General features: G+C 42.9%; 18 protein-coding genes across 41 annotated transcripts in view; 14 read left to right on the top strand and 4 right to left on the bottom strand.

The window, feature by feature from the left end:
* The first annotated feature begins 11018 nt into the window (after nt 1–11018).
* Nucleotides 11019–36910, top strand: plekhg4b (pleckstrin homology domain containing, family G (with RhoGef domain) member 4B). 2 transcript variants are annotated; one of them, XM_028981561.1, is made up of 24 exons: nt 11019–11287; nt 14521–14718; nt 15303–16569; nt 20074–20277; nt 20627–20750; nt 20969–21062; nt 21827–21913; nt 23465–23581; nt 23853–23957; nt 24048–24190; nt 24550–24688; nt 24797–24919; nt 25078–25239; nt 26964–27826; nt 28729–28978; nt 29136–29225; nt 29313–29537; nt 29655–29825; nt 31223–31400; nt 32282–32398; nt 33233–33511; nt 35224–35441; nt 35550–35614; nt 36418–36910. In XM_028981561.1, exons 1-23 carry the CDS (start codon nt 11213–11215, stop codon nt 35592–35594), a joined length of 5274 nt encoding a protein of 1757 aa, XP_028837394.1. In that variant the 5' UTR covers nt 11019–11212; the 3' UTR covers nt 35595–35614; nt 36418–36910. The 2 variants fall into 2 exon arrangements, with proteins under 2 accessions (XP_028837394.1, XP_028837395.1); XM_028981562.1 differs by lacking the exon at nt 35550–35614.
* A 379-nt stretch (nt 36911–37289) lies between these two features.
* On the top strand, nt 37290–41662 carry LOC114791053 (membrane-spanning 4-domains subfamily A member 4D). 3 transcript variants are annotated; one of them, XR_003749899.1, is made up of 8 exons: nt 37290–38854; nt 38918–39080; nt 39375–39455; nt 39594–39650; nt 39743–39817; nt 39919–40056; nt 40180–40260; nt 41491–41662. XR_003749899.1 is itself a non-coding variant. In XM_028981564.1 (7 exons), exons 2-7 carry the CDS (start codon nt 38922–38924, stop codon nt 40204–40206), a joined length of 537 nt encoding a protein of 178 aa, XP_028837397.1. In that variant the 5' UTR covers nt 37290–38854; nt 38918–38921; the 3' UTR covers nt 40207–40780. The 3 variants fall into 3 exon arrangements, 2 of the variants coding, with proteins under 2 accessions (XP_028837397.1, XP_028837396.1); XM_028981564.1 differs by lacking the exon at nt 41491–41662 and having other exon boundaries at nt 40180–40780; XM_028981563.1 differs by lacking the exon at nt 41491–41662 and having other exon boundaries at nt 39919–40780.
* A 2444-nt stretch (nt 41663–44106) lies between these two features.
* ptdss1a (phosphatidylserine synthase 1a) lies at nt 44107–53456 on the top strand. Of its 2 annotated transcripts, XM_028979825.1 has the most exons (13): nt 44107–44611; nt 44952–45043; nt 45145–45189; nt 45799–45923; nt 46083–46241; nt 46353–46504; nt 47163–47304; nt 49764–49876; nt 49960–50025; nt 50698–50797; nt 51001–51069; nt 51206–51272; nt 51463–53456. In XM_028979825.1, exons 1-13 carry the CDS (start codon nt 44433–44435, stop codon nt 51552–51554), a joined length of 1401 nt encoding a protein of 466 aa, XP_028835658.1. In that variant the 5' UTR covers nt 44107–44432; the 3' UTR covers nt 51555–53456. The 2 variants fall into 2 exon arrangements, 1 of the variants encoding a protein (XP_028835658.1); XR_003749766.1 differs by lacking the exons at nt 51206–51272; nt 51463–53456 and adding an exon at nt 50128–50620 and having other exon boundaries at nt 51001–51042.
* A 587-nt stretch (nt 53457–54043) lies between these two features.
* Nucleotides 54044–55394, top strand: LOC114791047 (E3 ubiquitin-protein ligase NHLRC1-like). The gene has a single exon (XM_028981558.1). It carries the CDS (start codon nt 54106–54108, stop codon nt 55348–55350), a length of 1245 nt encoding a protein of 414 aa, XP_028837391.1. The 5' UTR covers nt 54044–54105; the 3' UTR covers nt 55351–55394.
* Nucleotides 55395–56902: 1508 nt separating this feature from the next.
* Nucleotides 56903–95553, top strand: kif13a (kinesin family member 13A). 5 transcript variants are annotated; one of them, XM_028979526.1, is made up of 40 exons: nt 56903–57266; nt 57498–57588; nt 67594–67606; nt 69284–69344; nt 70272–70364; nt 71481–71661; nt 73187–73274; nt 73705–73839; nt 74269–74381; nt 74484–74595; nt 74676–74888; nt 75018–75128; nt 77972–78106; nt 79505–79635; nt 79732–79818; nt 79983–80158; nt 80886–81105; nt 81329–81491; nt 82225–82368; nt 82468–82614; nt 82704–82868; nt 83088–83261; nt 85360–85511; nt 85586–85718; nt 85859–86005; nt 86324–86356; nt 87265–87364; nt 87445–87571; nt 87858–87913; nt 88001–88125; nt 88431–88607; nt 88885–88977; nt 89072–89224; nt 89326–89403; nt 89509–89559; nt 89653–89752; nt 89840–89994; nt 92060–92200; nt 92847–93759; nt 94126–95553. In XM_028979526.1, the coding sequence occupies exons 1-40, from the start codon at nt 57212–57214 to the stop codon at nt 94257–94259; spliced, it is 5676 nt and encodes a 1891-aa protein (XP_028835359.1). In that variant the 5' UTR covers nt 56903–57211; the 3' UTR covers nt 94260–95553. The 5 variants fall into 5 exon arrangements, with proteins under 5 accessions (XP_028835359.1, XP_028835358.1, XP_028835360.1 ...); XM_028979525.1 differs by having other exon boundaries at nt 92027–92200; XM_028979527.1 differs by lacking the exon at nt 86324–86356 and having other exon boundaries at nt 92027–92200.
* Nucleotides 95554–95784: 231 nt separating this feature from the next.
* Nucleotides 95785–103078, top strand: rbm24b (RNA binding motif protein 24b). Of its 4 annotated transcripts, none has more exons than XR_003749743.1 (5): nt 95785–96304; nt 96661–96784; nt 96935–96989; nt 97394–97508; nt 100720–100856. XR_003749743.1 is itself a non-coding variant. In XM_028979538.1 (4 exons), exons 1-4 carry the CDS (start codon nt 96137–96139, stop codon nt 101060–101062), a joined length of 756 nt encoding a protein of 251 aa, XP_028835371.1. In that variant the 5' UTR covers nt 95915–96136; the 3' UTR covers nt 101063–103078. The 4 variants fall into 4 exon arrangements, 2 of the variants coding, with proteins under 2 accessions (XP_028835371.1, XP_028835372.1); XR_003749742.1 differs by having other exon boundaries at nt 96661–96850; XM_028979538.1 differs by lacking the exon at nt 97394–97508 and having other exon boundaries at nt 95915–96304; nt 96661–96850; nt 100720–103078.
* A 4009-nt stretch (nt 103079–107087) lies between these two features.
* Nucleotides 107088–110958, top strand: smpd5 (sphingomyelin phosphodiesterase 5). 3 transcript variants are annotated; one of them, XM_028979532.1, is made up of 8 exons: nt 107088–107294; nt 107821–109039; nt 109293–109371; nt 109467–109607; nt 109695–109784; nt 109970–110033; nt 110261–110420; nt 110621–110958. In XM_028979532.1, exons 2-8 carry the CDS (start codon nt 107930–107932, stop codon nt 110738–110740), a joined length of 1764 nt encoding a protein of 587 aa, XP_028835365.1. In that variant the 5' UTR covers nt 107088–107294; nt 107821–107929; the 3' UTR covers nt 110741–110958. The 3 variants fall into 3 exon arrangements, with proteins under 3 accessions (XP_028835365.1, XP_028835364.1, XP_028835363.1); XM_028979531.1 differs by having other exon boundaries at nt 107088–107333; XM_028979530.1 differs by lacking the exon at nt 107088–107294 and having other exon boundaries at nt 107399–109039.
* Nucleotides 110959–111328: 370 nt separating this feature from the next.
* Nucleotides 111329–112709, top strand: malsu1 (mitochondrial assembly of ribosomal large subunit 1). The gene is made up of 4 exons (XM_028979540.1): nt 111329–111606; nt 111679–111854; nt 111941–112022; nt 112409–112709. The coding sequence occupies exons 1-4, from the start codon at nt 111414–111416 to the stop codon at nt 112561–112563; spliced, it is 606 nt and encodes a 201-aa protein (XP_028835373.1). The 5' UTR covers nt 111329–111413; the 3' UTR covers nt 112564–112709.
* Nucleotides 112710–113949: 1240 nt separating this feature from the next.
* Nucleotides 113950–123203, top strand: stk31 (serine/threonine kinase 31). Its single transcript, XM_028979402.1, has 21 exons — nt 113950–114048; nt 114394–114552; nt 114630–114958; nt 116592–116757; nt 116889–117014; nt 117666–117781; nt 117869–118025; nt 118426–118560; nt 118795–118968; nt 119064–119186; nt 119278–119397; nt 119526–119657; nt 119788–119889; nt 120057–120137; nt 120340–120465; nt 121122–121247; nt 121605–121691; nt 121772–121921; nt 122181–122306; nt 122426–122494; nt 122572–123203. Exons 1-21 carry the CDS (start codon nt 113950–113952, stop codon nt 122689–122691), a joined length of 2823 nt encoding a protein of 940 aa, XP_028835235.1. The 3' UTR covers nt 122692–123203.
* Nucleotides 123204–124618: 1415 nt separating this feature from the next.
* LOC114789996 (pro-neuropeptide Y-like) lies at nt 124619–126312 on the top strand. The gene is made up of 3 exons (XM_028979541.1): nt 124619–124936; nt 125019–125111; nt 126104–126312. Exons 1-3 carry the CDS (start codon nt 124767–124769, stop codon nt 126126–126128), a joined length of 288 nt encoding a protein of 95 aa, XP_028835374.1. The 5' UTR covers nt 124619–124766; the 3' UTR covers nt 126129–126312.
* A 548-nt stretch (nt 126313–126860) lies between these two features.
* pals2a (protein associated with LIN7 2, MAGUK p55 family member a) lies at nt 126861–141025 on the top strand. 4 transcript variants are annotated; one of them, XM_028979536.1, is made up of 13 exons: nt 132107–132173; nt 132476–132953; nt 133055–133173; nt 133739–133891; nt 134499–134648; nt 135069–135296; nt 137447–137578; nt 137696–137792; nt 138108–138179; nt 138272–138433; nt 138641–138843; nt 139021–139149; nt 140025–141025. In XM_028979536.1, exons 3-13 carry the CDS (start codon nt 133057–133059, stop codon nt 140199–140201), a joined length of 1620 nt encoding a protein of 539 aa, XP_028835369.1. In that variant the 5' UTR covers nt 132107–132173; nt 132476–132953; nt 133055–133056; the 3' UTR covers nt 140202–141025. The 4 variants fall into 4 exon arrangements, with proteins under 4 accessions (XP_028835370.1, XP_028835367.1, XP_028835369.1 ...); XM_028979537.1 differs by lacking the exons at nt 132107–132173; nt 132476–132953 and adding an exon at nt 126861–127036; XM_028979534.1 differs by lacking the exon at nt 132476–132953 and having other exon boundaries at nt 132101–132173.
* Nucleotides 141026–141816: 791 nt separating this feature from the next.
* Nucleotides 141817–146513, bottom strand: gsdmeb (gasdermin Eb). Its single transcript, XM_028979406.1, has 10 exons — nt 146375–146513; nt 145962–146187; nt 145684–145876; nt 145319–145493; nt 144956–145076; nt 144609–144725; nt 143822–143949; nt 143553–143730; nt 143269–143342; nt 141817–143170 (listed from the first exon to the last, which is right to left on the bottom strand). Exons 2-10 carry the CDS (start codon nt 146170–146172, stop codon nt 142940–142942), a joined length of 1428 nt encoding a protein of 475 aa, XP_028835239.1. The 5' UTR covers nt 146173–146187; nt 146375–146513; the 3' UTR covers nt 141817–142939.
* Nucleotides 146514–147727: 1214 nt separating this feature from the next.
* osbpl3b (oxysterol binding protein-like 3b) lies at nt 147728–180209 on the bottom strand. 3 transcript variants are annotated; one of them, XM_028979404.1, is made up of 24 exons: nt 179986–180209; nt 173265–173341; nt 166266–166459; nt 162680–162796; nt 161998–162051; nt 161609–161722; nt 160409–160549; nt 160102–160225; nt 159478–159581; nt 158758–158847; nt 158162–158321; nt 157459–157589; nt 156125–156232; nt 154900–155037; nt 154393–154486; nt 153618–153865; nt 152125–152262; nt 151080–151143; nt 150820–150898; nt 150540–150684; nt 150024–150168; nt 149606–149732; nt 149302–149424; nt 147728–149217 (listed from the first exon to the last, which is right to left on the bottom strand). In XM_028979404.1, exons 3-24 carry the CDS (start codon nt 166359–166361, stop codon nt 149121–149123), a joined length of 2637 nt encoding a protein of 878 aa, XP_028835237.1. In that variant the 5' UTR covers nt 166362–166459; nt 173265–173341; nt 179986–180209; the 3' UTR covers nt 147728–149120. The 3 variants fall into 3 exon arrangements, with proteins under 3 accessions (XP_028835237.1, XP_028835236.1, XP_028835238.1); XM_028979403.1 differs by lacking the exon at nt 173265–173341; XM_028979405.1 differs by lacking the exons at nt 156125–156232; nt 173265–173341.
* A 2163-nt stretch (nt 180210–182372) lies between these two features.
* spmip4 (sperm microtubule inner protein 4) lies at nt 182373–188874 on the bottom strand. 3 transcript variants are annotated; one of them, XM_028981044.1, is made up of 10 exons: nt 185552–188874; nt 185186–185274; nt 185016–185087; nt 184901–184930; nt 184028–184218; nt 183841–183929; nt 183432–183606; nt 183263–183357; nt 182685–183197; nt 182373–182596 (listed from the first exon to the last, which is right to left on the bottom strand). In XM_028981044.1, exons 2-10 carry the CDS (start codon nt 185272–185274, stop codon nt 182420–182422), a joined length of 1431 nt encoding a protein of 476 aa, XP_028836877.1. In that variant the 5' UTR covers nt 185552–188874; the 3' UTR covers nt 182373–182419. The 3 variants fall into 3 exon arrangements, with proteins under 3 accessions (XP_028836877.1, XP_028836878.1, XP_028836879.1); XM_028981045.1 differs by having other exon boundaries at nt 184028–184113; XM_028981046.1 differs by lacking the exons at nt 184901–184930; nt 185186–185274; nt 185552–188874 and having other exon boundaries at nt 185002–185044.
* Nucleotides 188875–189604: 730 nt separating this feature from the next.
* pde11al (phosphodiesterase 11a, like) lies at nt 189605–200584 on the top strand. Of its 4 annotated transcripts, none has more exons than XM_028979611.1 (19): nt 189605–190645; nt 191467–191625; nt 192471–192560; nt 194569–194709; nt 194864–194928; nt 195015–195135; nt 195212–195287; nt 195371–195438; nt 195517–195609; nt 196128–196178; nt 196497–196643; nt 196754–196861; nt 196995–197104; nt 197326–197416; nt 197955–198055; nt 198448–198525; nt 198612–198675; nt 198808–198845; nt 199049–200584. In XM_028979611.1, exons 1-18 carry the CDS (start codon nt 189872–189874, stop codon nt 198829–198831), a joined length of 2361 nt encoding a protein of 786 aa, XP_028835444.1. In that variant the 5' UTR covers nt 189605–189871; the 3' UTR covers nt 198832–198845; nt 199049–200584. The 4 variants fall into 4 exon arrangements, with proteins under 4 accessions (XP_028835444.1, XP_028835443.1, XP_028835442.1 ...); XM_028979610.1 differs by having other exon boundaries at nt 198771–198845; XM_028979609.1 differs by having other exon boundaries at nt 198771–198845; nt 198919–200584.
* An 18380-nt stretch (nt 200585–218964) lies between these two features.
* On the top strand, nt 218965–222972 carry cbx3b (chromobox homolog 3b). The gene is made up of 5 exons (XM_028980030.1): nt 218965–219217; nt 220053–220198; nt 220842–221001; nt 221197–221345; nt 221423–222972. The coding sequence occupies exons 2-5, from the start codon at nt 220059–220061 to the stop codon at nt 221544–221546; spliced, it is 573 nt and encodes a 190-aa protein (XP_028835863.1). The 5' UTR covers nt 218965–219217; nt 220053–220058; the 3' UTR covers nt 221547–222972.
* Nucleotides 222123–224826, top strand: snx10b (sorting nexin 10b). The gene is made up of 5 exons (XM_028979401.1): nt 222123–222128; nt 223251–223367; nt 223451–223551; nt 223715–223816; nt 224011–224826. The coding sequence occupies exons 1-5, from the start codon at nt 222123–222125 to the stop codon at nt 224267–224269; spliced, it is 585 nt and encodes a 194-aa protein (XP_028835234.1). The 3' UTR covers nt 224270–224826.
* A 595-nt stretch (nt 224827–225421) lies between these two features.
* Nucleotides 225422–227480, bottom strand: part of skap2 (src kinase associated phosphoprotein 2) — a 22646-nt gene continuing 20587 nt past the window's right edge. The window contains exon 13 of the mRNA XM_028980029.1: nt 225422–226582. The gene's annotated coding sequence lies outside the window, so the exon portion shown is untranslated. The remainder of the gene's footprint in view (nt 226583–227480) is intronic.

The following is a 227480-nucleotide window of genomic DNA, read 5'->3' as shown; positions in this document are numbered from 1 at the left end:
AGCCCGAGCCGCTCCCCCACTCCCGGTCCCCGTTTCCACTCGATTAATCCCCAAGCCTCTTGAGCAGAATCCGGAGGGAAAATGGCTGGCCAGTTCCAAGGTTTTGAATTTGAGACAGCGTTTGTCCCTCGTGTGCACTTAATTCGGATTCGGCGTGAAGAATTAGCCTGACCTCTCACCTCACAGCACCAGGCTTCTGTGCTTGCAGATTCGAGTACATGCAATGGAGTGTCGTTGCCCATGCTTTCCTGCTGGGTCTCTACCAGTAGGTGTTGTCCTCAGGCCTCTGCGCATGTCACCCGATGGGAGGGGGGGGCACGATGTGGGTACACACACGAATGGTTTCCAGCCCCAGAGGTCTTATCCAAGTTCTTTTTTCTGTCCAGCATGCTGCCAATCAATCAGGCTCCGGTGCACCAAATTCAGACATGTCTCCCTCAAGTTGTAATCACGTTTGTTCACCTATCAGAAGAGGGACAGACCAACAAAAATACTGATCTGGATGACGTGTGCTTTTATGTAAACATTGTCAAGTTTTTGTCCAAGTATGTGCATCACCAAACGACCACGTATGCGATGCAGGTTACTCTTTTGTGCAGTTCATTGTGTACATTGTGTATGTACACACATACACTTCGCAAGTGTTTAGGTTGTGTTTCTGTATAGTAGATTTATACGAGTCGCTGTTTCTTCTGGACATCCAGTGGGAAGCCATTTATTTCTGTTTTTATCACGTGGACACAGTCTAAAAACACAAAACCTTTCCAAATATTTATGTGACACTGTAAAAAGGGACTAAAACCTAAAGAGCGTCCTTACTCTGCTACTTTGACATAAATCCGTATAAATCCAAAACATTTTTAGAAAACTGTACAAATTCTCTGGCTGATGGTGTGGTTGCCTGGCAATGTGTGGTGGACAGGGGTGGGTTGTGTGGGGTGTGATGGGTTAGCGATGGAGGCTGGCTGGGCAGCAGTGGATGTCTCCCCTCTCCCCTCTTTGTCTCTTGTTTGCCCTCTATGCTTGTTTGCCCTCAATTACGATCATCAATGCCTCGATATCAATGCATCATGATGCAATCCATACATTTTCTACGTGGTCACATGATGTTTTCAAGTACAGGAGTTAAGGTCTCGAACACCTGTGTGATGCTTTGAGGCAGTGGTGGCCTAGCGGTAAGGAAGTGGCCCCGTAGTCAGAAGGTTGATGGTTTTGAATGCCACTGAGCAAAGTATCATACCCACACACTGCTCCCCGGGTGCCTGTCATGGCTGCCCACTGCTCACCAAGGGTGATGGTTAAAAGCAGAGGACACGTGTCATTGTGTCACTGTGTGCTGTGCTGCAGTGTATCACAATGACAATCACTTCACTTTTCATTTGCCACAATGAGCAGAAAAATGGTCTGTGTTCAGTCCGCACACCCCTGATGCTGCAAACTTCAGAAAAACGGCTGATTCAGACGTCTCTGGCGTCAGGTGAGAGTGAACTGAGCACAGACAGTTTTTCTGCTCATTGGAGAAAATCTAAAGCCACTTTCAGACTGAATGGGGTCAGCACAAAAAATATGTGTGTATTTCTAAACTCCTGGTAAGATGATAATGTTGTGTTGTTGATCTCTGTACACATAGACAAATTTTTATTTCTAGTCGCTTCCTCAGAGCTCTATAAAAGAAGGTAATTAAAATATCTTAATTTACAGAAAACACTATCATATTGGACTTACAAGACGCCCCATATGCGGTTTGTAGCATTACTGTTACCCCCACACTGCAGTGGAAAGTGAGTATGATAGTGATGGGTCAGGCAGGGGATTTTTGGGAGTATTTGTTGCAATACACTTGACAATTGCGTCGGTCAATTTGTCCAAGGAAGACTTAATCAATTAAGAGGTTTGGGAATGAGGCCCCGACGCTACGTGAGAGCGGTTTGTCACAAACTGGGCGACGTGGAAGTGCTTCATTGTGCATAATAATTTGTCGACTGACTGTTTACATTTACATTTATGGCATTTATCAGACGCCCTTATCCAGAGCGACTTACAATCAGTATTTACAGTAGTTATCAGTAGTCCCCCCCTGGAGCAACTTAGGTTTAAGTGTCTTGCTCAGGGACACAATGGTAGTAAGTGGGATTTGAACCTGGGTCTCCTGGTTCATAGGCAAGTGTGTTACCCACTAGGCTACTACCACCCCATGTTCATGTGTGAAGGTAACTCTACTTGGACAAACTGGCCGAAGTGCCGCGACAGAGACACTTCAGAGATTTTGAGTCATTCTGGACTGCAGATGGGTTAATTGCAATAACAATTTTAATTATGATGCATTAATCTGCATTAACGTGTTAATTTTGACAGCCCTCATTTTTTTATTAGTATTTTGTATACGTCAGTGATTTATTTGTAGTGAAAATATATAGCGTGGATTGCATGGATTGTTTGGAACCCATGATAATTTTGTGTAGATTTTCTAAAAATCACACAACTGTGGTTTCTTGATCTAACGTTTTTCATGTACCTTTCATATGTTTTATGAGATGAGCTTGGTATGGAGCTTGTCCAGTCTGTTAGTAAGTTGTAGTTATGTTTATTTAGTTCCTCCAGAGATATCCTCCAGTGATATATCCTTCCCTCAAGAGAGACGTGTAATTAAGCAAAAGGAAACAGGAAAAGCCTCGCCCACTGTCTTTTGGTCTATGTCTCTCTCCTTCGTTCTCTATCTATGCATCTATCTGCTTAACTGTCTGCCTCCTCATGAGAGATCTGAAATGTAGGGTTTCACGTGACCTTCAGGCCTACTGGAAATGATGAGCAAGACCCATCCCCTTACGGCTCCTGTCAGATTCCCAAAGGGAAATGTAAAGGGTTTTGTTTGTTTTTTTGTAGATAATTGAGCTCTGCTTTGCCTTAATTATGGCATTATTATCAGACGGGTACTGATGTTATATTTAGTCTTAAGCAACCATTTAGGTAATTGGTTGTTTGTCACCAGAAAAGTTTCATTTAGACAATGTCACAATAGATTATTTTATCACAATACTGAAAATATGTTATTCAGCCATAGTTTCATGAAAACTCAGTATTGTCCTGTATGTAGTTTCGGTATGAATGCAGTGCCTGCGTCCAGAGTATATTTTCAGTCTGTAATTACTGTACATTAAATTGTGGACTCACTCACCTCAAATAACACACTTTCTACAGGCATGTGGTTGAGTCAGACGGGGATCCTGGTCTTGCTCTCCAGTCCTGCAGTGGGCTCACAACCTCCGTAAAAAGTACAAACCCACCATACAAATGAGCAGGTGTCCTCAGGCCATGAATAAATCACCTCCGGGCCACTCAGGCGAATGTTACTTGACTTGAAGAGGTTTGTCCAGTATGAATTATTAAAGTGTTGTCCTCTAATTTTAGATGTGGCACCGAGGCCTATAATTAGTCTTCCTTCCGCCGCCCCTTAATCATGTTCGGTGAAAACACAAACCCGGTCCATGACTCATGTTAACATCTACAGTTAAGTGTCAAAGGTGCAATTGAAACTTTTTCACTATTTCTTTTGTGGTGCCAGTAGACTCAACACAGCTCCCTCTCCTATTTAGCCATACATAGCCACGGAGAACAGCCTTTGTACTGTTGGAGAGGAGGGGTTCTTATTATCATTTTTTAACCAGTGTGGAATGCGCACCTGGAGGTGTTTGCAAACCAAATATCTTTGCCTATCTGTGGTAGCAGAGGCAGTCTGCCTCAACCAGAGTCAACATTGTTGTCTGGGATTAAGGCTGTGTGTGCATGTGTGTGTGTGTGTGTTCACTCGGTCCTATACTTACACGTGGGAATTACCCAGTCTTTTGGCCAATGTCTGTTCTTTGTACTGGGGACTTGGTGAAATTAGTTATGGGCCCAGAAAAGTGCTGTTTCTTGTTTGAAACGCTATTATACTTTGGGGGCATCTCGTAGACACAGAACAATGAATTCTTCTGTCAGGGCAATTTGCTACGGTACCCTGCTGACCATAAAATGAATTGTGTAAATACAGTTACTGTAGGCGTAATTTGGTTTTGCTCCAATGTCTTTTTTTTTTTTACTTCAAAGTGTGTAATTCCTAATTATATAACATTAGAATGTGTATAGACTTACGCAGCTGCTGACATTTTGACAGATTCTTTTCAATCTGCATACATAAAACATAAAACAACATAAAAAAACAGCAATTTCATGATGGTAGTCAGGACGTTTATTTAATTTTTCACTTTCATAGTATATTCACAATTTAGCTGAGGTGTGCGTAAATGACCAATTTAGGAAACAATTATGATGTATGATTCTGTGATGCGTAGTTCCTCAAACATTTTCCTGGAAGAACAATCATTGATGTAGAGTATAATGGACACTGTGTCCTAAGACTGGTTAATTTGTTGATGTTGACTGTTGTTACATGTAGACGTTACTCAATGGAGATGTAGTTGGAGTTACGTGCACACTCACAAACATAGGCGTGCACCTAAGCTCACACTCTTGCTCCACTAGGATTAGACTGGACGTCAGAAGGGCTTGACGCAGGCTAGTCTGACAGCACACACGGAGGAGGAGATGGTGGTTAGAGATAAGGTGGGAGAGTCTTGCTCCAGTGAAACATCTCCGTGCCTGTAGGGGCTTGGGTTCAGCCTGCTTCTGTTTGGCTGATGGGACATGCCAGACTCAGACAACTGACCCTCAGGCTGCCCCAGTGTGGCTAGAGAGCTGGGAGGAGAACCAAGCTGTTATGTTATAAGACTGCGGAACAAGGTAAGTAGTGGAGGGTTTGAGCTGCTCGACAAGTAGTTTAGTTTTGTTCCAGTTGTGGACAGATATTTTCCTTTCCTCTTTTTGTTCTGTGAAAAAAATTACTTGTAGGTAAATGTTTGTGACATTGCAAAGGACTTCATAAAATATTGCTGAAAAATCTTTTTTTTTTTTAAATATATTGAACATTAGACACATTTGTGCCATTTGTCAGACGCCCTTATCCACAGCGACTTACAATCAGTATTTACAGTCCCCCTGGAGACACTCAGGGTTAAGTGCCTTGCTCAGGGACACAATGCCAGTAAGTGTGGTTTGAACCTGTGACTTTGAGGCCATCTTGTGCATAAGCATCTTGTGTAACTCACTAGGCTACAACCACTGCTACACGCAACATACTAGTCAATTTAATGCTTTATTCTCCAGATTTTTGTTGATTCAGACAGAGTGCAGAAATAAAAAAAACAATCCATTTAAAACATGCCAGCAGAGCTCTGCAAAGCGTTTTTAGAATATCACATTGTATTTTTGGAAGTGTGTTATCTTGGAAGTGTATCTTCTACAATACAAACATTTTGTGTATGATGCATTTTACAGTAATAAACTAAACAATGCTATATCTGCACAATAACACAAATTAATAACTATCTATCTTGAAAGTAATTATTTTTGGTGAGGAGGGTGGGTTTAGCCTAGTGGTAATACACTCGCCTATGAACCAGAAGACCCAGGTTCAAATCCCTCTTACTACCATTGTGTCCCTGAGCAAGACACTTAACCCTAAGTTGCTCCAGAGGGACTGTCCCTGTAACTACTGATTGTAAGTCGCTCTGGGTAAGGGCGTCTGATAAATGCTCTAAATGTAAATGTAAATGTTTTCATATTTGGGAACATGCACCATATTGTTTTAGACTTTGGCCATGGTGGAGTATGACTGAATGGGAAATTCGAATAAGGAAGTTGGCAGTAGATTTTTTTTGCTATGTAAAAATACAGTACAGGACAAAAGTTTGGACACACCTTCTCATTTTCTGGTTTCTTTATTTTCATGACCATTTACATTGGTAGATTCTCTCTGAAGGCGTCAAAACTATGAATGAACACATGTGGAGTTATGTACTTAACAAAAAGTGGAGACCTGACCTCCACAGTCACCGGACCTGAACCCAATCGAGATGGTTTGGGGTGAGTTGGACCGCAGAGTGAAGGCAAAGGGGCCAACAAGTGCTAAACACCTCTGTTGGAAAACCATTTCAGGTGACGACCTCTTGAGGCTCATCGAGAGAATGCCAAGATGTGCAAAGTAGTAATCAGAGCAAAGGGCGGCTATTTTGAAGAAACTAGAATATAAAACATGTTTTCAGTTATTTCATCTTTTCTGTTAAGTACATAACTCCACATGTGAAATATGAAAGCCAGTGAACAGATATTTTTATGAAGCTGCGTTTCAGTCATAGTTTAAGCTCATACAGCACAGAATCCAGTGAACATTCACTGAATCCAATTTCAGTCCCACTGGTGCACAAGAACATGAAGCCAACACTTCACCCTGCCCTGCCACCTGTGCTCACCGGCCTATGTGTTCTCAGGTCCCCAGACTGAGACATTCTCACAGCAGGGGACTGGAGCAATGTTTTAGGGGACGCGACAGGTGGTGTGTGCTTCCTGACTCAGAGTGCTGTAAAGCGTGTGGCGAGCTGCTTTCCGAGCAGCTGTAACCCTGCGGTGAGAAGAGACAAATAGGAAAACAGACCACAGAAGCACCGAACACAGACTCCTTCTCCAAAGTTTCCCGTCATCAATATCATCTTATTCGTCCTATTATTTTGTCTTATCTTCTTGAGTTAGCCCTAGTGGTTCCATGATCTTCTGTCCACTCCATCTGTGTGCTGTACGGTGGAGTCAGAGGTCCTTTCACCTCCCTCCCCGCGTTCATATGGCAAGCCGTAGTGATGCAGGCAGAGCCAGGTGCCTGGAACCAGGGACTGTTGTGTTGTTAAAGCCAACAGTGTGGATCTCATCTAAAGCCGTGTGTGTGAGTGCATTTTCTGATGCTACATCAGCAGGGAACTGTCTGAAGTTGCTCTGGCAAGCCCCCATCAACCTTTGTCCAGAATACACAAATCTATCACAGGAATGGTCTTTTCAATTTGGAACAGCTGATATTTGGGAACAACAGCTTTAGACAATGTTCAATGTGTTTTTTTTCCAGTCTTGTACCATTACAGAAGTGAAATGTGGCAACCTTAACAGCAGTGGGCCACTAAGGACATTTTTACACTGTAGGAATTACAGGGATTATATCTAAAGGGAGACAAAAATTTTCTTAAACAAAACAAATGAACAGTGTAGTCCATGAAAGGTTCAAACACTGTTTTGAATTAGTTTTTTTTTTTATGAAACAACAATTATATGTGAACATGTAAAAAGTCATTAGTAAAAGTATTTATTGTAATGAAAAATAAATGATTTATATAAATGTTAGCATGTCATTAATAATATAAAACACCACCACGCTGAACATCGGGGACACCGAAGAGGCTCTTTTCAGTGGCTGTCTGTCACGTGAGCTGTAATTGTTTGAACCCGAGACTGACTGATGAAGTCTCCTCCACATCTATTTTCTCTTGGGCCCAGCCCCAACACCAAACACTGAAAGTGGAGTTAAATATAAACCACCCCTGACTCATTATCAATACATGGCTCTGAAGACTGTTTGCCCAGAGATCAGGTAGTTCCTAAGGAGACACTCTCCAGCGTTATTATCTGCACTGCTGACGGGTTTTTGATTTGTCTGTTTAGTTTTTGCAACATGTGAAGATGGCAGGAAGGATGAACAATATTCATCTGTCCAAAAACAGGTCAAGGTTCTTGACAGACACAGACGGAGCACTTTCTACTGTCCGTCTTATCAGCGAATGAGTAGTGGGTGTTCAAGCGCTCCCACACCAGGGTGGATTTTTCCCAGCCTCGTAAGTAAGCGGGATGAAGGGAGGACGGTAGAGAAGGAAGAGGAGTGAAGGAGAGGGGAGGAGGCGGCTGGATGGGGGAAGTGGGGTGGACACCCGCAGCAGTTTCACTCTTGCGCTGGCTGCTCTCAAGGCCGTGTGAAACGGACGTGGAGGATGGCAGGCTGTCTCCGGCAACGCTCCACGAGTCAGAGCGAATCCCGTAGCGTTACCACAGCAGGCTCTTGCAGCCGTTTCTGTAAGTATTGCTCTGGATGAACAAACACTGCTGGTGTTGACATGCAATGTTGCTAAAATTAGAGATGTTGAACGAAAATCAGTGTTGAGCTTCTAAAGACTTATCGTGCCTGCTCATGACTGGGCTGCCATTAAGGCATGCTTTTAACTACGCATGCTGACGAGCATTTACTAACTCGTTTTCCATTGGCAGTGCAAGATCTTTAGAGCTTACTGAGCGCCTGTGTCATTGCTTAGATTTGATAATTTACCCTGTTGCCATGTTTGTTGAGCAACTGCCCTATTAGTGCTGATTTAAAATTTAAGAACGGTTCTTGCTCAATGTCTAGAGCGATGTGCCACATGTTTTGCAAGATTTACATGTCAAAACAAATTGTGGCAACAACATCGTGGTAACTTTGGTTTGTAGGTGTTTCAGCCATAACACTGCCAGAGACGTCAGTGTTACGTCAAGACGCTCCAGCTTGATCTGAGTCACTCAAAATGTTGTCAGATGTAGTGCAGGATTAGTTTGTGGGACTGCAGTGATCGGCAATTCGGACTAAATGTTGGAATGTTTGGAAAATGACAATGCGGGACGCGGGTGGCCTGCTACTGTGTGTGGCTGATCACCGTTATGGGGCCAGGGTGTGACATTCCACAGTTGGGTGAGTTGTGTGGGGTAGGGAGACACAGCTGGGGCATCCCTACTTTGTAAACACTAGTGTTCTCGCCACAGCCTGACCCTCGTCACAGTTACGTACACACACAGTTTGGTGACAGTGAGTCAGTGGAACACACACACACACACACAGGGCACTGTTTCGGACTACCAAACTGACTGGGTCAGGGGCATAAGGGCAGTAGGTAACTGTGTTTACCTCCTGTGGCCAATGAAAGCTCACACACATATACATACACATATTTGTGACCTTTTTAGTCGTTTGATATATAAATACTCAATATATGAATGATAAACTAATTAATTAATATATTTCTTAAATTACGACGGCGTTGAACATGGTAAAGACATAGAAGTTTTTAAAAAATTATGTTTCGTAATAATAATACTCTGAAGTACAGATAACCATATATACAAATTGTAACTATATAACCTATACATAATTAGCCTTTTTTATGGCCTTCATCCATTCAGCCAAGTGATGGTTGGCTGCTGATAAGAGATGTTTATGGCAGAATGGGAATGTCTCTCAGGTGTATTTTGTAGGCTGTTTTCAGCACAAACATGTCTTAACTTGAACCGAACGCCCTGAGCAGGCACGTTAATGTAACCCCCGGGCCTGCAAATGACCAAATTATTACTCCTCTTTAAATTAGAAAGCATGGGGACAAAATTAAAATTACTCTAAATGGGGAACCATTTAGGTGTAGATTTACTGGAATTTTTCAGGAAAAAACACAGAGTTAAGGGATCAGTGAAGTCCAAACATCGGTCACTGGGATGCGTCTCAGCATCTATGTGTTACATTTCCTCCCATTAACTGAAGTTTATGAGAAGTGGCCGAAGGCAGCTCACTGTGCCTTGCTTGTCATCTGACTAATTTGTCCTGATAGCCTTATCAGATTCACTGCCTCACCAGGGAGAGTGATATCGGCTGTCCAGGATCTCATAAGCAGGCCTGGGCTGAAACTTGTGTAAATGGGAGTTATTTTGGTCAAACTCCTGTAGAACGAACAACGGGCACTTTGTAATGTTAGAGTGTCCGCTCGTCTGCCCTGACCGAAACATATATTTGCTGTACATTCCAGCGTTTTGTGTTGACTGGGAGCAGAATTAAGGGTATTAAAAAAATTTTTAACATTCGCAAATACTGGCAAAAAACCTACAAAAACAGATTTATCACTGCACTGGACCATGTCCTCACCTTGACCATTGTCCTCTGCAACAAACGATTCTAACTAATCTTATTTCTGTCCAGTAACCATTAAGAAATAAATATTTTTTTCAGAGGGATGAGAGAAATAGCTGAAAAGTAACTCATGAAAAGTCTTTAAGTTAATTGCTTCAGTTAAATGAGCTGTAATGAAATTCAGGTGAACTCACCATGGGCCATGGAGATACAGTGATTGTGTGTGTGTGTGTGTGTGTGTGTGTGTGTGTGTATGTGTGTCTGATGCTGCTCACAAACCTGCAGGTAAACTACTGCTCAGTAAGCTCAGGGAATTTTTGGACACAAGTGAACAGAAGTGTGACAAAGCAGAGGATGAATTCATCTCAGCGCTGGTACACTGGCTTGTTCTTGAGTTTAGTTTTTACACTGTAAATAAAAGCTCATCTCTGCTTTTATTTGTGTTTACCCCATGGAACCACATCACACGACACCACATTTTATTGGCAGGTTCCATAAATCATTTAAATTATATTTCTTTCATTACAGTACATTGGTAAGTTTACAGTAATTTTTCACGAAGAGGTGGAAAAGGATGTTGCACCAAATATCAGATAAGATAAGTCAGATAAAACGCTTGGAGCAACCGTCCACCTGCGTCCCACCGGGACTCACCAGTGCCCAGATGACTTCAGAGGAAAGATAACCAGCGCATGCATGCCCATGTTGTATCGGTCCTGGTGAAGGGATTAGGTATTCCCCGACTAGATTTAAAGAAGTGCCATTGTAGCGCGTGACCTGAGCCACTGTGGTGTGCTGATGTCTTCGTTTTCTTTTTCTTTTTTTTTTTTTTTAAACTCCCCCCACTTCTTTCTTTCACTGAAACCAGCAGAATAAGCTGAAACCCTAGTCCATTTGTATTGTGTGGACAAAGAAGCACCACTGGGGGTAGGTAGGCAGGTTGGAGGGGGTCTAGGGTTGTCAAGAGAAGCAAACAGGGTGGGGGAGCAATACCTTTGAGAGGAAAAGATGATATTAGTTGTTGCTTTTTTGTGTGTGCGGTTTGTGTGTGTGTGTGTGTGTGTGTGTATTTTCTGAATGGTAAAGGAAATTACATCAGTGTGAATATTCCAACTGGGAGAGGCTTGCTGGAGTGACTATAGGGCGGAGAGAGAGAGAGAGAAAGAGAGAGAGAGAGAGACTCTGCCCCACTCACTCACCGGGACAGCATTGTGGGAGCAGGAGCAGGAGAAGTAGTGAAAGAAAGAGAATCAGACAGACAGAGCGTAATGGCCACAGAAAAAGTCTTACACCCTTAGAAATGACAAATCTGCCACCACCTGGACTTACTGGGTTCGACTTGTCTGTTTATATGCTTGCTTTTGCCGGGCTTCACATCAAATGCAAATGCTGTCACTCCACAAGATGCACTCCAGGACAAAATCGCGGAGCTGTGATAATTACTTGAGCATAAAGGTAGGCAATGCAGATTTTAAGAATGAAAATGGTATTATATGTTGTGAACCTTATCCACATAATATGATGTGAACTTTATATTTAACCAGTGGTGGTATAGCTGTCGCTTTAGATACTTTGAAACGGTATCTTTAGAAAGTGATTTTTGCGAGATGTGCATTTTGGAGGACTGCCCGCCACAGTCAGAAGACGCCTACTTCACTTCACAGATATTAAGCAGCTGGTATTTCAGTGTCTGTATGGAAAGTTTTTGTGTCCTGTTGGCATCTGAGGCACCGTGCAGCTGTCAGGGCAGCTATACATTTTGGTTTGTGTCCTTAATTTAATAAATGCAGATGCGATGATTTTTCACCTACTAGGATACTTTGAGTGATACTTTGAGTGAGCCTGTAGACTGTAGGCTGGGAGCATCAGTGGGACTTTCCCAGTGTCTGAAAACCACACTCATCACTCTAACCCTTGTCCACTTTGCATTGTATTATTATTTTAAGGACAACTGACAGTATTTTTATTCACATTCCTAATGAATTCTTCAATTCTTTCAGCTCTTGCTCTTTCTGTCTGCATAATGCAAAGCACCATTGTTCATTTATCTCAGGACGAGTGTCTCTTCCTTAAACCCAGACATATTACTGATAAACCAAAATTCAGTTCTGCATTTGTGTTGTTGGCTCCCATGCTGTTTGTCCAGCCTCATTGTTTACTGGACTTTTTCTCTTGCCTTGGAGCGTATCCTTCCCATGTCCTATTTATGCATGTTCCATTGAGCACAATACATTAATTTGGATGGTTTTCTAGTTTTCGTTCTGTGAAAGTGGTGTTTCTATTTTCCTCATACCCAGTCAGTGATAGGAATATTGCATGGTTTTTTCAGGGACATTATCAAATGCTGAATGTTTCTCCATTATAATCTGCCATATTTTCATCCACTTTACTAAATCCAAGCTTTCAAATAGATACCCAGCAACACTACAGATATGTCAGATTTTCGATTTTTCACATGTTTATGTTTGAGGGGTACATGCCACAGTAGGTTTTATGCTGTACATTGCAGACAGCGAGGAGTGTTTTCAAAATTCCTTTTGGCACAAAGGGGCTGATGGACAAGCCTGCACAGTTTATCACAGGCAATCCCAGTTCAAGTAAGAATTTAGGGACACTCATTTAGGGACCTTTCTAAAGATTCTTCACAATTTGTGTCATTTCACATTAGTGTTAGGAGACCTCACACAGGCAACCTGAAGCACACCCCCATTTGCAGTCTGCCTGCATCCTTTGTTCTAGACATCCTTTGACTTTGATAAAAATGAGAATGAATAGATGTATTAAAAGTACCTTTTGATGTGATTTTGGCTTTTGGAGCTCTCTCCTGGCACCTGGATAGTATGGGCAGGTTTGTGAAACCTGTGCCCTTTGTTTGCTATCAGTCCTTCAGCATAGCCCTGTGGGACAGTGGCCCAGACCCGTGGGGGTCTCGTGTTACGCTCCCTCTGTGGCTTCATGCTCCACTGGAGGCCTGGTGTGCAGCTCCTTTGTGTCCTTGACCCACTAAATTCATCTGCTTCTGTCACAGGATGGAGAGAGTGGACCGGACAGGGTGAGCTATTTCAGGGTGACTGGGGTCAGCTTGGGAACTGTCTGAAATGTGTTACCACAACTGACCCCTGCGGAGAACCACATAGCTTCTCTCAATTAAACTTACGTGTGTTCACGTGCGACGTGTTCGCCCGCCGGTAAAGAGCTCCACGTTGTAATTTGGTCAGATCCAAACTTGAAATTACAGGGTGTTGCTTCTTTTTATTATTCTACTATGGTCCTTCATTGTGGAAAATGTAGCAGTATTTGACTGTAGACTATACAGTGTTGATGACCAAAAAGTATGTGAAACGCAGAGCATTTGTTTGTTTTGGCTGCTTCTGTAACAGATGCCAGTCTGCTTTACCCAAGGCTAAGTCAGCACCATTCCACCTGGAATGCAGATTTCAAGGCCATTAATTATGCACCCAGTTCCTCCACAGAGGAGCTTCAAGGGTAGCCGCAGTAAATGCTTCAGGTCCAAGAGTGCAGGACACCTCTCCACATCTATGGCCGCAGAATAGGGACATGTCAAGACCCACAGTGAGAAGTCCTGTCCCGCCTATGCTGGGATTGGAGGCTATTTAAAGCTGTTTTACTGAGGCTAGTCAGGTAAAATAACTCTCGTGCCAGTTTAAACCTCACCAATTGACTCCATGTTTGTCCTGCGCTTTCAAAGACTTGAAGGATCATTTGTTGTCCGCAGTCATGTGTTTGCCAGATTTTGAAGTCTGTAGGTGAAGTACATTTACAACCTTCCGTGTGACAGAGTCAGTTGTACATTTGGAACCTGAACCTGAAGGACGTTTTGTGTGCTTTAAAAATATGTAGTAAAGGCCTTCCTCCCATTGTTATCTTTCCTTCACAAAACGCCTTGTTATTCTTCTCCTCCCTAGTGAACCAGTGAGTAATGTCCTGCAACATTGTTGCAACACAGTCTGAATGCTGATGAAGGTGGGCGTTTTGTCTCTGAAGACACCAGAAATTAGCTGCTGAAGATCCCTCTTCAACAACGCGTGCCTTGTTGTGGAGTCGTAGTGCGTGTTGCTACATTCGCTCGCTTTCTAACATGGTTCCAAGAATGCTAAACAAATCAGCACATGGACAGCACAGGCCCGTTTCAACTGCAGGAAGGAAGCTTCTGCTGCCCTGCCGGAATTCTCAGGCTATGTCATTGCCACCGGCCTGTAATCAGCAGCAGAGTTCCTGTCACAGAGGATGGGTGAGGGAGAGTCTAGCAGGCAAAGGGGTGAAATCGAAGCCATGGTTCCTGACACACTAGGGTGAAAAAACAAGGTGTGGTGCTCAACCGACATCCCTACTGATCTACTCCGAATGTGCACGACAAAAGTGTTATTACATGTAGATCACATAGGAAAATGGTGGAGATGCTGAGATTTTCCAGTTTTTGTCCACTGTCCGTGACGTCACAATCACAGGTGTTTCCTCCATCACTAATGGAAAGGTCAATATGTGGGATATTTCCTCTGACTTCCTGTCCAGTGTATATCTGTGTCTGCCCAGTGGAGAGTCCCCTTTGGTCCCCTCCTGACCATCACTAGGAATCCAGAAGTGTAATAAAAACTTTGAAACAAACTGAAATTCATAACATTTTCATGCCTTACAAATGTCTTCTGTTTTTTCTGTCGCAATGACAGGACTCAGAGTCTCTGGACAGCTGCATTCAGAGTACCCTCTCCACCCTGTATCCACCCTTCAGCGCTACTGCAGCCACCGTCCTCTGGCAGCTCTTCAGCGTTGTGGAGAGGCAGTATCGCGGCGACGGGCTCCGCTGCTTTATTGATTACCTGTTGCCAGCTAAGAGAATCCTTCAGACCATCCAACAGGAGACATGTGTAAGTAAACTGGAGAGTGAGACCTTGATGAATTGATATACCAGGGACTGCAAGAGAAACCAGAGGAACTCATTCAGAGCAGTGTATGTACATCAACACACATTTGTGAATAAAATACTTTTTGTTGATGTGTTGCCATTCATTGTTGTTTCTGCCGAAAACCACATAGTTGAAATGCTTTAATAAGTATTTGGAAATCATTGGAGTGGGAATATGAGAGGGTGGGGAAAGTCAGACACAGAGTTCATTATTGTTCGGAAAACATTCAGAGCATCTTGTAAACGAGAATCTAAGACTGGCTGGAATTTGAAACTCTGGTTCAGAAGTGAAGGACTGATGCCTGTTTTGGTGTCTTTATTCCTCAAAGTAAAGTATACATATACATGTAGTTGTGTAAAGCAACATATGTCATTTTAGTAGTGGCCTAGCTTGCAATGCATAATATGCATTAAATCCAAAATGCAGAAATCCAAATCCAAGTTTTTAGTAGTTGATTTTAGCTCAAATTGTTCAATTTAGCTGTCTACAATTGCAATGATAATTGGTGAAATTATAGTCTTTTTGCTTGTTTTTTTTTTTTCCAGCTACGTTTTAAAGGCCTGCTGCTCTATCATGAGGGCTGGCCGCTATGCATCCATGAGAAGGTGGTTCTGCAGCTTGCTCCTCTACATAAAGTCCGACTGAGGCAGGGTGACTTCTATCTGCAGGTGGTTCCTCTGGGCCACAAGTCGGCCAAACTGGTGATCAAATGCCTGTCAGGCAGCGGGCAGGCTATCGCCGAGATCCCCATCGGAGAGAGCATGTATGGCAGCGTTTTCACGCCTGATTTCTTGCAGAATGTGGCCCGTGACCGCAACCTACACCCACTTCAAAACTGCCTGCTCACCACTGGATCTGTAGTGTATCGCACACCCTGGAAGAACATAGTCAATCCACTGTTTGTCACAAGTACGGCCAACTCCATCTTGCAGGCTCGCTGTGGTGCCAGGGCCTTCCGGGGCCAGCTGACCACCTGCAGCACCAGCGGCTCCACAGGAACCCTGGACTCTCACCGCAGCTCCCGAGACTCACTACACTCACAGGGTGGTGACTCCACCACCTCTGAGCCCATCCTGAGCAGGGCCCGCAGGGACACCAGGTTCAACTCTACTCCCACTGAGGCATCAGTGTCATACACTATGGAGAGGCGCACTAGCACACAGACAACCTGCCAAAAAAGCAGCAAGGAGATAGACACAGCCTTGGATGGGTGTGGAGACGGTGGGGTGAAGGAGAGAGGTATTGGTACTAGGACACTTTCCTTCAATACAGATCTGAGCAACCCTGGCCCACGGCGGCGCCACCCCAGAGACTCAACTGCCTTCGAGACAAGACGGATCTTTCGGAAATCCTACATGGAGGCCTTACAGAACCCCATGAACCTAGGCTCAAGCTCAGAGTCCATCCTGGAGGACGTGCAAGAGCATAGCTCAGAATCTAAGGACCGTAACGCCTCACCACCCACCAGTGGCAGCAATGGCAACTCCCGGATAACTCAAAGGGATCAGCCCTCCCGCAGACGGCCCTGGCTGGGGGGAGATGACTCGCGCCTGGGCTCCCCACTACTGCACCTCCCTCGGGGCCTCAAAAACACAGAGCCCAGCCGGACAGACAGACAGAGGTCCAAATCACTTGAACGGACTAACAAAGCCTCACAAGGGAAAGGTCACAGGGCACGGTCCTCCTCAGGGGGATCAGTTAGTGGTTCACCACGGAAACTCATAAACGGGTATGCTTTCCGGTTTGGCAAACTGGAATTGGAGGCAGCTCTACCACGTTTGGAAAGAAGGAATAGCGTTAAAGATGATTCAGGTAAATTATTTCTTGTTTCATTATCTTATTTATAAATATATTTGCTATGCAGAAATACCCTATACATCCTATGGGTACACCTTATAATTGTATTGTATTTGTAATTTTATTATAATTACAGTTTCTGACTTTCTGCTGATTTTATTTCTATGAACACATGACAAACATGTGATCACTGCTATAGTCACTGCTATATTAAAATGGTTACATACTTCTGTAATACCTGGACTCCAGTTGTCCTTTGGCCAGAAACTCACCACTGATGAATGAGGCAGTGGCCACGTGAAAATGGTGCATGGCATCACTGGCAGAATGGTGTACCTAATAAACTAGAGTTGACCAGTAAAGCGAGACGAGAAGGTAAATTACATGAACAATGCATTACTGTTTTCTATTCCCTACAGTTCTGTACACCATTATTGTACTGAATGTGTTCTATTGTCTACTTTTCATGTGTAAACAAAACTTTTTCCATGGGTGTACTCTGCATTTCTCTGCAGCCTGAGTCACTGGATGACTACTGACATCAGTAAATTAACATGACAAGGGATGTGGCCTCAGGCTCTAAAAACTTTTGGTTTGGTTGATACACAGCGTCCCGGTGCGTAACACTGTCCTCCAGCGCAGGATGATCTCATCATGTGGGTGACTGGACAGGTGCTGTTCTTTTTTACAATTTCTGAGTATAAACGCCCGGAAGAAAGACTAACATCTTCATGTATTTAAGCACATTTACTGACATGCCAGGGTGTGGTACTGTTGGTATTGGACCCGGCCTCTGTTTTCTGTTTTTGCAGTGAATCTCTGGTTGTAGCCAGCAGGGTATGTACTATGGGCTATGTCAGGTAAATGTTGCCAGCGAGATCTGAAGGTTTTGATTAGGCCTTACTGCTGTTGTTTAAAATACTATCAAAATTCAGCCCAGATGTGCATTCCTTTTGTCGGTGGGAAGTTTGGCTGACCATGTGTTAAACATGTACACACCTATACATGTCACATGACATGTCACATAACTCAGCTAAAAGCACAAAACAACCAAATCTATCTTAACAAAACACAGTTCCAACACCACACACATTAAACAAGCAAACAGCGTTGTAGGTGTATGTCTGAGAAAACCTCGCTGACCCGCATGCTCAGGGGTGACCATGCTAAATCACGTATCTGTTTGAAACAGATGCACTGCCGATTACAAGTGTACAGGTATCAGCAGCAGAAAAAACATAAACCCATATCAGAAAAGCGTGCCTTAACGTCTGTTGTTTTTAGCCATGGAACGCATTCTAGCGACTCTGTTTACATTTCAGACCTGTACTCAACACGCCATGTGTAACACGGAAATAGCCATTGGTCAGAATGGGGGATTGTCAAGAATGCGTTTTGTCCTCCACACCATGTGTTTGGCTCCTTGTGATTAGTGAATGGTGTAGATTGCAAGGCTCTTTTATCATCTGCCGCTTTTTCTTTACTTTGTTTTGTGCGCACTCTGTGATCTGCACTGTTTCATTAGTGAGCGAACTCTGTGTTTTTGCAAAGCGAGTTATGTACAATTTTGATATTATTTTAAACAATGTATATATCGCACACTCCTACCAGGGGTCCTTCAGGTTGATGGAGTGAATCTGGGCTGTAAGGGTGGAACTAATGTTAAGGGGTCGAGAGAAGGGCTGAGGGGGATTTCCCCGGGAGATCCAGTACAATCCCTCCTGTGCTTCAGACCCTTGTTTTCCCACAATTTAATGTCAGAGCCCTTCAGACTGGGCAGAAAGCCACAAAGGATCTGGTGACCGGACTGAGAGAGCCCAGTGTCACCAGCATTAGATGCCTCTGGCTCCTAGTCCATTTGGGACCTGACTACCCCGGTCCAAGCCAGATGGTTGGCCTCATGAATAATGGAGCCTATTGTACCTGTAGAGAGGCAGTGGCGATTGGGAAGATAGGCTCTCAAATTTTACGTGTCCTTATACAAGCACCATTCACGTTTGGAAACCAAAGATCAGCTGAGGTAGGGTGACTTTGTTCTGTGAACAAATGCCCATGGCTTTGAGGTAGGTTCAAAATATGCATGATGTGGTTGCCGTACGACATGCCATCACTAAGTCACCTGCTATTGATGTTCAGTTGTTTTCAAATGAATAAGGACAGACACTGACACTAACAGATATGAATCAGGTATTACACCAGCAGCAATATTGTACTCAAACATCATATTAAATTAATCACCTATATATATACAAAAATATTATAACCAATTTCATATATACATACAGCAGTTCTTTCCTAATGTTTCATCACCTTTTGTCAATTTCTCTTCATGACCTGGAAAGGTATGTACAGTTTGTTTATCAGCACTACCCGTGATTCTGGGTGATGATTTTGAAAAGGTAACAGAGGGTCAGCTTAGAAATGGGCTCACACTCAGCACAACCTGCTCTGCTATTCAATTTTGCCCTCATGTGAAAACAAAGCTATTTAGGAAGTGTGCAGCAAACAGGAGTACAGCTTTTCAGCGACACAGGAAGTGCTCTAAGTCTGGCAGGACAATGGAGCCCGTCAGAGGGAGGGGACAGAGAGCCCTGCTGCTGGAGCAGAAACCCTTTAGGAATGGGTTGCTGTGGTTAGGCCTGCTGCAAGGGCACATCACATAGACTGGGCAGAAGAATTTGGCATTGAGACCGGCTCACAATTACGTTGCTTAAAATACCTGACAACTACAAATGTGCAACCAATGGCAATAGTCTGTAAATCTTGTAAATAGTCTGTAAAAAAAAAATGGATCATTTCAATTGTTCAAGATAATATGTGACAAAGTCAAATGTTAATAATACATGTTTAGTGTTACATTTTTCAGTTTCAATGTTACTTCACTAGAGGTAGAAGAACCCACACCAGTAAACAGAATGAATGTTTGTGTTCTTTTCTGAGTGCAGTAGGCCCTCTTCGTTCATTCAATTTCTCATTTTGCTGCTAGATGTTTACCACCTGAAAGCAAAATGATGATCTGTCGGTGGTTGGTTTTAATCGTCTGGGAGGACGTACGCACGTTCCACAGCTGGCTGCTTCTCTGTTGGGCTAAGGGTGGATTTGGTGATGAGAATAAAAGACAACACCTGGTCAATGACTGTGAACAAATACTTTTGTTTTTGTTGATTGGTGTTTCTGGTTCAGATCCATACTGATGTTGAAATAGGGTCGCAATGCTTAAAATCTATAGCTTCAGTGTTCATGAGTTGATAAGTTCCATGTTATGTAATTTGTCTTCTTAAAGTGTAAAACATGTGGACTAATTTGTAATGTAATGTGTGTGTCAGTGTGTGTATATGCATCCTCCAGCATATTTAGCTGTCAGTCAGGGCTGATATACCCAAGGGCTCTATAAAGTGTAAGTCATCACCTGTACAGAATCTGCTGGGACACTCACGCACGTCTGCTCAGGTCCTCATAAAGATAATTGTGCTGATCTTGTGTTGACAGCAGCAGCTTGTCTTCTCTTATTTTCCTCAGGGCTTCACGAAGGCCCTTTTCACACACACACACCCCAGAGGAACAGCCACAGCGGAGACGACTCTCACCCGGCCAGACCCCACACGCCCACTGCACACTCTCCCCTCCCCACGCCAACCCACTCTGTCTGCAGCCTAAGCCTTCCCAAGAGCCTAGCAGAGGTCAACCAACAGCTCCTGACCTCCGGAGCTGTCACCATGCCTGGTAAGAGCCAGTGCTGGAGGGCTTGTGCTGTCAGCAGGGTGTGATGTTCATGCGCCACAGGGTGGCTATCCTTTTACCTGCACCATAGTTAGTCATGTGATAGCCTGACACAGGTCCACTGTCAGAATCATATTGTACTTTAACTCAAAATGCCTTTGAAGCATCTCCTGGGTCAGGATGTAGATGGCACCATGGCGCTGTGCTGGGAACTGTTGTTACTGTTACAGGCTCACATAGACAGTGATGTATTCAGTTCCCTGTAGCAGTTTGCTTGAGTGCGGCCCTCTCTCATTTCTCGCTTCTTTGTTTTCATCGCTCTCATTTTCACTCCCACACTCTCTTAATCCAGGTAACAGAGACCGCTGCAGGCGGCCCGTGTTGCAGGTGTGCACACGGAATCAGGTGTGGACAGAGGAATGCACCTCCTCCAAAGAGCTCACCTGTCTGCTCTGCTACTATTACTCCACTCTGAGGTGAGAATCCCAACCCTCTGTTGAGACTACCCTCATAGCCGTTGCCTTGGAAACATTCCCAAACACTTCCTTTGTTGGTGTGTAATTTGTGCAAGGCTGTTGTGGGCAAACGGCTGCGTAAGGCTACCGCCACACATGTAATGTGATACGTGTTTTCTAGATGAAAAAGCTTTTTGTGGTGACCACCGTGATGTTGATGTTTGGGTTTGTACCCCTAGTAAAGACAAGCGTGAGCTGGGTCTGACAGTTCTGGTGGACAGTCGGGGGCAGCAGGCCAGCCCAGCCCTGTTCTCAGCCTTGTCTGAGCTGCAGGTGAGAAGAGGACCCATCATCTTCAACTCTTTCATTCCAATCATCTTTACTCTTTACTGACATTCTACTGCAGTTTCATTCTGCCTGAACTCATGTCCTCATAGGCAATACATAACTAATTTGACTGCATGTATATTGCATTTATTACTTTTGTACATTTACATTTTTTGGATTTCCCGATTGATTTACAAAACTTAATTATGGGTGATTACAGGTTATGTATCCGGGACAGCAGTTTTCATCTGGTACAGGCATGGTTAATGGAAATGGCCGTTGATGAATTAAATTTGTGCATGAATGTAGAGAGGCCAATTATCAAATGATTTTGTACCCCAAAATCATTTTTTTAAATTATTAAGTAACCATTAACAGTAGTTTCTGTGACCTACACAATAGCAAATAGGGTGTCAGAGGTGGGATATTGGTCAAATAAGTTTTTTTGTCTTTTGTATCCTCGGGATTTCAAATGTGAAGTGCTCCTTGTGTCTCCTGGCTGATTCCTGCGCATTTTATTTGGTGGAAAGTACTGCCTGAGGAGAAGGCTTTTGGGAAGGCTTGTTCTCTCCTGTCATTTAAACTGCAGCCCGCGAGGGAACTGGCCTCAACATGCTAGCAGCTCAACAGAGTGAGACTGGGGACCAGGTGGGGGTGTAAGAGGCGTAATTAGGAGTGTCTTGGTGTCAGAGAGCACTGTTGGGTAACCCCAAAAAATCTGGCAGTAAACCACGAATCAACTCATTTGTTCTTCTTTTTCCATTTCCAAGGTTTTGCTACCAAATGCACTTTATTCCATTGTATTGCTTGTGGACAAGGAAGGATCAAACAAGCCTGAGAGGGACCTCCCTGTTCAAGTAAGTGTAAATCAAATGCCAAGCATGTTGACTTATTCAGAGCCTGTAGTCTTCAAGGACTGAATGAGAGGAATGTCTCCTGGCTGGAGATTCCACGCTGAAAGTTTGACTCTTTCTCTCAGATGAGTCATATATTAAGTGTTACATAATGGCTGGCACTCTATGCCAGTGCCTGAGAGCTGGTGAGGTTAGCACATCTCTGGCTTTGACAGCAGCACATCAGGCAGATATTGACAGATGGACTGGAAGTGATGTGTCTGCATGATGCTGCATGTCTTTCTAATCTTTCATCTGAGCAGCTGTCTGTCACCATGTCAGAGAGAGTGGGAGAAAATATAGACAAGAGATGGGAAAACATGGAGAAATATGCTAAGTGACGCCATCACAAGCTGCATTCCTCCTGTGTGACAACAAATCCCACAACCTTCACCTCTACATCTTTGCATGAACTATGCAAGGCCTAGATATGGAATATGTTGCAACTAATTCTGGGGTTTCTGTGATTTTGGGATTACTGGTCACAGGGTAACACACACAGTATCCCTTAATCACAATTCTGTCATTCAGGCTTGGAAATAAAGGCAAGAAATAATCAGCAATAAAAGCTACTTTAGAGTAGGAATATCTGAAACCACACAAACAGCAAATCCCATGAGAGAGCCAATTCAAATTCATTTAGATGCAGTTAAATTTATTCGTGTGTAGATGAGGGGTTTCTAGAATCAAGAAATTTTAAGTACAAAACCAAACTGGGATAAGAGATAATCTGTAACGTTCAGTTTAGTCTTGCATAGTTATTCCATATACAATAGAAAGTATATCCAAGGCAACAATATTCAAGGCCAACAGGATTGTGTTGTGCAAGACAATTATGATGCATGAAAGGAAAAGGTGGTAGTAGCCTAGTGGGTAAGACACTCGTCTGTGAACCAGAAGACCCGGGTTCAAATCCCACTACCATTGTGTCCCTGAGCAAGACACTTAACCTTAAGTTGCTCCAGGGAGACTGTCCCTGTAAATACTTTACTTTACTTTACTTTATTTAGCAGATGCTTTTATCCAAAGCGACTTACAATAGGATTACAAATACTGATTGTAAGTCGCTCTGGATAAGGGCGTCTGATAAATGCTGTAAATGTAAATGGAAAAGGTATTGGCTATTGTGAGATGTCAAGACATTGAATTCAGTTATTTAGGGGATGATGTTAATGTTAATCTCATCACGCTAAGGACTACCTGCTGGTTAGACAATTTGATATTGCTATTGCATCGTTATGCTATTTTAGTGCTCATTTTACTAAAGGAAGGCTAGTTGTATTAGCTTTGTAATTATTGAGTAATAATCAAAAACACCTCACACACACACTTATACACATTTACATATAATGCCAATTGCTAATTAGTGCAAGTGAGTTCCAAAGAATGCATGAGTTATGGGTCTGGAAATTTCTACTATTTTTGGTATGAAAATTAACTATATTAAGTCATTATATTTATGTGGATAACATATTTAACATAATTGTTGGGAAACATGCTGTCCTTTCTCCACAGTGTGATATCCTGACCGCCTTGAAAGCTTTGCAGAAGCACGTTGAACCCTCTCAACTCACAAGAGACCTGGAGGGACACTTTTTTTATGACCACTCCCACTTCATCCAGTTCAGACAGGTAAGGTCAAAGGACATGAGTCCTCAGATCAAATCTTTGCAGAAGTTGGGTCACAAAGGTGTCAGTGTGATTTTTTCTTTTAAAGATTGACTAATTATTGATCTTCATGAACACAGACTTTTTGTATTTAGCTTTGCGTATACCAATGCTTTAATCATGTCTTGATTTTTGTTTATCACATAGCAAGATTGCATTTCATGTCCTTTGTCTGAGTGTGCAGCATGCAACTGAAGTAAGTTTTATTGTGCTTCTGCACTTACACAACACACAGAAAATCGAGCCTTTTGCAAGCAGCTGCAGCAGGGCGGTGTCTTCCCTCAAGAGCTCCATCAGCTCTGTCAGCAACAGCAGCAGCAATAACCTGCAGACCTGCAAGGTCAGTGCACGTCTTTTGAATGTCGTTTATATCATAGATTACTGTATCCTTCAGTTAAGACTGTGCGTGTGTCCACACGTGTGTTCTCAGGAAGTGCAGGAGGCTGTAGAGCAGCAGCGGCAGCTGATGAAGTGCGTACTGGAGGACGCTCAGTTGAACAGACTGCGGCTTGAGGGAGGAACTTTCCTGGCCCGCATCAGGAAGGAGGAGGCCTGTGATAATGACAACTACAGGTTGGGCACATTAAGAGCTGAGCTCACCAACCCAGGGAGTGTTTGTGATTAGGCGACTAATCTGTTAAACCGCCTGGTTTCTCCTTTTGCACAACCAGTCCAAAATTCAGAATATACCCAGTAACCACACTGTCTTGAGGCCATGTCTTTTTGCAACTTATAGATTTCTTCAACATGTTTCAAATCAAACAGTGACACTGCCATGAGGAAACTTTACAGATACCTGATATTACCTGACCCTTGAGCACCACCTACAACCAAATAGAATGGCCACTTAAATGTTATTCTATTTTAGAATAATTGTAAAAAGCATTTCCTTATTGAAATGTGCATTTCCTCATTTCCTTAACTCTTTTTAGAGATGCTGTGGACATGGTGAATGCACTCTATAACCAGGTTGATGAAGAGGTCCACAAGCTGGTGATCCTGTCCAACAAGTCCCTTCAAGAGTTAGAGAGCCTTAAGGAGAGACGCAAGTTCGAGGAAGAGAGCAGTCAGGTGAGAGTCTCTCTAATCTCCACTGTCTCCAAAGTGCTGACTGCTGCCTGATTTCTCCAGTAAATATGATTTTACACAAAGCAGTAATGACAATGTATTTTTATGCAGATTAAGCGGTGGTTTAATGTGGAGGGAGAGAAGTATCTCGCCCCATTAGAATCCTACAACTTCTCTTTGGCTTCTGTCAAGGAGATGAAGCAGAACTTTGTCCAGTTCTCTGAAGAATCAATTGTAAATACCCTAATTTTTTCTTTAAAATTAAATACATTATATTATTCTTTGTTGTAAATAATGAAACCTAGACAAATACTTGAAGAACATGATGAAACCAACAGTTCAGAATATAATTGAATTTAGTTTTTGCAATGTATCTGTTTATATTTTCTCAGCAACACCAGAAGCAGGGTCTGATGTTGATTCAAGAATGTAAGACGGCTTCCTGCACTGCCCTGCTGGACTTCAAACAATACCTCATCTCAATCATGGACTGCTGCGAGAGGCGGAAGACTGAGCTGGAGACCGTGCAAAATTTACATGAGTTTTATGATTCGGTGAGTACTCTGCATATGCTTCTCCAGTGAACAACATACAGTCAGGGAAAATAACCAATTCCAATGCTAGGTTATCTGAACAGTGAGAGACATAGAAATAACAAAAAAAATAAAAAAAATCTATTTCAAAATACTTATAAATGAATTTGCATTTTCATGAATGAAATAAGTATTTGCAAAATGTGCAAAAGTACTTGGTGGCAAATCCTTTGTTAGCAATCACAGAGGTCAGATGTTTCTTGTAACCATAAGGTTTGCACATATCTAAAGGGGGAGTTTGTGCCACTCCTATGAACCGGAAGACCACAAATTCAAAAGTACAAATCCCACTTACTGCCATTATGTCCCTGAGCAAGACACTTAACCCTGAGTTGCTCCTGGGGTACTGTCCCTGCAACTACTGTAAGTTGCTTTGAATAATGGTGTCTGATTAATGAGGGCAGTGGTGTAAATTTTGAGGGCAGAGGGCAGTGGAGGGCCCTGTAATCAAAATGTTGCCGGATCTGCCAAGGTGCCACACACTGCTCCCCGGGTGCCTTTCATGTCTGCCCACTCCTCACTAAGGGTGATGGTGAAAAGCAGAGGACACATTTCGCCGTGTGCACCGTGTGCTGTGCTGCAGTGATTCACAATGACGATCACTTAGCTTTCACTTTTCACTTAAAAAAAATATTGTTGAAAAATAAAGTTAAGATAAGATAAATCTTAATAGTCTTTGTCATTTTTCAAGGAACAACAAATTTAAGGTGCAAATAGTTAAAGTTATAAATAGTTAAATAAAAACAATTCCTCCTTTAAACACGGCGTGTTCAGTTGATAATCAAGAGCTTGATTTGATCCTATCTGACCACAACATTTTCACCCAGTCCTTCTCTGAATCCTTTAGATGTTCAAAGATAAAACTGTACGTGTGCTTTCTTGAGCAGGGGGTCTTGCGGGCTGCAGGATTTCATTCCATCATGGTGTAGGGTGTTACAAACTGTTTTCTTAGAGACTGTGGTCCCAGCTGTTTTAAGATCATTTACAAGTGCCTCCTGAGCAGTTCTGGGCTGGTTGTACACTGTTCTAATTATCATTGAATCTCCACTAGGTGAGATCTCACGTGGTGTTCCTGACTGAGGGAGACTGGCAGATATTTTATCAACCTTCCATTTGCAAATAGTCACATCAACCGTTGTCACACAGCTGCTTGGTGATGGTTTTGTAGCCCATTCCAGCCTTGTGTAGGTCCACAATCTTGTCCTTGACATCCTTGGGAAGCTGTTTGGTCTTGGCCATGGTCCAGAATTTGGAATCTGAATAGACTGATCGCGTCTATGGTGTCTTTTATAAAGGTAATGAGTTGAGAAGGCTCCTAATGTCAGCTTGTTACCTGTATAAAAACTGTGAACCAGAATTCTTGCTTATTGATATGAGAATCAAATACTTAAAGCAAAGCACCGTCCCCACACACTGCTCCCCGGGTGCCTGTCATGACTGTCCACTGCTCACCAAGGGAGATGGTTAAAAGCTGAGGACACATTTCATTGTGTCACCGTGAGCTTTGCTGCACTGTTTCACAATGACAATCACTTCACTTTCACTACAATTTCATTTACCATTGAAATTAATGTCAAATTAATCAGCAATTAAGTTTCCCCCACTGTATAAAACTATATTGTTAGTTGCAATAGTGCAACTTGTTGTCATTTAAAGATAAAATATATATATGTTTTTCCCTGTAGGCAAACCAGTGGATGGATCACTGTCAAGACTTTTTCCTCCAGCTGAGAATGGACAGCAGTTACTCGCCAACTGTAGTGCAGATCCTGAAGGACTACCACAGAGAGGCCACCAAGTTCTCCCTGGAGAACTTCAGCTCCCTCAGCAAGATGGTAGCCACACTCAACAGCAGCAGAGAGTCTGAAAGTTGGAGTGTGTTATGGCAAAAGTGTCAGCAGACCCGTGACCAGCTGGAGGAAGCCTTGGCAAAAGACACCTCTACAGAGACCCCTTCCAACCATCCAGTGGAAAATCATAGCTTGGCCAAGCCAGTAGTGGACAGTCTGACTGAAGATCAGCTGCCTTGTGGAGGAGATTCCAGGATGGGGATTTTACCTTTCAGAAATGAGGATGAGAAACCCCACTCTGATGGGCACGTTTCCAACAGTCAAGCTGTCTTCCTACCACAGTCCTCCTCCTCTCCGTCCTTCGACAGGCAATTTCCCTTCCCCCCAGAAAGCAACAGGCTCAGCCAGAGTGTCTCTGCGTTTGATGACACGGACAGCGACTGCACTGTGGACTCTGCTGCTTCCTGCCACTCAGAGCCTGTGTACTCTCCTGCTACCCACCACCGTAAACATCCGCTGAAGAAGATCATGAAGAAGACGCTCAACTATGAGCTGGCAACACCACGCGACAACACTGGTTGCCATGGCTACACGGGTGTCTATATCAAGGGCCTTGAAGTAGCCAATAATGTTTCGGTTGAGAAGAAGCTTCAGCGTCCAGATATAAAGAGTCCTGTGATAGGCCGAAGTCGGAGTCTGTCCTCCCCATCTAGAACCCATATTCACCAGACAGACGGAGATACCAAGAGGCAAAGCAGGTAAGTGTGGGCAAAGCTACAAGAAAAAAGGCATTTTGTTCCTGTTGATATGACATGAAACAGCATCATGTGCATGTCAGTTCATAGTTAATTACCAAGTAAGGTTAGTTGATCTGTAATTTTGTGTAAATAATAACAATTGAATGAGTAAATAAAGCAGCCCTGGATATTCCACTGTCACTGCTGGGCACTGCTGGGCTCACAGCCTGCACCGATCAGCCTGACAGCAAGGCAACAGGATCACGGACAGCTACCGCTGATTTGGTGTCTGTGATTAGAGCCCTGTCAAAGGGAAGAGACTGCAGCGGGACAACGCTGCTGCATTGACGTGGACCATTACTTACACTGTGCAGTTGTTTCAGCTCCTGACAAGTTGTCACACGCCTTCAGGTTGTTTTCTGTTTCCTTTTCTGGCCATTGCGGCTGTTTCCTTTGTTGTTAATAAATCCCTTATCCTTATGATATCCCGCATCTACGCCTCATTCCCCCTTCGACCCCAAGACATGACATCCACATTATATAAAAAGATGTTTAAATACTGGGTGTATCATCACACTAAAATAATCAGACATGCAAAAAGATAAAAACATTTTAGCATGCAAAGCATGCAATGAGTTGTGAAAGAAATATATCAAAGATCTTATTATCCAAATAAGATATACTACATATTAAAACAAAGAAACTAAACACAAAAGGATGTTAAAATAATTATGTATTTTACAAATGTCAATTTTATTTGTCACATACACAGCGCAGAAGTAATAATTTATGTCTGGCATTTTTGGAACACATATCATAACAGCAGATATTTTTTACTGTAATATGTAATATTACAAAGTCCTATTGATGTTTATTGTTGTTGTTCAATGTTTTAACATGAAAATAAATGTTCTACCCTGCAGCAAGGTCAAGCACATCATGGATGAGATGATAGCCACAGAGAGGGAGTATGTGCGCTCGCTCAGCTACATCATCGAGAACTACTTCCCAGAGATGGAGCGCCTGGACCTCCCACAAGACCTGCGTGGCAAACGAAGCATCATCTTTGGCAACATGGAGAAACTGTGGGACTTCCACAGCCAATACTTCCTCAAAGAGCTGGAGCATTGTGCCCACTCACCACTGTCCATCAGCAGCTGCTTTCTGAAACATGTTAGTACAACAAATGATGGTATTAGCTGAGTTAATATTTTATACATTATTTCAACTACCAATAGCATTATTAAAAACAGTTGCATAAATATTATGGCTTAAATATTAAGTGTTCTACAGCTATAAACGCTGTATTCTTGTTTCTACTGTTCACTAGGAGGATCAGTTTGGTATGTATGCCCTCTATAGCAAGAACAAGCCCAGATCAGATGCCTTACTCACCAGCCATGGGAACAGCTTCTTTAAGGTGAGCCAACAGCCATTCATCTAAAGCAAATCTTCAGCATCAGCATAGGAAGGAATATTTTCAACAACGTTTCCACTTATTTTCCAGAACAAGCAGGTGGAACTGGGTGATAAGATGGACCTGGCCTCATACCTGCTAAAACCCATCCAGAGGATGAGTAAGTACGCCCTACTGCTGAAAGACCTGATCAAGGAATGCAGCCAGTCACAGGAGCAAGAGCTTAGTGACCTCCGTACTGCTGAGGAGATGGTCAAGTTCCAGCTACGCCATGGCAATGACCTTCTTGCAATGGATGCCATTCAAGGATGTGATGTAAGCAATAAATTGGAATTGGACTATGAGTGGTAATTTATGGTTAATGGTAAAAACTTGTTATAAATTGCATGTTTGTGTGGTGTTACAAGTGAAGATCCTGAATGTCTTGTGCAGGTGAACCTTAAAGAACAGGGTCAACTTCGGTGCCAGGATGAGTTCATTGTTTGGTGCGGGCGTCGAAAATACCTCCGCCATGTTTTCCTCTTTGAAGACCTCATCCTCTTCAGCAAAACTAAAAAGATTGAGGGTGGATATGACATTTACATCTACAAACAGTCGTACAAGGTAAAAATCCAGTATTTTGTATGTCCTAATGCTGTAATTATGATGGGGTTTATGATACGTGTGTCAGTTTCATGTCTGTATGAAGAGGAGTGGCTTTCTATTAGACAGGCCTGAACTCACAGAAGGACCCCTCACTAAATCTAATAGTGATTATGCATCAGTCAGTCCTTCCGTTATCCCCTTAACAAACATGCCAAAATTTTCATTTGTTTTTGCCGTCCTTAGTTCACATTTTGTCAATGAGGTGAAGTGGTGGCCTAGAGGTTAAGGAAGCGGCCCCGAAATCAGAAGGTTGCCGGTTTGAATCCCGATCCACCAAGGTGCCACTGAGCAAAGCACCGTCCCCACACACTGCTCCCTGGGCGCCTGTCATGACTGCTCACTAAGGGCGATGGGTTAAATGCAGAGGACTCATTTTCATCACTTCACTTTCAGAAATGCCAGTTTGATTTTTGTAAACAAAATAGTGACACCTGCTGGCTGTCTTTAAAGGCCCCCTATTATGGAAAATGCACTTGGTGAGATTATTTAACACGCCAAAGGTTTGGAGACACCTTCTCATTCAATGTGTTTTCTTTATTTTCTTGACCATTTACATTGGTAGATTCTCACTGAAGGCATCAAAACTATGAATGAACACATGTGGAGTTTTGTACTTAACAAAAAAAGGTGAAATAACTGAAAACATGTTTTATATTCAGTTTCTTCAAAATATCCACCCTTTGCTCTGATTACTGCTTTGCACACTCTTGGCATTCTCTCGATGGGCTTCAAGAGGTCATCACCTGAAATGGTTTTCCAACAGTCTTGAAGGAGTTCCCAGAGGTGTTTAGCACTTGTTGGCCCCTTGGCCCCTTTTGTGGTCCAGCTCACACCAAACCATCTCGATTGGGTTCAGGTCCGGTGACTGTGGAGGCCAGGTCTCCACTTTTTGTGCCTGGGGACTGCAAATAGTTAACCATATTACGGGTAAATGTTCTGTTGGGGTTCGGGATGTGTGTGTTATGGGGATTTAATGTAGCGTGTGCAAGGGGAGAAACTTTACACTGGGACATAGTTGTGTAGGTCTGGAGGAGAAGAAGAGATGCCTCCCTGTTATTTGGAAGCCGGAGGAGTAGGTATTGGCTGTTGGTGCCACCTACTGGCTTCCGTTCAATAAAAAGCGTTATTCCGAAACCCCCATGATTCAGCTGAGTTCTCCTTTCCTGACCTCGCGGCAACGGCTCGTCACAATAGTATATAGTATGAGATTACAGACGCAGCATAAATTTCCTTTATCGCAACTCTTTGCGATACAGATATCACATATGCTATTATCGCGATAACGATAATTTTTCGATATATCGTGCAGCCCTAATAGTTTGTGCCTCTTCGGTTGTTGTGGTTGTTTATTGCAGACAGCAGAGATTGGGATGACGGAGAATGTGGGTGATAGTGGCCTGCGCTTTGAGATCTGGTTCCGTCGCAGGAAATCTCAGGACACATTCATCCTACAGGCCAGCTCAGCCGAGGTGAAGAGCACCTGGACAGCCATCATTGGCAAGATCCTGTGGAGGCAAGCGCTACGAAATCGAGGTAAACCCAAAAAGTCCTAACTCATCTCTGCATTACTAGTGGAACTACATTGTTTTCTGAGCCTGTAATAATGTCTTTATTTATGTCTCTTCACGTGTCTTTATATACAGTACAGGCCAAAAGTTTGGACACACCTTCTCATTCAATGTGTTTTCTTTATTTTCATGACCATTTACATTGGTAAAGATTCTCACTGAAGGCATCAAAACTATGAATGAACACATGTGGAGTTATGTACTTAACAAAAAAAGGTGAAATAACTGAAAACATGTTTTATATTCTAGCTTCTTCAAAATAGCCGCCCTTTGCTCTGATTACTGCTTTGCACACTCTTGGCATTCTCTCGATGATCTTCAAGAGGTCGTCACCTGAAATGGTTTTCCAACAGTCTTGAAGGAGTTCCCAGAGGTGTTTAGCACTTGTTGTCCCCTGTGCCATCACTCTGCGGTCCAGCTCACCCCAAACCATCTCGATTGGGTTCAGGTCCAGTGACTGTGGAGGCCAGGTCTCCACTTTTTGTTAAGTACATAACTCCACATGTGTTCATTCGTAGTTTTGATGCCTTCAGTGAAAATATACCAATGTAAATGGTCATGAAAATAAAGACAACACATTGAATGAGAAGGTGTGTCCAAACTTTTGGCCTGTACTGTACAAATGATACATAGAGCACCATTTTTTTTATGTATTATTTTCGAAAAATAGAAATGAAAGAACTTTGAAGTGGCTTTTAGAGTCTAGATAGAATCTCTGTCTTTTTTATTAAACACTACTAAATTTACTCATTACAGCTAAGAAAGGCGTATTCTGAGTATTGTCCATACTGTTTATCATTCTTTGTACCTATATTTTGGAAAAGTCTTCTGAATTCTCCACTGTAGAGCTACGCATGCAGGAGATGGTTTCCATGGGAATCGGTAACAAGCCTTTCATGGACATCAAACCCAGTGAGGCAGCCATCAGTGACCGGGCCGTTGACTACATTATGAAAGGGTCAGGTAAGCAACACACACTCTCAGTCTTACTATAACCCAGCGTGTCGCCACAATGGACTCTTGTCTTTCTTGCTTTTTCTTCCTCTATCATGCCTGCCACGTTAACTCATGTTTATTTCTCACCCTGTGAGGCTACAGGGGGAAAAATGCCCTCTGTTTTTCTTTTTTCATATGAATTGGCAGGAAAAGCCTTTATTAGAAAAAAATTACTTTACCTTATGTGCAATTTTTCCTTCTGCAACATCAGTATTTACATTTCACCCAGAACATCCAAAACCCCATTCCCTTAACATGATGTAGATTTTCTTTCGTTTTTTTATGTAATGTAATTTTTTTATTCATATAAATCCATGTGAAACAAGAAAGAAACAGAATGAAAAATGGTTATTGCCTGATCTCTGTAGCCCTCTATTAGATGTAGTCGTCCGTTTATTAAATATAATTCAGATTTTATTTCACTTACTTCAACTGAGCTGTTACCATTTAGGGTGGTAGTAGCCTAGTGGGTAACACACTCACCTATGAACTAGAAAACCCAGGTTCAAATCCCACTTACTACCATTGTGTCCCTGAGCAAGACACTTAACCCTGAATGTCTCCCGAGGTGGGGGGGGGGACTGTCCCTGTAACTACTAATTGTAAGTCGCTCTGGATAAGGGCATCTGATAAATGCTGTAATTGTAATGTAAATGTAAATTTTATGGGATTATGTATTTTCTTACCAATCCATAGCAAAAGGTTCCTCTGCAACAGGAATCTGGAAAATATTTCTTGGTGACTACTAGTATCATGTTTTCATCAGCAGCGTGTGCATTTGTGTGTGTGTGACCTTTACAGAGTCCAGAACACGAGCATCCATTGCCATCACCTCATTTGACCACAGCACCCCTTTTAAACGCCCCCACTCCACAATCTCCAACTCCAGCACCTCCTCCTCCAGCAGCCAGTCTTCATGCTCACTGCTGGGCTCCCTCAACCTTCACTTGTACCCCTCACCAGGGCACCCACACCCCCACACTCTACCCAACGGACCCCCCTCTGCCTTTGGCCACTGGCCCTACGACTGCATTGAGGAGGATGAGCTGGAGCAGGACACGGGTAGTCAGCCCTCTATGAGTGAGTGCTTCTGCAAGTTTCCATCAACATTTTGGCAAGCATCATTTTTATAATCTGGAGTTAATACCAAGCTTTTTCAAAAGGAGCCATTCATGCTTCTGCATATTTAACACAAGAAAAAGTCACAATATGTATTTTATTCATTGTGTATTTTTATACTACTCATAGACCTGTATACATGCAGCATTCACTGAGACTTGCATAGAGACATAAGAAAATAATTTATTTGGAGCAATGCGTGTTGAAGACAGAGGAAGACCCAAAGTGCAGGACTGCAGCCATCAGCGTTAGGGTGCAACCTACAGTTACAGATCAGAAATACATGCTCAAGACAAACAGTGTAAATGATGCAGCAGATTTTTTTTGTTCAGTATAAAGATTTAGTACAAAAAATACCTGTGGTTCTAACCCACTGCAACTGAATTTGGTTAGATTTTTTTGGTCAGTTTATCTTTGGTGCAGTGACAGAATTTTATAAAACCCCCTCACCACAAGATGCAGCAGGAAATGTGTCTCACTTGCTTGATGTAGATAATCTTGTAGCACCAAATATCTTTATGACATACTTCATACTGTATTCATATTTTAGCACATTAATGTGTTTTGCACATTTTGTTGTTGTTTTTTACTTATTATTTCTAGTTAAAGTTTGGCACTGTGTGGACATAGCATGGTTAAAACTGCTCAGTCTGAACTCCGCAGTCCAACACACCCTTATGGATTGTAGAATTAGGGTTTTCTGATTTATTTTAAAATTGGTCCAGAAATGTCCAGTGATTGGACATTAACTTGCAGGGAGGGCCTTCACCCATTGGCTGTGGATGACAACTCTCTATCAAAAATATTTTTGAACAGACCTACCATTGTAGGATAAAACACAAGAAAAAAATCCATACCGTGGGATACCTGCACCATCACAGACTCAGTATGGACAGCAAAATAAGAATCTCATTGCACTTTTACATATATGACAATAAACAGAAAGGGTTAGAATATTTGTCAGGAATTTAGGCATAGGCTGTACTCTTGCATCTCTCTCAACTTTGACTGAATTGACTGAAGAGAAATGATCTGCTGTCTGGTGAAGACCAGTTTGTTTCGTCTCAGATTCATAAACACTGAGACTAGGACCCTCTGGAATGAATCCAGGACAGCATGAAAGTTAATGATGAGTTCCCCAGGGTTCAATTCTCGCACCTGTTCTTTTTGCACTGTACCTCTTGGACTGTCTCAGTCATGTCAAGGCATGGTTGGCCCCTAACTTTCTATGTCTTAATGAAGGCAAAACTGAGGTGATTATCATTGGGACCAGAGACCGCCAAATAGATTTAGGTCCTTTTGATAACCACTTTTGATAAAAAAAGGATAATCATTTTTATGGCAATATTCTTATTTGTTTCTATGACTTTTATTGTTTTATGTTCTTATTTCTATTGATTATTCTTGTTTTTGTCTTTTTGTGCAGCACTTTGGAAACTTTTTTAGTTTTTGTGCTGTACTTGTCAGAACAACCCCCTTGTCCTTTTCCTGGAGAATTTATTAAATAAATAGTTCAGTTGAAGATGAAAGTGAACCTGTAGTAATGTGCAAATCCATTAAAATATAGTTTTTCTTTATTGGCCATGACATCCTCAAGCTTTTTCCAACTGTGTTCATTCTTTGTGAGGACCTCAGTGATCTCATTTGTTTTGTTGTGTGTTTGCCTCTCTCAGTTACAGAGAGCTCAGAGACCTCGAGTGACAGCACCACTGGCCTCAGCTCCATCACCATCTCAGCTCATTCTAGCATTGTCATGGAAGCCTTCCCTGGAGAGAGCTCCTCTTTCCTGTGCTCCTCATCCTCGCCATCCCCTTGCCCACCTCCAGTGCCCCCTTCCCTCTTCTCAAAAGATCAGGATCTCCAACCACTGGCCAGCAAGTTCATCACTGCAGTAAGTGACTCTGTTGTGACTTTTCACAGCCAATGTGTAAATAAGAAGAACTTAATTAAGAAGAAGTGTTTTCACTCATTATTTTTCTCACCACATTTTTTTTGCCAGAGCCAGACACCTCATATAACAATAGGCCTCTCAACAGTAGTTTGACGCAAAAACATTTTTTCTCAGTAAGTAGCTGCATTGTGTCTGCAGTCTCATTAGGGCTGGGCAATGCTTTTTAAAATATTTTTTTTTATTTCTGTGATGGTGATTTATTTCTCGTTTCATTATACAGTATGGGCTCTATTTCAAGATGCATTTGACCACCTCACTCTGGTGCCATGTTGCTCATTTCTGCTTTTTAAAAGTAAAAGTTCATATATTCTATTTTATTCTGTTCTATTGAGACAAACACTGTCACTGAAGATATTGTGAGAATATTGCCCAGTCCTAACTTTCATTAACAATGTGCTCAATGTGAATGAGGTTGAACCTGAGTACTAAAACTGTACTGTGGGCTTTGCTGGTGTCAGTTGCATGGGAATTGTGTGCTGAGCTTTGTGAGTGACTTTGTAAGTCCTGCTGGTTTCCTGGTTCTCCTGATGCTTCTTTGTGTCTTGTCAAAAAACAAAACGTTGCTTAAATGTTCTGATTGCTGTGCAGTGATTACAAGTTGTGATCACCTTTCCAACAGAGATGGTACTATAGATGAGAAGAACATCAGTTCTGAATTTCTGTGCTGGTGACCGCACCCAGCATGTCTGTTGTCACATTCCTACAGCTCTGTCGTTTGGGTGCGGAGTGTGGGTGCAATACCTATCAGAATGACTGTCTATTTTATTCTCATGTTTTAATTACTTGAAATGACTCATAAAATTAGTTCAGATGCAATATTTATTTTATCTTTTCAAACTCAAAATATTGCTAAAAGAGGCATAAAGACTCAATGAACAGACATTTCAGTGATTTTACATTTCTTCTGTCTCTACAGCTGTGAACGTTCAGTACTAACGTTCTATATGAACTGGAGGAACTTTGGGCAGAGGGGTCGGATGCAGCTTGTTTTAAGACTGGTTGAATTTGGAGCACTACGTACAGCACTCACTCCCTTCGGATCAGAGAAATGGATGGATTTTATTACGATCAACTGTTCATTAGGGCACAAAAAAGTGTCACAAATGCTGGTACTTCACATCATCGACTATATATTTGATATGGTGATATTGAATAAGTAGATGTGTACCACTGTCTATATTGTAGAGTTTTTTACTCAGTTTTTTGGAGAAATAAAATGTCATGATATGTTTAAAACAAGTAGCTTTTACTTTAAGCTTTAGCCCTTGCAGTTATCACTTTCCATTTGTTAATAAAGACGTGTTGTACAAACAAGTATTAAGCATAAAATGATCCTTAAATTTTTTTCTAGTGCTTTAAAATGAGAATTTTATACATACTGTGTAAATAAATAAATGTTTTGCCATTTATTTTGGAGATTTATAATTTGCTAAACTAGGCTCTGTAGGTTTAGTATACACGCTGAAGAACTGACAGAACAGAGCACATTGGTTTTTAGAACAGAAAAAGATCATGGTGGTAACACAGCAGTACCTGTTACATGGTGTTGATTTTGCAAACTTTCAAGATTTTTTTAGATTTCGCTGCTCTCTGTGAATCCAGAAGATGAGAACTGCAGAAACGATGGTTTCAAAGATGCACACAAACAGGACCAAAATCTCAATCTGCCCAAAACACACAAGAAAAAAATGTTTAAAAAATGTTTTTCTCAACTAATCATAATTCATTGTTAGCATTTTAGATTTGGACATGATTAATAATGAAGTATTACTTGATAGAATTATTACATGAACATTTGAAAAATTAGAATTTCATTGTATTTCATTGTATTTATCTAAATACAATGACTTATTGTTGGAAAAGTCTTTGAATCTTTAATGGCAGTAATTCAGAAGCTTATTATGCTTTGTTAACAGTTTAGAATGAACCGCCACCGAACAACTGCTCACACAGACCCAGCCTCTGGGTTTGTCGAAATTGTGTTATTATGGCAGCTGAGAAACATTTTTCACAAGGTCACAAAATCATTCCAGCCCAGAGTATAATTCAATAATGCCCAATACATTACCTTATAATAATTGTCAGTTGCGTTGACAAAATTATGCAAATCGGCACAAATCATCCCAATTCCCAAACCAGTAAACACAATGCAGAAGATGTTGACAAAGAAACAGACCTGCAAGAACAAATCATGAAGGTCAAATATTTAAAGGAAAGTGGATCACTGAACACAGAATACACAGAATGTACATAGAGTATGTTGAACTTACTGGAAGTAATCTTGGCTCTTTGTAAAGGAGTATGGATAAGAGTCCTGCAATGAAGAACTGATGGGGGACAGTTTGTAATATTTGCTTGGAATCAAAAATCTTAAAACAATACAGTATAATACATTGTTTTAACAGTCAATATTTATTCGATATTTAACCATATTTTTTCTTAAACATTTTTGTTGAATAATATTATATTATCTACAGGGAAGCAATCACACATACCAACAGTCCAGTTGACAGTGGAACCCTGAAAATGGTGAGAAGGCGTTCGTTGAACACACTGGTGCTTGCAAACACCAGTCCCAGACCGAAGGTCACAGCGCCGCTCACCACCTGTGTGGACTGACATCCAAACATCCAGTGTTCATCCATTGTAAAAATGATTTATATCACCCTCACACACAGCAGGTAAAAATCTTACCGCCCAGGCTGCGAGTTGTTTGCTGAAAATGTTGTGCAGCAATGGTTTTTTGCTGGGGATGAGTTCAGTCGCTTGATAATATTTGACCAGGGGATTGGTTTCGTCTTCGTCCCGCTCAGTAACATGCATAGGAACTAGAACAGACGCCATGATCTGAGTCACAGGCACTCACTCTGGGTTGTGGTAGATTCAGGACACACTGGTGGCCTGGGCTGTTGGCACCACCTACTTCGGCAAACCACAGGCTGTTTTAGATTTAATCATGCTTAGGGTTTAAATTCTAAAACCTCTTTTTAAAAACAGTGCTTTTTAAAATGTATAATTTCCCATTTAAATTGATGTATTTGATTTTTTTGGTACATTAGTGGCAATAGCAGAACTTCAGCTGTTCTTTAAATTTATTTTGTCATAAAGATTGTTGAATTAGGAACTATTTTAGTATTCAGGAAATCATTGTATTTGTGCAATTGTAATATTAATATCATAGAATCTGATTAGAGTCCACAAGCAGGACTCTGCAAAATACAGAGAAAAAACAGAGAAGACCATGTTTCCACTACCCACAGCCCCACCCCACCTCCCTTTTCTCTCATTGTGAAACTCACATTAGCAAAACATCGAAGTGGCCCTTCACGCGAGTCTGTCTTCACTTGAAATAGGTAAGTAACTTTAAACAAAATTAAATTAATTCATGCCATGTAACTAAAAACAATTTCTTTCAGAGAGATGAGGTTCACGTTTAAGTCAGATGACCACATGTGCATCAGCATCCCTCTTGGAAACCTCAGAAAGGCCAGGGATGGACACCTGATGCCTGAGAAATTCACCTGTGTGTTCAGGGATTCATACAAGGTCTTCCTCAAGGGACAGCCAAAGGCACTCGGAGTAAGTCTGAAGCCTGTTTGCAGGTCTTTTTTCTCCATACCACAGCAGAAGGCTGCAGACAGCTCTCTTATTAGTATTCTTATTATTCTGTAACTACACTTCTGTGAGTAATTAAATGCACTGAAGGCCCATAATAGTGAGCTAAAGGTGTTTAATTGGCCTAAATTGAGAATATCCTGCCTTAAAATCTGGTGAGTTATCCAGGTCATGGTACGTGCCTTAGATGTAAATGTAAGTTTAAAATGTAAAAATTAACAAAAAAATTAACGTGGAATTACAAATTATGTCTCCAAGTCTATACAGGTGATGGGTGGAGTGTTTATTGTATGTTTGGGCTTGCTTGACCATTATTTGTACACTTTTCCCAGTGTCCTGGTAAGCGAAAATTTAATTAATTACGAAATACCGTGACAATTGTTGATGTTATACTATGTGCATTCACATGAAAAAAAATATTAAAAATTGGTAATATTTTAAACAAGTTTTTTTTGTTGTTTGTTTTTTTGTAACTAGCTCATTTTGTCAGGGATAATGTCATATTTGGCGGGCCATACTCCACACATGGGTCTGGTAAGTGAATGTGGCATGATGGGACATAAGCTCTTTAGCATCGTTTTACAGGAGATGCTCTCATTCTTGCTCGTGTCTCGTGTCTGCTGTAGATGAAGCTCTCATTTTCATTCAACATTGCAAGTTTCTTCTGGGCAGCAGCTGCGCTGACCCTGTGTGTTTTGTCTGTAAGTCCCACATTCTGAGTTACACACTGGCATTTTAAAGTTCTTCACTAATGTCAAAAAACCCTAAAATAAATAACTGTTCTGTGCCTCGTCTTTTACAGATACCTAAAACTACAAAACCTGATGAAGTGGGATTAATATCAGTTGTGGGGGGAGTTCTCGTGTTTGAGATGATCATTGCCATTCTACTGATTTTCTGGGAGAGTAAAGCTGTGTGTAGAGACCATTTCAATATTCTGGTAAGGCTAAATAGGAAAACAAAATCTGAGAATTCCAATTCTGAGAATCCGACTGAGAATTCTGTGATCAATTGCAGTCAATCAGAAATGACGTGTCAGTAATTTGTTTCTTTCCTCTTTCAGCCCACAATCACTCTGAGCCAGGAATAAACCAGACCTTCAGCACCTCAATAAAAAAAATCACCCCATATACATTTGTTTGAGGTAGATTATTGTATGAAATTTTATATTAAATCAACAATATAAATTAATTTGAATAAATGTAACATTTTATTAAGACTTTTTGTCATGGTTCGGGGTCGGGGAGAACATGGAGGATGAGTTTCTGGGATGTATTACTAAAACAAAACTGAGCATGTATCATCACATAACACAGGACATACAGCACAATGACGGTGACATGATACAAACAGGAGAGCTTTATACAAAACAAGAGGCACACACAATTGGGAATCATGGGAAGACAATTTGCCATAAACTCAGATTCAGGCGCGGATCCGGAATACCCCACAAAATCAGTTCTCACCCATGTTATCTGTTTTCTTGGAATAATCAAATATCGATTAACAAACTTAAAACTGAAATTTTAATATACATTTTCATTGTTAAGCATTTTAATGTTGAAGCCAGATTTATGGATATCTTTTGGAGTTTTTTTTGCTTTTTTATGTAAACATATTCATTTACATTACATTTACAGCATTTATCAGACACCCTTATACAGAGCGACTTACAATCAGTAGTTTCAGGGACAGTCCCCCCTGGAGCAACTTAGGGTTAAGTGTCTTGCTCAGGGACACAATGGGATTAGTGGGATTTGAACCTGGCGAGTGTGTTACCACTAGGCTACTACTGTTACCACTAGGCTATTATTGTACTTTTTCTCTTCTCTTTATATGTTATTTGCTCATTTTCTTTCTATTTAAATTTTTTAGATGAAAAATAAATTATATATAACTGTCCCATTCTTTCTTTTGAATTTGAATTGAAGCAATGAACATGAAGCAAAATTTCAAATTAAACACACAATTGTTGCTCACATTTACTAAATATTTAGTAGGAAAGGCTTACTGAAAAGCTTAGGAACTTGAACATTATCAATATTCTGAAAACATTCAGTTCAACATGCACCATGTTTGTTTAATTGCAATGCATTTTACAGCAATGTTTCTGGTTAAACTCAACTAATTTGCATTAAGATAAGATCGGTTTTCAGTTGGACACAGCAGATGCAGAACAACTTATTTGATGAGCAGCCTGTCCACAACCACAAAAAAGTACTGTGGATGTTCTCGTATGTCAGTTTGTCAAAGTCCGGGTGTGAACTCTGGTGTAAAAACCACAACGCTTGTATGTATGTGTGTATTTTTCCACTTCTGTGAAGCTCTCTGAAACAGTTTTCTTTTTTTGTTTCATTTCTTTTCTTCTTTCTAGGCTCTGCCAGAACTGTTGCAAACTGCTGGAGGTCAATATTTTAGTTATTTTGTGTATAGTGCAGTATTGATCTTATGATCGTAGAGTGTATATAACAGTACTTTCCTTTATAATATATTGTCATGGAACATGGCTGATCCCCCAACACACTTACACAAACACACACACACACACACACACACAGAGAAATAGAAACTTAAAACATATTAAGAATTATATATTAACATTTGTTATTGAAAATCCTGTTGTCAAAATCATACTGATTTTAACCAGATATAAATATAACCAGTTTGTATTTTTGTTCTGCGATTTCACACAACCCCGGAAAAATAAATTGTGACATAATGAGCTTGGACTGACTATATTATTTAATGAAATTTGCTTTATTGGAAGCACCCTTTTCACAGGTTGTGTGCAGCAGCAACCCATCCTGCATAGATGGGTGTGGAAGAATTTAGAAAACACATTGGTGCAAATTATAAGTCTATAGCATCATGTCTGGTGCTTTTGTGTTTGTTTGTTTTTATTTTGTTGTACTTTTGGAGCTGCTTATTAGCATTATGCCGCTCAAGCCAGCCAGAGAATCCCACCGTCTCGCCCTCCTTCACCCTCTGCAGCAAGCAGCAGACGCACCTTGCAAACGGAGAATGCCCTTACTCCCTGGAAACGGGGAATATGCAATCCCAAAAAATGCCCTGGCATGATGCCACCCTCACCATGATGCCGCCCTGGGCAACCACCCATGTCGCCTATATAAAAAAGCGTCACTGAATACAAGATCCGATCTTGTATTCCCGATCCGCCAAGGTGCCACTGAGGTGCCACACACTGCTCCCCGGGCACCTGTCATGGCTGCCCACTGCTCACCATGTATAAATGCGGAGGACACATTTCATGGTGTCACCGTGTGCTGTGCTGCAGTGTTTCACAACGAGGCTGTATTTGTACTCTGAACATCAGCTGCACTTTATCAAGAAAACAGGCTGAATACATCGACAACATAAAACTCAGAAGTACCCCCTACAGTCAGATCCATGACATATCTGGCACACAGTGCTCCCATACTGGTGTCTTTGCAGGATATCATGAGTCCCATTGTCTTTGTTAGAACTGGAATTTAGCACCCACTACATGATGCAATATCAGTGCACAGTGGTGTTGTGATACAATACACATACAACTGTATTGTATTGGTGGGAGTAAATTTAGTGGACATTTGTATTATGTCATTATTGTGTATTGGGATCTGACTCCCACTGCGGCATGGCGGTTAAGGAAGCGGCCCTGTAATCAGAAGGTTGCCAGTGCAAATCCCGAGCCACCTATGAGCGAAGCACTGTCCCCACACACTGCTCCCCGGGCACCTGTCACCAAGGGTGAGCAGAGGACACATTTCATTGTGACACCGTGTGCTGTGCTGCAGTGTTTCACAATGACAATCACTTCACAGTTTATTATATCTGACAGAGAAGAATTTATTACTTAAATAATAACAACATCATAATACAGTTACTCAGGACTGTCACTTGGTCTCAAAGAAAATGCTATTTCATAATACTGGCTAATTTAAAGTGATGCTAAACATATATACACACTAATTAGTCATAGACACACAGACACATATACAGTACAGGCCAAAGGTTTGGACACACCTTCTCATTCAATGTGTTTTCTTTATTTTCATGACCATTTACATTGGCAGATAATCACTGAAGGCATCTGAACTATGAATGAACACATGTGGAGTTATGTACTTAACAAAAAGTGGAGACCTGGCCTCCACAGTCACCAGACTTGAACCCAATCGAGATGGTTTGGGGTGAGCTGGACCGCAGAGTGAAGGCAAAGGGGCCAACAAGTGCTAAACACCTCTTACGTAACACACATATGTATTTTATTTATTTGTGAGCATTCCACATTTTTTGTTCCTGGAAGAAAAAGTGGGCAGAAGACATGCATACAGCACGCTGTCTTATGTAATAAAGCGCATTATACACAGGAACATAATCAAGAATCAATAATTACTCAATAATAAACTAAAATAAACTGAGCTCAATAGGCTACTTTGCCATGAAATAATTATCTTTGCAAAGTTGCAGATTTTTATGCAACGCACTTCCGTTCATGGCGATGCAGCTGGAGGAAGGCGTGTAGAACCGCAGAACTGAGCTAATGGACCGATGGACGGTGAACATACTTGATGCTGGCCCAGTGGTAGGTCCGCATCTCCAGGAAGCGACAGACAGTCATTCCCAGCCAGATGCCTCCTCCATTACACAGCAGGAACTCCTTCAAGACTGTTGGAAAACCATTTCAGGTGACGACCTCTTGAAGCTCATCGAGAGAATGCCAAGAGTGTGCAAAGCAGTAATCAGAGCAAAGGGTGGATATTTTGAAGAAACTAGAATATAAAACATGTTTTCAGTTATTTCACCTTTTTTTGTTAAGTACATAACTCCACATGTGTTCATTCATAGTTTTGATGCCTTCAGTGAGAATCTACCAATGTAAATGGTCATGAAAATGAAGAAAACACATTGAATGAGAAGGTGTGTCCAAACTTTTGGCCTGTACTGTAGTTATGTATATAAATAAATAATTAACCGGAATCGACAGAAAACGCAGCCCGGATCCGCTTCTGTGTCCTTGCTCGGGAGACCGGGCGTTTGACCTTCTCGGCTTTCCATACGAGCGGACGCGCCGCCACGCAGCGCCACAGCGGAAATCCCGTGGAAATTCGAACCCCGCTCGTCTCTCGCCTCCCTCCGGCGCGGGTGCCGGGTGGGCGACGAGGCCACCGGATACCGGCGATGCGCGTCCGGCGGAGGAATGAAACGTTAATTCCGAGGGAACGGTGACTCCGACCCGACCCCCCCCCCCCACGCCCGACCGCGCCTCCTCTCCGCCCCCCCCCCTCCCAGCCCCCAGCTCTCGGCGCGACTATGGCGGCCGCGTACGGATCGCGGACCCTCAGCAAGGACGACGTCAACTACAGGATGCACTTCCGCATGATCAACGAGCAGCAAGTGGAGGACATCACCATCGACTTCTTCTACAGGCCGCACACCATCACGCTGCTGACGGCCACCGTGCTCAGCCTCATGTACTTCGCCTTTACGCGGTGAGTACGAGGGAGGAGGCAGCCGCTTTTAATCACGTTCCATTTTTTTTTTTCTCTCTCTCTCTCCATAAAACGCTTTTCGGCCGAGACGCGCGGGCATCGCGACATTTTACGTTTTTTTTTTTTTTTTTTACGTTTTTTTTTTTTGGACTGTTTCGTTGGCCGGAACCGTGCGAATTCAGCCAGCCGCTAGTGCGCGTCCGTTAGCCGGCGTCTGTGGCCTGTTTCCTCCCCCTTGTCGTTAATGGGCCGCGACACGCGACTTTGGACCCGTCCGTGACCCTGACGCCCGCTTCCTGCCTGCGCGTGACTTGAATTGACTCCCATGTGACCCCTGCAGGGACGACGGCAATCCAGACAGCAACCTCTGGGTGGGACTGGTCCTGGTCATCTCCTTCTTCCTGGTCATCAGCCTCCTGGCCTTCCCCAACGGTACGGGCCGTGACGCGAGGACAGGGCGGCCAGTGTCCCCTGTGCGGGTGGCGTGGTGCAGGCGCGTGTCCCTACTCACTGTGCATTTCTCCCACGTCTAGGGCCATTCACCAGACCGCATCCTGCAATATGGCGCATGGTTTTTGGTGAGTGCGTCGCAGCGTGGGACCTGTTCCCGTCTGGCGTGAATTTTCTCATTATCACAACAACAACATTTATTTCTTTTATAGCCCATAATCACCTACAGTATGTCTTAATGGCCTTCGACAGACCCTACAGTTGACACCCCCCCACACATGACCCTTCAAATTCAGATTTTATCTGTCACATACACAGTCATACACGGTATGATTTGCAGTGAAATGCTTTAGCGACTGCTACAGACCACAGTATTGCAAATATTGCAAGTATACAATGAACCAATAAGCAAATATTGCACTTTTAAAAAAAGTGAAAGGAAGAAACCTTGGGATAGAGAGAGGGACGCCCGTCCAGGGTAGAGTGAGCCTGCAAGTGGTGTCAGTGCAGGGTTGCTGGTGATTTGTCCAATAAGAGAAAAAGTCCTACAGTTGTGGAGAAGTCCAAAGTGTAGTATAGAGCATCTGTCCATGTTTGGAGGTACTGGACAGTGCACAGTAGGTTTTAGTCCAGTGTCAATGTGTACATTACGTGTCCATTATAATGCTACTGCTACTCTCTCTCTCTCTCTCTCTCTATATATATATATATATATATTTATATTTTATTTTGAGCAGGGTTGAGCGTCATCTACTTCCTGTTCCTGGTCTTCATCATCTTCTTGAACTGGGAGCAGGTGAAGCAGCTGATGTACTGGTTCGATCCCAATCTGCGCTATGCCAAACGGGAGGCTGACATCATGGTAGGACGGCCGCTTAGTTTCACGCCGGGAAATATCACCGTCAACTGAATAAGCGTCATAGTTTAGCAAAAAATGATCGTATTAAGGCATTTTTACGGTGACGCTGCACCTCCTGGGCCAGGCGCGGTCCCCTTATGCTGTCCTGCTGTCGTGTTGCAGGAGTACGCCGTGAACTGTCACGTGATCACCTGGGAACGAATCCTCAGCCATTTTGACATTTTTGCCTTCAGCCACTTCTGGGGCTGGGGGATGAAGGCTCTGCTCATCCGCAGTTACGGCCTCTGCTGGACCATCAGCATCACGTGGGAGCTCACTGAGGTTCGATGACATCAGTCTTTCATCCCATCAAGCTCGGCCTGGTTTTGTCGTTTTCGGGACAGGCTTTTAACGCAGTGGCGTTTGGCGGGTCCTGCTCTCTGTTCTGTGCAGCTGTTCTTCATGCACCTGCTGCCGAACTTCGCGGAGTGCTGGTGGGACCAGGTGATCCTGGACATCCTGCTGTGTAATGGAGGAGGCATCTGGCTAGGAATGACTGTCTGTCGCTTCCTGGAGATGCGGACCTACCACTGGGCCAGCATCAAGTATGTTCACCGTCCATCGGTCCATTAGCTCAGTTCTGCGGTTCTACACGCCTTCCTCCAGCTGCATCGCCATGAACGGAAGTGCGTTGCATAAAAATCGGCAACTTTGCAAAGATAATTATTTCATGGCAAAGTAGCCTATTGAGCTCAGTTTATTTTAGTTTATTATTGAGTAATTATTGATTCTTGATTATGTTCCTGTGTATAATGCGCTTTATTAGGGTGGTAGTAGCCTAGTGGGTAACACACTCGCCTATGAACCAGAAGACCCGGGTTCGAATCCCACTTACTACCATTGTGTCCCTGAGCAAGACACTTAACCCTAAGTTGCTCCAGGGAGACTGTCCCTGTAATACTGATTGTAAGTCGCTCTGGATAAGGGCGTCTGATAAATGCTGTAAATGTAAATGTAAATGTTTACTACATAAGACAGCGTGCTGTATGCATGTCTTCTGCCCACTTTTTCTTACAGGAACAAAAAATGTGGAATGCTCACAAATAAATAAAATACATATGTGTGTTACGTAAGTTCTAAAAAAAAAAACAGCTGTAGTTTTCCATATCCCTTTCTGTTCTCCACGCACATTATTGTGAGTATTCAGACAACGCACGTGGCACTCAGTACCTCTCAAATAAATCGAACTGTCTGCCTGGCCAGGGACATCCACAGCACCACGGGGAAGATCAAGCGCGCCGTCCTGCAGTTCACACCAGCCAGCTGGACATACGTGCGCTGGTTTGACCCCAAGTCCTCCTTCCAGAGGGTGACTGGCGTCTACCTCTTCATGATCATCTGGCAGGTAGGAACTTTTATCTGTGGTGGAGCAATGTGCTTGGGGCCTCTGAGGCTGTGAAATAGTAGAATTGCTTTTTTCCGGTTTCTAATAAAGGTGGTTGGAAAGTTTCGTTCACACCAAGATTAGCTCTAGCACATGTGGTTTTGCTGTTGCTTGGTTAAATAGAGAATGTGGGCTACAGTGTTAGTTTTTAATCTGCTTTTTGGCTTATCCTCACCATGATTTTGTCAAATGCTTTGGTGCCGCCTGACAAATGCAGCAGGTTTAAACTCTAGTTACTCCAGCAACTCTGTGTTACTCTAGTGACAAGGTAAAAATCAGTGGCATGTTTATTTTCTTGATGTACAATGGATTCTGTTCAAATATAATTAGAGCAGAACATTGTTGTCTTAAAAAGCCACATCATATACTGTATATACTGCAAGGTCATAATTGCTATGCATTAGTTTCAGCAGCGTAATACTCTGCGTATTTTCACCCCAGTGAAATGATTATTTTTCTATTTTAATCAATTCTAACTGGCTTGGTAGATAAAACTACTATTAGAACATATTTTTGTTCCTTGCTGATACAATTATTCATGTTAGGTAGGGGTGCCAGCACATTAATATGAATTTTTGCACCGAGTTATAAAGATTTGAAATGCACTCTTAATCCTCTGTATGGTGCTGCTCAGACACAGTATGTTGTCCTCATTCTGGAAGATGTCAACTTTTTCCTATCGAGATGCATGCATGCGCATAAGTCCCATCTACTACATTGCTCCTCCATTATCGCTGCCAAGCCATACAGATAAATGAACCGGTCTTTAGCAGGTTGTGACATAAGCGATCACTCCCCCGGTGCTATGTCTCATACGGAATCGTAAAAAAAACGTGTCAGCATGTAGTTGGTAGATTCAAGATTTCTTGTCACATACATTGTTATATGAATACAACACACAGTGAAATGTGTGCGGAACCACTCTTTCTTTCAGACTGTTAATTGGGACAATAGTTGTTTTGAGAAAATAAAGAATTAAGATGATACAAAAAGATAAAGTTAAAAATACAAGCAATTAATTACTGAAACAGTACAGTATACAGGATAACAGACTAAAGCGCAGTTGTGCAATTACTGCTGTTTTCTTGCATCATTTTATATTTGGGCAGCTTGATAAATCTACTCGCTTTCACAATGTCAGATGATGCAAAATAAACATAATATTATGTTATTTCTATATATTATCTGTCATTCTCTCAAACTGAACTTTACCAACTGACTAAACAGAGACCGGCTGCTCGCTCTCATGTCAGTCTGTTCCGTTCCTGCCGTGTTCCCGACTGGAGTTCCAGGATGGTAGTAGCCTGGTAGTAGCCTAGTGGGTAACACACTCGCCTATGAACCAGAAGACCCGGGTTCGAATCCCACTTACTACCATTGTGTCCCTGAGCAAGACACTTAACCCTAAATTGCTCCAGGGAGACTGTCCCTGTAACTACTGATTGTAAGTCGCTCTGGATAAGGGCGTCTGATAAATGCTGTAAATGGAGTCGGGGAACGCAGGACAGAGCTGTAAATCTTGGCCAAACGATGTTCAGGCACAAATTTCTATCGTTTTAGTCGGGCTCAGGTCTATGTTGTAAATTACTTTTATTAAATGTATTTTTTATCGTCATCGTAGGAGAGAGATGTGAAAATGGTTAAAAATACAACACAAGGCAACATATCAAATTTGTATCATCACCTAAAACATCCCATTTATAACCAGCAGTTCCTATATACTACTGTACAAAAAAATCTGACTGATGCAGAAGTGAGGCTCCGTATTTTGCAGAAACTATGATGTGACGGTTCTGTGTCAGGTTGCTCTCCACAGCACAGACCTGACGAGATCCTAAACTCTCTTGGTCGTCTCAGGTGGGGAAGACTCTGTTAGCAGGATTGCTGTGGAATGCTAAACTGATTAATCCTTGTTTTATGCCTGGCCTCGTTCACTACATATGTGAGCTAAAGTGAATCTCAACGTGGTCCAGCAGCGCTCTATAAGCTGGTGACATCATAGAGGGCAATCTCACTGCCATCCACTATTTGAGAAGCCCAACCAACTGGCCCAAAGTTGCCCAGTACCCCCACTTCTCCCAATTAGGTTGCCGTGGCGATGAAAGCAAGCTCTTCACTCCCTTTTGTGTGAAAGGGGGAGAAAAGTGAATAGTCCCGCTCTCTCTTTTCATCGCGTGCTCCCGCCTCTCCTTCTCTTTTCCCACACTGGTGCCTTTTAATAGTAATTATGGGCTTTGGTGGGGGAGGTGAGAGGCACTGGGGATGCAGGAGCTTCTCCCTGAAGCCTGTCTGATGTCGGATTATTGCGGTCCATCATGTGAAATTGGTCGAGTGGTTTTGATAGTGATATTGCAGTATATAGGCCGATTGTGGGGATTAAACGTATTGACACACAAACTCTGTCTGTTGTCTCGTTTAAGCTGACGGAGCTGAACACCTTCTTCCTGAAGCACATTTTCGTCTTCCCAGCCTGCCACCCCATCACCTGGTGCCGAATCCTGTTCATCGGTGTCATCACTGCACCTACAGTACGGTAAGTGGCGAGGACAGTTTCCACGAACGACCTGTGCGTGCCGTGAGTGGCTTGCTGACTGTTTCTTTCATTTCTTTATTTAGGCAGTATTATGCGTACCTTACAGATACGCAGTGCAAAAGAGTTGGGACGCAGTGCTGGGTTTTCGGGTAAGTTTGTATTACAGTTGCTGATAAAACATTTTCCACTTTCATTTGATGCTTTTTATCCTCTTACATTTTGTTCTTTTCCCTTCCGTTATGGTTCATCAGATTTCCTGGTGTTGCAGCTCGTGCTAGAATAACATCTGAAAAGTTCTGGATGTGCGAAACTGAGAGGCTATGTTGCCCTGATGTCTAGCAGGTGGATGAACGGATCACAAAGATTCTGTACACATCTGCTGGCCATGAGAGCTGAGAAGTGATGACCGAACAGTGTCCACCCACAGTTGTTTTATACCCGAGTGTTTTATACCTGAGAGTGAAGAGCTTGTCTCACCTCACATCTTGAGAAATAGCTCTTAAAAATTGTGTACCATCTTGACCTCCCATAACCTCATCTGTTGTGCAGCACTGCACTTGGTATGGATAATAACTGCTTTGTTGATATTCATGCAGTGAATGGGGTGGTAGTAGCCTAATAGGTAACACATTCATCTATGAACCAGAAGAGCCAGGTTCAAATCCCACTTACTACCATTGTGTCCCTGAGCAAGACACTTAACCCTGAGTGTCTCCAGGTGGACTGTCCCTGTCACTACTGATTGTAAGTCGCTCTGGATAAGGGCGTCTGATAAATGCTGTAAATGTAAATGTTTGATAAAATACTTTTTTCCTTCACAGAGCCATCGCCTTCCTTGAAGCTTTAGCTTGTGTGAAATTTGGACAAGATCTGTTCTCCAAAACACAGATTCTTTATGTGATCCTGTGGCTGCTCTGCGTGGTAAGGTGTCTCTCTCTCTCCCATGTCCTGACACCTCCTGTATGTTTGTTGCTACTAATATATCATAAATGTATAATTACCTCCACTATAACATATCACACGGCATTAACTATCTCTCTATGACCAAAAGCAAATTAAATTGAAACATACAAACAGTTTAATAAATTAATGGAAATAAATGGATTATTTCATATTTCCTCAAGGCCTTCATCACATTTGTGTGCTTGTATGGGATGGTGTGGTATGCAGAAACCTATGGGCCAAGAGAGAAGGTCAGCCTATTATCCTTTTCTCTCAGTTGTCTGTTAAGCATGTTCATCTCTTACTTTGCAGAACATCTGAAAAAGTCATAAATGGAATAACAACATTTTGTAAATATTGGCGCCTCAATGATGTATCTTCTCACAGAGTCTGTCTGAGTGTGAGGACAGTGGCTACACGGAGTCGGCGGACTATGTCTCAGAGTGCTTCAAAGGTAAGGAATTTCACAGCTGTAATTTACTGACCTCTGCTGATCAACATGGAAACTGCAACAAAATGAGAAATAAAGTTTTTTTTTTCTTTAAACCTAGACTTGAAAAATGTATAGATGTATTCATCTTGGTTAATATAAAAGTAGAAGCGATTGAAACGTATGAAGCGATTCCCTAATACTGTGTCCTCAGGGGAAGCAGAGGGGAGCAGCTCTGCTCCCACTACAAGAAGACGCTCCAAGGGCTCCAGCAGGAACAAGAGCATCAACGGGGTGGAAAAGTAAGCAGCTCCTGGCTAACGTTGCCCCCTTCAAGGTGTCGGGGAGAGAAAGAGGAAATGAGACTGTGGCAAGAGGAAGAAAGTGACTACCGTGCCTCCAGGCAAAACGATTTTGAAAAAAAAAAAAAAAAAATCTGTAAGACTTCAAGCACATTTTGTGCAGTCTGTGCTGCCAACATGGTAAACGTTAGTGTCGTGTCATACATATTCTGAATGCATGCTTGTTTGGGTGGTTGAATTCCTGTTTGGTTTCATTACGCGGTAATACAGCTCAACATTCAGTAGAGAAGAATCCCTTTATATCCAGTGTTGAAACATCCACGTTGCGTGTGTGTGAGTGTGTGTGTGCGTTGTGCTGTGTGCTTTTCCTATGTGAACCCCCTGTAATTTAGTATCTTTTTGAATCTTTGTATCTTCAAAGCGTTAGACTGCCTGTATTTGATTGTTTTTTAATTTCAAGCCATGTTGTCATCATCAAATGTTGCAGGCCTACTCATGACACAAAAATGAGAATTTTGGTCTTGATCCCACATGGCATAAGCACTTTGTAAAACACTTTCGGTGTACACATTGTGTTGCCTATTTGAGATTGTCTATGTTCTTAATGTTCACACTGTTCAGTGAGATTATTGTTCCTGGACTGACAGCTGTAGCTGCTGTTGTGTTTTATTTACTGTTATTTACTGTGGGGTTTTTTTTATGACTTTTTAGGCCAGGATTCTGCATCCCAAAATGACCAAAAGAGCCACGTTACCCTATTTACAATAGAGGACTAATACAAATAGCCTATCTAGGAAATACCTCAATTTAGCAAAGACAAAGTCATTCTCTTTTTTTTAAAAAAAGCATAATATTACTCCGGCTCTATACTCTGTTATTTCTGATTCTGCCACAAAGCTGCAGGTTTCTGGTCCCCAGCTCAGGCAGGTCTAGTGGGGCATGTGTGCATGGGGAGGAATATCCTGTGTAGATGCATTGTGTGTCACTAAAGCCAGTATTTTTCTGACATGGCATTTGAATTTGACTTGGCTGTGCCTGCATGTGTTCATGGTTATAGTTATTAACCAGTGAAGGTGTTTGTATTGATCATTTTGAAGCTGCTCTTTGGTCCATCTGTGAAACTGGTTGTTCTAATGTTTTTTTTTTTTTATTCTTTGTCACACGCTAGACAATCTAGGATGGCTTTGACAAAGCCCCACGCTTGGTGATAACTACTTAACATATCCATTTGCCAAAAACCTTTTGATAAGAGAGTTGTTTTTTTTTTGTTTTTCACTGTGGAGAAGTAGGACCTATTAAATAACTTTCTGAGACACTTTCTGTAATTTTAAACAGGATTATTTGTACTGGTCTCTGTATTCCAAATGCGAGGGGGATGATGGGGATACTATTTATATCTGACAGGCAAGGGCAGAAAGGAGAGAGGGAACCATATCTGTCCCGTTATTTTAAACTGCACACACTCCTGTCCTCTCTGCTGTGCCCCACTCATGTGATTCCGCACTTTTCCATCTCACTCACCCGACCGTCGGCAGTTAGTTGTTCCATGAAGACTGTGTGATATACATCCTTCTCATTCATGTAAACATTTCTATACACTTGCACTTTTTTTTACACAGTGTATCTGATGTACCTGTACAGGAAGGTATGAAGGAACTGTAAATTCTTTGTGATTGGTCTGATATTTTCAGACCAGTTTTAATCAAGGCCCGTTCACTTTGGTGTGTTATTAAAGAGATGGGTGTGGAATTAAATGTAATGCTCAGCTCTAAGGTAAGTAATCAATACTGGGCTACTGTACTATGAATTGTACAGAGATGCCATTTGCAGTTGTTACAGGGAACAGTGCGAATGTGGCGTAATGGGTCTGCATTTGTCATACTAAAATAAAACTGAAAAACACCAATGTTTTGTCTTGTTTTTTTGCATTCATGCTACTTTTTTTTTTTTTTTTGCCAAAAGCCTGCCAACTAATTCAGTAACGTTTCAGTTGAACGATTGCTATGGACACATGTGCACAGTCCATGAGGCACACAGACCACCTTGACTGGCCTCTGCTAGAGGTGGTCTGCTGCTGTCTGCCCCGGTAAAGAAGTGGAATCAGATTTCAGCCGCTCTGCAATTCTGAGCTGCCGACAGACTGAAATAACCAGTCTTCTGCATGCTACAATTTCTTATAAAGGGCTGGGTATCTCTATTTATTCACATCTACCAAAATTAATGAACCAGAATGTATGGACGTTGTGATTACTTTTTTACGAACCGGTATATCATGAATGCAAATGTTTTGCACGGATAAATTTAAAAAAGTTCAAATGACGTTGAATGTAAACAAATGGTCCAAATCGCTGCTCATGAATCAAGCCGGTTCTGTGAAGAGAAGTTGACTCTTTGGCCAGCAGAGGTCAGCAAAGAGCCGCGATTCACGGGCTGTGACGCCACGTGGTCACATGACAGCGGCCTGCTGGAAAGGCAGTGTTGTAAATAGACGCTGCTGTTGTCACATTTTCCTCAGTTCTTCCACGTTTTTTTTCCCCCCTCGCCCAGCCTCGGACATGACTGGGACCACGGCCTTGTCTCCATGTCTCCGCGTGGAGGAGCTCCTCGGTGAGATCCACACCAGCCTGCTGGAATGCAGGGTGTGCTTTGAGAATTTCTCCTTGCAGCGGACAGACCGACGACCACAGAATCTTCCCTGTGGCCACGTGCTATGTGCAGAGTGCATCGGTGTGCTGGCCCAACCACTCCAGCAGAGGCTGGAGTGTCCCTTCTGCAGGCAGTCGTGTGACGTGGGCAGCACCTCCAGCTGCAGGCCTCTGGTTGACCTTCAGGAACTGATGCTGCAGCTGCCGGCAAGCGTGTCCAGGTGTGGTGGTGCAGCCCCTGGTTGGGTGAAACATGGGCTGGCAGGGGAAGCCCTGAGCCTCCAACAGGCCTTTGGAGGCTGGATGAAGTTGATCAACCCCACCAGCCTTGCTCTGTTTGGGTCGTCTGGAGCTGTGGCAGTGGTGCACGATGGTGAAAAGAGAGCCTCTATCTTCAGCCCAAAGGGGAAACTCTTACATGCTTTTGGGAGCAAAGGACGGGCACCCAACAACCTTTGTCACCCACTGGGCATTGCAGTGGCTCCTGGTGCACACCTGGTGGTAACCGATGGTGGGGACAGCTCCCTGAAGGTGTTCTCCTCCAGAGGCAGCCCCATCACAATCGTTCAAGACTTTCAGTTGCCTTGGGGCGTGGCAGTGAACAGCTGTGGACACATTCTGGTGACAGATGCTAAGGCAGGAATGCTCAGCCGGGTGGAGGTGGACTACGTGCACGGCACAGTGCTAGCCAGGAAAGATGTCCTAACAGAGCTACAGCACCCTCGATCGGTGGCCTGCTGCTGGGTGTCGGGGAACACTGCTGTGGTGGAGCACCTAGCCGGGGGCAGCATCAGGCCCACCCGACTGAGGGTGTTCAACAGCAACTTCAGTCTCCTCTCACAGGTGGACAGCTTCGGCCTGGGCCTGGCCTACATGATGTCTCCACCTAGCATGTCCTCCGTAGCCTTCGACCGAGCAGGAGAGGTGATTGTGGCCGATTCACACAGAGGCGCCATTTGGAGCTTAGGCCAGGCACAAAAAACACCAACAGTGACGCCACTGGTGTGTGCTGGATTAATCCATCCGACTGGGATGGTAGCAACAGTAGAAAACATGCTTGTTGTCCTGGACAGTGGAGACCACACTGTGAAAGTATATTCAGGAAGGCCTGAATTGAAAAGCCTTGTCACTGGCAGGAGAGTTGAACCTACTTAATTAGATTGTATAAACTGTAACAATTGTATATAAATATTGCATAATGTCACAATAAAGCATAAAATATGCAATTTATTAAGGCTGCACTTGCTATTGAAGTTCTATTAAGAGTCCTATCTATCCGTCTGTCTGTCTTTTGTGATGCATGCACTCATGAACTAGAGAATTAAACTAAATTTATCATCTTTTGCAAGGAGAACCTCATCACACCAGATTAGAGTCCAGTTTTAGAGAAGAAACGGAGTACAGAGCACAGAAATGTTACAGCAAACTGTAAGGGCCTCTCCAGCTTACAGATATGAAGAAAAGCTGTATTAGTGTTGCACGGCTGACCGCTTTTAACATTAGCAGAAGAGCATCATGGGGATTAATCAACTACTTGTGGTAAAAGCATCATAAATATCTTTAGCAAATGTACCTTAAATACCTCAGGGTGGGCATATATCAAATATAGTCTCTGGGCTACAAAAGTATAACATAAGCATATGCAACATAAGCATTTTTGCTTATCTATCTATCTATCTATCTTGCTTATATATAAAGTGAAGTGATTGTCACATGTGATACACAGCAGCACAGCACACGGTGCACACAGTGAAATTTGTCCTCTGCATTTAACCCATCACCCTGAGTGAGCAGTGGGCAGCCATGACCGGCGCCCGGGGAGCAGTGTGTGGGGACGGTGCTTTGCTCAGTGGCACCTCAGTGGTACCTTGGCGGATCGGGATTCGAACCGGCAACCTTCTGATTACGGGGCCGCTTCCTTAACCGCTAGGCCACCACTGCCCCAAATATATTGTTTGTTAATATGTTATTGTTTTGTATATTACAATAAAACTTGAAACAGTAAACCTCAGTGTGTAATGAATGCAGTTCCAAATGATAATAACACTCATAGAAGACGAAGAACCTTTTCAACCCTTTATGGGCACTTAAAAGGGCACACCTGGGTGCGCTGAGGTCCAATAACTGTAGATTATTATAAAAGTAGATTATTCTAGATCAGGGGTCACCAACCCTGGTCCTGGAGGGCACTTCTGTGTTTACCTTCGTTTGACTCCCCCGATTCAGCTTCGTTGGTCGTTACGACCCAGTTCTTCAATGAGGTGTGGTGGAGCAGGGAAGGATGGAACCCTTTTGCAGGGTTGGTGACCCCTGTTGTGGGGCGTGACAGGTGCTTTTTGCATGATAAAACCACCTTGCTCCTGAGAGGTCCGACGTGCTAGTAATATGACACGGACGTGTAACTTCTCCTAATGGCACGTAAACACAACTTTTTCTACCAAAAAAAAAAAAAAAAACAAACCCCGAAACAATTGGTAAGGTGTCTTTGCCGCTTCGCTTCCTTCAAAAACTTTTCTGCAGACGCCACTTTTGATCGCAGCCCTTTATTAAACCAGCCTCTCTCTCTCTCTCTCTCTCTCTCGCTTTAATATAATGAAACGATTTAAAAGACGATTCTTCCGCAAAGACCACGCCGCTCCTGGCTTTGTTTGCGAACTCGTGTGCATCCCTCTCCCTTTTCTCCCCCCTCGCTTCTCCTTCCTGGGCCGCCAGATTCTCCTCCCCGCAGCCTGCCGCCGCTGGAAGATGGCGGTGGGGATGCAGGCTGGAGCTCCGCGGCAGACCTGCCCAGCCCGCTGAGCCGAGCCGAGCCGAGCCGAGCCGGACGAAGGCCGGGACCGCGCGGGGCTCTCCGGCGGCCTGGGACGCGGGGAATGGACTTCGTGGCTGTTTTACGCGGACGCTTACGGCGGGACGCCGCCGAGACGTCGTCATCCGGGCAGCAGCAGCAGCAGCAGCGGCAGCCGCCGCACCGCACCGCCCGCGCGTAGCGCCGAGGGGGGAAAAAGTGCGGAAAATGTCGGACACCAAGGTGAAAGTTGCGGTCAGGGTTCGCCCCATGAACCGCAGAGGTGAGTTCTTCGCCGCTTTTCTCCGCCAAAATCCGTCAAGTCTTTTATTATTCTCTCGGGCTGCCCGGCTGCTCGAGTTATGCGACATCCGACCGAGTCCCTCCAGCGCGTCCTTTTAAAGCCGCTTTTCGCACGTTTCGTCTCATTTTTCGGCCTCGCTGCACGGGTGCCTTAGGATAAGAGAACTTTCGAGTCGTCTGGCCTTTGCTGTGTAACTTTCTTAATCCGCAGAACTCGAGCTGAACACAAAATGCGTGTTGGACATGGAGGAAAACCAAACTATCCTGCGCCCCCCGCCCTCCAACACGAAAGGGGAAAACAGGTAAAAAGAAAAAAAAAAAAAAACACTTTTAATAACTTAGCGTTTGCGGTTTCGTCTGGTTTCTTCTTTCTTTTTTTTTTGCACTTTGGTGACGGTGTTTTGGCCGAAATGACAGCACCGTGCGCTGTATTTACATGCTAGGCTGAAAACAACGCTTCGTGAAACATCTGTTTTAGGTTCAGCCCGGACACCGAGGACTCCTGCTCGTTTATTCCCGTCGTGAAGGATCTCTGCACGTTCGTGTCCTTCTGTGCTGTGAACTTCTAGAAAAAACCACTTGTTGTGGCAGCACGCGTGACCTTTGACTTCTGATCGATTAAGCACTTGATGGTAGCATCACGTTGCATCACCCACTGTGGGTCTTTAGTGAAACCCTTGGCCTGAAGTTAATTTGTTTGATGGACGTATGAGAAAATGCACTTGGCGCGCTGAGCCATGTGCATCAGCAGCCAAATGGAATCATTAGACAGAGAGAGAGAGATATGCGTATATGCGTATCTCTCTCTCTCTCTCTCTCTCTCTCTCTCTCTCTCTCTCTCTCTCTCTCTCTCTCTCTCGCTCTCTCTCGCTCTCTCTCTCTCTCTCTCTCTTGCAGTGGGTTTTTTTTTCCCCACTGCGTTTGCTTTGCACCACAAGGAACTGGGTCTTGTGATGCCTGTTGACTCGCACCCGCACGGTGGGATCGCTGGAGGCGTTTCCCGGGCAGGAGCCGAGTGGCATTAGGGCGGCGTTAGTGGATGCCAGGGCAGTTGTACGCCGAGAGGGAGGGACCTTCTGGCATTTCACAAAAAGCCACTGGCCTGAAGTGAAGGGCAGACTGAATGATTGCTCCTGGTCCCCTGCGGTACCGCAGTACTCCTTCTACACTTTACACGGGTTGTGGCATATTTTACCTCCTGAAAATGGTAATGGACTTGTGTCTGGAACCTTTAAGTGAAGCATACAATTTCATTGATGCGCTTGTTAGCTAATTAGGTTGGCGACAGGGTGTGTAACGCTGCAGAAATGCTTTCACTGATGGAAGGAGCGATCACAAAGTAATTTTGTTCCAGCTCAGTTTATACAGTACAGTTCATAGCTCACTGCCAACTATTTAGCAAATCAATTACACCCTCTTTACATTGTCCCAGAAGGACACACTCGCCTATGAACCAGAAGACCCAGGTTCACATCCCACTTACTACCAACGCATCCCTGAGCAGGACACTTAACCCTAAGTTGCTCCAGGGGGACTGTCCCTGTAACTACTGATTGTAAGTCGCTCTGGATAAGGGCGTCTGATAAATGCTCTAAATGTAAATGTACGGCCTGTGTGCATTCAGACCCGTAACTGGATGGTGTTAAACGGCCAGCATGCAGCTTTTTTCACCGCACTGTTAAGGTGCTTTGATCGAGTACATTTTGGATTATAAAGTTGCGTTGAAAGGGTCGTGTATTTCTGCTCCACTCTGCCTATTTGGTAACGTTAAATAAGTCCCGTGGCTCGTGCCAGGCAGTGAAAAGACCTGCACAGGCCTCATTAGCGTCTGCTAGTGTTTCGTCTCCCTGCTCATGATTCACAGGAGCACGGGGAAGGGGGATTAATTGAGAGAACCCCCACCCTCCTCACTTTTTTTTTTTTTTTTTGGTTACATACTAATTATAGAGGCATTTTACGTAACTCCTCAGATCTGTAGTGATCTGAAGAAAGCAGATATCCCGTCTCTCCCCTGAGGCTGGAACACCTGCTCTCGTGAGCTTGATCAATGTCAGATTTTACAGGCTGCCTGTCAACATCGCGATGGCTGCTGGGCGGAATCATGGGAAGCCATCACACCTCCCAGCAGACAGACAGACATCCCTGTGGCCATTCATTCTTTTGATATTAAGCGTAGAATATCATAGTTATCTAGCTGTGGTTTCAGAACGCAATTGAAATGCTTGGTATTCTGACACTACTAGTCTACTTAAATTTAACAGTTGTATGTTGATGAACCAGCCAATAAAATCATATTACAGAATGTAATAACAAATAATTAGCCAACACTGTTATCCTGACTGCTCTTTACCAAAGTAATGGTAGATAAATAATCAATAGCTATTTTCTTAAAATAATCTCAACTCAGTACAGTGTTTATAGAACAGCACTATTCGCCCAGTATTACACCTTTTTTACTACCTTATTAAGGGTGCAACAGAGTGCTGATAATTAAATAGGTCTGTGTGTGGATTCTGTTTCTACGCCCTTATTACCTTGTTATAGATTATAATAGTGAAATAAACACTAACGGCATAAAGCAGCTGACCTTTATCATCGCTTTAGTACATTGAGTTCTGTTAAAGGTAAGCATTACAGAGAGGGTTTAATGCTACAAGCTAACTGCAATTTTCTTTAGCTACTCCCCAACTCACCATTGCAGTCCCTACATGCAGACTTTTTCATCACTGAACGTTGATGGCCATGTCTTTGTGTTTCAGTCAAGATGTCAGCAATTTGTCTATGACAAGGCTTCTATTGTCTGCAGTGAGACATCAGTGCCACATATCGAGTCTCACTTAATCCATTCAGCTGACTCAGCAGATGGGGCCTGACTCAGGGCATTAGAAACATCGATGAGCACCACAGACTGGCTAACCTCAAAGCCAAACATCAACCTTTTCTGATTATTCTGGTACTTAGCACCATAGCGCTTAAAACCAGCTCTTGCTGGGTCAGCACTTTCTGCCGCCTCCTTGGCCTACTATTTTGAGGCTGAATAAATTGCCTACTACCTCTGCCTGTGTGTCCCTGCGGAGTGCCAATAGCTGCCCGGATCAGATTCAGAGCGCTTGTTGTGACTCCCTGGGACACCAGAGGAATGCCAGGGCCTATATGCAGACACAGCTCTGCTGTGCCACAGCCTGTCCCATCCTAGCTTACTATCCATATCTTACTCCATACCTGTCCTTACTTTGAAATCATTGTGGCACAATAAATGGAATGAATCAGTTGCAGTCCTTTGTCACTGAACTTTAAGACATTGTCTTTGGAAGACAGACACCTGTCTTTTCTGGTGAGTTACCAGTGCAAAACGTACAGCTCCACCACAGTTCCTGGAGGAATGTCATTTATAGGACTTATGCTGTAAAAACTTCATGACGTAATGTTGGAGCACTTGAGGATGAAGGTGTAGTTTAGATGTAGATTAACATGATATGCAACACATTCATTTCATGGTTTGTAATCTCTGGCTGGGTACAAATGAAATTCATTATCACATTTTGGATGATAAAAATAAGGCCTAATTTGATCTAAGAAAATGTATAGCAACTATTGATAAACATTATAAAAAAATCAATAATAAATTAGCTCAGAATCATGGGTGTTCAGACATTATTATTATAGCATTTTGCTTAGCTCATGACTTCCCCGCTCCTCTGGCCAGGGAATGTCTGCATTATTAGAAAATTTGAGCTGTTGTGCCTGCTGTGGCTTTCCAAAACATCCCACAATGAGCTGTTGAGTGAATTCATTCGTAATCCTTTCCTAGCGGCTGGTAATTCACAGTGTTTTCTAACCACTCACATTTCATCACCCAGTTTTTACAGACTAAGTCACATTCATCTCCGTTACGGGAGAAGAAAGGTGACTGCAGGCCCACGGCAATGGGCTTGGGTTTCTGTGCCGGGTTGTTTGCAGCATTAGGGCCCACATTGTCTCGTCTCATCTTACTTCTGTCTGTCCGTGTGGCATAAGAGACCTGATTTGAAATGAGAATCTGGGAAAGCAGTTTTGTTCTCAAGTTGTGGTCTAATGCCTTTAGCAAATTTTCCGGGGAGAGGGGTAGAGGTGGGTGTAGGTGTAGGTGTCCACCTGGGGCTGTGTCTTGAGCAGAACAGGATTCGTGATATGAAACTGACTTAATGTGCTACAAAATAACACAAAAAATACACTATTATATGCTCTTACCCTCCTGTAGAACAAGTGGACATGAAACAGCAATTTTAATATCAGTATGGAACACTGTAATTACCAGTACTGCTAAACTGGAACAGATCATGCGAAAAGACCTGCTCCGATTTGCTAGTGAAAGTAGTTGAAAAAAATAGAACGCGTCTCCCAGCCTGCAGCTCTGCTTTGTGGTTTGGGGCCGAGATTTCTCAGCGAAAGCTGGTCTCCATCTGATAACTGCAGCTGCATCCAGGCTTGTAATTTCCTTGCTTGTGTCTGCCGCTCTGAATCTGCCACAGATTTCCCTCTCTCGGCTTGTCTTATCTCCACGGGAAAGATTAAGCGCCTTTGACCTTCCATAATGATTGTTATGATTGGCCAGACACTGCCCAGTGAAGAGAGCGTATGAAGTTCTGCCCGACGCTTTTGTCAACTTTGGGCATTCAGCACAAGGATTATTTTCTTGTAAACATTCGCCCACGTCTTGCAGTTAAAAGTTTATATGTGGTTGCTGGGATGTGAGCTAGATCATTAGATCTTGGAGGGCCTCAGAGTTTCCTTGTGCCTCACTGGCAGCAGCCTGTGAAACTTAGGTGTCAGGGCCATTTATCCTGCATTTGCCAACAGAAAATGACGAGGGCCTGTGAACATTGGTTCCTTTGTGTGAGTAGAGGAAGGGAATAACAATGTTCGGAGCAGAGGACTCATCTGCTTTTCTCTCTTCCATTTTTTTTCATGTTCAAACACAGCACCAGCTTCCCACCATGCTTTCAAAACAAAGTTTCAGCAAATGACAATGCACCCTTGCTGAATTCCCAGCCTCTGGAATGCTTCCTTTTGTTTCAGCATTTTCTTCCCTGCACGGTGTGCAAATAATAAACCTTTCCATTCTGTAAGACGTTCTCATAGTGTTCAACTCTCTCTCTCCCACTCTCTCTTCCTCTCCTGTTGTTCATCTGCCGGAAAGAGTTGGGAGTTACTGATAAAACTCCTGTAATTTCCTGGAGTCCTGCCCCATTCCGTACTCCTGTTGTATTTATACACAAATAAACAGTTGTGGAAATTAGTATGAATAATTTTCCTTCCTGTGGGAATTTTCTTGGGAAAAGCGCCATTATTCATTATTATTGTATGTTCACTACAAAATTGTGGCACTTTACCATGCAAAGAGGTTTAATGCATTTAGGGTTGTATTTAGTGGCGAGATGGGGTTTCATTGCCTTTCTTTACTCACTATTACATTGTGGGGTCACTGCAATGGAAGATGAATTGCCTTAGTTAGTCAGGTTGAGTGTAGATGAGCTGTACCTTGTACTATGCAGTGGAAAAGAGCGGTCATGGCAGTAAGTATGTCCCCGGGAATTCTGCAGCAAGGACACCAGTTCGCAGTTAGCACATTTACATGCTTCTTGCTGGTCAAGGACTTCTGTTAATGGACAGTTTAATGACAGCAGTGCCTCTGTTTCTCAGAAACAGAATATGTTGTTTTACTTCACTTGTTTCACAAATATCTCAGTTGAATGAAAGAAGAATTTCTGTGTGTTAAAACCAGCTTATAAAATTGGTACTTCAACATGGTACTTATTTCACCTCTTCTCATTGCTATAGTATAATTTCCTTTTTAAACATTGCCATATTCTCAAATATTAAGAATTTTAATATGGCCCACATAGCCAAATGGTTATGGCAAATTATATATATATATTAGTTTTAAAGTATTCCAGTACATGCAGTATTCTCTGGTCTGAGTGCTGTCCACTGAATTCACTAAAATTCGCTCAAGTATTAAATAGAGTTAGCAGCAGCAGACCAGGGAGGGGTACACAACAATGGCAAAGAGCACTGCAATAGACCAACGTGCACCTCCAATTATCGGCAAGGTAGTGGTATGTATTGTTGAAAATTTTTTTTTGAACAGTTAAATCCTGGAATCCAGGAAATATACATGTGCAGGACGAAGGCATAGGAAGCTAGCAACAAATAGGTGTAATAACTTACACTTGAAACTTACGCTTTCATTTCTGAGTGCACTGTACAAATAGCTTGTCCAGTTCATGTGATACAACGGAAGAGCACATGCAGATTACGTACTTTTTAAAAATTTTTATCTCACAAAGAAAGTTAGAAAATGACAGAATCCTGACTCATCAGCCTACTGCTTTGTTTATTAGTTGCTAGGCGACACTAGCTGCTCCCAGGACATGCGGAAGCTCTGGAATGACGATAACCCTCAGCTTTGCATACAGACACTGTTGCTGTACCCTGTCAACTACTTTCCAAATTCTCCTCAACACAGGCAGCCATCTCACCAGCCTGCTAGAGCACAAAGTCCTTGGCCATGACTCAACCAGAATATGAAGGAGTACAATAACCCTTAACGCTGCTGCAAGGGGCCTTTGATCTGAGTCATTTTGTGGTGACTCACCCTCTTCTCCTCTGCACTGAAAAGGCCTCGCATGTCTCTAGGCTGGGTTTCCCCTTCATACCATCTCACCTCTCTGTGCACCAGAACCGACTCCCTCCCTTCAGCTAACCACAGTCATTTTACCACACTGATGTCAGTGTATGCTTTAATTTTTTTTTACTTATATTGGCGCCATGCTAGACTTGATAAGGTATTTTTGTGGTTTTTGACATTGCATTGTAGAACTTAACTGTGTCTGGTCTTATATTTTGTGCTGGGATGGGGGGCCTAAGATGTTCCTTGCCAATAAGGAGCTGCTCATTATGGATTTACTTCCCAGGGATTAAATAGATGCCTTCTAGTTTCAGGCAACTGACACTTTTATTACAAAGTGAACATCCTCACTGGCTTCTGCATTCTGTCTTCTGCATTAACTGCCTTTGTATAAAGAATCATGCATAGACATTGACAGATGGTGGAAAATATGATGATAAATTACCAGACACACATAGTATATAGTTACAGAACCAGTTGGAGACTGTCCCGTTAAGTCCAGAGCCTTAATGCTGATAGGAAATAGTCATGGTGGAATTGTCAGCTGGAGAGGAACAGTGTTGTGCAGCCTTGATCCGGGTCCTAGATGATTGATGGGTTATAAAATCTGCACAAAAGAAGTGGCAACAGATGGAATGGAACATGGTGATGTGTTGACCTCTGGCAATAACCTTTACATATGCAGATCTGAAAAAAACGAAAATGCAGTGAAAGATTTCTCATTAAAAAATGTATTAATTTGTGTGTGTGTGAACAAGTGGGTCTGATAAATTTGCTAATCTGCAGCCATTTGTTCCATAATGACCCAGTGACCTTAATCCAGTCTCACTATAAAAAGGCAATCCCCTTCAGAATGTGCTTTTTGTCTGTAGTTTGTCCAGGTCAACAAATCTTTGATTTTTTAAATTAAGTCCAGTAAGCGCTGCATACTACAGGAATTTTCCCCAGTATTTCAGAATTACATTACTGAAAAAAATGCTCGATGAGTAAAAACTGGATCAACCTTAACCCTGTGGTCAGGATGGCTGTAGCTCACATCATTTATGCCTACAAATGAGCATGGCACAGGACACATAGTATGTGAGTGTCATGTTAAATCAGAACTGCATTGTGGGAAGTGCAAAAATCTTGAGTCCCCAGAGGCACTTGAAGCCATTTGATGCTCTGGCTCCACAGTACTGAAATGAACCCGCTCTGGGCACTGCAGGAGTCTGATGGTGGCTGGCAGTTTTGTGTCATGCATGTGCACATGTGCGTAAGACTGGCCTATAAACAGTCTCCTGAAAAAAACGTTGAGCAATTTCACAGTAAAATTGATATTTACAAATTAAAAATGTATGTATACTAAGCCTTTACCTTTCTAATTTCATGTGTAATGTACAATATTATATATATGTGTGTGTGTTTGTGTAATGACAATAAATCTCTCTTGCATCGTGAATCTATAATAAATGCTTTGTTTATATTATAAATACACCAACCAGGGTCAATAGCATCTACATGAGTATGTACTGTCATCAGTGTACTTTTTCATCTGTCTTTTGAATAAGAAAATCAAATGAAGTTGATCTAATGAACTGTGGATGGAGAGAGCTTTTCAAAGAGACAGAGCCATTAAAAAAGTCATTCAAATGAGAGTTAATCTGAAAGCTTGCCTGCCAGTCTGTTTTTCAGATTCCCACTGGAGTCCTATGAGGGTACATTGGGAATACCACAGTCCCCATCTGTCACTCTAGAGACTATGTCACTGTCTGAACAGAGGGCTGTTTCTAGAACTGGATGTGGTCTAAATTAGATTATGGCAGAATCTAAGTAAATTCAGACTGGATGGAAGGTGTGTATTGAAGCTGTTAAATGGTTCATATCAAGTTTAATGACCCTTTCTGCGTTTAAGCACTTGCCATAAAGTGCTTAATTAATGCAAATTATCCAGCCATAATAACATGCTATAACCTAGCACCTGTAGGAATAGAAAGAAGATGTAGCATTACCTACCACCAAGGAATATGATAAAACATCTAAAAACTAAAAAAATAATTCTGACAAATGACTGGTATATCTATTTCATCAAGTGGTTGTTTGTCACCATGTTGTTTAGATCTTCTCAATTTAGATGTGGACATTATGAATAGTGCCTTGTCCTGGCCTAAGGGTAAGAAACTGATGGTAAAGATGAACAATGGGAGAAGCAGTTGATTTCTCAGTTCTCCACTTCTCTGTGTGTTCTTATTCGTGTGAGTAAGGAGTGTGTTGGTGAACGCACTTAAGTGGTGCAGGGGGTCTTGGGCCTGCAGGTTCTGTCAGGTCTGATTATTGAGCTGCTGCTGATTACTGGTGGCCCAGATTCTTTCAGCTACTGTAATGAGGAGGGACTCAGGACCTACCCATTCATATAAATGCATCACCAGGACTTCGCTCTGATCTCTTGTGCAGGAGCCGAGGCATTTTTGTAAAGTTGAAAAGTCTGCTTCAGGTATGAAAGGTGTTCTGACAAGTTGCATATCCATAGTTATTGCTTTTTGGCCCAAGTCTATAGATTCCCATTTATTAATATATTAATAGAAGTACTGTCACAAAATAAATGGATTTGAAATGTAAAAAGTTCTACTTGATCTACATTAAACATGCAGAAAATATAGTCTACGATATGTAGTCTTTCAGGTTACTGTGCTTCAAAGAATTGTATTACAAAAGGGTAGAAAGTCTCTGAATCGCTGCTGTATTTTTGCATGTTTTCCTGAGCCACATTCCTGGGACCAGAGTGGTGCTTTGTACTTTTGAGATAGTGTTGGCATAAATAATTGTTGGAAGGATTGCCACAACCTTTGCTGTTTTTACATACTAATTTCAATCACATTTACATCTACAGCATTTATTTATTTTACAGTCAGTTGTTACAGGGACATTCTGGAGACATTCTGGTCTTCTGGTTCATAGGCGAGTGTGTTATGTTGGATGTTGGCTACTAACATCCTGTTATAATTATAATCATAATAATACAATATTTTCCAGTCTTTTTTCACTTTTAATACACTGTAGTATCTTGCAATTTGCTGAAAGTTGTTCCACAGCTTTAAATCAGACAATTTACACCAGTCTGATTTATATCTTATTCGTGTCTGGTTGTGTTTTTAGAGCATGTGTACCTGATGACCTGTTGGTGGTAGGCAGGTTTGTCCAGGCTAGCCCATTTCCCCCACACTAACCCTCACTTAGTCCACAGGCTTTGCTTTAGTTGACATAACAGATCCAGTGGGACACTGAATCTCAATCTCTTCCTTTCCTCATGCAACACTGCCCCAATTATATAGCTGTTCACACAACGCATTGTCAGGAAATGCCACTGTGGAAGTGAATGAGTGAGACAGTGAATGAAAGGAATTTTTCAGAAGGAAAAAAAACAATGAGACTGAGGTTGTGAATGAGCCTAAGTGCGGTGAGTTGATGAGTAATGTGTTATTTTTGGTTGTTGTCACATCTCTGTACCAGCAGCATTTTCATAAATGCATTATGTTTTTTAACATCTTATTTTTAAATCATCTTCAATTAATATTTGCATTAATATATTGCAATATATTTTTCCTCTTTTCATTCCCCACATTTTCTTCTTGATGACGGACTGATCCTGCACAACCAGAAAACAGGCAAAGGTAAGGGAACGATGCTTGTGACTTCTCAAATCTTTGATCAAAGTTGGTGAAACAAATTTGGTGTGGTCTATGTATCTCTGAGGATGGTAAAGTCTGCAGATTAGTCGTGGGTTATGTGCTGGGAGAGGGTCCCCCCCATCTGGCTGGTCAGCAGGACGGGGGTTAGCGTCTGTGTGAATGTGTCTGGGTCTCCGGGATCTTGTGAGCAGCCACAAAGAGCCACAATGTGAGCAGAGATGAGCAGGGACACTGGGGGCAGTGTGTGTGCGCTGAAAGAAGCATTGTTGGAATGCACCCCTCCCGCCCTGCATGCACTGGTGGCTGTGGGGAGGCTCGGCAAGTTTAGGCCACGATGCTGTGCTGATTCTAGGCCAGAGATGCCTGCCGACTCCAGCCCATATGTATCTGGTTTTGGCAGAAATTGATCAGCAGTGAAACAGTCAGACTGATCCTGGGGGAGGAAATTGTTCCTGGATCAGATCAGCAAGATGCCATCTTCCAGGATCATTTAATACTTGTATTTTTGGATGTTCATCATACTGCTGCTCTACCGTGCTAATAGTACAAAAAATCTGAGTGAAGGCAGATATGAAAATCTGAGAGTAGATAATGATTAAAGCTACGATTGCATTGCATTTTTCATAATTACTCTAAATAGCATATATTTTTGTTGAGTGATTTAGCTAGACTAAATATAAAAAATGGAAAGAGAGATGACACTTTACCTGATCTCAGATGTTCTCAAACAGTAGAGAAAAAAAGTTGCAGTTAACATTCCATTGGAATAGCTGAGCAAGTTCATTTAGCATTGATGTGGCGGATCTATTAACAGCATTCTGACCTGAGACTAAACGGTTCCCTTCATTATTCACAGCACATTTGCGTCAAACAGTTTACAAAATGAACACAGGCTGCCCGCCGATCTTTCATGCCTGCTGGAGATCAGCTGCCATCAAAATGTGCTTGTAGCGAATAATGATTTAAAACACTGAAACACTGCATCAACATTTTCATTTGTGCCATTTGGCAGACCCCCTTATCCAGAGTGACTTACCACATGCTTTCATGTTACCATTCTGGTTTTAGATTATTTACAGTGTCTTCGGGATCAGTATTCCAATGTTCTGCAGCAGAAGGGTCAGGGTCTGACCCGCAGTACAGTGGAATTTCTGTTTTTGTGCGTATGTGTGTCGCTCTCCTCGCTGCTTTTGACAACATCGACAGAATATGAGAGAACGTCGGGAAAATGGTGCTGTCACTGTGCGGCCCCGGAGGAGTTACTATATGAAGCTGTTTATGGGACGCTGCCAGGTGCATAGCAGCGCTGGGCCTGACTCCGGTCTGTTGCTGTGGAGACAGCGGTCCGACGGAGCAGGAATCCTCACTACTCTTCCTCGGCTGATCTATGGATTCATTTTACTGCTCTCTTCACAGAGCAATATCTCTAGTCTTTGGACACACACATATACACAAACACACACAGAGCCTGACTCCAGAGCCAGGCAAGTTCCATCATGCTGAAGTATTGCTGTCTGGCCTGATCTGCTCTTGTAAGCCTGCCATTGTCTTTCAGGCTCTGTGCTGATGCTGGGAAGTGTACTGAGTCACATGCTGCAACAGGCTCTCACGATCACCTTTTCTCTGTTTTGTCTTGCTTTTTACCCTCCCATCTCACAGGTGTTTGCATTTGACCACTGTTTCTGGTCCATGGATGAATCCAACATCACCAAGTATGCCGGTGAGTCATTCCCAAGAAATGTGTTCGTGCAGCTCAGCCACAGACCGTCACTATTCACACTCTCTCTAGCATGCCCTTTATCATTTTTTTTAGTATCCAAAACACACTGCAGTATTTTTAGCCCGACCTCAAACAACCACCCCCTCCCACCCTGGTCAGCCTCATTTGAAACTCACTTCTGTAGAATAAACCTATTTATTGTGGTCACAAGACACACAGTGCCCCTCAGCAACTAATAGAATAACTACACAAAAGAATTACGAGGTGTAGGAAAATGTTCAATCCCTACAGCATAAATGAACATATCATAGGAAATGTCCTGAATATCCACCAGTTGAAAATGCTATTTGACCGCAAAAAAAAAATCTATTTTAAATGAAATCATTAGTCTGATTGTATTTCTTGTAGATACCTTGACTTAACATTCTTGTGTGCCAACTATTGCTTTAGACAACACCATTGCTCCATGCACATTGAGGGTCTGTGTGAAGGGCCCTGGGGGAAGGGGGCGCACTTAATTTAGCACAACACACAGCTGGCTGCCTCCCCAGGAGGCAACTCCAAAGATGGACGCTGTTCTGCTCAGCTGTTTTTGTGCAATCTAGTATGAACACACATTCTTCCTGTAGACAAAAGTTTTCACAGCACAGTAGGCAATAGGATTTTGTTTTGCAGGAGAGCAGAATAAACCTTTTCTTTTTTTCTGACTATAGTTCTCCTATCCTATGTGAAAACAGACAGTGTTCAGTTTGGATTTAAGGAATTTGGATTCCTCTTCGTGCATCCTCTGCACTTCTGCAGTAATCCCCACCACGCCCATCTTATCTCATTGTGTAGATAACATATTGTCTAGAGCCTGACCTCTGCTTATCTCCCCTCTCAGCTGAGTTTGTTGTGATTCAAAGTTGTGTTTGTCATGTTTTGCAGGTCAGGAGGTGGTGTTCAAGTGCCTTGGGGAGGGAATACTAGAAAATGCATTTCAAGGATACAACGCTTGCATTTTTGCTTATGGGCAGACAGGTACGGTGTATGGAAAAGTAACTTGCTACCGACCTGTTTTTTTTCATACAGCATTATCATGAATTAAAATGAAAGCCTATTCAGCATACATAGTGAAAAACACAGCTGATTCTGTTGAGCTCTGTGTAACGTCCTCTGACCGGTACACAAACAGGAAGGGTCTGTGTTTTCAGTTTCTCTCCCGAGTCGCCCAGATCCAGCAGAGCTTTTATATCAGTCCAGCTTCTTTGTCTCTAGAGAACACTTTTGGTGTACCACTTAGACCATCAACACGCATATGCTAACACTATTAGGACCTTTAGGGCTGTCAGTTGGTTACAATATTTGATTAATCTCATGGTTGAAAAAAAATATTAGAAAAAATACATTTAAACTAAAAGTTTAATAAAATATGAATGGACTATTGGAATGCAGAATTAAAATGACAAGATAACTGTTATTACTGACCGATGTCCAGTAATCCCTGGTGAGGACCCTCCTCCTCCTCAGTCTGTCAGTCTGCAAGCTGTAGCTACCAGTTTATTTGTTGCTTGTAGAGTTGTCCATTTGTCTCCGTGGAAAATATCCAGTGTGGTTTGCATTTGGTGAGGTGGAGGAGTGCTGTCGGCATCAGATGTGTACTAGAAAGTGTAGACCAGTGATTGCTTATTTCATATTGACAGGACGTACAAATCACTGTAGAGATTTGAATCTGAACTTTCCAATTACAAAACTCCTGATACACCAACCTAGGAAAACTATGAGCCATGCAGGGACATAATGATAGAATGCGTATGCGTTTACCATTAGCCCTAGTTAAAATTTATTTTAAAAAATTGCACTTCAAAACATTCACAACCATTGGCCACTTTGTTTATCTTTTGTTCACTGGGTACAGGCAAATTAACCTATACACAGCTTCTCTGACCAAAGCACAACTGCTGGCCAGATGTTATTTGGCTGTTGGACTTTTTTTTACACGTCATTGTTAATTGTGAAGAGCTCCGCATTGTGCAAAAACATTGAGCCGTCAGCTGTCCTGTGATCAGAAAAGGATTGGCGATGAGGGACAGGTTTATCTAGTAGTGTTATATGTTTGCAGATGTTTTTTGACTCTTTTGCATGCTGGGTCTGCAGGCTCTGGGAAGTCCTTCTCCATGATGGGAAATGGTGAGCAGCCCGGCCTGATCCCCCGCCTGTGCTGTGCCCTGTTTGAGAGGGTATCCAAGGAGGAGAATGAGACGCACTCCTTCAAAGTTGAGGTGTCCTATATGGAGATCTACAATGAGAAGGTCCGTGACCTTCTAGACCCCAAAGGGTAAATAACACAGACACACAGACACACATAGAAGACATATGTCATTTTTCTAGGTGTAGCTCAGTTGCAATTCTGTTCTCACTCCTCATTTGGCATGGCTGAATGACTACAGATGGAGGGCGAGTTAGATGGAGGAGAGGGATGAATGTAGCCAAGGTTTTGTGTGGCACATCTGCTCTTCTTTGTCAAACATCTTGTTGTTCTACATTATCTGTGATCTCTCAAGCCCTGTCTCTAGTTATGATCAGTCACCGCCCCCTATACTGTCTTAAATTTCCCACCCATTGCTTTGTCGTCATGGGCTGGAATGTTTTGTTCTGGGTATATTGGTGAAGACAATCCATGTCATCAAGTATTTTTAGTAGCACAGAGCAGACATTACCCCTGTAGAGGTCCATTTAATTTAATGTGTTTCAGGTTCTCTGTAGCTGAAAATCAGACGATGGTGGCAGTCATGTGTTTGAAAAAAAAAATTAACTGATTGAATAAAAACACACAGAATTAGTAAACATGTAAGATTTGTGTGTGTGAAAGAGGGAGAGGAATGAGAATGTCCAAATGTGCCCTGAACAACAACATACAGTAGTTTAGTCACTTGACATCACCAAAGTACTGTAAAATTGGTCAACACAAACTATTTTCAGTCTTGACCGTTTTTTAAAAAGTCTTTATTTTTGTGTCTTCTGCTATATAGTGGATATAAAAGTTACCACACCTGTTAAAATGCCATGTTCTAATGTTTATGCCATTTTTAATGTATTTCTGAAGTGATTTGCAACCATCTACAGCATTCATCAGATGCCCATATCCAGAGTGACTTGCAATCAGTAGTTACAGGGACAGTCCTGGAGACACTCAGGTGTCCCTGAACAAGACACTTAAGTGTATTGATCAAAGTCACAATGGTAGTAAGTGGGGTTTGAACCTGGGACCTGTGGTCTTCTGGTTTATAGGCGAGTGTGAACCCCACTAGTCTACATCACCTCAAAAGATATAACAAAGAGGCATATGTACAATGTGAGGTTAGTCATAATTTAATTAACCTGAATACACATAACACTATTAGTGCGTCCCTCCTGCCAATCATTTTTGGGGATTGCTGCATCCTCAAATGTAAAATGTTCCTCAGTTCCTGATTGTGTGTACCTGCTGTCATGTGCATAAATGTATCATTGCTGTGTCCTGTCCTGTCCTGTCTGTGTCCTGTCAGCTCGGTTTACTTATTATTAAATATTATTCTAAATGTTTTGTGAGTCATTCTCTTAAGTCCTTTCTCACGAGTCCTGCCTCATGATTCTGATATCTTAGTCTCCTTTTTCACTTTTGTATCACCTGACTGTGCTTGTACGCACGTTTTTGACATTTTTAGAAGAAATCAGAGCATGGATTTCTAAAGTACATTTTCCGTGTATCCTTTAGTAATTACGTATGGTGGTTTTGTTATGTTTCACATTGGATGCCATCAGGAAGTACTGTGGAGTCCACGTTGAAAGTGTTTCAATCGCTGTGATTTCTCTTCTGCCAGGAGCCGCCATTCTCTGAAGGTTCGAGAGCACAAAGTCCTAGGGCCTTATGTGGATGGACTGTCCCAGCTAGCGGTCACAAGTTTTGAGGTGAACTTGGTCAGCTGGCATCACCAATTTCTCAACAAGCACTGGTATCTTAGTGCCTTTTAGTTCTTCACAAATGACTGTGATCTGAGATTTAGCGCACTTGCTATTCACCTCTTTGCTCACATGTTTTGGATCTGGGTTTGGGTCTTGGCAGAGATCATTCTTAATTATTCTCTTGTAGGTCAGGCTGTCAGGGCTGATCCAAGATTCCCGCAGCAGTGTCCAAACTGCCCAGCCACTCATTTTAATCAAATGACTCAGTGTCATGCATTTCCCGTGGTTGGGTTTAGTTGTTATAGTGATGCCCTGCTGGAATTGTTGGCTACACTATTCCTAGTTGTAAAATGTGTCTGTCTGTGTGTGTGTGTGTGTGTGTGTGTGTGTGTGTGTGTGTGTGTGTGTTTGTGTGTATGCTTCTTTCTCTCTGCAGGACATTGAGTCTCTGATGTCTGAGGGGAATAAGTCTCGAACGGTGGCTGCTACTAACATGAATGAGGAGAGCAGCCGCTCACATGCTGTCTTCAGCATCATCATTACACAGACGCTGTATGACCCACAGTCTGGGGTTAGTGCTCTGCTGACTCTGGCCAATCTGGGCTCACGTATGCAAATTTGAAATTCCTGACTAGTTGCCATATGAAATCTGCATTTTATGCTGTGTTGATGTCAGCATTATCTGGATTGACAGATCTATCTTTTATAGATTACCATTACTGCCATTCAGAATCATGGGATTAAGATACAAAAAAGATTTTACATTTTGGATAATCAAATGTAAAATTCAGTTGCAGGTTTGACGGCCCGTTTAAATTACCCTGTAGTTGCAATCATAGTTTTGGAATTTCAGCAGCTCTAATAACAGTTTTAGACCAAGCAGTTCAAGCTAAGATGGAGATTTACATTGAGCGAAGGAAAATTGGCCTGGTGTTTGTGTCTGAACTGCTGTCTTAACATGTTGTGGTTTTATGTGTTTGTGCTTGTGTGTGTCAAACAGAACTCAGGTGAGAAGGTGAGTAAGATGAGTCTGGTTGACCTGGCAGGCAGTGAGCGTGTGTCTAAAACAGGCGCTGCAGGAGAGAGGCTGAAGGAGGGCAGCAATATCAACAAGTGAGTTGTGCCTGTACAGATACAAAGTGTTCAGTGATTTTTAGTAACATCATGAAAAATAGTTCCTGAATGCCATGCATGAGAATCTGTCCCTCTGCTCAGGTCTCTGACCACTCTGGGCTGTGTGATCTCAGCACTGGCAGACCAGTCTGCTGGGAAAGGGAAGAACAAATTTGTGCCTTACAGAGACTCTGTACTCACATGGCTGCTCAAGGTACGTTGGGATCCAACTATGAATGGGTCCATAGCTGTACAATAGAGATGTATCCCTTGTTTCATCCCTGTTTATTACAGGACAACCTCGGGGGGAACAGCAAAACAGCCATGATCGCCACGGTCAGCCCAGCTGCAGATAACTATGAGGAGACTCTGTCCACATTGCGCTATGCAGACCGGGCCAAGAGGATTGTCAACCACGCTGTGGTGAACGAGGACCCCAACGCCCGGATCATTCGTGAACTTAGAGAAGAGGTGGAGAAGCTGAAAGTGCAGTTGTCCCAGGCTGAGGTAACAAAATATTTTTGTTACCATGGAAATACCATAACCATGGAATTGTATTTTTGGGAGTACTGTGAGATTTCAGTGCTCATTTAATTATGTAGCCCAAATGTAGATGTTTGTGTGTGTGTGTGTTAGTCTCTGAAAGCCCCAGAGCTTAAGGAAAAACTTCAGGAGTCAGAGAAACTTATCCAGGAGATGACAGTCACCTGGGAGGAGAAACTCAGGAAGACAGAGGAAATTGCACAGGTATGGCACATGCACACAGCTGCCCGGACTAGTTGAGAGGAAATCTCATGAATGGAAATCACATCTCATTCATTTTACTTATAAGTGAAGTTTGTGACTGTGAGATGTAGACATGTGAAGCTTTACTGGTCTCAGAATTTGATTATGATTATCAATGCCTCAATATCAATGCATCACGATGCGTCCCATGTATTTTCTACATGGTCACATGATGCTTTCAAATACAAGACTTAACGTCTCGTACAGCTGTGTGGACACTTTGATTTGCTACAATGAGCAGAAAAATGGTCTGTGTTCAGTCCGCACTCCCCTGACGCCACAAACGCCAGGAAACTGCCTGGTTCAGACATCCGTGGTGTCAGGTAAGCGTGGACTGATCACAGACCGTTTATCTGCTCACTTTTAGACCAGTAAGATGATAATTTTGTGTTGTAGATCTCTGGATCACTCAGAGAAAGATCAACTTTTCCTCCAATCCACTTGGATTCCATTGGCCATGCGAAAAATACGTGAAACTACCCGGAGCGGTGCTGTACTCAGATCAGGCTGCCTTAGTCACTACCAGCACTACTTTTTAACTAGAATTTTATACCGTCACCAACACTTCTATTGAGATGCAGTTCCTTTTATTTATCATGGTGATTCACCTCAGTGCTGATGATAGGAGTCTACATTCCACCCAGCGGTAATGCAAAGGAGGCGCTCTGTGTGTTATGGTCTATTCGGACACACCTGTGTTAATTTGTGTCGGGTCACATTTTAGTCTGATCACCCTGCACATACAGACATGAGTACATGCGATATAAAATGGTCTGGTGATGGACACTCATGGACAGATGCACTTGAACTTCCCTTTTCATTGGGTTGTAAGAATTTTGCTGTGCGTTTCAGGATTTGTCAGGACACCAGGCTGTCTGTGTTGACATATAACCAACAGATGCCACTTCAGATGAGCGAACAGGGAAACTTTCTTTTAAATTCGGCAGAGACACGTTACTACCACAACAAACCAATGGAGGATTTGTGTTATATTTATGACTTTTTCCCATTTTATGAAACTTTTTGCAATTTTTGGTTTTGCAATTTCTTTCAAGTGACCACGACAATGCACGAATGTAGCGCAGTGTTGTTAACATTAAATCAAACTCTTAAACATCAGTTGATGTGATTGGCTGTAAACGTTGGAGACATTGGCTACCTTTTGAAAAAAGCATTTGTGAATGCGTCAGGGAAGTTTCAAAATCCACAAATAAATGTAAGGGTATTCACAAATCATTTACAGCATTTGTCAGACACCCTTACCCAGAGTGACTTACAATCAGTATTTACAGGGACAGTCCCCCTTGAGCAACTTAGGGTTAAGTGTCTTGCTCAGGGACACAATTGTAGTAAGTAGCATTGAAACCTGGGTCTTCTGGTTCATAGGCGAGTGTGTTACCCATTAGGCTACTACCACCCTATAATATATACAATGGTTTGTAAATGCAGGTTTATTGGTTTGTGAGTAAATGTAACTGCACTGCACAATATTTGTTACATTAGTTCCTGAAACAAAAAATATATCTGTGAATGGTGTAATATGTATCTCCATGGTCTCGAGTCATTAGAGCAGCAAAGGGCACACGGGCAGAAAATCAACAGCCGCTTCAAGAACAGCAGAGACATGTGGCAGGGTATCCAGGCCATCACAAGCTTTAAGACTAAAACTGTGACAATGACCCCTCCCTACCGGATTCGCTGAATGACTTCTATGCATGATTCGACACACACAGAACAACGTGACAGCGGGGAAATCCAAACCTCCTCCAAGTGATCAGGTGCTCACCAGGCGCCTGTCATGCAGAGGACACATTTCGTTGTGTCACTGTGTGCTGTGCTGCAGTGTATCACAATGACAATCACTTCCATTTCAAATGCCTGTGTCCCCTGTTTGCACTTTATGTAGCCCAGTTTGTCTATTGTTGCACACGCGCACTTTATGTCAGTATGTAACTTTGTTACACCAGGTTCCGGAGAAATGTTGTTTCGTTTTGCTATGTACTATCTAACATGTATGTAGCTGAAATGACAATAAAGCTCACCTTGAACTTGAAATGTTCTTTTTAACTCAGTGCAGTGCACCTGAGGACAGATTTTGAGAAGAACCATTAGCTTTTTGTCAAGAATGTCTTTGGTGGTGTGAGTTGCATCGAGACACTGTCAGCAGTGAGCTGCTAAATTCTATCTGTGATGTCCTGATGATGGTGCTAGTGTTGGGTTTGTTTGATCTTGGCTTCTCTTGCACATTTGCTTAGACAACCTGGTGCTAAAGGTTGCAGGGTTCAACCATGTGTTCTGTCCAAAACAAGATGGGCCACATGACGTGATACTTTACTGTGGATATTAATGTCTGGATTTGAGAAGCACTCTGTAGGCCTTTCATTCACATGGTTATGATGACGCACGATTTCTAATGAAGGGCAGGTAATTAAAATGGAGAATACGTCTTTCGAGGAAAACGCATCATCCCTCATCAACCCTGACATGAACAATAGAGCAGAGGCCGGGGTTGCAAAATTGCATCGTTGTGATTTGTAAAATTAATTAATTAAAATCAGGATTTTGGTTCGATTTTGATAAATCAGTCAACACCAGCAGCCTGTATTTAGAATAAAAAATGCATTACTGATCCTCAAGGTAGTAAGGATTTTGACATTAAAGATTTCTCCATGCAAATTCCTTAAATTCAAAATAATGAGTGCATTGCTGTGAACTGCATTGTGAACTTACTGTTCATCACATCACTGTGCCAGACACATTACTGCTTATATTTAATTTATGTGCCCTTTCATCTATTCATTCAGGAGCGCCAGAAGCAGCTGGAGAGTATGGGCATTTCTCTGGAGTCCTCAGGCATCAAGGTTGGCGAGGACAAGTGCTTTCTGGTCAACTTGAATGCTGATCCTGCCCTCAACGAGCTCTTGGTTTACTATCTGAAGGTAACTTTGTGCAATCTGTAGAGGTGGTATGCATCCCTCCCCAGTAAATGAAATTTTAGGGAGTAGAGCCACAGCAAATGTGTTCGGGGAAGAGTTATAGGTCTTGGCCACTTTTCTCAATCCACCTCCCTTGCTCTGAGGATTAGCTGATACAGATGTTTACTGCAGTGGATAGGAGAAAGTTCTGCAGGGTATTCCATAATTGGACAGCAGGCTTAGATCACGTGATTAGATAAATTCCAAATCTGCACTGAAGTTGAGAAACCGTAGGGCTCGATGCTATTCCCCAGCTTCCTCTCTCTTTGTCTCACTTAGCTGAGTCATTCTCCCTTTCCCACCTCTGCTATAAGCTCGAATAATCAGGTTTGAATAATGTGCTTTCTTATGCCAGTGTGTAGTGTACCATTGCGAAATAAGTGGTTGGGTTTGTGCTTTGCTTCTCCCACCAGCCAGTCCATAAACACAGGGTGAGCATGCAAATGAGAGGAGAGCAGCACAGCTGCAGATGCAGGCTGACTGCTACATCCTGCAGAGCTGGGGAGCAGTGATGAAGTGCGCCCACTCATGTTAAACATCACCTCTGGGATGACAGTCATTTAGTGTAACCCTTTGCTCCTCTATCTCTATGTTTGGATGGCCATTTGTTTATGTATAGGATAGGAAGAAATGAACTGTTATTCCATTAATGCCATGTTGGGCCTGTAAATTCATGTTTACACAGTAGTACAGTATTATTCCTGTTGATTTATGGCTTAATGCAATAAGTGCATTAATTCATAAAATGTATACATGAAGGCATTAATTGCTGCTGTAAAGAAATAAGCATGCACAAGCAAGCACTGTGTTAAAAACACTCATCCTGATGTTACCTGGCACGAAAGAGGCATGGCACAATAGAGGTTACAAGAATGTACCTTTTCTAATTTATTAACACCAGTAGATTACTATTGCAGTTACATGTAAATATTGTATGTAAAAAAGGTATGTAGAAAGGAGAAAGGGATAGAGGAAGAGGGAGAAAAGCCAGGAGCCAAGCTGCAGAGCGCAGGGAGAGAAAGCAATGGAGAGAAAGCAAGACTCAGAAAGTGGGGGGAGAAACCAGCAGCTCCTGATGGAGGGGGAAGTGCCCCTCAGTCCACAAGAGAAAATTCTCTTATACATCAGGCTCCAAAAAACTTCCCACAGACCAATCAGGGTTTGTTCTTTGATGTCTCTGTCTTGTTTCTTTCTCGTTGTAACACCTCAAGCCATTTGCTGGCTTTTCACGGCTCTTGTTTGGGGGGAGTCTCAGCTTGACAAAGATACAGGCGGGGGACTTTCACGCAAGACAAAAAACACAAAATGCCATGGACCTGGGATTTCCCATCTTACCCTGTTAAAATATATTCCTGTTTTCAGGAGCACACACGTGTCGGGGCAGACACCTCTCAGGACATCCAGCTCTTCGGGATTGGGATCCAGCTGGAGCACTGTGTTCTGCAGATTGGTCCCGATAATGACGTCACCCTTACACCCATGGATAATGCTAGGTTCTCACTGCGTCTTTTCTCCACATGCAATTGTCTCTTTTGTCTCATAGTTTCTCTGCTGGATGTCCAGTGATGGCGTATTGTTCTCTTTTACAGAACATGTGTTAATGGCACAGTTATTGGCTCAGTGGTCCATCTTTGGCATGGAGACCGCATACTGTGGGGTAACAACCACTTCTTTAGGTGAGCACAAAGGAAAACTGAGTTGCTTTTTGTTTTTACAATTTTATTGACTATAAGGCAGTAGTATCGTTAATGGTAATGTTAAAAAAAGCTTTTGTTGTCTGATTGGTGTTAAACTGATAAATCTAAAAAAAAATGCAACATGATCCCTTTCTTGCTATCAGAATCAACCTGCCCAAGCGGAAGCGACGCGACCGCTTGAAAGAGATGGATCAAGATTCACCACATGAGAGCTACATGGAACTGGATGTGGAGACCGCCAGTGAAGCCTCTTCGGAGCCAGACTACAGCTATGAATTTGCTCAGATGGAGGTGATGATGAAAGGTTTAGGGAGTAATGGTGAGTCTTTACAGCAATCCTTACAACTAATTTGGTACCTTAGCTCTAGTGAACAGCATGAATGCTTTCATTAGGCTTTATTAGGATTCCTTTTTCTCTGTGTTTCTGAATTCTGTTCTTGAGGACCCCCTGTCCCAGAATTTTTAGCCCACTGTTCATTGTACTTGACATACTCAATATTAAGGTAAGGTTGGAATGAAAATCTTCTGGCAGGGGATTGAGAATCACTGTTTAAAAGTCCCCTGACATGAAATTTTCTTTCTGCTTATATACCGGTCTTAATGGTCCCTTAATATGTTGAGCCAGTCCCACAATGAGATTTTCCCAGGACACAGACATTTCGATGTCTGTAGCTTTAAATTCTAATGAGGAGGAGAGCGGCATATAGAAGTTCATGGGCATTCGCGGAAATGACGTCATCAACACCATTCACCAACCACAATGTTTGAAGCTGACAGGAAGTCATGTCGCCGTTTTTCCAGAATAAAAATATTCCCCTTCTGACGACATAAGGGAACAAATTCCAGATCCAGCCATCTGAACTGTCACTCTCGGAACGGCGAAAGAGAAATTTTCACATCAGGGGACCTTTAAAGACACTGATTTGATCTTAACAATAATGTCAGCTGGACAATTTGTGTTTTTGGACAGAAGTGAGTGCTAAAAGATAAAGTAAAAACCAGCTCATAGCAGGAGCAAGTAGCTGATGTGTCAGCGGTGTCTTCAGACCCCATGCAGAACGTGGTGCAGGTGCTGGAGAAACAGTATCTGGAGGAGAAACGCCTGGCTCTGGAGGAGCAGCGGGTGATGTACGAGCGTGAGCTGGAGTCGCTACGACAACAACTTTCACTAGAAAGGACACCCCAGCACAACCGTTACAACAGTGACCGTCTGCACTTCCCCACACACACCTCACACAGCAAACTGCGTCTCTGGACAGAGGAGAGGTATCATTCTATTTATTACAATGAGCCGTAAGATCAACTGATATGTGAATAGATTGTGACTGAGGCTTAGGGCTTTCTTTTGTTAACTGAGATTAACACCCAATTGTACACTACATCAGCATCCAACATTTATTCATCACTGTTGCATGTTGGATTTTCTGAGGTATATTATTCATGATTTAATTTATTGTTATGTAAATGAGTCTGACGTGTTTTGTGGCAGGGATGAGCTATTCAGGCAGAGCCTTTCAAGACTGAGGGAGCAGGTGGTGAAGGCCAACACCCTGGTGCGAGAGGCTAACTTTCTGTCTGAGGAGATGAACAAACTCACAGACTATCAGGTCACTCTGCAGATTCCGGCCGCCAACCTCAGTGCCAACCGCAAGGTGAACCAAATACAGACATGGTCCCAGACAAAATGATCATTTACATTTAATTTTACAGAATTTATTAGACGCCCTTATCCAGAGCAACTTACAATCAGTAGTTACAGAGACAGTAACCCTGGAGTAATTTAGGGTTAAGTGTCTTGCTCAGGGACACAATGGTAGTAAGTGGGATTTGAACCTGGGTCTTCTGGTTCATAGGCGAGTGTGTTACCCACTAGGCTACAACCACCCCCATAATAGTCATGAACAGGCACTAATTTAAACTGCTACATTAGAGTCTGAGGCAAAGGGCAGATACATGCTATTTTGGGACAGAGTAATTCAATTTTGACTAAAAAGTTCACATTTTGATTTAATAGTAGGTTGCAACATTATATCTTGCCCTTTGGTCTTGCTGTATTGATCGTTTGTAGGTGTCTTCTCTGTGTACGTTAATGCATTTTTTCAAGTGTGATCTTGTGAATTGAACCATTCCCCTTATTTTTATCTGTTACAATTATTAATCACTGACAGACATGTAAAACTACATTTTAAGAAATCATAAAATATTTAAAGTAACCATGTGATTCCAGTAGCAAAACAGCCTTGAATGCAAACCATCATGAAGGTCACATCTCACTGTCTCATAATGACATGATTAATAAAATGTAGTTTAATCAAAATGATCATATGTTAGTGTCTTTAGTTTTGATATTTGATCAAAAAAAAAATCTTTTTTTATGTTGTTTAGCGTGGAACCATAGTCAGTGAGCCAGCCATCCAGGTACGGCGAAAGGGAAAGGGGACACAGGTATGGACCATAGAGAAGCTGGAGAACAAATTGGTGGACATGAGAGACCACTACCGTGACTGGAAAGAGGGGACTGAGGAAGTGGTGAGAGAATTAAAACGGAATCAAAGCTGAATCATTCGTAATTTGTGTATGGGCCTGGTAAAACTCAGCTTTTGTTATTTTGTATGCACTATTTGCCAGTGTAACAAACAGAGTAAGTACAGGGACCCCTTCTATGAGGCACAAGAGAACCACAACCTCATCGGTGTAGCAAATGTCTTCCTGGAGTGCCTGTACCATGACATCAAGCTGCAGTATGCTGTTCCAATCATCAGCCAGCAGGGGGAGGTACACATTCTTTGAGAAAGGTCCATGTGACTGCTGGTTATTGCACCTGCATTAATAAAAGTGAAGAAAATCTTTTTGTTCTGTTTTAGGTGGCAGGGAGGCTACATGTTGAGGTCATGCGTGTAAGTGGAGCTCTTCCAGAGCGTCTGGCAGGAGGAGATGAATCGTCAGAAAACTCCAGTGAGAGCAGCAGTTATGAAGTCATGGACACCAATGGAGAGATTGTTTACATGGCCAAAAAACTCACTTGCAGGGTACATGAACTCATCAATCTCTTTAAATCATCTTCCTGCTTGTCAAACTAGTAGTAGCATAGTGAGCTGTAACTGTACTAATAGAAGCATATATCATGAAACAGAGCCCAATGACAAACATGAAGGGTGTAGCATTTCTGAATATGCTTTAGATGTTTGTGTTGATTTTTGCATGTTTCTGGTTCAGGTTTGAAATGACTTGTACTTTCTCCACCACAGGTGCGGATCAGAGAGGCCACAGGGCTTCCGTTCAATCTTTCCAACTTTGTATTCTGCCAGTATACATTCTGGGAGCATGTGGAAGCTACAGTTGCCCCACCCATGGTCAGCCCAGATACGCCAAGTCCCCGAACACCAGAATCTCAGTTTTCAGTGCGGTTTGACCACTGCAAGGTAACTAAACAGGCCCCTGTAACAGTATGGCAGTTTCTAAAACTGCATTATAAATACAGTAGGTACGGAAAGTATTAAGACCCCCTTAAATTTTCACTCTTTTCACTCATTTTTGCTGAATTAAGTAAAACTGAAATATATCTTGGTCCTAAGTATTCAAATCCTTTGTATTTAGTAGAAGCATTGTTTTGATCTAAAACAACCATGAGTCTTTTTGGGAAAGATGCTCAATTGGGTTTAAGTCAGGGTTCTGAGTAGGCCATTCAAGAACAGACACAGAGTTGTTGTGAAGTAGGGCTGCAACTATCGAATATTTTTGGAATTGAGTATTCTGTCGATTTCTTTCATTGATTGTTTTATTTTAATAAAAAAGGTAAAAGGGGTGCACCCCCTGCTATAGCCCATCTGAGAATACCAAAAAAAAGTATAAAGATACAAAATAGTAATAAGAACATTTAAATAAGCAATTCAAGTATTACTAATAATACTCATAACACAAATAATTACAAATAATGTACGTTCCAAGAAGTGCTAATGTCAGTTAGCAATCATAAAAATACGATACCTTGTAGAGTCTGCTTGGAGAAGTGCGGTTTATGTGAGGATGCGTTCGGTTAAGGTGCTGTAGCATTGACGAAGAACTTTTATGGTAAGCCAGGTCCGTTTTACAGTGTAAACACTGCACTACGTTGTCCACCTTACGCAGCGTAAAAATGGTCCCACACTTTAGACATTTTATGCCTTTTACGCACACCGGTATCTTTTCCGCCATTGCGCCTCCTTAAATCTTGCGCTTGCACTTCAGTTAAAAATGCACTTCAGGTAAAACAGTCCGTGTAAAACAATGATTCCGGTGCGGTGCAGCTCCGCACTGCATAGCTCTGCAGGAGTGATATGATAATAGATGGACTTTGGTGACAAATTAAACGAAGCCTCGAGGCAAAGAATTTTCCTCGAAATGTTTTTGTAATGGAATCATTCACGTTTCAGCCCTATTGTGAAGACACTCCTTCGTTATTATAGCTGTGCACTTAGGGTCATTGTCTTTTTGGAAGGTAAACCTTCGGCCCGGTCTGAGGTCCTGAGCAGTCTGGAGAAGGTTTTTGGCTTCATTCATCTTTCTCTCAATTTCAATCAGTCGTCTTGATGCTGCCACCACTATGCTTCACTGTTGGGACTGTATTGGACAGGTGATGAGCAGTGCCTCCGCACATTCCGCTTAGAATTAAGTTTAAAAAGTTTGATCATGGTCTTATCAGACATGCAGGCTTTCATGTGTCTTGCACTGAGGAGAGGCTTCCGTCTGGCCACTCTGCCATAAAGCCCCGGCTGGTGGAGGGCTGCAGTGATGGTTGACTTTCTACAACTTTCTCCCATCTTCCGACTGCATCTCTGGAGCTCAGCCACAGTGATCTTTGGATTCTTCTTTACCTCTGTCACCAAGGCTCTTCTCCCCCGATAGCTCAGCTCTAGGAAGGGTTCTGCTTGTCCCAAATGTCTTCCATTTAAGGATTATGGAGGCCACTGTCTCTTAAGAACATTAAGGTAGTTTTTTTTTTACCTTGGCCAGATCTGTGCCTTGCCACAATTTTGTCTCTGAGCTCTTCAGGCAAATCCTTTGACGTCATGATTATCATTTGCTCTGACATGCATTGTGTGCTGTAAGGTACACACCTGTATAGACAGACATGTGGCTTTCGTAATCAGGTCCAAGTATAATCCAACACAGCTGGACTCAAATGAAGGTGTAGAACCATCTCAAGGATGATCAGAGGAAATGGACAGAACCTGAGTTAAATATATGAGTGTCACAGAAAAATGTCTGAATACATTGGATTATGAGATGTTTTAGTTTTTTGTTAATAAATATGCAAAAATGTCAACAATTCTGTGTTTTTCTGTCAATATGGGGTGCTGTGTGTACATTAATGAGGAAAAAATGAACATTAATGATTTTAGCAAAAAAGGGGAGCAAATGCAATATAACAAAGTGAAACTTTCTGTACCTACTGTATGTGTATATACAAATACATCTATATATCACAAGTTTAAAGTTATTAATATGGCAATGTGTATGTGTGTGCGTGTGTGTGTGCAGGACTTTGTGGTCCATGTGACTGAGGAGTTTCTGGAGTTCATCTCAGATGGTGCTCTATCTATCGAGGTGTGGGGGCACCGCTGTGCTGGGAATGGACGCTCTGTCTGGGAACTGGATGCACTGCAGGCAAAATCTCGTACGCTGAGAGACCGGTAAGTACACAAAATTCAGTCACCCAGCTGTGTACAAACACATACATTCTTCATGACTGCTCTGTTCTCGTCAGATGGAGTGAGGTGTCTCGGCAAATTGAATTTTGGGTCTACATCCAGGAGTTGAATGAACAGGGGGAGTATGCTCCCGTGGAGCTGCACCCAAGCAAGGATGTTAGCACTGGAGGAGTCTTCCAACTCAGACAGGTCAGTCTCTGTGTCTGAGTTTATATTTGACATATTATGTATAAGTAATACATATATATGTACGAATATATTTTTATGGAGGTCTAGGGACGTAGAACATAATTTGCCAGTCCCACAAAGCGAAGTGTGTGTTGGAACAGGGTCACTCTCGCAGGCTTCAGGTGTGTGTGACGCCCGTTCAGCACTCTGGAACGCTGCCTCTGCTGGTGGAGGCAGTGCTGTCTGTGTCCATTGGCTGCGTGTCGGCTCGCTCCATCAAACTACAGAGAGCCCTGGACAGCTACCAGGTCAGTGCAGCTCAAACACCCAGCTAATCTCAGCCACTATACATTGTTCAGTAGATGCAAACCAGTAGATGTTACACATCGAAAGTTAAATTGCTCTGGATGCTATTACCAACCAGGAAATTTACATTTTTGCCATTGTTTGTGAGGCTCATTCTAGTAGCTTTGCATCAGGGTCCACTTTTATTTGGTGAAGAAAGAGTTTGTACTGTGTTTTTTTATAATAACGGCAAGTTGGATTCACTAAAGACATCTATAGATGTTTGCGTAGCCGTAGCAGTGCTGCTCTGTCATCTGATGGAGTTTGTTCTTTTCTGCCAGAAAGAGGAAGATGGTGATATGGATAGTTATCAGGTACTGTCTCTTAATGCTCTGCTCTTGCTGCCGCTACTGCCGGTCCACAAGCATGTAAGGACTGAGCTGCTGGTCATGTGCTTTCATGCTAGACATCCCACTGATCGTAGCGGAGGTCTGAGCTACATGAGGTCAACCGAAAATAAATTTAAAAGAAAAAGAAACTCTAAATTGAAACATATCATACTGGATACATGCATCGTTATCTGATTATTTGTTACATGTATATGTCTAACATATATCTGAAAATATATGTAATTCATTTCTTTAGACAGTACTTTGGTCATTTTAACATCTTCAGGAAATGGCCCCTTGTGCTAGAGTTTGTATGCAGGTTCACTAATACAGTCACTCAAGAGTCCAGCTCTGAGACCTCACCCACCCTTCCACACAGCAAACTCATTGTACAGCCTTGCCCCTGCACTAATGGTTCACCCTACCCAGCTCCCCTGTCTGGACCCGACCGCTGCAGGTCAGGCTATCACATGCTCAGTGCATGGCTGCATGACTCACCTGCATGGGAAGCACGTCCATTTGGAGGGACATGCAACTTAATGTATTTAACATCAGTTGGGGAAGTAGCCTTTTGTGTTTTGTGGTTTCCATCATGGGAGGCCTGCCAAGCAGCCAGGTAGGATTTTAAGTGGATGTGTGGTTGTGTGTGGTACGCTGAGGAGGTCTGTCAATTGACTCTAATCCTCTGTTGAGCCAACAAAACTTTGTGGCTAAGAGCCTGAAGAGGATATTATTTTAATCCAAACATTGTTACATGCTGTACTTAAATTCCTCAGATTGGGTGCGATGGGAACAGGAGGAACAATGAAATGGAAACTCGTCTTAAATTAACTGGCTTCATAGATCCCACTTATTCTGAGCAGTAGGATTTGTGTACTGATTTTTCATCTTAGGAGGAGGACCTGAACTGTGTGCGAGAGCGCTGGTCTGAAGCTCTCATCAAGCGGAGGGAGTACCTGGATGAGCAAATCAAGAAGATCATCAACAAACCAGGTGAAGCCGGAGGTCCAGAGGAGTGGGACAGTGTTAGTTGTTACTTATCATAAAACATCCATAACCTCATATCTCTGCAGAGAAATCAGAGGATGACGTGGAGCGAGAGGCTCGACTGGTGGAGCAGTGGGTGGGACTGACGGAAGAGCGAAACGCAGTGTTGGTGCCGGCACCAGGCAGTGGAATACCTGGAGCTCCTGCCCACTGGTGACCATGCGCTTACTCATATATTCATAGCTTTTTTAATAAACTCAACACGCTGTTAAATGGAACTACTGATGATCAGAAAAGGCCTTGTCATTTTGTCATCTCATGATCGTGTTTCTAAAACCAGACTGTTTCCATAATCAGGTTCAGTGGCATGTTGTAGCAAGCACAGCTGGGTGGTGCAGTAAGACTGAGCTAGAAAACATCTGTTGCCCAGCGCAACACTGCTGTCTTTCCCTCTGAATTTCAGCGCTGAACCAGACTGCTCCATTGTTTGTTGTTGTAGGATGCCCCCTGCTGGTATGGAGGCTCACACCCCTGTGCTCTTTCTTGACCTCAATGGTAAAAATGAATCTCTGTTACTCTACATCCATCAAATGTTTTTTGATTGTAGTGTGTATTGCAGCAGAATTTTCTTCTGTGCTTCAGCGGATAATCTTACCATGAATGAGCAGCTGACCGGTCCTCACGCTGCGGGCGTGAACTCCATCCTCCCAAAAGAGCACGGCAGTCAGTTCTACTACCTGCCCATCATCAGGCACAGCGATGATGAGGTTTAGGCCCCTTTTTGAATAAATCTCCTACCTCATTATCTTGCCAATTAATATTTATGTATGTTGCTGACAATGTTATGCTTAGAGCTGGAAAGTATATCAATTCCTACTATTCATTACTTATAACTTATAATATGACCATATTATCCATTCATTTATAGTAATGTTGTGTGGTATACACAGTACTTATAAACAGTTTCCATTTTATCTTTCTTTTTCTGATAGAATGATTGCATTTTCTGTAACCATTTCACTTATGTGTATATTGTTCATTTAAATACTGTGTCTGTTTTGTTCTGCTGAAGGTATCGGCCATGTGCTCATGGGACTCATCTATCCATGACTCTGTTCACCTGAATCGTGTAACGGCCCCCAGCGAGCGTATCTACCTGATCGTCAAAGCCACAGTGCAGCTCAGCCACCCTGCCTCTATGGAGCTGGTTCTCCGCAAGAGGATCGCTGTCAACATCTACAACAAGCAGGCAAGTCAGATGCAGTTTAGGAAAACATTCTGATAGCTTGACATACAGGACCTCAGGGACCTGTAAAATTCTTCTATAAGGTCTTGGTTTTGACAGTTGATCATAGAGCTAGATGACACACCCTGAAATGTGATAGATTATGTGATAATTATTATGTCTTAATGATATAATACTATACATTGTAATATTTCCTACAGTCTTCATAAGCAATAATGTACTATCAATATTTATTTAGTATTTGCTCAGTTGTAATGTAACTGCTGGTTTTATTATTTAGAGCTTCACCCAGAGCTTGAAGAGGCGCATGTCCCTCAAGAATGTTCTGTACTCCTGTGGAGTTACCTATGAGATTGTGTCCAACATACCAAAGGTACTGTACCAAACTGCAGTCAGTTTCAGTCTGTAAATTACTGCACCTGAAAGATGGTCATGAGCAGGTAGTAGTCTCTCTGTTTCCTCTCCAGGCCTCTGAAGAGTCAGAGGAGCGAGAGACACTAGCATTAATGGCAGCACGAGGGGAAAGTGAGGAAACACCGGATGGAGAGACTTACATAGAGAAATACACCAGAGGAGTGCTAGAGGTGGAAAACCTGCTGTTCTTGGAGAAACTCAGACAGGTGAATGACTCCTGTATCCACATGCACACACAGGCAGATGTGCACACACTTTAGCCTGTTTTGCATTGTGTCAGTACAGTGTAGGTTATTTGTGCCTCTAGGCCGTGACGGTGAAGGAAGCTTTCTCTGTAAAAGGTCGAAACATCAGGAGGAGCCTCAGCACCCCCAATGTTCAGAATGTAAGATCTCTAGGATAACTGTGGATGGGTGCATTTATTCAACCAGATATATAAGAGTTAAATATTCACGTGTTTGATTCGTCTGATATTCTTTGTGTGTTCCAGTCATCGTGCTGCAGATCAGAGCTGACAGGCAGCGAAGATGAATATTTCAAGGTTTTTTTTTTTCCTTTTCTTTTTAAAACATTTTTTCAAACCGCTTCACAAATTTAACATACATGTACTGACTTAAGACCATGTGGCTTGCAGGGCCAGAGTGACAATCAGCAGGACTTATCAGACTGTGCATTTCAGGACTTCTGTACTGCACAACCTAAAGACACACCTACCAAGAGCAGAGAGAATCATGGTATGACACAAAGCAGCACTACCACAGTAGATAAAGCAAAAGTGCATTATGGGAGTAAAACATTAACTTAGTTAACCCTGTGCTTAGGATCAGTGCCTGAGAGCCCCACATTTTTTGGCTCCAGCCCGTTCAAGGTGCTCTCCCCTCAGCCACCCAAGTTTCTCAAGTCACTCCTGCCAGTAAAGGAGGAGAACAGGGATAGGAGACGCTCACTGGAAGCGCGGCCATTGCTGGGACAGGAGGTAGGAGGCAAACATGAAGTACATGATCTGTACTTCTAGACCTTTCTTCCTTTCTTACTTTCATGAATCTCTTCATTGCCTCATACTTCATTAGTGCTATTTCTTTTTACATACAAAGACACACGTGTGGTTATGTAATACAGTTATGTGCAATTCTACCATAACTCCACCTAGTTTGTTTGAGTGCTCTGCTGTCCCCCATGTGTGGCAAACCAAACTCTTTCTTCACAAAATAAAAAAACTTTGCTGATTTGGTACAGACACAGTGATTGAGGCTGATTTAAACTGATGCATTCATATTTTCTTTCACAGTCTGATTCACAAATAACTTTGGCAAAGCAAATTGTACTGGGTTTAAAGGTGCAAGGTGTAAGACTTGTACTTTAAACATAAAACAACTTAAAGGTCCCCTAATATGAAATTTGAATTCCACTAGCCTGTCTGTGGTCCTGCAGTGGCTAAACATGGCAATATGTACCAAGCGCGTCTTGGCCATTCTACTTCACTGTTTATCAGTTCAGATGGTCGATCTGGAATTTGTCCACTTATGTCATCATAAGGGGAAAGGCTACCACCCCTTTGTCATGCTTTGTGCACCCAGAGAATTTCCCACCCCTCCCCTAAAAAAGTAACTCCACCAACCGTCCTGGCTTTTTTTTTTCTGGAAAAAAAATGCAGACATGACTTCCTGTTTGTGCCAAACATTGTGGTTGGTGAATGGTGATGATGGCATTGTTTCTGCGAATCCTCGCTCACTTCTATAGGCCGCTCTCCTCCTCGTCCTGCCTCTCTCCTCCTCAATAGCATTTAAAGCTATACACACCGAAACTTGCGTCCAGGGGAAATCTCATTGTGGGACTGGTTACAAGTGGCTGTAATTCTACACCATGGCTGAATTTCAGAAAGAGACTTCTGATACAATATTAGGGGACCACCTAAGACACCACACCACTAAGACCACTACAGACCTATATAAAAGCAAAAGAAAAAAATCGTAATAGGGGACCCGTTTCCCAGTTAATTTTTTCTTTATTTCTGCCCCATTTTAACCTCCGTTTCATTTGGCTTTTTCCCCACACTATGTTGATAAAGATTCCATTTCATTTATATTCTCCATTCAGTAGATATATACTACCAGTCAAATGTTTGAATGCATCTACTCCAAGATGGTTATAGAAACTAAGCTGGAGCCATTTTGAAGAATCCAATACAAGAAACATATTTAGTATTTTTGTATCAGGAAAAAGTGATGTATGTTTGATGAATCTGGTTTTTCAGAGTCGCCTCTTTTTACCTTCATGACTGCTTTCTTCACTATTGCCATCAAAAGCCGCTTCATGAGAAGTGAATGAGTGAATGATAAGAAGGTGTTCAGCATAAACCTTCAGGACTGTTGGAAACTGTCCCCGTTGTCTATCACAGCAAAAGCTCCATGCTTCAACGAGACTGAAATGTTAAACTTCCTGCCTTGTTTGCGTTTTTTGTTTTTGGTTTATAAGAAAATCTCATATGTGTTATTTTGCTGTCATGTGTATTCAGTTTCATTCTGTAATGAAAATCCATACAAAAAAAAATACAAAATCCATAAATGAGTAGGTGCATCCAAATGTTTTACGTGGTCATCTAAATTTCTGATAATATTAGAAAACAATCTCAGGCTACTTGATGTAGGACTACAGTTTAGGAGCAATGACCAAAGTTTATTTTTTAAAGAACAATCTAAATTGATGTAGATGAAGATCTGAGATATGAGCTGTTCAGATATGAGTGAACAGCTTTATCATGACATCTTCCTCCTTTTGGAATTTTGATTAGCAAAGTTGATTATAAACTGCCCAGGTTACAAAATCTTACATAATGCACCTTTAACACTGCTTTTTGTTATATTCACTAAAAGATGTGGATTTACTAATTGCTTTGACAACATTCAGCATGTTTCCATGTCTTAATGTTTACATGCATGTCACCTCTAACTTTCCTATCTGACCTATACACATTTACTTGTGTGTGTGTGTATGTGGCCTGCATGCAGTGTATGAGTGGTGCTGTTGTGCCCCTGTTGCAGAGCATGCGCTGGTGCATGGGGGGCGCAATGCTGCCCCCATCCTGCCCCTGGCCACGGCCCCGAGCGGGGAGTGAGGGCCATGGGAGCGGAAACGCCGTCATCCACAGGCCTTACAGGCTCTCCACACAGACACGCGCTGCTGTAAGTTGCACAGACTGACCGTGCTCAGAGGCGCATGAGAATGCGCATGTAAAAAGCTGCTTTCGAGCTGCGTTTACTGCCTGTCTCTTACCAATGTGTGGCTGTTTTGCAGAACGTTCAGTTTGACTGGTTTTATGCTCATGATTCAGGCCAAATGTATAACATCACTTTTCTAAGGACAATCATTTTATTTGGCAAGGATTTAGTAACTACTCCTTCTACCTGTACATTCGTTATGTTGTCAGTCGGAGTCTCTAGTTTGCCAGCAGGCCTGAATAAAAACAATCAGTGCCATCTGTTGTGAATATCTAAAATAAAGTCCCGTCCACCTGTTTTTTTTTTTTCAGACATTATTTTTAGAATTCGTATGTACGGTGAAATCAATGCCGATTTGAAGAACTACGTGAATGGGTGTCACACATATGCAGTATATCACGGTGTTTGTGTGGTTCATTTATTCATCCCATCCCTTTAAATATCATCTCTGTTCAACCATAGAACGCAGGTATAGTGCATGAATGTAACATCTTCACATTGCCTTTTACAGCCGGGTAGAATGAATGTATAATTACGTGTGGTGGTGTAACGGGAGCTGAGTCTCTCATACCTTCAATTTTGATTCGTTTTCATTTGCTGCTGTGGCCAGGACTCGGAGGAAGAGGACACTGGCGAGCCTCAGTCGACCACTCCTGCCCTGAGTGCCCTGGAGTACCCCCCATTCCAGCCATATGTGCCAGAGGACTTTGCGAACTTTGAGGTGTACAACGCCAGGCTGGAGAGCGGTGAGAGTGCTCTGTGCATGCGTGCAGAGCGTGGACGCAGCAGAGAGAAGGTCTCACGCAGCCCCACCGCCAGCAGCTGCACCAGCGGCTACTTCTCCCACAGCGCCTCCAACGCCACGCTGTCTGACGTCACCTTCGCTGCCAGCGACAGCTCTGAGCAGCTCAGCAGACATGCTGCCGCCACTTCATCCTCCGTCTCATGTGGAGCCTCACAGCCTCTCCATTGCACCTCTTCCTCGTCCTCTTCATCCTCTCCACCCCTCACAATGATAAACTGTACTAATGGGGAGAGCATAGCTAGTGCTACCACAGAAGCGGCACCTTCACCCTCCTCTCCACCCTGCCAGTGTGTTCTTAGCGTCAGCCAGGAGTTTACAGACTTCCAGGGTGCTGATGATGGACTAGGGGAGGACTGCTGGCCTGAGGAGGACACGGGGTCCCTCAAATACGACTGCCCAAACCAAGACTCCACGCAGATCATGGACACAGCACTTACAGAATCTATCCCACTGTCCCACCTGCACAATGGTATGAACCCAGAATGCCATTTGGGCCAACAGGGTCCAGTCTGTGGGCAGAGAAAGAAGGACTCTGATCAGTCAGATCTCTCAGGAGAGTCCAGTGAGGACGAGGGAGCTCCTGTGGCCCAGCTGCCAGATTGGATGGCCCCTGGGGAGCAGGTGTGGGTGGGGAAGAAGAGTGGCACCGTTCACTATGTAGGAGGTGTGGAGTTTGCCAAAGGCATTTGGGTGGGTGTGGAGCTGGACCTGGCTGTGGGTAAGTGAATTTTGTAAGATGTCAATTAACATCTTAATTTAATGATGATAAGTGATATGAATGTAAATGTTGGCCTTAGCGCAAATGCTAGCAATTGTGTATAGCAATTGTTTAGCAATATACCATATCTTACAGCATGAGAAAAAAAACGTAATAAAATAAGGTTTACAGGATCTTGCCACCAAAATATGTTTAGAATAAACTTCCATTAAAGTGAAATATCAATGAATACATTATTACTCTAATACTCACATGACATTGATATGGGACCTCAGCCACACATCCTGTAATGGATTTTTTTTTGCTCTTGTCTATTACTGTATAAATTGAAACTAGCAAATAAAATCTCAATTTCTTCCCCTGTAGGCAAACACAACGGCACTGTGCAAGGCAGGGTGTACTTTCGCTGTGCCCCAGGACATGGGGTTTTTGTCAAGCCGTCACATCTCACTAGGTGTCCTCCGACCATCGACCAACAATCCCCTCCTCTGCTCCTATAGGACGGACACAGAGAGAGAAATTCGTCTGGGCTGATGTCTTAGCTCATTGTCACAATCCATCCCGCTCTCAGAAAATGGCTAAATGAGGTTTTATAACTGTGTATTCATAATGGCTTATCGATTATTTGCTTATTTTGTTGCAGTTTACAGTAGTATTTGTTTATGTTGTCATTGTTAGATGATCACATTAAGTGTCGTATCATATGCTAACTCCAACAGAAAATAATCAGCTTTTATAATATTGTAATGTCTTTTAACATTGTGATATTTATATATATATATATTCAATATCCATCCATTCAGCAGAGATAATTTGGAGATGCAGGAGCTGGATATCAAATTGAGAATGTACTACTGTTCATGACACCTTACGCTCTTTGTGTTTTCCACCAGCTTGACAGGAATTACCAAAGACAAAGGCCAAGCGATCTAAACTGCTGTTAAAAGTGATATCATGTGTTTTATGTGTGAGTGTGTGAGTCTCTTACAATAGGCAAGTAAGATGCTTAGTGCCATTTTACTAGTTGAACCCAAGACCACCATCCAATCAATATCAAACTTTGGCTGGTGGTGACAAAATGCTTGCACTGGAGACTGTATTTGGAGGAACAGTGGAGATGTGGAATTTGTTTTGTAGTTCTCCATACTAGAGGCTTCTTGTTGGGCTGGAGAGAAGTGGATTAGATAGCGTTTTTTTTACACACTGACTTCCTGTACTCATCAATTAATTGCCTTATTACTGTCCTTATTGTTACATAGACTGTTGCGTGGACAACCCACGGATGCAACCGAAATGTTCTGATGCAAACCCTGTATGTCCAAGGGCACAAAAACCCACTCCGTTGTTGGAGTATAGAAACACGATGTGGCTAATATACTTGTGGTGTTTGACTAATGAGTAGGAATACGACTTTTTAAAACTCATGCCAATAATAGATGGGTTTTTTTTTTTTTATGGGACGAGTCAAAGTTACCAGAGGACGATCTCAGGATGGGTGGGGGAGAAATGCATGAGTCTGTTTTTCTCTACTATTGTCTCTGGACACACCTGAAGAGCTGTGGACCTGAAGTGTGTGACAATGCTGTAAATGACCGAATGACAGAAAACCCAAGACCTTACTTTTAAGAAGAGAACCAAGCTGCTCTCCTAAATGAGGACTTGTAAATGTAAATGTATTTGAACATAGTATTTACAATATTATATTGTACAGAATTGTATTTATATTGTATCGCAAAAAAAAAATGGTTTAAATTGGTACAAAGATGTTCTAGAATACAGAATGTTTACAGTCGACGTGTGGCTCGTTTCGTTATTTCATTTTCAGCGCATTTAAGAACGACAAATCGGGCAAATTTGGACAGATGATAATGTCTTCTATTAAACAAAAGGAGCTAAAAAAAAAATAAAAAATCCAGTCTCTTTAAAGCCCCACTGCCCCGCGAACTGCAGACTGAAGTCATTGTCCAAAATAAACTCGCCAAAGGCTGTTTGCCCTGGTCCGCGCTGACAAGAGAAACGCACGGCGGCCACTTAATAAACGCGTCACAGTTAAATGCACTCATTCCAGAGCGCGTTTCAGAAGAATTAAGTTGAAATTCAGCACAAATCTCGCATGAAAAGAATCGTTTTTTTTTTTTGTTTTTTTTTTAGTTTAGTTTATTTTCGAGGAGAACTTTTTTCTGCGACTCGGACCGCCCTCGTCCCACCGTGGCCGGTCTCTGCGGGCGGAGCCAGGACGCCCCGCCGTCAGGTGCCCTGTGCGCGGCGCGCCGCCTCCCCGCAGACCCGCTCCGGAAGCCGCGCAGGCGAGGTGCCGCACCGCTCCGCTCCGCTGTCCCCGCTGTCCCCGCCGCTGTCCCCCGCCGCGTCGCCGAAGATGCATAGCACCCAGAAGGACACCACGTACACCAAGATATTCGTCGGCGGGCTGCCGTACCACACGACCGACTCCAGCCTGAGGAAGTACTTCGAGGTGTTCGGTGAAATAGAAGAAGCGGTCGTGATCACGGACCGACAGACCGGCAAATCCAGGGGTTATGGATTCGTAAGTAGTCGAACGAACTGAACTGTCTCTTCGTCTTATTGGTGAGACGCGTGTTTCGTTAAAACGACCTCGGATCAACGTGCGCGGCGTGATGAAAACTCACATAAAATCTAGTAAAGTGCAGTAACACAGCAGGACACGAGTCGAGGTTGAAGTTCCACCAGACGACTTTCTGTCTGTTTACACGCAAGTTTTTTTTTTACACAAATGAGCTGGGATATCATTTAAGGCCACTTAAATTATATTTAATAAGATTGAACCGGAAAGTTCTACGAATTGTGCTTCATTATTATTTGTATTATTATCATCATCATTATTATAACTTTTTTTAATCGATCTGTCTCTGTTGTCTCTAGGTGACCATGGGTGACAGGGCTGCAGCGGAGAGAGCCTGCAAGGACCCCAATCCTATAATTGATGGGAGGAAGGCCAACGTGAACCTGGCCTACCTGGGGGCCAAGCCCAGGGTGATGCAGCCAGGTGAGGGGCCGGCCTCACTGTCAGAAGGCTACAACGCCGATTTTTATCAGAGCTTGGACGACTCAGGTGGCATACAGTGCTTAGACCTTCATAACCACGCACGGGTCCGAGCGAAATAGGCTAACGAAGACAACTCGCTCTTCTTTCCAGGGTTCTCGTTCGGCGTGCCGCAAATCCACCCGGCGTTTATCCAGCGGCCTTATGGGTAGGTGACGTCACTAAAGTTTTTAAATGTTTTTGTAATAATTGTTTTTTTTTATTATTTATCTGTAATTAATGATCTTATGTAGCTTTTTACAGAAAACATAATCCAATAAAGATGGTTTTTCGTGTGTAATGTTCAATGTATGCATTATATTCAATGGACACATTGTATTTTATCTTGGTATCTGCTGAAATTACTATTTCCAGTAGTTCATTGGGTCATAATTAATTGATTTTCATTGCTCTACATTACCTTTTGGGCAGAATATCCAAAGGCAGGTGCAAAAAAAAAAACGTAGTAAATGTTAGATTTTCAGGTGTTTCATGTGCATGGACATCTCATTCAACAACCGTCGGTTCCTCCCCATGTGACTCAATGTATTCTGTCTCTCTCTGATCTGACAGGGTCGCTTACGGTTAACATGTCTGACATGGTGACTTGGTGGGTTGAGGAATAGCAGAGTCTGCTTTGGGCAGAACGCTTAAGTCTTACCAGTAGACTCAGACACAGTCTGAAATGGTGATTAGCTGCATGACTGTTGCTTTTTTTTTTTTTTGTTCACTTGATGATTTTTAACAGTCAAATAGGCTTGGTGTGCTTTTGGACCTGTCTGAAGTGAGAGCTAAACTGTGTGCTTTCGATTTCTTTTTCTTTTCTTTTTTTTTTTTAAATGGTGCTGGGAGAAGCGTGATTTTGAGGTGGATTTTTCTCCACAGGAATGAGGATTTTTTTTTTTTTTTTTTGTGTGGTGGTTTTTACGGCAGGGTGTGATGACATTGTCTTGGGGTGCTGCGTTTTTTTGTTTTTTTTTATTAGATGGCAGAGAGTGTGCTTTGGTTATTTGAATGAATGGGAGAATGGGGGGTGAGTCTGTGTCCCTAATTGAGAAAAATTAGCTGTTTTAGTTGCATGCAAGTTACCTTTATGACTTGGTTGCCATTTATTTTACTCTATTAACCCACTGTTCTCACATACACTGCTTCAGCTTTCTGCAGACTGTAATTGACTGTTTAAATTAAAACCATGGCATTAACCAGGCAGACAGAGACTGCCACACGATCACATGTTTTATTGTAATGCCCCTAACGTTGACCTTGCTGAAGGCGTAGATGTTAACCCAGAAGAGCATGTGTCAGCTATCAGTATTTGGAGACAGGGAGGCGGGCGAGCGGGCAGCTGTTCTAAAGTTCCAGAACCTTTCGCGTTTTTTTTTCCTTCACACAAGCCTGCTGACAACAGGTGTCTCCATCCCCCATGCAGGTCCTAGGATTACCCATGTGTTGGGGTGATTTACAAAGCACCTTTATTTAGCTCCGAATCTTGGAAGTGCCACTGAACGTTCCGGCCACTTCACAGAATATACTGATGTCCCATTGCCACATCGTGCACAGTAACTGCGGTATTTATAAACTGTTCTCGTGGGGTAACATTTCTGTTTTGCTCCCAAAGAGACGGAGCGAGAGAAAGGGAGGCAAAAACATTTACATTTACAGCATTTATCAGACGCCCTTTTCCAGAGTGACTTACAATCAGTAGTTACAGGGACAGTCCCCCCTGGAGCAACTTAGAGTTAAGTGTCTTGCTCAGGGACACAATGGTAGTAAGTGGGGTTTGAACCTGGGACTTCTGGTTCATAAGTGTGTGTGTTACCCACTAGGCTACTACCACCCAAAAACAAATCCCTCCTTAGATTAATGGGCAGACATCAGTGGATTTTAAGAACGTACTGTGCCCACCTGAGGGAAACACTAAACGTGAGCAGTTGTTTCAGATTTCTATACAAAAATGTCCCCAATGCTGTAGAGCACATGTACTTAGCAGAGGAGGAGGAGTCATAGGTGAGGGAATGGTGGTGGTGGGGGTGGGCAGAGGGACGCGTGAGGGGCACGGCGAGTGCCGCTGAAAGAAGGTCGCTGAGCTTGTCCTTTTGGGATGACAAGGGGAGCAGAAAATAGCACACCCCCAGCCTCCCCTGTCAATCAGTGTGAGACTAGTGGTGAGTTAAGGCTGTGTGTGTGTGTGTGCGCGCGTGCAAAGGAGTGTGCGTACTAGGGAATTGGGGGTTGAGGTCACTTCATGGACAGATTTAACACTCTTAACACCTGTCGTTCTGCATGGTTTTTGAAGGCGACTGTGGAGTTCATTACTGAAAATAAATATGGTTGACTCTGCCCAGATACTGAACACTGCATTTCCTCTTTTATCGCTTGCTCATTCTCTCTCTCTCTCTCTTCTCCCAACACTTTCCTCCTACTGGTCAGTTCCAGTCACATTCAGATCTTGACACTCAGTACACACACATACACACACATACACACACATCTCCAACTGTTCAAAGGCTTACCTAGTCTTGGCTGTGGTGTGTGTGTTGTGAAGTCTGTGTATAATGGTGTCAGAATACTGTACATATTTGTGTGGTTGGCTCATAGTAACACTTTTTGAGGTAGCTGTGGGGTAACTGGGACTTCTTTTGTGTGTGTGTGTGTGTGTGTGTGTGTATTTGTGTGTTATTATTTTTATTATTATTAGGTGAGCAGAATTGTGTTAATATGAGTTAATATGCTGTGTTGATGTTTCTCTTGTGATGCTTGCTTTTGTATCCCTAGCCCAGTTGTCCTGTTTTGAGGACCCTTTTTACAGAGTGACTCATGGGAACTGTGAGAATGGGTCCGTAATTGAGTGACAAGTCTGCAAAAAAAAAATAGGGTTGCCATGATAGCTTTTATCCCTTTAATGTGTTGTGGTCGTCTCTTCAATTTTCACCATTCCTTAATAATCTGCATGGAAGTCACCAGCACCATTCATCATACAGTTCATTTATCCTGAAAGCCTCTGTTGGTTCATCCCATAGTTTCAAATGTACTGATGGCATAAAACAAAAAGTTTTATTCGAGTTGGCACTGAAGATGACTGAATCAATAGAAAATAGGATTTTAGTTTATTTACTTTTATGCTTGTGTACCTGTATAAGCTTTTGATTTATTTATATTAATCTGTTGGATAAAGTTCAATATTGACTACATCTTACTGAAAATCCAGATTGGTTGCTAGTATTGGTTTTAGCAATTTTGTACTCTCAAAATTGTTATTTATTTTCTTATTCAAAGCATTACATCTACCATTAAATGTACTGACACATTTGACTTCAGTTTTTCCTAAAAGCTTTGAGCTGAGAGCAGAGAGTGACAGGACAGGGTCATAAGGGGCAGAGCTGGATGCTTTCTTTCTTTCTTTCTCTTTTTTTTTTTTTTTTTTTTTTTGTCTGCTTGCTTTTTTCTACAGCTCTAAATCTCTGGGTTGGGCCACGTGCTTGTTGTCCACGCTCTTCCCTCTGTGCTCCCTGGCCCCGTTTTTTTTTTTTTTTAAACTGTCCAGCTGTCGAGTCCACACAGACGCCCCTTCAATGAGCGATCACCTCCCCCAGAGAAATGTCAGCGCAGAAGTCGCCCGTGTCGGCCCACAGCAGCCAAACTCACTCACTTTCACCCGTCCTTCATAATTAAGACCGCAAGGGTCAACGTGCACCGACACCTGTCTTTCAAATTCTGATGCATTCCAGGGCTTTATTATGGCAACCCTATTTCACCAATAACCACTACACTGAGTTGTTTTCTTTGTGATGGAGTGGGGTGTCTCTTATTGCGACGTGCAGTGGCTGTGTGCACTCTGTTGGTTTAACCCCGCTCTGTGTAACCCTTCACTGAGTTGCTCTGTATGTTTGCTGCCCCAGGATCCCCGCCCATTACGTCTACCCCCAGGCCTTCGTCCAGCCTAGTGTGGTCATCCCCCACATCCAGCCGTCGGCTGCCACAGCTGCCACCGCCACCTCCCCATTCCTGGACTACACCGGAGCCGCTTATGCCCAGTACTCTGCCGCCGCCGCCACTGCCGCCGCCGCAGCTGCTGCCTACGAGCAGTACCCATACGCGGCTTCTCCAGCAGCTGCCGGCTACGTGGCCACCACGGGATACGGCTACGCCGTCCAGCAGCCGCTGAGCTCCCCCGCACCTGGTGCGGCAGCTGCCTTTAGCCAGTACCAGCCCCAACAGCTCCAGACAGACCGCATGCAGTAACCCTCACACACACGATCACACAAGGACAGTGCTGCAGGGTGGCTCGAGGGCAGAAGAAAAGAGGAGGGGTGTGGGAGTGGGACATGATGGTGGTTGTGCAGTGATTGCAGTAAATTGAAACCTTGACTTGACAACGTGCAGTGCTTATACTGTAAAAGCCAGTGAGGCGAAGTAAGCACAGCGAGAGAGAGACAGAGGTTTGATAAAGTGAATTTATTAATAACTTATTAATACTTGCTGTCATCATATTTAATTCAATGTTTTTATTTCCCTCATATTTATTGAGTAGGAAAGTAGCAATTATTAATTTGTATTTATGTGGACATGGCATCATCAGTAAAATACCTGAGTGCAATTTAAGATTATTTTATTTAGGCAAAACACAATTGACAATCTAAAATACAGTTAATATCTGGCACTATTTTCAAATTGGCACTAAGCGTGGGGTTTGTTCACTCTCGTAAGGTCAAAGGTTGTCCTCGGGATTTACATAAAGAGACAAAACAATAAAGATCTTGAAGATAAACTAACTATCATTTTTGTAGCTTTGAAAGTATTTCCATCAATCCCAACACAATCTTTAATGATGTTTTTTCCTAAACAGAGTTTAAAATTGGAGGAACCAGATGATTCATACGCATGCTACTTCCTCATTCAGGAACATTTAAACCTGTGACAATCAAACCTGTGTCATTAAAGATTGTGTTAGTTGCTTGTTCATTTATGTCAGTCCACTAGTGAACAAGCCCCATGCTTCGTGCGTAGAGCTCCAGTTTGAAAATAGTGCCCAGAGTGTTTAGGATTGAGCTGGACGGGATTGTCGCTGTTTTGTAATAATCAGGGATACGGAATCAACCTGGATAGGTCCGTTATCACACTTTGCTACTCTTACGACAATCCCAACTGTGCCTTTTGCAATCACGCCTATGCAGAATAGTCTAGAGGCGATGGATTAGCATATTCTGTTGGTGCCTTCCTGTGTAAGAATCAAACATCTGAAGTGCCTCTCATCAGTCCAGGAAATAGTCCTACACGTTTACACAAGAAGCAGAAGTATTTTGAACTAATCCTATCCCTGTGTGTGCTTCAGAGAGAGAGAGAGAGAGAGCGAGATCCGATCTGTGTAAGTGTGAGATGAGAAGACAGCTATTCTGGGACGCATACACGCGCAAACACATCATGTGTGCTCTAGAAAGAGCGCTTCACTTGTGCTCCCCTGATGAGCTGTCACAGTATAATCCCCTAACCTTGTCCGCTTGGGAACAGAACCTCACACTGCTGCTGTCAGCTGTTTTGCTTCTGTTGCGGCTTTCAGAACGGCGAGTGAGAGAAGCGGCCGAAGCGCCTTTGTGGCCGCACAAATCCGGGGCCCACCAACCCTTTTCACCTCAAACACACACGCAGCACAACACACAAATGGGAATACGCTGCTCACCTGTCGGGCCTTAAATCGTCAACCCACTTTTCAATGAAAACGTTGCCAGTTGTTAAGCAGACAACTTTTGTTTGTCAGTTTTGGACACCGTGGCGGGTGTTCTGTGGCCTTACCGTTGGATATGTGTTCATGTAGGGTTAGCTGCACTGTTGCTGAACACATTAATACACATTTTTGAAATATGAAAGTGAATGCGCTGTTCGGTGTGCAGTACACTCGTGATTACTACATACATGCCATGCCATTGTTCTACAAATAGGTTCCATTTGGCCTAAAAGGATATTAATATATTATTAATCATATGTATGTTACTCTTATTATGCTAAACTAACTTTTCTTTAAATAATTGTGCTTTGTGAACTGAAAACAATGTTTCAGTATTGCCAGATTTTATACTTGAACCATTTCTTACAAGGGAAACTTTTCAAGTGAACAGTTAATTTGTCATTGCACCAAATGTACATTGTTGTTTTGGGAATGCTACTGTTATTTACTGTTTAAGTTACTTCAGATCCAAAATGTGTTTATTAGGAATGGGAATTTGTATATTATGTTGAAATTTAATAAATTGTACATGCTTACTACCGTTTCTTTATTTCTGTTTTCGGGTATTATAGTAACATGCTCTTTAATAAATGGCTCGTGTAGTGGGACTGAGGTTTAAAGAGGATTAGCTGTATTAGACGTCCACGCCTCGTGCTGATTTTGAGCTGTAACGGCAGCGCGCAGGTTTAAATGAGCACAGCACTGAAATGCGGCTCCGTCATGTCACACTGAAATAGGCTGCGAGGGCCTCTTCTGGCATCTGGCACTACAAGGACAATTTTCCAGGCAAATAACCGGACTCCGCTTCCCATCCTGTGTTCTCCATGTAACATGCTGTATACTGAGGGACTTTTCCATCTAGCTGCTCCATGTAATAAACACAAGAGTTGGTGAATTCAGCATGCTAGGCCGCATTTTGCTGTTGTAGAAAAACGACACTGGCGTTACATTTATTTTTGGCTCTGTTAGAGGTCTTCTGCATTGGCCATTTTGGAGTAACTGTAAATTATACATTTGACTCATACCCCACAATCCAATAAATTATATTTTAATCATTTTTTTTCACACACTGATGCAATATTATACTGAAAGTATACATTTTAACGCAACGTAACACTATACTGACATCTGCTGGACATCTGGAAAAACTTTCTGAAAAAAATTCCTAAAAACAAAATTACTATATTCCTAAAACTAAATGTTTTTCCTAAAACACAAATTTATAGCTTTGACTGTGGCGGACTAATTTGATAAGCCTCTGTCCACATGACACCCTGTAATTTTGCAATCCATCGATTTCCTTTAGCCTTTTTCTGTACTATTGCACCCATTATTTCAGGGTCACAGGGGTCATCCCAGTAATCCATGGCCTTTGGCTGGAACAAAACTTTAAACTTCCCTTAGCTAAGCATTTGTAGCCTTCCTGACACTGGTGTTTTAAAGGAAAGGTGAGCTCATTTGAGGAGACTGTGTGTAGTAAGATTTTTTTTAAACCAGCAACACACAAAATGTTTGAGAGACATGGCCTGGCCTGGATCCTAGTGGCAACGGAATATTACTACAATTTTTTTTTTTAACCATTTCGTTTTTAACCACCGTTAGCAGATGGCACCAGTGGCGTGAATTACTTTTGAATACATGGCAAAAGTTTGGACACACCTTCTCATTCAATGTGTTTTCTTTATTTTCATGTCCATTTTCATTGGTAGATTCTCAATGAAGGCATCAAAACTATGAATGAACACGTTAAAACTTAAGTACATGTTATGTACTTAACAAAAAGTGGAGACCTGGCCTCCGCAGTCACTGGACCTGAACCCAATCGAGATGGTTTGGGGTGAGCTGGACCGCAGAGTGAAGGCAAAGGTGCCAACAAGTGCTAAACACCTCTGGGAACTCCTTCAAGACTGTTGGAAAACCATTTCAGGTGACGACCTCTTGAAGCTCATTGAGAGAATGCCAAGAGTGTTCAAAGCGGTAATCAGAGCAAAGGGCGGCTATTTTGAAGAAGCTAGAATATAAAACATGTTTTCAGTTATTTCACCTTTTTTTGTTAAGTACATAACTCCACATGTGTTCATTCATAGTTTTGATGCCTTCAGTGAGAATCTACCAGTGTCAATAAATAAAACACATTGAATGAGAAGGTGTGTCCAAACTTTTGGCCTGTAATGTATATTTGGCCAGGTTATAACTTTCGAGTGATTGCCAATGGCGCACAGACGTACAGTTTCGAAATTAAGCCATGGAGGAGGAGACATGTCGCGCACGGTTTCTGGTCATGGAACAAGTGCAAGGATTTTATGCTGCGTTGGGGGTTAAAACATATTTTTGAGAATATTCAGAATTTCTGAATATTGTGCAGCCAGAAGTCGTGTTAAGTGCCCCACACACACTGTTTGTCACCGGCGGGTCATTATGCCTGGATTTTTTCCCTCCCCCACAGTTTTAATGTTGATTGTTTGAGGAATTTGGCCAGATGCAAACGGTCGCGGTGAGCTGGGAAGACACTACTGAAGAAGGCGTCCTCAGCAGCGCTGGTCCAGGTGGCGGAGACCTGCAGGGGACATCACCTCCCCCGGCCTCTCACCGAGCGCAGGCCTGGAGTAATTGTGGTTGTAAAGGTCCTTATTATTATTATTATTATTATTATTATTATTTTATGTCCACAGAGCAAGAGAGGGTCATGGGTGAAGGTCGCTTTTCAACTTGAACACAGGATACTCGGATATGTTTTTCAAAACCAGATCAGACTTTTTATGGGTTCACTGTGCAGAACATACAAGATTTTAAAGGTGGGGATAAGTTGTCAAACGTCTTTAAAATCGCAATAATGTAAATTGTGGGATGCTTGTCTATGATGTGAACTTGATATGTTCATACGTTCTTACGTTCAAATGTATTTTTAAGGCAAATGGGGATTAAAATAAGAAATAAATTATCAGGTTTTTTGTTCAAACTTTACTTTACTTTACTTTACTTTACTTAGCAGACACTTTTATCCAAAGCAACTTACAAGAGGAAGAAACCAGCAATTCTTGTTCAGTTTCTATAGATTTTGAGTTTACAAAACTAAGAACCCTGATAAGGCCTAACTTGTCAGAAAAAGAACATGCTCGGAAATTGTTAAGTGCTAGATGAAGAAAAAATTATATTTTGTGCAGTGTGTGTGCATGTGTGTGTGTTAGTGTTAGATTTTTTTAACAAGTGGGTTTTCAACTGCTTCTTAAAGGTGAAAAACGGGAATTACAACACAGTCATAATCTGCCCTGCTCTCTCTTTCAGATTTCCACACACCTCTTAACCAGGAAGGTGAACGCATCACGTCGTGCGGACGAGGGACCAGAACAAGCTCGGCTATAGTGTGGCACTTCACTCACCTTTCGCCGAGTTCACTGTTAACACCTACGGGATACCTGCGTTGCTCAGGAACTGGGCTACAACAGGTGATCGTGACATGCTGCTGCTGCTCAGCGGCCTGGTGTTCATGGCGAGACAGGATGGCCGACCTCTTCTCCTGTGGTAGACTGGCTCCCATTAAAGAATGAAAGGAATGGCCTGCCTTACCTAACTCCTACTGATGCACCTTCGGAGTATGAAGAAATGCACATGCCCGAAGTAGATGCAATTAGAGAGGTTTTCATGTTCTTGCAGCATGGTTAGTTTGTACTCTGCCTTTCTTAAACATCAGCGTGACAGTTCTCAAAGCAAAGGCTGCACCATGTCCTTCAAACGCACTATAATTCATCCAACACCTTCTTTTTATTTTGTAAAGTTATTGTGATTAAATCTCACTCTCTTACTCTTACTCACTATCCTTAACTGCTGAGTCCTGGGTTGATGCTGGACATTTTTTTCAAAGCTTCGTTCATTATTAGAAAGCCCTTTTCAATTATTTTGGTTCAGCTTATTGTTGTATTATTCAGCAGTCGCAGGAGATTAAAGAAGCGATAAAAACTGGTCAAATTCGCCCCAGTCGAATATCTAGTGCACCAGCAGATGTGGGTTGGACTACGTCGTTACTTCAGACTGTACCGGTGCGTGTTATTATCATCGTTTTTTTGTTCATTGTCCGATTATACACAGTTGGGGCAGTGGTGGCCTATCGGTTGAAGGTTGCCGGTTCGTATCCCGATCCACCAAGGTGCCACTGAGCGAGGCACCGTCCCCACACACTGCTCCCCGGGCGCCTGTCATGGCCGCCCACTGCTCACTAAGGGTGATGGGTTAAATGCAGAGGACACATTTCACTGTGTGCACCGTGTGCTGTGCTGCTGTGTATCACAATGACAATCACTTCACTTTGTAACGAGTAAGCGTGGACGTGGGCTCGTGCGCACGTGGGGTGGTAGTAGCCTAGTGGGTAACACACTCGCCTATGAACCAGAAGACCCGGGTTCGAATCCCACTTACTACCATTGTGTTCCTGAGCAAGACACTTGACCCCGAGTGTCTCCGGGGGGATTGTCCCTGTAACTACTGGTTGTAAGGCGCTCTGGATAAGGGCGCCTGGTAAATGGCGTGAACGTAAATACGCGCGTGGACGTGGGCTCGTGCTCGTGCGCGTGCGCGCGCCCAGGCGGATGGAGGCTGTCGGGAAGACGCGCTTGGGCGGCGTGGATTTGTTTGGCCGCCGGCTCACGCTGAATGAAGGGAGCGGTCGGGTCGGCCGGTCGCTTTATTGTCGCCCGTCGGGTCACTCGCGTTAGCTCGGCAGCTAACGCCGGCAGCCGGGGCAGAGACGACGCGCAGGTGAACGCAGGTCGCGGTGACGGCGTGGGTGCGTTCCACGTGAGTTCGTGTTTAATGAACGGAACTGTATTTTTTTTTGTCGTGTGACCGCGGCCGCCGCCGTTTAACCAGGCTGCGAATGGACCGACTGGCACCAGGAAGCGGGGCAGGTCGCCATCCGAGCACGTCACTGCCGCATCACACGCGTTACGTAAACCCGCGGAGCCGCCCGTGCCGCACAATTCCGGCTCCGCTCGTCTCCGTGCGGGACAGGGGTCGCTTTTTCAGCGGGTTTCGCTTCGTGCCGAGGAGGAAGCGATTAGCGGGAGTCGCGCAGATGGCGAGGGCTGGATTAACCGGCCGCGGTCTTATCTCGCCCCCTTCATTACCGTCCTGACGTTTATTCCTCCTCTTTTTTTATATATATATATTTATTTATTTCCTGCCCCAAATATGATTCTTTCGCTTACGAACCGTGGACTTGCTTTGTGAGGGATTGTACTGTGGTTCATTGCTCCTGAATGTGATGTGCCTGTCTTCTGACCAGGGGGGCCAGGGAGTTTGAGGGCGTGTGTGGGCGCCACGCCCTCGCCACACCGCAGATGTCACAGATCTCCTCGCAGACGCGCCTGGCGTGACCCGTCCGGCGGTGAGACATGGCCCTGCGACGCTCCCCGTTCCCCAACGGCCTCGTCGCAGGCCTCCACGCGGCGGGGTGGGTCCTCATCTTCCCGTGTTTCTGGTTCCTGGATCAGCTCATTGCGGTCTGCGTTTCCACCAGCCTGGAGCGAAACCGAAGGCTGGAGAAGGAGTGCTACCTGCACCCGCTGAAGGTCGTCTTTGGGTCCCTTGTTTTTTTCGTCCTTTTCCTCATAGCTGCTCCCATTGCCTTTCTGGGCTTCCTGCTGTGGGCGCCCCTTCAGGCGGTGCGCAGACCTTTCTCCTACCACGAGGAGGTGCCGTCCATCCCTGTGGAGGACCGCAACCAGGGATGGAAGGAGGCGGGGAAGGTCACCTTTGGCTTTGTCACTGCCAACGTATGTCTGCTACCAAATGGCCTGGCGCGGTTCAACAACCTGGGACACACGCAGCGCCGCGCTACGGCCATCGGCCGGTACATCGTACAGGGGGCGACCCGCCCCCATATCCGCATTTTTGTAGACTCCCCCAGCAGCTGCGGCAGTACCCTCAGCCCGTCCAGCAGCTTGATGCCCCAGGCGGCGTCTTGTTCGTACGGAGCCACAGAGTCTCAGCCCCAGGGGTGCGGCGATCCCTCGCCGGAACCGGACGCGACGTTGTCACAGTCCAACTCCAACAGGGACGTGGCGGTGTCCGTACCCCTGGATGACGCCAAGGAGCCTCATCCCCTCCCTTCTGCCAACAGCAACCAGAACTCTAACCAGCAGGGGGACCGGAGCCGGAGGAAACTCCCGCGTGCCTTCGAGGCGCTGGGTTGGGACACTGACGTGGTCCTGGAGGTGTCCACGCTGTTCCCCGCCAGCGTAGACTTCGTCTGTCTGGAGGAGGTCTTTGATAAAAGGGCGGCGCAGAAGCTGAAGCAGGCCCTGGGCCCGCTGTTCGGGCACGTGCTGTACGACGTGGGGGTTTACGCTTGCCAGCCGGTGGGCGGCTGCTCCTCCTTTAAGTTCTTTAACAGCGGCCTGTTTGTCGCCAGCCGCTACCCGCTCGTGGAGGCCGAGTATCGATGCTTCCCCAATGGCCGCGGGGAGGATGCCCTGGCAGCCAAGGGCCTGCTCTGTGTCAAGGTACTGTCTATAAATGATTAAAATGCATTAGTTCATTATTTATTAGTGCCCTAGGGTGTAACGTCTCAAAGGAACCAAGATTTTGTTACCAGCAGCTAATCTCTCTTCTTGGTATTTGCTTCCACCCTCTTTGCAAACAATCATGATGATTACAGGATGTTAAAATGTATAAGACAAATAAACGCGGAAAGGAACTAGTGGTAATATTGTAAAACAAAAGTTACGTTAAGTGCTTGTGATTTTGTATTTATAGGTGCTAATTGGCCTTCAGGATGAAATTGAAAGGAAACTGGTGGGATATTTTAACTGCACACACCTCCATGCTCCCGAGGGTAAGTTTTAAACGCCTTGCAGGTTCCCCGAAAGCAAAATTTGTCATGCTGTGTAATTTCCTTGAATACTGACCTGTGTTTTTATTTTGGAGCAGGTGACGGAACCATACGTCACGAACAGCTGGATATGCTGATGAAATGGATCTCTGAATTTCAGCTTGCAAACAAGGAGGACAATGAGCTTGTGTTGTTTGATGTCCTCTGTGGAGACCTTAACTTTGACAACTGTTCACCTGGTTAGTGCTGTATAAACGGCTGCCTGCAGATTTAAGTGCCGTTCACGGTGTGTCAAAAACCCATATGTTTTATCCATCTCTGGTTAGATGACGCTCTGGAACAGGGGCACGACCTGTTTGATGTTTACAGAGACTTCTGCAGAGATGGACCTGGCAAAGAGAAGCCCTGGGTCATCGGTAGGAAAAGCACTCTCCGTTAAAAAGCACACGTATAGCAGAATATAACCAAAACTGTTCATTCATTGTGGTAAAGAGCTGTATTCTATCCTGTAGATGTATGTATAATAACATTATAATTCCAGGTAATCTCAGTGAAATCCCAGGATGTGTATGTATTCTCAAATGACTGCAAATGGTTACAGGTACTCTGCTCGAACAGCCATCGCTGTATGACGATGACACGAAGACTCCGGAGAATTTGCAGAGGTAAGTTAAAGCAAGCGGGAAAATGTGTTGACCTGACCTTTTTACCACCATCCACTGCCACATATCAGTTTCTGGAGGCGTTTTATGTAATCGTTTAGCTGAATCTCGTACATTCCACTGGAAGCAACACTATACCACTTACGGCGACGTTACGTTCAAACATTAATATTTATGGAGATTCTATGTTTTAAGAATATTTTTTTTTCCAAATGTTTTATGTGCTTTAGGGTTTTGGAGATAGAGGAACTGAGGAAGCAGTACCTCTCTCCTCCAGTAGCCAAGCCTGGCATCCCTATAGTATACCCTGAATCAGGGCAGACGTGGGTTGGCAGACGCCTTGATTACATCCTGTACAGGGAAAGCACAATTGCTAAAAACTGCCAAACAGTATGTTTTTTTTTTGTTTGTTTCTTTTCTTATATTCTACTGTCATCTGGGAAATAATGGGTCTCTTTCTGTGAAGTATGAATGTTTTATTACTGTGTAATTTGACTAGCATTTGTAGATGTAATAATGTAGCATTATTTCATATATACTTTTTTTTTTTAATTTTTTATATGTATTAATGCTGATTTTGGCTCTTGCAGGAGGTGGACGAGTTCACTTATGTGACGCAGCTTGCAGGTCTCACTGACCATATCCCTGTAGGCTTGAGGCTGAATGTGACCTTTTCTTCAGAGGAAACGGGAGAGACGCCACAAAATTAGAACATGTCCTGGTTCTGTCGCTGGGAAAGTGACCGGAAGAAATACGTGGCGTGTGTTCCGAGGACATTATTGGGGAAAAAAACTGCCAGTGCAATTTTAATTCATTATTTCAATGTAAATTCTTAAAGTACACACACAAAAATCTACGACAAAACTTGATTTCAGTTTACACGCACTGGATTCCAGTGGTGCTGGGGCCAGTAATGTCTTTTTTTTTTTTTTTTTTTTTTGTAAGAAATGCTTTTTAAAAAAAAAAAATCTCACTTTTACACATGCTTGTCTAAATAAACTTTAATAATAAATCGTGTTTCTCTGTATTTTGGTTCTACATTAAAACGCGGTCCGGCCGTTGGTGGCTTCATTTAAGCGTGGGTGGACCCGGGTTCGAATCCCACTTACTACCATTGTGTCCCTGAGCAAGACACTTAACCCTAAATTGCTCCAGGGAGACTGTCCCCTGTAACTACTGATTGTAAGTCGCTCTGGATAAGGGCGTCTGATAAATGCTGTAAATGTAAATGTAAACGTTTAATGTGACGTTTAAAGAGAGAACCTTCTGTTGTCACCCTCCCGGCCGCTAGGCGGCGATGTTCGTCAGCTGAGGACTTTTGAAGACCGGGCATCACGTCCTCCTTCAAAATCGTCCCCGACGCTGGACGCCTCCACGCCGCCCATGTCCGCGACACGGAGGCTCCTTACGCGCGTCTGGCGGCCGTGCCACAGCGGCGTGGGCGCCGCCTGCGCGTCGCGCCACGTGGCGGGACCCCCGCGCCGGCCACGTCCGTCCGCGCCGCCGCCGCCGGCGACCGTCAGGCCGGACTGTCGCTTCCACGGCGGGGACCGCGGCCCGGAGGCTTCACGCGAGCGTGAGTACGCGAGTTCGCGTCGGCGTTTACCGAGTCGCCGTCGCCCGAGCGAACGCTGATCTCCGTCCGCAGGGGGGCCGGAGGTGTTCGGCATTGACGTGCTGGTGTCCCTCCTCCGCCAGGAGAACGCGGTGGACGTCTGTGTCGTCAGAGTTCCCGCGGCGCTCAAGTACGCGGAGTATTTCGTCGTCGTCAGCGGATCTTCGCCAAGGCACCTGCGCGCCATGGCGCTCTACGCGGTCAAAGTGGTACAAATTAAACTCGACGTCCACGTAACAATGTCGATGGACGCGGTCCGTGTGCGATGTGTTTTAATGGCCGGTTGCTTTTCCAGTACAAGTTCATGAGGAGAGATGACAACCCCCATGTCCGGATTGAAGGCAAGGAGGCAGAAGATTGGATGTGCATTGATTTTGGTATAGTCTTCCTTTTCCAAATGAAATTATTATTATTATTATTATTATAAAGGACTGCTCACTTTTAATTGAAGTATTGCACCCTGCACTTTAATCTTTTTACTACCTCACACTGTGCTGCTATGTTATCATAATAATGATTTAATATTACCATCATTATTATCTTAGCATATCATACACCATATACACTATAAACTAAACATGTCCATACATATTGCTGCTGCTTGTCTGCCTGGTTTGTCTAGTTTGTCTCGACCTGCATTAAATTGCACCGTGAATCCGCGAAGCTTCGCAATCTCGTCTCTCCGTGTACTCGTGTATGGTGAGATGACTATAAACTGGACTTTGAAAAGGGGAAAATTAACGTGTGTCGTCTCTCCATTCAGGAGACATGGTTGTCCACTTCATGCTGCCAGAAACGCGGGACGCGTACGAGCTGGAGAAGCTGTGGACGCTGCGCTCTTATGATGAACAGTTGAGCAGGATCCCCCCCGAGACACTCCCCACAGACTTTGTGTATGAAGCTGATGTCCCCAAGTGACTTTTTGTGGACTTGAACCTGTGACAGAGATGGGGGAAACGGACCAGTTCAACTAAATCCAGACTCTGCATATGGACATTTGTTTGTGCTGTTTGTTTGTTTGTTTTTTTTTCTTCTAAAGATAAACACAATTTTATTGTGATGTTTATGATGTATTTTCCCCATTTGAACGAAGAGTTTCACACAAATGAATCTTTCTATACACATCAATAGATGGCAGCAGTGTCGTTTTGTTCCCTGTCCTGCTCATTTTTGCGACTACCCTCAGAATTTACATAGATTCCGGTTCTTTGCTGACTATCGGGCTGAGTATAAGACCAAAGATACCACGTGATACAAACTGGGGAACCCCATTGTCACGTAGTGTGGAGAACCTCTGTGGAGGTCCACAGAGACCACTTACGTACAGGGACATGCATGCAAAATGCTGGTGCTATGTGGTCGTCTAAAGCTCAGATTTATGAGACGTATGTCATTATGACACACAGTGACACAACGAAATGTGTCCTCTGCATTTAACCCATCACCCTTAGTGAGCAGTGGGCAGCCATGACAGGCGCCCGGGGAGCAGTGTGTGGATTCGAACCTGCAACCACCACTGGCCCAAAAAACATGTTTTGGTTGTATGTTGTTTGTGCACGCACAGATCGTGGTGTAATAAATCGGCAACACTTAACAAAAGTCTCCGTCGTGTATTATTTTTACTATTTTGGTCCCTAGCAGCTGCTCGCAATTTGGTCGCCGGAAGTACTTCCGCGCGGCCCAGAGGTCACCAAGACGGCGGGGAAGTGTTGTGTCTGTGACAAAATTCCCGTAGGTCGTGTACAAATATACATACGCACACACACACACACATATATATATATATATATGGATGTGTATATACCGATACGTGTAAAACAGCGCGGGTTTTATGACTTTATGAGCGAGTTCCAGTTCCTGGCGGCGTGTGGACGTTATTTCGATCCTTCCCGTGGGCTTTTTAAGAGGCCCGGGCATCATGGATCCGCCCGGTGCGGACCCGCAGGACAGTAAGTGTCTCCCCGTCCCTTTTTTTTTTTTTCGTGTCGCGGAGAACCTCCACGCGCGGGCCCTAATCTGTGGATCCCCGCCTTGTCCTCCAGTGGAGTTGGTCGGCGTCACCCACGTCGCGGATGCGGCCACGTTTTGGGCCCAGGTACCCGCGTCTTCGTTCATGAGAAATTCGGGTGTTATATCCGCTGTAACAATGCGGCGTGCGTTGCCAGAATGCGAGCGACGAAAAGGCGGTGGAGAAGGTCGCCTGCGTCCTTCAGGCCAAGTGTCCCGTGTCTCCAAAATCACTCGGCAGACCCAATAATCAGAAGGTAATTAATTATGTGTGTGGGGGGTTCCTATAGTCTCTGCATGGACTCTTATTTTTTTTCTGAGCAGGTATATGGAGCAGTATTTGCAGAGGACATGTGCTGGTATCGGTGTAAGGTGGAACATCAGTCCGCTGACAAGGTCAGATATGACAATGACAACATTTTTAAAAATAACATTGGGTGTTATAACAACGTGGGTGGTAGTAGCCTAGTGGGTAACACACTCGCCTATGGACCAGAAGACCCAGGTTCAAATCCCACTTACCATTGTGTCCCTGAGCAAGACACTTAACCCTAAAGTTGGTCCAGGGGGACTTTCCCTGTAACTACTGACTGTAAGTTGCTCTGGTTAAGGGCGTCTGATAAAGGCTGTAAATGTAAATGCATTAACATCAAGTTGTATGCTACTTGTAAGTATGGGCTTGGACTTTAACGTTTCTCTCTACTCTGACCCCCCTTTTCTGCTTGGATTGTGTACGTCCAGATCAACGTGTTTTATATTGATTATGGGAACAGCGAGGCCGTCAGCCGTTCGGGGCTTGTGGAGCTCCCAGAGGACCTGCAGACTGCCCCACTGGCCAAGAAATACAAATTCTGGGGCTTCCATGTGTACAGTGAGCAGGACTCGCTGCATTTCCAACAGGTCTCCACCACTTCTGTTGCATAATCTATACGAGGTCAAACGTTGGTGCGGTATGAAATGTGCATTTGCTTTCATAGGGAAAGGCGTTCCTGCACAACTTGATATATGGTAAAAAGCTGCGCATTCTGAAGAAGTCCGTGTGCTTTGACGGAACCATCCTGGTGCAGGCGTTTCAGGGAAGCCTGAACATTGGTGAGGAGATCCTAAAGATGAAGTTTGCCACGCTAAGTGTCCCAGAGAGTCCACTTTCCCCACGCATCAAGTTAGATCCGTCGGATCCTGCTGGCCTGTGGCCCCTCGCCGCCTGTGAGAGAGGGTGCTGGGGGGACACAGACATTTCAAGAAGCACAGGGTACGTCCCCAAACTGCGACCAGCCTTTACAGACCACAGGGAACAAGAATTTAAGTAAGTCCTCAAAGACGACAAATGCACTTATATGGTGTATTTAGAAGCACTTGGGATTTTTCAGCTATTTCAAGTTTTATAGACATTAATGTATAAAATTATGTATTGAAGGAAATACAAATACATTTACAGCATTTATCAGACGCCCTTACCCAGAGCGACTTACAATCAGTAGTTACAGGGACAGTCCCCCCCTGGAGCAACTTAGGGTTAAGTGTCTTGCTCAGGGACACAATGGTAGTAAGTGGGATTTGGACCTGGGTCTTCTGGTTCATAGGCGAGTGTGTTACCCACTAGGCTACTACATTTACAAAAATACAAAAACATATTCACTTGAAAATAAATAGTTGTTAGTTTGTTTTTTTTCCCCATAATTCCAGCTATTCTTGTACATATTATACAGTGTTGCTCTCATGCTGAGTTTGTAAGTTTGCTTGCTAGCAGAGAAATTCAGTCTATACAATGATAGGTTTATTTAAACCGTGAGACAGAACAATTAAAAAATATTTGATCCCTTTGCAAAGCGTTCTTTTAGTACTTGACTTTAGTACTTTAGTACTGGCAATCACAAAGGGCCGTTGTGTCTTGTAGTTTGACCACAAGGTTTGCACAGTCATTAATATTTTATTGCTGATGTTTGGCATCATTGTCATGCTGTAACATGGCGAGATGAGTTGATGACAAAGGGCTCCTTTTTGGTCTCATCTGACCACAACAATTTCATCCAGTCCTCGTTCAAAGACTTTGTCATTGCACAATCATACTTAGTACAACAGTGCAACAAAATTGAGTATGTGTGCTTTCTTTAGCAGAGGGGCCTTGTGGATTTTATCCATTTGTGGATTAAACCAACTGTTGTCACCTAGCTGCTTGACTGGTCTTGTAGTCCATTCCAGTCTTGTGTAGGTCCCTGACATCCTTGGACAGCTCTTGGTCTTGGGCATGGGACAGAGTAGGAAATTGGATTGATTTGATTCCTTCTTTGAACTGGTTGTCTTTTGTACAGGAAAATGCATTGAATAGCTCCCAGTGTCAGCTCCTTACCTGTTTAAAATACAACTGGGAGCCAGAAGTCTTACCGATTGACATTTATGAACATGCTAATTAATTTATAACATTGCATTATTTATTTATCTTTTTGTTATTGTCACTTACTGTTTGAATAAATCTAAATTATAGACTGATCATTTCTTTGTTAGTAGGCACTGTATTAGAGAGTTCTGAGTTCATATCATGTTGTTTTTCATCTGCCCCTGTCTGCTCTTTTTGGTGGATTTTGAACCTGATTTTGCATGCTGGAGATGGAAAATATTTTAAAATTGCATCATCTGAATCAGTAGCTTATAAATCCTGAATTACAAAGATTCTAATTTGTTTTGTTTGTTTCCACATATATCCTCCTCTGCTAATATTTGTTTAGAATTGTATTGTGAGTGGTGAGAGTTTTTTTTTTTTTTGTGCGGAAAAGGGCTCACAGCCTTCATAATTGTAGGTGTGTGTGTGTGTGTGTGTGTGTGTGTGTGTGTGTGTGTGTGTTTTTTATCACAGTACAATACAGGGGGAATTGATTGGTCTCAGTAATTTCATTCAGCACATGAAATGGTGTGTAAGTGTGTGCTGATTTTGGTTCTAGAGAGAAGAGCCCAATTAAAACCCTCCAGCCAGCCACCTCATTGAAAAAGAAAATGGATAATGACCTGCTGGATGAGAACGAACAGCTAAGAGCCGAGAGAGACATCCTGCAGCAGACCAAAGCCACCGTGGAGCATCAACTGAGCCAGTCTCAGGCAGAGCTACAGGTTCTTTACAGTTTCACCCTGGCTTCACTGAACAGAACTTGCCCGGTTTACCCCTCTGTGTGTGTGTGTGTGTGTGTGTGTGTGTGTGTGTGTGTGTGTGTGTGTGTGTGTGTGTGTGTGTGAGAACACAGAGGTTGAGGGAGCAGGCGAAAAATAATTGTGAGGAATTGAAGAAACTGAGGGAGGAGAAAAAAGCCACTCAGCAACGTACAGATCATCTGGAGAAGCAGCTGCAGGAGCTCCAAGAGGAGCTGCAGGTCAGGCTCTTATATTCTGTGGTCTTTGCTCTACTGGAGTCATACATTCTATACCGTTATGTGATGGTGGAATAGAGGAGATTTTAAATTTTATGAAAAGGATCACATACAATAACTTACCATACAAGCATTGCACCATAACAGAGCCGCTGCATTCCATTAATAGTGGATCCAACGTTTAATCCAAATGGTTATTTTGGTGTATGCCCCACATTTCTGTTCTTAATGCAAAAAAAACAAACATTTCCTTCGAGCCATTGGTTCATAGACAATGATAGATGATTGTTTGGTTAATGAAATAAATCTGTACTACTACATCACTATTGCTTTCAGGATTTTGCTTTAATTTATTTCTGACCTGTAATTATTTCCTTTTGCTGTTTTGAGGCAGTGTCTGGCTTTCCTTGCATTTGTAAGCAGCAGCATGCTGGCAGTGTTTGTCACAGCCGACACTCAAAAACAAAAGGCACGAAATGAAATTGTGATAGACACATAATCCAGCGATTTGCTCCCAAACTGCGGCTCATGAATATTTTGTGCGTGTGATGTGTGTGGGTAGCTAATCCAATAATGTATGCCATCTTGAAAATGAAGGTGCCACAGTGTCATGTTTTGTAAAATGAGCAACTAATCTGTATCACTTGTGTTCAGGCTCTCAAAAAAGATTTCCAGCAGAAAGTGGAAGAGAAGGATAACAGCTTGGAGACGGCAGTTGGAGACAAACTGTCTAGACTTGCACAAATAGTCCTCTCAGTAAGGGAACTGAGGTAGGCCTTTGATGTGACATTTTGTCAAACCTACAATGTGCTTTCAAAGTGTCTTAACACCCCATGAAGGTACTTTTGTGTATGCAGGGAGAGCAACCACTGCCCCTCTGCTAGTGACAGCCTTTTGGAGTCCATTGATGAAGTGGTCAGTGGCAGCATTTCCATGCCTGGTAGCATGGAGAGGATGAAGAAGGTTTGGGCTGAGTATGATCAGGCTCAGGAGAACGTCAGGGGCTGTGGGAAGGTGAGCACTCTGCCTAAATAAACACACAAGGAAGCTCAAAAGAGGTCTAAGAAGGTCAGCGTGGAAGTATAATATTTGGAGTTAGGTAATTTGACCCCAATACTGCTGTTTTACTATTGATCATATTCATAACATATTAAACATTAACATGTAAATAATAATATCACAATAAATGATTGATTTCATGTTTATATATTTTTCATATTTTGGAGCAAGTATAATAAAAAAAATTTTTTTGCCAATATTTACACTAAATATCATAATATCCAAATTGGTGACAATAAAAGCTATCAGACGTTGATATATATTTATGTTGCATAAAGTTTGTTTGTTACAATATTCAGGATAATTTCTATAGAAAGATGTCTACTGTGTACCATGTTTTATTTCTGTACTTTAGAAAGAGGAGCTTGATCAGCTGATCACCAGTAGAGATGAAGTCCAGGGCAGGCTGCTGGATGCAGCGGGGGCTTTTTTACAGGAAGTAGATGGACTTCCCATTAGTGAGCGTATGGAGAAACTGGAGGTCCAGAAGGTGGATATTTTACAATCAATAGATTTTTTTTTTAAATCCCCAACAATATATACTGACAAGTGTAGCCATTTTATATTATGTTTTGTTAGTTACTTATTATGCTTATTACTATAAATGAACCAAATTGTGTGCTTTAATATTAATATACAGTTTCATAATTCATTTTTCATATCTTGGTTGAGTCATTCAAAGTATTCTGGTAACTGCTTTTTTTTCCCCCTTTCAATTGAGAAGGTAAATGCATCTCTGGCCTCGTATGGCCCACTGACCCCAGGGGATTCTGCAGAAGAGGCTTTTGATGAACTCCGAAAGTGGAAAACTGACACAGAGGAGCACTTCCTATGTTTGAGGGCAGCCTCAGACAGTGCACTGGAAGAGCTGTGCTCCTGTTCTCTCAGTCTTATGAAGGTACTCCTCAGAGGCATATTGGTATGGAGCTTGTTGCGATAATCAGGATTATGATTGATCCTCACGTTTAACCTGAATGTGTAAAAAATTATAAGTTTTTCAGTCTTTCTGAGAATACTTCGGTGTGTGTGAGAGACATGGCTAAAGGGGTGGATGAGCTGCTGAAGCAAGCAGAGTTGAAACTGTGGAATGAACAGGAAGCCACCCTCTCTTTTAAGGTTAAACCTCTAGTCCTTCTTGTCCATTAAGGTCCTTTCTTTAGGGTAAGTGTTCGTGTCATTTCATCTTTGTCTTTTTGTTCCTCCCAAGGTGCAAGGAGGCCAGGACACCAAAATTGTGGCCAGTGCTTGTCAGAAACTCATGCATCTTATCCAGACAGAACAGACTGTCCTTTGTGAAGTGAGGGAGAACTACATCATCAGCCTAAAAGTACATTAATTTAATTGGCCTTTTATTGATAATTTGTGTAAACAATAAAAGTGTTTTATTCCTAGAACTTTGATTAGTAGGACAGCCCCTGGGTGAAATTGACTGTTTTTCCATTTAATGATGTGCAGTTTAAGGAGGCCAATCAGCAGTGGCAGGATGGACCACCGAAGCTGGATGGGTTTTTTTCCATTAAGAAGCATATAAGAAACCTTCACTCTCAGCTGCGCTGGAAGCTGGTGGAGGAAGGCTGCCTGGAAGAGGTCAGCGCGTGATCCACTGCTGCAGCTCAAACATAATTGAATTGAAAAATGACCTGCTTTTAGTGTGTGAAGGATGTGGGGAAAACTGGCCAATGTGTTTCGAACAAAGTACATCCTGTTTTCATTGTAGGCAGAAGAGGAGGACCTGACACAAATCATGCTCAAGAAAGAAGAGATTGCAGAGACTCGAAATGCTCTGTTTAAGGAAATTAGCAAAGAGAAAGAGGAATATGTATGTCTTTGATGTATTTTTATACATTAATGTGCATGAAAGTGTCTCTACCAAGATTATTTTGGTCAGGCAGAATTTCAATGTTTCATGGTACATTTCTTTCCTTCTCACATCAGTGCTGTGAGCGATTGTGGTTAATGGATGCTCTGTTCTGTACTATTTTTCAGGAGAAATTGAGCAGTCTGATTAAGGATTGCTATCCTGAGCTTCCACTTCTCTACCCTGAAGTAGACATCCTTGGCTACATGGTAATCTCTTAAACTTCTTCTCCAGATGGTTTTATGTGTCTGGGTTTGTACATTAGGAATGTCATTGTTTGATTGACTAATTTCAATGGTAGTTTATCAAATACTGTTGTATAATACATGCAAACACATGTATATGCTCAAGATACAGAAACAAACCATCCTGTTGTGTAGATGACTGGGTAAGTTCTGTCACTTGCTCTAGAGGTCTGAGGGGCTCCTGGTAAGGAGTTTGGACAGAGATATGTTTGAAGCAGAACCTATGAAAGAACTAAGTGGCCGCCGTCCACTGGTTTGCACTGATTTCAAGGGACGCAAAGTTATCCTCAAGGTAAGGTATGCTTCAGGAAATGTGGCTGTTTGCCCCTTAGGTCCATTATGGTCAAGGTAGGGGATACTGTAGAAAACTTGTTGCTTGGCAACAAGATTAGCAACTGGCCATAAAGCAGGATTTTTCTATGTAATATTCTATATAATTTATTATTTTCCTTTTCTTTTTTATGTTTATGCTGCAACATGTATTGATTTATTGCAATGGCACAAATTACTGGGTAATTATTACACAAAAGCCAAACATGATTGAAAAAAGTACCAGAACATCTTTCAGTTGAAGGAATTTGTTCTTGTGTCTAGAAATGTTTTATGAGATTAAAGTAATGTTCATTTTGTTTATGAAATTGTTTTGAGCCACAGATTTTATTTATTTTTTTAATGACTGCAATGTTCGAAATCAGCACATAGGGAACATAGGTGCTACATGATGCCCATCTTGATGTGTGAGCATGCATGCAACCGATTTCTTCTACGGGTCACCCTAAATTATTATTTTTTGGTTAGTGGTTACTTGTGTTAAGGCAGTAGAGAAAATGGCCTGATGTCACCTGCAAATGACAAAATTTGAAGGAATCTCTCATTTCATTACTCTTGTGCTGCTGTGTATCACATGTGTGACAATCACTTCACTTTAAATGTGTCCTTGTTCTTCAGGGATACTCTGTTGATGATGAAGCTGAGGCCAGAATGCTGGATCAGGCCACTCAGTATCATTCAGCACAGATAAGATCTGAGGAGACTCCCAATTTGCTCCCCATCCTGGCATTATTCTTTGGGAAGGTATTTTGTCATCTTATGTTTGCTACATATGCTTCTACTGCATAATCATGCTGAAAACTGCATAATTTATGATATTTTGCAAATGTTTAATGTTATTGTTATGATGAGAAGTCAGTAGAGTATCCTTTTATCGCCGTTAAATATAATGGTTCTGTCATTTAAACTGAGTACCTAATGCAATTAATTTCATTCCGTTTAGGTATTGTGAAGCAGTATATAAATATTTAGCAGTCTGTTTTTTAAATGTGGCATTAGGACATTTAAATCAGATGGATGTTGAGCCATTTTTTTCCTGCTTACTCCCAATAGGGTGTTGATGTGAAATTAAATGCGAGTGGTATTAAATCTCTCTCTTAGTCTGACCCATTAGGGTATGTGATTGTTCCATACCTCTCCCATGGCAGCCTTAAGACTATTCAGAAGACCAATCCCTTGGCCTCTGGTGTGAGTCCACTTTTACCCCCTCTGCATAAATATTTAAATACTGATCACTACTAGGGCTGAAAGTATTGTTCACCCAACAGGAAGTTGCTAGAGTGATGAGAGGCGTGGTTCTTGGACTTGAGGCGCTGCATACGGTCAGCGTTACCCATGGGTCCCTTCACCCGAGCAACTTGTTTGTTCTCAACCGAGAGCAAGGCATCCTTGGGGACTATGACTTTACAAAGGCACTGGTGAGTCTGTATCTGCTTTACCAAAGCTTTATTCTGATTAATACTAGTCCATTTTGGTTGTTTGGTAGTTAGTTATACTTTATCTAATTACAACCCAGAGTCATGGTAGCCTAGTCGGGTGCACACTTATGTATGAACCAAAAGACCATAGTCTCAGGTTCAAACCCCACTTATTACTATGATTTTAAATAAAATATTAACTGTAGACTGTGACAGATTTGAAAGATCTGGGAAGCCCATTGTTGCTGTTTTGTTGTAGGAGCTGAGAGCTGTTGACAGTCAGATGATTGTTGGTTCCATCAGTTTGGTGGCTCCAGAGCTCCACCAAGGCAGTTCTCCAACACCGGCCAGTGACATGTATGCTTTTGGCTGCCTGCTGCTCTGGGTAGGATCCTGAAACCAAAGATTTCTGACGACATGGAAAATCTTGGGATTATTATGGAATATATGATATTTTTTTATTGACCAGTGTGGGTTGGGTGTTCAACATAATTGTTCTTACAGCTGAACCATCCAGAATTTAATGGTGCCATGCATAATAACAAAGTGAATCTGGATGCAAGTTTGAAGCTGGTGAGCAACATCTTGCATGAACAGTCCACTGATTTTAGAATGTTGCTGCTTTTAACTTAACATCTTGCTTTCCTCAGGAGCCGAGTCTCCATATTCTTCTGACAAAACTGCTGATTGACAGTGGGAGGCTTACAGCCTCTGAGGCCTTAACGGAGGAGTACTTCCTTTCCGTTCATGCTCAGTGTGAAGGCAAATGAGGAACTGTCTGTGTTGCAATTGTATGTTTATGATGCAATTATTTTGAAGCAGTCATTTTGGTTCTTTTAAAATATTAAGTCTTGCAATTTTGGGAGCGAATAATCCTAGAAAAAGAGAGAAAGTTAATGTTAGTTCTCCACTGATTTGCAGTTTTCAGTGGCAATTGAGTTGTCAGCCATAGTCCCCTGTGACTTAAAGGGAGATCTTTTGGGGGAATTTTAAGAAAATGGCTGTCAGTTAAATGCACTTTTCTGGTTAAAATGTTCTGTCTTTCTCAGTAGAGTGCAAACTGTTCCCAAAGCCTTTTCCAGTATAGAACAATGACATTGTGAATCAACACAATGCACTTAAAGGGCACTGGAAAAAAGATTTTTCCACTTCCCTTCATCTATTGGGCCTGTTCTGTAACCAGTTCACAGTGTGAAGTTTGAAGAAGGTTACATTCCTTGTTTTGCTCGAGTGTGTGGATCATTGCAAATCCATGATTAAAATAAAGTTCATGTACACGGAATTATTGTTTTATTTATTGTGTCTTCAGGTAAGCGTTGAACATGGATGTTAGATCCACTTTGCCGGGGTATTCAGTCTTAATATGGTGGGATCGGTGGCAATTGTCTTATTTTAACCCTAGTTAATAATAGGTTGTTTAAGCAGTGTGTTGAGCGGAGTATGACAGGAAAGGGCTTAATTCTTTGAGTGCTTTTTTTATTGTTTCATTCTGAGTCATCTTGGACAGCTCCGGTGTTCAAAATGGACCTGCTCTTAAAGCTTCTCCATGTAACCACTCTGGCCTTCTGTAGCCGATATACACAACGTGTACTGGTCCTGCCTTCAGTCAGCTGCCTTTTTAGTTTATTAAGACCAGCCCGTGGCACCTCTCAAGGCCTTATGTAAGAGTCGGTTCAAAGCATGGGGTGTTTAATAAAGAAGCCACGCTCTATCAAAACTGGGTCTTTTCTCCAATCACTCCAGTTAGTAATGAAATGCATTAACAATCTCTTGCACAAACTACTGCACCCACCATACCATCCCTGCCAAAATGACTATTTATTCCACTACTGCTGCTATTTGCACACCCCAGTTGCTGCCCTTGATATTTAAAGGGATAAGAAAAGTTTGGCAGCCCCGTTGTTACCCTGCCTGCCTGCAATTTATTGAAGCCTGCCTGCAATTTATTCCTGGCACTAATCCTTGCACGCCGGATGGCTACAGAGTTTTGTGGCACCTCTGTACTTCATCACCACCATCATCATCATCTTCACGGGCACGAAGGGAGTCGTGAAGTTTCTGCGGCCTGCAAAGGACAATTTGCCTGCCGGTGTCTGTTCTGTTGTTGGCAGTAAAATTATTTGCTTACTTCGAGCATCGATCAGTGGTGGCCTAGCGGTTAAGGAAGTGGCCCCGTAATCAAAAGGTTGCCGGTTCGAATCCCGATCCGCCAAGGTGCCACTGAGGTGCCACTGAGCAAAGCACCGTCCCCACACACTGCTCCCCGGGCGCCTGTCATGGCTGCCCACTGCTCACTCAGGGTGACTGGTTAAATGCAGAGGGCAAATTTCACTGTGTGCATCATGTGCTGTGCTGCTGTGTATCACATGTGACAATCACTTCACTAAAAAAAAAAAAAAATCTTCGATGTGCAGCAGGATGCTGCTTCCTACGGGCCAGTCTGCACGCCGGACCCGCTCACATGGCTCCATGTGCAACTCGGCTCTTTGACTATTTTTTTCCCCCTCTTTAAAATGGCAGATTTGTGAGGTCCATAAATAACTGCTACGTGCCTGGTGACTCACTAAATTATTAATTTCATTCAATCCCCTTAACAAATTCAGCTATTCACACGGGATTATTATATTAAAACGCGATTCGTGCCATTCGGAACACACGCCCACGTGTTATCTTACGGATCTCGGATCGTTTTAGCGCATAGTTAAGTGGAGTAAGTCCGGTGGTAGGAACGCGATTGGGCGCCGCAGTGTGTGCTGGTTTTAATTCGGGGAGCCCTCCCTCCGGAGTATAAAGCCCGGTCCCCGGTCCTCCCCGCCAGGTCGCCCGTCGCCCTCGGCTCCTGAAGATGCGCCCGCAGCCCGTGGTGTCGCTGGGTCTGGCGCTGCTGTGGCTCGCCGCCCTGGTCAGCGCGTACCCGTCCAAGCCGGACAACCCGGGGGACGGCGCGCCCGCGGAGGAGCTGTCCAAGTACTACTCGGCCCTGCGCCACTACATCAACCTCATCACCAGGCAGAGGTCGCGGGGCGCCCCGACACCCTCACCCCGGTTTACGCGGCGAGCGCGGCGCGTCTGACCCGGTGCTCCTGCGTTCTTTCAGGTACGGGAGACGGTCCGGACCGGACGAGCTGTTCTCGGACCTGCTGCCGAGCGAGAGCCGGGAGCGCAGCCCGGGACTCCGGCACGACAGCAGGTGAGCAGAAACGAACCATTGGGTGCGTCGCATCTTTTTAAAACAAATTATTTATTCACTTGAATAAAACCAAATCAGTAGTTACAGGGACAGTCCCCCCCCTGGAGACACTCGGGGTTAAGTGTCTTGCTTAGGGACACAATGGTAGTAAGTGGGGTTTGAACCTGGGTCTTCTGGTTCGTAGGCAAGTGTGTTACCCACTAGGCTACTACCACTCCTTTTAATAAAAAAAAAAAAAGTATATATTTATACAGTTTGGACAGTTTAAGAAGTTCACACTCCTGCCCTCCCGAGGTTCGATACTGCAGCATCAGAGCCAGATCTGCAAGGCTGAGGAACAGTTTTTACCCCACTGGCTGTCCGGCTCCTCAATATGTTGCCCCCAGGATCCACATCCACATCACCTCAACCACACCGGAAGCCCTAAACCACCTACAGATGATTTTTCTCCCTCCCAAACTGCACATTACTAACTGAACATCAGTACTGCACTCTGCACTTTAACCTTTAATCTCTTACTACCTCACACTGTGCTGCTGTGTTATGGTCATTGTATCATTTCATATCATTACATGGCATATCATACACCACATTTACATTTACTGCATTTATCAGATGACTTACAATCAGTAGTTACAGGGACAGTCCTCCTGGAGCAACTTAGTGTTAAGTGTCTTGCTCAGGGACACAATGGTAGTAAGTGGGATTTGAACCTGGGTCTTCTGGTTCATAGACCAGTGTGTTACTAGGCTACTACCACCCTATACACTCATTGCTGCTACTTGTCTGCCTAGTTTGTCCACAGTGTCCCTTGTCATGTTGTGTTATTCCATTTGCACACTGTGAATCTCCAATACTTCGCAATCTCGTCTCTCCGTGTGCTCGAACATAGCGAGTTGACGACAATAAAGTGGAATTTATTAGATGTCACGTGGCTGCTGTTGGTTCGGTTTCCTCTAAAACGTGTTCATATGTTCTTGGTTTTTTTACAGATACAACGAGCTGCCCGATTTTTGATCCACGCCTTCGTCCGGATGGCGCGACGCTCGCATGGTTTTTACACTGTGGCGCTGTCACGTGGTTATTGTGCAACTCTCCTGCCGCATTCATCTCTCTGCTCTCGTCACTGTAAATATCACTGTTGAAATATGGCCGTTTGTAACACTGTGTCGAAATAAAGACGAACGTGTGCATTGAACGATCCCCGAAAATACATGTCTATAAAACTGTGCCTTAAAAAAAAATCAGTTGTGTTAATTTTCAAATGTTTAATATTCAAAGTAAAATAATTTCAAGTTCAAAGATATTTTAAATCCAAAATATAATATTCAGTTTTGACAAATAACACTTGTACATAATTCAAATTTACACAATTCACAAATAGTTTTGTCAGCGGCCTCTCGTGGCTGCAGCGCACATCTCACCCGGAGCAAAACACGACACACAAAAGCTCGCCGGCACAACCGCGTCGCGTCTTGCGTATATTTACGTTTATTTCACAGACGATTTAATTATTTTAAAGTGTGTTTTTGCTTTTTTTTTTTTTTTGAAAGCACAGGTTCAAGTGACCTGAATACACGTACGTGGTCGTGGATTTCACCAACAATCACTTGTAGCGAGAAATTAAATAGAATTAAAAAAAAAGGAGTAAAAGTGACGTCCAACTCATCCTCAGTAGAGAAAAAAGGGGAAAAAAAAAGACTGACAGACGAGAGACGCGCAGACGCATCAGCGGCAATAATCCCCCCCTTCATGCCCGGTCGGTCGGTCGGTCGGTCGGAAGGGGAGTATCCAGCACCGCGGTGGCGGGACGCGGCGGCGCTCCCGGCGCAGACGTCAGTGAAGGCGGGAGGGGGGAAGCCCGCGGACTCCCATGGACGCGTAAATTTCCTCGGCGGGACGGAATCGCAGAGCGGGGCGCGCTGGTAAGACGCGCCGATCTTTCTGACCTCGGCTGCCGGCGTTCGGCTGGTCGTGGGCGGCTAGCCGGCTAATAATAACTCGCTAACTCGTCAACGTGACCGGGCTACTAGTTTATCGCAGCGGCCGAAGTCGCCGTTTTAGTGGTCGACGTGACCGGAGCTGCCGCGACCGCGACTCGTTGTTCTTCTCTTTTTTTTTTTTTTTGTTCGGTTCACCCACGGCGGCCCCGGCGCGGGCAGCGTGGGCTCCGCGTGCGGTGCAACTCGGCCCATGCGTGCGGAGCCGAAAGTTGCGTGTGGCGCGACAACAACAACGACAAAATATATTTAAAAAATATATATATATATAAATTTAAAATGGCCGCACGCCAATGGCAGCTGGAAACTTTCCGGCTTCGGCCCGCGTCGTTCTTGCGCGGAAACGTTATCACGGGATTTTAACACGAGAGCCCCGGACCACGCCGAGCCACCACGCGGTCCGGACCCGCGGCTTTCCGCCTTCTCGCTCCCCCCTCCGGGGATTCCAGGAGTCCGGGCCGCCAGAACTCGTCCTGACGGTGGCGCCGCGGAGGAGCACTTTCGGGGTTTTTCTTTTAGTTTTTTAGGGGGGAGGGTGGCGCGCAGCTCATTCATTTGCCAATCTGTCCACTCCCCTTCCCGTCAACCCCCACCCATTATACTACTACACTACACTACTACTACACTACTACACAGCGACTAAATGTACGCCCTCATCCAGGCTCGTTTACAGGGACAGTCCCCCCGGAGACGCTCGGGGTTAAGTGTCTTGCTCAGGGACACAATGGCGGTAATGTGGGGTTTGAACCTGGGACCAGGCTGCCACATCACATAATACTACACTAAATTACACACCACGCTGCACCCTAATATACTACATTACACCCATTTACTACCATTGTGTCCCTGAGCAAGACACTTAACCCTGAGTGTCTCCAGGGGGGGACTGTCCCTGTAAATACTGGTTGTAAGTCGCTCTGGATAAGGGCGTCTGGTAAATGGCGTGAATGAAAATGATTGTATTTGTAAAATGCACGCTGCACTACACACCAGTACTATAGTAGTCTGGTCCATGCCACGCCTCTCTATACTCCACTACAACACTCTGTATACAGCAACGCTCTGCCTCTTTGTGGTGTTTCTTCGTGTGTGTGTGTGTGTGTACAGTGTCAGCAGCACTTAAGTGCATGTTGCAGGGTTTGGGACAAACACAGATACTTTACAGCTTTACCCGGATTATTGGCTGCAGAGTAAACACTCATTACATTTGGGCGGAGTTTGTACCCAGATAGACGCGACCCCGCAGTGGACTGCATGGGCTTTTTTTATGGCGCTTTGTTTTTTTGGGGAATTCAATGGGAATGGGAACATGTCCGTTTACAAACCGTGCTGCTGACGTGGGCTCCGTGGTCAAACTGCACTTTACATGATAACCTCAAACCTTTTTACCGAGAACTGGGCCAAATTCCAGTGAATTTTTCAAATGTCCGCTGTCTGTGCTTTCTGTAGCAGGTGAAGGTAAAAATGATAAGATGAACTGTGCGGTATGTTTCAGTGTTTGTATATGCCATACATAAGGAATATCAGCGTGAGAGCCACTTCCTTCGGTGTGTATGATCGTTTGGGACGTAGGGAGGGGGCCAAGAAACGCAAACTTTACCTGTTGCTGCACGTATTGAATATTCATTGTTGCTTTGTTTCTTTAGGCTTAGTTGTTTTTAGTTCATTATTTATGGCTGACTCCTCCGTCCCTGTCCTCAGGCACAATTTAACAGCAGTGAAAATTCACTGTACGTGTGCGAGGCTTGTCATAACCTAAATTCAGCAAAAGGTTCAGCAAAAGAAGGATTATGGACAGGATATTTCCCAATGATTATAGTGACGATAATAATAATAATTATATTTATACTGACGATGAGGATAATGCAATAGATAGGAATGTAGGTAATAGTTTATATATTAGGAATACCACCTTGGCTCCAGATGCCACTGCCCTGGTTAGGATTAAGTGCTGATGGCCAGTGGGTGAGAGTTAGTGAAGACCTACTGTATTATCAGAATCTTCTATGCAAATTTTCCACTAACCTTACTACTGCTAAAACTGCTTTCTACAAGGAAGAACTGGAAGCCTCTGCCCACAACCCTGAAAAACTCCACAACATATTCTTATCTCTACTCAACCCTCTACTCAACTCCCCCTGCCCCATCTTCCCTAACTGCTGATGATTTTGCCAACTTCTTCACAGGGTAGATTGAACAAATCTGTGAGACATTCTCCACCACAAATCCTACTTTACCCCCTGAAGATTCTACAACTACTCTAAATCAGTTTTCTAAGGTCACATCTGATGAAATCATTCAGATTATATCTACAGGCAATCCAACCACCTGTCCACTAGATCCAATCCCTTCCGCAGTGCTCCAACCCATCTCTCCTGACCTCATCCCTTTCATTTCTTATATCATAAACAGCTCAATCATACCTGGCCATGTACCATCTGCCTTTAAAACAGCCAGGGTTCTTCCAACCCTAAACAAACCCAGCACTTATCCTACAGACGTCAACAATTATCGACCAGTCTCTCTCCTCTCATCCTATTGCGCTGTGTCTACAATCAGCTATCACTTCATCTGTCACAGAAAAACCTCCTGGATCCTAACCAGTCTGGCTTCAGAACAGCTCATTCTACTGAGACTGCCCTTCTGGGTGTTTCTGAGAAGCTACATGTGGCCAGATTGGCAAAACGGTCATCTGTACTCATTCTTCTCAACCTCTGCAGCAGTTAACCACAAGACACTCTTGTCTATCCTGAAGAGGCCTGGAATTCGGGGCTCAGTATGGCAGTGATTTGCTTCTTACCTTGATGAGCAATCTTACCAAGTGACTTGGAAAGGATCCACCTCTGCCTCACATAGACTCTCCACTGGTGTCCCTCAAGGCTCAGTAATAGGTCCTCTCCTTTTCTCACTCTACACGAGATCACTTGGATTATCCTACCACTGCTATTCTGATGACAGACAACTCATCTTCTCTTTTCCTCCCTCAGATCTACATGCTGCTTCCAAAATCTCTGCATGACTAACTGACATCTCGTCTTGGATGGCAGCCCATCACCTCCAACTCAATCCCACCAAAACTGAACTAATATTCATTCTAGGGCTGCACGATTTGGGGAAAAAGACATATTGCAATTATTGAGATCAATATTGCGATATGCGATTGCGATATGATAAAGGGCACTTGCTTGTATATCAATGAAAAGTCGCATACAAATTACTAATAGTAAGTCGCTTTGGATAAAAGTGTCTGCTAAATAAAGTAAAGTAATAGTGAAATGTTTAATTTCAAAGTGAAACATATAAACTACTTATTATAACTTGAAATGCCCAGTGCTTTCAAAATACAATATTCTACAAAATTAAATAATCACAAAAAAGTCTTTACTTGAAAAAACATTACTGTCGAACGACAAACACTGGTAAGGCTAAACAACTGTTTTGATTATATTTGCCCATTATAAAATCCTGTGTTATAGTTCTTACGTTTAACCAAAACGTTGTTTGGAGGATGACTTGAACACAGTCACTGAGCACTTTCAAACGGCAGCTCAAGACCTTCCTCTTTAGAGAATATTTAGATTAACTTGTAACCTTATTATCTAGCTTCTGTATAGAAACTACAACATAGTGAATAAAAAGACTGTATTCATAGTTGGTCCTAGTGAACCAGAATTGATCTCTTCATCGATTGTAACATGGAAGCACGTTGTAAGTCGCTCTGAATGAGGGCGTCTGCCAAATGCCGTAAATGTAAATGAATAGACAGCATGTCTAATATGAACTGGAATGAGAGTTAGCAGTAAAATATGATTCACTCTGCACTCGCACGCAAAGTGATTCAAATCTTTCAAATCGGCAAATCTGTACATTCATTTTACAATTATGGTAAAATTTTAACATTTAATAAAATGCAATAAAACAATTCCTTTAGTTTTTTTTTTGTAGAAAATGTCAGGTTGTATTATTAAATTATAAATACAGCGGTTTTAAAATGCTGGCTGTGTCTGTTTCACCTACCCCCACGTTTTTAAAGGCAGAAATAGTATAATTAGCAGGGTGACCGCAGCAGTTCAGTGCATCTCACAGACACCGGTTAAAATCTGTTGGGTCATGTGATTAGGAATCTGGCACAGGCCCATCTATTACAATTCTCATCCTATTAGGGAGACAGCAAGTAACTCACGCTATGATTGGCTAAAACCATTTAAACTCTTAACCTAAGGCTGAAATAAGGCCTAATGCGATTAGACCCGGTCATGCACATTCTGGGGTTTTCACTTGGCGCATGTTTTGCCCGAGTTGCCTCCTGCCTTCTATCAGGTTAAAACTGCCGCACTGTAGTGACCAATATTGTTAAAATAACTGGGTTTATTGGTGGTGAAAAACATGATCATGTATCTATTGTCCACCACCCTCCACTGTTCCCACAGTTTCAGGAGAGCTCCATGGGAAGCCATACTTGTTTTCACACCATAATAACATGCTTGTTATTCTAGCCTCCTATTGAGGACTCACTGAATGGCCTTTTCTCTGTCGTGTTCTCTGTTCTTTTTGAGGAACCGTGAGGACCGCACCATGTTTCGTGTCAGTTTGCACAGGGTGTCTGCAGCGAGGACACTTTTTCACAGCCCTGTTGGAATAGGTGTCCTGTGTGGGTAACAAGTAACCCACAGGGACAGAAATATCCCTCCGTAACATGAGGCAAGGATTCACGCAGTTCCTGGAGGGTTCTGGCCTGTGCCTTGACTTAATGTTAAACTGTTCTTTCACAAAACATAAAACCAGGTTAGTTGTGTATTTTATATATAAAGAAATAACTAACACTGCTTCATAAATAAGTTCTGTAGCTAGTTTGTCCTACATATATCCATGTTGGAAGACACTGTCCTCTATGCAGCTGAGTGTACCATGTGTTCTGAAGTTGATCTTAGTTCTTTGCTTCCCCGGCCCTGCGGGGGCGCTGTTGTCAGTAAAAAGTGAGGGCAGACGGGCTTTGGCTCAGCTGTGATGTTGTCCCCACTAGCAGGAGCAATGACTGTTGCCAATGCCAAGTCAGGCACAGGTAAGCTCTGCAAAAGGCGGCAGAAAGGCAGAGTTAAAAGCTAAATATACCTTTCTGAAGTGAATTTTGCATGCCTAGTTGTTATGTATCTGTAATTTTGTTCCATTTGAACCAAAACCATGCAGTTACTAACAGGGACTGGAACTTTCTTGAACTAGATTAAAACACACTTTTTATACGGTATCTTTGTGGTAAACACATTTTACTCTAATTTACTTACAATTGGTAGTATTGATGTTCCATTGTAGTCACCGTAAAATACAGACTTTGAGTGGAATTTTCTTCTACTCTGTGGAAAACAGTAGCTGGTCAGATGCACGTGGCTTGCAGTGGCTCCATTGCAGAACTTTGTTGAACTCTCCCAGCCCTCTGGAGCACTGGAGAACACTTTTTTCCGGAACCACCCAACAAATAGCTGCTGAAAATGCCGAAAAAACTGCTGCCTCAGTGCTGGGTGGTGGCCAGTGGAACGGGAACAAACGGTGATTGCTGATGGGAAGGGCTTTGTAGATAGTAGAGTGTGTGTGTGTGTGTGTGTGTGTGTGAGTGTATCTGCCGGAACGATGGCTGTGTGATGTACGCATGCGACCGTCCAGCGTTAGCAGTGTTTATGGTCAGCCAGTTCACGCTAGTCATCTTTTCAGAATAAATCTCGGGGAATTTCCCAGGATGAGTTGATGGAGGCCCATCCCTGCCCTGTCACTCAGTCCTGATATCGACTGCTGAAATCGCTCCCCACTCCTCTCGTCTTTGGTATCGACGCTTGTTGGAGCGCCTTGCGTAAGGCCCTCTGTTCTGGGAAAATTGACACTGGGGCCAATTTTAGACGAGTGTACAGTGAAGAAGTGACTGGTGTGTTGCTGACTTCTTTCTGCTCTCAGCAATGGAACAGGTGCTGGACAACCTCCGCGACCTGCCCCCGTCCACCGGCACCAAAGACATCGACCTGATCTTCCTTCGAGGGATCATGGAGAGTCCCATTGTACGATCCCTGGCCAAGGTAGCAGACTTTCTGTACTGCCGCCCAGCCGAGATAAGAGAGAGAAACGGGTTGAAGTCATTTTTTCTATTTACCTAAGTCAGTGAGCGTAAATGATTGATTTTTTTTTTTTTTTTTTGGTCCAGGAGTGAATTTTAATAGCTCGTAATTTCATAGCCCCAGCGAAGGGGAAGGTTGCCTACTACAGTCTTCAGATTTTTGAAAAGGTTATCAAAACCAGTGGAGGATGACAAATGAGAGTGAACACTAATCTGTAGATTTAAGATCCGTGTGGCGAATTGTGTATTTTAATCTGTCAATGTGTTTTCAAAATGTTTTAATTTTAAGAAATTGAGACCTGTGTTTTGTGGTCTCTGATTATTCTTCTGTGTGTGATGTGTAAAATAATTGCTATTGGCAGTGAATAAATTGTTTGTTGTGCTTAGTACTGAAGATTTTATTGCATTTATTGTTTCAGATGTTCCATGTTGGCTTTGTAGTGCGAATTCCATACAACATAACAAGCTATTGGAAGCATTTTTTCCCAATTTTTGTGTTTTTGTGCCCCCCCGTTGCCTCTCTGTAGGCCCATGAGCGCCTGGAGGACGTGAAGCTGGAGGCGGTTCGGGACAACAACCTGCAGCTGGTCAGCGAGATCCTCACTGACCTCAGCGGCCTGACCGTGCGAGACGACAGTGCCGCCGAGCTCTCTAGCATTCTCAAGGAGCCGCACTTCCAGGTTAGCACCCATATCTGAACTGCGCAGAGCCTCCTGACCCTGTCTGCCGATCCGGTTTGGTCCCGTCCTGTCAAGTTCAAACCTGACATCACATTAATCAGAAGCAAAATTCCAGGAATCGCCCGGCTTCTAGCACGCCGTGTTCTTGTAGTTTCGAGTGGTGACTATGTTTTGCTTTAATTCGCTCTGGTTTCCTCTTTTACTGAATGAAGCAAAAAAAAAAAAAAAAATTTCAGATGTGGTTTGTGTGTGACCGTGTTGAGTGGGTGTTACTCAATGGAATGTCACTAGGCCACTCTCCGCCTACTCACTAGAATAAAGAGCCTCTCCTGCTCAGAGCCAATCAGATGGCAGAATCCGGGCAGGGCTCCGCCTCTAGTGCGGTCAGATTGGTCTGCAGGGGATAAGACCTTGTAAACTCTCTGCATGAAGCCTCAGCGTGACGTGTGCGTGCATGTGTTCGAATGAGCGTGCGTGTGTGAGATTGTGTGTGTGAACACGTCTGTTTACTTGTCTTATGCAACCCAAATTTTGTCTTCGGTTCAGGGGCACAGCTGCCTAACTGCTCTTTCGGCGCATTCTGTTTTCTACTCTGCATAATCCACAGTCCTTGTTGGAGGCTCACGACCAGGTGGCCTCAAAGACGTACGAAGTTCCCCACTCTGAAGCCAACCACAACTCCATGGCCAACCAGACGCTGCTGCCGGCTGAAGCCGTGCGCATGATCAGCATCCAGAAGAAGGCAGGAGAGCCGCTGGTGAGTTCCGCTCCTTCCAATCACCCTGGTTCAGCACTTTTCAACAGGTTGGTCCATTCCAGGTCCTTTAAAATCTGTATGATGTTGCCATAAGATATTCATTAGGCAGGCTTCACATTTGTGTGTGTGTGTATATATTTATTATATATAATATACATACAAGACTTTCTTTTTTATTTGTGTGTGTGTGTGTGTGTGTGTGTGTGTGTGTGTGTGTGTGTGTGTGTATATATATATATATATATATATATATATATAATAAGACTTCTTTTGATATTGATGTGAGAGGGGTATTCTGCAGAGGCTTTATTCAGCTCTTTTCAATGTACATTCCAATAGATTTCTTGTTTTGTTTTGTTTTTTTAATGGTGAAATGGCAATACAGAAATTCACTTCGATGTCATTTGCGTTGTTTGAAAGGGGGTGACGCTGCGTGTGGAGAATGGTGACCTGGTGATTGCGAGAGTGCTACACGGGGGGCTGATTGAGCGGCAGGGCATGCTGCACGTGGGCGACGTGATTAAAGAGGTGAATGGACGCGAGGTGGGTGAGGAGCCACTGGAGCTGCAGCAGGCCCTGAGGGACTGCAGCGGAAGCATCACGCTGAAGATCCTGCCCAGCTACCGGGACACGCCGCCCCCGGCACAGGTCAGCCGCCACACACGACTCCGGACTTGTTGCCTGAGAATGGGTTGACATAAGTGATCACTTTCATATCTTTTAAAAATGTCACTGACCACACTGGCAAGCCTGGTGTTGACAACTCATAATTGCGTTCATTTCTGCTTCCTTACCCAACTTGTAATAAACATCCAGAAATGCTCAAAAATATCACTAATGGGTGTTTAAAATGACCTTACACTGGCATCAAAGGATGCATATATTATCCAGCAAGTGAATAGTCAGTTGTTGATATGTGGGAAGCAGAAAAATGGATAAAACTGATGACCGGGTCGAAACAGCATGCAGGTATTTCTGACATGCTGGATGATTCGACAGGGTGTCATGGGACATCATGCTATTTTGCAGTTTTTCTTTATTGTCTCACAAAAAAAAAAAACCTGTTCATCAATCTCATCGTCAAAATAGGGCTAAATTTATGTATTCTGATCCTGGCAAAACGTCCCAGAGCTGAGTTGGTGGAAAAAGGAGAACCTGCACACTCTCAGACATGTGTTTTTAATGTTGTGGTTGATCCGGGTGCACTTATGACCTGCCATTTTTTTTTTAGGCCTAACAGACTGACCAACTGTGAGACAAGAATCATTAAACACCTATTAAATGAGTTAAATATTAAACAGCAAAATTAGTCCCACATATATTTATGTCAGAGCAGTTTACATGGTTGTGTGAAATGTCAACATGTGGGGAAAGTTGTGTGAGTAATGGCCAGGGCAGGACCATATAACATTTACAGCGGTAACCTGGGTAACTTCAAGTATAAACACAACTGGAACGTTGAAGACGAGCTCAAATCCCTCACGGGATTTTCAGGCCAGCGGTTTGGCTTCTGTCAGTGTGGCTTTGCTGCATTTGTTGCAGTTTCCCCTTCTAGGTATGTGTATTTGGCACCTGAGCTAAAGTGCAGACGTCGTGTGATAACCGTGGAGGAAATTACAACACAAAACAAACAGTGCATATTCGAATTCACGATTGCTGCGTTATGACCCGCGTTTGGGCAGGAAACGATTGCTAATGGCTCCAGAAAATCCACGTGTCAGTTGTTTTTTTTTTAATCTGTGTGTCTTTATCTTCCAGTATGTGTAGGCTTCCACATGTTTTCATTCACGCCAACATCAGTTGGTATCGGGGGAAGGCAACATGCTGCCTGTTCTGGGTTTGACTGCCATGTATGAACATGCTGTACCTGACAGGGAGGAGTGGGAAAATCACTTTCAGGATTTTAGTCTGAAAGAGGCTATAGATAAATGTGTTTTTGTGTGTGTGTGTGTGTGTGTGTGTGTGTGTTTACAGCACATGGGGGGGGGGTCACTTGCTCTAAACTGCCCTTGTATATTTCTGAAGGATGTTTTCCAGTCGGCGTCCCCCATGTCTTGTTGGGATATGTGCTGTACTTTCTCAGTAAAGCAGCAGGCTGAGGTTGTGGGACAGGCGGTGCTATGCCCCCCCGCTGAAGTGTTGCACTGGAACAGGCCAGTTAACACCTGACCCCAGAGACTGGCCCCCATACTCCTCTTTCATGGCGTTAAGGTCTTTAGGTGGTTGGACCAGGAGCTTTTCTTTAACTACAGTTAAATAACTAAAATGAGTTGTGATGCTGATGAAGTGGCGCCTGGATTATTTAGCTAATTACACAGGGTAGGGTTGGTTGTGGGACTTATTTATAATAACTAGTTTGAAATTGATTTTAAAAGGTACCTTTAAAACAATATGCGTAGTTGCGCTATTATTGCCAGTCCTCTGGTATTTTTCTCTGCCTGAGTTACTTTATTTGGAAATATTGAACATGGTGTCCTTGTAGCTGTACCTCAGGAAGCAGTGTCATGTTATTTTGGTTTTAAAGATACAGGGCAGGACACAGATATACAGATTTTCCTGTGCTGGACATTCTGTGTTCAGTAGTTGGTGCCCACGTCTGAAAAACTGATTGCACTTGGGTGTTTGAGCCCCATTCATATGAACTAACTAGAATAATGCACCAGTTTCATTGAGAAAATGGGTCAGGAGCAGTGTAATGGAGATTAAAGAATTTGTCCTGTTAGATGTCCGCTTGTTCCTGTATTTGGTGAAAATTTTGATGTGTGATGCCTGATGCTTTTTTTTCTTCTTTTGCACAGATCTATGTGAAACCCCACTTCAACTACAATCCTCTAACGGATCATTTAATTCCCTGCAAAGAGGCAGGACTGGCTTTTTCAAAAGGGGACGTTCTTCACATAGTCAATAGAGAGGATCCCAACTGGTGGCAGGTGAGAACCACCCTCATGTTCTAGTGCAATTCAAGACCTATGAATCTGGATTTTATTGCAACATCATCTGGGTGTATCGTCTCACATGCTTTTCATTCATAACTCCCTTATCTCCAGGCGTGTGCTGTAGTAGGTGGGGCTACAGGGTTAATTCCCAGCCAGTTTCTGGAGGAGAAGAGGAAAGCTTTTGTCCGAAGAGACTTGGATGGAACAGGTACAGAGGTTATCTGAAATTTTGAGTCAGTTAAGAGTTACACTTCGGTTTACATCCTTGAGATATTTGAATACACCCTAATCAATTGAATATTTCTTAACTTCACAAAGTAATTGTGTTTTTTTTTTTTTTTTTTTTGCAGTGTTTTAGGACAAAGTTTGTCTGGACCCATTTTATACATTTTATAATGTATAGGAGAATCAGCAGTGTTAACATGCATTTTTTATTAGTGCATTGAAGGGATTTATGCAGCCTGCTCTGCCCCCATCTGGAAGCTCAAAGCACCTACATGCTGTGTTTTCTCCCCCCCCCCAGGTATTCTGTGTGGAACAATACCTGGAAAGAAGAAGAAAAAGAAACTGATGTATCTGACTGCAAAAAATGCAGGTGAGTTCCTGCAGCCCTCGGGTAAAATGAACGTGAAGGAGGGCTTCCAGCATTATGTGACCTGAATTGACCGACCTCATTTTTTTGCTCAGAGTTTGACCGGCATGAGCTGCAGATATATGAAGAGATGGCGAAGGTGCCCCCGTTTCAGCGGAAGACACTAGTTCTGATTGGAGCGCAGGGCGTGGGCCGAAGGAGCCTGAAGAACAGACTCATTGTACTGAACCCATTGCGCTTCGGCACCACTGTCCCCTGTGAGCTCCTTAGTTCTACTCATCATGTGGTTGTGAACACTGTGCCTTTGTCTTGTTTCTCTCTCTCTCTCTCTCTCTCTCTCTCTCTCTCTGTATCTCTTACACAAACGCATTCTCCACGTCATAATTTTTTTTGTTCCAGTTTTTTTCAGTTTATTTATCCCCTCCCCTCCTTCTGACACTTGTTTTCTCCCCTCTCTCCCATAGTCACGTCCAGAAGGCCGCGGGACGATGAGAAGGATGGTCAATCCTACTGCTTCGTGACCAGAGCTGACATGGAGATGGACATCAAAGCCAGCCGATATCTGGAGCACGGCGAGTACGATGCGAACCTCTACGGAACCAAAATAGACTCCATCCATGAAGTTGTTAACACCGGCCGTACCTGCATCTTAGATGTCAACCCACAGGTTAGGGATCATATTTATGATCTGATGTGGTAAAATCATTGTTTGTACAAAGGTTATGGAATACAGAATTTCTAGAAAAGGAAATATCAATTAATTATTATTAAAATGCAGATGATATATTTCCATGTATGTTCCATAGTTCCTTATGTATGCATTTATACTATGACATATCTACAGGCATTGAAGGTACTGAAGACATCAGAGTTTATGCCATTTGTGGTGTTCATCGCTGCCCCGGAGCTGGACATATTGCGTGCCATGCATAAAGCTGTAGTTGATGCTGGGATCACCACTAAGCTGCTAACAGTCAGTATCTACCTATCTATTAAGCAATATGGAAGCTAGTTTTTCTGTCTTCCCATTTTTTTATTGCACAAACATGACTGAACAAGTCTTTCAGTTCAAAATGAAACCTTAACTAAAAATATAACAAAATGTACCCACGGCAAAGTGTAAAAAAGAAATAGCAATTGCGGAGTACAATGATATAGTGCAAACAAGAAAAAAAGCTAATGCAGAAAAGGTACATACTACAAGGAACAGAAATATACTATAGGCCCTTGCCGATAAAAACATGTCAACATTTTCTTGCTTAAGAGATGGCTGGTCAGGTCACAATGAAAATACTAAATACTTCTAATACTACTAAGTATTGTTTTTATATTTAATATGAAAAATTAACATCCATTTACCTGAATATTAAAAATAATAATAATTATAGACAGGGCAGGTCCATTTACAGAGCCATTTTGTATAGATTTCTCAAGCCCTATAGACAATGAAATAACTATGCAATATATACAGTGTCAGAACAGAAGCGGTGGGTTGGGGTGGGATGGGGAGACAGATGCTCTGGTCTATAACATGAATAACCTTATTTGTCAAACACAAAATAAGAGAAGCATGATTGAATAAGCTTGGAACTAGAGTTGTGATTCTTAGACCGAGCAAAGAGGTTGCCGCTCATACAGTCTATGCTTTCTTTCGCCCCCTGGTGGTTGGCTTGAGAAAGTGCTGGATTTGTTATGCAGCAGAGCCTGCTATTCAAATGTTAATATTGCCTATGATCATCTGAAGCCAAAATCATGATCGTGACTAAAATTTGATGAACTGTGCACTCTATTCTGCTGTATACGGTATTACGTTAACAACCTCTCATTGTCCCTTTGTCTGACCAATAGGAGACGGATCTGAAGAAGACGGTAGATGAGAGCGCCAGGATCCAGAGGGCCTACAGCCATTATTTTGACCTCACCATTGTCAATGACAATTTGGACAAGGCCTTTGAGAAGCTGCAGGCAGCCGTGGACCAGCTGAACTCAGAGCCACAGTGGGTTCCTGTGAACTGGGTGTACTGAGCTGCCCAGCCTGGCCCGGCTGCTGCTGCTGTAGACACTGTTGCCACCAGGACGGCCACTCTGGACCATGGCTGGCTACGGAAAGTGTCGACCCTTGATCCTAATGCTCTGCCCACCAAACACTCATTGTCTGTATGCTATGCAAACACATATATAATATAAACCATAAGGGAAGTGTACTTATTTATTGATTTTATCTTTTTTTTTTTTTTTTTTTTTTTTTTTTTTTTTTTTTTTTTTTTTTTTGGTAAGAGTACGCAGAATACATATCAGTCTGACCGAAAAGACAGTGCCACCAAGGCACAAAAGACTGGCACCACCAAAACAAAAATGATCTTTTGCAGTTTGGAGAGGATCTTGTTACAGTGCATTTTTCATCTCAGTTGTACACATCCCGTGCATCTGTTGCAGGGATAATTCACAATAACATGTAGTTTAACTAAGCGTGACTAGATAACTAGGTTAAGAAAAATGCACATTAGGTGTGTGTTATTTATCATGCAGTCAGTTATTTTGGTGCTCTTTATAGGGATACATGATTCTTATTTTGTTACAGTGTTGATTTTCTTTTAATCCATTTACTGAAATGTCTTTATTTGTTTGGGAACATGTTAGTTTGTTATGGCCTTTAGTTGCCGTACCTCTGTGCTGTTATTATTGTATTTGGTGGATTGAAAAAAGCCTTTGGTAATGTTCAGCATTACTCGAGAATTTCCATGTACAAATGCATATCCGTTTAAAATATATAAATATATTTTACAGTTCAGAGATTGGTATTTTCTGACATAACTGCCTAATAAATTAATTACCGGTTTTTAAAAGTTGTCCCTTTATGAGTTGCATTTGAGTTCTTACTGAACCTCGTTTTGGTCTGTTACATTTATGGCATTAAGAAGACGCCCTTATACAGAGCGACTTACAATCAGTAGTTACAGGGACAGTCCCCCCCGGAGACGTTCAGGGTTAAGTGTCTCGTTCAGGGACACAATGGTAATAAGTGGGGTTTGAACCTGGGTCTTCTGGTTCACAGGCTACTAGCACCCTGTAAATTTCTCATTGTCACCAGACGTGCTGACCCAACAGTCCACGTGGAATGAGTTTAGAACAGCGTACATTCTTTTGCATGCTTCAGGCAGTCCGTCCTGTGGACCGGCCTCAGCACTCGGGGAGCAATAAAAAGCCTGAAGAGATGGTATGAGATCAAATGGGCATTTTCTTGCCAGGGACTCTGGTACACCTAGTGTCTAGTAACTAATAATATCAAAGCACAGTACCCACAAAATGCTATCAGAATTATTTTATACTAGTTTTAAATTACATTGGATGAACTTCTATATGACAGGAAGCGTGACCATAAACATGTAACAAATTGAATGTTTTAGCAATGACAAGAAGCAAAAGGATCCCAACATGGACTATAATTAGCCTACCCAGCTTCCTGTACTTCAGCGGCACAGGTTCTTTTTATAACTATGCATGTGCTGAGCATCCACAAGTACCACCTCACTAGTGTAAAAGATGTTAAACATTAACAAAGCACACCAAAGTGCACAAAAGTCAGAATCTCTTAAAACAATTTAATCAACAGTTCACATGATGCAAAAAAGACACGTTATTCTACTTGGATGTCTAACAGCATATAATATTATGAAAAAGGAAATACAAAGGGGGTGTCAGGGTTGCAATGCATAACACAAAATGGAAATTACAAATATTTCTGGAATTTGCCATGTCACGTTCCTAAGTCTGGGTTTAAAAAACGCCACAAAGGTATAGAGAGGAGGAGGCCCACTGTTACACACAACCAATAAAAGCGTACAAACAGTGCTTTTATTTACAGTAAGCTAATATGTACAATAAAACAGCGGACTCAGCACAGCTAACCAACATTAAAACAGCCTAAAGGAAGGGATTTTCCAGCGGAGATAACTCAAACACGCACAAAAGTTAACAAAAAGTGCACATAAACACACACAAAGCTCACAGGCTAACAACAAAGGGGCCTGTAACACAGAGCAACAACACACACAAATGAGATCCCCAACGGAGGAGCTCCTTGCGGATCTCCTGCACCCTGGGGACCTCCCAAAAGAGTAAGGGCCTAGCAGACCTTGCGGACCTGCCGAACACCGCCTGAAGTGTTTATATACACGGTGGTGACCGATAGTCAGATGGTAGGTGGAGCTGGTACTCTTCAACTCCTCCCACGAAGTCAACCTAAAAGAGACAGGACACAAAAACATAGCCAGCCACACAGAACACGTGGGAGCGTACGTCCAGGGACATAACGGTGAACATCTGTACCAACTAATAAAACTATGGTTTCATTATACCTGCTTTTAACTACCATTCAAGGTAGAGAAATTGACACTTAATGTTCTTCATTTGGCTCATCGTCTTAAGTTTTTTAAAAATTCATGTCAGACAAAATGTATGCTTTATCACAGATACAATACAGATTAATTGTATTGTTCACAAAGGGCCTTTAAAGCCTCTGAAGTGTTTAGCACCTTTCTCAGCCACTAGAGGGGAGCAGCTTTTCTTTTGTCAAACTATGATTAAACAGAACATTTATATTTTCAATGTATCTCAAACAGTGCACAACATTCCAAAACGACTGTCATGGCGAACTGGTCTGTATAATTTAGCCCTAAAACCGCAGCACAGCCTTTAATGTATACAACACAACACCCTAACCCAGTGCTTCTGTTCACATTTCCCCCGGCAGCACCATTTCCTCATTCTCTGTTCCCTAGGATGGCAAGACCTCTGACCGCTATGCACAGAACAAGTGGCCTGGTGTCAGACTGGGATCCGGTATTTATTTCAACAGTGGTCCCTTCTTTAAGCAGGGTCACATCACAGGAACCAAACAGGTTCTCCGCCTGTCTGTAGGTCTCTTCTTCAGCCAGAGGGAGCAGAGCGTCATCTGTCAGTGAGCTCAGCCTGCTGCCGGCCAAGCCGTCCACCTTAAAGAACAGGAGGACATGCAGAACAAACTCAGTTCCTCTGAGCCAGCTGTTGAAGAAGGAATTAGAAAATGGGATGTTAAAGTCTAACTCCTCACCAGTGCCTGCAGAGCCTGTAACAGCCGAGGACTGCAGCAAGACCCGAGCAGAGACAGACAATCATCAGGCATTTCTAAAGTGAAGCGGAGAAACACAGAAGGATAAGCTGTGACATTGAGATTTTGGTCTTTTAAAGACAAACCTAAACCATATTTTAAGGAAGTGAAACTTTCAATGAATCAAGCTATGGACATCCCTACTGGAACCGTCACCCCATCCAGCCACCCGGCCCTATATCTCTATATGAAGAAATATGGGTCGACATTGACAGAATGGCACTCACCATCCAGGGCGCTGATGAGCATGTGGACAGCAGTGATGTTTGGGGAAGCGCTCGCTGGTGTATCCTCTGCTCCATTGGTGTTTGGCATCTGATCCAGGACAGACTGGATGGTAGATCTGAGAATCGGATATTCCACGGTGCTCAGATCAGGGGTTATGCCGTCACAGAGCTGGTCCAGCTGATTATAAACAGTAAGGGGAGACGGTTTTAAACTGGCCGACACTGTTCAATGGAGGAAAAAAAACACAGAATGACTTTTCTTTACATACCAATGCTTCTAGGAATCCAAGAGCTGATTTATCTTTCATGATGTCCCTAATATCCCGGAACAGAGAGGACCTAACGTCCTGTGGCAGGCCTGACATGGCCTGAAGTTCTGATTTAACTCTGTCCAGTTCTGCAAAATACAGACATACATATACACACACTTACAGAACGGGAGGAAAGTTACGTCCTCAGCTAAAGCACACGGTGACTGACAGTGCCGTTCTGTGTTCTGCAGCTGATAAGATAAAATTGGGACATGCTCACAAGCCCCTCATGCCTCACCAGGAAGATAATGGCAAATGGTGTTGGCCCAGATAACACATTTCACTAAAGCAGATAGTAAAAGAGGCACAGACGCCTTGAACGTCTGTGTGGATGGCTAAAAAAAAACAACAACATATTTTTGAGATATCAAAACTCACCTGCTTGCTTTCCATAATCACTTATTCATATTGCACCTATTGACCAAATGTGTAAAATATCTCAATTGTACACAAATGTTTGGATAAAACCCCACACAGCAGTTTGAAGACCTCAGCGTAAAGTGAAATTACCATTATTGAAGCTGACCCTAGTTACAATTTCACCATAACTGCATAACAACATGCCAGTGATCATGTCAAACCGGACACGCAAAAAAATGAATCTAGCATCCCAGAGTGAACTTCCTATCATAGGTAGGCACATTTGATGATTAGCATTTTTAATATAAAATATATTGAAGAGCTATGAAAGCTCTAAAAGGCAATTTGTTGCCTCACGGGATCAAGTACCCACACTCATTCTTACCTGCCTGCAGGACACTCCTTGGAGACTCTCTCGGAACAGTACAAAATGTAATCAGTTTTACACTGTCAGTTGAATCCTCTTCAAAGCCACCGAGTGCGTCTGGAAGCAGGCAAAGTTCTAGATGAAGGAAAAAGTCTGGTGTGAAAAGTGTGCAAGGAAAGTGCTGTAGAGCATCCAGGTTCAGGTCTGTAGACGACAACACTGCATCCCATGACCACAGACATAATCAGATTCAGATGCCTGCAGAACTTTATTACTAATACTTTGCAGGTAGTCGTTGTTCTTGTAAGAGTAGAAAATATATATATATATATGTGTGTGTGTGTGTGCACTACACGGTCACTCACCAAACTGGCCGGTAACCTTAACATCCAGCTCAATGATGCTGTAAGCGATGACTGTGTTTGCTGGGATCTGCAGGGACACATTACTGTCTGATTGGTAGCCTCCGCTTTCCTTGACAGAAACCTAACGAGGAAATATAACGTAACATTTTAGTACACAGTCTGTAAAACTACAAATAATTTACTCAAGCATGACACTGATTTTCACACTCCTGACATTTTGTACTTTTTCACAGCAGTTTCTGGTCATAATGCATAAGCATGTAAAGCAAAAATGTTTCGGTTCCCTTCTGTTCTTGACACGGTGCCCATAATAGAATAACATATTTCACTTCTCCAACACTTGACTGCTTGAGGTCATCCTACTTTAATCTTTCGATGGAAAAGGGATCCTAGAAGTCCTGAGCACGTGCCCTCTCCTTCCAACTCCTCGGTCACTGAGCACTCCTGGGTTGTGAAAATCCTCTCCTTCACAATCCCAAACACTTCTCTCTTTTTCCTCAACGTCTGCTTGATTAGTGAATGCTGCAGGTCCAGAGACCTGGAAGGACGTTGGGACGAGTGTCCATCAAACAACAACAATAAGATCATACATTAGCACAAAATCATACATTAGCACAATTTTCCATTTTATGACATCACAGTTTGACCAGGCATGATAAAGGGAAGTATAACCATAGCTTTTTATGAACGGTCAAAGATCACTTTTGCTCTTTTTGCTCAAAGCTCACTTGTCTTTGGAATCGTGCAACAGCTTCTGAACATCAACTTCATCTTTCTTCAGAAGGCCAAAGGAAGACACTAACTTGGACGTCATCTTCCCTTCAAATCCGATGTTCCCGTCTATCAACTCTGTCTCTGCTTTGGCATTTAGATTGTCTCCAAACGTCCCCGCGTACTTGAGGAACGGGTTCTCGGCCACAGCTGAACCAGAGAGAAGCCCACAGTGACACGGGTACACGGGTGTGCATGGGAGAGCCTGCAGGGAGGTGAGGTGCCTTCACCCTACCTGGCTGTATGGCCTGGTCTCCTGCCAGGACATCGTTGAGAGTGAAGTCTGAGGGCTGGTACCTGGTCTGCTGCCAGAACCAGAAGCGCTTGCGGATCAGCACCAGCGAGAGGGGCAGCAGATTGTCCGCGTTGTTCAGACAGACCACGGGGACCAGGCGGCCGTCCGGGTCAATCTCAGAAACGAAGTTCCTTGTGGCCTTGGCGAACATCTCAAGTCGCAGAAGCTGGATCATTAGAGGCAAAAGTTCCGCAATCCATTAACAACTCGCTCACATGGCGTAGTAAACATTAAAACCATTTTCAGTATACTCTAATACTAAAATGCCGCGTGCGCGTAGGGATAAAGTACAAGATAAAACAAAGTTTAATATAATTATGCAATACGCAATATCCCTTGAAAAAAAATCTCACCGCTACTGTCTCCAGATGATAAATTTCAGTTTAAAAGGGAGTTCCGCGACAACAGCGGCACGGCGAGCCCGCCCACCGGCGCTCTGATTGGCCCAAACCGCAGACGGAACCTTTTCATTGGAGCGCTGCCACGTCAGTCAAGCGAGACAAATGAGGAACTGAGTTGAAACAATGGAGGGGATCTTCACAGGGTCCTCGGTTTGATCTTACCTTTGCATGCTGTGACGACCGTTGGAGTGTAATTACATATGCCGCACACAGTTAACAACGACGAATTTAACTAGTTCAATCCGAGTAAACATTTCCATGTAATTTGTCGCACTTGTTGAACTATATTACGAGTGTACATGAACTGACCCAAATTGTGGTCAAGCATACAGGAAGCAAGCGGGGGGATTTGTGAAGTTTCAAACAATTTACTCAAAAAGTTCTCAATATACCAAATCTAACGGCCATGTAGAATAGAACAGCCATGTTGCCCGTACAATTAGCTCATTTGCATGGCGGCTTGCTGATGTTTTTTTCAGCCCAGACACCTGGACTACGTGAAGTGTTACCTGAACAACGACAACAGATCATTTCATTCATGGATTCAGGAGAGCCTCTGGTGGAGAAAAGACTTTGTGTCATGTCATTATGACTCTTCCAGCAGTCAGTGTTACCAAACACTATACAAATTCAGAACATTTCTTTAATACATTATTACAATACATTACTAATGTTCTGGAGCTTTCATATATCTATGGCTGAGAGCCTCTGGTGGAGCTTACTTGTAGCCGGGCCTTGTTTCAGACGTTCAGGAGGCAGTGTGGCTTAGTTCATTAAATGTAAAAGAACACCTTCCAAGTGGACACGACGGCTCACTGAACACTTTCCTGACACTGTGAAAGACACCCTGAGCTGTAAACTACTAATTTAAAGTCTATTTTCATGTTTAACCACTTTTGTGGAGAATTCGAAACCCATATTTTAAATGAATTTAACTTGTCAAACTATCTTTCTGTATGACTATTTAAATATTAATTTAATTATTGCATCAATTACTTAAGTATTTATTGCAAACGCAGCTAATGAACAAATGATATCTCCAGTCTGGTCTGGGAACGCCTTGGGGGTCCTGCCAGAGGAGCTGGTGGAGGTGGCTGGGGAGAGGGCTGCCTGGGATTCCATACTTGGGATGCTGCCCCCGCGACCCGGGTGAGCGGAGGAAAATGGCGACAATGACGATGATTCCTGTTGTTAACAAGGTTCTCTGTTCCACCATTGAAAGATGTGAAACTAAAAGGCACTAAGACTAAAAACAGACTAAAGACAAATAAAAAAGGAATTGTGCATACAAAAGACAGATCACACTTTTCCAGATTACATCCTCCCAGGGTTCTGCGAGGGATGAATTTTCTTTTCTATTTTCTTCCAAAATACGTAGGCCCACACAAATCATTTCACACACTACAGAAATTTGAGAATACACAAGTCCATGTGTGTCCAAAGACACATAATATACAAAGGCTTCAAGGGTACATCCCTCATTATATCAGAGATCTGTGCAATAGGATTATATATATTTCCGGTACATTCTAATAACGTTTCCAGCTAGATCAACGGAAATGCAACGTGTACACTCGTAAGGCATATGACAGGTGAAGAACCAACATACTACATATTCTATATCAACCATAATATTTTTCATTTGTCAAATTGGAGGTAGACAATAAAAAATTCCCGATTGAATTAACACTGCTCAGATAACATTACTACAGACCCAAAGCACTGTCAATGTCTGTGTCAGGTAAAGCCACGTGAGGATGCTAATTTACTGCAGTCTGTATTTCTGTGCTACAGTATCGCACAGTGATACCAGTTAATCAGCTTACACAGCAAAAGTTGCATAATTTCTCTACATTCAGAGTGTATGATTGCATAAAATAAGCAACAAAATCCAGAAAAGCAGTTCCTATATTAAGGCGTTAAACTGCATTAATGAAATGAAATTAAAAAATGATTAAACAAGCTGTTCAAACAAAAAAAAATCATATTTTTTCATCTGCCTGGGAGTGCTATTCATCTGTTTTTATTCTTCTAGTGCAAGTTCCGAGTTTTAGAGATATCCGCAGTTATAATTTGACTAAACGCCATTGGCCTTGTGGCACGGCAATGACAAAAGTCGAATTGTTCCTTCATGAAACTACTACCAAGAAGGCCTGTTGATTGGAAAGTGATCAGATAATGATGTCTGGAAATGGACGTTGTTGTTCATTGTTTTTATATATATATAAAATAAAAAAATATGTGAAACACTCTGCCATAGTCCTGCATTAATCTAATTCTCTTGCTTCTGTTTTACTCAGAAGGTTAACTCAGAGCAGTCATGTTGCTGTAAGAGTTCACTTGTTTGCATTGCAATGTTGTTCTCGGGCTAGCACACAAAAGTATGCTAATGAGAAAAGACTGTATGTCATGTCATTAGGACTCTTCCAGCAGTCAAGTGTTACCAAACACTAGAAACTCACACATTAACAATCTAGATGGACAAGTAGCACTGCTGGCAATAGGGAAAAATATGAAATTTTGGAGTTGATTGCTCAGGTATAGCAGGCAATGGAATGTTGAGAATGGATGCGTTTGTTAGGCGGACAACGCACGCAAACATTTATTCAGAGTGAAGTGTTGTGATTTCTCAGGCAATCCAGGTTGACATGAAGCAGCAGTTTGGAACTGAGTGTTGAGCCCAGTGAGTTCAACCGAGTCACCAGAGCACAGGACAGTCCAGGTGACTGAAGCCTGGCTCCTTCCTCAGATCCCAGTAAGTGTTGTTGCTCACCCACATGTCGTTTTGTGATTTCCTGTGGAAACAGGGCAAATGAATGTGTCACCATTTTAACTAATGCAATGATAGATCATTGATTTGGATGAATGAATGGTTTTACTGAAAGAAGCGTGGCTGATGGATCATGTTGTTCTCCTCTAAGACTCGGCGCCTGTCTCTTTGGAGCTGCTCTATATGCTGCTTCTGCTCCTCAGCACCTTCCACATTCCCCTCCTCCAGCAACCTGAGTGAACGGTACAAACAGATGTCATTTAACATGAGTGTAACATGAAGCTCTGCAGTTCTCAAATTACACATAGTCATGCTGATGACATCACTCTTTGAGGCCTGATAATGTCAGGAACACAGAGCTTTAAGGGACGTAGGGGTAATTTTTTATAAAAGTGGGTTAGGGTGTATTTCACCTTTGGTCTGGTCTTAGTCGGGTGTCGGTAGGGGGCAGCAGCTGCTTCATCTCTGGCTTCAGTTCATTCAATTCAATGGCAAACTTAGTGAATCCATAGTACTGTTCGTGGTTCTGAGGTACAGAGTCTAATGGAGAAGAAATATATTTACTATCCACCACACTGAGCTGAATTTTTCCCTAGCTGTGCATGTCTTAAGATCTAGATAATTAAAAACAGCAATCAGGCATAGACTCACATTGAGGTAAGGTTAATGCATTTTCAACATGAATTAGAACTGAAGAATAACAATATATATACATATATGTTATACTAGTACATTATGGACATTTTCTCAATGACAAGTGGTATAGACTTTATTGTGTTTCAGTAAACATATGGCTGCTTGTCAAAGTAAAGGTGTCAGATTGGCACTTACTGGCTCTCCAGACACAGTTGGCTGAGGGTGGGTCCCCGCAGAACATTGCCTCGTGCCACTTCCCAAACAAGGTGTGCACAATATTGCCCTTCTGATCCAACACAGTACCCTGCACCTCATTAACACTGGAGTTCCAGTACTTAGCCTGCAATGGAGACAAAAATGCAATGCAATGCAATGAATCCACACAAAATCCACAAAGTGCGCTTGACTCTAAGCAGAATGGTCAGCAGGTGGCAGTATTGTGTTTAGTACAGTCTGTTCACGTCTAATGAGATCTGTGATGAACGTGATGAATAATTGCCCTCACTAGCACATGAATGTTACAACAAAAAGACACTGAGACATGTGGCCCATTACTTTGGTGTAGCCATGACCAGCATGGAGCCTTTTCATGCAGCTGTGAGGAATCAAATGTACGATGACTAAGGTCCAGAAGTACTGAGAGGTACATGATGCTGCAATGCAGCATTTTCTTAACCATAGAAACACCCAGAATGGCACTAAATGTCTTACCTTGATGAAGGTGACCTTGCACTGACAAGCGTCACTGTTGGAGTTCTTGATGGAGATCTCTCCGTAGTGCTCAATCCACCGCTGGCCACTCAGGATATTGTGGATGCAAGATGTGACCTTGTTCCATTCATAATGGTCTCCAAACCTGAGAAGGATAAATCAGTGTTCCAACAGAATTGCAAAAAGAGACAAAGGCCGAGGTGGATGTATCTGAGATGTAAAGTGAGTTCAGCACAAGCACAGACCCGGCGATTCCTGGACATGGCAGTGGGGGACTCACCCAGGCAGCACCACATGTGAGGTGCCTATAGGGACGATCTCCATTGATTTCCCCCAGAACTTGTTTTTCCACCGCATGTCTGAGAATGAGGTCAATGCAGGAAAGAATATCTCAGTGTGTGCCGAGGTGGCAGTGTTAAGCGAAAGTGTTTGTTATGCCTGACCTGTCAAGAGAGTAACTGCAAAATACTAAAAATAACATGCTACCTGATACATGAATATCTACTGATGTGAAGGAAGGTGAACAGTGTGATGTTTTACCTTGCCGGAAAATGAAATTTTTGGATTCTGCATGACAGGCTGATATAGGCGGATGATGGCTGACCTGGGAGTAAGAAAAAACGTCTGGTAAACAACATCAACATATGTTTATGAGTGTGTATGTGTGTGTGTGTGTATACAATGGGTTGCAAAAGTATTTGGCCCATTTTCCACATTTTGTCACATTACAGCCACAAACATGAATCTATTTTTTTGGAATTCCATGTGAAAGACCAATACAACGTGGTGTACTTTTGAGAAGTGGAACAAAAATCTTACATGATTCCAAACATTTTTACAAATAAATAAGTCTACAAAGCAGCTGTATTTGTACTGACATTAGATTTCACACAGGCGCACTCTGTTTAGACATTAGCACTCATCAGGCAATGTCTATGGGCAACCGACTGCACTCAAGACCCAAGGTTGGCTGAATAATTATGCACACCCCACTTTTCAGTTATTTATTTGTAAAAAAGTTTGGAATCATGTATGATTTTTGTTCCACTTCTCAAGTGTACACCACTTTGGAATGTCTTTCACATGGAATTCCAATAAAATAGATTCATGTTTGTGGCTGTAATGTGACAAAATGTGGAAAAGTTCAAGGAGGCCGAATACTTTTGCAACCCACTGTATATACAGTACAGGCCAAAAGTTTGGACACATAACTCCACGTGTTCATTCATAGTTTTGATGCCTTCAGTGAGAATCTACCAATGTAAATGGTCATGAAAATAAAGAAAACACATCGAATGAGAAGGTGTATCCAAACCTTTGGTCTGTACTGCACAGAACACAAGGTTCATAGCCAGCCAGGCTTCATCAGAGTAAGAAGCACTGATGTCCTTATGTCGGCAGCAAAAAGCATTGCTGAAATGATTAATGGTGTCATTTTCTAAACCTGCTGATCCATGCCAGAGTTGAGCAGAAGCCAGCAACCCTCCAGCCCACATGTGAGTACTGTATCACTTTTACCATCTTTGGTGCAAATGACAGCCATGTATTCTCTGTTTCTATATATCAAAGTACATTAGCTCCATACCTGCTCTGCTACAAAGCGGAAACCCTTGTCTGGACGATCACATTCATAAGTCTCCCCCAGGACAGGATTGAACGGCTTTCCCCCAGCCCGGTGGTAACTGGACGCATAGCCGGACACTGCAAATGTAGCGATGTACACCTGCGCACACGTTAAAACGAGACTAGCCAAATGGTATCACACAGCCCAGTACCCCAATTTTCCACAGAATAACAGTGGCTACACTGGGGGGAGTGCTCTTGTTTGTGTGGAATTGGGTCTATATGGGTCACAGTACATCACTGAGTTCTTTTTTTTTTTCTTTTTTTACATAATTAGGTCAAACTAGAGTGCTGTAGCAGCTGGTGAGATCTGGACTCGACATGACTTAATTTATATTATTGTAGATATTAGCAATTTAATATAAAATGTTGTCAACATCTGACACTCTAACAGTCTCCACTGTAAACAAAACACAACAAAAACATGTGTTTAACAATATGGTCTAAACACTATATTAAATACAGAGGGAGTTCAACACAGGCTAAATATGAGCATTACACATGAATATCACACACAATGCAAAACTCAGTTATTACACACATACCAAATCACACAAATTACAATACACAGGCCAACCTATCAGTGGTCTTCGCAGCATGAGTTGTCCATTTCCTCCACATCAAGGCTACTTTCCAGTGGAACCATGCTAATTCTAAACAGGCTGACCAGATTACTGGAGAATCCATATGAAGAAGAAGAAGTGACTTCCTCTAATGATACAGTTGAGTCTCTTTTAGAACCCTGTCCTGTCAGACATCCAAGACACTTTGTCTGGCCTCTCTAAGCACTTCCAAATGTAACTTCAAAAGCTGTTAAGGGGAAATACTCACAATGACCTCCATTAACCACTGCATTCATGCATAGAACAGAGAATGAGATTTTCTGAAATTTCACGAGGCTTTATACATGACCAAACTAATGGTGCAACCTGACCGACAAATTGACAGGAACAATGTCCTACTACTCAGGAGCAAGATCCATTAGAAGTGGACTGGGTTAATGGTGAAAAAAATCGCTTACTGTAAAAAGCATCTCACACAAAGCGGTAATCGGCTTTTGATTGAAAATTATTAGCTCCCAAATGGAACTAAAGAAACCTTTTCTCTTATTTATGCCTTTATGCGATGCCTTTGTGGATGCACTGATGTAGCTAATTTAGCATTTATTGTGCTTTAACCATACAAAACATTAATTATATTAAGTTTGTTATCCAACTTATAATACAGCTGTGAATGCATCCACTGAGGACTCATTGAGATCCAATCAGTAAGACCCTATTTGGAGGGTGTTTGGAACACATATGACCACATTGTTTTAGCAGTGTGTCCTGGGAAAATGGATGTGTGTACCCGATTAGCATCATAATTCAATTAATTCAAATCAGCTCATTTATATCATTCAGCTTGCACTGTTTCTTCTCAGCCTTTCAGCATCAGTATGAAATCAGGCATTACCATGCGCTCGTAAGGGTCCGCTGTGTTGGCAGCTCGGTCCAGCAGCTCACTGTACTCCAGCTCTTCACACAGTCTCTGTAGAGTGTTGAGTGGCTCATTGAGCTGCACTGGCATGGCAACTTTAGACAGGTCCTTCCCTATGTTGTTCTTCAGGATATTCCAGAGACTGATGTTGTTGGTATTGGGACTGGGTGATGGTAGACAGGACCTCCGGCGTCGACTCAGAGGGCCACCATTCTCAGCACTGCCTGAGAGAGATATTGGAAATAGAGCTCACAGGAATGCCTTTATGTGCTCACAGGCCATTTTATTACTCTTTGAAACTTCATATTTGTTACCCAAGCAAGAATATTTCCACTGCAGGATTTTGGGGAAACATCCAATGTGGCATAAACCAGAATTGGCTTTTGTGTCTCATTTGTGGGGTAGGGAAAACTGGAATCATGATATCAGGAAAAAAACTGTCCTGCCAGCCCAAACTGGGATTTTTCCTGAGCCTCCAGATTGACTGTGATTTCATTTATTTGTTTCATATTTTGCCCACAAGAGAGATATCCATGTGTGCATACATGTGGCATGATGATGCGTCCTATAATGGACCTGAAATTCCTGCAGTAGACACACCTCACACATATAAAATATTTAAGTATTTTTGAGTGTGTACATATGTTATTTTGAATTATATGTAAATCTGTTTGCCTTAAAGGATACGGCCTATGGCTGTGGGGCTCTCCCTGTTACCGGGTAAGTTAAGTTGGGTGGTGAAGCAGCCCACCTGAGTTGAGGCGCTCGTTCTCCACCTCGGTGCTCAAGTTGTCCATGGATATGTTGTCGCTGATATCACTGATGTATGAGTCACCCTCAGACGCCTGCAACATTCACATCATCATTACAGACTTTTGACAAGTAAAATGCACATCACCGCTTCCCCAATCCCCACGCATCGGTGTGAACATTCCCAGTGGGGATTCCCACACTCTCGCGCCTGTCAAAACATGACCAGCTCTGAATGGTGGGGCTGTACAGCCAATGGCGTCTCAAATGAGACAGCGACAAATTCACACCTTGGCTCTTTATTTTTAGACGAAGAGCAATTAGCTAAGTTTTCACATTTCTTCTGCTGCAGCAGCTGCCACGGTCTCAGTCCATCCCAGCATCCACTGAAACCTGACATTTAAAATCTCCTGGCTCTGTCCTAATGAAATACAGGCCCAAGCTACAGACTTTGAGACACATAGCATGCCTTTTGTCTGTTTTAACCAGCAATAGCTGACATATTCACCTCATTCTCAGAAGAACTTGCAGACAATAACACTTCCTGCGCATCAAAGAATTCAGACAAAGATTCCGTGATGGAGGCTCTGCTCTCATTGGAAATCTGGTGGACAAGGGGCCTGGAACCATCTGTGGAGTCTTCCTTCTGATGAAGACAAGCAACTTTTTAAGTCATGGCACAGAGAAGGCTGACATTAACCAGTCTGTTGCATGTGGTGGCAAAAACAGAAAACCAAATAATGTAAAAAAAAAAAAAAAAGGATGTGTTTGAAAGAACATATATAGCTGCAACAATTACAAATTAGTATTCAAATGATAAGAAAAACATGCGAATGCCACAAATCAAATAAAATGACATTATATGTAAAAACATCCAGCCAAATCAATTAACTAAAATTCGCTCTGGTTGCCCTGGTTCATACAGACCACCTACTGTACTCAGACTAATAGCAGCATGTTGACTGAGGGGTCGGCTCTCAGCCACAGAGTTCAATTAATATCCGGCAAATCTGAGGGGAACACGCAGCTGATGTGCTTGGCTTGTTTGCAGTGAGATGATATCTTGAGAGCTGATTATAACAGCATCTGGCAAATGGAAAATGAACATGTGCGCTTAACACAAGCACAAATATTTGGAAGGAAAAGAATGAATGTCTCTAAAACAGCGTTGGTCACACCAACAGAGAATGACTAACTACAATAAAATATAATATAATCTTGGAGGTGAACCATATAAATCATCTCTGCATTAATTAAATGTATGTTGAATTCATGGAAGGCCAGCAGATTTTTGGCTATAATTAAAATGTTAAATATTTAGACAAATTATGCAAAAATAATTTTGCAAAAGAGTACTTTGCAACAAGGTGAGCTCACTATTTGAAAGATTCAAAACATCACCAACGTAATACTACTTATATTAAACAGCCTTTCAAGCTGAGTGCACAATTTAGTCTTTTAGTCGCAAACAACATGCCACACACAAATTCAGTGTGTAAACAGCTACCTGAGTAGTAAGAGCAATGGTCTGGCCAGGCGTAACCTAGGAGGCATGAGACTACTGGCAATCAAAGCAAATGTTCTTATTACATTACACTGAGTGGTATGAATGGGTGCGGTCCAGGCTCAGCAGGGAGTGCAGTGAACATAAAAGGATGTGGTGAGGATGGAAGTTGTGGAAGTGGTAATAAAACGGGTGGGAGGGGAGACGGCCATGCACTTCCCACACCCACCTGCAGGGGGCCGGGGCTGAGGTTAACGAGCAGAGAGGGCTCTATGAGGCTCGACTCTGCATGAATCCTGCACAGGCGCTCTCTCAGCTCTGTGTTCTGTGCTATGGCCTGAAAGAGTTAACCAGCATTCAGCATGCATGGTCTGGCACAGCAACCAATAGCCCTGAGTCAGTCACAACATGTCTGAGCTGGAACTGTTTATCAATAAAAAAATCCTGAGGAATTTACTGGGCATTACATGAAAATTACATAAGACATCCAGTGAGAAAGAACATCTTTAATATCTGAGAACTCTTTTCCTAGACAGTGTGAAAGAAAAGTCAACTACTAGTCTTTTTTCCTCTTGAGCAAGGGTAAATCTAATGTCATATAATAAAGTGCAACAAAGGTCTATCCAAGGTCACACATTCAACAGAATACCCAAATGAATTAAGTTACTCTGTATTACATGTAATTTATATTCTCAGTTCTAAGCTTAATTCTTAATTCACAATTCTATAGTGGTCATACCTATGCAGACGTAGATGTGTGATTATTACATTTTTCACATTATCCACATTTCTTCATCTATTGTCGCATAGTCTTGTAAGTCGCTTTGAATAAAAGCGTCTGCTAAGTAAAGTAAAGTAAAGTAAAGTCTGTAGTGCTCTTTGAATTGAATTGACTGCGTTAATTAAACAGAGCAGCACTATTTTAATCACTCTACCTCATCTCAAGTTTCTCCTAAGCAAGAGAACATTACATTATGTCTCTCCAGTCATAGATGATGAACTTTTGAGCAATAAAAACGTTTCACCTATTGTTTTATATTACCACAATTACTTCAGTTGTGAAGAACCCAATTCAAAGCAACATACAAGTGGTACTGAATCCAGCTATTCAGCTGTGGAGTTACTAATAACCATTTCACAGAGCAGCTCAACATCTAAGAAATTGTCATCTAACATCCATTTAGGAACCACTGTGTCTCTGTATCTGTGACCATCCAGCCACACAGGCCAACTTTGTTGCCCTTGGTCCACAGAACTCCCTAAAAAGTCCTACCCATGCCAGAATACTCCTGCACCATACTGGTTAAAGGGGACAATTTTTGTTTATAAATGATCACAGTTTTGAATAAGTTTTCAAAAGGTCCTGCACTTCTGAAGCAGGTTGGTCATTAGACAGGTGGTTTGGGGTGGGGGTGAACTTGGGTCAAAAGATGAGTGCTGAAAGTGAGACTGAGACTACTAAGACTTAGAAAGATGTATTTTGTTCTACTGGAAACAGCAAGAGAAAAAAAAAATTGCAGGTTATTGTGGATTATTATGAGTGGGCGATAACTGAGATCATACCGAGGACAGTGCATTCTTCAGACCCAGCATCTGAGCTGATGGGGTCTGACATGGCTCATGATCCAGCACCTGCTTCAGTCTCTCCCTCTCCAACAGCAGAAAATCCAGGGCCGACTTCATGGTGCCATGCACTGCAAACAAACAACAAAAGATAACCCCTCAGACATATAAAGGCATACATGTTTTCAGAGAGGTACAGTTTGCATTCAGACATTCTGCATTCTGTACAGCTATTTTATACTTTCTGTATACAATTGTAAGGCATGTTTATTCTGCAACTATATTCGGATTATGCAAAAAATTGGATTCAAAATATTTGTCACGACACCCAAGCGCAGGTGCTCTGTACAAAAAAGTTTTTTGATTTATTGGGATAAACAATCTACTTTGGGAAAGGGGAAGTGGAAACGGGGAAAGCAAAGTATCACTCACACAGGGGCCACTCCACACATGCACAACACCTGGAAACACAACACACGAACCCTTCAATAAATACATGTGACCCTGAGTCACCCGACTCAGGCCATACCTGCTGGCGTGGACCACCTAAGGTTTGCCCTGCGGCAAACTGACAACACACGGTGACAGACGAACACATGCCAGTGACATACGGACAAGGAATGGTAAAAATAAGCATTTCATTCCCTTCAACAAATGCAAAACCTGTCAGTTCTATCTGAATGTGCTGAAGTACAGCACTCACGTTTGTTTGCAACGTGGCAGAAATCCTCCTGAAGTTTGGCAACATCACCAGGAGAATCTGGAGCCTCAGAGTAGTTCTTCTCATTGGTCAGATCCATAGACGACAGGTTGGGGTTGGAGGCATGGAGACGGATAGGTCCTGCAGAGATGCAGCTTGGAACCTAAAAAATATCAGTGGTATCAATTGCAGTGAGATGGACAGCCCAGGGATGAAACAGATACACCATGTCAATGATAGATCTTGACTTAGACCGTATATTTGCAGGCTTTGAATTGATTTAAACTTTACCGCATTTACATATTCATATTCCTTGATTTTTAAAACCTTCTACACTCAAATCTTTTACACATGGACATGAATGCTTATCTGCATAATACCGAAACATCTGTGGGAACTGAGAGGGGTAATGAGGAGGAGCTGAGGCACAAGTGAGGCACAAGGTTATTTAGGGTCAAAAAGTCCAATCATTCATCATAATTTTGTAAATATAAATATTACGTGCTTCTTTAAAACTGCGAAACTGTCAGTTCCCAGCATACACTAGGACCTGTAGGTGTGGTGAAATCTATAAATATATATATAAATAGTTGCTGTACCTGCAGGGTGCTTTTGGTATCTTTGTAGTTTTTGGAGAGCCATTTCTTTGTGTGTCTTTTCTCTTTCTTAGGGCTGTCAAATGCTGAAGCCTGAAAAAGTCAATGCAAGGTCACTACAGGAAAACCAATGTTTAAATAGCTTGAGGCAATTTTTCTCACAGGCAGGCCAATCAACAAAAACAAGAAATGTCCAAAATTGGTCTGGCCAATCAGCCTAAGGATTGCTTGAGGAAGGATAAAGGAACACACACACACACAATATACACGTACATCTTTTCCTCCCCCTCCTTCTTACAAAGATCTGGAAGAAACAAGCAAGGAGGAGTACAAGCACTTAGGCACAATTGCAGGTAGTCTTTACTGCTCTATGTTAGGTGCGGATGGCACATTGGCAGTTGATTTGTGCAAACATCCACTGCAAAATTTAAATACATTCAAATAAAGCAAAGAGGAAAAAAATTACACTTTGTTTGTGGTGTTGTGCCTACAGAAACCTTAGTCAAATTTAAAAATCAACTAAAAGAAAAAACTCTGTTTAGTGTAGTATGTAGTTTGATAAGCCATTCACCATGACTGTGACTTTCTGCTGTACATGATGTACATTAACAAGGACAAATGTACATTTTGTACATCTAATACACTTTCTTTTTTCTTACTTTTTTTTCCCTTACGCTACACAATTGTGTGTGCATGTTTGATGTTATGTGTATAATATCTCACCTGCAGAGCAGTGATGGCTGGGGCTGAGTAGGTACGATGCAAAACCTCCATACTCTGTAAGAGGTGGCTGAGTTCCAGCAACTGAGCCTCACATGAGGAAAGCTCTGAGGAGAGAGACAGAGACAGACAGAGATTATTTGGGATATTATGCCCAAATGAACCAAAACCAGCTTCCCTTTTTTCTGTGACATCGCTTGGGTAAGGTTACGTTTCAGTCAGAAACTACACAAACAAAATTGGGCCAGATAAGGTGACTACAGAGAGCACGCTCTCTGTCTCGTCTCTTGCATTCATTTGCATTTTTGTTACTGGGGCATGCAATCACATAAATGACAGGAGAAGTACTTATATGAGTTGCTAGAAGCATCTATTTCAGCATCTGTTTAGCTGTAAGTATATTTTGTGTGTGTGTCTGGGTGGGTGTGTTTATATGAGGAAGTATTTGTGGTTTCTGTACCAATCTTTAGACACTCCATATCAATAGTTTTATTCTGGTTTCTAGTTTAGATTACCTGGCCCAAATTTATTAGATCAAATCAGTTTCTTCAAATTGGCACAGATTGTAACCTTGTGTCAGGTTCTGCAAGTCCTGTAGATAAACCACCTATCACTCTGGTGAAGTACCTTCAGAACATCTGTCGAGGTCAATGGATGACTGTAACCAGGCTGCTACCTTTGCCTGGCTGGTGAAGTTGACTGAGAAACCCCCTGGGGCGTGGACCGATGCTTGCTTTGTCAGACTGGGGTACTGAACACAAGAGACACCTTTTATGTCAATCTCTAATCAATATGCGTTTTTTCAAAGCCTGAAGGGGTTTGGACCTTTGGCAGAACTAACGTTTTCCAGCTCTGCAGACACCTCCTTTCATATTCACCACCTTGAAAGGTCTGTTTGGACTAAAGAATATTCTGTCCACAGAGAGGACCATACCTTTCTCATGGAAGCATTTTCAGAGACTGTTGGGAGAGAGGTGGAGGAGTACAGCGGATACATGGTGATCTCATTTTGCCGGAACAGCCGATGATGCCGCAGCTTGGAGACCCATTCATCAAACAGCTCCTGTGACTTTACCTAGTGTGTGCATGAGGAAAATAAACTAAACATATATAGCGGCGTATTCATTTAACACACAGTCATAGAGCAGTCCACGTCACCAGTTTGCATACAGTCAAGTGACACATAAACACAGACCATGCTGTGGAAAGTTTAATCAGTAAAACCAGAGGGTTCTTTGAGGAACTTTGGGTTAGTTCAATCAGATGATGGCTGACTTGGAAGCAGAATCCACATGACTAATTGTATAGAATCCATGGGTTGTTTGATGTGTCAACTTCCGAGGCACAAGTCAAAGCCCCCTGAGCGAAGTTGAGACGTGTTTTTTTTTTACTAAACACCTAAAGATGTAGCAGTGTGTGCCACCCTCCCAGTGGCACGCACAGCTGAACCCTGCCTTGTGTTACGTCCTTTAGGCCATAGAATGGCTTGGAGTGCTCTGTTGTGCGGGTTTCTCTTTTAGGCTGTCTACTGGGTGGAGACCAATTCCCTCGTCAACTGGCAGCCAATCAACGCACAGGACAGAGAACTACTTAAGGACCATTCCAGCCACCATTCAGGGCTCACTGTTGTGGAGCCAGAGGAGGAGGAAGTGAGAGGAGAGTTTTGGAGTTGAAGTTTTGGATTGTGTTAGAGTTGGACAAGAGTTGTTGTGTGTTAGTGATAAGTGTGGATAGTTGTGGCTTTGTTGTGTATTTGATTTGTCTCTCCTTTCATGGTGTGTTGTCCTCCTGTGAATTGTTGTGTAGTTGTTGTGTGTGTATATAGCACTTGGTTTGGTTTGTTGTTCACTGCTCACTATAAATAAAAGCACAATATTTCACTTGGGTTTGGTATTTGTGTCTTCCCACTGCACACATTCCCCTCGTTGGTTTTCATGTTTCCTGACCCCCTAGACAGGGACGTGACACTTGCACGTAACCAAATCTGATGCACAGAACTGAATTGTTCTTCATACTATATGCTGTTTTGTGTTGATTGAGAGATACAAATGACCAAAATGAAATTTCAATACATGTGGGTCAAACATCTGCAAAAACAAAAGTGAGCAGAACATCCACAAGCATTGTGATTTACCTTCAAGTGGTAGATGTTTTCCTCTGCGTCCAGATCAATGCACTTAGCTTTCTTCTTAATGGCCATTACAGAGAGGCCCACATCAATGCGTCCATGCAGCTTGCCCTTGTCAATCTGTGAGAAATCAGGGAGGGCAGAAACACACGTGTACCGACCAAGGTGCTGGAGCAGCTCAGATGGTTCTACAGAACACTGATCAGAAAGCCTGGATGGAACTCTGATCTAAATTTAAAATATTACAATTATTAGCCTCAGTGTCTACAGACAATTTTGAATGGGGGAGACTGTGAGGACAGGAAGGTGGAGATGTTCCTCCGTAACGCTGCATATTATTACATTCTAGAGGGTGTGATGCCTGCTGTATGTGCTGTCAGCTGTTTTGTACTCACATCAGCTGCACACTTGGCGTACTTTAGGATGCCCTTGTCCAGGAAAAAGTACCGCTACAGAAAACAGAGAGTGAGAGAAGTGAAGCAGTAATCCACAGCTGCTCTGTGTCTGAGCTATGATAAATGCATGTATGGCAAGATGAAGGAGGCATGTCATTAGCTAATGGGATCTTGAAATACAGCAAAAGCTAATTCACTAAGGTTATGGAGCTGCCATATGAGGGCAACACTAATTGAATGGCTAACATTTTTGTTAGCCATTCAATTAGCTAAAAACATGAGGGATGTATTTTAACATCTGACTGGGCAACTCAAATCCAGATAAATAAGTCTGTCTTGACACAGACGTCTCTGCTGGAAGGATCTGACACCATTCTTTCATGAGAAATACCATCATTTGATGGTGGGAAGAAAACTGTCCCACTGCGTTGTCAGCCTGACGATGATTCATTTTGAGATTTTAGACATCAACACAACATTCGCCAACGATAGCAAACGCAAGCAAAAATAATGGCTAATTTCCCAGAATTAGCATCGGCATGAAAGCATGGGAATTACTGTGAGCATATCAGATCTCTCTTTTCTCCAATTTTCCATTCATTTCAGATTCACTCAAATGGCTGAAGCACATAAGCCATTAACACAGGGAAAGTAACACAGATGCTTAGAAAATGAGCTCCACCTTGTGCCAGCCTTTCATTGGCCACTTCCTCTTCTTCATCATGAAGCCCTCCTGCTTCTGGGGGTCCTGCACAGTGCACTGGCCCCCACGCAGTCCCTCCACAATCTCCCAACTGTCCTGCAGATGTATAGAGTAAGGTCACTTATACTGGCAAGGTTAGATAAGCACACAGCAAGCATGCATGCCCCTGCACACACAGACAAATGCACCATGAATAAATCCTATTATCTATCCATCTATCCTATTACTTTTATGTAGCATATTTTAAAAAAATTAATCACTGTTTTTTCTTATGCCTTTTTGCTATGCATTACGGATGAGTTTTCCAACATTTTTCTACTTGCAGATAAGAGCTGAAATGTGTATCTTTGATCAAGCAGGGCTAATTTGATATCTCCATCTCCCCCTCACACCACATTAATCCATCAGGGGAGCACCTATTTCCCCACCCACTTGCCATCTCATCAATCTCCCTTACCCCTGTGTACACTAAATCAAATCACTGCTGCGCTCCAGGGTTATGTGCACCCAAGCTCCCTTTTAACAGCGCTTCCATGTTGTGGGCTGCAAGACAGGATGTCCTTTTGTGCTCTAGGCCTTGGTTAGCATCAAAGTGATGCTCAGTGAATAACTTTCCTATTTTTTTCTACTCAGATTATCAAAGGCAGTAGTGGTTAATATTCAAGCAGTCTTTTGAACCACTGCCCCCTTTTATGATCTCCACAAATGTGGAAGTGGGCGAGAAGGAGTGGGTGACAAGACAGTAGCTCATCTTTTGTCCTGACAGTGTTCCTCTTGATTTCTGATCATACCTGCTATTCATCCCTCACCTTGCTACTGACCTCAACTACAGCACATGCATCAGTGCCATAATGTGCCTCGTACCATCAGACAACAGTAAACTACCATTCAGTGACATTTTTTGAAATTTCCTTGTTTTCCATGAACTAAGATAATTGAAATATGGTTTTCTAATAATCTGTGAAGCTGACAGACTTCCACTGGAACTCAAGAGTAATTGTTGTTGATAATATGCATCTGTACATTTATGCAGACAGTACATTCATTAACAGCCATTTCTGGCTACCATTGTTCTGGACAGAACTATTGTTTTCTTTTCTAAATTTCTAAATGAACTAACCAGTATAACAAGATTTTAGCTTGTTCAAAGTTATGGGAAATTGGTTAATAAATTTTACAGCACACAAGTACTTAAACATACACTATGTGATATAAAATGTATGTGAAGTCTGGTCTCCACAAGAAAAAAAAAGTGAGAATGTGTGTGTGTGTGTGTGTGTGTGTGCCACTAATGCTGCAGACCTATATGGGCCATCCTTACTCCCTTTCGACATCTCCCCACCTCTCCCAGCTCTAGCTCAAGAACACATTATTCTCTGACCGCAGGACAATGCTTAGAGGAGTGATCCGCAAAGTTCAAGGTAGAGAGGACATTTCAACAGTCGCCAACAGACTCTTGCTACTGAAAGGCTTAGTGAAGAATATGCTTACGCAAAGCCTTTGCCCTAAAAGAGAACAATAAAGCGGCTCGGCGACATGTGATCTATAAGATATCAGCCATATCAGACTTGGTGCTGGATCACTGCCTTGTTTAAAAGCAGTCAGATGCAGCTAGCACATGCTCAGACAGCAAGAGCTCTCACCCATGTTGTATTGTAATTGCAGTGATCCTAACAGCCTAGGTGACAAAAATGTATTTTCCGGTGCTGAACCTGGCAGTACATGCTGAAGATTATCACTTCACAATTTTGAGTTCCTGTCGGCGAACAAGTCACCTGACATTCATCAGGGGAACGTGTTCAGCCTGAAATAACAAACTTTATAATACAGCGATTGACGGGATTAGAGATTACAGCCTCAGATCCAGGTCAGGTTCTGTCCATCCGTGTGACTCTCTCCACCCTGCGCCCCTCTACACAGACCTCTCTACGTGCTCTTCCTGGTGATCTCAATGACTTTTAGAGCAGCGACTCATTCAGCAGGGACCACGAGCACCTGACTAATTCTCGTGGAAAATGCTTGCATTGACTCTCTTCCCCTTTTTAAGACACCCAAATGCAATTTCTCACCGTACAGGCCTGGGTTGGCTTTTCAGCAGTACTATTGTCTGATAGCAGCTACTGAACTAATTTGTTTGCCTATTTTGCAAGCCAATTTGAGTACTGCATATCTCACGACTGTCAGAAAATTTTACAAAATTCCTTCTTTATTAGGTATCGATTCCTTTAGTAACAGGGACAGAGGTGTGGCCATGAAATACATTTTCGGGTAGCTCCAGGTTTTAGCTCATTAAAGAAAATAATGAAATTATAGCCCTTTGGACTTTAATGAGTTTACAGAGACTGCTGTCAGGCCTGCAGAGCCGTGATAGAGCTTCAGGCGCAGAGTTTAAAAAAATGCAAAATGAGTGTGTGTGCCCCTCTGGGTTCTTCATAAGGTTTGCTTTGTGGTAATCGCACACATGATTTTTGAGGCTCGAGAGAGAATTGTATCAGGCGGTGATGGGTGGTTATGCATGCATGACTCCATTTAACACCTGTGGCAGCGCTCTGCCTTTAAATCACTAATGTACTTTTTTTCCCTACAAGCCATTAAATGGGGCTAAATATCTTCATCTAATCTTTAAAACCCTTCATCACTCCATTGAGCAGTGCCATGTATGGTAATTATATCTTATTAATACATTATCTATATAAATACATATAATGGGTGTCTTTGGACTGTTATGCAGTGAATGATGATGTGTACATTTTATGCACTCATATTTATATAATCTTGGTCTAGCTACACCCTTGGCAGCGTGTTTAAGTAAATGTCCACTGGCAGCAGTGCCGTCTTTCATTAGAATTGATGATGGAGATTATTTACAGGTCAAGGTCAGTAGGATATGTTTTGTTTTTCTTTTGTTTTTTTTCCTCTAATGAATGAAATCTAAAACACTTGAAAGCTATTTTACTTTATCAGCCATCCACCATTGCTTCATATTATTTTTGGGGTACAGAAGACGTTTCTTAGATATGTTTATAACCCACATCAATCAATATATCACATGCACAAAGTAGCGCATTCAGTAGAGACACATATGTGATGTTTCAACCACAATTGTCTAAAATGCACCAAAAAACCCTCTAATCCAATCCAACGAAACTGAGCACAAGTTCCTGCCTCCTCTGTTTAACCTCTTTGCTCATAATAACACTTCAGTTGACATTGCAAACAAGACCTGGGGATAATGTAAAAATACATCTGCTTTGATTAAGAAATTCTAATGAATTCATCAAAAATTCCCCCATAATGTTCTGGGAAGTTGCAACATTTTCAATAAATTGGACTAACAGTGGACATGAACAATCTGACACATCAGAAATGTCAATATGTAATTGGAGATGCTCCAAGCCATCTTCATTTGCACATGCACCAGTGGCCAGGAGGTTTTTGTTTTTCTACCAGAATTTTTGAAATATTGATCCAATGATGGCTACTGGAGATCAATGCAAACTATTACTTCCATGCTGACTCACTGCTGACAGCATGCTGGTGTTCTCCTGAGCTGCGCTGCTCTTACCTGTCGACTGTCATGCTTGGAGGAAGAGCTGCTGTTGCTGCGTGAGAGGGATGAAATCTTCTGGGACATGGCGGAGCTCTTCTCTTCTGAGCTCATCTCCCAGGGTGCAGTGCAGCTCAAGTTGGTCAGTGGCACGCCTGGCCCACAGCACACATCTCCTCACTGCCAGCACACAAGCATCGTGAGAAAGGAGCCTGCAGCAAAGAAGAGAGCAAAGCGGAGGCAAGTAAATGTCTCTGTGGAAGGTCACCCACTGAAGCTCCTGGGTGTTTATTTCTGAAGAAGGGCGGCGATGATACAATGATGCTGACTGTTGCTGAGGGGAGTCAGAACAACAGGGGGCAATGTGAGTACTGGATGAGGTCAGAAAAACCCAGGAGATGTTGTTTTCTATTGCATCCACCCTGGCCTATTACATCTGTCGGGAATCTTGTTTACACTAGATGGGCAAAATGTCTGGAAATTTCCATATCAGATGCAGCATTTTTCTAACAGCTGTGACAGCTGTCACCCTAAATCCCTCCTAAACATATCAAAGCCAGAAGGTCATTCAATAACAGGTGGACCAGAGCCACAGCAGCCACAAACACTGGGCTAAACCATTAACAATGTTGAATGAATAAAACATCGATGAATGTTTAAGGATGCACTTTTGTCCACGGAGGTGTCTTTAATTGGGTTGCACAATAAATTGCAGATTTGTCAAAAGCATGAGTGCTATTATTGCAATATGCTCTCAAGTATGGTAGATTGAAAATGTATAAAATTGTGCACTGCTAACAGAGCTCTAAACACTACGAACTGAATTTTCATGCAGTATGAATGTCACGGAGCAGCTCTCTGCTCTGCACACACGGCCTTAATTAAGGCAGAAGGGCAGGGCCTTAAAACTGTGGCAAACAAGACAAGGCGAGGAACAGACTGAATTAATGGCGGGACCAAAAATGACTCAGAACTGGGACACCAAAATGAAAAGAGCACAATCTTCAACAGACCTTTAAGTTCATATGTATGTGCCACATGGCATCTTAGCTTTCCTCAAAAGGTCCACCATTTTGCTACTGGTCAAGTCATCTCACCTTGCTTATACAGCTAGGTCATGAGGGTGCACATCATGCAGGTTGACCACCTGAGGAACAGTATTACACATTGCCCATCTGATGAGAGGATGATTCATGTAGGCTCTTTCCTGGACCATCTGCGCCGTCCCTCACACAAGCACCATCTCCCTAACAGGTTCTCATTACAGGCAGAGCCCTTTGCTCCCAGTAGTCCGCCGCTTTCAGTGGATCCCTCATTACCTTCTGCACACTCTTGCTGCGCACGCTCATTATCAGGCACGCTCTGCATGATCTGCGATTTCTCGGCAGATGCTGGGATTATTAAAACTGCAGCCTTGTGGCTGAAACTTGCAATTGCCTGAGCGTCTGGTCCACTTATCCATGGGCAGGTTCCTCAAACCTCCTCCTGTATTTTCATGCAGATTATTCCTTCTCTTATTTCTCTCTCTCCTGCTCAAGCCAGTCTCAGGCTATTTCAATGTGGATGAAAGAGCAAAGCCATTAAGAACTGCCAACCAAAGTAGTTCATGAAAAATGACCATGCTTCATTTAATTCTGCCACGCTGACTGCTAAAGTTCTAAGCACTGATGTGTACTGAGGTAAAAATGAAGGGAATGAAAAGGCAGAAAAAGGCAGGCCCATTAGACTAGTTCACTCTTTCTCTATACACAGTATAGATGGGGCAGTGGTGGCCTAGCGGTTAAGGAAGCGGCCCCGTAATCAGAAGGTTGCCGGTTCGAATCCCGAGCCGCAAAGGTGCCACTGAGGTGCGACTGAGCAAAGCACCGTCCCCACACACTGCTCCCCGGGCGCTTGTCATGGCTGCCCACTGCTCACTCAGGGTGATGGGTTAAATGCAGAGGATAAATTTCACTGTGTGCACCGTGTGCTGTGTATCACGTGTGACAATCACTTCACTTTATTTTATTTATTATCAATTTTTGTATAATAAAAAAATTAAAATCATCTCATCAGCTCTACAGTGTCAGTCTGGCTTCCTCTACCCCCAGCTCAACCTCCAGGTCTTTCCACTCCTCTTTCCAGGTGCTGTTATCGTTACTCGGGGTCAGAGATAAAGGGGAATTGGGCTGTAGCTGTAGCTGACTCCGGGCTGTTTACCATTTTATGTTAGTTATTCTCCTGTCCATCACATCATCTCCTACATTTCCTCTTCCCTTGTTGAAGTATTATGTGCATGATCTCATATTGTCTGCTCTCTTTAAGGTATGACGTTTGAATGTGTTTATTTAGTATTCTTGTTTTTAACATGTGTGCATTTAATTTATTATTATTTTTGCTTATTATTAATGCAGGAAATACAGAAAGTGCAAAATTGTTTATGCTGATTTCAGAACAGTCAACTTAATCCAACATTGCAGTCGGGAGGATATCTACATGTCTCCATATACAGTTGCAAGGCAAATAATGAAGGCTAAAATATAAATCAGAAGGCTCTGAATGATTTACTACATGCCTTCAGTATAATACAGTAAGAGTAAATCAGGGTTCCGCTGCCATGTGCCCTGATCTAGCAGGTGAATATGGCTCCTTGATGTTACAGGATTTTTTCCTTTCATCTTTCACAAGCTGAGTAGTCAGCATGGAATATGACAATCATTAAAATTCCTTTTCACGGGACCCCACAGAGTCAATTGACTCAAGTGCAAAGGGCACTTCCACACGCACACAGGCCTGATTGTGACTGCAGCGCGAAGCCTGATTCTGCAGTAGAGGTTTCCATTTCGGTAAACAGACTCCAGGTGGAAATCCACACACACTGCTCCTGCTGCCATGATTGCAGATGCCCTCTTCTTCTTCTGTAGCCAACTAGTAGCAATTGCATCATTGTGCCCAGTCTATCATTTATTCATTCACTTTCCACTGCATGTGCTGTATGTCTTGTACTTCTCCTCCACACACACACACACGACTGTAAAATCCCCAGAGTTCTAGGGAATCTTGTTACTATCTGAGAGCACCACAATGTACATAACCTCACAGATCACAGGTAATTATAATTATTTTTGCATTCATTATGTGTATGGAAAGACACAGAGAAGTCAGGAGAATATGAATTTGCTACTTCCTATGTAAAAATGTGTTTTGACAAATATTATTTATTCATCCATCCTTATCCAGACTCACATTTCCAGGTCAAGGCCACTGCAAGGTTGTAAACTCATCCTTTTAGAGATGTTTACAGTATCCACCTACTTAATTGTGAATAAAGCAGTTAATATAAACTCTATGTAGGTCAGCCTCACAGACTGAATATTGTCAAATCTGCTTAAGTAAAAATGTGCACCCTCTGGACTGAGGGGGAATACAGTGCCCATTTGTTTGAAACACAAAGACACAAGCAGTTGGTTGATGAAAGATTCATAAAGGCTTTAGGCAAACTGACGCATCCTCAAGACCCCTCCCCATTACACAGCACACCCTCCTCCCCTTTAAAGGACATCCTAAAGGACACACACACAGCCAAGACGTTGTCAGGAGGGATAAAGCACCAACAAGCAAGTACAGGGTCAATTAAAGGTAATGCTTACTCTGCATAAGTGTAGGTGTAAGTCAAAGTGATTGTCACTAGGAAATCGGTGACATCAATACATAAACATCCATGCCTGTGTGCAGACACCAGTATGCTGAATTCCTGGCCACATCAGCTTTTCTACAGTTTGTACTCAAAAAAGTCTGCAAGGTCAATGTCTGAGCACCTGGATGCAGCTAACTAGAAAAGTAAATTTTTTCTGTACAATGAACAGGACAAACAGGACAACATGACAAGAGAAACATGTGCAAAATGAGCAGAAATGTGCACATGTTTGAAATACCCAACATATCCACCCTTACAAGCATCCTACATGATGTTGTCCTGTTTGTCCTGTTCACTGTACAGAAAAGTTGTACTTAGATATACTTGTTTTAAATTTAGTTAGTATAGATTAGTGTGTATGTTCACATATATATGTATTTCTTTCTTTTATGATTGCACTATGGGGGGTCTGTGTAAAACATTGTTTCAATACACGGTATAAACCAATCTTGACTCTTGAATCTTGAAAAAAATAACCCCATCTCACTGAAATGTCTACCAAACTGTACCAAACAATAATAAAAGTGTAATCATCAGCTACAGAAATAATGGCAGGGTAATTATGACAAAAATGCAAAGCAGTGGGTTAATGAATGCATTAATATTTGTATAAATTAATTTTAACAACGCAAGAACCAATTTCACAGACATTTTAGACACCGTAACTGACAACTAACATGATTTAAAAAAAAGTCTTATGAAGCCATCATAATACAAAAAATAGAAACTTTAGACCCAGACCCCAAAAACATCAGGACCCCCACCCACACACACACACCTCATCCACTGGGTGAGTGATGTAATTACCGGTTTCTGTAGGTTGAAAGGCGAGGGTCTCGTGCCTCAGAGCTCTGTAATTTCATCAGAACAACGCAGCGAGCTTCAAAATGTGCGTTCCTGCCACCCAGTACCTGCTTCCCAGAATAACAGCGCAGCAGCCCTGACCACGCAGCTCCGGCGTTTCCTCCGGCAGGCAGAGTAATGCTGAAGTTTAGCACGCAGTGGAGACACCACAGCAAGCACCTTGAAGCAGTCGCCGCCGGACACACACACACACACTCAGTTTCCAGGGCAAAAATATTACTTAATGTCGACTTTAGCACACTGTCAGCGAACATATACGCTACTTAACCAGCAGTCCACTCAGTACGGCTAAAGAGGATAATAATGGCAGATTTCTCAGCAGGCTAATGTATCGGTGGGTATCGGTAGAAGCCGCTGTGAGTAATGTGCCACGCATCTGCGGTGTGTGAATTTAATGAGATGTCACATTAGCTGTCTGGCTAAAGATCTATGGTGAGGGTCTGTAACAAGGAGAACATCCCCTTCGTGTTCGCTTCTCGAGGTTAGGAGTCACCCCCAAAAATCTAACAGGGCCAGGCAGCACGGAGGAGAGGAGCCGAGCTGATCTCAGTTTGGTGGCGTTTTGCATTACACTTACAGTCAGCTCACTTCCTAGCCAGGAAACTAAGATTTCCACAGAGATGCTGAATCCAAGTTACTGTGCGTTTTGTGAGCGCGTGGCTCCTGGGTGGACAGAGGAGTTCTGTTTGCTGCAATTTTGCATTCGGAGGGGCCACGACACCAGGATGTGAGTGAGTCAGCGGGAGGAATCCATGCGTGCCGCTGCAGCCTTCCCCTCTCCCAGCGCTGCTCAGTGCGGCGCGTGGCACAGAGAGGCAGTGTTCGCAGCGCCGGGTCGGTGACGACAGCAACTGCTGTCCCAGCAGAGTTTCTGGGAAGTCGAAGTGAAGGTACACACCTGATTACAGGCTGCAGCTCGGCTGGACAAGGACACGTTTCCTATACACAGCGAGGGTCAAAGCCGCTTACATCTCAGATCATATGCCGGTAGCAGTACTGTACTGTAGAGCAATAAACAAATCACCAGTACATGTATCAACCATAAAAAATAAACATATAGAATAGAAAGAGAAGTAATCTGTCAACCGTATTAAATTACTTTTAAACTATTTATAAGCCTGAAGAAAGTGAGACACAGCACTGTTGTGAAAAAACTATTTTACTGATTTCTCTGTTATAAAGTAATAATATAACTTAACTTACTCATTAGTACCAGAAGTAATGAGCTAAATCCTTTGTACTAACTGCATATTATTCCTCATACCGTGTAGAAAAATAGTCCAATAGCATAACCACAACTACAGCAACCAGTATAAAAATGTTAATCTTTAAATGACGTATTTTTTGAGATTGACTAACGACGATTTAATAATGAGACGGGGCCAGTGGGAAGTGCCTGTCTGCTCATATACAAACATAAGAGTGACCTCATCACCAGTTATACTAAAGCTTTACTGTAACCTTTGAAGTGCACTTAGTTATCAGGTAAGATTACACTCTCTGACCCACAGCCACCTTTGTCACTGGAGCTGTTGGTTTAAGAGCTGAAACATGAAACGGGATCAAATATGTATGATTCCTGAAGTTGAAGCCTTCAACTTAGTTTGACTGTCTCCGAGTCAGGTCAAAGGCAACTACAGTGGAAACCTCAGCGTGTTTGTGTGTATGTGTGTGTGTGTGTGTGTGTATCTGGGCCAGAGTGTGTGTACACAGGAAAAATGTCGGTCCTAATCTTGCTGTGGCCAGAGGGAAGGTTGGAAAGCGTTAAGAGGTTTTTAATGGCCGATTCAGGAAATCCATCAGCAATTTTCTTTGAAGAAACAAGCAGAGTTGCGAGAGTTCTTAATGTGAGGGAAATCAATAGCTGGCTACGCAAATCTATCATATCGAATCACAATCTCCTGTACATCCTAAGATAATGTAATTTACAACAAGCCACAATTTCTAGCCTTAAGCAAGTGAACTAGCCCAGCAGCATGGGTTCCACGTCCTGAGATTCAGATAAGAGAAAAAGCTTTCGCAAACTGATAAGGTGCCATATCGAGCACTCCAGGTGCATGCCAGAAGTGCCTGGCACCAGAGCCTAACAGCTAATGGTCGAAATACCACGAATGTACTGCAAGATTGCTCAGTGGAAAAGAGATAATCAAAACAGCCTGTCATAATCCAACTCCCAGTGGGCGCAGCCAGCCTCCTGCCCCAGGCCATTTAAAGTATTTCCATTCCTTCCCTTCTGAGGTGTGTGGAGAGTGCTGTCCTCTGCCCGTAACCGCCAGCAACTGAAGTTCAAAGCTCATAAGCAGCAATGTTTCTGCTGAGCCGAAATTAGCTGTGATGCGAAGCTGGGGACAGGATATGCCCCTCACCCCCCGATTAATCACCATAATTACATCAGGCTCGTCAGTGACAAATCATTGGCCCTTCAGTCAAGCTTGGGTGAAGGGGTTATTCCAGCACTCCTTCTGCTGGGCACTCACCGTCGCCTCTTTTAGAGGAGCTGGGCAGGTTTGTTATCCTAGCTCAGACAGAGGAGCAGGTTTCCATGGTGCGGCTCCTGCAGTGAAGCAGAAAATGCTAATTACAGTATCAAAATCGCACACTGAAAATCCACGAGCATACAGATACCCATCCATAGTGGTGCGGTGGTTAGCGGGGCCTTGTGACAAGGAAGCCTGGCTTCCAATCCAGGTCTGTGCAAGATCGTCCTGTGTTTACATGGCTTTCATCGGTGTGCCCTGGTTCCCACCCATGGTATAGTACAAAAGGGTGGAGGTTAAGGGATTTGTCTAGACTGGTGGGTATGTGGGATTTAGGTGTGTGTTTGTTCTAGCTGAGGAATGTTGCTGTATCATGGACTGGATAAACAGGTTGAGCATGGACGTAACAGTGCAAAGAGAATATCAAAGTGTCAACTCAGCTGATATGGCCCAAGTCACTACTGTGGTCCTGATAAGAGAAATCCTCAAAGCATGCAATCTGGTCTTCAGTAATCCTGACATTTGTTAAATGCAGAGGACACATTTCTCAGTGCTGCACAATGACAATCACTTCACGTTCACTAGAGGGCCTGTAGCTGCACTGCACTGTAATGATCCATAATTCTGTCGACGTCTGAGGGATTTGGAGTGATGTGGATTGATGGTCCTCCCCAAAACGTAGCAGAAGCTAACTATCAGCATGTCTGTGGTCGATGCTTATTCGATGATTTGGAGACCAGGACCATTAGAGCACTGCTCCACCCAGCCAGCATAGCGATGGAATCCTGATCAGATTAAGCCTGTTAAAGGCTGTGGAAACGGAAACGGGCTCCTCTGTCTTTCTTGCTCTCATTTAACCTCATGTTGAGGTTAGAGAAGCGTAGACCCCTCCCCTACAATCCTCCTACAGACTCTCTTTCTTGCTCATACACACGCATGCCCAGGTTGTTGTTCCTCTATGCTCTGTGGGGGTTGAGTGTGGGTTCTGGTGTGTGTTGTGATTAATCACCTCTCACAGCCCATTGCCTGAAAGTAGTTCAAGGAGAGAGAACCCAGCAAACACCACAAAATACACTTACATGCAAAAACAAAAGTAGAAGTCCTGTATCTTAAATAAAATCCAAACAAAGCCTCTCAGACAATCTTTTAGAGGGACATCCTGTAAATTTGTGGCCTACTGTGAAACCACAGTTCATTCTGAAGGAAGGCTGGACACTAGTGGCCCAACTCTGATGTTTAACATATTCAGTACAGGCCAATAGTTTGGACACAACTTTTCATTCAATGTGTTTTCTTTATTTTCATGACCATTGGTATATTCTCATTGAAGTAAATAACTCCAAATGTGTTCATTCATAGTTTTGATGCCTTCAGTGAGAATATACCCATTTTAAATGGTCATGAAAATAAAGAAAACACATTGAATGAGAAGGCGTGCCCAAACTTTTGGCCTGTACTGTACGTCAGAACCAGATCAGCTAGGTCTTTGTTTGTCAATCATGCCCAGACTGACGTCATCAATGCCTGCCATCTGAGACGGTGTGACGGAACAGGGTACCAGGGAGCCCCGGCTCCATTCTTATTCCTTAAGGGACTGCATGTCTGAAGTGTCATCTGTCAGCTGCTGTGAGCAACGCAGTGCATCCTGCTCATTAACCACATCCTCTGCGCCATCCCTCTCTCTCTCCATCTCTGTCTCTGTCTCTTTACCTCTGTGAAAAGCTTCACGATGTGACTAAGCTGTTACACCATCCTAGGTCTGGCATTGTAACACCATGGTTCAACATTCAGAGTAACAATGCAAACATCAGTGAGTCTCAATGTTTGTTTTTTTTCTGTTTGGACAAAGCAGCTGAGTTCACATGGTGTTGCTGCTGGTCCAGACAATCCATTACGGCTCGTGTGCCCTTAGAAAATGCACAAGGGGAAGATTCCAGAAAAAAAAAAAAAAAAACATCTGAATATTTTCCCATCCAATCTTGGCGCAAAAGCAGCACTGCCATGACACAAAGTCACCACTCAGAGGAAATTCATCCATCGGCCCCTGACCTGGCCTCACACGACTCCCGCATCAGCCCATGGTTCAGAGTCTGTCGCTCTGTATCTCTGTGCGAGAGCAAGCTGATCACACAATCTGTTAAAATGGCCCGAGGCAAAAATGAAAGGGGTCACCACAGAAATGCTCCCAGCCTCCCAAAATGTAAAAGAAACAATGTAAGAAGATGCTGAGAGCAACCAACTTCAGAAATCTGTCATATAAAACACATATCCTTTGGTTCCATTTGAACCTGTTGAGCACAACAACAATTTGTTAGAGAAACATTTGTTGTTGTCATTTGTTGTACCCGGGCGTTTTTGTGTTAATACAATTGGGATTACGGTAAATTGAATGAACTGAACACTAAAGTTTGACACATGCCTAGATAAAGGCAATGTCCTGGGTTATACAATGGAAGCATTATTAATCAACATCTCAAGAGGTGACTATGAAAATGGTCATGTTTACAATATCAGTGTGATTAACTGGTCCAATGTTCATGGGTCTGTTTTAATATCAGCCCTTAAACTCCAACTTGTGCTCAACATGTATAGTTAACAATTGAACAGGCATTAAACAAACCCACCAACTTACCCGCACCACCCACACACACACATACTCGGTTCATAATTTTAGCACTGCAAGTTGTTTACATTAAGATGTGCTAAAAACAACTCATTTTGCATTTCCAATGTAAGAACCAGAGACGCAGCCATGACCAGATGTCAGGAAGGCCTGCCAACTCCCTCCCTCAGAGGAACCCCGATGCCACCTGCTCGGATAGACCCACACGGCTCCTCTGGAACTGAGAGCCAGGCATGGAGAGCAGGCCAGATGTGTTTTGGTGTCTTGCATTTTTAGGTGCAACCAAGATGGGATGTTCCAAACCCCAGGCCTTTGAAGAGACTGTTCTCTGAAGCGTGTTGTTACTTGATCCACAGAGCACCCTGTGCAGACTGGGATTTCACCCCTATTACATATAATGAATGAGGGCCTGCGGTGCTGCCGTTCCACATCTTTCTGAGTGGCCTCTCGATTTTGCACTTGACACAGTCACAAATTGCCAGTTTTGAATTTGGACTGGTCTAGGGACACGGTCAAATATTAGAAAAAAAAAATTTACTATAAAAGTGATGCTGCTCTGTCTCTTTCGATCAATGAAGCAGGCAGTGATATTTAACTGCTGTGTGTCATCTCCAGTGTGCTGTCACACTCAATGAGCAAGTACACCAAACACAACAAGGGCCAACATTTCACTCAGCACTCTCAAATAGCGTTCCTCACACAAAAAAAGATGACTGCACATCCACCTACACCAACCAAAGGAAAAGTGATGTCACTATGTTTCTTTTCAGAGTTGTGATAATAGTCACCCTATTTCTCAGAACAATATTTCTGAGTAGTTCATCCTTCTTGATGCTTTATGACAAGCAATGCACAAAGAAATCCTCAGGCTAATTTAATTAAACAAATTGAAAGAAACTAAAAAAAGCCCCGCCCATGCACAATGCGTTAAATATGTGGCAATGGCGCTGGCCTTTTCATCACACCCCTCACTGGAGGCAACACCCACCACTATGCACCTGGGATCACAACATCTGTTCAGCTCACCCTGCTGACACGGTGAGAGGACAGGCAGAGCTGGGACCTGAAGGGGCACACAACGTACTGCTGATGCATTCAAGCGACTTCCGACAAGGTGGATGGTAAAGGCTTAAAGCTTATGGCATAAATTTAAATGTACTTGTTTTAAAGCAACACTGAGCAGCTCTATTACCAGATTGGCTCTGTCATTGCCTGTCCTTCTAGCTGTGCAAATAAGGACACAAATTCATAAGAACAATCAAATCAGTCAAGGTCATTCTGGTCGAGTCAGGATGTGTCCAAATCCATGACCAGGAATATTGTCCAATGAGCAGTAACATAGATCCTCAGAGATTTGTTAATAACATAGCAACAGACAACAAAGTGAGCCTGCTAAGGATACCTAACATGTTTATGATTAACACTCAGTGTTGTTGCATGTCTGGACCTGAATTGTGACTGCAAGGTCTAGAGTCCAGTTGTAGATTTGCCTCTTTTGCAAATCTGTTATAGACCAACAGTTGGCAAGTGCAAGACAGCAGCTCCTTACATGGAAAAATAAAATCCTTATCCAGTCAGCTGTCTTTCAGTGTCAATCTAAAAATCTGAGGATACAAATTAGAGCATAAAAAGATGCAATAGTATTAATTATAGAAAGCTCGATCCCACTAATCGGCTCTTCCAAATCTTGGCATGTCCCATGCTGTGACCCTACCACTGTGCAGTGCAGACACTGTGTGTCATGAAGACTAAAACTGCAGCCCTCTCCTCAGTGCAGCATCAGGCAGCATGCATTCGGCATCACCACACTGAGCATCAGCCAGCCCGACCAAGACTAAACCATAGGTCAGACTACAACACTGCACAGGGCATATTTATGAGTGAATTTCCTATACATCAAGAGCAAGTAGCCAAGGATGCAAGTAGCCCATTCCGTATTGATGCATGTACTTTGTTATACAAATGAATTTCTCTGAACTTCCTAAAAGCCTTTCAAAGGCCTTGCAAAATGGTTAGAACGGGCAGTTTCCATAATGGCTTCACAATGCAATATTTATGAACGTCAATGGTACAAACACGAGACTAAGTACTTTAGGTACAGAGGGCAGCCCATAGTTTTTAACTTTAAAGCTAAACAAAATTTCACTACTTGGAACTTTTTTACATTATTTAGTAATATAGCACAGCGAACCGCTATCAGTGTGCCCACAGAGGAAGAGAAGAGTTTTCCATTCCATGCAGTTCCCTGCATTATAAAGCCATGACAACATTTTAAAATGCTACCTAAAATTAATTTCCAGGGACTGGGGTTCTGTTTTCCGGGTTGCAGGAGAGACACAGGCACAGTGCACTTCTGAAAACGGACCAACCTCACAATTCTCCAACAACACGTACACCTACACACCGGGTGTGTGAAGAGATAACAGTCTGTCCAGATGAAGTGGCTTTAAAGCCAACCCTAATTTTACATTTCCAGCAGCTATTATGACTGATGCAATGTTTACTATAACAATGTAAAGGCCGAGATTTAGCACTTCCATCTACAGAAATCTACTACATACTGTATTGTATTCAGGAGGGAAAAAAGAGCAAGTTTAAAAAAAGCACACACTTAATGATCAGACTAGTCGGTTGCTATGGAAACTGAAATAATGTTGTAGTCTGCATCTGAGAGGAAAAAGTTCCATGGAATTATCAGAAAGCATGCTATAATGTGATCTGATCTTCAGATGACAACACCCACCACGATTAGTACGTTCGGCTGTTAACCAAAAGGTTGGTGGTTAGAGTTCCGAACCGTCCCCTTCAGCAAAGCACCGTCCCCACACACTGCTCCCCGGGTGCCTGTCATGGCTGCCCACTGCTCACCAACTGTGATGGTTAAATGCAGAGGACACATTTCATTGTGTTACTGTGTGCTGTTGCTTGATGTGTATCACAATGACAATCACTTCACTTCCATTTTAATACAGAACTGCGTAATCTGGGGCAATTCATTGGTGCCTCAAGGTCATGAAGACCCCAAATCCTTGAGGCAGTTGAGCTGCTGTGCCTTGTTTTGATTCTGCCAAAATAACTCAATGTTTGCCTCCATTGCACAGATATAATAATTCCTAGTTGTCATGATGGCTTCACTTGGCATGAAAACCAGTCTACTGCTCATAATAACATCATAACGTTGTTATTATCAAATGGGAGACACTTGTGCTCATCCTTTGCTGTGATTCTGTGTCACTTGTCAGGTTTGAGGATATAGAGCCATATCCTTTTGCCAGTTAGTGTGTGTTGTTCACTGAGAGTTATCACTGGTGCCGAACTATGTGTTAGACCATGCACTGATACAGCCCACATCTTCCACAGCACTTATTATAGAACCTAAACACAATTTATGATATTTTATGATGTTGTGCCTACTGCATTTTGTTGTATATCAAGATGAGGCAAAAAATAACTGGGATTAAAATGTACACTGGGCCCTTTACACTTAAACTGCCTGTATTCAGCTCAAATCCACACCTTCAATGAATCTGGATGACTTCAACAATCAACTACCCTTTTCATATACAGCACTGTCAAATATTCAGTTTATTCAAACACTAGAATATATTCCACAAATAAGACATTAATTCCACATAATTACACTTATTTACTTCTGGTTAACCAATGCGTTAATAAACCATGTGTTTGTAAGCCAGGGACTTACAAACCCTTCCTGCTTTCACAGTTTAAAGCACTTTCGTGTAACACTGTGTCAGGACATGAGAGGAATGGCAGAATCCTTGACTTTGTTCCCCCTCTGTCTGTATTTTTGGGACGTACCATATACACACAGAACGCCTTGGAACCGGGTTTACAAAACAAAACAGGACACGACGCGTCATTATTAATTTTTATAATAATAATAAATAATGAACAGCACGCGCACGCCAACAGAGAGAAGTCGGTGTCTCGGCACGTACCTCGAACGCCCGTAATTCTTTCCGTGCTGCACTCGTGTATGAACAAGTTTGTTCCTGGACGGGACTCGAGTTAGAAACGGGACGATGATAAAGAAGAGGAAGAAGAGGGAGACACGTTGGCAGTTAAAAGAATACTCACCCGACGGTTCTGCGGGGACGAAGGTCTACAGGTTTTATAAGGAAGAAGAGTCCGACGAGACGATGGGAAAAAAAACAACCGATTTCACATCAAAAAGCACAACACGTGATTAAAAGGCGAAGCTATGGTACAATGTCGTCTTTATAAAAGTCTTTAAAAACTGGCGACTTGCCCTCCTCGGCCTCGGCGGCGGCTGTAGTAGCTGATGCTGCGGCTCGCTGGTTTGAAAGGGGGGCGCCGGGCACGGCAAGTGACGTGCGTGAGCAGCCAATCGGCGGACGCCGTCGCGGTGACGTCACCGCCAAGGGGGCGTGGTCAGATGTCCTCCCACAGCCTCCGCGCGGTGAGGTTGGCGAGAGTCTCCGGAGAACCGCGCGAAACGAGGGGTCGGTGACGACCAGAACTAATCCGGTCTGCTCAGACTAGGACCTAGGAAGGTGGAGAAGTTCAAAAGGTGAAGAGTGAAAAGCCAGTGTAATAAGCATGAATTGTTTGTGAATTATGGTGACACTGGCTGCGTTTTCTTTTTTTTTTGTTGCTTAGGGCCGAGGTGTGTCAGTGGACTTTGGTTCATTGAATGACATTGAGTCAATGGAGTTGATTTCCTGCACTCTGACCACTGGTTTAATAAATTGGGCCGTACCGTTCAGGTTTCTGAGGCCCATCTGAATTTTACCACTTGTTACATAATTCCGTGAAAAGTGGAGTTTTCCTACTGTTACCATAATGGGCGTACAGGGAAAAAATAGCATTGTCTAAAATGGTAGGGCAACATGAATCATGCAGACTCTTTGATACACTGTAACTCACTCACAATTGAGCAACTGAGGCATTTCCTGATGTAACCATGACAACAAAATTCTGAACCCACAGTGAGAAGGGACCACACCTCTGCAGTATTACCACATTTGTCCATATTAAACACAGGCTGGAAGGCGAGGCTTTCTAAAATCTCAGATAGTTTGAGTTTTTTTAGTGTGGTGGAAAATTGTTTCATTATTTCTGATGATGTACTCGTTGTTTTGTAATGTTTAAAATGATGTGGGGAGTTTCTTTCTTTCTCTGACTCTCTCTCAGCATGGTATAACAGTAAATATCTGTGGTAAGGCCGTTTAAATGCTGTTCAACTTAACACGGCTCATCAGACATGCAATATGCTGCAGGGGGTGTGCGCACAAAGAGTGTATTTTTAGTGCATTCCTGGTGAATTACACACTCACAGGGTAAACATTCATTCGCCACAAGTGGGTGTGTGTGAATGGGAAAAGTCATGAGGGCTTTTATGTAATATGAGGAATATGTTACGTGTATTTCATTCACAGATTCCCCGCTGAGATTTTCTAGCCATGCTTGTGGCTTCTATTTGCTTCGATTTATATTCAATAAAATTTGACAATGCATAAGAAATTGCTGGTCATTTAGCACTGTAAATATAAAGGTGATATATCAAAACATGTTTGGTTTTGGCAAGAGAACAGATCCAATGAATTTCTAAAGCTGTCCATTCCTTGTGCAACTTTATGAAGAGAAGAATATTAAAACAAGGCTCCCATCTGGTGGTTAACTGCTGGAACTGCATGCCTATAAATCTCTGTTCATAAGGCAAGAGGCTTTTGCCTCCACCAATACAGACCTTGACACCCCGATTTTAAGGTGCTAAATGTCCACTTGAGGTTGCTACTTACTTTGCAGTTTAGTGTGGTCCTGTATGGTAATATAACACATACTATATATTCCATTTCAGGGCATGAAATAAATCAAGGGTCAAGATCTTGGAAACATGGCTTTGTATATTAGTATTGTTTCCCATGCAGATCTATTGCTTGAACAGTGGCTCTGAGTTTATATTACGGAACCCACTCTATCTATAGAATTTTAAGTAGTCAGAGGATGTTAAAGTAATCAAATTGCTCTTTATGCAAGTCTCCGCATTTCACCTTGCTGAAGATCTTTCATAGCAGTGTTAGCTGATCTCCAGTCAGCCACTCAAGGCCATTCTGTGGGAGTCTGCTGTAATAACACTAAGCCATATTTCATAATGCTGAAAGACCTGAGAGAAGCCGTATGGCATTAATCACTAATTCAAGGCCAATGCAAAATGTGCAGGACCCAGATGCTGGCTTTTTCCATTTTCTGCGCAATGCATAACATCAATATTTCAGACCAGTCAGTGGACAGTGAAGGAAAGACACTGCATGGTTTCTCTGTGACTTCAGAAGAGCAACAGTGTGCAACATATGGGAATATATTCATATTCATTCTAATAATGACATCATGAGACACAAATTTACAAGGGTTTAAATGATCCAGTTATACTCATAACCCAATGATAAAACTGAATAAAATATAGCTTTTTACAGAAAATTAAACAGAGATCAACTGCATGTGAATGAGTATTTATTAAAGAATGTTTAATCATTGCATTTGTGAATGCTCAGTTGTGAAAGTAATAGGAGTTGAATCCGTAGAAGTCGTGCTTTCGACCAGCATGGTGGTGATCTCTCAGGTCTGCTGCTTTGCTCTTTATGGTTTGGTGAAAGCGTCTGAGGGCTTCGGTCTTACTGAATGAATCCTGGAGGGCCTGCAAGCTGTTGTGGTTCGTTTCCCTTATCTGGTGGCAGGAGAACATGTTAGTAAAGATTGGATGAATAGAAGAACTACAGTTCTTCGCCCCCTTCAGAAGTTACTTTTGGACGTACCATGTATCCTAGTTTAGCAGCATCGCCCTCAGGTACAGTAGCTCTGCTAGTGCCTGTTAAATTCTCAAATTCAAATGGTTTCTCAGCCTCTGTGCTGGGGTTGTTTTGAAGATCCAAGGCTTTATGTTCAGCTTGGTCTTCTCTGAAGGTCTGAATTGGTTTTGTAAGTCCAGTGTTGAGAACTGGAGAACTGAGAGCTGGGCATTCAGAGTGTGTCTTCCTGCAGGTTTCACACATTGCGCTGCTGCTTTCTTGCTCCGGATTACAACGAAGCTGGGGTGACCCACCTTCAAGCTGTGGCCTAAGGGGCTCAAGGTTTCTGTTGGATCCCTGAGGTAAACTATCCAAGCGGTGTGCATTCCATTTGGTAAATCCTTGTTCCTGGTCTGAGGGAGCATAGGAAGTATCATTATGGACACCCTGGCCCCTTAGGGACTGACGACCCTGCAGGATCCTTGCCCTGCGGCCGTCCAGTGGCCTTGGGGGAACAAAGACTGGGTGGGATCGCTCACGCTGAAACAGAATAGGAAGTCGATTATTATTTGACCTAATAAAATATATTCTTCAGTTTGACATACCAGTCGTGTTGCATAAGGTGTCCCCTGCTGGGTCGCTGTGTCAATGGTCTGTTCATCAAAGTCATCCAGTTTCAGAGGGTTAGAAGGCCCATTGCCTGAACAAACCATACGAAACCTAAGTATTCATTTGTAAATAAAACTATAGTAAATTGAGTGTAGTTTTGTGTACCTGTGAAGTGCATTTGATAGGAGGTGACCCACTGCAACTTCTCCAGGTTGCAGAGAATGTTTGCAGTGCGCTTTGATAGGGTGGAGCCCCAGTCACGCAAGCTGCAGTTGGGACAAACTGTCTTAGGGGGCTTGGGGTAAAACCCCTGACTCACTCCATTGGTGGGTTTAGGGTACTGTGTGTTTAGACAAAGTAAATAGCCTGCTCAATACATCTGCATATTTATAAATATGCAAACATGGTTTTGTGTTCATTTAAATTCTGAATCGGAATCAAATTTATTGACCATGTTCTTATAAAAATGTATTAGAAAAAATTATAAATATATATATTTTTTGTGGAGTTCTGTTAATAAATAGACACAGAAATCATCAAATATGCACAGTGTATTTCATAGTATGGCTCTTACATCCAGAAAACCATGTTGTCCTGGCCAAGACATTCCCTTTCTTTCTGTTTCCATGGGAACCTTCACTATTTCATGTCGGTAAGGACAGCCTGTATAGATGAAAAAATTGTTGGAAAAAAGCACGATTTCTAACTTTAAACTACACACACATATTTGATGCTCTCTCTCTCGTGGTTTGCCCCCTTGCCTTTGGTCTTGTTGAGCAGAATGACCTCTGGAGCATTAGTGGGGATGAGTGGATTTAAGGGACGTTTGTCTCCAGCCAGCATTCCTCTGTTTGGGTCATCGGGTGAGTGGAAAGATGGGAAAATAGCATAGCGAGAGATGTGGGACTGGTAAGGGTGTTCCCTCTGAACAGGGACCCTGATCATGAATTCTCTGGGAAGAAACCATAGTCAGTGTGTGAACAATTGGTGCTGTAATAACAATAATAACCTCTCTGTAAGCTTTGAAAAAGAATGTGCTCTCAAAATGTATATACAGTAAATGTACTCTGCTCCAAAAAATAAAGGGACACTTAAAAAACTCAATGTAACTCCAAGTCAATCACACTTCTGTGAAATCAAACTGTCCACTTAGGAAGCAACACTGATTGAAAATCAATTTCACATGCTGTTGTGCAAATGGAATAGACAATGGGTGGAAATTACAGGCAACTATCAAGACATCCCCAATAAAGGCGTGGTTCTGCAGGAGGTGACCACAGACCACTTCTCCTATGCTTTCTGGCTGATGTTTTGGTCAGAAACAGACTCCATAAGGGTAATATATGGGCCTGACATCCACAGATGGGGGTTGTGCTTACAGCTCTGGATTGACTCCAAATCCAGACCTCCATGGGTTGATAAATTTGATTTCCATCGTAAATTTGAGTGGTTTTGTTTTCAGCACATTTAACTATGTAAAGAACAAAGTATTTAATAAGAATATTTCATTCATTCAGGTGTAGGATGTGTTATTTTTGTGTTCCCTATATTTTTGAGCACATTTTTGCTGTAATACAGGACATTTAAAAAGAAAATAGGCAGGATTACCCTGAATAAGAAAAACTGGCACTCACCCTAAGTTAATATCAGTTGGTTTGGGAATACTGAAACACAAAGGAATTTTACAAATTGTGTACAAATAGAAGGTGAAACAAAAGGCAGTGCAGTAACAAACCTTTAACAACTTACAGTTGATCGTTTAAGCGTAGATTGCTTCTTTTTGTATCAGTCAGGTCATAATACTGATTAATTGTGACATTCCTGGTAACATAAGCATGATCAATTAAAAGACAATTTAAGATTAATGATCTTTTTCCCCATTCATTTAGTTGTAAAACCAATTCTACAGTGTATCGTACTCAGGTAGAGCTGCTCCCCCAAAGCTGAAGTGGCGATGGCCCTTTATGACAGCTGGGGGGTGCTGGACTTTCGCAGAACACACAGTCATCTATGAAAAAGAGCATTTTGGATGAGATAATCCTGTTCCTCCAACCCAAATAGACTGATTAACTGATATATTCATCTGTCTACATGATCTGGAATACTTTATATGCACTGATATACAGACAATTTATCCTTAATAAAGTAACAAAATGACATTCTTGTCTTGTCATGGACAGAGATTCTAATTTCCTGTGCACATTCCACAAAAGCGATATTCATAAAAGGAATCTTCTATGAGAATTAGAATTCAGCCATATTGGTTATGTTGTTGTTGCCAGTACCTCTGCGCTGTAGGTCGATGAAAATTTTCTCTTTCAGCTGCTGGAGGATCGAGAAGCATAGATGAGAAATCTTCCTGGTACAGTTGTCTGAAGACAGGCAGGTTTTTCATCTGTCCGGGGTCAGGACCAAACTTTAACTCAGGTCCTCATAGTTCAGTGGAGAAAGGGCAGTGCTCTGGCAACAACTGAACCTCCTTCCAGCCAGAAATAGGAAACCTGCAGCTGATACCCTATCCAAGCCTGCAAGTCAGTCTTTGTGTTGTGATGAGGTCGTTAAAACCTTTAATATCCATTCACTCAAATGCAAAATTAGCAGTGAACTACAATTATGGAACAGATACAAATGCAGGCTCTAATGAAGGCCCTTGGGAAAAAATGGATGTTCATTATTCAGCGAAATAATGATACACTCAACACTTCAATTAAAGCCTGTTAATAAGACTCACGGGTGATTAAATAAAACCACAAGAGCAACGGAATTCCAGATGATTTAAGTAATAAATGAAGAGCTTGGGAGGGCAATCGCTGCTGGCAGAACGCAACCATCACTGTGAGAGCCACCGCTCAGCAGGGAAATCTCGATGGACCTCAGGGAGAAATTTGAGCCGCCCATCAGTAATCACAAAGTGACATGGGAGATGATGACTGGCCGAGGAGGGGAGCGTTCTCTGGTTACTGCCGACATGTTGCTCACTGATACAGCAGCTTCTACATTTACATTCCTGGACTATATGATCTCATACAGAAGCCGCAAACACACACACACACACACACACACACACACACACATAATTTACAGATTATACACTACACAATTCAACTGATTAGCAATGAGTGGTAGTAGCCTAGTGGGTAACACAAAACCTGAAGAAATCCCACTTACTACCATTTTCTCCAGGGGGGGACTGTCCCTGTACCTACTGATTGTAAGTCGCTTTGGATAAGGGCGTCTGATAAATGCTCACAAGTCTCATAATATTGAGTCATATATGAGCAAGTATAATATCAAGACTCACAGTTCTCATTTGTCAGCTTTGTGAAATTCTTCTGAAGAGTTCACAAACTTTCCAGCAGCAAAGGGAGTGGGGAGATGAAACAGATTATGCTGTGAAGTGGCTTTCAAGACAATTCATTCAATTTAATTCATTTAATTCAAACAGTATGGGTGACTACTGTGGATTCTGGAGAGCTGTGCCTGAAGCATATTAGAATTATTAGCATTATTAGATATAAGAATTATTTATTTCTCAGTGTGATTTATAGACGAATCTTACAAATAACTATTCCCTAACCTCTATGTGCTTTAAACTAAATTATTTAAATGGATTCTATATTCTATGTGTTAAACTGTCTACTGAGGAACAAAAACCACCATCACTGTGAGGTATGCAGTTATATTTCCAAAGCCTTGCTTCAGGATTAACCCCCTAATTGTGATTCTTCCTGGGCCTCGTCAAAGGTGCAGATTTATTCAAAAGCACAGATTTATTCCAGAATTTAACCCATGGCCAATTACTCTGCTGCTCGCCTCAGTGCAGGTCTGCTTCCCCGCCCTTATCTGGGTGTATTAGGCATGCTGCAGTGCCCCATGCCAGTCCTGCCCTGGATGCTTGTTAGTCTTTAATTAGATTGGTGGCATCATTACAAAGGAGGTCTAGATCTTCACGCAAGAAGGTCCTGCATGGCCAGTGGAGCTCCATCCCCAGTTCATCAGTTCTTCTCCTTCTCCACAGAAGATCATTGGCTGCCCGCTGCCTTCCCTGATGGACATCTACACCTCCCGAGGCCTTAGCAGAGCAAAAAGGACAGCTCCCACCCTGGCTTTCATCTATTTGACCTGTTGCCCTCAGGACGAGGCTACAGGTGCATCACAACAACGACAAAATGACTCAAGAACATTTTTTTCCCAAAAGCCATAACCACTTTAAACTCTTACATGCACTGACCACACAGTCGAAACTTCAGGACTTCCTTCCTTCAGACCAACAGATGTGCAATATCCATATGAATATTTATCAGCATTGAATACTGTATATAACCATACTCAGTTATTTATTCTTCCCATATGTATATAACACTGACACTTCACTTGTAATTACTGACCCTTGTTGCATTGTGTTTATTTGTATATTTCTATTTTCTGCACTATTTTGTACATATATGTCTGCCTTTAATCTCATTGTACATGCGTGTAGTGACAATAAAAGGCATTCTTTTTGATTCTATTCTATTCTCCTTCGTTCGGCTGCTCCAGTTAGGGGTCGTCACAGCGGATCATCCAGTCTGGCACAATCGACCAGGCAAAAGTTTTATGCCGGATGCCAATCCTGACGCAACCCTCCCAATTTACCAGGGATTTGGATCTGCTCCAAAACATACACTTTCACATGTGTCCCTAGTGGCTGGGTTCCATCCCCAGACCATCACGTTTCCAAAGTTTCCAAAACTTGTTAGGTATTTCAACATTGTTATGTAAATTGGTTATGTATATCTGGTGATAAAATGTTCCTCCATGATGCAGTTCCAAAAGAAAGCATGTTGCGGTTCATCTTTCAATTCTAGTGCTATTCAGCTATACACCATGGGTTTGTGTTTTTCTACAATTGGGTGGCATAGCGGGTAAAGAAGCAGGTTTGTAATCAGAGGGGTTACGGGTGGGTTAAATGCTGAGGACACATTTCGCTGTGTGCACTGAGTCCAGCGCTTGCTGTGTATCACAATGATGAAAACAATCACTTTCACTTAAAAATGTAATCTAAACGTTTCAACGCATCACAAAATGAGCATCCAGATTAAACAGCCTCAGGTGTCTTGCATTTACCAATAACTACTGCTGCAGATGGAAGGTGAGGTTAGTGATTCTCCATCGTTGTTGCCATGTGAACCGTAGCATCAATATTCTTTGTTCCTTTGAATGTAAGGCATGGCACTAATTCTGAATGGGTTTGGCTGGATCGCATTCATGTTATAGCATCGAAATACTGTACTGTACTTTGTAATATAACACAAATTCTCTCGAGGTGCCTGAAAGGACGGAGAGCTGCATAAGTAGGAACAACAACTTATTCAGCAGCACGCAAGTCAGCGCAGGGAAGGTCCTGAGAGGAGAGAAATGTTCATTAGCAGAGACCCAAGAGGAATGTGGAAGGCCTGCGAGCTGATCACAAATCCGAGGTCTTGTCCGAAATGCAGCTGCAGCCACACCAAAACTGCAGACAGCAGAGATATAATATCACACTAAGTAAATATTTCACTGCTATATTTATGAAAAATTATATTACATACATGTTCTAAAGAATAACTCTCTCTCTCTCTCTTCATCTCTCCTTCACATAAAGACACAATTACCTGCAGAAGTTGAAATTGGATCATTAGGTATCTGACTGCAGTGTGTGTGTGTGTGTGTGTGTGTGTATATATAACTACAGTACAGGCCAAAAGTTTGGACACACCTTCTCATTCAATGTGTTTTCTTTATTTTCATGACCATTTACATTGGTATATTTTCACTGAAGGCATCAAAACTATGAATGACCACATGTGGAGTTATGTACTTAACAAAAAGTGGAGACCTGGCCTCCACAGTCACTGGACCTGAACCCAATCGAGATGGTTTGGGGAGAGCTGGACCGCAGAGTGAAGGCAAAGGGACCAACAAGTGCTAAACACCTCTGGGAACTCCTTCAAGACTGTTGGAAAACCATTTCAGGTGACGACCTCTTGAAGCTCATCGAGAGAATGCCAAGAGTGTGCAAAGCAGTAATCAGAGCAAAGGGCGGCTATTTTGAAGAAACTAGAATATAAAATGTGCTTTAGCTATTTCACCTTTTTTTTGTCCACATGTGTTCATTCATGGTTTTGATGCCTTCAGTGAGAATCTACCAATGTAAATGGTCATGAAAATAAAGAAAACACATTGAATGAGAAGGTGTATCCAAACTTTTGGCCTGTACTGCACACACACACACACAGAGAGAGAGAGAGAGAGAGAGAGAGAGAATGAGATTTTTTTGCTCTCATCCAAGTCAAAACAAGACTTTGGGGAGGGAGGGCGGCCAGTATGAAGCCAGTCTCCCCGGGGTGACCGTCTCACTCTCACCTGACAGACAGTCGGTGTACAGTGCGCGCAGCAGCGGCGTCATCGTTTGCTTATTTATTGAATTGCTTCTTATATATTGAACCGAGCGCCTCGGTTCCGTTGCGGGAAGAGTGAGGGAGGGAGGAGATGAATAAGTGAGGGACGAACAGTGGTGAAAGCAGACGTTTTCTCCGCTGCTCTGAAGTTCTTGTAGCTCTTTTCTCTTTATTTTTCTTCTCGCCATGACGACTTTCGACTTTTCCGACGTGGAGGCTTTTTTGGACCGCCACCCGGACCTGTTCGAGGAATACCTGATCCGTAAAGGAAAATGCGACACGGTGACCAGGTGGCTGAAGGAACACCAGCCTTCCAAAGCGCCCCAGGTGGAGGAGAAGCGGAACCTCGCCAAGGAGCCTCTCTGGCCCTCGAACCCGGACGGGCTGAAGCGCCGCTCGTCCCAAATGGAGCTCCGGCGGAACTTCGCGCGGTCCAAAGCCCTGACGGCGCACAGGACCTACGACGAGCACGTCAGCCTGAGCGCCCACGAGTCCCAGTCCAGCATGAGGCGAAGAGCCCTGCTGCGCAAAGCCAGCTCCCTGCCCCCGACCACCGCGCACATCCTCAGCGCGCTCCTGGAGTCGCGCGTCAACGTCCCGCAGTACGCGTCCAGCGCGATCGACTACAAGTACAGGCTCAAGGAGTCCAACGAGAGGGAGTTCTTCCTCGAGCTGGTCAAGGACATCTCCAACGAGCTCGACATCACCAACCTCAGCTACAAGATCCTGATCAACGTCTGCATCATGGTGGACGCGGACAGGTGCTCCCTGTTCCTGGTGGAGGGACCCCCGCACAAGAGGACCCTGGTGTCCAAGTTCTTCGACGTTCACTCGGGCACCACGGTGCGGCCGTCCTCCAGCACCCTGGACTCCAGCGAGGTGCAGGTGCCCTGGGGAAAGGGCATCATCGGTTACGTAGCGGAGCACGGAGAGACGGTTAACATTCCCAATGCGTACGAGGTACCACGTTTTTACGCAGAGGTTTCTGCAGAGCCACACCACTACCAGAGTCTCATATGCACACTTTCCTCCTGCACCAGGCACTGCAGCACTCTTTAACAATTACATTTATATATATAACAATTATATATATATATATATATATATATATATATATATAGAGAGAGAGAGAGAGAGAGAGAAGTGATGGCCATTGTGATACACTGCAGCACAGCAACGAAACCATCACCCTTGGTGAGCAGTGGGCAGCTGTGACAGGTGCCCGGGGAGTAGCGTGGCAACCTTCTGATTATGGGGGCCGCTTCCTTAACCGCTAGGCCAACCGCTGCCCCTAGTTTCGTCACACATTTTTTTAAAATGCTGTTTCATAAAAAAGAAAGAAAAGAAAGACGTTGTCTCTGGCATATATGCTTGAAAGGCTCATCAGTTCTCTGAAGTTATCGTGAGGCTTGCGCTCTACCCAGGGGTCGCTTAATTATTTCCATTATGTCAAAGTGTGTGATACACGCTCATTTCCTGCGAAAGGACAGACCGTTTTCCTGTGTGATAACAGCAGAGCCACTCTCCACCAGTCTGTGTCCAGCATCATTATAACATGGCCATGGGCAGACTTCTGCACACGAGAGCGATGGTGTTGCCCTGGATTCTGGAACTGCAGCCAGTCCAGATTTGACTCTGCAGTTCATTATTTTACTTGGTAATGAGTTGCATGCATTTCCTGTAGATATCCTGTAGAGTTTACAGCTTCAACATGATATATTTTTGCACATGTACACAAATGAATAAATACATAGTATAAATATGGTGTGTCTCTGTTGTAGGACCATCGTTTCAGTGATGAGATTGACAAGCTGACTGGGTACAAAACCCAGTCTATCCTCTGCATGGCTATCTGTAACAGTGATGGCGAGGTTATTGGGGTGGTGCAGGCCATCAACAAGAACCCGAATGGAACACCCTTTACTGAGGATGATGAGAAGGTGAGTGACATTATTGCAAAATATCATTCTATAATATTCAATGAATATGAATGATACCTTCAATGAATAAAGAGTAAAAGTACTATAGTAATACGTATAATAATTGTTTTTGTTCTTGTCCAGAGAATAAATAACTTAAATTTTTAAACACTAGTTCCACTCGTTTAAGTTTAAATTTAAAGTATTTCTAATCATTGCATAATCATACTTAGTACAACAACACAACGTAATTGTGGTCCTACCCACTGCAAAATGTTATAAAAGAATAGAAGATTAAAAGGTAGTAACATCAAAGAAGATACACATAACGCAAAATAAATCTGTACAGGAGGTTGCAAAACAAGTCAAATGAGTGAGGTGGCACTGGCAGAGTGAATAAAAAAGAAAGAAATTCATAGAAAACTTTCTATAATCTGTACTAGTGAAGCACGTTTCTGCGAGTTCCTTCCTGAAAAGCCCGACTGGAGACACACTGTACAATTGAGAGCCTAATTAAACCACCATCAATCATTTGCCTAATCAATACCTCATTAAGGTGGAGCCACTCAAGTGTGCTGAAGGGAGTCAATATTGCAACTGCTTTTTAAAAAAACTATTTAGTGTTCACAGGGGGTACAAATAATCATAGTACATAGTAATCATGGTACAATTCCTCTTGACCACTGTTAAAGCAGGAGATGAAGTAAAAGAGTAAAATTGTGTCTGCTTGTCAGTGGAACTCTTATTAAGTAATTCAACTAATTTTACCCACTATCATCCCCTGATGATTGTGGTTGCCCTTTCGGTCAGAGAATATATTTTTTTTTAAAACTACATGGTCTCACTCATTCACTCTCCCTCCTCAGGTGCTGCAGATGTATCTACCATTCTGCGGAATATCGATCTCCAACGCCAAGCTCTTCTCCGAGTCCCGCAAGGAGTACGAGAGAAGCAGAGTGAGAGGAATCAGTCAGCTTTTAGACACATGAAACTCTCACAGGAAACATACAATGTGATGTTTTCAGATGTGGATTCATTCCATTAGATGATGAATTGGACATTCTTATATTGGATAGGATATATCAGTCTTTTATTAGGACTAATCTTCATTCTCAAGCAACCTAGAGAGTTTCTGGTCAGTTTAAATTCAATGTCTTGTTGATGTACCAGTGGATCGCTTTGATAATCAAGAAATAGAAATCTGACAACAATCTGACAAGACCTACGACGGCCATGGGAGTCCACAGCAGGTGTTCCTGCACATGATTATGGAGTCCTGGTCCAACTCAGCTGAAACCAAGTAGTCTTGATGGACCAGGGCACCATAAGAACCCAGTGGGTGCTGCCACATTAACCTGACCTCACCTACGTGCACTAACGTTCCTGCCCTATGACACACGCCTCCGGGGTTGATTTAAGTTCTTTACTTTTTTTTTTTTTGGCCCTTGTGCAGTTTTGCTTGTGTTTATTAAAAAACCCTTTCTTCCACAATTTCCTGTGCCTGTGCTCCATTCCCCCTCTGACCCTCAGATGTGACATTTGATGCACAAAAGCTGAAAAAGTAAGCAGAGGAGAAGACTGAGGACGGGCACCCAGGATCGCAGTGAGGAATTGCTGGAAGGCCGGCCTGGGGAGAGTGGAGTGCCGAACCCCGCCATCTGAAGGAGATGTGCCAGGGTTTGGTTATGTTTAGGGTACTGGTTAGGCTTTAATGGTTAAGGTTAGGCTTAGGGCAATCAGTTTGCTCTACAGGTATGCTATTCTGACAAAGAATGCTGATCTGTCAGGACAGTGGCCCCAGCATGACCTGCAGCACCCAGAAGTGTCGACCCATGGGCAAGTGGGTGGGAGAAGGAGCAGGACAACGCAGTGGCGAAGAGGCGTGAACCGCGCCCAAGTCCAGTGGAACGAGGCTGATTCTGATGACGTCAGCGATGAGTACACTGAGTGGGTGTGGAACGATGGACACATCAAGATCCCTGCATCATTCCCCCCACTTCCAGTTGGGTGAAGGAGAGACAGAGGCTGACAGCGAGGAAGATGGTGGCGCCAGGACTCGCCAACCCTCCGCTCAGATGTTCCCCGGCCGGACGGAAGCAAAGTAGAGAGCGTCCATCCTTCCCTTTCCATGCAAGACCAGCTCCCCGCACACGGGAAGGCGTGCCAGCAGAGCAGTCAGTGGTCAACACCCACCAGGAGCCGGATGACCCTGTCTTTTGTCTGTCTTTGTGTGTGCATTTGTGTGCGTTATGTGTCCGTATGCCACCTCCCTGCGGCTTGGTAAGCGGTCTCCAGGCGGTCCGGGATTGCCTTCCTGGGTGTGGCTGGGAGTGATGAAGGCAGCAATGGCAGGGGCGGCACGTGTCCAGAACCAGAGAGGACCCCCAGCGACAGAGCTTGGTCGCCCTGGAGTGGTGCCCAGGGACCATGAGGATATCGCAGCAGGTGCTCCTGCAGCTTATTTTGGAGTCCTGGTCCAACCCAGCTGAAGGAAATTCCATAAGAACCGTTATACACTTACCTTGAGTTTTTGTTTTTCTCTTGTTTCTGGCAATTGCCACATGCCTTAGGGGTTTTTTTTTGTTCTTTCCTTTTCCTTTTTGCCCAATGTGCCTGGTTTTTGTTGTCTTTCATAAATAAAATCTCTTTTTCACGATGTCCTGCTTCTGCGAGTTCTTCTTCCCCCTTGGCCCCCAAGATGTAACAAGAACAGAGCAAAAGATTCTAAAGCTGCAGCGTTTGTTGTCATTGTAGGGATTATTGGATGCCCTTCACAGCAGTCAGCACCATAGACATCTCAACTGATTCATTAACTTAATGTCATAAATGTGGAAATGACCAGAATTAGAGCTCTGACGAACCCTGAAGCACTGGACTTTGGGGTTAATTTTTAACATTTGAAATGATTGCAGATTTGCGTGGAAACCGTTATTGGGGATTTGATGTTTCTTGTGGCTCCTGCAGGCACTGCTGGAGGTAGTGAATGACCTGTTCGAGGAGCAGACAGACCTGGAGAAGATTGTGAGGAAGATCATGCAGCGTGCTCTGACCCTGCTCCAGTGTGAACGTTGCTCTGTGTTGCTTCTGGAAGACATCCACTCACCCGTGAGTCCAGCTCTGTTCTTCTCCAACTGTCCTTTCCCTTTCTTCCCTTTTTCTTTCAGCCAGTCCTCGGCTCTTCATCAGCTGAACCTCAGGCACCTTCACTAATCTGCTCTAATCATTGTGTCATTCATTTGGCTGTTTGCTTTTCTTACAGGTGGTGAAGTTCTCGAAGACATTTGAGCTCATGTCCCCTTTGTGCAACGTGGACCACGATATAAAGTGAGTCTGAACATGTGCTTTAAAGAAGTAAGTTCACTCACTCCTTGTTTTGGCCTCATGATTGGCTGTGTGCCTTTGAAAGTCAGCATGGAGAAGCTATCCTGCTCTGACTGGCTGATCAACAACAGCATTGCTGAGCTGGTGGCATCTACAGGCTTACCAGTCAACATCAGTGATGTGTGTCAGGACCCTCGCTTTGATGCTGAGGTGCTTCCCCACGCCCAACAAACAAATACCTCAACACACACCGGCACTTCTCCTAATGTGTTATTCTCATCATCAGGCTGATCAAGCCTCTGGTTTCCATATCCGATCCGTGTTGTGCGTGCCCATCTGGAACCGAACCCATCAGATAATAGGTGAGCTTTGCAGATGAAGCTTCTATGTTCACTTTCTACATTCCTTCTTGCTTCATGCCTAAAGAGGCTGTTTTCATGGCAAGGGGTTGCTCAGATATTGAATCGCTTGGACAGGAAGACATTCAATGACGCAGATCAAAGGCTTTTTGAAGTAAGAAAAGTCTCACGTGCTTGCTTTATATACATGCTAACGTTTGAATGAAGTATGTAATCATTTGTATTTGCACAGGCGTTTGTGATTTTCTGTGGCCTGGGCATCAACAACACCATGATGTACAACCAAGTGAAGAAGACTTGGGCAAAACAGTCTGTGGCTTTAGATGTAAGAGATTTCTCAACATCATACCATCACATTCGTATTCAGGATCATGCTTGATTTGTCTTTATAGTGTCTGTACATCAGTCCATGTTTGTCATGAGTCCTGCTTCCATAATGAACAAGCCCAATTTCTGCGGCTCCAGCATAAATATTTAAGATTTGTTTCAATTATTCAGTTTCAATATATTCTGTGAGAACTCCCTGCTCATGAAAGCGCAGCTGTAGATGTATTCGGGATCTTTATTCACCGGTTCAAACAAAAAAATCATTTTGCCAGGATTTTAACAAGAGTCAATTTGAAGCAGGTTCAAATTCTCCAATGCCTTGTACATTTAAACAAAAAAATGAACAAACACAGCCTGGATATGGCATTGTAGCATCCCGTTGCTTAAAGTGTGCATCTCTGTAGTCTGTGTATCTCAGCTATCGGCTAGTTGTTGCAATAAACTCTTTTCAAAGCGTATTAGTACACTATATTTTTTTTGCTTTAATAATAATAGTGAGGTTTTTGTCTCTTTCAGATGCTGTCTTACCATGCTACATGCTCAAAGGTGGAGGTAGATCGGCTTAAGGTAGCAGTCTATTAAGTGCTAGCACTCTGTTTAAAAAGCTGGACTACATCTTAACAAACAACATAATGCATTTTAAATTAAAGAACTTTATGTAATGAAAGAGGAAGGCATGATGTAGAAAGTAATGTTGGGCATGGTTCTGATCCTGCTCTCTAAAGAAGAAGAAAAATAAAGATCCTGGACTTCAGATAATGATTCGATTTATTTGCACATTCAGTAGTGACGTTTTAATGGTACGAAGAGCCTTTTCATGAGTTTCATTAATCTTTTTTTTTTAGCAAAGAACTGTTTGCTAAGGCTGCCCTTTTCAACCCCCAGGCTGCTAAGATTCCTCTGAGCAGTGAGCTGGGAATAGATGAATTTCACTTTAATGACTTCTCCCTGGACAATGATGCCATGGTCACAGCTTCATTACGCATGTTCCTTGAGCTTGGAGTCGTCCAGAAATTCAAAATTGACTACGAGGTGAGATTTATGGACAGATTACTTTTTATTTACGACTTTTAAATAATTGTCAGGGATGTGCCAGGGCTTTGGTTGAAGAGCAAATGGAAAGATGCTTATTATGTTCCCAGGTGCTGTGCCGATGGCTGCTCACTGTGAGAAAAAACTACCGCACAGTAGCCTATCATAACTGGCGTCATGCTTTCAATGTGTCACAGTGCATGTTTATCATGATCACGGTGAGTTGTTGAATACAGTGAGAAGAGGACTGTAACAACCTAAGCTAATAACCTTCAGAATAGCACTGCAATTTTTAAAAATATTTTTATATTTATGTTTTCTAATGTTGTACTCAAATGCTTCTCTCTGCAGACAGCTAGGTTTCAAGATATTCTCTCTGACTTTGAGACCTTAGCCCTCATGGTGGGCTGCCTGTGCCATGACTTGGATCACCGTGGAACCAACAATGCATTTCAGGCTAAGTCAGTCATGTAGATTTTATAGTCACAAAATGAGGCCTATGTAATATCACACACTATCATATCATGCTGTTAAATTCTGATACTGTGAGGCTAACCCTACCACTGATTATTGAAGGGGTTTTATGTGCCTTTTTTCTCCCAGTTTTTGGTCAGTTTTATTTGAAGAATTCAGTCACAAAACCTTTTTTACGTGTGGTCTAGAACTCTTTGACTCCCTACAGGTCAGGATCTGCGCTGGCCCTGCTGTATGGCACATCAGCCACTTTAGAGCACCATCATTTCAACCATGCCGTCATGATCCTGCAGAGTGAGGTAAGCCGCCATTAATATAGTATCTCAAGTCAAAGCAAATTAGTTATTGTGTTTTTAACCATGTCTGGTTCAGATGCCTCTAAGTAATGTTGGAAGCCATCATTCAACTCACTACCAATTAAAATGTAAAATCATTGGACAATGAATGAATATGTCTTTTGGTTATTATTGGTATTGGTAATGTCACATTATTGGCATTATTTAGTGTTCTGATTGCTTGTTCTTTCCCTCCGTCTTTGAGCCTCAGTATGCTGCAGAGCTTGAGACAACACATCAGTGCTTGTCAGCTTTTAATTAAGAACCTGCTCTGCCAACAGTGCTCACTAAACTGCTGTTTAATCACTTTGGAGCTCCGCATTGATTGTCTTTAGCAACCCATTTGAAGTCTCTAACCCCACCAATTAACAGAGCTAAAGCAGGTCTCTAAAGTCACTATTGGAACTGGACTCGGCCCAGCAGGGCACACCACATGAGAAAATGTTTCCTCCTCTTACTGGAAATGATACCACTGAACCATGCCATCTTGTCCATCCAACAGGGCCACAACATTTTTGCCAGTCTCAGTTCCAAAGAGTACAGCAGCATGATGCAGCTGCTGAAACAAGCAATATTGTCCACTGACCTCACCTTGTATTTCCAGTAAGTTCTTGTTGTATCCAGCACATTGAGCCATCTGTTACCAGCTCAATTCAGGATCAATTGTTGTGCTCTTGGACACAATAGATCCAAGTGGGATTTGGACCTCTGGCTCATTTAACAACCAGGTCCCATTGTTGTTGTTTTTTGCCACATAAGCAACTACAACCATTTTTTTCACATTCTGTTCTATTCTTGTTCCAGCGCAGTAAGAACAGAATGCTAAACTTTTTATGTTTTTATAAACTGCTCGTCCCCCCCGCCCTCTTATCCACGGGTTGATTTAATTTGTAATGCATTTTTAAACCACTAGGAGGCACTAAGTCCCTTATTGTCATGCGTCAACTGCCAAGCAGCACTCTTTGATCATCACCCTCATCATTTCTTCTATACAGGAAGAGAACTAAGTTCTTTCAGTATGTGCTGTCTGGAGAGTTCAGCTGGACCAACGAGGAGCACCGTGATGTCCTCAGGTAAAGTCCTCAGGTCTCAGAATAAGATGCCGTGCTTCAGTGTGGTGCGTCAGTTCCTTGTTGAACTTTGAATTGAACCCACACAGGTCCATGCTGATGACAGCATCTGATTTGGGTGCAGTGACTCGACCTTGGGAAATCTCCAAACAGGTAATGTTATTTGCCATCAATAACCAGTCAGTTAAATGTAAATTTAAAGCATTGTGCTTTCAGTGGAACTGTACTGTTTGTACACATTTCTTTAGGTAGCAGAACTGGTAACTAGTGAATTTTTTGAACAAGGTGACAGAGAGCGCTCTGAATTGAAGTTGACACCTGCTGTGAGTATTTTTTTTAAATGTCATGTCCTTGTTATTGGAAGTGTTGAAAGCAACTCTTCCATCTTTGGTCTAGGCCATCTTTGACCGCAATCGTAAAGATGAGCTGCCTGCCCTTCAAATAGACTGGATAGATGGGATTTGTAAACCCTTGTATGAGGTACCAAATCAGATCTCTTTTAAATATAATTTATCATTTATTCTAGGGGAATAAACAATATATTCCCTGGTTCAGAGGGTGGCAGTGAAACCCTCTTCATTTCGTCTCTTCGAATCGAATGAAGTGGGAGATGTGCACGTCCTATCAACAGACGCGCAGAGCCTCTGAACCAAACCCCTCTACAGGCTCCACCCAGAGCTCACTGTCCAATCAGAGTACGGAGACCACCCACACACATCAAAACACTAGCGTCCCACAGACTGTCAAAAATCTACCAGCCAATCAGAGTCCAGAATCTGCCTGCCCTCAGAAACTTAGTCAGATTTCACACAATACCCAGAAAGCACACACTAGTAAGAGTCTGGACTCCACTCGGTCTTCACCATCCAATGAATGTACAGCTTCTCTTCAGGACTGCGATTCTTGTCTGGCTGCAGAGGCCAGGAAGTTGAAGGTTGCTTCGCTGACACAGCCGTAGAAACACATTGCGTTTCAATGAACATTGTTCAATGTTTTTTATTTCAATTCAATATATTAGGCATGTAATATACAGTTGGTAGTCATTTCCTTATATATATTATTAAGTTATTTGTGCTGCATTGCATTCCTGCCTTTTTGCATTTGTGGAATGCATGCAAGAAATCTCTTCTGTTCTGTGCTTTATACATTAGAACACATTTTACCAGCAATACACTACTTCATTAAAAAAGTTCTTTACAGTGGTTTACTCCTAATGCGGACATTAATTTAAACAATGAATGCAACTTTTTGTTAAACAAAGAAGGCCACTTTACAGGGATTGGTGATGTGACTAAAAGGATACATTTCAAAATATTTATTATAAAAGTGCACTATAAAACATTTATATATTGTTATTTATTTATTTTATTTATATATTGAGCCACATTATGTGAGGACCGGGTCCATACACATTACATGACAATTGAAATCAATTGTAAGTCGACCCTGATCCTGATACGCAGGCATTACACATCCATATTACACAGTCATTCTCTTTTTGTGTAAACTGTGAGTTGCCTTCTGTCTGTGTGTTCAAGCATGTTGCTATTGGCTCTTGATTTGTCTGATGGCCTTACAGTTATAAATGTTTGTTTTTTGTAACTCTGTAAAGCATGTATTAGCACGTTGACCTTTCTTAGAAATGTTACTTGATTCAGATTTATCATCGAACCAGTGCTACTGCAATCTCATACCAGCATGCAAAGCAAAAACATTTGTGCTACCACTGCCTTATTTTAACAAGTTTCAGGTTTTGCCTTTAGAGAAGTTTGATATACAGCGCAAACCATTTATACGTGTCTTCATCTTTAAAATGTTGTAATGTTTTCAGCTGGTTCTTATGCATCTGTCATAAATAAGTGCTTAGTGGGCCACAGGGATGTACCGTGCAGGAAACTTTTCTGTGTTGAGCAGATCATTTCTCTCAGGCAGTTTTGTAAATAAAGAGCATTGTGAAATGTATGCTTGCTGTCCTCCTTAGCCTATTGCAACACATGCATCAAGAAAATTACATTTCAGATGAAGACTTAATTAGATCTGGTTTCATCACCCCCTTTTTAATCTTAGTCTCACTCCATGCATGGGAATATTGAATGTATTTGATCACTGTGCTCTTCAAAGTGGCATAAACTTGTCTGTACAATCTCCCCTGAGCGCCGCCTTGGCATGTTAAATAAACAACAAAAGTCTTGGGAATGAATAATTAATGATCCGGATTGTTTCGGAACAAAAGTATGCTGCAATTAGTCTGAGAATAAATATAAAAAGTTAACACCATGAAGATGCATTGCATATTTTGCAAAAAAAGGATCTTTTGCATTATAAATATTCTTAAGAATTACTACTAGTACTACTTTTATTATTATTGTTTGTGTTTGTTGTTAATAAGAGTGTTTTTATGGGCATTAGTGTTCCATATCAAGCTGTCTTTCATTGAGAAACAGATGTACTCAAGGATCCAGCAGCCATAGCGGACAGTTGCACAGGATGGGTGAATCAGGCTGCGGTGTGAACACATGGGCGGCGGCAGCAGCTCCAGAGCTCGCCTGTAATCTATAATTCAGCAGGGATTGAACAGGCCTTACTCCCCATCACGAACCACAGCACAAATGCAGGGTTGACGGATCTTTCACCCTTTGTCTTTCCCTCTGTTGTGCTACCACTCCCTACCTTCGCGTCGCATCCGTGTTTGAGTTCTGCCGAGGACGGTACTGTAAATATTCCTGCACTCGGAAATTAAGAGACAAATATAGATCACAGCTGTGTTTGCTTTGCCTTTGAAGGACCTCCACCACGTTTGTGCTTGCAGTAAGGCATGTGAGGAAGCTTTTTACATCACGAAAGTAGAAAATCTGTGATATCACCTCCCCAAGAGACCATGGCTGATGTGCAGCCTAGGCATTCAGTGGCCTATTTTATAAAGCACTCATTTACAAAGACCTTCCAATTCATCTCTCTACATCAAAGAAAAGTATAAGTGAGTGGTTTTAATTTAAGTAGACTATTAACATTAATGCATGCATACTGGTGATGGCTGTTTTATTTTTGCATACTGTTGTTTACAAGCTACAAACAAGCGTCCCTCATTTAGTATTCGTAACGCATTCAAAATGAAAATTAGCTACGTTCTCATCTGGACAGCCGATAAATCTTTAGGATGGCCATTGCGTTCATCCAGTTTTAAGATTATTTATTTCCACAGCATAATCAGGCAGGAATGGCAGTTGTAAAATAACCCATAATAACTCTATGCGCGTTCATTGAATTTGTTTCTTATTTAATGATGATAGTTGTACGGGGGGAGCGACATAATCTATTGCTTTGCTGGGAGGGTAGGCCATCTGTAATAACTCAACAAGAAAAGTGCTATTTAAGACACATCAATCTTTCCTTTCTGTATTCGCTGCACCAGACTCCAGTGCACTTATTGGTGTAGGCATAAATGTCTCAATGTGTGTACGCTGTCGTCTCATCTTTGCTGTGAATTACTGTGGTTGCTTTGGAAGTCGTGTCATGATTTCAGGCGTCTGAGTCCAGCACTCTGGGCTCGGGCAACTGAGGTGCGGTTTTCTGTGCCAGGTGTCATTCACCGCGGCCCCTGCTTCCCTGGAGGTCAGATACAGCAGCACATCACATGAAGGAGGACACTGGTATGCCTGAGGAGAGAGCTCTGCCTTGCACTTCTTGACCCACAGCAGTTTGAAATGCCTCTGTCCCATTGTTGAGTTGGGGGGTCTGCTCCCTGGGGAGTTGGGGTCGGAGCAGATCCTCACATTGCTGAGATGAGGCAAGACTGTTTGTGAGAGCAGAATTTTACTTTAACTAGAGTAATCAATTTGCATAACAAAGCTACAGGTAACAATGGAATATGACATAATGAGGATGAAACAAATGACAAGTCTCTGGAGAACCTGTGCGGCCATGTGTTCCGGTTGGTGGATAATACTGATTCTGCTACAGTGAATTCTACCCCATTCACCCATTCCTAAAGATTTTATCAGTATATTCCTCATTTTCACAGCCTAAGGCTCGAATAAAAGTTTTTTCTAACCCTTAGGCATTTGTATGTATGTGTGTGTGTGTGTGTTTGAAAGAGAGAGAGTTTCAAGAAACCAGACTTCCTTTGAAAGTGTTCTAGAACAGGGTTCAATTAAACTTTCAGACATAAGGGAACCTCTCCTCTTTTCTCTTCTCTTCTACTCTCTTCTCTTCTCTTTTCTCCCGCCCACTGCACCCAGTGAGCTAGGTTTGCATAAAAAACATTTTAAAAATCTGATTTTCATTCAGATACCAATCAATTGCTTTTTAATACATTAACTTGAGTGTAGTGTTTGTGTGTGTGCTCTGAATGATACAGGATGAGGTAACCTCAGTGTCATGCATGGCAGCGCTTCTGCGTTGTCCCCAGGTCGTCTGTTATTGCTCTTAACATGATATTCTCTGTACGACACCACAGAGGAACAACACACCAGGTAGCCAAAGGCTGCAGTCTGAGACCCCTGTCTCAGACGTGGTCTCTGTTCTTTCTTTTGGGTGCGCTGTCGTCACCCGCCACCCTGAGAAAAAAAAGAACAGACATGGCATGTGTCCCCTCTGGAGGAATGGTTCATATGAGCCTCCGTGTCATTATACAGTCACCCACAAGAGGATATGACAGGGGTCACAGACACAGTCCAGGCAACCAAAGCAATGTCTTTCTCTCTTTTTGTCTCAATAGATGTGCGCAGGTATCATTATCAACATGAACAGGTTGAAATCTTGTTAAGAAACACAAATGAGAAGATAAATCTCTGCAATATCATTGGAACATGACAACATACAGACATACAGGGTTGGCTTTATGTTTCAGTCCAAGGTGATGTGGCATCTGATAGCCTTTTCCTTTTTCTGCGTGGCTCATTGACATTCAGGGTGTGACCCAAGAAAGCTCCTTTAATAAGAGTGAGGTTTTATTGTCCTCTCAGTCAACGCCAAAAGCCCAAAATTCTCCAGAATGGCCTCTCTAAGTGATTTCTTTGTACTTCCTTTTGACGTTCACATTTCCTTCTCAGGTTCCCCATTTGGAAATAAATCTAAATTCTAAACCTATGACAGCAAGACTCTCAATTTCTTTGACTTAAACTGCAGACAAAAACCACCTTGATCTCACAAACTTACTTTGACAAAAACACAGTGTCCTTGTTCACAGCTGCAATAACCCAAAGAACACGTTCCCTACCTGTGTGGGCAGGTGAAAAAAGCTGTCCAGGATCTCACAGCAGAGTGAAGTACTGCGGCTGTATGCATTTGTCTCCTGCGTGTATTATGTTAGCAGCCTTAATATTTCTCTCCCTGGCTGCCTCATGAGCTGCATGCTGATATTTATACTGCGTGTGTTATCAACCACAACATTAAGGTTAAAATGGTAAAAGTCACTGGAAGGTGATTTAGTGCAGAAGTCAATGAATATTGAACATAACCATAGGTGCAACATACAAATTAATATTGAGGGTAAAAATAGGTGGGAATGGGGGGTGGGGGGGTGTTTTACAGCTAACCTATATACTTATGACTATATAACTTTGCAATACTCTACTTGAGGAGTAAAAAAAGAAGAGTACTCCACTTAAAGAGAAACAAGTTATTGTGCAAATGTAACAGTTGTGCAAGTATTACTATATGAGTGCAGGGTTCAAATAGCTGTAAGCAGTATTTTTCAATAACAGCTGTTGGGGGGGGGTACTGAGCAGCAAGGTGCGGTGTAGTCAGTTCAGAGTTTGAGGCACAGCATGGAGCATGGAAACATGGGCCATATCTTGGAACATATTGTTGTAGTGACAACATACTAACTTGATTCAGTGGTTTATATTTATAATTTAAGACAAAAAGTAAAGAAAATTACGATATTGAACACATTCAATCGATGGATTATTATCGCCCTCCAGTGGTTTCAAGAAAACATTGCAAACATCACAACCAGTGAAAGACATCTCTCCAGAGAAAATATGACAGACCAACCTAAATATATACATAAATGTTAGAGTCATTATTTGCATCACAAACCAACAACCTCGAAGTCTGAAGACTACCACCGATTTCTAAAAGGATCCAGCTTTAGAAATTTTGTGTACACTCCTGCAGTGGAAGAGGAATTGGTACTGGCACCCTCCTTTTGCACAAAACCTGAACACGCTTGCTGTGCCAGTTTAGCATGCAGAGGCACGTACTGGTTCCCTGAGACCGGAGGACCAGCGGAAGGCTGGTGCTGTGAGGAGCAGGCTGTGCTGGATCAGCCCTGCAAGGGCCTCCAGCCTCCCTCCCCCTGACAGCTGGGACCGCCCCTCCTCCCTGACAGGCCAGACCTGGATTCCTTCAATAGAAAAGCCCTTTGACTGTGTGTCGGGGCTCCTCGGGGTCCTGGTGAATGGCTGTCAGGCCTGTCAGGATGATGGACGGGAGGGTTTTTCACCCCCGATAGTAACAAGCGAGGCGTTAACTCTGGAGGAGCACGACCTCTGCCATTCAAACTTTAGCCCCACTCCACCATATGCACTCATGAAAAAATGAACAGAAAACTTGGACAGACATCTGACAATATACTTGTAGTCCAATTTTGAGGTATAATAAGAAAGGATCTACATTTTTTATATTGAGAAAGTTTCAACAGACAACTTTCACTCTATATACTGATCACATTTTGGAACTGGAGTACTAATTGAGCAACAGCTTGTGCTCCCCTTGGGATATCAGACACATTGACAGAGTAGATGACAGACAAGAGAATCTTTCAAAATCTGTGTGGGGGTCATAGCAACATACTCCAAATTTAAATTTGACTATACAAATTAAGTGGATGTCTGCTGCCAATCATGTCCTTAACATTAAAACAATGAAAACCTCCACTTTTAGTATACTAATAAGATAATAAAAAACTGAGAGTTATAAGTAAATAATGCTTTTCATTTTGAGGTCTGTATGTCAAAACCAGCTGTACTAATGCATGTATATTCTATATGTGTGATGTTTCTGAACTTGAATGTTATGGGGTTATAGCAACTTACATTGCTGAATATATTAGACTATGTGATGTTTTGGGGAGTTCTGGGAAATGCACCCATGTCAGGCATTGTTTATGATGGCATCCAACAATTTTCACAAACACATTTCTGGTAACTGATCGCACTGGCCAATGCCTGACCTTTGTCCTTCAGAAAACAAAAGAACTAAAATGCATTCCCATGCTCGTACAGAAACCACAAGCCTCGAGAGTCATCAAGCTCTTACCCTGTGGTCAGGAGGCACTTGGAGAACATAGAATGAGATGCACTGGTCATTTTTTTCTTTTTCTTACCAGGCCTATTTGAGTTTATTTAAAATCCCTGTGTTGCTGTTCATACAAGAAAACCCAGATCTTAAACATAACCTCAAATGGCTGGTGTTATTAGGTGTACATATACAGTAAGATAAACAGAATTATGGGTGTACTGTGGGACATATGTGATCATATGTGATAAGTATGATATTTGATCACTGTCATGCAGTGGATGCTTTTATAAAAACCGCTGCACAATTAAACCTGAAATTCTGATGCAAAATATGTCAAAGTGTGATAGCATGTTGCATAGGAATGTATTCTGTGATTCCCATTCAAAGTAACATAGTCGTGAGGGAGGCTGGATGATGAAAGAATAGTGGGAATTTTTTTACACCACCACTCCTCCTCCCCCAGCAAATACACCCTGGTTTGGGCTTTGATGTGGCTCAGCCTCAGCCTGCATGTCTGTTGACTTGGATTTCCTCTCTGTGCTGGCAGCTGCCATGCTGTTGTCATCGCACTGTGTGCTGGTGGGTTTGGACCACACTGAGGTCTGCGTCCCTCTGTAATATTAGTCAGCCCCTCGGTCCCTGTGGCCTCATTAGTAGCTTCGCGTTCTGTGGACCCTGCGATGTTCTCATGAGCTGTAGGGATGAATTATAGGCAGACTGGACTTGTGAAGCCGACACTTCACTAAATCCATCACAGGGATGTGGATGTTATTTCTATTGTTGCTCTCACTCTTCTGATTGATCATTTGTTACAGTAATCTGATACTTTTCAAAACCATCAATATCAATTAGCCACGCTGATGTGCTGGAGTTTTCCATTACTCATCGCCGGGGCTCCCAGACTAAAGTCAACAGTGTGAGAGGTGTAAAATTGAACTTGTAACATTGGTGCAGACTGTTGAATTAAGAATGCTGCCAAAAAAGGAGTTTAATGCACTTAGATGTCTCAGTTTTTGATTAAATATCTTTTGTTCATGAGTTCTGTACATATATAACTTGTCTTTTCAAAGAACTCACAGATTATGTTTATACACTCATCATCTAAAATTGTTAACATTCATGTAACAAGTATTGATTTCTTTCTATTCTCATAGATTTTGCTTGGATTTCTTCTCTCTATTTTCTGAGATCAAATGTGAGAAGAGGTTCCAAATGATTTAAATCTTTTGCTGACTTTGTTTCCCAGTGGAAATTGAGAAGACTAAGGTGACAAATAATGTATTTCATCAAATCATACCCAACATTACGTTTCTTGAAAACGTGTACATATTGAGCTTCATTCTAACTTTTTAAAAGAGATATTATAGATTATCCAACAAAGACACGGTGATCGCCTATCAAGTCAACAAGCATTTTTTACTTATTCAGTCAGTCTTCTTCCGACAATCTATAAATGTATTATGAACCTTCTTTTAAACTGGCCAATTGTAGCTTGTAACCAACCTTTAAACTGTAATTTGGAGTACATTTATAGACATACTTTTGATGCATTTGTTTAATCTAAGTGGCTAATTAGGAAATAAATGATAAAAATGGTGAAAAGCCCTGAGCTTGTCAGCCTCTTGTGTACAGACTGGACACCCACCAGAGTAACTCCTCAAACGGAGGAGGGGCAGAGCACGGGCTCTTTGAGAAAACCGAAGACCCACAGCCTTACCAAACTCTCACTTCACAAGCACTTAACATTATTTAAACATGTTGCAGTCTTGTTTACCATGAGGTATAGATGAACAAAAGCAGGAGCCCGGGTGTCTCCAGCCCTAACAAGGTCCAGCTGAGAGGCCAAGGTGGGGGGGAACACAGGCCTGTCTGTGTCTGCCACTTCATTTCCTGCCTACCGAGGGCCTGTTTCCTTTGCATCAGCCTAAACATGGCACCACACCAGGGGAATTCAGAATGGAATCAATTGCACTTGTTACTGCTGGAGCGCAGCCCTCCACCCTCACCCTGCGTCTCCTCTGCCAGCACCACCTCCACATCAGCTACCCAGCATGGAATTCTCAGCTGCAAGCAATTACCTTGAGGACTCACTGAGTAACTGTTTCCAGATTTCTCCTTGATAGGTTCCAAATCGAGAGAGACATTTCGGAGCACGGACAACGTAAATCCATTTCTGGTTTTGTCAGTTCCAGGCAGTTGCTCTGAGGGAGGACTGAGGGCAGTGGCTCTGATCATTCAGCTGCAATAAAATCTAACTATGAAATAACTAAGCATTCTGTGCAATTCTTTTTAGTCACTCAACAATGACTACAAAATGAATGCAATGTCAGAAGACTTGGTCCATTAAGCGTACAACCACTTAACTTATTATATTTATGAGATGAGATGAGATGATGAGAAAATAGAACATTAAAACACTACAAAAACTTACATTTAGTTACCAACATTTAAAGGCACATTAATAGGTAGCTAATTACATAAAACATTTGGACATTTGCATTCAATATGTAGACATTTTTAAACTAATTTGAAGTGCAGCACGTTCAACTATTATTAAAACATCTATTATATTTGTTCATTGTCAGTTCAAAGCAACTGAAGCAACAAAATGACTTTTCCAAGAAACAAACAGGTCAAATTATGTGATATTAATGAAAATGAATAGTTGACACATCATTTCATTGCCTAAAAGAAAATTAAGAAGTCAAATGAAAATATTATATAGTGCTGAGTGTCAAATTGAGTATAAAAAGAACGTGTAATTTTTTTACTCAACGTCCTCAAAGTATAAGACCTTCATAGGCCTGTTAAACTAAACCCTAAAAAACTGCATCACCATTTCTTGCACAATTTCTCTTCTCAGTAAATTCGAGTTGGGACAGTGCTGGGGGAGAATAATGACTGCATGATGATTGGAGACATGCCATAGTCCTGGAAGCAATCCCAGGAAAGTTTCCTGTGACCAGAAAAGTGAGTGAGCGGGAGGCCAGCCGATGAAGTCTGTCTCTATCAATTAGCCAGCCATCAGTAGAAAGGCTTATTTCTTTAGTTTTGTTTTAAATTCCAGCTGTGGGTCATTACTGGCCGGCCCAGCCTGAGGCTGGGAGAGCCAGATGGCTGACAGACACACCAGACTAATGGGCCACGTGGCCAATGGGACGTTCACTCAGAGAAAGCCCAGGTCATGTGAACGCACCCGTTCGGGTGGCATGGGAGTGGGAGCAAATGGCAACCATTCAAATCTAAACTGGACAGATACAGACGAGTTGCAGTTGAAGTCTGGTGAGAAAAATGTACGGCACATTGACGCATGGTGCAGATGAACATTTGATATGTTACGGAGCTTGAGATCTGAAAATGTTCTAATTGTTCTTATTGAAACTGGCATGCAGAGCAGCTTGTGGGGCCTGAGGGACAGAGGCTTTGAACTAGGAGCAGAATTTGGCTCTGATTGGGTTGAACACACTTACAGAGTTCAAAGAACACAGCTGTGAATGAGAGCGAGAGCGCGGGCTGAAAGGGTCAACAGACAGTGTACGAAGGGTTACAGCAATCCATGTGATGAGGGGGGGACAACCAACAGCTGCACAATGACAGGAGGGGTGACTGCGTCCTGGGTCCCCTCTCTCGCACACAAAGACAACATGCCACATTGCTGTCAGAGTTGTCACCATGTTAGTGGCTCATTACCAAAGGGACCCAATCAGTCATGATACCATCACTGTTCTCAGATCAATTTGAACATTCAGTACTTAAGAGAATTAACTCAAGTAATGGTTTAATATATTAATTAGCTGCTTGGACAGGTGCTTATTAAAATAACATTTAAATTAATTTGAATTTTAAAAGAATAGGCTGGTGAATATGTGTACATATTACAAACCACTGATGTACATCATCTTAGATTTCCTCAGATCAGTACTTTTATAGGATTTAATTACAATCCTTCTTTTTGTGCCTTCAGAACTGCTTTCTCAATAATACATATATTGCACATACATATGTGACTTTTTTACCTTATTGCATGGCTTTAAATAACATATATACGATCAGTGTCCTGTAATTGACATTAGCCAGACAATTTCGGAGCACAGGGTCACAAAGGTTTTATTTAAGGACAAAAACTGGTCACGTTGTGGAAAGTCAGCAGCCAGAAAACATTAGCACAGCCTTTCCAGTCTGCTGAACCAGTCATAGACCTGTTGATGTTGACCAACTATGACAGGCTCGAAAGAGTCATATATGAGTCATCCCTATAAAAAAGCATGCACCTGCTCCACAGCAAAACATTGTATAAATAAAAACAATACAGTAAATAAAATAGAACCCAGTGGATGAACATTACCATAATTATTCTAAATGAAATACAATGGAACACTTTTTACATTTAAAATTTTGACAAGTTGCACTCATGAAAAATTGGACTTGACCAGTGATTGCCGACGACCAGGGATATTATTTTAGACACTTATCCTTGCTTTTAAAACGTCGTTGGTTCTTATACTTCCACTTGGATTACAGTCATCTGATGGGGTTCATGCTCTCTAGCACACTGTTATTGTGTCATGGGGTTCAGGGAAGACATACAGTGGATGAGAGTCACGCATACACTGTAACGAGAGGCAGAAATCCCCGCTCTTCCCAGGGTTTATTATTACAAATAATCACTTCCATCTGTGCACTGAACTTCAATAGAGCAAAAACCAATGCCGCTGCATACCAGCCTTCAGGTGAGATTAACAGAAAAGAGAACCCCTGTCAGCAACCCCTGTTTTGAACTAATAACAAGATATTCAGGTAGAAACTGTACTATTCCAAATTGAATTCTGAACCTACGTTCAAATCCTTTTACAATTTCACAGATCAAGACAAAAACCACAAATAAAGATGGGGTGTTACTGTCAAATAGTTAAACTTAATTCTGAGGAAGATCAGAATGGATCAGCTACAATGTCCATGCAAAACGAAACAGTGAGTAGAATATGCAAAGCATCTGGAGTGAATCACGGAGAGGGGAGCAAAATATACCGTAGACACCCTAGAGTGTGTACGAATCTAAATGATTAAGTTCTCATTATTTGATACATTTTTTCACCCAGTTCCAGAGTTGGGTTGACACATCAGCTGCAGTGAAGCAAGCTTTTAGCAGTTGCTCTGAAGTGGGTTTCAGAACCGTCCTGTGAACAACCCTGGCCTCCCGGGTTTGGTGGGATTTGGGGAACGCTATGGTTTTTTCGTTAGGTCTTCCAGCGGCCTCAAAGTTTTTTCCACCCACCTCTCCCCCATCTCTTTCCCAGTCTCACTCAGTGCCATTCGCCCTCTTCCCCTGGACCAGGCTCCGTGACGGCTCCAAACAAAACAGGGCCTGTGAGCTGACTGACACATTCCTCCTCCCGGTTCTGAAAAGGCTCCATTGAGCATGCCTGCCGTTCCACGCTACCCAAAGCCTGAAGTCAACCCGGCCCTGCCAGGCTCAATAACCGTGCAGAACAAAACACCGGCCTCAGAGAAAGCAGAAACACAGTCAAAGGTCGGGGGAATGTGCACCTTGAGGACAGAAAAGAGAGCGAGAAAAAAAAAAAAAAAAAACAGAACAGAAAAAAAGAAGGGAGGAGAGTATTCTTTTCAGGTTCAAAGGCACTCTTTTGCCCACTGCCTCTCCATCACTCAGGCAGGATGACGCTGGCCTCAGGATGGGGGTCCATTCTCATTGGTGTCATTCACCTGCCAATCAGCATGTCACAAGCTCCAATGGGCTTCATGTAGCTCGGCGGAAACGTCCCATCAGCGACTGCCATGAAGCCACCTGTTTGAGATGTGAGCGATGTGAGCCACCCGGCCCTGCTCTACCAACGTCCCCTTCCATCAGACCACAGGAATAAAGCGCAGAGGGCCAGAAACACAGAAATCCCACAGATATGACACAAGACCAACGCCACGTCTTAGGTCAAATGCAGCGTTATCTAAAGATGAAAGGATGCCAAAAAATTAAATATTAAACCAGCCAGAATGAGGAAGTTGCTTCTACTGTGCTTCATAAGCACAAAACACACAATCACTATAAGGATCTACAGACACAGAATTTTACAAGACACAGAGATTTCAGAGATTTCAACATGTCATGGTACTTTGTGAAAGTTTTTAGAGATGAATGCAACTGATCCTTGCTAGTGCTGGAAGGCTGTCGCTGGCAGCAGAATTAGTGATGTTAGTGAACTTCTCTGATCTGCCTCTGCATATCACATCCATACACACATATTTTACAACACCTGCTGAACATCTCTTTGGAGAGACTCCACCTTAGCTCCCCCGCCCACCAGGCAACACTGTCAGCTCAGGTGGCTGAAGGAGACAACACTGGGGTGTGTTCAGGGTGGCGCTCAACACTATACACAGAGACATATGTTACACTAGACAAAAGATGGCTGTGCTAATGTGACAAATGCACTATAGGACCTCACCAGGACCTGTAAAATCCTGTTTGTTTATCAGGATGAAGTAGTTTTCCCCTGTAACACACACACATACAGAGAGACACACTGCTTGATCCCGCCGTTATTGGTGTTTGGACAAGGAGTCGTTGGTGTGGTTTGGTTTGGAGCGCCATGTGAGAGTGTGGTCACTCAGGAGCCGCTTTCCCTGTCAGCCACAGCTCACAGACCCCTGCCTGTTTACCCAAACTGAAGGGCCCATGTTGGCACTCCACTCCTATCTGCCCCTCTGGTTCCCCTCCACTGCTGAGCCCAGTTCAGTACCGAGTAAACAGAGGGAAAGAGCCTCAAAGAGCGAGTGAGAGATGGAAAGAAAGACACGCAGACAGATAGATACAGAGACAGACAGCGATAGAGAGGGAGAAAGGAGGAAAAAGGAGGGTGGCAGCTGCTTTTTCCCACCCACACAGCTTGGGAGGTGAGCCGAGACCCCTATTCATGTCCACCCGTGACACCCACAGTCAAGCAGAGTTGCTCTAACAGGCTGCTCTTTGTTTGTGTTTTTCACACACACTCACACACACACACACAGACACACACATTCAAACCACAATGTCGGGAGGTGCATTTATTGCCAACTCATATGAAAAAAATCCCAGATTGCCAGGGCTGATATGAAAATAGTTCCTTATATAGAAATTGTGACCATTTTGGAAATTCAGTGGTTACAACACAGAGCTGCACATGAATGCAATTCCAGAAATAAACAAGCAAGAGGATCTGCTCTGCTGATCTGATCACCACCCAATATAAACCTGGTTCTGTTTATTGCTAAAAATGGAGGCACGGCTGAGCTGGACGGTGCAATTACACAGCAGGTTTGGCGCAATGTCATCCCAGAATTTAATAGAGTCCAGGTTCACATGCAGAAAGGCCTCTCACACTCCCTAAAAAGGAAAAGAGAACGGAGTCATCATGAGCGTTGCTGAGAGTCGCTGTGAGGTTGGAAACTGGAGACGGGCTTTTGGACGCAAACCCAGGTGGTCTTTTCATACTTTCTCTCTCCCACTCCCCTGCCAGCCCCCTCTTCACCAGTTTCCCGTCCTACAGTGTCAGTTTCAATTTAACCCCAAAACACACAAATTCCCCGCCTTGAGCGAGAATCATCGCCCGGACCACAGATTGCTTAAATATCTCTCTTTGAATTTGATACACTACAGCTTCCCCAGACTTGACGAAGGTGTTGAGTTGGTGCCGCGGCGACGTGGCCGCCGACTGCAGGCCCGCTGTGTTGTGTTCTGTCCATGTCGCTAATGCCAGGTAAACATGGCCGCCTGTCATCTGGTGTCAGGTTTGGTATTGAAAGGTAAAAGTGGCAGGATGACGGATGACTGTTTTAAGACCACTTGACACACTCCTGATAGTGGAGAACTGACTGCTGATACCAGAGGGATTTTTTTTTTCCCGTGGTCAGTCTGGAATCACTGTTAAAATCACAGTCTGCTCAAAGCACGGCTTACAAAAGTATTATATTAATTTCTCAGCACACCGCAAACTCTATACTAAATAAACCCAGTCTGAGTTCATAAAATTTCAACAAAAATGTTTTGGAGAGCTTGGTGTAGTTGATTAAAAATGTATGCACTTCTTGATCATTCTGTTGTGTTGTGGGCCAAACTAGCCAATTTTTTATTTACAAAATAAAAAAAAAGACCTATATAATCATTTATTGAGGGATAATGTAATTTATATGTTTTAATTTCAAGAGTTAAAAGTAAGTTTTTTGAAGTAAAATAATTATTTCCCACAACTGCAAACACAAACACAAATGTGTAAAATAAAATAAACATTCTTATATGTTATAACAGGATCTTATCTTACCCCAGTGATTCACCATGATACTGTAAAACTTTCTTAAATTACTGTAAATCTTAAATTACTGTAAACTAGTATAGTGATTAAAGTGATTATATACTGAATACATTTTCACTTCAAACAAAATATGTATATCCTAAAATATAAACAATAAAATATATAAAAAAAGGAAGCTAAAAATGCATTTAAACTGTAAGTTTGTGGAACTGTCCACTCTCCCTGTTATGTTATAGTGTGCAAATGTCCTTGAAACACACATTTCATGTCAGTCTGAAAATCTCAATGTGTGGAAAACACACACCCATCTTTTAAAAAGTTAACTTTTCTTGAACCACGGCCTTCTGCATCATTCCAGATCAAATTAATCAAGCACCAATTCACAAAGGAGGCGGTGCTCGGCCATCGCAAGCCTGCCTGTAACCTGAACCCGAGGGGTCTCAGCATGTGAGGGTTCTGGGGCTGACCGGTGAAAGGGGCTCAGTCAGACCGGGGGCCTGGAGCACATAGTCCCCTTCTATACAACTCAGTTGGGCCGCATCGAGCCGCAGCCTCATCCAGACTGTGCAAAACACTTTACTGGAGGAATGTGCCTTTTCTGCACAAATAACGGTGCAAAAAAATTACATTTAAGAAATGTCTGTAGATTCGTTTAGGAAAACTGAAAAGCACACTCTTTTTTATAAACATCTGTCAGCCATTAGGAATCTTGGACTTAGGCTGACTAACACCTCAACAGTAAGATTAAATCGGACTGGTGAAATCCATCCTATGGTCTATGGTCATAAATTTAACATAATAACGTTTGGTATGGCGATTGGCATAAAAATATATGATTCTTAAAGATATTCTTTCCATTGTAATGCAGTAACACTGACACAGGATTGGAATGAAAATAGCCTGTCTAGGGAACCCTGCCCTGTGGCTGGTCAGGTGCACTATTACTGAATAAAGGAAATGTCTATCACATGACTCTGCCTTTTCCCTTTTAAAACTAAACTGGATCAGATTATATTACATTAAAATACACTGTGAACAAAAAATGTATGATATAGCACTAGCCCGCTGCTTTATTCAAATTCTGTAAACGGTACAAACACCAGCTTGATTCCATCTTTCCAATTCTGCTACTGTTATGTACACTAGCAGTAAAACGTCTGAACACACAGACACTGCAGAACAAAACGGAAGACATTAGAAAATGTGAGGCTATGTAGTAAACCGAAGAATGAAAACAAAGCAAGGGGGATCTTATTCTAGAGACGCTTGAGAGAGAAAAACAGCAAGAGGGTTTCCAATAGTTAATTAGAAGCTATATTATTAATAAGCTTCTCTTCAATGTATTAATAGTGTTCAGAGCACTCATGAATGTAGAGAGCTGACTCTGGAGAATCAGATTCATCAAACATTGTTTCCAGCATTTAAATTTTCAAAATAGTCTCCATGGTCTCCAAAAGTGTCCAAACATATGACTTGAACTGTATATCACTGCAGTAAAAAAACATTGTAGTGCTGAGTGTCTGTTTTTTCTCCTTTTCTTTATTTATTTCTTTTCCTTTTGTTTTCTTTCGTATAACTGTCTTTTGTATAAGGCCATGGTTGCAGTTTACCTGTATTGAGGCACACAAAAATGTATATGCACAAAACTGAAGATCATAGATAATTTCACAAAATCAATATAGAATATAGATGTCTATGAATGCTTTTGAATCTATATTTTTTTATATAATTTGACATGGTGCTTACCCACTGCTCTTATTTCACTGGTATAACCACAATGGCCAGGGAGACAAGAGAACCTCCGACAGGCGAGAACACCCCTCCTCTCAAGGCTATTTACTTCCCTGTTTCCATAGCAGCAGTCACTTCAGGCTCAATGGACCAGGATCAGGGGGTCATGAAGTCAGAGGGCAAATAACACACCAAAAGCACTCATTCTGGTGCCCTGAACATCCCTGAGGTATCACTTCACCACTGTCACTTCTGACCATAACTCACAATCTGGCTCTGAGTTTCTCTGGTTTCCCCATCCCCCATATATACACTTCACTTAACTGGAATTATTGGAAGGGGGGACCATCACAGACGCAATAGATATAGCAACTTCCGCAAATCAATGAATACAGTATGTTAGTATTGTTTTGGCTGCAGTGTGGTGTATTGAGAATACATCATTATAGTTCACGTAGAGCAGTGGAGAGTGCACAGTGTTATTGATTGGAAATTGATATGGTGAGTTCCCACTGTCCTCTCGTCCAGAAGTGGACCTGATCAATAAGGTTTCGGTCTGGTACAGCACTATAAGCCATTTATCTTCTACCCCCACACCTTGTAATCTTTTCACTGGGCCTTTTAATCAGCCCTCCAGGGAGGACAGGTGAGGATAGAGTGTGTGTGTGTGTGTGTGTGTGTGTAAGAGAGAGAGAGTGAGTGAGAGAGAGGGAATAGGAAAGGAGGCACTGGGGGGGGGTGAAGGGTGTTGCAATCTAAAGCAATCAGTTTCCTAACATTTTCAACCAATCGGCTGTAGCATTCTTTCTCATTGGTCAGCCTGTTCCGTGATGGTACCACCCACTTTCCTCAGTCTGTCAAAGTGTATTTTAGTTATTTTTTTCCTGTGGTAAATCTTTTCATAATTCTTCTCTAAAGACACTAAAGACACTCCTCTTTAGTGTAACATAAGGTATTCAATTGTATTTCAACAGCCTCCCTTAATACATCATCATCATTTTAATGACGTTTGGACCAAGATCCGAAACAAGCTTTAGGGTCTAGCAAATAAATCAGAATCAGAATCAGAAAACTTTCTTTTGCTTATGCTACAACTTCACAGAGAGAAACATACATTTATGAGTACAAATAAAAATAAAAAAAGCTCTAAAAATAATTGTGCAGTAATTGCTCAAGCAGCATTGCCCATTATGTTAAGTTAAATGAAAGGACATTACATTACAAATAAACAATTATTTGGGTGACAGTTTTGAACACTCACAAGAATAGTTACTTACTTATAGTTCTTGTGGTAAAAAAAAGTATTTGGGTATATATATATATATAGCTGTAATCACCAACAAAGGCTTTTCTACAAAGTATTGAATAAAGTGTGTTTAATACTTATTCCCTGTGTCATTTCACTTTATTTATTATGACTCAACTTGTATACTCAAAAGTATACTTGTATTCCGATTTCTTGTATGAATTCAATATTTGGTTTGAGGGCAACATCTGGTGGAAATTTTGTGTCAAAAGCCCACTTAGAAATCCCCTTACAGATAAAAATGCTGATGTGTCAAATACTTATTTTCCCCGCTGTATATATATCAAGATGTGTGGTTTCTGTTCAAAAAACGCAAAGTCAACATTGAGGAATGAATACTTTGAAGACGCAAAACCAAAAAACGTACTTGTTTGTGTAATTACAGAGTGGTGTATGTACAGGTATTGTTTAATGTCCTTGATTCACTATCCTCTTACAGAGTCACCACCAGCTTCGTTCCATCTCACCCAGACAGACACAGATAAAATCTGACAAACACTCAGTGCTACACAAACAGAGAAAAGCCAGGGAAACACATGTAGCACTCAGCTCTAAATTCCATGTCTTCTGAGACTTCCGAATTTCATCACCACAGCTTCTCCTGCCAGTCTTTTTGGAACCCAACTCTGTGGTCTGTTTCCTACCCAATGAAACTCTGTATGGGGACTTCATGTACCCCAGTCTGCCAAAAAAAAAAATAATAATAATCTAAAAAGATAGTTGTACCCAGGCAAGATTATGCATTCAGTAAATGTCATGTGCAGTTTCAATTCAAATTGATTAATGCATTTCATAAGCAGGAAGAAATAAAACAGAAAAACTTGGTGATATTTCATCCCTGTAATTTTATTTAGCAGACCTTTGAGATTTGGTTGGTTGGACCCTACTACTCCACTTATAGATAAATCAACACTGACAACTAACACCATTTATTTGACTGTACTTTAAGAATGTATTTTTTGGTATTGAAAGATCCTATATTTATGATAAGCTGGGTCTGTCTTGTATTTGAACCAGAACAGAAGACCCTCTCTGTGATTGAAATTTTACTGCACGTCTAATCCAGTCTCCAGGTTCTGTTACTACCCTCTGCTGGCCACTTGAAGTCACAGCAGTCACTTCAGTCATGGGACGACTGGTTAAAACAGCGCAGCAATGCTGCGAGTGTGTGGTTGTCAACAGAAATTTGTGCAAGTTGTATAATAAATGCGCATCTTAATCCTTACAATAAACCAACTCTGAAAACTATGAGGCGCTCCCTAGGCAATTTATCAAGAAAAGCTCGCACATGCACCACAATGCATTAGATACATTAAACGTATATATCATATATATATATATATATATTATATATATTAAAACCACTGCATATATAATTTTGTACAGAGAATAGGCTTTTTGTTGTATTTCTGTAATTTCATGCAATGTACGTGCAGTACGTAAATAAATATAATATATTTAATATTTAATGTAAATAAATTTTTTACACCACGTAGGAGCTATTCTCCAAATTTCAGTTATAGTGGGCAACCTGGTAATAAACAATGCAACAGGAGCCACAAAAACATGTTCTGAGAATGTAGTGAATTTGTCATTTAAATGGTTTGTGTTTATGCATTTCAGGCTGAATGCTGACACCGTGCCCACGTGACATATGCTTCCGATTTCGAAGCAAGAAAGAGTCATTCATCGCAAAGTTCATTCATGAATAAATGAAATGATTATCGATTTGTACGACCCTACGGCGACAGACGCGATGGTGGCGAGTGGCGTCGCGGCGGCCTTTACTGGGACCCGCTGCCAGATGTGGGAAGTCCGCGCATGCGCGTTAAGGACGCCGCGGCGCTCCTGCGGCGACCTTTCCCCCCTTGGAAACCATTTCCTCTGATCCCCCATCGGCCATGTTTAATGTCATTCATTCATGAAACTTGCACGCACGCCGCCACCGCGCCACAGGCAGCGCTGCGCCGAGTGCGTCCGAGACCGCGACAGCAGCGCGACGAGGCGCCGCGAAGACGGCGGTGCTCGGTGGCAGAAGCGCCGTCCTTGCGCCGGCTTTACGTGAAGACGGGAAGGTTGCGGTCAGGTTGGAGCAGCAGGCGCGGAGCGGGTGTGTGTGTGTGTGTGTGTGTGTGTGTGTGTTTGTGTGTGTGTGGCAGGTGGAAGCATCAAAATGGCTGCGTGCCTGTTTTGTTCATCCGCGTGTGGAACTACGTCACTGTTACTACACGGTTACACGTTTACGATCGCTGCAGCCCGTCAAAAATACAGTTACAAATACAGCAGTGAATTGTTTTATTTTGCCAGATGTACAGTACAGGCCAAAAGTTTGGACACACCTTCTCATTCAATGTGTTTTCTTTATTTTCATGACCATTTACGTTGGTAGATTCTCACTGATGGCATCAAAACTATGAATGAACACATGTGGAGTTTTGTATTTTACAAAAAGTGGAGACCTGACCTCCACAGTCACCGGACCTGAACCCAATCGAGATGGTTTGGGGTGAGCTGGACCACAGAGTGAAGGCAAAGGGGCCAACAAGTGCTAAACACGTCTGGGAACTCCTTCAAGACTGTTGGAAAACCATTTCAGGTGACGACCTCTTGAAGCTCATCGAGAGAATGCCAAGAGTGTGCAAAGCAGTAATCAGAGCAAAGGGTGGCTATTTTGAAGAAACTAGAATATAAAACAAGTTTTCAGTTATTTCACCTTTTTTTGTTAAGTACATAACTCCACATGTGTTCATTCATAGTTTTGATGCCTTCAGTGAGAATCTACCAATGTAAATGGTCATGAAAATAAAGAAAACACATTGAATGAGAAGGTATGTCCAAATTTTTTGCCTGTACTGTATGTGTCATTTAAAAAAAATATATTGGTTTAGGTTTTACATAGGTTGATCAAAAAAACCCAAAGTGTTAATTAAAAATTTTTTTTCCAGGTAAGCATGAGAAAGAAACAAAATGTGAAACATCGGAAGACTGAGGAGAAGGCTGTGGTCCAGGAATTTGTGGTTGAAAAAATCATCCGAAGAAGAGTGACCGATGGCAGAGTGGAGTACTTCCTCAAGTGGAAGGGCTTCAACGAGTGAGGGCAACATCTCAATTTCCGCCGGCCTTCTCTAGTCCGAGAAGGCTCACACTGGGCCTTTGATGTAAACCGCCAGCACTCCCACCTCCAGACACCTTTGTTTTTTGATGCAGCCTCATGTATTACCTAGTAAATATCAGAGTTATTTAACCAAAACCAAAAGTCAAATTATTGCTGATGACGCACAACAGACCAATTGCAGATGTGTGCAAAGTTCCAAATTTCCATTAGTATGGATTTCTGAACAAATATTTCACGTTATAAAGTATTGGTCGAAATATCCGGATGAAAAGAAATACTGTAATTTAGATTAACAAGAAAAGTGTACAATAAGCGTTGCACACACACTGAGATCAAATTACTGCTTTGTTTAAATTGGCCCTGGTAGTTGTGCAGAGCTACGCCACGTCCACCGCGTTCAATCCAGAAGCCCTGCCAGCCATTGTTCCAGGATTCTCCTATTCAAAAACCCAGAGCTCAGGAGGAGACAGGATATCACATACCCCAGCGTTTCAGATTTTCATCCCTTTTCTACGAAGGCACCATTTTACACGTAGGCCCGTTAATGTTGTATTTCTTTTTTTGTCACACAGTGGTGTAATCATGTTCTCTTTTTTTTCACCATTGCTTGTGTCCAAAGCACTGACAACACCTGGGAGCCAGAGGATAACCTGGACTGTCCTGAGCTGATTGAAGAGTTCCTCAGGGGTCTTTCTCTGTCTGGGAAGGCTGAAGGCGATGATGTACCTTCCTTAGGTTCACACATTCAGCTGAAAGAGGAACAGGAGGATCTGGAGACGGTGAGGTTGTGTGACTGTAAGCCTCACATGATTTGTTCTCCACTAACACTTCACGGAAAATATGAATGCTCTGGCTCATGAGCATTTAACTAGTTTTATTGGGCCTTCTCACATGGCAAAAGAGACACATTTTGCTGTGGTGATCTGGAAGCTAGCACAGACATTGTATTTTATCATCTGTCTGTCACACACCAGCCAATCCAGGATGAGCCTGGGGACAGTGGGGCACAGGAGCCTAGTGAGGAAAGGACTGGCATCCCAGAGGACTACACAAGCCACCTAGAACCTGAGTGCATCATTGGCTCCACTGACAAAGAAGGGGAGCTCATGTTCCTCATCAGATGGTGAGCACTGTTTCTCACTTGCCTAAATCATGGCTGGAGCAGCTTGTTTTGAAGGTGTCACTGCTCCTCGCTTGCAGGAAGGACAGTGAGGAGGTGGCCCTGATGTCAGCGAGAGAGGCCAGCATGAGGTGCCCTCAGATGGTCATTTCCTTCTATGAGGAGAAGCTCACCTGGCAGTCGGCTGAAGAGGAGCAGCAGTGAGAAGAGAATAGAAAAGCAGAGAAAGCGCGGTTTTGGGCATTTACTGCCTGTAACCCTATCATGTAGCAGACACATTCACTGTGGAGAAAAGCTGCTTTGTGTGTTTCTGAATATTTCATGTTCATGTTGTTGTAGATCTTGACCCAATACCATCAGTGTCCTATGCTGCTTTCCAGTTCTGAGCTTTGATGCGGTACTGCTAATGCTGGCCCAGTGGAAGAACCCTAATGTCTGATCCAAAGAACCATATCATTTAGTCTTTATATGGTTGCAGTGGTAAAATTCTGTAGACCAACTCATCCTAAACCCAACTGAATTTGTTTAGTCTGGGCATTTATATCACAGAAGAGAGTTATGAGAAGGAAATAATAATAGTATCAAATAAAACAGATGATGTTCATGGAACAGGACCAATGTAAAAAAAAAAATGAAGTGATTGTCATTGTGAAGCACTGTAGCACAGCAAATGGTGCACAGAACAAAATAAGTCCTCTGCTTTTAACCCATCACCCTTGGTGAGCAGTCGGCAGCAGTGTGTGGGCATGGTACCTTGTTCAACAGGACCTCAGAGGCACCATGGCGGTTTGGAATTTGAACCCGCAACCCTTCAGTTACAACTCCGCTTCCTTAACGGCTAGGCCACCACTGCTCCTAAAAAAATCCATCAGGAGTGTACAGAAAATTCACTAATGTAGCAGACACACATTTCCTCATGTACCAAACACATCTACACGCCAATGTAGGGATTTCCTGTCTTACAAAAAATGTTGATATGGTTGGTGGGTGTTGTTACCAAAATCTTTCCCCCGTGAAATCTCTCGTCTGCATGTAACCGCCGCCATGAGGTCAGAGTCCAGTGACCCTTTATGACCCTCTGTGGCGCCACTGAATCTGTTGTATATTTACACGTTAGCTGTAATTGTGTTGAACATCTTCACGTGATGTCATGTGCTTTCTAGGGCTATCACACCTCTGTAGGACAAACCTGACAATGTGTTGTGAATGTATGACCTGTATGCAGCCAGTGTATTGGCTTTGTTAACTTATGTAGGAACTGTACCTTGACTGTAGCCAGTCCTGCAGAAATGATGCTCAGCAGGCATCACATCAAAGAAAGGCTTTTTTCTGAAATGTTTGAAAGTCTGTGTGAACAGGAATAAGCTCCTTCCTGGTTATCTGTAGAGAAGAAACTAACTACCTTAAAGCACTTTCTACTTGCCTGTTTTCATCTCTAATCATGTGTAGGATGTACTGTGAAGACTTCATGAGATGTTTCTGCTAATCTTAGTGCTGCCCTTGATCCTTAACCAGTTTTGAATGTCTGTGAATTATCTGTGATTCTTGAAGTGTTTTCTATATTCCGACTGGAGTACCAATACAGTACTGGCTGTCTGTAGCTCTTAATAAAGGTATTTTTCAGATTAAATTTTTTTTTACATTTTATTTCCAAACGTGCGCAATCACAATAACTAAAGATTTAGTAGACCAATACTGGGGAAAGAATGTCATACAGATTATATTTCCTATGGGAATATTTAATCTTTAGTTGCAGACCTGTGAAGAATATGACTTCTTGCTTTTATGGCCTGTGACTCATCTGCAGAACTTCCATAATTTGGCACAGAGAAGTCCCTGTTCTCGCTCTCCAAAGAGAAACAGGATTGCTTTTGTCTCTTCCCTTTCAGACGGTTATTTATTTCATAGTATTTAATAAAAAAAAAAATGAGTTTACAGGAGTTCACCAGTGTTTGGGTGCGAGATCCTCGCATTCAGAGAGAGGACTTCTGGCACGCTTACATGGATTATGAAGTCTGCATACACGTAAGTCTCCTGAACTCGCATTACCTCTGAGCTCCGTTTTAATTGAGTTGCTCACCCATTGCCTCCTTTCTCCTTCCTGTCAGAGCAACAGTTTAGCTTTCACGAAGAAGACCTCGTGCGTCAGGAGGAGATACAGTGAATTTGTGTGGCTCCGTCAAAAACTACAGGACAATGCCCTGCTCTTGTGAGTTCCTATATCAGCGATTTTCATGGTCTCCATGCCAAACAATGACTTTCATTAGAGCTTCATTACTTTTTGTGGTTGTCACCAGTTGTATGCTTCATGTTGTGTAATTAGCTGTCAAATAGCTCTTCAGTCACAATGTCTTGATTCCTCTCACTGACAGAGTACGTCTGCCTGACCTGCCGCCGAAGAATCCCTTCTTCAACATGAACAGTGCTCAACAGATCGATGAGCGGATGAAGGGTCTGCAGCAGTTTTTAGGAATGTGAGTTAATGTTCCTGTAGGGCAACACTTGTGCCACCAAGTGGCAGCATCCTCACACAGAGCACAGAATCGCTGATGTATTTCATTCAGAATCAGTCTGTAGGCCTATGCTCACTATAATCAGATAGTTACTAGTTACTATGCCCACTCTGCTGCTATGTGTGATACTATTTTCCACCTGGATGCTCTCTCAGTATTGTTCAGAACCCCCTGCTGCTATCGGACAGCTGTCTCCACCTCTTCCTGCAGTCCCAGCTCAGCGTGAGCCGGATCGAAGCCTGCGTGGCGGGCAGGACCCACTACACTGTAGCCCAGGCCATCCAGAGCAGCGGGCCCACAGTGATGAGGTTTGGCTCTGAGGAGAACATGGAGGGGGAGGAAGAGGAGAACCACTGTGGACCTCTGGAGGAGCATCACAGTCATGTGACGCTGAGTGAGAGAGCCCTGGTGTGACTGCCTGAAAATCTCATTGCGCTGAAGAAGCTTGGACTAGCATCCAGTGTTGATTAAATGCTGGAGGAAATGGACTTTGACTCTTACGACTGCATAAAAATGTGTGCAAAGCTGGCCCAAACTAAGGCTTGTAGGTCTCAGCTGAATGCAGCATGACATTTAAAAGTAGATAAAAGTGGGGCAGGTCTGGGCTCAGCCTATTTGCCTATTTTAGTGCTCTATTTCCAGGCTATTTTGTACCTCACGCTTTGCAACAAATCCTGATTGGGCACTACTTGGCACTATTCATTATAACAGTATATTGATTTAGCTGTATGTAGAAATTGTGCTTATATATCAGTGTTGGAAAGATTACTTTGGAAATATAATTCATGAGAATCAGCTAATTGTATTAATCCCGGAGGAAATTGCATATGTAATACTTGCTTAAAATTAATTTAATATTAGTAATTACATTTTATTACTTTTTCAGTATGTTTGTAAATTATGAATGAACATTGACTACTAAACATTGACTTCTGCCAAACTCCTTTCAATATATTTGTTAAAGATCATATAAAAACAGCGACCACAATGTCAGTCCTCATTTTACTGTTATATCATGCAGTTACAATAACATTCTACAGCATTGAATAATGTGAGGAACTTTATGGTTGGTCAGGGTTCTTCCACACTTCTTCACCTCCGTCCCAGTAAGCCAGCACCCTTTCACTATCAAAAACCACCTGGCAGGCCTGTAGCATCTGACATTTTTCTCCAGTAGACCACCTTCCTCACGGTTATATGATACGGTGGGATTAAATCGCTACAATCATTTTATAATCACTGCTATAATCAGCATCTCCTCCTCCATCTTGGTTTCAGAGTCCACTTCAGTACTTTATTCTGTGGGCCACATTGAGTTGAACTGAGGGAGTTGAACTCGGACAGCAACCACAGCATGATTTCATTTCCAAATTTCACTGTTTCACACAAAAAACTTGACCCTGCTGCCCATTACACGTTCTTTACAAGGTGATTATGATTCAATTAGATTGAATTGTACTGAGTACAGGTACAAAGTCAATGAAATGCACTTATACATAAACATTCAGTGCATGATGGTCAAAGCCCACACAACCTTGAGAAATCTTTTGGCCAGCGGGTGGCGCTGAGGCTCCAGGCTTTGCCTGGAAAAAGTAGCATCTTTCTAAATAATCTTTCATAATGACAATGAAATGCATTATGCCAGTGGGATAAATAGTCATAAACATCTGAATATTGTGAATCATCACTAACAAATGTATTTACTCTGATTGGGGTATTCAGCATGTCCAGTATGAAAATGTAATGTGCAGCTTCACTAATGCCTGTGTGACTTTAGACAAGGCTTCGGTGACCCCTATCTGTGAACGTGGCAGTGGGGAGGTGCTTCATTCTGTCATATTGGATTTTGAACCTTGAGAGCTGCTGTCTTCGAGGTCAGAGCTTTTCTCTGTCACAAATGTGCGCGCTGATGCCTACTCCCTTCATCTGGTAAAAATCTCTGATGAGGACTTTCACCAAACAGGTTGATGCTCTGCTTTAATCTGCCAAAGCTGTCGTCTCCCAAGCACACACACACCCACACACACACACACACACACACTCCCTGAGAGCCTTGTCATCTACCTGCCAGCAACGCTCTAATGATGAAGGGGAGTTTTAATAGGCTCCACAGACTCAGCTGCCTCCTCACAGAGCTGCCATGTCCCACAGTGATGCCACCGCACACACATCCAGCAGAGCGGCTCAGTATATGAGTTTGAGTGTGATTCTTTGTGTGTATATGGACATAGTGTTGATGAGTGTAGGTTTGTGTGTGTATGTGAATTTATGCGTGAGTGTAGTTATGTAAAGGCCTGTGTATGTGTGAGTATTTGTGTATGAAGGGTGTTTCTCGATACGTGTGTGCATGTTTTGTGTGTGGACGCATGTGTATGAATAGGGCATGCCTTTCTCAGTGAATGTAATACTGTGTGTGTGTGTGTGTGTGTGTGTGTGTGTGTGTGTGTGTGTGTGTGTGTGTGTGTGTGTGCACCAGATGGAGGTGCTCTGTGTGACAGGCTCTCTCCCACCCCAGTGTGTGTTGGTTAATGTCACTCCGCTGTCAAGCGTCCGCCTACAGGGCTGACAGTGGTGCTGCGCTCCTGACATCTTCATCAGCTGCATGTTTATTCACCGCTCAGCTCGCCCAGCACAGCCACATCGGGCCAACTGGATCACAGAGCTGCTACTGCTGCCTTATGCCAGCACTCACAGGAGAAATCGCTCCACATGAAGAGCTAATTAGATCTGAAGAGGAAGGACACAGAAGCAAAATGAAAATTGGATTTAGAGTTCACCATTAAATATGGTAATAAATAATATTTTGCAGTGTTTGTTGTTTTTAATACTAATTATTTTCCTAGCAGTATAAGACATTTAGATTGTTATAGTTCATACTACTGATTTTTATTTTAATTTGTTTTTATTTCATACATTTTTGTGGGGCTTGTAGTGATTCCTGGATTGTTGGAAACAGTATTTGTGATGAATAATTGTAAGTTTCTGAAATGATCCTGTAGGCCACTGTCCCTGTCATGTGAATGAATAAAATATAATAAAAGAAAATGTAATAAAAGAAACAAATGACAGTTGGGTTGGACAGCGTTCAGATCTGAAGCCACAGTTCTGTTTGTCCGTCCGAGTGCTGTGAGATGTGAGGACAGCTCATGCAAATGCTAGACCAAACAGACTTCCAATGCAGCTGACACATTCGTAACATTAATTAGATTACCACATCTCTCCCAAAGGTGAGTCTGGTATTCATTATGAATTTATAATGGTGGAAACAAAAGGCCCCCCGACAGCACAGTTGACAGGCGGGGTCACGTCCGGACCCCCTGCTTTCAGAGCATAGACCGCCGGGGCATGAGGTAGTGCAACAAATTGGGAGAAGGGACGACTGCGCCAAAACCCGTCTTATTAAATGACTCCAGAGCTGTCGCAGCAGTGTGTGTGTGTGTGTGTGTATGAGTGACTGTAAGCCACTTGCATTACCCCCCAGTCACTCCCAGGCACCAAGGTACTGAAGCTGTCAAGGAGGGCGGTGCGTTGCCATGCTTGATATTCAAATGGGAGCATCTTTGTCTGATGATGACAGAGCCATCCAATTACAGGCAGGGTGCAGGGCTCCAGGCCAGGAGAGAGG

Source organism: Denticeps clupeoides, chromosome 5, assembly GCF_900700375.1.
Source record: "Denticeps clupeoides chromosome 5, fDenClu1.1, whole genome shotgun sequence".
NCBI classification, from domain to species: domain Eukaryota; kingdom Metazoa; phylum Chordata; class Actinopteri; order Clupeiformes; family Denticipitidae; genus Denticeps; species Denticeps clupeoides.
Note: the sequence above shows the minus strand (reverse complement) of the source record. Positions and strands in the feature narration are given on the sequence as shown.

Coding starts and splice junctions, on each gene's coding strand:
- LOC114791047 (XM_028981558.1), top strand. CDS start 54,106: ATGACTGGGACCACGGCCTTGTCTCCATGTCTCCGCGTGGAGGAGCTC.
- cbx3b (XM_028980030.1), top strand. CDS start 220,059: ATGAGAAAGAAACAAAATGTGAAACATCGGAAGACTGAGGAGAAGGCT. Junction 220,199..220,841: donor AAGTGGAAGGGCTTCAACGA/GTGAGGGCAACA, acceptor TTGTGTCCAAAG/CACTGACAACACCTGGGAGC. Junction 221,346..221,422: donor CTCATGTTCCTCATCAGATG/GTGAGCACTGTT, acceptor CCTCGCTTGCAG/GAAGGACAGTGAGGAGGTGG.
- snx10b (XM_028979401.1), top strand. Junction 223,368..223,450: donor ATTATGAAGTCTGCATACAC/GTAAGTCTCCTG, acceptor CCTTCCTGTCAG/AGCAACAGTTTAGCTTTCAC. Junction 223,552..223,714: donor CAGGACAATGCCCTGCTCTT/GTGAGTTCCTAT, acceptor TCTCACTGACAG/AGTACGTCTGCCTGACCTGC.
- osbpl3b (XM_028979404.1), bottom strand. CDS start 166,361: ATGAGCTCAGAAGAGAAGAGCTCCGCCATGTCCCAGAAGATTTCATCC. Junction 156,233..157,458: donor TGAAGAATGCACTGTCCTCG/GTATGATCTCAG, acceptor TAACTCTTTCAG/GCCATAGCACAGAACACAGA. Junction 154,487..154,899: donor CAAGTTCTTCTGAGAATGAG/GTGAATATGTCA, acceptor TGAATGTTGCAG/GCGTCTGAGGGTGACTCATA.
- pde11al (XM_028979609.1), top strand. CDS start 189,872: ATGACGACTTTCGACTTTTCCGACGTGGAGGCTTTTTTGGACCGCCAC. Junction 195,288..195,370: donor CCGAACCCATCAGATAATAG/GTGAGCTTTGCA, acceptor TTTCATGGCAAG/GGGTTGCTCAGATATTGAAT. Junction 196,644..196,753: donor AATTCAAAATTGACTACGAG/GTGAGATTTATG, acceptor TTATGTTCCCAG/GTGCTGTGCCGATGGCTGCT.
- rbm24b (XM_028979538.1), top strand. CDS start 96,137: ATGCATAGCACCCAGAAGGACACCACGTACACCAAGATATTCGTCGGC. Junction 96,305..96,660: donor AATCCAGGGGTTATGGATTC/GTAAGTAGTCGA, acceptor TGTTGTCTCTAG/GTGACCATGGGTGACAGGGC. Junction 96,851..96,934: donor TCAGAGCTTGGACGACTCAG/GTGGCATACAGT, acceptor TCTTCTTTCCAG/GGTTCTCGTTCGGCGTGCCG.
- smpd5 (XM_028979532.1), top strand. CDS start 107,930: ATGGCCCTGCGACGCTCCCCGTTCCCCAACGGCCTCGTCGCAGGCCTC. Junction 109,785..109,969: donor AGAGAAGCCCTGGGTCATCG/GTAGGAAAAGCA, acceptor AAATGGTTACAG/GTACTCTGCTCGAACAGCCA. Junction 110,421..110,620: donor TTGCTAAAAACTGCCAAACA/GTATGTTTTTTT, acceptor TGGCTCTTGCAG/GAGGTGGACGAGTTCACTTA.
- plekhg4b (XM_028981561.1), top strand. CDS start 11,213: ATGCAAATGCTGTCACTCCACAAGATGCACTCCAGGACAAAATCGCGG. Junction 23,582..23,852: donor ACTTCATCCAGTTCAGACAG/GTAAGGTCAAAG, acceptor CACAACACACAG/AAAATCGAGCCTTTTGCAAG. Junction 32,399..33,232: donor CTACATTATGAAAGGGTCAG/GTAAGCAACACA, acceptor TGACCTTTACAG/AGTCCAGAACACGAGCATCC.
- stk31 (XM_028979402.1), top strand. CDS start 113,950: ATGGACTCTTATTTTTTTTCTGAGCAGGTATATGGAGCAGTATTTGCA. Junction 120,138..120,339: donor TAGACATCCTTGGCTACATG/GTAATCTCTTAA, acceptor CACTTGCTCTAG/AGGTCTGAGGGGCTCCTGGT. Junction 120,466..121,121: donor GACGCAAAGTTATCCTCAAG/GTAAGGTATGCT, acceptor CTTGTTCTTCAG/GGATACTCTGTTGATGATGA.
- malsu1 (XM_028979540.1), top strand. CDS start 111,414: ATGTCCGCGACACGGAGGCTCCTTACGCGCGTCTGGCGGCCGTGCCAC. Junction 111,855..111,940: donor CGCTCTACGCGGTCAAAGTG/GTACAAATTAAA, acceptor TTGCTTTTCCAG/TACAAGTTCATGAGGAGAGA. Junction 112,023..112,408: donor TTGGATGTGCATTGATTTTG/GTATAGTCTTCC, acceptor CTCTCCATTCAG/GAGACATGGTTGTCCACTTC.
- LOC114789996 (XM_028979541.1), top strand. CDS start 124,767: ATGCGCCCGCAGCCCGTGGTGTCGCTGGGTCTGGCGCTGCTGTGGCTC. Junction 124,937..125,018: donor AACCTCATCACCAGGCAGAG/GTCGCGGGGCGC, acceptor GCGTTCTTTCAG/GTACGGGAGACGGTCCGGAC. Junction 125,112..126,103: donor GGACTCCGGCACGACAGCAG/GTGAGCAGAAAC, acceptor GTTTTTTTACAG/ATACAACGAGCTGCCCGATT.
- spmip4 (XM_028981044.1), bottom strand. CDS start 185,274: ATGACTGTGTGTTCTGCGAAAGTCCAGCACCCCCCAGCTGTCATAAAG. Junction 184,931..185,015: donor CTACGCTTAAACGATCAACT/GTAAGTTGTTAA, acceptor TTTGTGTTTCAG/TATTCCCAAACCAACTGATA. Junction 184,219..184,900: donor CCAACTGATATTAACTTAGG/GTGAGTGCCAGT, acceptor GTTTCTTCCCAG/AGAATTCATGATCAGGGTCC.
- pals2a (XM_028979534.1), top strand. CDS start 132,119: ATGTTGTCCCCACTAGCAGGAGCAATGACTGTTGCCAATGCCAAGTCA. Junction 137,579..137,695: donor AGGATCCCAACTGGTGGCAG/GTGAGAACCACC, acceptor CCTTATCTCCAG/GCGTGTGCTGTAGTAGGTGG. Junction 138,180..138,271: donor TCTGACTGCAAAAAATGCAG/GTGAGTTCCTGC, acceptor TTTTTTGCTCAG/AGTTTGACCGGCATGAGCTG.
- ptdss1a (XM_028979825.1), top strand. CDS start 44,433: ATGGCGGCCGCGTACGGATCGCGGACCCTCAGCAAGGACGACGTCAAC. Junction 45,044..45,144: donor CCTCCTGGCCTTCCCCAACG/GTACGGGCCGTG, acceptor TCCCACGTCTAG/GGCCATTCACCAGACCGCAT. Junction 46,505..47,162: donor TACCACTGGGCCAGCATCAA/GTATGTTCACCG, acceptor CTGCCTGGCCAG/GGACATCCACAGCACCACGG.
- kif13a (XM_028979525.1), top strand. CDS start 57,212: ATGTCGGACACCAAGGTGAAAGTTGCGGTCAGGGTTCGCCCCATGAAC. Junction 85,719..85,858: donor GAGTCTTCCAACTCAGACAG/GTCAGTCTCTGT, acceptor GTGTTGGAACAG/GGTCACTCTCGCAGGCTTCA. Junction 87,914..88,000: donor GCTCTTTCTTGACCTCAATG/GTAAAAATGAAT, acceptor TCTGTGCTTCAG/CGGATAATCTTACCATGAAT.
- gsdmeb (XM_028979406.1), bottom strand. CDS start 146,172: ATGTTCGCCAAGGCCACAAGGAACTTCGTTTCTGAGATTGACCCGGAC. Junction 145,877..145,961: donor AGACCAGGCCATACAGCCAG/GTAGGGTGAAGG, acceptor TCTCTGGTTCAG/CTGTGGCCGAGAACCCGTTC. Junction 145,494..145,683: donor TTGCACGATTCCAAAGACAA/GTGAGCTTTGAG, acceptor ACGTCCTTCCAG/GTCTCTGGACCTGCAGCATT.
- LOC114791053 (XM_028981563.1), top strand. CDS start 38,922: ATGAGGTTCACGTTTAAGTCAGATGACCACATGTGCATCAGCATCCCT. Junction 39,081..39,374: donor GACAGCCAAAGGCACTCGGA/GTAAGTCTGAAG, acceptor TATGTCTCCAAG/TCTATACAGGTGATGGGTGG. Junction 39,651..39,742: donor ATACTCCACACATGGGTCTG/GTAAGTGAATGT, acceptor TGTCTGCTGTAG/ATGAAGCTCTCATTTTCATT.